At 39.8% G+C, this 288,358-nt stretch overlaps 1 protein-coding gene across 2 annotated transcripts; it reads left to right on the top strand.

The window, feature by feature from the left end:
- Nucleotides 1–60,278: 60,278 nt before the first annotated feature.
- On the top strand, nt 60,279–261,356 carry LOC149157027 (IAA-amino acid hydrolase ILR1-like 1). 2 transcript variants are annotated; one of them, XM_089438997.1, is made up of 5 exons: nt 60,281–61,055; nt 62,483–62,608; nt 189,880–190,194; nt 260,097–260,225; nt 260,448–261,356. In XM_089438997.1, exons 1-5 carry the CDS (start codon nt 60,582–60,584, stop codon nt 260,856–260,858), a joined length of 1,455 nt encoding a protein of 484 aa, XP_089295123.1. In that variant the 5' UTR covers nt 60,281–60,581; the 3' UTR covers nt 260,859–261,356. The 2 variants fall into 2 exon arrangements, with proteins under 2 accessions (XP_089295124.1, XP_089295123.1); XM_089438998.1 differs by lacking the exon at nt 62,483–62,608 and having other exon boundaries at nt 60,279–61,055.
- Nucleotides 261,357–288,358: the final 27,002 nt, after the last annotated feature.

The raw sequence follows: 288,358 nt of genomic DNA, 5'->3' as shown, positions 1-288,358 counted from the left end.
CACTAAACTAAAACCCAACTAGTGATCTGTTCCAATCCTCAAAACTGAACCAAATCCATTCTTAAGGCTATAATCTGAACTATATAGTAAAAATTGAAAACTCTGCTGCAAAATGAAGTTTGAAAAATACGGCTGAAAAAATATGCTCAAAATGTTGAGCTTAATCACACTCCTACCTACTTTAGGCTACTTATACCCTACAAAAATTAAGTAATAGAAAACTTCCAAAACAACGAATCAAGTAGTTGCATACTTGATGTGATTCCCAAACTCCATTTCAACAAAATGGAAAATGGAAAATGTAAGTGCAATGACAGCTAATTGTAACCTTTTCTTTCACAGCAGAAACATAATCAGAACTCTGTAGTGAATAATTTCTCCATAAAGATCATTATGGGATCAAACAAAACATGATTTGTTTGTTGATCCTCAAAGCTTTCAATGACTACATTATTATTTATGGACAGTTCAATTGTTCTTTCTTTTCCATCGTACAACTTCAGCTGTGAGTCATCAGACCCATTCTAAAAATACTCCTCAATCTCAATATCAAAAGGTATCACTACCACTGCTTATTTTAGCTGACAAATGTTCTCAAAAAGTTGATTGTGATCTTGAAAATTGTAATATTGAAGTCAAACATTTACGATCTAAATGTCCTTCACAATTTTATCAACAAACTCTTCTAAGAAGTTGGATTTAGCATTAGAACTATATTTTCATGCCCTCAAATAAAGAGGTAGTAAATTGGATAAATCATCCTCCATTTCTTCATCATCACTAATATCCCAGTATTCTTTGAAAGCTTCAATAGAAATAGGGTCTGACACATACCCTGTAATCTAGATTAGGTAATTCAAAATTTGAATTCTTCGGATAGTTGAGTCGCCATGAGTGTTTTTGTAACATGGATTCTTAAACGATGGAGCTGCCAAGTGAATGGTTCAACCTTCATATTTCTAACTGTTCTCCACCATTAGCAATCAGATCTGAGACTTGATAGTCTTTCCTGGGGAAAATAAAATAGTTCCCCAGTATGATCGCGAAAATCTTATCACTCTGTAATTTTCCTAGGCTGAGGAAGAAAACTACAAAAGTAACCACAAAACCACTTTTAAAGCTGGGATCTAGCCCTTCCAACTTCATAGAGGGATCTCTCTATATATGATTTAGATTTCTGTTTAAGATTTTAGGCTAGCTATTTGAGTTCAAGATTGGGTTTTTCAAGAGTGTGGCTAAAATATGCTCGAAAATTCCATTGGGCATGGAGTCATGAACCTTTAGGTAATCAATCACAAAATGATAGAGTAGTTGTAACAGGATGGGATAGACAAACTTTTGGATATTATAGAGTGTCTGTGGGGTGAATAGGATGAATATAATTTGAGTTCAATTAAATATAGAGCATATTGGGATGAATTCTATATTTAACATTAGAAAAAAACATGGATATTGATAACAAGCTATAGCATAGTACACTTAAGAAAATTTGGCCCTTAATCTTCTTGCAATAATAAAGAGGGAAAAACATATGGAAACTGAGAAAAGAAACAATTTAACATAAGAAACACATCACCAATTGTCTGACACGGGAATCCTGGAACAAAACTCTCTGTATTTTTGTGAATTGACCACTTTGAATCCAACCCATAGCTTACATCAATTTAGAGCCCTTTTCTTCATACATAATCCAACATAATCCCTCACATTCCAACCCTTTCTAAGTTTTATTACAAAGTATTTATAGACTTCTTGTTGAACTAACTTTGGATTCCAAAAAGGAATGATTGCAAAGTAATATCTAACAATTTCTGGAGAAAATTTTGAACAATAAACTAAAAATAAAAGAAAATCGCTCAAAAAATGCAAGAAATTTGAAAATTGGTTCATTTATGCTAATCCTTTGCATTTTAATCTAGAGCGACTGTAGTCATTTTCGCACAAGTTGTGAGCTTCCTTTTCAAACTCCCAACCCCATTTTTCCTGTGTTTCAACAGCTGTCGACCCATATATTTGTTAACGCTTCTACATGGTCTATCGGAGAAGTTCCACGTCACTACCAATGTCCTAATACTTCACAATCCTTTGTGTTTTGCTCGCAACTCCCAACCCATTCATCTTTTAACACTTCCACTTATTTCACTATCAGAGCCTTTAAGCCATGTAATATCGTCGTGATGTTAATTCAGAGCTTTTCCTCATCGAAAATTTTGAGTTAAGAGACATTACAACGACAGTGAATTATGATATTCCCTTGGCCCCTTTTTTTAGCCCTTTCCCATATTTCTTCACATAGGACCTAGGGTTTTGACCCAGTGCTTAGCTTTAGGGCGCTAAGGTATTTAGGCTCTTGTCGGGTGGCGATTTTCCTTTGTTAAATGCTTTAGCGCCTGAGTTCTTTAAACTTTCATAACCGCGAGTTAGCCCCTCTATCGGAGCTCCCTTTGATCAAAACTTTTTCAAGTGGCACACATGACAAAATGTAGATATCTCTCAACCTCCGACTTGCAAACTCTGATCATGACGTCATCACTACCATGTGGCACATTGTGAGTGGTAACATGTGTCACCCTTTTTTGGCCTCTTAGGAGCCCTAAAAATGTTGAGTTTTCCTGCCACGTTTCCACCATACCGCCACGTTTGCTGACGTCAGATACCATGTGGCTTTATCAGAACCAATTGTATTATGCCATGTGTCCCTTATCGGAACCAATACTATTCCGCCATGTGTCCCTTATTGGAACCAATCCTATTATGCCACATGTTCCGCTGGAGGAGAGAGAAAAGAGTCTATTATGCATTGGTTTTGCAACGAATTTCTTTGTTAAATTGTTTCTGTGATTCCCTACGGATTAACACTATCGGTCCCTTTTCCCGGAAATTTAAAACTATATCGCAACATTCATATTGCACTTTTCTTCGATATGCCAATTCGCCTTGTTTGCAATTCGTCGATCTTCGAACGTCGATATTCCATATGCCATGTACCTCTGATTGTTGATTCACCGATTATGATTGTCCTCTAATGTTGTGATAATTGATTTGTGATAGCTACGATGTATGTTGGACCTCTGATCGCCGATTTAGTGATATCACTGATCACAGAGCCTTACAACATGTGATCACCGATTTTCCCTTGTGCCTTTCCTTCGATATGCGATCATCGATGTTCCATGAACCTATGATCATTAATATCGCTCTAGACCTCCAATATGCCTTTCAAAGGCTTCAACTCTTAAACTTAAACAGGCCATATCTTTTGATCTAGAAGTCCATTTTTGGACCTCCACATACCGTTGGAAATCTTGTTCAGAGCACTTTCTATTGGAGGGGTTTCTATGTAGACTTTAAGTCCTTCTACTACTTGGAAAATCACTGCAAACTTCTCTACTCATTCTCTCTTTGGATAGATTTACAATTCAAATAAAGACTAATGGATTTCTTTAGACACATATATTTTCAATGATTTGAGCAATTTGAGACCTCAGTACAAAGATAATTTAGATTATAATATTTGGTGAATTTATAGGCTAAACTCTACTAGCAAATTCCAAAAAAAAATAACTGAATAGATAGAATTTGATTACCTATATTATAGGACCCTAATAGTGGCTCCAACTGGGGATGGCGTCCTCCTTGTGAGGTGCCAAAGAACACCGTAGGTTAGTAGTCTTTCTCCATTGGGTTGATATAAAACATGCAACATGCTCTACTCTGTAACTACTAAACTAAAACTTGGCTGGTAATCTATTCCAATCCTCAAAATTGAACCAAATCCATTCTTAATACTTTAATCTAAACTATACACTTAAAGCTGAAAACTCTACTACAAACTGAAGTTTGAAAATACAGTTGAAAAAGATGCTCAGAATGTTGAGCTTATTCACACTTCTACCTTGTTTAGGCTACTTATACCCCTAAAAAAATTAAGTGATAGAAAATGGAAAAACAACAAATCAAGTAGCTGCATACTTGATGTGATTCCCAGACTACGTTTCAATAAAATGGAAACTAGAAAATCTAAGTGCAATGATAACTAATTGTAGCCTTTTCTTTCATAGTTGAAACATAATCAGAACTCTATAATGAATAGTTACTCCATATAGATAGTTATGGGATCAAACAAAACATGATTTGTTTGTTGATCTTCAAAGATTTCAATGACTAGATTATTATTTATGGACAGTTCAATTGTTCTCTCTTTGTCATCATACAGTTTCAGCTGTGAGTCGTTAGACCCATTCTCAAAATACTCCTCAATATCAATATCAATAGGTAGCACTATCACTTCTTGTTTTGGCTAACAAATGTTCTCAAAAAGATGATTCTGATCTTGAAAATTGTAAGATTGAATTCAAACATTTACGATATGAATGTCCTTCACAAGTTTATCAACAAACTCTTATAAGAAGTTGGCTTTAGGTTCAAAGCTACATATGCATGCCCTCAAATAAAGAGGCAGTAAATTAGAGAAATCTTCTTTCATTTCCTCATCATCAATAATATCCAAGTATTATTTGAAAGCTTCAACAGAAATAGGGCCTGCCACATACCCTGCCATCTAGATTAGGCAATTCAAACTCTGAGTTCTTCAGACAATTGAATTGCCATGAGTGTTTATGCAATATGGATTCTTAGACAATGGAGTCACCAAGTGAATGGTTTAGCCTTCATATGTCTAATTATTGTCCACCATCAGCAATCAAATCTAAGACTTGATAGTATTTCCCAGGGAAAATATAACCGTTTGTTGATCTAGATTGCCATTGATGTCAATATGGAAATATTCTAGATACTAAATGATGATATGAAGCCAAGGAGAAGCAAAGAAGATCCATGAAGAAACAGGAGTAAGAAGCCAAGGAGCAAAGCCATCAGGGAAACCATTGGAAAGACATTGGAAGTCAAGAACAGGAGCACTGAAAGAAGAGCTATCGAAAGTCAAAGGAAGACCTATTGGAGCAAGAGAAGCATATTGGAAAAGTTCATCAAAAGCCATCATGAAGCCAAAGTGTAAGAGTGGAAGAGTGAGGAGGAGCCACAGGAAATCCAAGCCATGAGTAAAAGTAAAATATTGCATATGCTCAAGAGTAAGAGCCATATCAGAGATATCGCATGAAATATCGGAGGAGCCAACATATCGAAGGAGTTAACATCGGAGGATCCATATCAAGAGTATCACATGTAATATATGCCCAAGAAGTCCCGCAAAGAGGAACTCGCAGCAAGGAAAGAGCCAACAGGAACAACAACTGTTCGAAGAGCGGGGGTAGGAAAGTACTTGTGATGTCCTGCACTCGTGAAGTCCCACACTTGGAATATTGCATCACAAGTTATGAAAGTATCATCGCATTGCAAAATAAGGTGCGGACTCGATCACTCCATTATAAATCTCCCTATTGTAATATCGCATCCATGTGTATCGACACCTTCACATCGCAATTCATAAATGGATGTCACATTAAAAACTGCGATTGTGATATTATTGTGGACCCGTTACACCATTACAACATGATTTAATGTTATATTGCATCCGCATTTGAAGTCATGTATTAAAAAGGAATGCCACTTGAAATATGTGATTGCGACATAAGTATGCGGACCCACTGCACCATTATAATACATCCTAAGGAAACATCGCATCTGTCGCATATTGCAAGACTTGAAGAGATGTAACATTGAAATCCGCCGACTACGATATGTATTGCGGACCCAATTAGTTTACGGTAACCACTCTAACTAAATATCGCATTCGTTGAATCGCAAAGTTCAAAAGGGTTGACATCGCCGAACTGCCGATTGCGATAAGTCTTGTGAACCCGACCGCCGATAGCGATATAAGTTGTGGACCCGATTGAGTTATCAAAAGAAGCTTATTGGAATATAGCATCCGTCGGAAATAGGGGCATCGGCAATTTTATTTCGTGAAGCCAAAGGGTTGTGATTACGGGAGTTTCCGAAAGTTTCGATTGAAATTGAGGTAGTGGCGTGGCATGTGGGACCTCCCTGTGGGTATAGCCTCTCCTATATGAAATCCTCCATGAATAATATGTCTATTGTATGAATATCAAAAAGGGCCCCTCTGATATAGTTTTTAATATGCAAAACTCTTGTAATTCTGCCTCTCTTCAGAATTAACATGTCCTTTGAGTATTGGTGAATTTGAAGAGACAGAGGAAGCCAAAGTGCAAGCCCAAAGGAAGACGAAAGATCAAGCAAGCAAAAAGGAAGCCAAAGGTCAGGGGTATCAGGCATATAAAACAGAGAACAAGGGAAGTTTACGGGTTGGTGAAACTATAAGAAACAGAGGAAGCCAAAGGTCTGGCAGACTTGGAAGAAATAGAGTATGCCGTAGGTCCAACAGAACAGAAAAAGAAGGAGGTTGAAGGCCCAGCAGGACAGAAGAAAGCCGAAGGTCCAGCAGGACAGAAGGAAGCCGAACGGCGTAGCGGAAGACGAAGATCTGTTTGACCTCAGACCAGTCAAGTAAGATTTCATCAGTCATCAGTTGAAGGGAGTAGTGGACAACACCAGCGTTGAAGTATTTGCAAGTATGTTCTTTGGAGGTAAGATACTGCGACAATCACTTCTAAAGCAGTTATTGCGACAATAAAAACAGAGGCTTGAAAACAGAGAATTGTTTTATGCATACATTGAGGCATAGCCTAGATATCTTCTCAGAAAGCTTCAAAAAATCTTGGAAACATTATTGAAGATCATGATGCCTATTTGAAATCATCATGAGGTAACTTTGCAGACTATGTGTGGATAGTATGAAGAGTTGTGAAGACTCCTTCATATAAAGACAGGTTGTCATTGATGTTGTAGCATGGAGACTACAGTGAAGCTGTAAATTGACAGAAATCAATAAAGAATATTTTGGGAGCAGAGAATTACTATCTAACATGCCTTGACAAGATAGGGTCGGAGCCCTTGGGGTTGGTGCCTCAGAATTGGAAGGATTGATGTCCTTAGAGTCGGTGCTCCTAAATCCAAGGTTGGTGCCTTGACAAGACAGGGTTGGTGCCCTAGAGGTTGGAGCCTCACAAAAGACCAAGTTGGTTCTTGGCAACAGATTGAAGCCATATATATATTGTGTCTGTTTTATTGTAAAGATTATATGAATAAAAGCATCTATTCCTATTGTTCATTTTTGTGTTCTAAATATACATGATTTAACTAGTAAAAATAACAATTGGAAAGAAATACTAATTCACCCCCCCTCTCAGTATGTCCAACATCGTTCCCCAGTATGGTCGCCATAATGTTATCACTCCGTAATTTTCCTAGGCTGAGGAAGAAAACTACAAAGGTAACCACAAAACCACTTTTAAAGCTAGGATCTAGCCCTTCCATCTTTAGAGAGGGATCTCTCTATATGATTTAGATTTCTATTTCAAATTTTAGGCTAGCTATTTGAGTTCAAGATGGGTTTTTCAAAAGTTTGGTTGAAAGATGCTAGAAAAGTCCATTGGGCATGGAGTCATGAACCTTTAGGTAATCAATCACAAAATGACAGAGTAGCTGTAATAGGGCAGGATAGGCAAACTTTTGGATCTTATAGAGTGTTTGTGGGATGAATAGGATGAATATGATTTAAGTTTAATTAAATATAGAGCATATGGGATGAATTCTATATTTAACATCAGAAAGAAAACATGGATATTTCTAATAACTAGAGCACAGTACACTTAAGTAAATTCGGCCCTTAATCTTATTGCAACAATAAAGAGGGAAAAACATATGGAAACTGAGAAAATAAATAATTTAACATAAGAAGCACATCACCAATAGTCTGACACGAGATCCTGGAACAAAACTTTCTGTATTTTTGCAAATTGGCCACTTTGATTCCAATCCACGACTTACATCAATGCGTAGCCCTTTTCTTCATACATAATCCCTCACATTCCAACCCTTTCTAAGTTTTATTACAAAGTATTTATAGACTTCTTGTTGAACTAACTTCAGATTCCAAAAAGGAATGATTACAAAATAATATCTAACCATTTCTAGAAAATATCTGAACAATAAACTAAAAATAAAAGGCAATCACTAGAAAAATGCAAGAAATCTGGAAATTGGTTCATTTATGTTAATCCTTTGCCTTTGAATCTCAAGTGGTTGTAGTCATTTTTGCACAACAATCCAAGTCCGGGTGTGACAAAGGACCCTTCCAAGACCTTTTACTTTCGTGATGTGTTAAATTTCATTTTTAAAAGAGCATTAATGAATACATCTGCATGTTGTAAAGAAGAGGAATATTTCAATCATCAACACATGAGAACATAAGTCATTGATACTGGAGTTCATCCAGGAGGGACTATGTCTCCGGGCCCGGTGTCAAGATGGTGTAGGCCGCTGCATTAAGTGTTGTCAATAGTGATGATGTACATAAGAGGTGACATAGCTATCATACAAGGAAAATGCCCTCACGTAAGAGTGGCTCCAAGAGATGTTCCGCTACAGGAACTCTCAGTCAAAAAGGACTCCTATCAGTATGATATAAACTCATGCATGATGATAATGAGCATCCTGCCAACATGGCATAAAAGGGATCTCAATGTAAACATACATGGTGATAACATGAGTATCCCGTCAACATGACAACAAAGGGATCTCAAATAAAACATGACGAATCATGAAAACAAGTACATCCCATAAATGATTCTGCATCACATCAAACAGGAATCATGAAAACAAGTAAGAGACAAGATCCCACATCAAACATCAAACAGGGATCTGTGCAGCGCAATGCATAGCGAAAAGAAGTACATGAACACACTGCATATACCTCATGTCCAGGGTCATCTGAAGAAGAGGATGTCAAACTGCTGAAGTTGTTCGTACCATCAATATCAAAGTGTCGAATCTCATGGAAATGGTTGCTCGCATATGAATGCTAACACCTACACTCCACTTAGAAAAGTGGCCAAAAAATGAAATGAGCAAATGAAAAATCTGAACACACCATCAGATTTGTGGCGTCGAATAGTGCAAAATCGACTGTCAAATTTCTGAATTCTGAGAAAATGAAAATCTGGGGCTCAAGGAATCTTTTAGATTCCCCCTAGATTCCTCAAAGATTTCCTCCTCCATGTCCCCTACAAATCGGCTACTCAGATCAGGAAACTGATTGTGCCATCGGGTTCATGTCGATGAGAGGTGTACGATCGACATAAAATTTATCTAATTTGGACACTGCAAAAATTTCACCCTCTTGGAAATGTCGCTCAGTCATGGTTCCACATGCAATAAATTAATTAAAAAAATAATGTTGTCTCGATTTCCGTGCCCGCTCCTGCTTCCTCCATCTTCATGGGTATGCTGATGAAATGACGGGTTTATATAAAAAATTTAGGCATATTAAACAATAATATGGTTGGCGCGTTGGTTATTATTGGAATTAGTTGAGGAGGTGTCGGGGGGTTAAATCCTTCCCCTCCTGAATTACCCACATAATAATATTTTGTTAATGTTTTAGGGTGGCAAGTCCACTGTCTTGGGTGGCCCACCCCCATTTTCGCCAGCAATTATGGTGTACGCGGGAGGTGGCAAGGGCGGCGGGGTTGACAGCCCTCGCCCCCAACTTTAATAGCCACGTTTGTATGAGCAGCTCCGGGGGTGGTGGGGTCATGGCCACCCACCCCTTAATTAATCTTGTTTGGTGGTTGAGGGAGGGCCGATGGTGTTCATGGCCTGTCGGTCCATAATTAATATTTTTTTGTATTTTAATACATGGGAAATGAGGGGTGGCGGGGATGGTGGCCCGTCACCCCAAATTATATCATTTTTTTGTTTTATTTAAATAAAAATTAGTCATTTTTTAAAATAGGAAAAATGACTAAAGGGGACAAATTAAACAGGCCACAAATTTTCCCGAAATTTGGCCTAGGTTGGTCAGAATTCGGTGGCCTGATTTTGTCCAAATTGCTGCCTCAACCTTGCCCAATCAGCAAAAGTCAACCAAACTTTGACTACATCTATCTTCCTCATCCGAACTCGGATTGACGAACCATTCACACCACCGCGATCAGGACGACGAGATATACGCTTTGGTCCTAGTTCGAAATCATTCTAATCACTTTGATTTTCAAGCTTCCATAAGCCCTCTTTGTCCTGTGTGTGTCTCTGGAGCCACCTGGATCAATCCTCCCCACTGAGGAGCTTTTGGTCCTCCAAAAGCATTAAAAATAATCTGCAACTTCTTTGTAACTTATCTGCATCACAAGCATCCTGAAAGGCCTTGCTTTCATCTCCTTCACCTTTGTTCTTCGGAGCCTTAAGTGATGAGCCGACACCTACAACCTCTGCAACTTGTAGTACATTGTTTTGCAAATTACATGCTTGACTTTCATGATCAACTAATGACCCAATCATCCCATACTTGCCATGAGTTTATAACACATACACGGTGGTCAAGATTACATTAAGATGGACGCAATACCCTAGCTACAAAAACAAGGCCAACATATCATTGTTGCTTCAACAAGTGATGGAAAGCACTTTATCACTGCAACACATGATTTACAACATAAGGCCAAACACTATTTGCTTTGACAATTGATGGAAACATGACATCACTTTCACAATTTATCATGCAACTCAAAATAAGACCAGACATCATTGTCGCTGAATACGTGATGGAAAACACATCATCACTTTTATATTTTAAAATGAAACAAATGATTCACAAAAGCACGACCATGATAAGCTAACATATCTAGAAACCATTTTTCACTTATTTCTATGAATGGGTCATCTCCTTGTGGTGATTTTGCTTGTCGAACAATTGTTTCACCTAATTCATGCACTGACACTGTCTTTAAGGCACTGCTCTGGATGGAGCCTCCAACATGTGGCTCTTTGATGGCCACTTCTGTCGCAATGACTGCAATAAATCTTCTTCCTCCAGATCTGCTTTACCTGTTGTTGAGAGGGTCTTTCACGCCTCATCCTTTTGTGTGTTGCCATTCTTTTCCAACACTTAGAAAATGTATGGTTATGTAATCCACAAAAGGTACATGTTTTTCGATGCCATGTTTTTCATTCATTTTTAACAACATGATTGTAATCAAAATGAACATTCGAATGCAGAGAGTGGTTATACCTTTCCTTGTGGTCTCTGGTGTAAGTATGGTGATGAGAGCTTCTCTCAGCTCTTTTCCTATAATGGATACTGCCATGGGATGATGGGGATGGGTTCCCATTATTCTCTTTCCTCGACGATTTTAACGATGTCTCGGAAGCATATGACACCTTCGAGCATTCTCCTTTGGTGTATACCAAGCCTCCAAATCGATGTTTATGCACAACCTCCAATGTTTGAGTTATGCCTTGTTTATTTACGCCAAGTTGTTCTTCCTCCTCATGCCTTGTCCTGGTAAGGAGCCTCATGTTTTTCCATGTAATTGGGATCTCCACATCTCCAACAGAAAGCATACTGTGTGAAAACGAAATCGAAAGGAAATCAACATCTTTTACCTCCTCTCTCGATTTGGAAAGCACTGATGAGGGCTTCTCATCATCTATCGTTGGTAGTTCGCTAACTGTCTCGACACATTCCCCAACTTCCTTTCTGACATACCCAAGTCCTGTTCGACACGGTAATTCCTATACTTTGATGGGGTTGACAATGCTTTGGCCATTAACACCCAAGCCTTTGCCTCATACCCCATTCTATTCAACAGTTTGGAGCCAATTCATGTGGTATGATTTTCAAAAACAGCGAAATCATCATCATGAAACATACATAAAGATGGAGAACTACTTTTTACCTCACATGGGTCACGTTGCAGCTTTTCCAAGGCTTCGTCCTTTGCTTTTAGCTGTTGTAGCAAACTATGTTTTTCCTCTTTCTCTTCATGTAGACGCATCTTCAATTCAATGTTATTTGTTTGAAGACTTTGGTTGTTGTGCTTTAGTTCTTCCAGGGCCTCTTCCGTGGCTCGCAATTGAAGCTACAATCGCTCCTTTTCCTCTGTCTCTTCTGTAGAGTTTCATACATTATTTCCACTCTTTGGGAAATTTTGAGCATGGTCTCGTACATTGCTTTTTCATTCTTTGTCGCTCCACGTTCCGTTGTTCATGCTTGCAATTCACATCCATGCAAAGACCGTTCAAATACCACTTGATCCAGGTCCAAGTGTGACAAAGGACCCTTCCAAGACCTTTTAATTTCATGATGTGTTAAATTGTATTTTTAAAAGAACATTAATGAATACATCTGCATGTTGTAAAGAAGAGGAACATGTCAATCATCAACACATGAGAACATAAGCCATTGATAACGGAGTTCGTCCAGGAGGGACAATGTCTTCAGGCCCTGGTGTCAAGATGGTGTAGGTCGCTACATTAAGTGATGTCAATAGTGATGATGTACATAAGAGGTGGATGTCGCTATCATACAAGGAAAATGCCTTCACATAGGAGTGGCTCCAAGAGATGTTTCACTACAAGAACTCTCAGTGAAAAAGGACTCCTATCAGTATGACATAAACTCATGCATGATGATAATGATCATTTCGCCAACATGGTGTAAAAGGGATCTCAATGCAAACATACATGGCGACAACATGAGTATCCCATCAACATGATGACAAAGGGATCTCAATTAAAACATGACAAACCATGACAACAAGTACATCCCACAAATGATTCCACATTGCATAAACAGGAATCATGAAAACAAGTAAGAGACAAGATCCCACATCAAGCATCAAACAGGGATCTGTGTAGCACAATGCATAGTGAAAAGAAGTACATGAACACACTACATATACCTCACATACAGGGGCCATCTGAAGAAGAGGAGGTCAAACTGTTGAATCTGTTCGTACCATTGATCTCACATTGTCGAATCTCATGGAAATGGTTGCTCGCACATGAACGCTGACACTTGCACTCCACTTAGAAAAGTGGCTGAAAAATGAAATGAGCAAATGGAAAATCTGAACACACCATCAGATTTGTGGTGTTGAATAGTGCAAAATCGACTATCAAATTTCTGAATTCTGAGAAAATGAAATCTAGGGCTCAAGGAATCTTTTAAATTCCCCCTAGATTCCTAAAAGATTCCCTCCTCCAGGTCCCCTGTAAATTGGTTGCTTAAATCAGGAAACTGACTATGCCATTAGGTTCTTGTTGCTGAGAAGTGTAAGATCGACATAAAATTTGTCCAATTTGGAAACTGCAAAAATTTCACCCTCCTCAAAATTTCGCTCAATCATGGTTCTGTTGTGCCCTACAACAACCCCCCATTTCATATCATCTGTATTTACAAACAATTAACATATGAAATGGGTCCCTTTTGAAAAAATTAATTGGTATTAATGAATTTGTTCAAAAAAGGTATGATAATCAAAAGTGTTAGTGAATTGGAGCCTTTTTTCGAATAACAATGTTTCCAAAATAAAACAAACTTTTGTTATTGCGATAAAGCGATCGCAAGATCGCATATCGCAATGACAAGAGAGATGCATTTAAACAGCACTTCGGTCCTTGCCGATGCGATATCGCTATCGGCGATCGGCGGTATTCAATGCATACACAAAAAAGAGCACATATCTTATACCCCGATGCGATGCTATATCGGCGATCGGCTATCGGCACTGCCTCTTATGGGAAAACGCTTTAAGTTTTAAACCCCGACCCGATGCGATATCGCTATCGGCCGTCGGCGGTATCCTATGCACTCTCATAAGGCGCTCAGGTCTTTCCCCGATGCGATGCGATATCGCTATCGGAAGTCGGCAAATCACTTAATATGCATCTGGTAATGTGTTCACATGCTAGTCCGATGCGATATCGCAATCGGCGTTCGCCAGGGCTACTTTCAAACGATAGTGTAACTCTTTCCCCCATGCGATGCGACATTGAATCATCGGTAATCGGCAGTTTCAAAAATTGATTGCTTTAAGCTTTAAAGTTATATTTAAATCCGGTTGATAAAGCGCAGTTTTCAAAATGCCGTTAAATGCAGGGATAAGGTAATGCATGCGTATTTAATAACTTTGCCCCTTCGATTAACGAATACTTGCGTCTAAGGCATATCATATCTGTTGCACGCGTTGGGAGGTCATTCAACTGAATAACAGCGTAAAGGTCATTTGATGGGTAGCAGGCCTTAAAATCACCATTAATGCATATGCGATCTCTTACCAGTGATTGGATCCGCAGCCATTTTTTGAAAATTAATAGCGCCACGCTTCAAGTGATATATATCTTTCCAATTATGCTTTGTCTTCATTATTTCTCGTGTTACGATTTCTCTTGCGCTTGTGTAGAGTTCGTTTGTTGAGAAAAGCCTGAACATGATGGGGAAGAAAAATAAGAGGAGTTCTAGTTCTACTACAACACCTGTTGCAGGTCAAGCTGCTTCAATTTCGAAGAAAGGCTTAATCTCGGACACTACGTGCACTGGTCTTGCTAGGACCACATGGTAGGGCACATATAATCTGTTGGAGGCCGAGCAACCAAAAGTGACAGTGAGAACAGCTAGTGTTGATGTACTAAGGAAATCTGATGCAACGCTCAAAGACTTGGCCGACTCCTTTTTACACAGAATAGCGGCCAGAGAGCAGGTTCTCCCTTACACAGATGTGGTGCGCTGGGCAATTGAAGAAATCCCCATCACTGATAGAACTTTCCATACAAGGGACGGAAGGATTTTCGGGTCATTCAAGCCTGATGACCTGAGGCGAATGTATCATCTGCCTGAACCGGAGCTAGTCTACAACAGAACCTTCGTGGAGAAATTCGCAAAAGAAAATGAATCACCATCCGAACCCCTCTGAGATTGGAGGCAGAACCCAGCCAAGCACAAGCATGAAAGTTCGGGTAAGTACTCCAACGTTTCTTTGGCTTCTCCCTATTGCTATGCGGGGATTATGATGTGTAGATTGTGGGGATTACATGACTCTGTTAATATCAATATGGACATGGTTCCCTTAATGGAAGCGGCTATCAATGCTATAATCATGGATTGGGCCACTATTCTTTCTGATAAGTTGGTCGTAGCTGTTCGTGAATTCAGAAACAAAACTATAGTCACCGAAAGGAAAATCCCGCCATTTTATTATTCTGCTTACATTATGGATACTCTGTGTCTTAATTCTGAGTTTCCTGTCCCCGGTTGGAGATGGACCACCCAAGATCCAACACCCATTCATTTATACCATCAGAAATTGTGGAAGTCCTCTTACAAGGACCATTTGTACCAAATTTGTAATGGTTTCATGGTGCCCATTTACTATTCTATTTATGACAGACCCATTTCCAGAATTTCCTATGAAGCTTCTTTCGACTTACCAGCCGTAGCAAGTTGGTTCGGGGAGGAGTATTTCACCTATATCAGAGTTTTTGGGAGTAAGGCTAGGCCGCATGTCCTCCCCTTATATATCCCAGACAAGCTGTTAGCCCGGGAAATCTGTTACCAGATTATGGCCGAGAGTGTCACACAAACTCTCAAAGAAGAGAAGAAGAAAGGTTGGCCCTCTTTTCCTTTAAGAATTGGGGTTTTTACTCTGCTTAATTACAAGCACGCAGAAAAAGAAGCGACAAAAATCCAAGCTTTATCCTTGGCCACTCTCCCAAGCAGACTCTATGATCCAAAGCAAACTGCCTACACTGCCCTAGAACAAGCAAAATTAACAAAAGTTGATCATCAAGAGGATATGTTTGATGACCTGTTCGCAGGTACCGAGACAATAAGCCAAGCCAAACAGCTTGCAATAATGAAATACAATGATGAGGCGTTGACTGAGTTTAATAAACTTAGGGAACAGAGGTTGCAAACTCTGCCCCTAGAGTTATTATCCACAACCCCAGCGTCTTCCTCAAGCGAGCCTGGTCGGCAACAAATACATTCACCTCCTGTTACAACTAAAGAACAGGATAAACAACAGGAGGAAAGGCAGAAGAAGCTGCAGGCTGAGAAGCAGAGAAAAGAGCAAGCAGAGAGGCAGAAAAAGGAGCAGATAGAAAGGCAGCAAAAGGCAAAGAAGGAAGAAGAGCAGAGGAAGAAGAGAAACTAAAGAAAGAACTGGCAGATAGGCAGAAAAAGGAATTGGAGGAGCAGCAGCGGAAAACGCAAGAGGAGCAAAAATGAAAAGCACTTGAAGAACAACAGAAGTTAGAACAAGAAAAAGAACGGAGCAAAGCCCATACAGAGCAACATAAGCAAACCTCCATCGATCCTGAATTGATTAAACAATGGAATCAATTCGATTCCATTATCAGTAGTAAGGAAGGCTCCAAAGACAAAGGCTCCTCTAAAACAAGCGATGCGCCCGATACCACTTCTTCTCAGGTTCTAGGAGGAACCAGCGGCCCACCCATTTCACAGGATGTCGAGGTAATCAATAAGGACCCTTCCGATCAAATTGTTCTCCAGGTGGAAGAAATTCCTCCCCTGGATATTTTCTACAGCCCAAAGCATAGAGCCGTTATTAAGCGCTCTAAGAAAAGACGAAGGCTTGATCAACCTTCTATCTTGCCTGAGCAAACAGTCACGGGCAATATGGTCTGGAAGGAGGATTTGGATCCCTCCGATGATCTAACAAAGCTGTCTCAATTCGCGGGAGCGTATTCCGCAGCAACTATCGACAAAGCATCAGAGGTGAGTCTTCTGTTGAAGACTAAGGACCATGAAATATATGCATTACAGGCAGAGGTAATTGAAGCGAAAAACAAAGCAGCAAAGGTGGAAGAGCAGTTGTTGGCTCAACAGTAGGAAAACAATTTGTTAACCCAGCAACTGCAAATTGAAAGACAAAGGATAGACCAAAGTGAAACTCAGAAGGCAAAAGAATTGTCGGAGGCATTGTCACAGTTGAAAGCATCAAATGAGCTGATGATGAAATCGAAAGATGAGCGAATAGCTCAACTATCAACACAGCTCGAAGGTATCAAGAGCACACAGAATGTGAAAGTCTTCAGAGCAGAGGCAACTCAAATAAATGGCGCATTACTGTCTCAGATCAGACTTTTATGTCAAAAACTTGTAAAGGCTGAGCAATTATGCGAAATATCTACAACAGTGTGTGAGCAAATAGAGAAGGCCAGGAATGAGCTAGATCAGGCCGAAGAAGCCATATCCGATTATATTGAGTGGCAAGACACTGACGAAGGGAAAGCGGCGAATTTGTCCCGAATCCATGAAGCGTACAAAGACATCCTCTTCACGGAATGGAACACTCAGGTAATGAAAGCAGAAAGGGCGGCTTCCAGGTGTAAAATAATTGCCAGCAATATGATCGACCTAGTCAATGATACACTTTATTTGGCGAACATGATCTCCAAGTGCACACCTGGAAGCATAACAACAGCAGATATGCTTGAACAAACAAATTACCATGACTTGGAGGAACAGAGGAAGTTAATTACCGGAGTAAATACTTTAACCTCTGATGCATATTGGCTCTTTCTAGTCAAGCCACATACTCAAAGGTCTGCTCTCAAGTGTTTAACAGATGCCCTCGGATGCCTGATCCCCGACATTCAAGATGCTACATATGATGCCCAGCTAACTTCGCGTCTCAACACTCCACCAGAAGTAGAGCCAATGCTGGCGATATGTCAGCTAAGGAGTAAAGGCAAAGAACCCACCGAATGAAGCATTGCCGCCAACTGCCAGATTGCCAAGAAAGATGGAACAAACATTTATTGATGCCAATTTAATAGCTTTTCAGTTGTTTAGATATTTAGATTAGTATAGTATTTATAGACCCTTTCATTGTTTTGGAAAGGGTCGTAAAATTTTGTAATAAGACTTAAAGGCTGAAGTTTGCACTATTGTGCTTCAGTCTATATTCTTTTTGTGAAACTCGACCAACGGTTCTTAATTTTGATTAGAAGGCTATTTTATACAACTGCGCACGACTGTCTGTTGTTTGGAATGCTTTCCGATTTGAAGGAAGGACTGCGACATAGTGATTAATATACTGGATTGATCGATCAGCTTACATGGTACTATTATCTGTATCTGTGTTCTTTCTTATTATATGAATTGTTGTGTTATTATCTTTGCTATTGTTGAATGCATGTATGCGATATAACAGCGAATCTTCATTTCGTTTCACTATTGAATGTTTTGGTGATTTGTTATCTCTTTCACTCATGTATGTATCAATGATATGAATGATTAAGTGTAGTAATTTGCTCTAATCGCTATGCATAACTAATTATGCAGAGCAATGTTTAAATGGTTTAAACGTCTATGCTTAAAGTGTTAGAGTCATCTATATGCCTGCCTTAAAGCACAGATCATCAAACGCTACGCTTTGCCAAGTGATAAGTCCCGAGATCCAATTATAGTTATTACATTTTGTTTGTAGTTTAGCTGTCCGCTTATTACCATCTTATGTCATAAGTCATTCATCCATCCCATTCACTTATAGTTCTTGGGAAACTGGTCCCATTATCCCCAGTCGGAACCACTATTCCAAACGGAAAAGGAGCTGCACTAAGGTCCGGACCGGGTGGTTTCCCCTTTGTTGTGGCAGCGATTTTCGAGGCCTCAACAAAATTGGCGCTAGAAGGAGGGCCTAACTGTGAATGGCAAGCCGACCCAAATCGGCAAGTCATTCTAAGAGTAATTCTCCCTCCAAATCTCCTCGTTCTTCTCAATTACATGCTGGTTCGCCAGCCCATAACCAAGAAGAAGAGGAATCTACCACCACTGCTCAATCCCATCATATCCCAGAACAACTAAGTCTTGAATCTCCTGAAGTTCAGTCTCTAATCCATAAACTTCAGAGCTTCTCGATTTCACCACAGAAATCTGAGATATCAGAAAGCAGTGCGACTTCGCAGTTCAACCTCACTCATCCTCTTACTAGACTTCAGAGCGAAAAACTTGGTATTGAACCTACTGAGTTTCCTTTACCCAAAAGGAAAAAGCCAAAGAAAAATACTGAAGGATCTGATAGTGGGGATTTTTCTTCCACATCCTCCATTTCATCTCCTCATCTGCAAAGTCAACCACCCACCCCTCCATTACAAATTGTTGTTCATCAGGGAACAGGAGCCTCAATATCCCAACCTATTCACTCTTCATCTCCAATACCTCACCCAACATCTGGAACCCCGACAGTAGTGACAACCACTGTCGCTAGCATAATGGCAGATCCATGGACTAGGCCGGGTGCTGTCAACATGCCTGGACCATTACATGATCTACCAGATGCACCCGAAAAATGGCTGCCTAAATTTAATCCAGATAATGGAACCCAAGCTGAAGAACACATCAACAACTTCATGTTAGCAGTTAACCTAAAAGGAGTGACAGAGCAAGATGTCGTAGTAAGACTGTTCCCTTACACTTTACAAGGATCAGCAGGATCCTGGTATTTTTCCTTACCCTCTGGTTCGATTACCAGTTGGAATACATGCCAAGAGCAGTTTCTCACCAAATATGGAGATGATCGGTCCCTATCAACTTTAATAAATGACCTCTCCAATTTGAGAATAGAGCACAGGGAACCAATAAAGGAGTTTAATGCCAGATTTAATAAACTACTGAATAAAATCCCTACCGCTTCTAAACCAAGTGAGCAAATCCGAAGCGAATGGTACATCACTGCCCTACCTGCCAACATAGCTATCTTTGTAGACAGGGATGGCAAACCTACCTTAGCTGAAAATATGAGAGAAGCACTTGCAGTTGAAAAGCGCATCAATGCTCTTGAAAAGAAAGCTGCTCTAGAAGATAGAAAAGCTAAAAAAGTCTCGTTTAAAGAAGATTCCAAGAAGAAAACCCCAAAGGACCCATATGACATGGAAGGTTTACAAAAGGTCCTTAAAACTTTGTCTAATGAAATGGTTGAGATTAAAAAGCAGGTGGCCGAAACTTCAAGCAAAAGACCATTTAGGACTTTTAAGAAAACTAAATCAAAGCCGCCTAATGTTATATCTAACACCGATTCAGACCAGGAAGAAGAGGAAGAGGAAACACCTTCACAGACCGATGATGAAGAAGAACTAGCTGAATGTCATGGAATGTGGGATTTTATACTCCCAAACTCTGACACTGAGAATGAAGAAGAAGCCTTTCCGGTTACTACAAGAAGTAAAATTGCTTCTGAACTTCCCCAGGCAACTTCAAAGAAAAGGAGCGCAGGCGCTACTACAGCAAAGGAAAAAGTTCCCCCAAAGAAGCCACCTGTGGTAGTTCCTCAAAACCAGCCTACAACTTCTAGTACTCCTTCGACATCCAAGACTTTAGTGGTATCCGATTCAATGGAATATAACATTGTTGATGATATGAAGAAAACCAAGGCAAATATAACCATGTTTGAACTCAGTAAACTGAAACATCAGCAAAAGTTACTTCTCAAAGAGTTAAATGTTGTTCCCTCTATTCCCCTTCCCAGTGCAAGAGCTGCCAACGATTCAGGCCAGCCTCCCGCAGGTATGGTTGAAATTACCGATTCAGTCTTAATCGGAGATAAATCAAATTCTCACACTCCACCCTTCCTGCTCACTTATGAGATTTATAATAGAAACCTACACAACTGTTTAATAGATTCAGGGGCCTCATCTAACATAATGCCAGCTTCAGTTTGCTCTAAGCTGAACATTGAACCCCAGAAGTCTGCCATTCATATTGTACAGTTGGATAGAACTAAAGTGCAGGTTGTGGGAGAAATTAATTCCGTAACCATCAGGTTGTCAGCCGACCCTAGAATTGTTCAAAGAATTGACATCTTAATTGCCGACATACCTGAATTTTATGGTTTAATATTGAGCAGAGATTGGTCCGAAAAACTGCACGGGTATATTTCTACAGATTGGTCACATATGTGGCTTCCCTACAAGGGAAAGCCAAATCAAATAAAGATCGATCGTGAGAAGCATATGACCCACACAGTTACTGAATTCGAGCAAGAAAACCAACCTGTGGCATTCAATAATAACATCTTGGGGAACTATTCAGCAGAATCATTCTTTGGCAACTTTGTTGCCCAACCATCTCCTTTTTCAGTCAATCATTTTACATCTCAAATTGAAAATTTTTCACAAACTGATAGGTCCAGGTGTTTTAATGATGCTGAAAAAATTGTAGATACTTTTGTTAATATTCCTTTATTTTGGTCTTTGTATTTTGATGGCTCTAAGTCCTCTGAAGGTTCAGGAGCTGGATGTATATTGGTTAGTCCGCAAGGAGAAAAGACAATGTTGTCTTGTAGTTTAGAGTTTGAGTGCACTAATAATACAGCTGAATATGAGGCTTTAATCCAAGGATTATACAAAGCAATCGGCCTGGAGGTGCGATATCTAAAGGTATTCGGCGATTCGGAAATCATTGTCAAACAGGTTAGAAATGCAATTCATTGCCTTTCGACTCACCTTAAACATTACCAATCGCTCGTTCAAGAGCTTACCTCACACTTTTTGGCATTCAACATTTCTTCTATACCTCGATCTCAAAATTCAGCCGCAGATTTACTAGCCAATGTAGCTTCAAAGCTTCTACCTTCTGAAGACTACAGCCTTGATAGATTTTCTGTAGAATTACTTTTCAGACCCTCAATTCCTGACAATGTCACTAATTGGAGAGTATTTAATCATGATGATGATATTTTGCAATTTTTAACTTCTGAGAATTCTTATGATAAGCAAGTTATTGACGAAGATGATCATGATTCCCAGATGAAAGAAGTGCTAAAAAAAAATTCGATCCCCAAACCAGTGGTAAAATTAGAAGATCTTTATGATATTAAAGACAGGATTAAACCTGTAATTAACACAAAGCTTCAAAGTTCTACCCTTAGGTTTGAATTGATAAATCTAGGAACTAAAGAGTCTCCTCAAAACATCAATTTAGGAACAGGACTATCTCAGAATGAAAAGGAAGCATTTATTAAATTGTTGAGAAAGAACAAACAGGTTTTTGCTTGGAAATATGATGACTTAAAGACATATGATACATCTATTATCCAGCATACCATTCCTATGCTTCCTGATAAAAAACCAATTCAGCAAAAATTAAGAAAAATACACCCAAATTTGGAGAGCCAGATTAAGTCGGAACTTAATAAGCTTTTGAAAGCCAAAATTATTTTTCCAGTCCGACATTCAAACTGGGTCTCTAACATGGTGCCAGTCAGGAAGAAAAATGGCGACATTCGAATTTGTATTGATTTCAGGAATTTAAACAAAGCGAGCTTAAAAGACAACTTCCCATTACCCACTATGGAGCAAATTCTCCAATCGGTGGCAGGTTCTGAATTGATGTCTTTTCTAGATGGTTTTTCAGGGTACAATCAAGTTCTAGTACATCCCGATGACCAGCTTAAAACTACATTCAGAACAAAATGGGGAACCTATGCATATCAAAAAATGCCTTTTGGTCTTATAAACGCTGGAGCGACATTTCAGAGAGCTATGGACATGGCCTTCAGAGGGTTAATTAATCGATCAGTAGTCGTCTATCTAGACGATATTACTGTGTATTCTAAGAAGAGAGATAATCATTTGCACGACTTAAATCAGATCTTTCAGAGATGCAAAAGATATGGTATTTCTCTAAACCCAAAAAAGTCCTTCTTTGCTCTAGACCAAGGAAAACTCTTAGGTTTTATAGTATCCAAAGATGGTATTTATATTGACCCTGATCGGATTAATGAAATTTCTGAAATCCCTTTCCCACATAACAAAAAATCAATGCAGTCCTTTTTAGGTCAGATTAATTTTGTCAAACGATTTGTTCCAGATTTTTCACAGATTGTATTACCACTTCAGACAATGATCAAGAAGAATTCAGTCTTCAAATGGGGATCAGAAGAAAAACAAGCTTTTGATGTTATCAAACAGTCAATAATCAATGCCCCAGCCTTGAATACTCCAAATTTTTCTAATCATTTTACACTATATACTATTGCATCCAACACTTCATATGCCGCAGTACTCACACAACTGAATGATAACAACTTAGAAGCACCCATATCATTTTTCAGTTCAAATCTTCAAGGTGCCGAATTGAATTATTCGGATGTGGAGAAACAAGCCTTTGCTGTGTTCAAAGCAGTCAAACATTATAGACCCTTCCTTTTGAAAACCCATACGAAAGTTATAGTTCCTTTCCCAGCGGTAAGACAACTATTAATTCAGAAAGAATTGGGTGAAAAAAGAGCCAATTGGGTTACAGCGCTTCAAGAGTATGACTTAGAAATAAAGCCAGCAAAGATTGTTAGGGGCCAAGGTTTTTGCAGGATATTGGCAGGAGCATCGAACATTCACGAATCAAGCGATGAAGATCAGATTAAATCCATCAATCAGATAAGTGTCACTGATTCTGAATCTCAATATGCTGATTTGATATTTTATCTGAAGAACGGTTATGCTCCTCTAAATTTATCTTACAAAAATAAGAGGGCCATTAGGTTGAAAGCTAAGAATTTCACTCTCATTGATGATGTATTGTTTAAACAAAATTATGATTCTATCCTGTTAAGATGTCTTGAGAAACCTGAAGCCCAAAAGGTTTTGCAGGAGCTACATAATGGACCAGCTGGGGGACATTTTGGAGCTGACACAACAGCTCATAAGATTATTCATGCTGGATATTATTGGCCTACTCTATTTAGAGATTGCCATGAGCACGTAAGAAAATGCCTTAATTGCCAAACATCTGGTGGAAGACAACGAAAATCAGCTTTCCCTCTTCAACCTGTCAACATTGAACAGCCATTCGAACAATGGGGATTAGATATCATCGGGGAAATTACTCCACCATCTTCCAAACAACATAGGTATATCCTTACCGCTACTGATTATTTTACTAAATGGGTAGAGGCTATTCCTTTGAAGGCGGCAAATGCAGAGGCAATCATCGAGTTCATTGACCAATTCATCATTACCAGGTTTGGTGTTCCAAATGCTCTTGTTTTTTATAATGCTTCTTATTTCTCAGGAAACGCTATATATGATTTTGCTATTAAAAGAGGGTTTAAACTGAAATATTCTTCCAATTATTATCCCCAGGGGAACGGTTTAGCCGAATCTACTAATAAGAATCTCATCAAAATCATTAAGCGAACTGTTGAACAGAATCATAGAAACTGGCATAAATCTTTTGTCTTTGCATTATGGGCTGATAGAATAACACAAAAGGCTTCTATAGGGGCCTCTCCTTTCAATCTGGTATATGGAAAAGAAGCCGTGTTGCCTACAAATCTTGTTCTTCCATCTTTAGCCCTAGTGCAGTTCATTCAAGAGACTCCGTCTTCTTCTATCCAACTTAGACATGACCAAATTCTCAAATTAGAAGAAGAAAGGGAAAAGGCCAGAATCACTCATGCCAAACATCAACAAATCATCAAAGCATCTTTTGACTCAGCATCATCCGGTTCCAAACAACTTCAAGTTGGTGACTTGGTTCTCAAATGGGACAAGGCCCATGAAGATAAAGGTAAGCATACCAAATTTCAGAAAATGTGGCTTGGACCATTTCAGATCTGTGAAAAGATAGGCCATTCAACTTTTATATTGCAAGATTTATCAGGGTTGAGAGATTCTCTCCCCGTCAATGGCCTGATCCTGAAGAAATTCTTTAATTGAGAAGGTAACCCCTTCTCCTTTTGTAGATTTGCGTAGTTTGTAGGATTGGTAGGAAATAAAACTGTAGAGTATCTCCATTGACCTTTTGTTGTGTTTGACGAAGCTGTCTCACAAAAATAATATAAATACTTGTTTTTAGATAATAGAACCCTCAATCAAAAGAAATAGTTTCTAGGAAATTAGATATCCTTGTGTTCTGAAACTATAATCTAAATTTTGAAGACTCCTTTCAGGAGGTAAAAGTTCCGAATCATTTTCTGTTTCCAAAACTAGTCTCCAAAGGTTATCTGTTAAAAGATAGAGGCTAACCCATTTTCAGTATCTTCAACTCTTCACCTGTCATCCACCTACTCTTAAGGAGAAAATTGTTCACCCCATTCACTAAAGGTTATGATTACTCAGAGTGTAATTCTAAAATATAAAAGATTAAAGATAAGAGGTCTTATCATAAGCCTGCTTACCATGTTCATAGGGAAATAGGTTAACTGACATTACCAATACTGCCTACCAAAACAGGGTAATGGCTTGAAGTTTCAAGACAAGGGGTCTCATCACGAGCCAGCTTGATCAGTTAAATTATTACCAGTGAATGGCATTGTCATAAACTGGCTACCAAACCAGGACAGTGGCTTTTTATCTTATTTATTACAAAGAAAAACAGATGAAAAATAAAATATGAAAACATTTTATGGATTCATTCTGTTAATCACACTCTTATGTGAATGGAAAAGTGGACAATACTATGGTTAAAAGGTATCCCTGTCGAGACTATAAATGTCTGCTGGCAACAGAGGCTCTACCTATGACAAAGGAGTTAATTATAAAAGCTGATGTGGGAAAGTTTTCTATTTTATCATTATGAACCAATAAAGACTTGTTTTTGAAACTTATTATGTATTTGGTTTCTTGAAACTAAATGGGACGAAGTTAACAAAATGGAGTTCACTTTAGTCAGAACACATGAATATCTAGTTATATTAGAAATTTCTCCTTCTGATTGAGTTTCTATTTATGAAAAGCTTGAATGTTTATGTTAATTTCAGAGATAACTGGTTCTACCAACAAATCGCCAATTGTTGTGCCCTACAACAACCCCCCATTTCATATCATCTGTATTTACAAACAATTAACATATGAAATGGGTCCCTTTTAAAAAAATTAATTGGTATTAATGAATTTGTTCGAAAAAGGTATGATAATCAAAAGTGTTAGTGAATTGGAGCCTTTTTTCGAATAACAATGTTTCCAAAATAAAACAAACTTTTGTTATTGCGATAAAGCGATCGCAAGATCGCATATCGCAATGACAAGAGAGATGCATTTAAACAGCACTTCGGTCCTTGCCGATGCGATATCGCTATCGGCGATCGGTGGTATTCAATGCATACACAAAAAGGAGCACATATCTTATACCCCGATGCGATGCTATATCGACGATCGGCTATCAGCACTGCCTCTTATGGGAAAACGCTTTAAGTTTTAAACCCCGACCCGATGCGATATCGCTATCGGCCGTCGGCGGTATCCTATGCACTCTCATAAGGCGCTCAGGTCTTTCCCCGATGCGATGCGATATCGCTATCGGAAGTCGGCAAATCACTTAATATGCATCTGGTAATGTGTTCACATGCTAGTCCGATGCGATATCGCAATCGGCGTTCGCCAGGGCTACTTTCAAACGATAGTGTAACTCTTTCCCCCATGCGATGCGACATTGAATCATCGGTAATCGGCATTTTCAAAAAGTGATTGCTTTAAGCTTTAAAGTTATATTTAAATCCGGTTGATAAAGCGCAGTTTTCAAAATGCCGTTAAATGCAGGGATAAGGTAATGCATGCGTATTTAATAACTTTGCCCCTTCGATTAACGAATACTTGCGTCTAAGGCATATCATATCTGTTGCACGCGTTGGGAGGTCATTCAACTGAATAACAGCGTAAAGGTCATTTAATGGGTAGCAGGCCTTAAAATCACCATTAATGCATATGCGATCTCTTACCAGTGATTGGATCCGCAGCCATTTTTTGAAAATTAATAGCGCCACGCTTCAAGTGATATATATCTTTCCAATTATGCTTTGTCTTCATTATTTCTCGTGTTACGATTTCTCTTGCGCTTGTGTAGAGTTCGTTTGTTGAGAAAAGCCTGAACATGATGGGGAAGAAAAATAAGAGGAGTTCTGGTTCTACTACAACACCTGTTGCAGGTCAAGCTGCTTCAATTTCGAAGAAAGGCTTAATCTTGGACACTACGTGCACTGGTCTTGCTAGGACCACATGGCAGGGCACATATAATCTGTTGGAGGCCGAGCAACCAAAAGTGACAGTGAGAACAGCTAGTGTTGATGTACTAAGGAAATCTGATGCAACGCTCAAAGACTTGGCCGACTCCTTTTTACACAGAATAGCGGCCAAAGAGCAGGTTCTCCCTTACACAGATGTGGTGCGCTGGGCAATTGAAGAAATCCCCATCACTGATAGAACTTTCCATACAAGGGACGGAAGGATTTTCGGGTCATTCAAGCCTGATGACCTGAGGCGAATGTATCATCTGCCTGAACCGGAGCTAGTCTACAATAGAACCTTCGTGGAGAAATTCGCCAAAGAAAATGAATCACCATCCGAACCCCTCCGAGATTGGAGGCAGAACCTAGCCAAGCACAAGCATGAAAGTTCGGGTAAGTACTCCAACGTTTCTTTGGCTTCTCCCTATTGCTATGCGGGGATTATGATGTGTAGATTGTGGGGATTACATGACTCTGTTAATATCAATATTGACATGGTTCCCTTAATGGAAGCGGCTATCAATGCTATAATCATGGATTGGGCCACTATTCTTTCTGATAAGTTGGTCGTAGCTGTTCGTGAATTCAGAAACAAAACTATAGTCACCGAAAGGAAAATCCCGCCATTTTATTATTCTGCTTACATTATGGATACTCTGTGTCTTAATTCTGAGTTTCCTGTCCTCGGTTGGAGATGGACCACCCAAGATCCAACACCCATTCATTTATACCATCAGAAATTGTGGAAGTCCTCTTACAAGGACCATTTGTACCAAATTTGTAATGGTTTCATGGTGCCCATTTACTATTCTATTTATGACAGACCCATTTCCAGAATTTCCTATGAAGCTTCTTTCGACTTACCAGCCGTAGCAAGTTGGTTCGGGGAGGAGTATTTCACCTATATCAGAGTTTTTGGGAGTAAGGCTAGGCCGCATGTCCTCCCTTTATATATCCCAGACAAGCTGTTAGCTCGGGAAATCTGTTACCAGATTATGGCCGAGAGTGTCACACAAACTCTCAAAGAAGAGAAGAAGAAAGGTTGGCCCTCTTTTCCTTTAAGAATTGGGGTTTTTACTCTGCTTAATTACAAGCACGCAGAAAAAGAAGCGACAAAAATCCAAGCTTTATCCTTGGCCACTCTCCCAAGCAGACTCTATGATCCAAAGCAAACTGCCTACACTGCCCTAGAACAAGCAAAATTAACAAAAGTTGTTCATCAAGAGGATATGTTTGATGACCTATTCGCAGGTACCGAGACAATAAGCCAAGCCAAACAGCTTGCAATAATGAAATACAATGATGAGGCGTTGACTGAGTTTAATAAACTTAGGGAATAGAGGTTGCAAACTCTGCCCCTAGAGTTATTATCGACAACCCCAGCGTCTTCCTCAAGCGAGCCGGGTCGGCAACAGATACATTCACCTCCTGTTACAACTAAAGAACAGGATAAACAACAGGAGGAAAGGCAGAAGAAGCTGCAGGCTGAGAAGCAGAGAAAAGAGCAAGCAGAGAGGCAGAAAAAGGAGCAGATAGAAAGGCAGCAAAAGGCAAAGAAGGAAGAAGAGCAGAGGAAGAAGAGAAACTAAAGAAAGAACTGGCAGATAGGCAGAAAAAGGAATTGGAGGAGCAGCAGCGAAAAACGCAAGAGGAGCAACAGCGAAAAGCACTTGAAGAACAGCAGAAGTTAGAACAAGAAAAAGAATGGAGCAAAGCCCATACAGAGCAACATAAGCAAACCTCCATCGATCCTGAATTGATTAAACAATGGAATCAATTCGATTCCATTATCAGTAGTAAGGAAGGCTCCAAAGACAAAGGCTCCTCTAAAACAAGCGATGCGCCCGATACCACTTCTTCTCAGGTTCTAGGAGGAACCAGCGGCCCACCCATTTCACAGGATGTCGAGGTAATCAATAAGGACCCTTCCGATCAAATTGTTCTCCAGGTGGAAGAAATTCCTCCCCTGGATATTTTCTACAGCCCAAAGCATAGAGCCGTTATTAAGCACTCTAAGAAAAGACGAAGGCTTGATCAACCTTCTATCTTGCCTGAGCAAACAGTCACGGGCAATATGGTCTGGAAGGAGGATTTGGATCCCTCCGATGATCTAACAAAGCTGTCTCAATTCGCGGGAGCGTATTCCGCAGCAACTATCGACAAAGCATCAGAGGTGAGTCTTCTGTTGAAGACTAAGGACCATGAAATATATGCATTACAGGCAGAGGTAATTGAAGCGAAAAACAAAGCAGCACAGGTGGAAGAGCAGTTGCTGGCTCAACAGCAGGAAAACAATTTGTTAACCCAGCAACTGCAAATTGAAAGACAAAGGATAGACCAAAGTGAAACTCAGAAGGCAAAAGAATTGTCGGAGGCATTGTCACAGTTGAAAGCATCAAATGAGCTAATGATGAAATCGAAAGATGAGCGAATAGCTCAACTATCAACACAGCTCGAAGGTATCAAGAGCACACAGAATGTGAAAGTCTTCAGAGCAGAGGCAACTCAAATAAATGGCGCATTACTGTCTCAGATCAGACTTTTATGTCAAAAACTTGTAAAGGCTGAGCAATTATGCGAAATATCTACAACAGTGTGTGAGCAAATAGAGAAGGCCAGGAATGAGCTAGATCAGGCCGAAGAAGCCATATCCGATTATATTGAGTGGCAAGACACTGACGAAGGGAAAGCGGCGAATTTGTCCCGAATCCATGAAGCGTACAAAGACATCCTCTTCACGGAATGGAACACTCAGGTAATGAAAGCAGAAAGGGCGGCTTCCAGGTGTAAAATAATTGCCAGCAATATGATCAACCTAGTCAATGATACACTTTATTTGGCGAACATGATCTCCAAGTGCACACCTGGAAGCATAACAACAGCAGATATGCTTGAACAAACAAATTACCATGACTTGGAGGAACAGAGGAAGTTAATTACCGGAGTAAATACTTTAACCTCTGATGCATATTGGCTCTTTCTAGTCAAGCCACATACTCAAAGGTCTGCTCTCAAGTGTTTAACAGATGCCCTCGGATGCCTGATCCCCGACATTCAAGATGCTACATATGATGCCCAGCTAACTTCGCGTCTCAACACTCCACCAGAAGTAGAGCCAATGCTGGCGATATGTCAGCTAAGGAGTAAAGGCAAAGAACCCACCGAATGAAGCATTGCCGCCAACTGCCAGATTTCCAAGAAAGATGGAACAAACATTTATTGATGCCAATTTAATAGCTTTTCAGTTGTTTAGATATTTAGATTAGTATAGTATTTATAGACCCTTTCATTGTTTTGGAAAGGGTCGTAAAATTTTGTAATAAGACTTAAAGGCTGAAGTTTGCACTATTGTGCTTCAGTCTATATTCTTTTTGTGAAACTCGACCAACGGTTCTTAATTTTGATTAGAAGGCTGTTTTATACAACTGCGCACGACTGTCTGTTGTTTGGAATGCTTTCCGATTTGAAGGAAGGACTGCGACATAGTGATTAATATACTGGATTGATCGATCAGCTTACATGGTACTATTATCTGTATCTGTGTTCTTTCTTATTATATGAATTGCTGTGTTATTATCTTTGCTATTGTTGAATGCATGTATGCGATATAACAGCGAATCTTCATTTCGTTTCACTATTGAATGTTTTGGTGATTTGTTATCTCTTTCACTCATGTATGTATCAATGATATGAATGATTAAGTGTAGTAATTTGCTCTAATCGCTCTGCATAACTAATTATGCAAAGCAATGTTTAAATGGTTTAAACGTCTATGCTTAAAGTGTTAGAGTCATCTATATGCCTGCCTTAAAGCACAGATCATCAAACGCTACGCTTTGCCAAGTGATAAGTCCCGGGATCCAATTATAGTTATTACATTTTGTTTGTAGTTTAGCTGTCCGCTTATTACCATCTTATGTCATAAGTCATTCATCCATCCCATTCAGTTATAGTTCTTGGGAAACTGGTCCCATTATCCCCAGTTGGAACCACTATTCCAAACGGAAAAGGAGCTGCACTAAGGTCCGGACCGGGTGGTTTCCCCTTTGTTGTGGCAGCGATTTTCGAGGCCTCAACAGGTTCCAACTACAATAAATTAATTAAAAAAATAATGTCGTCTCGATTTCCGTGCCCGCGCCTGGTTCCTCCATCCTCATCGGCGCACTGACGAAATGATGGGTTTATATAAATTTTTTAGGCGGATTAAACAATAATATGGTTGGCGCGTTGGTTATTATCGGAATTAATTGAGGAGGGGTCAGGGGGTCAAATCTCGCCTCTCCCGAATTACCCACGTAATAATATTTTGTTAATGTTTTAGGGTGGAGGGTCTACTGTCTTGGGTGGCCCGCCCCCATTTCCACCAGAAATTATGGTGTACACATGCGGTGGCAAGGGCAGCGGGGTTGATAGTCCACGCCCCCACCTTTAATAGCCACGTTTGTTTGAGTAGCTCCGGAGGTGGCGGGGTCATGGCCGCCCACCCCTTAATTAATCCTGTTTGGTGGTTGAGGGAGGGACGGTGAGGGTCATGGCCCGTCGGCCTGTAATTAATATTTTTTGTATTTTAATACATGGGAAATGAGGGGTGGCAGTGTTGGTGGCCCGCCACCCCAAATGATATATATATCTATATATATAGTTTTATTTAAATAAAAATTTGCCATTTTTGAAAATTCGAAAAATGACCGAAGGATACAAATTAAACAGGCCACAAAGTCACCTGGAATCTGGCCCACGTTGGCTAGATTTTGTCGAAATTTTTGCCTCCTTAAGCCTACAGAGTCAGCAAAAGTCAGCCAAACTTTGATTGCCTCTATCTTCCTCATCCGGAGTCGGATTGACAAACCGTTCGCACCGCTGCAATCAGGACGACAAGATCTACAGTTTGGTCTTGGTTCGAAATCATTTTAATCTCTTTGATTTTCGAGCTTCCATAAGCCCTCTTTGTCCTGTGTGTGTCTCTGGAGCCACCTGGATCACACAAGATGTGAGCTACCTATTCAAACTACCAACCCCCTTTTTCCTATTTTTCAACAGTTGCCGACCCATCCATCTATTAACGCTTTTGCATGGTATATCGGAGAAGTTCCACATCATTTCTAATGCCTTGATACTTCGCAGTCCTTTGCATTTTTGTCCCAATTGTGGACCCATTTATCTTCTAACGCTTCCACTTATTTCACTATTAGAGCATTTAAGCCATGTAATATCATTGTGATGCTACTTTTGAGCTTTTGCCTCATCAAAACTTTTGACTTAAGAGACATTACAACGACAGTGAATTCTGATATTCCCTTGGCCCCTTTTATTTATCCCTTTCCTGTATTTCTTCGCATAGGACCAAGGGTTGTGACTCGTTGCTTAGCTTTAGGTGCTAATGTATTTAGGCTCTTGTCAGGGGGTGATTTTCCTTTCTTAAATGCTTCAGTGCCTAATTTCTTTAAACCTTCATGACCGCGAGCTAGCCCCTTTATCAAAGCTCCCTTTAACCGATACTTTTTCAAGTGGCACACATTACAAAATGTCGATATCCCTCAACCTATGACTTGAAAACTTTGATCATGACATCATCACTTCCACGTGGTACATTATGATTGGTGACACGTGTCACCCTTTTTTGGCCTCTTATGACGCCTGAAAATGCCGAATTTACCTGCCATGTGTCCACCGTACTACCACGTCATACTGACATCAGATACCACATGGCTTTATCAAAACCAATTGTATTATGCCATGTGTCCCTTCTTAGAACCAATCCTCTTCTGCCATGTGTCCCTTATTAGAACCAATCCTCTTCTGTCATGTGTCCCTTATCGTAACCAATCATATTCTTCCATGTGTCCCTTATTGAAACCAATCCTATTACGCCACGCATCCCACTAGAGGAGAGAGCAAAGGGCCCATCTTGCCTTGGTTTTGCAACGAATTTCTTTCTTAACCTGTTTCTGTGCTTCCCGACGGTTTAACACTATCGGCCCCTTTTCTCAGCAATTTAACACTATATCGCAACATTCATATTGCACTTTTCTCAAATATGCCAATTTGCCTTGTTTGCAATTCATCAATCGTCAAACGCCGATATGCCATATGTCATGTACCTCGACTGTCAATTCGCTGATTATGATTGTCCTCTAATGTTGCGATCACTGATTTGCAATAGCTGCGATGTACGCTTGACCTCCAATTGCCAATTTGGCGATATCACTGATCGCAGAACCTTCCAACATGCGATCGTCAATCTACCCTTGTGACCTTCCTCCGATATGCGATCGTCCACGTTCCATGAACCTCTAATCGTCGATCGTCGATATTGCTTTGGACCTCTGATATTCCTTCCTTCCAAAGGCTTTAGCTCTTAAACTTCAACATGCCATATCTTTTGATCCAGAAGTCCATTTTTGGACTTCCACATACCGTTGGAAAGCTTGTTCATAGCACTTTGCAATGGAGAGGGCCTGATGTAGACTTTGAGTCCTTCTACTACTTGGAAAATGACTACAAAATTCTCTACTTATTTTCTCTTTGGACAACTTTACAATTCAAATCAAGACTAATGGATTTCTTTAGACACATATATTTTCAATGATTTGAGCAATTTGAGACCTCAATACAAAGATAATATAGACTATAATACTCGATGAATTTATAGGCTAAATTCTACCAAGACATTCCCAAAATAAATAACTGAATGGATAGACTTTGATTATTATAGGACCCTAACACATCAAAGACACGATGACAAGATAAACAAATCAACCTCAGGATTAGGCCTGAGCATCCCCAACCTGGACTGACATTTTGTCAAACACTTGGCATCAATGCAACCTACATGTGTAGGATAGAAGACTGAGCATGAATTACTGAAGGGACTTATGAAACATAATCAAAGGGATCACCACCTTCTCCATTGAACTATTATATCATCAATTAGGTCTTGCATCCTTCAATTAAACAATTACAAGTAAATACATGAAATAACCATGACATGAACCAATCATATAACCATGCTTATAACCGGCATAAAACCATATAAATATCAAAGATATGACAACCATTAAATCCACATATAAATAAGTGCAAAAGTAAGATAACTTATCTTTTATTTATCATAGGCAAATCTCACCAGGTCCATGACTTCCATGTACCACCCGACCATAGACATGGTTGAACCAAATCTATCTTTCAACCAATCACCCCCATGCCATTTTCCAAGCATGAATGTGTGATCTCATAAAACAACCAATCGAAGAATGACCAAGGGAATCCAGAGGCTAAGCCACCTCCACCCTTACCAAACTGTGATCACACCAAAGTTGGTGCTCCGATCACAACCGAACCGAACTTGGAATGCCATATGAAATCCATCACTATCATTGAGGAATTTTCTGTCTCCTTGTCTCTTAGGCTTTACCGCAATCCAATCTAGGATCAATAGGCCCTAAACCGAGAAAAATATCTTGGATTTACCACAATCCAAACATGGATCACTAGGCCCTAAATCGAGACTTCTCCCTCATGATTTACCGTGTATCCCGCTAACACTGGTGAAGGGATTCCTATACCTTTGGGAATGAAACTTGAGACCATCTCCACCCCAAATTCCTAAATCCATCTAGCAAAAAAAATCTCAAAACCGAGATAAGCATCCCAACATACCATGCCATCCGAAAAAAGGAAAGGCTATGCTGAAAACCACTATGATAACCCGGTAAAACCATGCCACTGACAGCAAGATAACTATACACCAACATGAAAAGCCATGCACGTCCAAACCAACTAGGAATCACACATGCAAAAGGTTACCTGCAAATATTCTTGTTGAAGCTGCTTGATCCTGCTTTTCCTTCCTTGATCCTTGCTTTCCTTCCTTTCCCTTTGCTTGTTTTTCCTTTCTTGCTCCAAAGCTAGAGTGCTCCAAGAAAACTCTAAATGACTAAGAGTGAGAGAGAGAGAGAGAGTAATGAGATATCTCCAAACTTGAACTAATAAAAGGTTACCAATTGATCCTCAGAAGCCTTTTTATTGATGAGGCCTCTATTTTCTCCATTATCCATTATTTTCCTTCAATTTCATCCTCACATGCAACCTATGACCTTTCACCTTACTTTTCTCCTAATTTCCTTTATTCTTATAAATAAATGAGCCAAAAATACCTTTTTGCCTTTTAATGCCTTTGCCAATTTTCCTTAACCAGAAATACATCCAATGATGCCCACTAGGATATCTTTGCCCAACATTCAGCTAGGAATAAGTGTCCCTTAACCATGGTCTTCTTTTACCTTTATTAACTTTTATTACATGAAAATTTCACCACGGCTACTACAGAACCCCCCCTTGAGAAACATTGTCCTCAGTGTTAAACCACACCATGACCTCAGCAAAACCGCTAAAAAGAAAACATACTGCCCATGGAGCTTTATAACTTAGCTCATTGCAGTATTTACAATGAAAGACCTGCTCAAAAGCAAAACATCATGACATCATGACAATGTAGCAACCATAATAACATGACACCATACCGCTTATTGGAGGTTTATAACTTAGCTCATGGTGGTATTTACATCCATATACGTATACATACATATACCAAAACATATCCCAAACATATACCAACATCAAACCAAAACTGCTTTGCCTCAACTGACAAACAATGAAGGATACAGGACCCACATCTAATCTGCCATATCCCATGTAGCTTCTTCAAGCCCAAAGTGCTTCCACTACACTTTAACTTGCTTTATGGCTCTATTCTTGAGCATGATATGTTTCCGCTGCAATATGCACTGAGGATCCAGCTGGAACTCTCCTTCTTGCTCCACCTGCAATACAGACCAATCAATAACATGATCAACATACTTTCTATACTTCTTAAGCAATGAAATATGGAAAACATCATGGAATTTCACTGTTGGAAGTCGTACAAGTCGATATTCCACTAGTCCAATCCTCTCATGGATCTTGAAAGGCCCGCAATAGTGTGGTGCCAACTTGGCATATGAACCAATCCTCAAAGAGATTTTCTTAGGCTTGATGCACAAATACACATGCTCCCTAACCTGGAACTCCTTGAATACCCTGTGTTGATCTGCAGAAATCTTCTGTATATCATGTGCTTCCTTTAGATTCTTCTTTATAACCTGCATTTCCTGCTCCATGTATACCAACATGTCTGGTACAATAAGTACCCTATTTACCAAATCACTCCAACTAATGGGATTTTTAAAACTCAGTCCATACAATGCCTCGAAAGGACTCATCCTCAATGACTCCTGATAACCATTGTTGTATGCGAACTCAACCAATGGAAGGTACTCCTCCCATTTCCTTTGTTGTTGCATCACGCACATCCTCAACATATCCTCTAATATCCTATTAACCCTCTCTATCTGTCCATCTCTCTGCGGATGATAAGATGCATTGAAGGCCAACTTTGTACCCAAGCCTGCAAATATCTCCTTCCAAAACTTGGAAGTGAACTTTTCATCCCTGTCTAACACAATCTTCTTTGGAACACCATGTAGTCTCACTATCTCTTTAATGAACACCTGTGCTACCTCACTCATTGAATATGTAGTGTTATCACTCCAGGAAACTCTCCTAGGTTGCAGGTCGGAGATGCCTTGTAACATATAATCTTCAATATTGTTCTCTGAACTATTGGAATGAATGATGGTTTGGATCAAGTCAGTTAATCATTTCAACACTATTCTCACTCAAGACATGCATGAACACCCTCAACAATATAAGGCTTTAGACTACTAATGTTCAATAGTTTATAGATTCAATGGAAAGATGGAGAATACTGACTATACCAACAGATGCATACAGAGACATATATGAATGGACAGCTACAGGAAGCAAATGAAACTTGCAAATCTAGTTTATCAATGCACAGATAAGATGACAGTTATCTGGCATTAGACACAGCAGAAAACATGAATAATTTATTCATGTGCAAGCATAGAACAACAGAGAAAATGGAATTGAACATGTAACAGCAAAAGAATCTTATATTGCTAGAATGAAGATGAGAAGCATGAAGAAACAAAGGAGGAACAATCTCCAAAAGTTGAACCCTTGATCCATCTAACTTCCAGCCATTTATAGGCTTTTACAATGCTCTTGGGCTCTCTAAGGCTCGAGATGTCTTAATCTATCCCTTTGTCTTGTTGATTGTTTGATGCCATAATTAGACAGGCATGAGTACAGGGGCACCATTTCTAACCAGCTCAGTAACCGATCCTGGTCACTTCATTGCTCTATCAGGTGGCTCAAACGTGCTAAGATGTTCCACAATCGTTTTCTGTTAATTCAGCTGCACCGTGTTGTTTCTTTTTTCCCTTCTCGGCCATTTCTTCTGTTATTTTAGTTCAACTGTCCAGCTACCAGAGACACTAACAGAACCCACGGCTTTCCTCTCTGGGTGACTGATGAGGAGCAGGGTATGAGGCATACGAGCCATTGGAGGAGATAAATTGACGGTCAGGATGGTGATCAGGCGGCGGAGGGTGAACCAAAGCGATCATGGATGAGGGTTGTTGGATTGAGGGAAATGAACAGTGAATATTAAACGCAGGAGGCCTGAAGTCGTGGTGGGAACAGAATAAGTCTGAGCCATCAGATCTCAGATGAGCAGATCAGACGGCTATCGGGCAGAGGAGGTGATCAGAAGATAGCGCCCGAGGGTTTCATTTGGGTGGTTATGGTTTTTATCGGGCACTTATCAAGCGGTAAGCGGTAAAGGGTGGAGTCCACCCGATGCCACTCATTTCACGCCACGTAGCGGAGGAGGAGAGAGAAAACTGTATTTATCGGGCAGGTATTCCTCTCGCTAGTCGCCCACGTGATATGAGCGACAACCGTTAGATCTGGTGGGGGTGATCTAACGGTGAAGATCGATCGAGCATGTCTCATCGATCGGGTGAAACGTGGGTCGTCAGATTGGTGGGGGGAATCAACGACGGAGGGACATGGAGGTACGGGATGTCCTCGAGAAATGTGTGGATGGCATGTATGGGCAGAAAGGTAAGGTTTTTGGGGTTTTTGGGTTAATTTACTTAAGGCTAAGGCGAAAGAGGGTTTCGTTATGATATGAGGGTCAGGTTAGTATATGAACATAATAGAATGTAAGTAGAAGAATAGGTAAATGGGGTGATGATGGGCCGTGTGGGAACTTCTCCATGACAGCAAAATGGGCCATTTCCCTCCTTTGGCCTTCAGAATAGCAGCATTGCACCTCAGGGCTAACACTGGCTCCTTCTGGGGATGAAAGCCTCCTCGTGAAGTTTCAAGAATTGTAGACCACTGTCTTTCCAGTAAAACCAAAATCAAATCTTCCTCCTAGTGTTCCATTGGGCATGGAGTCTATTTTGCATAAAAATAAAAACTTAAAAACATATTTACAATACCAAGGTTTTAAAGCCTTAAATGAAATAAAGTTTCAAAAACCGCCCATTGACTGGGCTACCAAAAACATCTCCTCCTTCTAGACTGTGCAGAATAAAGGTATTGTTTTGTTGAATTTGAGCGATGACAAATGGACCTATCCATAAGGAGTCAAACTTACCATAACTACCTTTCTTTTCCTTAAATGAATCCCATTTGAGGACCCAGTCACCAACTTGGAAATTGTCCACTTTTGCCTTCCTATCTAAGGTTCCTTTGATTTTCTTCTGATGAGATTTTGACTTCTCAACCAGCTGCTCTCTGATCTGTTGTAGCTCAGCCAGGTTATTCATTCTTCTTACCATGTCATTCTTTTCATCTTGCTCTTCTTGCAACAATTCGGCCACAGGGAGAATCAGCTGGATAGGAAAAATAACATCAGTGCCATAAACCAGCTTGAATGGAGAGTTTCCTATGGACTTTTTGTTGGTAACCCTGTCAGACCATAGTGCAAACTTCAACTTGGAATCGCAACTCTTTTTTTTGTCTTCCAACAATTTTTTGATTATCCTTACAAGACTCTTGTTATATGACTCTGCTAGGCCATTGCCTTGAGGATAATATGAGGTATAATGCACCAACTGAATGCACATGGATTCACACATGTCTACCAATTCTTTTACCCTAAAAGCTACTACACTATCAGTGACTAGTTTGGTTGGGCAACCAAATCTAGTGAAAATATTCTCATTCAAAAACTTTATGACAACCTAGTGATTAGCATTCTTAGTTGGTATAGCCTCAATCCATTTGGTGAAATAATCAGTGGCTACCAAGATCCATTTATGTTGGCCACTAGAATGTGGATTAATCTCACCTATGAAGTCCAAGCCCCACTACTAGAAGGGACCATTGACGTGTACTGGCTTCAAGGGCAGAGATTTTAACTGTTGTCTTCCTGCAGACCTCTGACATTTGTCACAAGATTTCACAAAAGAACACACATCAGAGAACAAAGTAGGCCAATAATACCTAGCTCTCAGGATCTTGTGGGTTGTGGTTTTCCAATAATGATGCCCTCCACAGATGCTAGAATGGAACTGGTGCATGACTTCCATAGATTGTCCTTTTTCTAAACATCTCAAGAGGATTCCTGATGGGCCTTTCCAATAAAGCAGATTTTCATTAATGCAGAATTTGGTTGATCTGAGTTTAATGGCTCGGGCTTGACTTGAGCTAAGCCCTGGAGGGACTTCTAGCTTCTGCAAAACAATAACTATGCTGGAATACCATTCACAGGTGGCTAGATTTTTAGCAAAACTCTGATTTTGCTTTTGTTCTTCTGCTGCTTCCTCTATCTGCTCACCATCTGAATTTGGACCCATGCAATTTATGTCTAACAAGCTGCAATTTTCCTCAGCCATAAGTTTAGCCAAGCCCTGGCATTTGACCAGCCTAGTGGGCTTCACCTCTATGTTAAACTCTAAGAATTTTGCAATCCATTTAGCTCTTTTTCCATCAATATCTGGCTGAGTTAAGACATCTTTTACTGAGGCTGAAGGTACATATGCAACTACTTTGGAATGTAGAATATAAATTCTAAATGCCCTCAAAGATTTTATGAGATCATAAGCCTGTTTTTCAATAAGGTCATACCTTAGTTCAGCATCCCTCAACGTTTTGCTAAAAAGGCCATAGGGTGCTCTACACCTTCAACATTTTTCTGCAATAAAACTGTTGCAAGTGTATCATAAGAGGCAAAAGAGAAGATATAAAACTCCTTGGTGTAATCTGTACTGATTAGAGTGGGGGCTTCCATGATAGCTTGTTTAATAGCTTCAAAAGAGCTTCTTGCAGCATTTGTCCATTTTATTTCTGACCCTTTCTTTAGCATGGAGGTGATGTGCTTCACTAATTCTGAAAAGTTTGGAATGAACCGTCTGACAAAGTTAATCTTACTCAGGAAAGATTGAATGTCCCTTTTTGACCTAGGGATGGACAATGTCTGAATTGCTTGAACTCTGGCTGGATCAATCTTCACACCTTTAGCAGAAACAATATGTCCCAGAAGTTTGCCTTCTTCTAGAGTAAACTATGATTTCTTTGGGTTCACAGAGATTCCAAACTATGTGCACTTTATAAACACCTTCTCCAAATGCTGCAAATGGTCCTTGTGACTGCTGGAAAAAACGGTTATGTCGTCTAGGTAAATAAGGACAAACTTGTCCTTCTTTCCCACAAAGGCTATGTCCATGGACCTCTGGAAAGTAGCCCCAGCATTCATCAGTCCAAAAGGCATCTTGGAGTACATGAAAGTGCCCCAAGGAGTAGTGAAGGCAGTCTTTTCCTGATCTTCTGGATGTACAGCAACCTGATTGTAACCTGAAAATCCATCTAAGAAAGACATGACTCTAGCCCCTGCAACTTTTCTCAGCAAGTGTTCCATCTTGGGCAAGGGGTAGTTATCTTTTTTAGAGCACTTGTTCAGATTTCTGAAGTCAACACAAAGCCTGATTTCTCCATTTTTCTTTCTTACTACCACAAGGTTAGCTATCCACTTTGAATACCTTAGGGGAACTATGATTTTGGCATCCAACAGCTTCTTGATTTCTTTCTCAATCAAAGGCAATAAGAGAGGGTTGATAGGCCTTAACTTCTGCTTAAAAGGGATGGTGTTCTTCTCCAGTGGAATCTTATGCTGAATGATGTTTGTGTCATAGGTATTAATATCATTGTACTCCCAGGCAAAGATATCAGCAAATTGCTTCATTGGGGTGCAATACTCAGAACTTTGGGCAGCAGACGAGTGGGTGGACAGATTTATGCACTTTGGATGATCTGGGCTCCCTATATTATGTCTATGAACTGTAGACTCGTTTTCTTTTTGGGCAGGCTTATAAGGTACATCATTATGATCAAACAGCTTCTCTAGAGGCACCAATCCTTTGGGTATATGGTTACTAGGCAACTAAACAATGTTATCCTGACCAATCTCATCCTTTAGCTTGGACTGGTTGCATTATTCAATGGTTTCGTTTTCTTGGTCAATGTGCATTTCAGAAAATTCATTAATGACTTGTAAAGACCTATTAATTTCATCATCATCTTCAAAAACTTTCCAGTATTTGACATTGTCAGGCAGAGATGGTATATATTTCACCTTAACTTCATAAATCAATTTAGGAGCAAAAGGAGGAATAAACATGCTAGCAGACACAGCAAGGGAATTAGCAAGTTGGTTCTTCATTCTAGGGATATAAGAAATGTTGAAACTATTAAAAGAACCCTTGAGCTTCCATACCTCATCTCTGTATGCCTTTAGCCTTGGATGCTTTGCTTGGAAAGTTTTGTTCACCTGCTGAATGATAAGGTCTGCGTCTCCAAACACCTTCAGACCTTTGATGCCCTTTTCTTTAGCAGCGTTTAAGCCCAATATCAAGGCTTCGTACTCTGTTATGTTATTTGTGACCTAAAAAGTTAACTTGAAAGATAAATGAGTGCATTCTTTGTGTGGTGGATACCAGGACTACACCTACCCCTGTAGCTTCCTTAGAGCAAGTTCCATCAAAGAACATGTCCCAAATCTATGGGCCTTCTTCCTCTATGATCTGGAAAACTGGTTTCCTAAGCTACAGGGAGGCCAACTGGGATTCTTCAATTTGGAGAATACAGGCTCCAAAATCAGTGTCAACAGCATAGATGGGATGATTAGTGGGATTCTTCTCATCACTGATGATATAAGCCAACTGAGCTTCTCTGTATAATCTTCTACTTTCACCTCCAAAAATTGGGACAGTAGCATAGGATAGATCATTTTGCAATGTTCCACCTAATCTCTTGATCCAACCTCTGGATAATAACATGCCAAACTTGGGGGGCACATCTGCTACCACAATATCCATCATCATGCTCTTCATAGGTAGCTGAGACAAGGTGATGGATAGGTCTTTGATTAATCCCAAACATTTCACTTTTCGAGAGTCAAAAGAAAACAGGTCATGATAAGGCTTGGTAATGTCAAGACCCAACTCATCCATGATAGCCTTGGGCATTAGATTATGGATAGCTCCCGTGTCCAGAAGGCAGTTGTGAAGGATTTTGTCGTGAATAGTCAAAGAGACATAGAATGATGGGAATATGTCATCATAATTTTCAATCATTGGGCTGAGAACAACAGTTGGTTTGTCATCTTGTAGATTTACATAGTCAATGGGGTGGCATTGGGCTAAAGGGCCTCGAGGATAGATCTCTTGAAGGACTCATTCTTTACTAGTTCAATTAGAGGTATGGGTATCCTTAGCTTCTGAATTTCTGATTGAAAACTGAAAGGAGAAGGAGACTTGTCAAGGCCTCTTACCTCGTGAGTTGGAGTTTTGACTATGATAGGATCAACTGCTGGTCACTTCTGGATTTTAGCTTGTTGTACTGCAGGGAAAACAACTCTTTGAACAGGAGTTTCCTTGGCATTATTCATCTTCGACCTTAGATTATATTTGTGCTGACCTTCAGTTTGCAGAACAACATCACCATCCCATTCTTGGTTATTCTGGTCATTGAATAATGACTTTTCATAGGCAGCTGAGGTCAGAAAGGAGGCACTGTCTTTGTCTTCAAGACAATGGATCTCATCATCTTCTTCAAAATGCTCTTCCTCCATGATTGTGTTCTTAAAATGGGTCTTTATCCTTTGGTCATCATTGGCATCTTTGCTTCTTTGCAGAATCTGCAACTACTCATTTGCTCTTCTATACAGATTTGGATTTCTAGGAGCAAAGGTATTGGGAACTCTTCCTTTCCCCGAGTGCTGCTCAAATTTTAATTTGGAGATTTCAGAGGCTAATGACTCTATCATCTTAGTCATTTTATCTATCTTGGGATCTGAAGATGATGAAGACTCGCCCCTCTGTCTCCTTCTATCGACATTACCTTTGAGCTTCTCTGCAGCCATAATGTTTGATTCTACTTCCAAGGTTGCATCCTGCATATAAGCTAAAGTAGGACATCACCTCTCCATCAACAGTAGACAGAAGTTAGAACCAAAAGCATTGGCATAAGTGAGTTTAGCAGGGGTAGCGATGGGTTTTACTTCGGTTGGTATCTTGCTGTACATTCAGTTAAACCTCTTATTAAAATCAGACAACAACTCACCATTTTCCCTCTTTAAGTTCCCAAACTCAGAGTGGTAGTAGAGGAGATCCTTCTTATCCCCCCAATGCTTTAGGAATGCATCATCTAAAGCCTCAATATCTCCTATAGATCTTTGGGTCAGTTCTCTGAACCATTTTCTAGCCTCCCCATCTAGGCTTTGGACAAAGACTCTCATCTACACATCATCTTCACTAACGTCCAGGTTATCGGCATAGCTATAGAATGATTCAAGATGTTCCTCAGTTGTAACACCTTCAGTCCCAGTGAACTTAGGAATATATTTCTGATATTCTCCAGTAGGCATGCCATTCAAAGGAGTGTGCAATATTAGAGGTCCATACCTAGCAGCTATGATTCTTTCCATTTTGGTGGGTGCTTGAGGACCTACCATAGCTGTGGTGGCTAAAAGGGCACTGGAAGTCTGAATGACAAAGGGCTCAAAAGTGACTGATAAGGCCTAAGGGGTATAAAGGATAGGAGGTGAGGTTTCCTTTGGGCTTACAACAAAAGGAGAACCTAAATAATAAGGAGCTTTATGTATCTCTAAGATCTTTTCTTCACCATTAGTATTAGATGATATACTATCAACATGTATTTGTTTTATTGCAGGATTTTCTTGAAGATACATAGAATATTGTTTAGGTTTACCTGAACCTGATGATCCTTTCTACAATGCCTTTCTTTCTTTGATGATCTTTTTAGGGTCAGGTACTGGGTCAACTTGTGACTTTTGAGGATTTCTCCCAGTATGCCTTCCAAATTGAGCCAGAATTATGTAGTGGAGTCGCCAAGAGGTTCGTTCTCCAGTAGAGTCGCCAGATAGATGATTACAACCATAATAGTGTCCAGGCTTTGTCTATCATCAAAGCTGGATCTGTGTCATCTCCCAGGGAAGCTGCGCTTCAGTCTCCTCTCCCCGGCAATGGCGCTAATTATGTTATCACTCCAGGAAACTCTCCTAGGTTGCAGGTCAGATATTCCTGGTAAAATATAATCTTCAATATTGTTCTCTGAACTATTGGAATGAATGATTGTTTGGATCAAGTCAGATAATCATTTCAGCTCTATTCTTACTCAAGACATGCATGAACACCCTCAACAATACAAGGCTTTAGACTACTAATGTTCAATAGTTTATAGATTCAATGGAAATATGGAGAATATTGACTGTACCAGCAGATGCATACAGAGACATATATGAATGGCCAACTACAGGAAGCAAATGAAACTTGCAAATCTATTTTATCAATGCAGAGATAAGATGAGAGTTATCTGGCATTAGACACAATAGCAAACATGAATAATCTATTCATGTGTAAGCATAGAACAGTAGAGAAAATGGAATTGAACATGTAACAGCAAAAGAAACTTATATTGCTAGAATGAAGGTGAGAAGCTTGAAGAAACAGAGGAGGAGCAATCTCCAAAAGTTTAACCCTTGATCCATCTAACTTCCAGCCATTTATGGGCTTTTACAATGCTCTCGGGCTCTCTAGGGCTCGAGATGTCTTAATCTATCCCTTTGACTTTTTGACTGTTTGATGCCATAATTAGATAGGAATGAGTACAGGGGCACTATTTCTAACCAGCTTAGTAACTGATCCTGGTCACTTCGCCGCTTTGTCAAATGGCTCAAACGTGCTAAGATGTTCCACGATCCTTTTCTGTTAATTCGACCGCATCGTGTTGTTGATTTTTTCCCTTCTCGGCCATGTCTTCTGTTCTTTTAGTTCAACTGTCCAACTGCCACAGACACTGACAAAACCCACGACTTTCCTCTCTGGGTGACTGATGAGGATCAGGGTACGAGGCATACGGGCCATTGGATGAGATAAATCGACGGTCAGGATGGTGATTAGGCGACGGAGGGCGAACCAAAGTGATCATGGACGAGGGTTGTTGGATCGAGGGAAATGAATGGTGAAGATCAAACGTAGGAGGCTGAAGTCATGGCGAGAGTGGAATAACTTTGAGCCGTCAGATCTCAGATGAGCAGATCAGATGGCTATTGGGTGGAGGAGGTGCTCGGACGATAGCGCCCGGGGGTTTCATTTGGGTGGTTATGATTTTTATTGGGTACTTATCGAGAAATAAGCAGTAAAGGGTGGAGTCCACCCAATGCCACTCATTTCACGCCACGTAGCGGCAGGGGAGAGAGAAAACCGCCTTGATTGGGTGGGTATTCCTCTCGCTAGTTTCCTGTGCAATATGAGCGACAACCGTTAGATCTGGTGGGAGTGATCTAACGGTGAAGACCGATCGAGCATGTCTCGTCGATCAGGTGAAACGTGGGTTGTCAAATTGGTGGGGGGAATCGACAGCGGAGGGACACAGAGGTACGAGATGTCCTTGAGAAATGTGCAGAGGGCGCATATGGGTGGAAAGGTAAGGTTTTCGAGGTTTTTGGGTTAATTTACTTAAGGCTAAGTCGAAAGAGGGTTTTGTTATGATATGAGGATCGAGTTAGGATATGAGCGGAATAGAATGTAAGTAGAAGAGTAGGTAAATGGGGTGATGATGGCCCATGTGGGAACTTCTCCATGACAGCAAAATGGGCCATTTCCCTCAGGGATAACATGTAGTATTCACTATAATGAAGTGAGCTACCTTGCTCAACCTGTCAACCACGATCACAATAGAATCATTCTACCTCACTGTCCTTAGATACCTTGCAACGAAATCCATGGAAATTACCTCCCATTTTCATTCCATAATCGCTATAGGTTGTAGAAAACCACTTGGATGCTTACATTCCACCTTGATCTACTGACAATCTAAACATATAGCCATGAAATCTACCACTTCTTTCTTCTAATTCGGCTAATAGTAGAATTTCTTCACCATCTTCATTGTCTTCTAATATCCTGGATGACCTGAGTATGGCTTGGCATGAAACTCCCTCAAGATAAGCTTCTTGAGCTCACTGTAATTAGGCACATAGATCTTGTCTCTAAATCTCACCAAACCATCAGTCATGAGACAATAGTCTGCATCATGATCACTTGTACTTGTACATGTGCTCTATCATAACTTGTGCATAATCTCCATGTATTTTTCATCCCACTGTCCTGCCTGCAATATCCTATCTTGTAACTCTGTCCCATAAGAGCTCATAATTGTTATATGATATAGCTTTACCTTCCTGCTAAGAGCATCTGTAACTTGATTCTCCTTCCCTTGGATGTATCTGATCTCGAAGTCGAACTCACTAAGGGTAGCCAACCATCTAGCTTGCCTACCATTTAGATTGGCTAGTCAAACAAATACCTCAACCCATTGTGATCGCTCATCAATGTAAACCTATTGCCCAGAAGATAATGTCTCCACATATTCAATGCATGTATAATCGCTGCTAGCTCAAGATCATGCGTTGGATAGTCCTGCTTGTGCTCATTCAGTTTATGTGACTCATAGCACACTATATATCCTTCTTGCATGATAACTCCACCAAGTCCCCTATTGCAAGCATTTGTACACACTACAAACTCCTTGTCCGGATCTGCAATCTTTAGCACTAGTGCATGTGTCAACAAATGCTTAAGCTTCTCAAAACTAGCCTCACATTCTTTTGTCCATTCGAACTTCTTACATTTCCACTACAATGATGTGATAGGATATGCAATGCATGAGAAGTTCCTGATGAACCTCCTATAGTAACCTGCCAACCCCATAAATGATCTCACCTCATCCACATTCTTAGGAGATTCCCACTCCATGATAACCCTTATCTTTTCTAGATCCACTGCTATGCCATCCTTGGAGACAACATGTCCCAAGTAACGTGCCTATGTCTGAAAGAAGTTGCACTTGCTAAGTTTAGCATATAACTGATGCTCTCTTAGCAATTTCAACACTGCTGCTAAATGTTCGACATGTTCTTCCTCATTCTTAGAATATGTCGATATGTCATAAATGAATACAATAACTAACTTGTCCAAATAAGGATGCAACACACTATTCATAAAACACATAAATGTAGTTGCAACATTAATCAAACTGAATGGAACAACAACAAACTCATAATGCCCATACCTGGTCCTAAATGTAGTCTTGAAGATATCCTCTTCCTTGATGCGTACTTGATGGTATCCCGATCTTAAGTCAATCTCAGAGAACACCGTTGCTCCCTTAAATTCATCAAACAAATCATAATCCTCGGTAAAGGGTACATGTCCTTGATCGTTACTTAGTTTAGCTATCTATAATCAATTCACAATCTAAGAGTGCCATCTTTCTTCTTTACGAACAACACTGGTGCACCCTAGGGCGATACACTTGGCCTAATGTATCCCTTGTCAAGCATCTTCTTTAACTGCACCTTCAACTCTACCAACATAGGTGTGCTCATCTTGTAAGGTGCTTTTGATGCTAGAGTTGCCCCTGGCACCAACTCAATAGAAAAGTCTACCTCTCTGTGAGATGGCAACTCTATAATGTCCTCTGGGAATACATCGTGAAACTGCTGCAAAACTAGGTACCTACTTAACACATCTGCATCCTCAACCTCCTTACCCTTCTCACTAGAAATGTGCAGTGCAAACATCAGACAACCTTTTTCTGCAACTACGCTTAGCCTGCATAGTGATAACCATCCTCACTGATGTAGGCTTCTTCTTCCCCTGCAAAGTATTATTTTCCCCACTATCATCCACACACTCAATGGCCTTATCGGAGAAATACACCTTGGTTCTGTGAAGGTATAGTCAATCCATACCCAAAATCATACTATACAATCCCAATGGCAATACATTCAAGTGTGTTGTTGTAGGCATACCATTTAACTCAAATGCACAAGCTCTTACCCAATGGTGAAATCTATTCTTCGTGCTTGTAGCCAATTGTACCAACCAAGATTCTGCGTGCACTTCTTTTCTCAAACCACACCCACCAGGTCAAGATTAATATAACTATAGTTAGATCCAGGATCAATCGAAATAGAAACAACTTGATCACAAAGCTTATCATCCATCTCAATGATTGATGTCTAATGATATGCCTACCTGTTGCCCACAAGTGCATAGATTCGAGGAATGCTATGACAAACATAACAAACTGTATGCACCTCCTGAGCACTATAGATCTAGGGTCTACCACCACTCTGATACTGCAAACAATCCATCTTATGATGATCCTTACCACACATCCAATGTTGCAATGGTTCCCTACCACCGCCTCTAGCCTATTTCTCTCCATGTCTCTTCTTAATTGTATTGAATCTTTTGTAAGGAACTGAATTTTCTTTCACTTGCATCTTGAGGTCTTCCTCTCTTTGGTGGCCATTTTTCTTTAGCTTTCTCATTTCCTTTCAAGTCACGCTTAGGCTCAACTTTGCGCTTCGATTATTCATAACAATGTTTCAACTTTCGGATGGCCTCCTCCAACGACTAGGCTTATTGAACTCAATCTGGTCTTTGTATGCTACTGACAGTCCACTGATGAATCTCTGAACCTTGGCCTTCTCCTCCCTAAGGTAAGGAACATATCTCAACAACTCCAAAAACTTGCTAGTATACTCATTATCTGTCATAGAACCCATCCACAACTCATAAAACTCCTTAACCCTGTCATCATAGTACCTCTCCAACACGTACTTCTTCTTGAAGATCCTTTCAAATGCATGCCAAGTCAATTCCTCCTCATGTATACCTTTGACATTATTCATGTCTTCCCACCAAATATCCACTTTACCTTTGAGACTGAAAGTGGCTATCTTTGCTTTCATGTTTTCTAAATAATCATGCAATCGGAATAATTTCTTCATACCAAGCAACCATGCCTCATTATCCTCTGATTTCTTCGTCTGTCCATCAAAGGTAGGTGGCTTTGCACTCTTAAACTCATTCGAAAAGTATCCCCTATCACTCCTCATGTAAGGACGATAACGATGATGATCATGATGTCTGTTAGAAGCAAACTAGAACAATACTTGTATCGATCACCTCTCCTATCCGAAGTGTCCAACAACCTGCCATCTTTGATCGTGTTAGATATATCTGACCTATGTCGACTAGGAGACCTACTTCCATATGCCCCATTAGTTTTGTCCTCATGTCCATGGCTGATTTGAAGTGGCCCTTGTTGTTGCAATTTTGACAAACTCTGAAGAAGTATCACATTAACCTCTACTTGTTTCTCTTGTGCCTGCATGATTTTGACATTGTTTACTTTGCAACTCCTTATTTCTTCCTTCAGGCTTCTCAATGTGTCTGCCAAGTTAGAAGAGTGCCCCATACCACGTTGCCCGTCTGATGCATAGAGAGATTCTACGTAGTCTACCACCTTGCTATCCATGTGTGTTATGCTCTTGACCTGCGAGAAGATACCAGAATACAAAATATGCAAATAAATATACCCAGAACATAGAACAATAAGAAATAATAGCAAGTATTTTATTATTCAGAAAGCAATTTCACTTGCCTCTTCGAGGGGCAACCTCCAATAGAGCTGGGCTCAATTACAAAATAAGACACAATGCTCCTCGAGGGGAGTCTCTATCCTTTATATAGGATTCATACATACCATGGTTCTTATTAATACCATCTATCTAATACCATTGCCCATTTACAACTAACTGTGGTCCCTTCTTTAAATGCGAGTCAACCACTTACAATTATTAATATGGGATTTATTGACTCTTTACTTAACTATAACTATGATTTGATCCTATTACATAAATAAGGGGGTTAGGGTTGGACCCTAACAATGTAATCTCTTTCCTGCAAGGCACAATATGCCAGCTAAAACAAATCAAAATAAACCAACATACCTTAGCATAATTCAGGGAGGATACCTTGTCTGCAAGATCATCAAATCAGCGTGATACATGTATAACATAAACATAATATCATATAGACATATATCAAATAAGTGTATCAACGCATAAACATCATTCTAGCTAGGGTCTAGTCATCAATGCAAGGCCATATCAACAATGCATGCTATGACCTCATGCATGACAACAACCATTACTCCATTGCACACATTGCCACATGCAACTATCAACATGCATAAGCAATGCCTAATCAACTACACATACGTATGAACGCATGTAGTCGAGCATAAGTGATCAATTCTTGTAACCAACTTAAAGACTAATACATGTAATATTAACATTCAAGAATGCACATGATATACAAGAATGTAGTCAAGCGACATAAAATCAACATGTAAGTGACATATAACCAGTCATATGTAAGCGACATATAACCAGTCATATAACCAGCAACATGTAAGCGACATATAACCATATGCAACCAGTCATATACTTTCAACGATGCATCCCACAAAATCACATCAAGTTGCTCATGACAACCTTACTACAATCATGATCAACATGATGCAACACAACAAGCACATGGAGTGCAACTGTAAGAGACACACATGAAACTAACATGCATGCATGACCAACACATTCACCCAAGGAGAGCACAACCACGCTCTAATACCAATCTGTAATACCGCCTCCTCCCAGGTTTACCCAAGCAACCAACCAGCCCGGGTAAACATGCGATGAGATATGCTACTAGAAGGGATTCAACTTCGTTGGTGACCTTAAGAAAATGGAATCGATGGGACACCTTAAACAAACCTCTCCACATCAGCAACAACACTCTCAGAAGACATGTTAGCCACTCAAACATCCTGTCCCTAAGTCCCACTGATGATTTAATCCTTTTAACCCCTGGTTGCTCTCATGCTATAGGCAAGACAACGTCTAGAAGCCAAATTCGCTCTCACAGTCCTATGTGCCAGTGCCCCTTGACTCTTTTTAGCAAACGTGTGCCAGCGTCCCTGAGATTTGAGCTACTTTTCTAGACTAGAATCTTGGCCTCTACCCAAAACTTGTTACAACCTCCAAAATCTATCAAAGACATGATGACGAGATAAACAAATTAAAAAAAAAACTTAGGACTAGGCCTGAGCATCCCCAATTGGGACTAACATTCTGTCAAACACTTGGCATCAATGCAACCTACAGGTCTAGGATATAAAACAGAGCATGAATGACTGAAGGGACTTATGTAACAAAACTAGAAGGATCACCACCTTCTCCATTGAACTATTATATCATCAATTAGGTCTTGCATCCATCAATTTAACAATTACAAGTAAATACATGAAATAACCATGACATGAACCAATCATATAACCATGCTTATAACCAACATAAAACCATATAAATATCAAAGATATGAAAACCATTAAATCCACATATAAACAAGTGCAAAAGTAAGAGAACTTATCTTTTATCAATCATAGGCAAATCCGACCAAGTTCGGGACTTCCACATACCACCTGACCATAGACATGGCTGAGCCAAATCTCTCTTTCAACCAGTCACCCCCGTGTCATATTCCAAGAATGAATGTGGGATCTCATAGAACAGCTAATCCAAGAACAACCAGGGAATCCAGAGGTTAAACCACCTCCACCCTCATCAAACCGTGATCACACCAAAACCAGTGCTCTGATCACAATCGAACTGAACTTGGAATGCCATTCGGAATCCATCACTATCCTTGACGAATGTTATGTATCCTTGTATCTCAGGCTTTACCGCAATCCAATCCTGGATCACTAGGCCCTAAATGGAGACGAATCTCTCAGGCTTTACCGTAATCCAAACTTGGATCACTAGGCTCTAAACCGAGACTTCTCCCTCAGGCTTTATCATGTATCCCGCCAAAACTAGTCAAGGGATTCCTAGGCCTTTGGGAATGAAACTTGAGACCACCTCCACCCTGGATTTCAAAATCCATCCAGCAAACCAAAGCTCAAAATCGAGATAAACATCATAACATACCATGGCATCCAGAAAAAAGGCAAAGCTAGGCTGAAAACCACTGTCATAACCCGACAAAACCATGTAATCGACAACAAGAGAACCATACACCAACATCCAAAGCCATGCATGCCCAAACCAGCTAGGAATCACACATGCAAAAGGTTACCTACAAATATTCCTGTTGAAGCTGCTTGATCTTGCTTTCCCTTCCTTTATCCTTGCTTTCCTTCCTTTCCCTTTGCTTGTTTTTCCTTTCTTGCTCCAAAGCTAGAGTGCTCCAAGAAAACTCTAAGTGACCAAGAGTGAGAGAGAGAAAGAGAGAGTAATGAGAGAGCTCCAAACTTGATCTGACAAAAGGTTACCAACTGATCCTTATAATACTTTTTATTGATGAGGCCTCTATTTTCTTCATTTTCCATTATTTTCCTTCAATTTCCTCCTCACACTCAACATGTTACCTTTCACCTTAATTTTCTCCTAATTTCCTTTATTTTCATAAATAAATGTATCAAAAATGTCTTTTTGCCTTTTAATGCCTTTGCCAATTTTCCTTAGCCAAAAACACATCCAGTGATGCCCACTAGGATATCTTTGCCCAACATTCAACTTGGAATAAATGTCCCTTAACCGTGGTCTTATTTTGCATTTATTAACTTTTATTACATGAAATTTTCACCAGGGTTGTTACAAATGATGCCCTAGCAACCACTCTTCAATAATTACCTACTCAATATCTATGGATTTTCATGGAAGAAGAACACAATCCCATCCACTAGGAACATTAATCTATTGTCATTCAACGAGTAACATGTGCAATTTACAATCAAACCATCTTTCACAATAATGTTCAATAGATTAGGGCACAATAGATTTAGCTAGATTGGTGGCAGGGCATGTACCTCGGGTCTGTGGTTCTATACCTCAGAACAACGACTCATATTTTGGACTGTGACTTCATACCTTTGGATTGTGGCCTATGTATCTTCGGTCGATACTCTTGGATTGGGTAGCTCTCTCTCATGCTTATACCTCATCAACAGAACTCGGATCTTGGACAATGAACTGTGAATCTAGACCTCATCTCTAGGACTGTGGCTTGGGCCTCAAATGTTACACTCAAATTTCATATTAAGTAGTGATAAGACTATCTCTCAATGATAAGTGGATCTCCTTGAACTAGAAAGGACCAGAATGTAGTGTTGTTTGAACAGTGACACAGTGTTTTTTAGAATCCTCCTTTGGATAGTGAAGAACTCTCTCTTGAACAGTCAATTGATAAAGTGAAGCCGGGAATTGAAGACAACTTTGTGAAGCAGAATAATTGAACAATGAAGTCTTTAGGAAGTATTTAAACAGTGAAGTCTTTGGGAAGAGATTGAGCAGTGAAGTCTTTTGGAAGTGATTGAACAATGAAGTCTTTGGAAATTGATTGAACAGTGAAGAATTATGTCAAGGACAGTCAAGTAAGTACTTCTCACATTCTCTATTAAAGGAAGACAAAAGGATTGGTGTCCTAGGGGTTGGTGCCTCTAAACACAAGGTTGGAGCCTTGAGAAGGATAGGGTCGAAGCCCTAGAGGTCAGAGCCTCACCAAAGTCCAAGTTGGTGAAACAGGTTGGTGCCTAGAAAATTGAAGGGTTGGTGCCCTCACATTATTATTGTACTCAATTATTTGAAAAGAGGATTGGAGTCCTCTCTTGTTTTTAATAAAACTATTATTATTCATTTTTCTGATTATAATTGTGAATAATCTAACTGGTAAAAATAACAATTGAAAAGAAATAGTTATTCACCCCCCTCTCAGTATTTCCAACATAATTCATTAGTGTATCTAAGTGAACCAATATTGATAATCCAGGGCACAAATGAGACTTCATAATGGGTTTCCCTTCTGAATTTGTGGTTTTGAACACGTAATAGTGTTACCTCCCTAGGTAGGAGTGGCTAATAAACAACCCCATTAGGTGTTCCCAACCCCTAAAGGGAAAGACATGTCCAAGGTACCTCCTTCAAGTGATATGGGTCATGTTAATAATAATGAGGTGGATAGGGACACAAGGGTCTAAATGCCAAATGCCATGGGCTCAAGGGTGGTAATGATGAGGGATATCCACATATTTTGTTGTATAGTTGTAGGAGGGAGAAATCATGGTACATGAGTTACCCCAACCTTCGTTTTTCCACCCTTCTTCATTTTCCTTTTGCCTTTTCTTGATTTTCCTTTTATTATGCTGCTCGGGGCTCCACGGGATGAGAGCATTTTGTGTATGCTATAAGTAGTGAATATCCCCTTAAGGTGGGGCATTTCATCACCCACTAGGGGGTGGGACATGCGCGGGTTCCATAATGATGCGGGTGGGTGCTCATAGGGGCCCTAGGAACTAGGGTGATGACCATAATGATAAGGGGTAGATCTCATGCTTGGATTTTTCCCACACACTAATATATTGTCCTAGACATATTTTGCATTTTGCAGTACTATTTCCTTTTTGTATGTGACCATGATATGCTTTTAATCCCTTTTTTTTAGCTGTATCAACCTCTAGGGCAACGTTCCAATCCCGACCTAGACATGTGGACAAGGGGAGGGGGGAGTACTAGAAGAACAAGTAGCTCCAAGAAAGACCAAAATTTCAACCTCCAAATATATCAAAATGAGTCAATAGAAGTCTCCAATAGCATCCAAGAAAAAGTGCAAAGTATTTTACAAGAGAGATCCATGTGATGGTGACAATCTCTCATAAATGAGAATCGTCTCTATTTATATGATCCTTTGCTAATTCAAGTTATGCTAGCCCCAACAAATATAAAATAATGTGCAAAATATAAATCTTGGTGACAAGCCCACCAAGTAGCTAATAAAGTGATGAAGAAACCATCCATAAGTGAGTTGAAATTATGAAGTTGTGGTGTAGAAGGGTCGTTGGATGGCCTTGTTGAGTCCTCAAGGTGCCATGATGAGAGAGAGGGCTCCATGAATGATTGACGAGGGGTTGGTCCCTTGATCTCTATGTAAATCATCATGTGTTGCTCCAAAGTAGCTTTGGGGCACAAGTAGTGGTCTCATGAGTATCTTGATCAATAATAAGTATGTATATTGATCCAAATGAGGGCTTTGAAGTTGGTGTCTGCCCTCCTATGTCTCAAGAGTGAGATAAACCTCCTTTGGGTCTTGGATCAACTGCTAAACCCTGTAATCACTTCTAAGCCGGTTGGGGGAAATGTTGGTCCAAGTGCATCATCTCGTGGATAATGTGAGGCAATGCATAAGTTGTTGAAGGTATTGGCTGCCTATGGCATGAGATAATGCTATATCACATTATTGAAATCCATGGTTCTCAATGCATCCCCTACAAGTGTCAATATGATCCTCTGACGGGCTTGGGAAACATTAAAATTGCACAACCCATGATGAACCACCTGCTAATTACAGATAAGATCCAATGCATCTCCTCAGCATCGGGTACACTAATTCATTAGTGCATCTAAATTAACCAAGCTTGTTAATCTAGGGCACAAATGAAACTTCATAATGGGTTTCCCTTCTAAATTTAGGGCTTTGAGCATGTAATAGTGCTACCTCCCTAGGTAGGAGAAGTTAATAAACAACCCTATTAGGTATTCCCAACCCCTAAATAGCAAGACATGTCCAAGGTACATCCTTCAAGTGATAGGGGTCATGTGAATAATGATGAGGTGGACAAGGACACAAGGGTCTAAAGGCCAAATGCCATGGGCTCAAGGGTGGTAATGATGATGGCTGCCCACATATTTTGGTGTATAGATGTAAGAGGCAGTAATCATGGTACATGATTTACCCCAAACTTTGTTTTCCCACCTTTCCTCATTTGCCTTTTTCCTTTTCTTGATTCTTCTTTTATTATACTGCTTGGGGCTCCAAGGGATGAGAGCATGCTATGTACGATATAAGCAGTGAATACCCCTTTAAGGTGGGGAAAATCATTGCTTACCAAGGGTTTGGACATGCATGGGTTCCTTAATGATGCAATGGGTGGTCATAGGGGCCCTAGGAACCAGGGTAATGTCCATAATGATAAGGGGTATAACTTATGTTTAGCATTTTCCCATGTGCTAATATATTTTACCGACCATATTTTGCATTTTGTTGTATGATTTCTTTTTGTATGTAGCCATGATATGCTTTTAATCCTTTTTTTAAAGCCGCATTAACCTTTAGGGCAATGTTCTAAGCCCAACCCAAACATGTGGAAAAGGGGAGATGGGAGTACTACAACCTTGTGGACCCGAGGAGGGAAAACGATGAAATATGACACGTAATGTGCAAAGGGAGTAAAAATTATGAAATGGGAAAATGAGACCACACTACCAAAATTGGGGTTTCCCAAGTAGTGCTCGTCTTGAAGCTATAATGAAATAGGGGAGATCCTGTAAGATTAGGGTTGAGGATTAACCCCCTATTTAAACTGAGGGAAAAAGACTACAATAAAAAAACCTTCCTCCTTCCAAGTCACCCAATAATCCATACCCAATTGTATCCAAAGAAAATAAAACATAAGCATATGATTGCACAATGAAATACATACCTTTAGGATTGGATGGCTCACCTTCAAACATATTCTCTCAACAGATGGACGAAGGGAGTGGAGATCAACTAGCACAATATTGACTAATTTAGGAGAAAATTTCTCCTATGGGGTCACCCACTTCTGGTGGGTAACAAAGCCCAAACCTCAAACTGGAAACAAGAAACATTAGTACATGTACTCGAATGAAGATATTACAATAGACGGTTGGGGGAAATTGGACAATAAATCGAGTTTTAGCAAGAAATCAAGGCCAGAGTTAGTTCATGATTATGTGGGTGTGAATTGGAGATAGAGTTATAGAAAATTGTTGAACTAGTCATAGGAATAGAAGGCAAAGAAACACATTTAAATTGTTAATGTAGGTAGAGTTTGTAGACAACATTAAAGGTTGCATTGAAGGAAGACAATTAAATAGGGTTATATAGTAGGTTGGAAAGCATGACATTTTCAATGATCAATGAAATTACCCCAATGATCATCTAACTGAGATTGAGGACTGTCAATATTCTAAAAGGAAAAATCCAAAAATCTATATCTATATATGAGAAACACCTTATAACATAATAATAATTAATTGTATGTTTTGAACCATCAATATTATAAAAAGGAAAATCCAAAAAATCTGTATCTATATAAGAGAAACACCTTATAACATAATAATAATTAATTATATGTTTTAATTTCGTATAAATCTCTAGACACATTATATATGAGTGGCCAATTGAGATCGTACTCACCAACCAAATCCAAAACTTTCCTTGCAGCACCCAGATAGCATCTGGTGCATTGTACCATGCCAATTGTAAGATTTACACACCAAGAGTATATATCATGAGTGGCTGAATCTGCAAGGTGGGGATGGTGTTCGGTTGGGTGAGTTTGTGATAAAGCTTCTTTTATATGCTGATGGCCTTTTATTGATTGCTAAAACGGCCCATGTATTGCAGATGCACCTATATGCCCTTGAACATTTTGTAAAGCAGTGGGGATGCAAGTCAATACCAGTAAGACCAAAATAATGATTTTCTCTAATAAAAGGAAGCAAAGTTAGCATACATTCTTCTTTCAAGGCAATATTCTTGAAGAAGTAAATGAATACAAGTGCCTCAAGATCGATTTCAACAACAAGCTTAATTGGGAGGATTGCAGCAAGAGAATTTTAGGAGGGTGTAAATCATTATATGCACTTCAAAATAGATGTAGAGAGGCAGAGTTATGCGATTGGAAAAAGATTAAAGTACTTTTTGGATTCCTAGTTTTTCCAATGATATTATATGGGTGTGAACCGTGGGCTAGCAACATCCTTGTTTCAAAATGGAAACAAATTGAGAAAATCCAAAAACGCTTGATCATGAGCAAGTTTAAAATAAAAAGTTTGGTTCCTTGTGAGATAATGTCGAGTAAAACAAGAGCAACTGCAATTGCTATGGTGCTTCTTATAAGGTATCTAAAAAGAATTGAGCAAATGGGAGTAGGTAGATGGCCATAAGTTATCAATGAAGGCATGAGTGAAAGAAAAAAATCATGGATAAGACAAAACAACAAATGGATGCAAAAATGGAGTATTTACCTCAATGCATGTCCCATAAATAGCAAGGAGTTAAAGAATTTTGTTATGGAGAAGTTTCATAAGCGTATATGGGGAAAAGGGTTGGATAGAAAGAAGAAGCACTATGTTCAGGAATTCAACTCCACTTGTGATCTCCAACAAAAGGAGTACATTGGAGCTAGCATTCCGTGGAGGGAAAATATTCTTATTGCTCAATTAAGAACTCACATCAACCTTGGTATGAAACAGGACAGTCGAAGAGACCTAAAGAAGCTTGGGAAGAACATGTGTGTACTTTTTGCACTTATGGGGCAGTGGAATCGGAAAAACATTTCATTTTGGAATGTCATGCTTTCAAAGACATCTAGGACACTAATGGCAGTGTGTTAGCATCAATTTATTGGCATTGTCTTTTCGGTGAGGGCAATGTTAGAAGGTTGGGTTAGCTCATCATTGTTGATTTCTGTTTAGCATTGAATGTGCTCTAAGTCTCAAATTTTGTAGGGAGGATTAGGCACATGTATTCCAAAGAACCCATAAATTTTTTTGAACCATTACCTTGCTACGGGAGCCCATATCAGAAGTAGCAGAATGGACTAGTTTCAGATGGTGCTGAGGAGTGTCGGAGAGGCAGTTGTAATGGCTAGGAGCGCTAGAGACTGAACAATGCATAGCAGAGTTGGCAGTAGTGCATATGGCATAGAGCAGAGGTCAGCAGCAACACAATAGATTCCTGGGGTTAGTGTAGAGACTAGTAATAGTCAAGCTCCAACATTCACATGGTATCATACTAAACACAATTAGTTCAGAAATTTGGAATGTTTTTTCCATTGTTGATGTAGTAGCAACGACAATTTATAATGTAGTAGAAGTTGGTAGTGCCAGCAACAACATAGATGCAGAAATTCAAAGGGAGTTGCAGTACATATGCAGTGTTGAGAGTGGCAGGGTCAGAACTAGTACAGATGCAACATTTGCGTAGAGGTTGGTGGATAGCATGTCAGACATCAATAGCGCAGAGGGAGATGTTACAGAACAGGGTGATGCTTCAATAGGTTGTATTGCTAGAGCACATTCCTCGCTAAGAGGGAGTGTTGATTTTTGGTAGCATTGGATGTGCTCTAAGTCTCAAATTTTGCAGGGAGGCTTAGGCACATGTATTCCAAAGAACCCAGATCGTTTTGGGAAGTTTCGCCTAGTGACAATTATATATATATATATATTAATTGGACCCTAAGTCTAAACTTAATAAATTAAAATAATTAAAGGGTATTAATATAAGCTGTGGGTGAAATTTCTAGAAGAATGCGGAGATCAAGTCAATATGATCCTAGCCATTGATTAGAATCTAATCTGGGCCTAAGGCAAATTTTGAGGTCCTTTCAATTCTTAAGTCAGTAATGTGTTCTTTAATTTTGAGGTCCTTTCTCTTCTTAAGTCAGCAGTGTGTTCTTTAATCCTAATGTTGAAAGACCTATGTATTCCTTTCCACATGAGCAAGGAATAACATAAACACCTTTTTGAAGGTTAGGGTTTATGGGATCTTTTACTGAGTTGAGTAATTGTCTAATGGTGTTAGTAGGAGTGAAGGCTACATTAATGTTGTGTTTATTAAGAATTTTAGTAATTTTATCAGTGGTGCCTTTTATGTATGGGAGGGAGACCTTAGGTGTTGGCAAATTTTGACCTTAAGTATTGGTAAATAATTTGTTAAACAGATAAGAGAAGTTTAATGAGTTGCTGCACTAGATTCGAGTGGGATTCTTGAATTTTCACAATCATTAATTTGAGATTAGTGATTAAAAAAAGATTAAATTGCAAAAGACAAATAGAAAATATATTAATAATCCCATATCCTCTTTTTAGTCCAGTGAAAATTAAAATATCAATCATTCATAATAGTTACTATTCAGTTATAACCTATGCATAAAAAAAAATGGTATTCAAAAGCTCTTTTAACTATCACTAGCGTTGGCATTCGAATTTGTTTTTCCTTTTTAACTAACGTCAAAAGAGAGAAAATTTTGATAAAATTCTGTCATGACTACCCTTTTAACTATCACTCACTCTTACAGCAATGGCATTCGATTTTTTGACCAGCCTAGTTCTACTATGATCAAGTTCCTCTGCTAGTGGAACCTCCCCCAACGTTTTAGCATTCTGAAATTATCAAAAGCTCAGATTTCTGTGACGAAATTTGGCAGGATTTTATTTCCAAATCCGTTTTGAGCAACTATTGTCAATCTGCACCATTCCTTGATTTTGCTGTATTGATTGCTTAGCAACACAACATTCAGATGGCCACCAGTTGCCTTCGAGAAATCGCCTGTGCTCTGAAACCCAATTCCATTCTAATTCTCATTTTATTGGGCTGCGGGATTCTCGCAGGGTGTTCCAATTCAGACCTCAACACTCGTCTGGGAGACTCTGACAACAATTTGGACGATTTATATGCATCTGCCGTCGACCGCTTCGCCATTGGTATTGCTGAGGAGGCAGACCCTTCCCATGGCCTCTCGCAAGAGATTCTTCGGTTAGCAAAGCTGCCGGAGACAGTGGAATGGCTCAAAAAAGTCCGCAGAAAAATCCACGAGCGCCCTGAACTCGCATATCAAGAATTCGAGACAAGTGCCCTTATCAGACACGAGCTTGATGAAATGGGCATAAGTTATCGGTGGCCCCTCGCGGAAACGGGCGTAGTGGCCTCCATTGGCACCGGAGGCCCTCCTTTTGTCGCCCTCAGAGCTGATATGGATGCTCTGCCCATTCAGGTCAGTGGTTGCGAGTGTGAAAACATTGAGATTGATATTCTGAGGAAGTTGAATTATCCGGGCGCATAATTGATCAGTGTTAATATGATTATATATTAGGGATTAATTTTAAATGAGGGGCTGTGGAAATAAGGAGAGTTTAATTTTAATAATCCAAAAAAGCAATTTTGTGGAGCTGGTTTTTAACTCAAATGGAAGATTGGAGCTTTTGCTAGATATTCATGTTAGTGATAAAAATGTAATACTTGGAATTTATTGATAGAAATTCCACACATGAAATGTGAAGTTTTAACTATCCACTGCAAGGTTCTAATTCAAGGAAATCCCATGTGGATAGCTGTAAGGTTCTAATCCAAGGAAATCATGGGGATATGCGTTTTAGAATTTGATATCTTTAGGTGCCAAAATATTGGGATCGATGAGCAAAATTTTTGAGAATTGTGCTTTCAACGAAGTTAATATTTCAGATATTCGTTGAAATTTCATATATTTGAGATTAAGATAATTAATATTGGGATTGAATTATTAATTTGTTAGTAATTATTTTATTGCAGGTTTTTATTCAACATTGTGATTGAAACAAAAAACTATTGATTAGATTGAAGAAAATATCTAACATATTAAATATTATAGATAAATTTAAAAATATAGAAATATTCAAATTTTAAATAGTTAAATTTTTTTTTCCTGGTTTTTTGGTAATGCTGGTTGGTGTTTCAAATTTCAAGTCCTCTCTGAGCCCTTGGAGATGAAGATGCAACTTGGGTCAATTTTTAGGATATTAATCACGAGATTGTAAATCAACTAATGGGTTTCATGGTATATTTGAGTGCAGAAGATGTAAATAAAAATATTTTCTTATTTCTCAACTGTCTCGTTGGATTAGTAATACCATGGGTCAGTCATTATTGGTTGTTATTCTTAAAGGTAGGTTGACTCATTACTGTTATTCAAGGAAAACTATCCATAGATAGTTGGTAAGGGAGTAGGTTTTCACTCCTATGAGATGCTTCAAGGTCTTGAGCCCTTAACCTATTTCTTTATGTTCTAGGAAATGAGTTCTTAACTAAACAAAAACAATTTTAAAACTGAATTCTTTATATATGTGCTAAAATCAATAGTGAGATATTTTCAAAATATCATAATATACTTAAAAAAAAATAAAAATAAATTTCATACCTACAATACTAGCAATGTATTGCAAATATTTGCCAACACTGATTTATACATGATGATGAAGGGTGCGAGAAAATATTAAAATTGATCTCCTGAATAATTAGATACCTCTAAGTGTATAATAAATTCAAAGACACGTCTCCCCATGGGTAAGATGGAGGATGCATTTTTACTTTCTACTTCTATTTAGTGTGTGTTCTTATTTATCTCTCTAATAAATCAAAAGACTGTTGGTATTTGAAAATTTGCAGGAGGAAATTGAGTGGGCACACAAAAGTAAGAACCCTGGGAAAATGCATGCTTGTGGACATGATGCGCATAGCACCATGCTTCTCGGTGCTGCAAAGATACTGCAAGAACGCCAGCGCCTGTTACAGGTTTGTATTGGCACCTCTTTATTTGTTTGCAGCAGTTACAAATTGATTGTATAAATGATGCCCTTTTCTGACTTGGCTTGAGCTGAAGATGTGATTTATTTAATGCTTTGTTGTCAAAACACTTTGCTTATGTTGTCATTTCCATTATAAAGAATATTTAACCAAACGCCTTCGGTAAATTTTTTAAAATTAATAAACATTTAGATTTTTAAATGATACGTAATTTTTAGATTTTTAACATTATCTCTATTTGACTGTTTTAGTAAAAATTGCGAGTCAACCTATGATAGATTCTCAATTTTTTATAAATGTTTAGTGAATTTGATGGATCCAAAAAATTATTGTGAAAAGTTAGATGTAATATTTGTGTCTTACTTGCATTAGTATGCAGAGGATAAGTTATTTTGACATAAGAATGATTTAGCTTGAACATTTTTAAACCTGACAATTGCATTCTATTGAGTAATAAATATTATTATTATTATTATTTAAATAATGTTAATCATAAATGAGAAAGGTGCAATCAATTCATGGAAGAGATGTTATGAAATTTTTTCTTTCGTGCCTTGCTCCAATAGGATTGGAGCATTAGTTGTATCCTTTTTGTGGGTTACATAATGTAATGTGGGTTATTCTGACATAAGAATGATTTAGCTTGAACATTTTTAAACCTGACAATTGCATTCTATTGAGTAATAAATATTATTATTATTATTTAAATAATGTTAATCATGATTTATGATGAGAAAGGTGCAATCAAGTCATAGAAGAGATGTTATGAAAATTTTTCTTTCGTGCCTTGCTCCAATAGAATTGGAGCATTAGTTGTATCCTTTTTGTGGGATACATAATGTAATGTGGGTTATTTTGACATATGTCAGCTATTTCTCTCTATATAGAATGTGGTTTAAAAAAATAAATATGAAGTTTGTAAAAACAAAAAACAAAAACATATATTAAATTTGGGAAATATAAATATTAGTTTAAATTTATTTTAATACTTAATCTATCAATATAAATATTAGTTTAAATTTATTTTAATACTTAATCTATCAAGAGTGAGGGGTCAAACATGTTGTTTGATGTGCAAATCTTATTTAAAGTGTAAATTTTGAGAACCATTCGTGTCAAAAGATTTGGTCTCTCTAGTGCTTGATGGATCTAGGCTGATGATATTACTTTGCAAGGCAAGGCTGGTGACCAATATTATGATTAACTTGCTTAAAGAAAACGAAAGTGAACCTTTGATTTCATTGTAACTGAAAGATTTTTCAGTTTCTAGAGTAGATTTAATTGGATTTACCTTCCTGGGAAGTGGAGATTTGGAATAGTGTGTTTAGTAACTAGTTTACTGCCTGATCTATTTGAGTCCAAAAGTAGCTTACTACACTTGTTCAATTGTGCTCTGGTTTGGTTAAGGACAAGTGCACTAGCATGTTGTCATATAGCATTGTTTTGTGAACATGTGAAGGTACAGTCTATAATTTTTGCCCTACATAGGCTTGTTGTGGGACAATGAAAATCGTTTCATCTTAGGGGTTGAATTATATTTCATCTGTTTTTGAGAAATTTCAGCGTCATCACCTCAATCTATTTCTGATTTCACACAGGAGTGTTTACCAAAATATAAGTATAAGGGTAGTTGAAAATTTTCCAAATTCGTACATTCATAAAACAGTTTCAAGTGCTCAAAAGAATATTTATTGTTGTCACACAAACTCACACTTGCAAAGATTAAGTCCAAAAGCTCAAGTGTGGGTTGAGTAAAACAGTTTCAAGTGCTCAAAAGAATATTTATTGTTGTCACACAAACTCACACTTGCAAAGATTAAGTCCAAAAGCTCAAGTGTGGGTTGAGTAAAACTAAGAGGTAGGCCATTATCACCTCACCAACCCTCTTCTCCACTTCAGGCCAACTCTCGTTTGGTTCAAGGGGGAGCTTCCCTAAGTTAAGATTGCTGGTATTTAAGGCAGTGAGTTCTAAAGGTGATATGAAGAGTTTTCCAGCAAAATAGTTTGGAATTTGTTCAATAAATAAAAGTGAGGGGAGGATTGGAGACTAGTTCCTTTTTACTAGGCATATGGGTCAACTAAGGCCTCCCTTGAAAAGGTACAAGTGGATCTAGGGTGATGACTAGGGTTTTCCACTACAAACCCTAGGAGATCCACTAGTACTTTTACATGCTCCAATATAAATTTGAGGGAAAATTCGCCACTAGAAATCTTCTTGGGGTTTAGAAGAAAGGATCTATCCAAGAACAATATAAAGAGAATGCACCTCACCAGTAGATAAGTACATTTGCACTTAATTATCATTCATAAACAAATCCAACAACACTTAGAATTAGTCCCTTCTCTCCACTTAGGGCTTATGGGGTTAAGAAGAATGCCCTACTTTGATTTGGTTATCCGAAACTTATGGATTAGAGCGAGAGACTAGAGTTTCAAGGCTAAATAGTCACTTGTCTAATCAAGATAAGACATGAAAACCAAGGCCCTACAAGAAGGGTTTCCTCAAAGAAAGGCCTTCACCAACAAGATCAACAATTGATTGGAAAAGATATGATAAGTTTAAGGGATAAAGTGACAAGGTAAGCTTATAGACGACAACTATTCTTAAGCTGAAGGCTCAAAAAGCAAGGCAAGGCATATCACATCCTCCTCCAATATAGCCTACATAGGGCACAAATGATCTAGGGCTTGTAGAAATTTTATGTCCTTGTTGCCCCGCCTGATTTCAATTTGTTTTATCCATCAAGTTTAATGCCCAAACCCCATGTACATAACTGAGTTTAAACTTGAATATAAACTGCAATTAAAACACTAGAAGCTACCACTACTTTTAACTTTCACTTTCGGTTGATAATTTCACAAGCATGCACAAAAATTTAGACATTAGATTTTTGGTCAATCAGACCCTAGAAGAACCCCGAAGGGAAAATGGGAAGAGGATTTTTATTTGCTTTTATCTTAGAGAAAATTTTACAGCATTAAATACACATCAAGGGTACTTATCTCCCTCCTTGAAGTTCATGCGACTGACAGACTTTGACTGCCTTGAATTTTCTGCCACAGTGAACACTTTAGGCCCTCAATTTCGTGTCATAGTGAGCCTTCTCTACCCCGGAAATTGTGCCACAGTCCAACAATAATAACCCTCAAATTTTGTGCCTGTCAGACTAATTTTTTGCCTCAAAAATCATACCTTTGTCTGACAGATTCCTCCTCGAAATCCATGCCTATCAGACCTGAAATTTGCCTCAAATGGCAAATTCAGGCCTCTGACACACTTCTTCTGCCCTGAAAATCATGCCACAAACCCATAGATTTCTCCTCGAAATTTGGGCCGGTCCAGCCTGCAATTAATGTGATGTAGTAACCTCGAAATTCGTGTTGGAAATCAATGTTGAACCCTCTGGGTCTGTGTGCCACCTCCCTGTACCCCCTCGATTTGTGTGCTACTTCCCAGCCTAGAAATTTGGGCTGTACTTTCCTTCTTGTTGCAAAGTTGGTCTCTCCTTCGGAAAATGACAATCTCACCCTTCTCCTTGCTTATCCTCTCCTCTTCTCCGAAAGCTACACATGAGGAATGAGCCCCCTCTTTGCCTTTTCTTTTTCTCCTTTTTAGTCTCTCTAATGATGAGAAGACCTATCCCTAAGATCAAGGGCTAAGATTAGATCTCAGCTTCTCTTGATCAAGGGTGGAGATCTAATCTCACATTGACCCCCTCTCATGTCTCCTCCTTCATTAATGACCCCCTTTGGTCACTTTAATAACTTCTTGTACCATGTACCTTTTTGTCTCATAAAGTCACTTTAATATCATAAAGTACAATGTACTTTTAGAAATTGTAAAGTGACTAAAAAGTCACATGACTTTAATAATTACATAAAGTCACACTAAAACGGTGGGTTCACTTGTTTTCCTAGGCTTAGGCAAAAACACCTCCTTGGTACCTTTTTCAACACTCCCTCTTACCGAGGAAGGTGTTTCTCACCACTCCTATCTTATCCCTAAAATAGACGTACTTTCCCGTTGGCAAGGACTTGGTGAGATGTCTACAACCTGTTCATTAATGGATATGTTGTTGAAATTTCTAAGTCTATCCGTTAGAATTTAATCTGTATTCTTCTGGTTTATTTCTTCTACTTGTTAGATTCGAACAAGTTATCTAAAACATATAAATAACGAAATAAACACAATACATTCTCAACATCTACAGATCATCAGCTAAAAGAAAACAAATAGACAAGTGACACCATTAATTTTGGACAAATGTCCTCGGAAAAACCCAATGCGGGAAAACCGGTGCAACTATTTTGAGGGTTTATTATTATATAGTATTTCCTTGAGTACAACTGGGTACCAAACTGGCTCACCCAACAGAGAAAAATAACTGGCAACAATACCTCTCTATTCGGAAATAGGTATTCAAAAAACCTGTCCCACGAAACCCTCTCCAGCAACTCTGAAGCTCTGCGCTGGCCCTTCTGGCCTCTGCGTCAGCCCCAAACCCCTCTGCATCATCCCTTTGAGGCACTGCGCAGCCTCTGGGATCCTTTGTGTCACTCCTGAAGCTCTCTGCGTGGATGACGCAGTCCCTCTGGCCTCTGCGCTGGTCTCTCGGCATTGTCTCTGCCTCTCTGTCCAATACTCACTGCCCCTCACTGCTGATCACTGATTCGACTTTGCTTAGCAACCCCGCTCTAGCAAATCGAATGACTGATCACTCTGGTGTGTTCTCCAACTGACCCTCAAGCCTCCTCTTATACTTTTCCTGTTGGTCCTTCAACGGCCGAGATTAAATCTCTAATCAATGGCTAAGATTAGATTTGGATTGATCCATGACTTTTGGAACCTTCTAACCCAGTTTTATATTAATACCCATTAATATTTTATTTTTCCTAAGTTTAGACTTAGGAACTCCATTAAAAATATTAATTATTTAATATCTCCCAAAACCGATTAGAATTTGCTCAAACCATTTATGGGTCTTGGAGATCTCATGTGCTTTAGCCTCTCCACCAATTTTCATGGCTAGAGCACATTTGATGCTACCCCAAATCAACACTCCCTCTTAGCGAGGACTGTGCTCTAGTAATACTCCACACTGAGCATCACCCTGATTATACGACACCGGTACCTGTGCTGATGCTAGGCCTCCCTGCCCAACATCCTCTGCACTGCTGCATCCTGTACTGTTGCCCATGGCCTTGCCACTGCCACTGCTGCATTCGTATGACAGCTCCCTCTACATCTGTGCTGCTGCTGGTCCATCCTCCCAACACTGCATCTGCACTGCATCCCCCTCTCATCATGCTGCATCGTGCTATTGCATACTGCTACTGCACTGCAACTCAGTTACTGAGAAGTAAGTAACTGATCCACCCAACTATTGACATCCCTGTTAGGCTAGAAACACTTTTGATGCTGAAGCTCTCTTTGTCGCTAACAAGTGCTCCATGTATTGACCTCTGCGCTGTTGCAACAACTCCTTGCATCTCGCATCGTTGCATACCTATCTGTGCCATCCTGCACTGGTGCAACACTCTCGTGCCTCTAGCATTGTTGCAGCCCGCTAGCCTCGCGTTGCTCGGGGACTCCTACACTGTAGCACTCTTTGCCGCTTCATCCGCATCCGTCTCTACTGACATCCGCCAGTCTTGCTACTCTCCCTTCGGGGCTCCTGTAGCAAGGTATAATCCAAGAGGTTGGGTTCCTCAAGGTTCCTGCCCCTCATCGCTTATAGTTTTCCTGACTACAACTCGATGTCTTCCCACCTCTTCTCTAGAGGTACATGAGCACTCATGGCACAATTGTTATCCTCCTCGACTTTCTTCTCTGCCTTTGTTGGCGCTGCCTTAGAGCCAGTTGCCTCTCTCTTGTTCTTCTTCCTTGGACACTGGTTCACATAATGACCCAGTTCTCCACAGTTGAAGCACTTGACCTTGGAGAGGTCCTCTTCCTCTTCTCATGCTTTCCCGCAGATGCCATAGCTGCATCCTCTTCCTCTTCATTCTTGATCTGGACTCCTTTGCTGCTACTTCCCGCCTTACTCAACCGCCTGATCTCCTCTTGGCGAAGAGCTGCCCACAATTCTTCCCAATCTGGAAGATCCACCCTGCCCAATATGCTTTGGACAAATGTCTCCCACTCCTCGGAGACTGTGTTAAGTGCGGTCCTCACCATCAACTCTTCATCTAGCGTGGCTCTTATGGAAGTCAGTTGGTCCTGGATTTCCTTCAACCGACTGAGGAAGTGATCTATCTGCTCCACCTTCTGCATCTGGTATGACTGTAGTTGATTCTTAAGTAACATCTTCCTTTGCATGGAAGTATCTGGTACAACGTCTTCAAGGTGTCCGACATTTCATTTGTCGTGTCCTTCTCGGCAATATGTTGGACCACATGATCCTTGAACCCATAAAGGATGATGCACTTCTCCCTGGCCATTGCCTCCTCGTACTTTTCATTTTCAGCCGCGTCAACTGGGATCACCATTGTTCTCAAGGCGAAGGCCTTGATGTGATGTCTATCTAGAATGGATAGGATCCTGGCCTTCTAGACCACAAAGTTGGACGCCTCGTCCAACCTGTCTTGATCCCTCAGCCCATTCATGGCCATCTCTCTGCTCTTTTTTGTTGACTCCTCCGAGTCTCTCTACCTCCTGCCTGGAAGTTCTCCTTTCAACTCCCGCTGAGTCTCTCTACTTCCCGCCCGGAAGTTCTCTGCTAGACTCCCTCTGAGTCCCGATTTCCCTTCTGGAAATCCTCCTCCTAATCGTCAAGTTGCACCTCTCCGATCTTCTGTGCACCTGCAACATTGATCCAAATTCCTTGGCTAGAAATCCACCTCGGTAACAACTCCCTCTACCTTGGTTTTTCCTTGTTAGGTACCATTCTACCCACAGTACCCCCCAGCTTCGCTCTCGCAAATTGCCCACAGCTTCCTATGCCCCAGCAACTGAAGGATTGAGCCTCTAGGCTTTGCGCAATCCTGACACTAGAAAAACGACTCCCTCAGCCAACTGCGTTAATCCTCCTGGTTTATGTGCTGCTCTACGTGAGTCTCTTTTTGCCCTTCTCAGCCTCTATGCTGGCCTCTCTCTGGCCCGGATTGATGACGCAGTCCCTCTGCGTCAACCCTTCTTTTGTCGCTTTCTACAAGGATCAACTTTTGTCACTCGGGATAGTTGATTCTGCTGCAAATGCTCTGCTTAGCTAATGCCTTTAGCTCTCTTATGATCCGCAAGCACGCTCTGATACCATGTTGAAATTTCTAAGTCTATCCGTTAGAAATTTAATCTGTATTCTTCTGGTTTATTTCTTCTACTTGTTAAATTCGAACAAGTTATTTGAATCATATAAGTAAGGAAATAAACACAATACAATCTCAACATCTATAGGTCATCAGCTGAAAGAAAACAAACACACAAGTGACACCGTTATTTTTGGACAAATGCCCTGGAAAAACCCAATGCGGGAAAACTGGTGCAGCTATTCTGAGGGTTTATTATTATGCAATATTTCCTTGAGTACAACTGGGTGCCAAACTGGCTCACTCGACATAGAAAAATAATTGACAACAATACCTCTCTATTCGGAAACAGGTATTCAAAAAACCTGTCCCACAAAACCCTCTCGAGTGACTCTAAAGCTCTGCGCTGGCCCTTCTGGCCTCTGCGTCAGCCCCAAACCCCTTTGCGTCAGCTCTCTGAGGCATTGCGTAGCCTCTGGGACCCTCTGCGTCACTCCTGCAGCTCTCTGCGTGGATGACGCAGTCCCTCTGGCCTCTACGCTGTCTCTGCTGGGCTCTGCGTGGCCTGCTCTGGTTGTTGCTTCTCGCTTTTTGCCTCTGCACTAGTCTCTCGGCACTGTCTTTGCCTCTCTGTCTAGTACTCATTGCCCCTCGCTGCTGATCACTGATTCGACTTTTCTTAGCAACCCCACTCTAGTAAATCGAATCACTGATCACTTTGGTGTGTTCTCCAACTGACTCTCAAGCCTCCTCTTATACTTTTCCTGTTGGTCATTCAACGACTAAGAGTAGATTTGGCTTGATCCATGACTTTTGGAACCTTCTAACCCAGTTTTATATTAATACCCATTAATATTTTATTCTTCCCAAGTTTAGACTTAGGAACTCCATTAAAAATATTAATTATTTTAATATCTCCCAAACCGGTTAGAATATGCCCAAACCATTTCTGGGTCTTGGAGATCTCATGTGCTTTAGCCTCTCCACCAATTTTCATGGCTAGAGCACATCCGATGCTACCCCAAATCAACATATGTCTCTAGCTTCACTTCCCCTCCCGGATGAAGTGGTACTTGATCTCAATATGCGTTGACCTATCATGAAATATTGGATTCTCTGCGCTGACCTATCATCAAATACTAGATTCTCTGTGAGTTTAATGCAGCTATGGTTATCACAATTGATCATAGTTGGTCTCAACTCTTGACCAAATAAGCCACACAACATCTTGCGAAGCTAAATAGCCTCACAATTGGCCTAACTAGTTGCAATCTTTTCAGCTTCCGCAGAACTCAGTGCCCCTGATATTTGCTTCCTACTGAACCATGACATCACTGTCGAACCTAACATGTAACAACATCCAAATGTACTCTTCCTGTCACTAGTACTGCCTGCCCAATCCATAATCCACTGTGCCTCATAGGTACCGTAAGACATGTTTCACAACCATCTAATGCACTCTCTTGGGCTCCATCATAATGTAACTCAATGTGTTGATTGTGAAATAGATATTTGGTCTAGTGTTGACCATATACATCAATGACCTGATCAATTAACAATATAAAGTGGGGTCTACCAACTCGGAATCAGAAGCATGCAACTTCTTCCAATTGATAATCATTGGAGTGGCCATAGGCTTATAGTCCTCCATACAAAATCTCCTCAATATGTCTCTTGCATACTTGCCCTGGCCCAAGAAGATATGCCCATCCTCTTGCCAAACCTCCAACCCCAAAAATAGTGCATCAATCCTATATCAGTCATCTCAAACTCTAAAGCAAGATCTCTCTTGCAGTGCTCAATGAGTCTCTCCTCTCCTATAATAAATAAATCATCCACATATAATACAAGAATGAGTGGATCCTCACCAACCACAATGAAATATAGGTTCATAGCTGCATCGCTCTTCTTGAAACCCATTTGCTGCAAGTAGGAATCAATCCTCTAGCACCATGCACTCGGTGCCTGCTTCAGACTATATAAGGCTTTCTTAAGCCTGCATACATGAGACCCTTTCCCATTCACCTCAAATCCCTGTCGCTGCTCAATATAAACCTCCCCCTATATGACTCCATTGAGAAAGGTGGTCTTCACATCCATCTGGTGAATCTTCCACCCCATCTTTGCTACGATGGAGATCACTGCTCTAATCGAGGTGTATCGAGCCACTGATGTGAAGTGATCCTCACAGTCAACTCCCTCTACTTGTGAGAACCCTTGTGCTACAAATCATGCTTTGAACTTCTCCATATTGCCATCCGCAACATGTTTGATCTTGTAAAGCCACCTGGAAGTCACCACTGACTTCCCCTCATGACTCAACACAATCTCCCAAACATCATTCTTCATGATTGAAGCATACTCTTCCACCATGGCATCCCTCTAGATCTGCGCAGCCTCCTCATAGCTAGATGGATCTATCTCCACAACACTAACCACAAAGCCTCCAAGCTTCTTTGGTGGTCCACTCTCCCTAACTGAACACTTGGGTCTTCCCATTGATTCTTGTGCTTCCTTCAAGGTCTCATAAAGCCATCTTGGCTTCCTCTTCCCTGAAGTAGCCTCCTGAGTTGGTGTGGGACCTCCCCTGGAGCTTGAAATATTGATGAATATGCCTTTATGGCCTGTAGTGAACCTGTACTCTGGGAATTTATGCCCTGTGATCCTAAAACTTGAGAACTTGTCACCCTAGAAGTTAGTAATCCTCCCGACCCTTGTGAACTTGAACCTGAAGATCTTGAAACTTGTGGGGTACTCCCCTACTGAGGATCCTGCTGCTCCATATGATCATCCTTTCGTGACCTCCTCAAGGCCATCTCCTCCTAAAATATCACATCCCGTCTCAGGACAATTTTCCTTTTAGCATGAATATATGCGATGGGCCTTGAAAGTCTCGTTGTAACCCACAATGATTCCCTTCTCTATAGTGGGTTCCAGCTTTGTCCTCTTCTCCTCAAGGACATGTGAATAAGGCACACAAAAATCCTAAAGTGCCCAATCTTAGGCTTCTCCCCAAAATAGGCCTCCTTAGAAGTCTTACTCCCCAACACTCTGTGTGGACTCGTGTTTGTTAATTTTTCTTAGGGCTGTATTTTTCTTTGCTTTTGACAATTGCATTACATCTTTTATTGTAATATTTCTAATGGAAATATTAAGTGATAATAGCCATGAAATTCTAACCATGCAACCATAAATCAAAACATAGGCAGAAATATTAGTATACCAGTGATTTATGCCAAATAGTCTGAGCCAATATTATTAATTTTCATGAAATGGGTACAATAAGTTGGAACAAGTGCACTTGGGATTACTAAAGCAAGCTAGACAAGTCCCAGGTGAGAAAGAGTGTTGCCCAAGTATTAAAGAGTGCTTTTCCTCCAACCCTTGCGTTGGCCTAGTAATTCTGTTGCTTCTGACTGAAGTAGAACTAATGTTTGATCCCTCTAGAGTGCTCAAACAATTATGCAAAATTGGCTGTAGGCTCTCCTTAATAAACCCACAAAAGCCTAGAAAGCTTTCAACCTAACTCAACTGCTTTGGAATTCCCACAAAATAGGGCGTAATTGGCTCTCCTCCAACAAATATGCACCACCAGAAATCCAGCTGCAAATGATGCCACAATACTGAGAAATCCCTCCACTAATTCACCTTATCACTCCCTGCAATTTCCAACTCCCAATTCTTGGTCTTCCCTTCCACACAAGCTCAACCCCTCAATGACTACACAGGCCCTACTAGTTTGCCTCTGCGCATGCCCAAAATTAGCAAAATTCGTTCTAGGGAATAGCCTCCCAACTGTTGAAGAATCTAGGGCAAATTAAGTTAACAAGATTCTTCTCGCCATGATAACTATTTGTGAGATATTTTTAACTTTTCCTTAATAGCACAATCTTCTCTTCGTATTATTAGAGTGTGTCTTCTTGGTTCATCAAATAGTTACCAAAAACAAAAGAGACAAGAAAACAAAAGTTGGCTTTCTGCGAGGGCCAAAACCTCTCACTCTTTGAGAGGAAAACCCACACAAAATTATTCTTATAGAGATTCCAATTGATGAATACCAAGACCATGACCCTTGACAAGGACACTTGACACAAGTTTACCTTCAAGACACTTGTCACTATCTCTTGCACTCTTCGACCTTCACATCACAGTCTTCCTTCTTCGCATTGTATCACTTCAGTCCTTCTCCTTCGCACTGTTATGGCACTGTCACTTAGAGAGTCTCGGTCTCTTTTCTTCGCAGCCCTAGACACAGCTTCGGCTTCTACTGATCTCTTCGTTTTGTCCATGAAAGCATCTCTGACTTCGGTCTCTTTCTATCATAGTTACACACTTGATGTAGCCCTTAATTGAATTGTCACTGTCCTAGAACAGTCTTCGATCCTTCGCTAATATGACAGAGATGAGATAGACTTAGTCCGAAATCATTTGAGACATTTTTGCACTTGTAGTAGCCTTCCTTCCTCACTGTATTACCCTTATCTCTTTGCTCTGAGATCCGTATTGTTTCAGATCAGATGTGTCTGATATGCTTGTCATTATGAGGTCAAGTCACTCTTTATATAGTGACTTATGCTTGCTATCTAGGCCGATATGAGATCCTAGAGATAAGTCGACTTTTCCTTAAGGAGAATACTATCTTTCTTTTAGCTGACTGCAAGAGGGATAATGACAATGTCTTGGAGTGCAACTTTTACATAAATGACATGTCTTCTACATCTGTAACATGAATTAACGACTTCTTAATTATATTTATGACAAGACAACAAATTCCTAGAGACATCAAGAAGAAGTCTTTGACCTATGAAAAACACTTCTTGCTCATGAAACCCATGATGCAAGGAATACATTTGTTTCTTCTTTACATAAAATCATAATTCCAAGTCATTATGAAGACTGAAACTAGTTACACTTTATTCAACACTCCCTCTTAATTAGGGAGGTATTCATAAGGGTACTTGGTCATTCTCAATCTGAAGAATTTCTCATAAGAAGAATCAAATTGGTAACCCATCTGTATAACATCATAGTAACCAAAATTGTTTCCACATCAAGGCCTTGACTGACAACTCTATCTCTTCATCAGATCAGAGCACAATGTTGGCGAGACCAATGACTATAGACACCTTCATCATTGTCTCTCAAGGTACATACCCACCTGGGTGTTCACTGAGTATGACCTTCTAGGACTATTCTTATCTTGGGTTCCCAGCCCTTAAAGAATATCAATCCTCTTGCCTACTCTTATCTTGGATTGCTGACACATCCTCAAAGAGCATCGAATGCCAGATGATTACCCAATCCTCCATTCTTTCTTCCCAAGTGAATACAAGAATGTTGTGTCTATCTCTCCCTCTCAACTAGGGAAGATATGCCCATTCCTGTAAAGGAATGTACCCAAGCTCCTTCTGACCAGGAACTTGCCCAAGCTCCCTCTTAATTAGGGACTTGTCAAAGCTCCCTCTTAACCAGGGACTCTCCTTTTCATCAACAACTTCTTCTTCGTGGGTCCTTCAGCTGCTTGATCAATTTTCATCCTTGATGTCATGAAATTCAGTCGAGCTTCTTCCTTGTAGGGCATTAGCCATTGATTACTTTCCTTCTTGGTTCGTCATGTCATTCCTTTCTTAATTTGATTAAAATGTTAAATCCTTCTGCTCTAGATTTATTCGAAACCCTTATAAAATTTTCCAGATTTAAAACTTTTGAAAACCTTAGACCGCAAAACCATTTGAATAATATCCTTGCAAAATGATGTTGATGAACCCCAGAGATCCAGATCTTACCCTTCAGGGCCTAGATCTGGACTCTATACATATTTCTTCCTCAGATTTGTAGCTGCACGACAATAAGAAACACCCGAACGATATATACAATGATAAAAACTAAAACCCAGAAAAACCCAAATCAGAAAACCAAAAATAATTTACAGATCTATGTACAAGAATGGTAGATCTATTAGATCTGAGGAGTGTGAGTCCAACTCCGCTCCCAGATCTGATAATCTAAGGTTCTCAACAGCCACATTTATCAATTTCTCACATAAAAAATTAAATTTTTAGATTTTAAAGGAGGTGGTTAGCTCGAAACCCGTCATGGATCACCAGTAAAATTCTTATGATAAGCCCGGGATCAAATTAAGCTGGGCTCTTCAGAAAACATGGATCAGGGGTTGGCTGGTCCAACTGAAAACTTCTCCAAACGCCCGATGATCTAAAAATCAAGATTTTCTTGCAAAACTCAATCCAACCTGTTGACCACTGTGTGTCAACTACCCATAGCAATACACCCCCTTTTCTTCGCAAAAGGGATAGCGCTTTGATCGACATGTCCGTGCCATTCGACAGTGATCATCCACTTGATCATATTAAGCTGTAAACCCAGTCTGCATGTTGAATTGTAAATAATCTTAGCAGAGTTGAGTCATGTATGTAAATTGCCTAGGTGGACCTAATTTTCTAGTGATAATCTACGTTTCGGAAGGTTTTTCGTCTCACCGATCCATGATCGGCAGAGTTTTCCTTCAACCTGACCTCAAAGCCGGAATGGATTTTGTCATTAGAATCTTAGGAGAATCCTAGTGTGTTAATCTGCTAGATTATAGTTGTGTCACAGAACTGGGTGGTTTATGAGGGTCTATGTCAAATGGGTTTTCCCCCTTGAGATGTAAAGTTGTAAAAGTCATGATGTAAAGTGTCTTGAGGGTTAAAAAATGTTTTAATCCCCTCATTAGTCCTAAGTCCTAGGTCCTAGGTGATTTTTCCAAAGGCTAAGTTCGAGGATCCATTTAAAAAAATAAATTTAAAAAATAAAAAAATAAAAAAATAATAAAAATAAAAAATAAATAAAAAATAAAAAATAAAAAAGTAATTAATAAAATAATATTTTGAGTAAATAAATGCAGAATTTCAATTTTTTAATGCATTAAAAATTCGACGGATGAGATTAAGAGATATCTTGATCCTCATCGACGGTCGAGATCATTTTGACGTGGATCACTCGAACTAGCTGTTGGGAATTTTTCCTTTAAATAGGGTGCTAGGGGTCATTTGAGATCATTGGATCTTGGAGTCTTGTGCTGAAGAAGCTCTCTTGTAAACTTGTTCTGGTGCTAATAAAGAAAGACTTTGGGGTTGAAATCTTGCTGGTGTTACTCTCTGGAAGTGCTGTGAGCTATTTTATTTTCTGCATATTTTCATTTTCAGCCATTAGTAACAGCTTATTGTAGAGTATTGTTGAGCACAGGTATCTTGTTCACTTGCTAGGGTTTGAATGGTATTAGGGTTTCTGAAATAATGGCAGGTATCTCCATTGTATCTGAGATCTAGTACTGTTTTTCCTCTCTTTATTGATGGTTGAAGTGAGCTGTGCAGGAAACCCTTATTGAAGAAGACCAGTGGGCGTTTGGGGAAGTTCTCGGCTGAACCAGCCAACTCCCGCAAGCATTTTCTTGCAGAGCCCAGCTAGTTTTGATCCTGGGTTTATCATTTAGTTTATTTTTCTGAATTACATGAGAGATTTTCTGAGGTTTTTCATAGTAAATCTGAAATTTTCGATAATATTACTGCTGGTTACTGATCAATCTGGCTGTTTAAGAGTCAAAGAGCTGTAAACTGTTTAGATCATCTAGGGTTTAAATTTTGTTTTATGCACATATCATATTAGGGTTTGCCTTTCTTCTGCAGGTTACAGGTGCTTTTGGAGCAGGGAAAATCAAATATAAATTTCGTGGAGAGCTTCAGTAATTTCTTTTGGCAATCTGGTCACACCGGCCCCCAAACGCTGCATAGCTCCCATCAGACCTGTGTTTTCATTCATAAAAACTCCCTCGCTGCAATAACCATTTCGCAGTCCTTTTCTCACCGTTACACTATCTCCACGCTGCTTAATCTCTCGCTGTTTGCATACCTCCTCTCCACGCCACCGTCCAGGTTTCCGTCAGCCTGATCTTTTTTCCCCGCAGCTGCAGGCTCCTCATCGCTCTTGCCAATAAGCCGTCACCTGCAAATCGTGGCTCCAGCTCCATTCTTTTTCGCAGTTGATCCCCGCGTGCAAACCTGCAGTCATATTAACCAAACGAAATTTGATTTTTTTGGTCTTGATGTGAGTCTGCCTGCGTTTCTGGTCTCAGCACGTGAGTCTGCCTACGTTTCTGGTCTCAGCGTAAGATTACCTGCGTGGGGCTTTTCCTTCCACGTTGCTGCTCGTTTTGTCGTCCTCTAAAACTGCCGTGGGCCTGCATCAGCTCAAACGCAGAAAGGATTCAAACAAATCAACGTGGGTGAGGGGTTTTTCCTGGGCCAATCGTAGCGTTTGCGGCTAAGTCGTTCCAGGTGCCGATCTTCAGCGTTTCAATTTTTTTTTACGTAGCTGAGGGTGAAGCATAAGTTAAGATCCTATATGGTAAGTCGCATAAAATTTTTGATTGAAGTTTAGTTTGCTTTATTTTTTCCTTTTTTTTCGATTTTCATTTTGTTGTATTTAGATTTTAATCTTTAGTTTAAATTTTAGATTCATTTAATTTTGTTTAGTTTTTCAATTAAAATTCATAAAAAAGCTCAAAAATATCATTTTTTAATTTTTTTAGGATTTTCAGTTTAAATTTTAATTTAGGATTTTTTGTAAATATATATATAGACTCTTTATTTTAGTTTTGGATATCGATGATGTTAGTTTAGTTTTTTTTTTTTAATTTAGAATTATTTTTGTTTAAAGTTAGACTTTAACAGTTTTTTTTTCTTTAAATTTTTTTTTAAAAAAATATATAAAATATAAAAAGATATAAAAAGTTCCTTTTTCCTAGAGTTTGGATTTTTGATTTGATCTTTAGTTTTTTTGAAAAAATCATAAAATGATTTTTGGAAATATTTTGCCAGTTTGAATCTTAGCCCAGGAATCTGTTATTTTGTATCTCTTTTGTTGAGGCTAAATTTTTGATGTGGGGTTAATGTTTATCATTTTCATGTGGTTAAATATGCTGGAATGATCATTTAAAGATTAGCTATATGAGTGTGATCTCTGGTTAACTTTTGAAATTACGTGGTTGTTTAAAGCATTTATCTTTCGAAATTTTAATTGCTGAAATATAGTTATTGAGTTTTAATCGCTGGATCACTATAAAAGCATTGTGCGTTTATAGGATGTCTTGCATTTGCTTGAGTTATCTAATGGTAAATGATTTTTGATGGGTTCATCTTTCCACTACATCTGATAATTAATCGTTTAAACATTAAACTCCACAAGGCACTGGTCTGTTAACTCAATAAAATCTATTTAGTGCTTGCTCCTTCGTGTCTCCCAACCCAACTCGTTCACAGTTGGTTCTCATCATCTCATAGGTTCTACCCCCCTTAGCCGCGTGACACAGGCTTAAATGGAGAGACCGGGAATCAGGGTGACAGCCCCCGGTCTGAGCGTTGTCGTGACAATCGGTGCGACAACACAACCATCAAAATAGAGCGAGAAAATGATAATAAAATTTAGATAAATAGAGATACCTGCTATTACATTCAAAATTTAAATTACCACTTAAACCCCAATGACTGAGCAAGATACCTGTACTCAAATCACTCTTCAGAAGCTATCATCAATGGCTAAAAAAAATTTACACATGAAAAATGACACATCTTACAGTATTTCCATGAAGAGTAACATTGGCGAAAATTAACCCCAAAGTATTTCTTTATTATCCGAGAAAAATTACACGAGAGATTTTCTCTTAGCACACGACTCAAAGGTCGGATGAATTGACTGACGAATGACTTCCTATTTAAAAATAAATCCTCCAACGACTAGTTCGAGTGATCCTCGTCAAAGCAATCTCAACCGTTGATGAAGATTAAAATTTCTTTTAATCTCATCCGTCGAAATATTTAAATATTTGGGGAAATTCGAATTTTTCAATTAAATGCATTTTAATTAATTCAAAAATTAAATTTTTGAATTAATTTCCTCAAAATTTTGACTTTGACTTAACCCCAAGGATCAAAGGCTTAAAATTTATCAAAATAATTAATTTACCTTAGTCCTGGGACCTTTTAAATTTTGATTTTTAAGGACCGACGAATTTTGCCTTTGGAGAATTTAAATTTACTTAGGACCTAGAATTAATTAAATTTCTGGCTTAGGATTTTAATTAATTTTTGACCAGAAAATTTAATTAATTAACCTATGAGGGGATAAATTATTTTTCCAACCCTCAAGACACTTTACATCATAATTTTCATATTTTTTACATCATAAGGGGGAAAACCCATCTGTAATAGACCCTCACAGACTACCCATTTCTGCGACACAAATATAATCCAGCAGACCAAGCAATTTGTAATAAAATAACCTAACCAAATAGTTAGGATTATTCCCAAATCACTTTTACATAGACTCGATCTAGAACACTAGGACTCCCCTAAGATCCTAGTGACAAAATCCATTCCGGCTTGGGGTAAGGCTGAAGGAAAACTCTGCCGACCATTCGAGAATGGATCGATGAGACAAAAAACCTCCTGGAATGTAGATCGTCACTAGAAAAGTAGGTTTACCTAGGAAATTACATACATGACACAGATCTGCTAAGATTATTTACATCATATACATGCAAAATGGGTTTACATTATAACATGATCCTTAGGCTGATGATGATAAATGGATGGCATAAACACATCGATTAGGCGTTATCCCTTTTGCGAAAAAAGGGGGTGTACTGCTATGGGTTGTCGACATGTAGTGGTCAACAAAGCCTAATGAGGTCCATTGGTGCCATAATGAAGAGAAGGACCCTCAAAAGCAGTGGACAAGGGGGTGTCCCCTTCTAACAACCTGTGGTGCTCCAAATGACATCCGGGGGCACACAAGTGTCATCATGGGTCTCTAAACAAATCGAAGATACCTGTAGGTTGCCCTCAAGGGCTAGGATGATGGTGTAGATGATGCCACATCTTTGTGGAAGTCCTGGATCATCTGCCAAGTGTATGGTGTAGATCTGGGGCCGGCTGGGCATGATGGATCAAGTGTATCCACCTCATCCAATAGGTGAACCACGAGCAGTCTCTGAATGGCTATGGGGATCCGTGGATTGTACCTTGCTGTTGTGGAGGCCCATCTCTCAACGCTCACCCAACATGTGCCAATCTAGCCCTCTGGAGGGTTAAGACCCCGTATAGGGAGACCAAACCCCAAATGGAAACCATTTGCAATCCTGAATAAGATCCAATGTGTCCCCGTGGCTTCCAGTACAACAAGTCATTAGAGAAATCGAGTAAATGAGCTTACCTAATCATGGACCATAGGTGGGGACTTCATAATGGCCTGCCCTTTCGTAATGGGGTTCGAGATGTGCCAATGTTTCCTAAACTCCCAATGGGGTTAACCAAGTACTCTATTAAGTGGTTTCTGCTTCAAAAGGGGATAATATAATCAAGGTACATCCGTCAAAAGGTGGTGGCATGCGACAGATAGGTGAATGAGGTAGGGAATGAGAGGGGGCAACCTTGGGTCACATGTTGGGGCACAAGGATAGCTAATAAGATGGAAGCCCATCGTTGGGTTTAAAAGGTGTAGGAGGGGGAAATCGTGGTATAAGAGGTGCCCTGACCTTGATTTTTCGACCCTTCTTTATATGCCTTTTTCCCTTTTATGATTTTATTTGATTAACTGCTTGGGGCTCGGGGGTTAGAGCATGATATATAAGATATAGCAGTGAATTCCCCCCTTTAAAGTGGAATGGTTCATCACCCACCAAGGGTTGGTACAATCATGGGTTCTTATATGATGAAGAGGCTCATAGAACCAGTTGGAACCAGGGTGATGGCCATGATGATGGGGTAGAGCTTGTGAAAATTTGGATGCCCAGATTTCTACTGCAACAACTGATTATGTTTCTTCTATTTGTTAATTATTGAACAAAATTATTTATTGTGTCCTACAATAAACACTGAAACTAATACACTGCAACCTTCACCATTTAAATACAAATGCAGAAACAAGAAACTGAGCAAGAAAGAAATACAATACATCTACACAGTTATTTTTGGACAAATGTCCCCGGAAAAACCCAGTGTGGGAAAACCAGTGCAGCAGCTGAGGATTTTATTATTAAGCAATAATAATTTATGAATACAATCTCTAGATGCTTTCCTGGCTGTCTAGTATAGAGATTACCACTGACAGAGAGATAAGTGAGATTACCTCACACTATCACTGGAGATCCTATCTGATCTAGCCACTGAATGAACAACCCCCGGCCACCTCTGCGCTGCCTCTGTGCAGTCACTACGTTAGCCCAGCATCACAGCCTCTAGGGACAACGTCACCCGTTCTGCTGGTCGATTTGCTGTCCAGGAACTTCCATTTTCTCCTCCCAGTTTCACACCCCGGCTTCTAACTTCTGATATCAATTCCTCTAGCAAATCTTCGGACCTCGTCAAGGCTTCTGCGCTGTCTCTGCGTCAGCCCACGCTAGCCAGCTTAGCCATTGCGATGCCTCTCTCGGATCTCTCTCTTCCTTCTCTGGTGAGTATTCCCGGATCATGAGTAATCTCCAACTAGAACTATCCCTACCCCTCACTGCAAAATATCACTTTGAAAATCTTTCTGGCAGCTGCTTTGCTTCAGAAAATCGATCTTCTGATCTTCACTCGATGTGTTCTCCAAGTGCCCATCGATGTCCTTCTTATAATCCTCCAATTGAGAACCAACAGCCCAGTTTAGATTCTAATCAATGGATCAGAACATTTAGAGTTGATCTTCATCTTCTTCTAGAAGTTTCACCCACAGTTAGATTAATACCCTTTAATTATTTTAATTTCCTAAGTTCAAACTTAGGCACCCATTAAAAATAATTAATTATTTTAATAAAACCATCTTTGGGTGGAATTTCCCAAAACAATTTATGGGTATTAGAGAATGCATGTGGCTAAGCCTCTTTGCAAACTTTGAGACTTCGAGCACATTCGATGCTACCAAAAATCAACACTCCCTCTTAGCGAGGAATGTGCTCTGGTAATGCAACCTGCTGAAGCATCACTCTAACTTTGAAACATCTCCGTCTTCACTGCTGATGTTTGATATCGCTGCCCACCAAATACTGTGAAAATGTTGCATCTGTACTGCTGCTGACACCGTCACTGCCAACATTGCATCCATACCGTGACTTCCTCTTAAATTCTGCATCTGTGCTACTGCTAGCCCTGCCACTACCAACATTGCAACCTTCTCCAACTGCTGTTGCTACTGCATCAACAACGGAAAAGCATCCCAAATAACTGAACAAGTGTTCAGTATGATGCATCTCGTTGTTGGAGTTTGACTGTTGCTAGTCTCTACGCTGATCCTCTGAAGCCTTTGCGCTGCTACTAACTCTGCACTGTGCCAACTGCACTGCTACCAATTCTGCTCTACGTTGCTCGGTCTCTGGTGCTCCTAGCCACTGCAATTGTCACTCCGACACTCCTCTGCACCAACTGACACTGGTCCATCCTGCTACTTTTGATTTGGGCTCCCGTAGTAAGGAATTGATCCGAGAGGTGGGCTCCTCAAGGATCCTGCCCATCTGCAGTCCTTTTGAACTATAGCTCTAGATCACCCCACCTCCCTCCTGGAGGTATCTAGGCTGTCATGGCAAACTCCTTGATCTTCGCAGGTGCAGCCTTCGGATCATGCTTCTCATCTTTGTCCTTCTTTCTGAGAGGACATTATGTTGCGTAGTGACCGAATTCACCACACCTAAAGCATTTAATCTTTGAGACGTCCTTCTTATGCCTCCGCTGCTCCTGCTACCCCTTGTATGCGAGGGTTGCATTCTCTTCCTTCTCCTTTGGCTTCAACCCACTGCTGTTGTTTCCGTCAAGTTTACATTTGACCAAGTCTTTCCTCAGCTCCTCTTGCTTAAAAGCTGCCCACATTCCTACGCAGTCCGACAAGTTCTCCCTACCCAAGATGCTCTAGACAAATACTTATCACTTCTCTGAGACCGAGTTGAGGGCTAGTCTTACCATCTCGGAAGACTGAGGTGTAGATCTCACAACTGCTAGCTCATCTTGGGTTTCCTGAAGCTTTGCAAGGAATGGACAAATGCATTCCCTCTTCTGCATTTGCGTGGACCTCATCTTCTGCTCTAAGTACATATTCCGCTACTCAGAAGATCCTTGATATGGTGTCGACAATGCATCCCACATCTCTTTGGTAGTCCCTCTGTCAGCAATGTGACAGACCACATGATCCTTCACTTCGTCGAGGATCATTCTCTTTGTCTTTGCCATCTCTCCCTTGTACTTTTTGAGCGGATTTGGATCTGCAGGCACAACTACCACACTGTCGATGTAGGTCTTGAGAAAATGTTCATCCAGAAGGCATGACATCCTTGCCTTCCAAATCACATAGTTGGATGCACCATCCAACCAATCTTGATCTCTCAACCCACTAGCTGCCATTTCTGCCACTCGAAAAAGTCGAATGACCTCCTCTCTCCTGTTGCTGCTCAGCAAATGAGAATTCGAATTCCTTGGCTAGGAATTCTCTGAGGAAGAAATTCCCTCAAGTGTCTTTTCTTTCTTCTGACGTCTTTCTGCCCAGCAACTGCCTGCAGAAAACTGCATCACACTAGGAACCCCTCTTCGCTGAAGCTTTTGCTGCGCTACTCCCTCTGCCGCTGACAAATCTCGATCTGGAAATCCTACCTCTCTGTCGACTCACTCAGAGAGAGATTTACCATGAAAATCTTTCCCTCCTGGCCTGAACTGCGCACTCCCTCTGGGGATTCGATTTGCTGCCTATGCAACACTTCGACTTCCCTTCTTCCTTCAGCGTTGGGCTCTTCCAACACTGCTCTCTTGTTTCACCTGCAGCTCTGATACCATGTGAAAATTTGGTTATCCAAATTTCTACTACAACCACTGATTATGTTTCTTCTATTTGTTAATTATTGAACAAAATTATTTACTGTTTCCTACAGTAAACACCAAAACTAATACATTGTAGCCTTCACCATTTAAATACAAATGCAGAAACAAGAAATTGAGCAAGAAAGAAATACAACACATTTACACAGTTTTTTTTGGACAAATGTCTCTGGAAAAACCCAGTGTGGGAAAACCGGTGCAACAGTTGAGGGGTTTATTATTAAGCAGTAGTAATTTCTAAATTCAATCTCTGGATGCCTTCTTGGCTATCTAGTACAGAGAATATCACTGACAGAGGAATAAGTGAGATTACTTCACACTATCACTGGAGATCCTGTCTGATCCAACCATTGAATGAACAACCCTGGCAACCTTTGCACTGCCTCTACGCAGTCACAGCGTCATCCCATTGTCACAACCTCTAGGGATAGCGTCACCCCTTGTCTTGGTCGATTTGCTACCCAGGAACTTCGATTTTCTCCTCCTGGTCTCACACCTCGACTTCTGATTTCTGATATCGATTCCTCTAGCAAAATGTCGGACCTCCTCAAGGCTTCTGCGTTGGCCAGCTTAGCCACTGCGCTGCCTCTCCCGGATCTCTCTCTGCCTTCTCTGCTGAGTATTCCCGGATCAGGAGTAATCTCCAACCAGAACTATCCCTGCCCCTCATTGCAAAAGATCACTTCAAAATTCTTTTCGGCAGTTGCTCTGCTTTAGAAAATCGATCTTTTGATCTTCACTCGATGTGTTCTCCAAGTTCCTTCAGTTGAGAACCAATGACCCAGATTACATTCTAATCAATGGCTCAGATCATTTGGACTCGATGTTCATATTCTTCTAGAAGTTTCACCCACAGTTAGATTAATACCCTTTAATTATTTTAATTTCCTAAGTTTAGACTTAGGCACCCATTAAAAATAATTAATTATTTTAATAAAAATGTCTTTGGGTGGAATTTCCCAAAACTATTTCTGGGTATTGGAGAATGCATGTGTCTAAGCCTCCCTGCAAATTTTGAGACTTAGATCACATCTGATGCTACCAAAAATCAATGGAGTTCATGTATTGGCTTTTGCCCATGTGCTAAATGTTTTTGTCACGGCCATATTTTGTATTTTGTGGTACTCTTCCTGTTTGAATGTGGCCATATGTGCTTTTAACTTTCATTTTTGTTGCATCAACCTTCAGGCTTCATTCCAAGCCATGACTCAAGGTGTGTGCGTGGTGAAGGGGTGAGCTAATCCTATGTGGACTCGATGGAGGAATGTGGGCCCAGGTGGGAGAAATGATGGATGGGGTAATAATGAATGGAAAGGGGGTAATATGAGCAGATAAGGGAGTGGGACCACGCAACCAAAATCGTGGTTTTCCATGAAATACCATCCCTGGAACCAATGGTCAGTAAAAGAGATCCCATGAGACTAGAATCCAAGGTTAATGCCTAAAAGGGGTCTAGGGGACAGAAACACAGACCTAGCCCATTCTATTCGTTGAATCCCCCCATAAATCCATACCCAGAAGTGTCCATGATAAGCAAAATATAATACTCAATTTCAAAATGACAAGGCATACTTTTAGATTCGGGAGGCCTACCTTCAAACATACGATCATGACAGATGGGCGAAGGACCCATGGATGGCTTAGGTGGCGGAGAAAATGACACAATGAGTTAGGTGATGACTGCAAGGGGTTGCTAGTTGCCGACTGAGGACCATTTTGGAGAATTTTTTTTCCCCTGGGGATAGTACCCATAAAATGGTGGGTAACATCTGGCTCCAACTAGGACATGATCTCTCGAAGAAGTGGGTGAAGCTACTCGAATGGGAGGTCACAAGAACTCTAGCAATCTCTTGGCTATCGTAGACTTGTCACCTGCACAAGTAATAGATGGAGAAACATGGGGCAGCATGCTCTCACGACGTCTCATGATTGCACATGCTAATATGTTAGGATATAAAATCAACAAAAAATAAAGATATGCAAATTTTAATCTAAGTGCAACTAATCTACCATGAGAAATATCGTATGACATTATTTCTTATGCAAAGATCAACATGCAATGCATCCTACTCTACCATGCATATAATACAATGTCAAGTCTCAAAGAAGGAGGTGATACGACTCAATTTGACCGGTTTAGGCCAAAGTTCATTGTTAAGTTTAGCAATGTAGTAATAGTCATCCCCAACCTTTCCATGAATCTTGACAGGTATAGGATCCTTATCTAACAAGACTAAATCCCCAACCTTATATTTTTTCTTAGGCTTCCACCTTTTTCTTGTTTGGGAGATTGGTTGCTTGAGGATACAGATCTCTTGGGTAGGGAGGATATGGGAAGGTTTCTCGCCCTCGCATTGTTGATTTGTGTAGCTTGGGAGGTACTTTAAGCCCTAGGGTTCAGGGTTTGAAGGGCAAAACGCCACAAGGGTCACTTGTGGGCTTGGAACCCAAGTATAGTTTTTTGCACCAAATCGTGTTTTGGGCATTTCTGGGAGCACATTTCTACATGTGATGGGATGAGACAATAGAGGGCGGAAAGACAATTCTAACGCTTCGAGAATCGTCGAATTCCGAGTTGTAGAAGTGGAGAAATGAATTTTTGAAGTTATATGGTGGGATTGCAATGTGAATGTTAAGGTCGGCCTAAGGAGTTTTAGGCACATGACAGGTTGGCGGCCCCTAAATTATAACGTTGGAGGAGCCCTTGTATTGGATATAAGTACAAGGTGAATACAAGGCTAGAAGGCATCCATTTGTGCAACAAACACACAAGAAAAGGAGTTCAGATTTTCTGCCCTAGCCGTAGCAAGAAGGAAGAGACAATGGGGTGACTTGGAGGATGTTTTTGGGTCATTTTGTGGAGGCCGAGGTTCTGTTTTGAAGGCTGAAGCTTGATTTTGGAGGCCGAAGGGAGAGTGGATTGTTTTAGGGCCATTTGGAGGAGTGCAAACCCTTGGAAGGGCTGCCGCAGCCAAGAGGAGGCTTGTTGTAGCAAGTCACAGCGAAGGGAGGAAGGCCAAAGTTGTTGGTGAGGGCTAGACTGCCCAGAAATTGCAGCGTAGGGTCTCCTCCCCTCTTAGAAGGGTATCTACAGTAAAGAAGGGCACTTTTGGGCAGATTGAAGGACTGTTAGGGATTGTGGTTGGGTGCCCTAACCAGTCCAGAATTGGAGCAGCCTAAGTACCCTAAAACAGTGAGCTGGTGCATGCTTATTGGAGCAACATTTGGTGTTTTTTGGGTCAAGGAAGTTACCAGTTTGGATCAGAGTTATTGCAGCCTGTTGGTGCCGTGTGGAGGACCTTCCGTGGTGGTGAAGTGTCCATCTTAGGAGCAAAACCAACAGTGTAGTATTGGGCATCTTTGGACTGTTGGAGGGCAGTGTGTGGATGTCCAAAGTAGCCCTAGACTAGCAGTCTTGAAGTGACGAAGATAGCTGAAGATTGGGTGAAGTTTGCAGCCTTATGAGTAGCTCTTTGATGGATGAAAGAGGCTACTAGAAGGCAGATTGGAGCTCGGGAATTGGCCAACCTAGAGAGCAGATTTATGAGCCCGTGTACATGCAGCAGTGTTAGGTGGCAGCCCTCCTGGAGTCTTGATGTGTAGTGGCCTTGATGGACTAAGGCACTACTAGTGAGCAGTACGGAAGCGAAGGATTGACAGGACAAGATATGACATAGAAGCTGCAGCGAAGTTTGTCATTGTATCTTGTATACCATAGACTGTTGTATTATTCAAATTGGTTTAATATAATGAAAATTGGGGTTGTACATTATTGTACAATTTTGTTAAAAATTGTGTATACTTGTGCATATGTGATTTACTGCTTTATATTTTCCATTGTGCAAAGTAGTTGTGGTTGAGATTCTTGGTTTGGTAGCATCAGTGATTTAAAGATTCTAACCTAGACCCAAGATTGTGGAAATTCAACACGCATGTCTCATAATATGATCCAAGCTTGGTCACATGTGGTGAATAAGCAGGCTCCCTATAAAGGATAAAAGGGGTGCCATTGGATTGGGGAATGGTTGCGTATGATAAATCTATATGAACATGCCCCTCGACAGTAGCTCCCCATTTCTGGGATAACAACATCCCCCACACATCAAGACAAGTATATCAATGACAATAACATCCATGTGGGATATATCGGGATTCCTATCTAAAGAGACCTTAAGATCTTTAATGATGCCTTCTACTTCCACAGGTTTGAAATTAAAACCACACACCCTTTTATATGTCTGAGTGATGTTGAGACCCAATCGCTTTATAATAGTTAAAGGCATGATATTGGCCGAAGCACCGGAATCTAGCATGCAATTATGTAAGAAGAGGTCATTGATAGTCAAAGTGAGCAAGAAAGGTTTATGCCTCGGGTTTCGATTAGGGATGTGTATGTTTTTAATTCTTCAAGAATTTCCTCATTTTGAATCCCAAGGGATGTCTTGAGTTGTTGTTGCTGCTCGGGAAGCTTAACAATTTCCTTTAGGGGAACAGGTATAGTCATTTTTCCTACGATAGGCCCTATGTCTATGTCAAGTTTAACTTCCTTCCCCTTTTCCTTCTTCCTGTATTCTTTCCTAGGAGGATCCTTTCTTTGATTTACCTTTGTTGGAGGATTCTTCTTGGGAGGAACTTTGGGAATGGACTCTTTAGGAGGGGTGTGCTTGGGTGATGAATCTTCCTAGCAAAATGTTGAAGACATCAGCTTCCAGCAGATTGGCTTGCTCATCTGTTTGTTCATCTTCACTTTCATCCTCTTCACTTTCTTCATCATCAGATGAAGGATTTGGCTCAACAACATTAGTTGGGGCCAGTGTGTTTGGGATTTGAGAAGAGCTCAATCTATCCTCTTCATTTTGCTTTTTGGGAAAAGGCTTTCCTTTAGAGATATAACTCAGTTTTTGGGCCCTTCCTGCAGTGATTTTATTCATGACAACCCTGTCACTTGCATTGGCTTCTTCAATGAACCTATCCATCTTTTTGAGAATAGCAAGGAGAATTTCTTCATGTTGATCTTTGGACTTCTCCTTCTTGGTTTCAAATTTAGCTCTAGGGTGGTTGTTGATATCAACCTTTGAAATTCGCAGGTTTTCTTCAACTGCCATTTCCATTTTCTTAGCCTCGGCCAAGGTGGATGGTTTCTTATCCCTCAACACATAGATGAGCTGGTCACCCACGACTTTAATGAATTTGTCAAGGATATTGGCTTCATATGGCTTCAAATGATCAGGTATATCATTAAATTTTTGAATGAATTCTCGCACATCTTCCCTTCCCTTGGTTATTTGATAGAACTTCTCAATGTTGAAGGTCCCTTGGGCATTGCATGACCACCTTTTCATGAATAGATCCTCAAATTCATTAGAGTCCTTAATGCACCAAGGGGGGAGGCTAAGATACCAATCTCTTGCATGTCCTTCAAGTGATAAGGCAAAAAGCATCATCATCCTATCTTCAATAAATATCAATCTAGGGGACAACGTCTAGTAAAATTCTTCAATAAAACCATTGGCAGTGCAAGTAGCATTCCCTTTGAATCTGGGCAAGCATCAGTTAAATTTTTCAGGTAATGGCTTGGGATCGTTGCTCAATTTCAAAGGGGCAAAGACCCTGACCAAGTGTCTTTCACTCTTGGTCATCTTGGGTTGATCCCTTTTGGAGTTAGTGCTTGAAGTAGATGCCATTTTTGGAGATCGATCATTGACCTTTTTGAATTCGAGGAAAAGGGAGGCTCCAACAGGTGATGGAGATCGCTTTCTCCTTTTTGTAGCAACCCTAGTCAATGGAGGAATATTGTCACCTTCAAGTAAACTAGGGGATTGGACAATGAGTGGAGTCGCAAGAGGAATATCTAGAAATGTCGTCAATGAATCAATTCCTCAATGATTCACGAAAGAGGTGAACCTGCTTCCTCCCTGGCAACGACGCCAAAATGTTTTTTTTTTTTTTTTTTTTTAACACATGGTGAATCGGTAATTGCCAGTCCTAATCTATGGGAGACGCAGGATCAATCCTCGTAGCTGCCTGTATAACACCAGGAGTACATCCAACTACCTGCAAGTCGGATATAATAAGATCCAATTATTTTAGCAAGAACAAGGCTCACGGGAAAGGGGAATCTGCTCCTTTAGCTACCACCACAACAAGACACTGTACTCCATGAGATTTGAACTTCGGTCTCCCAGGCTTCGCCCAAGTGGACCTACCATCAAACCGCACATCACTGTACAACAATGCCAAAATGTTATCGCTCAAATTAGCAGGGGACCTAAGGGAAACCCTAAAGGGAAAATGCTAGGCAAAAGGCAACAAATGGAGTCTTAGCCCACTGTCACCTCAGCTAAGGCTCCCTTCTATTTATGAACTTTCACCGATGGGAGGAGACCCAATATGTATGGGGTTACCAATGAATCATAAGTCAATGGATATGAGTGACCCAAACCCTTTCCGAGAAGGTTTTGAAGAATGGGACTTGCTTGCTTTCTAAGCAAGGTACTATGTGCTTCTAGGTAAAGGAGGAGGATTTTGGGGGTTAGGTGTATGAGGATAGATTTTGAAAGGAGATTCCCACACCCGAAATCCTTGTTTAAGTTGGTATCCGGGATGGTTCTTGAAGAATAGTCCCTTGAAGGAGTGGGACCACACGAGACCAAGTGACCTGGTTTAGGGTACGAGGAAGGTATGGGATAATTAATGATTTTCTTACCCTAGACAAGGTGTGAAGGATCAAAGAAAGCATTTGACTCAATGATGTTGCTTGAACCTAGGAAGTGCTAGCCTTGGGGATGGCATGGCAAGTTTTGGTTCTGGAGCTAGGGCTTGGCTTTTCTCCCAACTCCACCATCGGAATGTCTTCAAATCCGGAGGAGGGCTAGAAGAGAGGCTAGCGTAGAAGACCCTAAAATATCAAACTTTTTTAGTGGCTAACTTGCTGGGAAATTAATGCCTTAGGAAACCCTATGTGGCTAGACTTGGGAGAAGGTGAAGAATATAGGAGTTTTGCTGACCACCCTTGGTAGATCATGTTGATTTGGGGTAGCATCAAATGTGCTCTAGCCTTGAAAATTGGTGGAGAGGCTAATGCACATGAGACCCAGAATTGGTTTGGGCAGATTCTAACCGGTTTGTGAGATATTAAAATAATTAATATTTTTAATGGAGTTCATAATTCTAAACTTAGGAAAAATAAAATATTAATGGGTATTAATATAAAACTGGGTTAGAAGGTTCCAAAAGTCATGGATCAAGCCAAATCTAATCTTAGCTATTGATTAGAGATTTAATTTTGGCCATTGAAGGACCAACAGGAAAAATATAAGAAGAGACTTGAGGGTTAGTTGGAGAACACATTGAGGGAGATCAATCAGTTCGATTTCTGGAGCGGGGTTAGCTGAGAAATTCGAACTAGTGGTCTGGAGAGCAGCAGGAGGCAACGAGTACAGAACTGAGAGTGGGGAACAGCGCCAGGGGAACAATGCAAAGGTTGGAGAGGCAGACATAGAGGCCACAGATTGCGCAGTCACTGGAGGGCCTGCGTGGGTGACGCAGAGAGGCACAGTGCTGATGCAGAGAGGCAAGGGCTGATGCAGAGGGTTTGAGAGCTACGCAGAGGTCAGCCAGGTTGACGTTGAGATTGGGGGAAGTGCTGAAGAATTTTTTCTCTCTGTTGGGTAAGCCAATTTGGCACCTACTTGTACTGAAGAATTGCTGAATAATAAAATCCTCCCTTGTTGCACCGATTTTCCCACATTGGGTTTTTCCGGAGACTGATTGTCCAAAATATTTGTGTCAATTTGTTAATTCTTGTGCATGTGTTTGTTTCTGTATTATGATGTGATATCTGCACTAGAATTTATTTTAATGTTTGCTGAAGGATTTTCATAAATAACTTATTAGGAAATAAGCAGGTAAAATAAATCAGTTGTTGCAGTAATCGAATTTTCACATTGTATCAGAGCAAGTAATTAGAGACAGGAAGGGAAAATCAATTATGGGTCGAGACCATGATGCAGAGGCATCTACGTCAGGAGACTCGCACAGATTTTCAGAAAATTGCACAAGAGAAAGTGATTTCAATTTCTCTATGTTGGCTTCCACGCTGGAAGAAGAAGTGGCTTGTGTGATTAGCTCTGTATCATCAGAGGTATGGTGTATAGACAGTGGGGCCTCTTGGCATATGTCGGGAATCCAGGAATGTTTCTCAGATTATTGGGAGGAGAAGATGAACTTTCAGATCACCATGGGGAACAAGGCAAAATGTACTTCAGTAGGGAGGGGTACCATAGTTTTTCAAACAGAAACGGGAGAGCGGTTCCGTGCTACCAATGTACTGCATGTGCCAGGATTGGGGATGAACTTACTTTCCATGTTGCAACTACAAGGCAAAGGCTATGGCGTTTTCTTCATCAAGGAGAAAGTATACGTCAAACACTCAAGGAGGAAAAAGAAAGTGCAGATCGGGATCAAAAGCAATAGGTTGTACAGACTACAACTAGAATCACCAATGGCATTAATAGGCAATCATGGAAACAAGGATTTGAACGAACTATTGCATAGAAGAATGGGACATTTGCACCATGGGGCGCTGAGAATTCTCAGGAGCACTGTAATAGGGGTTTCGGATCTTAGTATGGAACAAGATGATGTATGCAGAGGATGTGCTCTAGGAAAGTATGCCAAGGCAGCATTTCCTAGAAGTAAAAACAGGGCCAAGAGTGTACTAGGATTGATACACTCAGATATCTGCGACCTATGTCCACTAAAGCTCTTAGTGGTGCCGAGTACTTCCTTACCTTCATTGATGATCACTCAAGGAAAACTTGGATTTATTTTCTGGAAACTAAGGACGAGGTTTTCTATCAATTCAAAGATTTCAAGACTCTGGTGGAGAATTTGACTGAGAAGAAAATAAAAGTTTTGTGCTCAGATAATGGTGGAGAGTATGTCGATAAGGACTTCACTAATTTTTGCGCTAAGGAGGGCATCAAAAGAGAGTGGACAACTTCGTACAATCCGAAGCAGAATGGAGTAGCTGAAAGAAAGAACAAGACTATTGTGGAAGTAGCTAGGGCCATGATGGATGATTAGGATATGCCAAAATTCCTGTGGGCAGAAGCATGCAACACAACCATATATGTTCAGAATAGAACTCCTCATCGGGCATTGGGCAAGATTACTCTAGAGAAAGTCTTCATAGGGAAGATGCCTGAAGTCAGTCATTTCAGGATATTTGGGAGCTTAGCATATTGTCGCATACCCGAAGAAAAGAGGAAGAAGCTGGATCAAACTGTAGAGAAAGGATATCTAATGGGATATAGCGAGAATGCTAAGACATACAGAATCTATCTTCCAGAGAGCAGGAAGGTAGTAGTTCGACAAGATGTGAAGTTCATAGAAGATAGGGCTTTCAAAAAATCTCGAGAAATGCCTTTCGAGGAGCAGTTAAAAGAGAAACCGTTGGTCAAACCTCTTCAACCAACAGAAGAAAAGAATTCTTCCTCGAGTCAGGAAGAATCACAGGATGAGGAGCTAATAGAAGCACCTGCTGGTAGAGGAAGAATGAGCAGGGAACTTCGTCAGATTCTGCGAGATGCAGAGGACTTCATCGCTGTGCCATGGAACAATAAGAGGGAGCGAAAATAGCCAGATAGATATCAGGCATTAGTAGCTCAGGATGGGGAGCCTGCCAGTTTTCAAGAGGCAGCTCAACATCAGGTTTGGCTGGATGCGATGGTAGAGGAGTACAACTCCATAATGGTGAACAATGTCTGGGAGGTAATGCCAAGGCCTCAAGACATATCAGTGGTAGGTTCAAGATGCATCTACAAGATTAAATACGCTGCAGACGACAATGTTGAGAAGTAAAAAGCCAGGTTTGTGGCTAAGGGGTATTCTTAGAAGGAAGGAATTGACTATGAAGAGACCTTCACCCCGGTAGCCAGGTATACATCTATTAGAACCATGATATCTCTTGCAGCACAGATGGGGTGGGAGATTCATCAGATGGATGTCAAAACGACATTTCTGAATGGTGTGATAGAAGAAGAGGTATACATTGAACAACCAGAGGGCTTTGAGACACATGAGAAGAAGTCTCATGTATGTAGATTGAAGAAAGCCTTGTATGGGCTGAAACAGGCACCTAGAGCGTGGTATGGGCGAATCGATGGCTACTTGCAGAAAATGGGATTTGTCAAGAGTGACACAAATCCAAATCTCTACTATCTGGTTGTAGAGAATGAGCCTCTAATCTTAGTATTATATGTGGATGATCTCTTCCTGACAGGATCATCCAGGCTCATAGGGGACTGCAAGAAGAATCTAGCCACGGAGTTCAACATGAAGGATTTGGGACGAATGCATTATTTCCTGGGTTGGAAGTTTGGCAACAAAAGGGGGAGATCTTCCTTGGGCAAGGGAGATATGCTACAAAAATCCTGAAGAGATTCAGGATGGAGGACTGTAGACCCATGGCTACTCCAATGATAACCAACTGGAAGAAGATTGATGCATCAAAAGACAAAGATGTTGATCCCACCTTATACAGGCAGCTCATAGGGTCCCTGATGTATCTGGTCAATACCAGGCCAGACATTTGCTACGCTGTCAACACCCTCAGTCAATTCATGGTGGAGCTGAAGAGGGCGCACTGGGCAGCAGCCAAACATGTTCTCAGGTATTTACAGGGAACAATCGATTATGGACTCTTGTACACCAAGGGTAAGGATATCAAATTGAGTGGGTTTACTGATGCAGATTGGGCAGGAAGTTCAGTGGATTGGAAATGTACCTCTGGGTACTGTTTTAGCATTGGATCAGGAATGACCTCACGGTGCAGTAGGAAACAGAAATTCGTGGCTCTGAGCTCAGCTGAAGTAGAATATATGGCCGCAAGCACAGCTTCGTGCAAGGCCATATGGCTTAGAAAACTGCTTGTGAACCTATTTAGAAGAAAGATGGAGGCGACCAAGATCATGTGTGATAATCAGAGTTGCATCAAGCTCTCTGAGAATCCAGTGTTTCACGATCGGTCAAAGCATATTGATATCCGGTGTCACTTTGTCAGAGACTGTGTCCAATGAGGAGCTGTACAATTGAGCTACACTCCTACAGGAGAACAGGTGGCAGACATCCTTACCAAGGCCCTTGGAAGAACCAAGTTTGATTATTTCAGGGAGAAGATGGGGATGATAAAGAATCCATTTCAGTAGCAAAAATGGGTATGATGTTGCAGTGCAGTAGCAGTCAGCAGTAGCACGATGCAACATGATGAGAAGGAGTTTGCAGTGCAAATGCAGTGTTGGGAAGATGGACCAGCAACAACACGGATGCAGAGGGAGTTGCAGTACAGATGTAGCAGTGGCAGTGATAGAGCCATGGGCAAAGTACAAGATGCAACAATGCAGAGGATGATGGGCAGGGAGGCCTAGCATCAAAACAGGGACCGGTGCCAGATAATCAGGGTGATGCTCAGTGTGGAGTATTACTAGAGCACAATCCTCGCTAAGAGGGAGTGTTGATTTGGGGTAGCATCAGATGTGCTTTAGCCTTGAAAATTAGTGGATAGGCTAAAGCACATGAGATCTCCAAGACTCAGAAATGGTTTGGGCCGATTCCAGCCAGTTTGGGAGATATTAAAATAATTAATATTTTTAGTGGAGTTCCTAAGTCTAAACTTAGGAATAATAAAATATTAACGGGTATTAATATAAAACTGGGTTAGAAGGTTCCAAAAGTTTGGATCAAGCCAAATTTAATCTTAGCCGTTGATTAGAGATTTAATCTCGACCATTGAAGGACCAACAAGAAAAGTATAAGAAGAGGCTTGAGGGTTAGTTGGAGAACACACTAAGGGAGACCAGTCAGTTCGATTTTTGGAGTGGGGTTAGCTGAGAAATTTGAACTAGTGGTCTAGAGAGCAGCAGGAGGCAGCAAGTACGGAACAGAGAGTCGAGAACAACACCAGGGGAACAACGCAAAGGTTGGAGAGGCAAATGCAGAGCCTCTCAGGTAGATGCAAAGGCTGTAGACTACGCAGTCACTGGAGGGCCTGTGTGGTTGACGCGGAGAGGCCCAATACTGATGCAGAGAGGCAGGGGCTGACAAAGAGGGTCTGAGAGCTATGTAGAGGTCAACCAGGTTGACGCTGAGACTGGGGTAAGTGCTGAAGAATTTTTTCCCTATGTTGGGTAAGGCAGTTTGGCACCTAGCTGTACTTAAGAGTTTTTTCCTCTCTATTGGGCAAAGCCAGTTTGGCACCCAGTTGTATTGAAGAATTGCTGAATAATAAAATCCTCCCTTGCTACACTGGTTTTCCCACAGTGGGTTTTTCCGAGTGCTGATTGTCCAAAAAATATGTGTTGATGTGTTAATTCTTGTGCATGTGTTTGTTTCTGTATTATGATGTGATTTCTACAACATAATTTATTTTAATGTTTATTGAAGGATTTTCATAAATAACTTATTGGGAAATAAGTAGGTAAAATAAATTAGTTGTTGCGGTAATAGAATTTTCATAGATCAGTGCCTTTGTACTCGGGAGAATGGAGTCTATTTTGATTATGTGTATGATTTCTTGTTTTCTAATCAAGGAGGCCTAAAAATTACTTAACAAACCCTCTAGGTCAAGTGAAAGCAATCTTGCAGCTTTTATACTTCAAATGCATAGGAGGAATGGCTTGTCAAGGCCAACTTTTACCTCTAGGAGATTTCACTCATACTATAAGGGTCAATGCATGTAGGAATTTACAGGGTAAGTTCCTTAGACAGAACACCAAAGGACACCGCTCACACACAGATCACAGATCAATACACCAATATTTTGACGTGGTTAAAACCCTCAAAGAGGGAAATAGTCCACGGCTTGAGCCAATGCGGCCACTTCAGGCAATTTATTAATAAAAGAATGAAATTTTACATAAGCTTCTCTCATGAACAGTTAACCTACAAATGACCCTCCATGCTTTTCAAATAGAGATCATGGACCAATCGGGTGTTAAGCCACGGATCAAGTGTCGGTAATACCGAGGAGAGAATGAATCGTCGGATCACTACATATCGTGACTGTCGGATTGTAAGTTACAAAATGTACATAGTAAAGAAGCACACTTTACCTAACTCTATACTAGACCAAGTTATACTTAACTATTTCCTATGTGTCGGAATATCCTAACATCCCCCCTTAAGAACAACTTGGGATAGGATTGAAGGATTTACAAATATGACACAATAGGAGAAGGAAGGAGGCACTAGAGCCTATCCCCCCTTAGTGACAACTTCTTGAACTCCAACCATAAATCGAAGTTTAGTAAACTTCGCCTCTGTGAGAGCCTTTGTAAAGATGTCTGCAACTTGATCATCTGTTGAACAATATTGCACTTCAAGAACATGGTCGTGAATGAGCTTTTTGATGAAGTGCATGTGCAGTTCAATGTGTTTGCTGCACTGATGTTGGACTGGATCTTTGCATAGTTGAATGGCACTTTGATTATCACACCAAAGTGTAGTCGGATGCTGCTGCTGAAAGCCAAACTCTGACAGGATCTGACGAAGCCACAAGGCTTCCTTACTGGCTTCTACGGCACCAAGATACTCTGCTTCTGCTGAAGAATGAGAAATGGCACCTTGTTTCTTGCAAGCCCATGTAATAGGTCCTGAACCAAGGGTGAACACATAACCTGCAGTAGACTTCCGATCATCAGGGTCACCAGCCCAATCGGAATCAGTGAAACCAACCAATAGAGGAGATGCTTCGGCACTGTAATGAATCCCAAACTGAACTATACCTCGAACATAACGAAGTATTCTTTTAGATGCTTTCCAATGACTTTCACGTGGGTTTTGAATAAACCGAGCAACAAGGCCAACAACAAAGGAAAGGTCAGGACGAGTATGGGTTAGGTACAAAAGTTTTCCTACAAGTTGACGGTATAAGGTAGCATCAACCTCAGGAGAAGTACAAGTGACTGAAAGTTTGACTCCAGACTGAAAGGGAGAAGGGGTTGGCTTACAGTCTTCCATGTGAAAATGGCGTAGAATATCACAGGCATACTTGGATTGGGAAAGGGAAATACCTTCCTTGGATTGCAAGACTTGAAGACCAAGAAAATAATGTAAGTGTCCTAAGTCTGTCATTTCAAACTTCTTTTTAAGGCTGGATTTCACATGGTTGATAAGGTTGGGATCACTACCAGTGAGGATAAGATCATCAACATAAAGAACAGGAATGATAAGAGACTTGCCCACTTTCTTGGTGTAGACAGTATTGTCAGAATGACACCTAGAAAAGCCAGATTCTAAAAGAAAGCTATCGATTTTGGCATACCAAGCCCGAGGAGCTTGCTTGAGACCATAAAGGGATTTCTTAAGCCGACATACAAGACTGGAGTCTATTTGTATAAAGCCAATAGGTTGTTCCATATAGATTTCTTCATGCAAGTCCCCATGCAAGAAGGCGGATTTAACATCCATCTGATGGACTTCCCATTTGAAAGAGGCAGCAAGGGAAAGAACAAGGCGGATAGAGTTCATTTTGGCAACAGGGGAGAAGGTTTCAGTATAGTCAATGCCTTCAACTTGTGAAAAACCCTTAGCAACAAGACGAGCTTTATGTTTATCAACTTTCCCATCTGGTCCATACTTGGTTCTATAAACCCATTTGCATCTAACAAGTTTTCGTCCCTTTGGTAGAGGAACAAGATCCCATGTATCATTTGCCAATAATGAATGATATTCTTCATTCATAGCTGCTTCGCAATCTGGATGGCTTGAAGCTTTTGCAAAGGTGTCAGGATCATAATTCACTGAAGCTTGAGCCAGTAAAGAAGAGGCTCTATCGAACTGAGAACGTGTACATCACTGATTTGTAGGATCACCGGCAAGATCACCTGCTGCATCCCGAGTAGCACGGACCCATTTTGGAAGCTGAGGAGCTGAAGGAGGATCCTGAGAAGTGGGGGAGGATTTTCATCCTCGCTTTCATCATCTGAAGAAGAAATATTTTCAAAAGTAGAAGAGATAGGGAGAGGTGGCACATCCGCCGAACTAGGCTCGTAGGCCGATATATTTTCAGCAAACTTTACATCTCTTCTAATGATAACATTTTTGGACTTAAGTGGAATAAGTCTAAATCCTTTGACATCTTTAGAATATCCAACAAAAATACATTTTTCACTCTTAGGTTCTAAAGCTTTATGTTTCTCATCTGGAATATGGGCCCATGCTTCACTTCCAAAAACACGAAAGTGACTTACATCTGGTTTAATTGAGCTCCATGCTTCTTCTGGAGTGATATTCTTTAAAACCTTAGTAGGAGTGCGATTTATTATGTAATTTGCACAGTTAATTGCTTCTGCCCAATAATTAAGACTAAGTCCTTTAGATTGAAGCATACAATTAGCCATTTCCTTTAAGGTGCGATTCTTCCTTTCAGCTACACCATTTTGTTGTGGAGTATATGGAACAGTATGTTGCATTTGAATTCCATTCTCAGTGCAAAAGTTGATGAATTTGTTGTTAACATATTCTCCGCCATTATCAGATCTTAGCTTAAGAATTTGATGTCCTGATTGTTTTTCAACAAAGGCTTTAAAGGCCAAGAACATGTTAAATACTTCACTCTTGAGTTTTAAGAAGTATACCCAAGTGCGTCTGGAGAAATCATCAATGAAAGTTAAGAAATACTTGTAGCCAGAGAATGAAACAACTGGAAGTGGACCACATAAATCACTATGCATGAGCTGTAAAGGCGTTGAGGCGTGCCAAGAGACACGTTTTTCAAAACTGTCCCGATGATGTTTTCCGAGTACACATCCGGAACAAACACCATCTCTGCAAGATACCATTAGAAGATCTGTCACCATATTTTCTTTACATAGATTCTGAAGAGAGCGATAGTTTAAGTGACCAAATCGCTCATGCCAAAGTTTGCTCACTTCATCATTATGAGCAACAAATACCGAGGAAAGATTTGATGACCCAAAGTTGTGAGACTTATACAACCTTGTAGAATCATCAGCAATGCCAGTAGCTAAAATCTGTCTAGGATCTCTTAAGTCCTTAATTACAACATCGTGAGGTGAAAATTCAACGATTTTACCTTCACCTGAATGAGTTATCTGATATACAGATAGAAGGTTGCAGGATAAGGTTGGAACACATAATACATCATTAAACTGACCATTGTCTATATGAACAGTTCCAGTCCCTACAACACTAAGAGATTTATCATCACCAACATATATATTTTTGGTGTTACAATCATTTAAAGAAGAAAACATGGCTTTGTTTTTGGCCATGTGATAAGAAGCTCCAGAATCAATGAGCCACTCATGAGAATGAGAAGAAGATACATTTAGTGCATAGCCAGACCGAGATGCTTGACAACCACATGCAGAAAGTGCCACTCCTGAAGATGAAGTAGAAGTTGAAGAGTGCTCCAAATGGATGTTATGCTTCTTCATTGCTGCTTCCAAGGCTTCCATCTTCTTAAAGCATTTGGATTCTAAGTGGTCATCTCGATTACAAAAGTTGCAATGTCTATCAGTCTTCTTCCCTTTGTTTTTATTTGTCTTATCATTTTGTTGAAATGATTTTTCATTTTGAGGCTGAAATTGCTTAGGACCCTTGTTTGGTTTAGGACCATTCCTTTTAGGATACAACTTCTTAGGATTCTTTGGATTTGGTTGCTGCTGGGCGGCTAACGCTTTCTTAGAAGAGTTTCCAAGATTAACAAGACCAAGGTGTAAGAGTTTTTCTTGTTCTCTTATTAAAGAATCACAAAAAGAATCAAAGGAAGGGGACTTGTAGTCTTGTACTTGAGAAATGAAGGCTTCTCTTGTAGAATGGAAGGTGGAAACAAACATAGAGTAGGCTGGTCCCAACTTAGTGAGAATGGAATAGATAAGGTTACTATCTTCTTTCTTAACCTTAACACCTTCCAAGAGAAGTCTAAGGGTCTTGAACTTGGACGAAAAATCTTCAATGCAAGAAAAATTATTGGGGTCCAATGTAAGCAACTCATTTTCAAGTTGATGGGCTCTAAGTTCATTTTTGATTCCAAAAACTTTAGTAATCTGTTTCAATGCTTCATCAGGAGTATCAAGTTCTGCAATATGGAATCTAAGATCTGGAGAAATAGACATCCCTATCAACCCACGTGCTTGATCTTGCCTATTTTCCCATTTAGCTGCCTTATCTTCATCTTTCAGTTTGGTTTCTTGGCCTAAGGCTATTCTGTAGAGACCTTTACTTCTAAGTAAATCCACAATGTAGGACCACCATTGGAAGTAGTTGGTGTTGTCAAGAATAACTTGGGATGGACTTTCCATTTTAACAGAAACTGAAGCTATAGATGCTGAAACTAAGTGTTCCAATGGAAAGATCTCGAAAAATTAGGCTGTTTCAAAAAAAACGTTCTGAAAACGGCTTCCGGATGAAGAAGTTATGGCTTTTTGAAGAAAATTTGATGAAGATGCTGACGAAGTGCGGGAATGTGCGGAAATGAAAAATTCGCCCCCACAAAAAGGAGACTTGAACTCAAGACCTCTACTCTCATAAATTAGCTTTGGACCAAGTGAGCTATACTAAAAGTTTGAGAGAGAGAGAGGGGGGGGAGCTTTGGGTTGCGTGCTTGCTTTGAGAAAGCTCTTTTTCCCTACAAAACAAAAAACAAAAAACCCAACACGAACATACAAAAAAAACGAACCTTGCGGCTCGAATTTAGCTTTAGCTGGAAACTAAATATTTTCCTCAATGTTTCTGATTTTCCGAGATCACACTAAGGAGCAGCGGAAAAGAGCATACGCATGAGAAAAATCCTTCATTTTTGTTTCTGATTTGCTCAGATCGCACAGAGTCGCGGGGCAAAGAGCATACGCAGAAATGAAAGGTATAGATCCGATAATAAAAAAGGCTAAATAAACTGAAACCGAAATAAACAGAGAGAAAATAACTGTAAACTACAAATAAACACTGTATACCTCCAGATCTTAAAAATGACGTAGCTAGGGCTACCGGAAACCTTTTCGCATGAAACGAAAGGGGTTCCTCACTGGAATAGATGCTCTCAACACAATAGAGCAGTCCTCTCGGCCCGAAAGTAGTCAGAAACAGTAGATCTAGGAAACGGCAGTCGGATGCAGTTCTACCGGCTTCAGATTTGGATCACCAACGGACGCGGCCCTCAAATAGCTCTGATATCATGTAGGAATTTACAGGGTAAGTTCCTCAGACAGAACACCAAAGGACACTGCTCACACACAGATCACAGATCAATACACCAGTATTTTGACGTGGTTAAAACCCTCAAAGAGGGAAACAGTCCACGGCCTGAGCCAACACGGCCACTTCAGGCAATTTATTAATAAAAGAATAAAATTTTACATAAGCTTCTCTCATGAACAGTTAACCTACAAATGACCCTCCATGCTCTTTAAATAGAGATCATGGACCAATCGGGTGTTAAGCCACGGATCAAGTGTCGGTAATACCGAGGAGAGAATGAACCATCAGATCACTACATATCGTGACCGTCGGATTGTAAGCTACAAAATGTACATAGTAAAGAAACACACTTTACCTAACTCTATACTAGACCAAGTTATACTTAACTATTTCCTATGTGTCAGAATATCCTAATAATGCATGGAGATAATGTTATGATAGAGACAATCTTGCAATATTAAGCAACAATTTGCATGCAACAATTAGCCTTAAAACAACGAAAATCCCATCCAGCATATATGAAAATCCATCCCATCAAAATTTCGTACTTACAATGCAGTAGAGTATATCCAACCATTCACAAATGACAATAACGAAGCTCCAAGAGAAGATAAACCAATAACCATACATCAAAATTCATCCATAAATGCTCCAATTCATTCTCTAGCAAAAAGTGCAAAATTCTCTAAAGAAGAGAGAGATCCAATCCAAAGTGATAATGAGAAATGATTGCACCTCATAAGCCCCCAAATAAAATTTTGTGCTAATAATACAACTCTTGGTGACAAGCCCACCAAACTAGCTCATGAATGAAAAGATAAGCCTCTCAAGATGTCAAATAATAATGTATGCATGTCGTAGGGTCCTCGAGGGGGCCTAATGAGGTCCATGGGTGCCATAATGAAGAGAAGGACCCTCAAAAGCAGTGGACAAGGGGGTGAACCCTTGTAACAGCCTATAGTGCCACAAATGACATCTAGAGGCACACAGGCGTCCTCATGGGTCTCCAAACAAATCAATAGTGCCTGTAGGTCGCCCTCAAGGGCTAGGATGATGGTGTAGGTGATGCCACATCATTGTGGAAGTCCTGGATCATCTGCTAAGTGTATGGTGTAGATCTGGGGCTAGTTGGGCATGATGGATCAAGTGTATCATTCTCATCCAAAAAGTGAATGACGAGCAATCTCTAAATGGATATGGGGATCCGTGGAGTGTACTTTGCTGCTGTGGAGGCCCATGGCTTTCAACGCTTACCCTATAGGTGCCAATGTAGCCCTTTGGAGGGTTAGGACGTCGTATAGGGAGACCAAACCCCAAATGGAAACCATCTGCAATCTTGCATAAGATCCGATGCGTCCCCTAGGCTTCCAGTTCAACAAGTCATTAGAGAAATCGAGTAAATGAGCTTACCTAATCATGGACCACAGGTGGGGACTTCATAACGTCCTTCCCTTCCATAATGGGCTTTGGGATGTGCCAATGTATCCTAAACTCCCAATGGGATTAGCCAAGTACCCTATTAAGTGGTTTCTACTTCTAAAGGGGATAATATAGTCAAGGTACATCTGTCAAAAGGTGGTGGCATATGACAGATATGTGAATGAGGTAGGGAATGAGAGGGGGCATCCCTGGGTCACATGTTGGGGTAGAAGGGTAGCTAATAAGAGGGAAGCCCATTCTTGGGTTTATAAGGCGTAGGAGGGAGAAACCATGGTACAGGAGGTGCCCCAACCTTGATTTTTCGACTCTTCTTTATATGTCTTTTTCCCTTTTATGATTTTCTTTGATTAACTACTCGACGCTCCAGGGGTTAGAGCATGGTGTATAGGATATAGCAGCGAATTCCCCCCTTTAAGGTGGGGCGGTTCATCGCCCACTGGGGGTTGGGACAATCATGGGTTCCTATATGATGAAGAGGCTCTTGTTGGAACCAGGGTGATGGCCATGACGATGGGGTAGAGCTCATGTATTAGCTTTTGCCCACGTGCTAAATGTTTTTGTTCCGACTATCTTTTGCATTTTTTTGGTACTCTTCTTGTTTGAATGTGGCCATATATACTTTTAACTTTCTTTTTAGCTGCATCAACCTCCGGGTCTTCGAGCTTCATTCCAGGCCATGACCCAAGGTGTGGGCGAGGGGAAGGGGTGAGCTGACCCTATGTGAACCCAGATGGGAGAAATGATGGATAGGGTAATAATGAATGGAAGGGGGGTAATATGAGCGGATAAGGGAGCTGGACCACACAATAAAAAATAGGGTTTTCCATGAAATACCATCCTTGGAACCAAATGGTTGGTAAAAGATATCCCAGGGGACTAGAATCTGAGGTTAATGCCTAAATGGGGTCTAGGGGATAGAAGCACAGACCTAACCCATTCTTTCCGTCGAGTCCCCCCACCAATCCATGCCGAGAAGTGTCCATGATAAGCAAACTACAATACTCAATTGCAAAATGACAAGGCGTACCTTTAGATTCAGGAGGCCCACCTTCAAACATACGATTATGCCAGATGGGTGAGGGACCACATGGCTGGTTCAGGTGGTGGAGAAAATGGCACAATGAGCTAGCTGATCGCAGCAAGGGGTTGTCGGCTGAGGACCATCTTGGAGAAATTTTTTCTCCTGGGGATATTACGCATAAAATGGTAGGTAACAGACCACATTGCCTTGTCGGCTACACGTTGCACCTGACACTTGGTAGCTGATCCAGGATGCAGAGGAGGTTATGTATTTCCTAGGGAGACATGGGAGGGCATGTTTCATCTTTTAGACCTCATTGATGGAGCATCGACTTGATTATGAGCCACTTGGAGACCCCATGAGACCCATTTGGAGTGCACAGAGCCCAAATAGAGATTTGGTGATGTTTTGCATCATATGGAGGACATCTCCATCTTATTCATCATTTTTGAGGCCCTCACTCTTATCCTTAGCACATGAGGCCTCAATGCTACCCTTAAAGGCCTCCATGTCAGCTTTGTGTGGGCTTAAGAGGGCTAATTCAGTTTACCTCTTGAGCCATCATGGTTGGCTTGTAACCATGGGTGGGTTACTTGACATTTTAGGCATTGGAGGGATTTTTTTTTCTAATTTTTGAACTCATAAGTCATGTATAAATAGATGAGACCTAGTCTCATTCTAACCATCATCACTTGGAAATCAATATCTCTTTTTGAGAGTTTCGGACCTGCAATTGTTTGACAAATTTGGATGATTTGTATGCACTTTGATGTTTGAAAATTTTCATTATCTCTCTTGGAGCTCATTTTGGCATTTTGATGGATGGATGTATTCTTCATTGTCTTGTAAGTGATGTTTAATGCTATATTTTGGATTTTTTATTTATGTATAATGCATGGAATTTTTGTCTCATGGTTTTTAATGTGCACTAATTGATGAATTTTTGTTCAAACATTGAAACTATTGGGAAATTTTGCATCCTTGAAACTCCATCAAAAAGTGTCTTCAGCGTGTAAATCTCTAGAAGTCGTTTTTTACTGCTTCCATTAAGAGTAATGAAATTCCTTCTAGGTCTCCTTGAAGAGCGAAGTTGCGATATCAAGATTACCTTGGACTCCAATTCTCCCAATTGTTAGGCACTGGTCTTAATCCTTGGTGATCACCCTCAAATTGATAAATCATACTCTTTTTCACTTCTTTTCTTCGTCCCTTTAAGGATAAGGAGGCCTCTCTAGGGCTTGGTGCGAAATTCATTAGAGGAGTGCGTTTTGAGTTTCACTTGGATAAACCTATTCCTTAGTGTCTCCTCTAATGATACTCAAGTTTTGGTGGATTTCCTACGGTAGAATCTCTGGAAATTTGATGCTCTGGCCTTCACACCAAGTGGGAACGATAGAAGCTAATCCTTCAACTTGGAGATTTCTTCAAGGCATTCACTTTAGTACTCATTCGAGTAATTCATAAAGTGCCTTTTCTCTTGTATACCTTGACATTGGTTGAACTCATTGTGAAAATTCCTAAACCTCAAATCCCTACTGCAGCAAACTGATGTTACTTCTCCTACTTGTTAAACCATACAAGTTATTTACTGTGTTCTATGGTAAATATCGAAGTAAATACAACTGCAGCGTTCACTATTTAAAATAATATCTCGAAACAAGAAATTGAACAAGAAAAATATACGACACAAGTGACATAGTTGTTTTTGGACAAATGTCTCTGGAAAAACCCAATGCAGGAAAACCGGTGCAACAGATTTGAGGGTTTTTGTTATTAAGTAGAAGTTATTTCTGAATACAAACTCTGGATGCCTTGTTGGCTATCTAGTACAAAGAATATCACTCGGCAAAAGAAATTAGTGACATTACCTCACTCTACACTACAAGTCCTGACTGATCCGACAACTAAATGAACGAGTCCACGACTACCTCTGCACTGCCCCTATGTAGTCACTGTGTGGGTCTGCGTCATTGCCATTAAGGCATTGCGTCACCTCTCTGCTGGATCGATTTGCTCTCAGGAGCTTCGACTTCAGCCATCCTAGCTCAGAATGTCAAACCTCTGGCAAATCTCGGACTTCTGCTTGGAAGGCACTGCATTGCTTTGCGTGAGCCCTTCCTGGTTGTGTGTCACCCTTATTGGGCACTGCGCTGCCTCCTCCGCATATTTCTCTGCCTCTGTTGCGTATTCTTGGCTTCGGAGAAGATTCTTCAGCCAAAACTATTTCTGCCCCTCTGTGTGATCACCACAAAATCACTGCGCTGCTCTCTGGATCAGCGATTCGATCTGATTGATCAACTCTCCGTGTGCTTTCCAAATGAACCTCAAGCCTCCTTAAATAATCTTCTCGTTGACATTCAACAGCTCAAATTAGACGCTAATCAATGGCTAAGATCATTTTTGCTTGATCCTTATCTTCTTCTAGAAGTTACACCCACAGTTAGATTAATACCCGTTAATTATTCTAATTTCCTAAGTTTAGACTTAGGGACCCATCAAAAATAATTAATTATTTTAATAAAACTGTCTCCGGGTGGAATTTCCCAAAACGCTTTCTGGGTTTTTTGGAATACATATGCCCAAGCCGCCCTGCAAAATTTGAGACTTAGAGCACATCCGATGCTACCAGAAATCAACATTCATATCTCGCTAAATATCTCAACCCTAGGTCTCATGTAGCCTTCTTTTCAAGTGGTTTTTCGTGGAAAGTATTACTAGCTTCTCCCAAAGCTCACACATTTATTGAACCTTTCCATTGAATGAGCCACCTTCCCTCACTCCAAACTTATCATCTATACACATCTACCACGAGATTGTGCCCTCTAGCTTTTGCCTATTTACAAGGCTTGATAGTTTGTGCAACAACATTTTTGGCACCGTTGTCGATGAGGAAGCAAGTCTACCTCCTGTTGAAGAAAGTGTAACTAGGTTCGGTCTTCACAAATGTAATATTGATCTTTGTACTTGTAAAAGAAAAGAATTATTATTTTTGTAAATTGTAAAAATGAGTTTCTTGCTCCTTGCATAGGTCAAGCACATGTTTGAGTGTTGCTAGGAAAGTCAAAGAGTCAATGTAATTGTCAAAGACCCATGAGGGCATGTTATACCATGAAAATCTATGTATTAGAGTCAAAGGATGACCTCCAAGCAAAGTCATGAGCCTCCTCCATAAGTCGGCCTCACTAGATCAAGTCAGCCGAATAGGAGGTACATACTCCTATATATATAGCACCATTCGACCTCACAAACAGAAAAACAAGTGATCTCTGAAATTGGCGAAGAGGAAAGGACTAGAGGAGGTGCGAAAAAGCAAGAGAAGGTGTCTCTACTTCAGCGAAGAAGGAAGGGTAGAAGGCCGAGTTTGGAAGGCCTATTTCTTGCCCAATTACAATCACACATGCGAAAGAAAGGAGGCTCAATGTGCTGCCATATCAGACCTACTATTACAATCAAAGAGGCTTGATTGGGCTAGCAAAAGAGTGTTAAGTAGGCCTCTTACTCCAGCAAAGGAAAGAGAGCATGCAAAGCTGCAATTCTTGAAGGTATCCTCCACACGTGCGAAGAAAAAGGAGCCATTCTGCTGCTGTTCCAGATCTTTAACTATAGTGAAGAAAAGAGAGCTCGGTTGGGTTAGGAACAAAGTCTTCTCCACGATTAAAGGAAGGCTTCATCTCAAGTGAAGGAAGAAAAGAAGAATGTCTCTTCTAGGGTATGCATGAGTAGGTTTGCTAAAGAAAAGTCATAAGTAAAGAAGGATGAAGAAGGAGGTCAAAGTGCCGCAAGAAGAAATAAGCTTGGATCAAAGGGAAAGGCTTGACTTGTGCTTGGAGGATCTTCTTGTCAAGGGTCTAGGGTTTGGCATTTTTCAATTGAAGCTTCAATAAGAGAAATTTGCAGAAGGGTTTTCCTCTTTAGGAGAGAGAGGTTTTGCCCTGGCTGAGAGCCAACATCTTGTGTTCTTGTCCCTTTTGTTTTGATAACTGTTTGATGAAGAAAGAGAACACACACTAATGATAATAAGAGAAGATTGTGACAATAAGAAAAAGTAAAAAGTACCTCACAAATAGTTATCATCGTCAGAAGAATCTCATCCTAACCTAGATGCCCTAGATTCTTCAACATGGTATCAGAGCTAAGGTGACACATCAAGGAAGGGCATCTCAAGAACACATAGAAGATTGAAGCATTAGATCTACAAGCAAGGGTTCCAGATCCATCAAAGACAAGGAGGATTACCATCTCCTCTCCTAGATCCATCAATCTAAAGGCTTCTACAAGAAGGTACATTCAAGAAGAGTCTCCATCAAAGATCCTTCATCTTCAAAGAAAGGTACTCAGATCCATGCCCGTCATTGAAGATCTCTAGATCTACAAATTGAGAAGTTTTCATCAACAAGCAAATCTCTCACAAAGCACCTTGAAGGAAGCATCTTGAAGAACTCCAAGATCCAAGAAGTCGAAGCTTCATTCATCAAGGAAGCAACAAGATCTCTTCACAACAAATTTCTCAAGTAAATATTAATATGTCCTCTTCTAAACATATCAAAATGTCTTTTTGCAAGGAAAGCAACAAATTGGTTGGGACTGCTAATTTCCTTGCATGGAAAAAGAGGACTGATCTACTTCTCAAAGAAAATGAACTTATGGACTACATCAAAGGGAGTGTCATTGTTCCTGCTAAGGAACAAACTCAAGCCCTAGAAAAGTATAATAAGGATGAAACAAGGGCTCAAAGGATTCTGATAGAATCCATCAAGGACCCTCTCATTCCTTATGTTTCCAAACTTGAAACATCTAAAGAAATCTATGATAAGATGGTGGAGCTATTCTCAATTAGTACAGCTGGAGAAGTGATATCGTTACGTAATGAACTATATAAAATGAAGATCTCCAAGGAAGAAGGAATAGCTCCCTACTTCATGAAGGTCTTTGAGATGAGAGACCAACTGCAAGAACTAGGAGAAGTTATGTTAGACAGAGAGATGACAATTGTGGTGCTCAATGCATTACTTGAGGAATGGGGCAACTTCACATCAAGTATATATGCCAAGAAGGAAGCTACCCCGTTGAATGAACTTTGGTCTCTATGCAAAATTGACGAGAAGAAGACTACATTACCCAAGAAGTGAAAGAAGAAGATAAGAAGTAGAAGAAGGAATCTCCTCCGGATCTCTACTATGACTGAGATCAACTTCTTCACATAAGTCTTCTTTAAAATTTTTGGGTATCATAGGAACATGTAACAGTAGGATAGAATGCATGGTTTATGGGAATGGCATCTTCAGGAATATAGGAGCATTATGTAGAGATAGCTCAGATAAAGATATTAATGTAGGAAGGATGTAGACATTGGATAACCTCATCAATGCATAATGGAATGATCATGATCAAGAAGAATCATTTTAGAAGGCCACTATCATTAGCAAAAAGGAGCATTTGCAGAATGAGGACTACAAGGATCCTCCGATGGAATCTTCAATAAAAGGTTCATGGTCTTTAGAAAAGGCAGATGCCTTGATGGGAATTCCACTTATGAGGATTCAAGAAAGGATGACATATAGGCAAGGAAGATACAACAAATCAAAGGAGATTGAGGTAATCTCAATCTAGGATGCTGTCAAAGGAAGCTGAGATGATCAAGGAAAGAACTAAGATGAGGTATGTATGCACCTATGTTTTCAGTTAAAGTCATGTCATCATTTGTATCAATGAGCATGGGGAATTTCTCTAGTAGCATGGTCAAGAACAAGGTAGATCTCTTTCATTGAAGAAAATGCACGAAGGTATGGTTCACTCACTGATAAAAGTCATCATGGGAAATGACCTCATATAGAGTGTAAGGTGGTTGACTAGGAAACCTATAAAGAAACATGTGAAATAAAGAGATCTAGGATGAAAGGAAACCTTGGACTCTAAGAATCAACATCCGATAGATTTGTTAAGCTATCTGCGGGTAGAAGGCACGAGAATTCTAACAAAGGAAGAAAAAGGTCAAAGGACCCTTGACCCCTGGAAAGGCCTTGGAGATGTGAAAATGCATGACATTGATTATTTAAGCCAACAATATGTCATGATGGAAAGCCATCTCATAAGGTACTATTTGATTTAATGTTATGCTTTGATTTCTTGAATAATATCTGGATAGGTTCATGCAGGGCTACTGGAACAAGGGTTGAAGTACAATTATAACTAGCATTCATGTGGTGGATAGAAATTCTTGAAAGAAACACGATGAAGAAGAAGTAGCCATATGAAAAGGGTTCCATATATGTATCAAGAAGGCCAATTTCCATGAAGAAAGGAATGACATGACGAACTAAGAAGGAAAGTGATCGATCGCTGATACCCTACAAGGAAGAAGCTTGACTGAATTTCATGACATCAAGGAAAGAAATTGATCAAGCAGCTGAAGGACCCACAAGAAGAAGTTGCTGATGAAAAAGGAGAGTCCCTAGTTGAAGAGGGAGCTTTGGCAAGTCCCTGATTAAGAGGGAGCTTGGGCAAGTCCCTGGTCAGAGGGAGCATGGGTACATTCCTTCATAGGAATGGGCATATCTTCCCTAATTGAGAGGGAGGGATAGACACAACATTTTTGTCTTCATTTGGGAAGAAAGAATGGAGGATTGGGTAATCATCTGGCATCCGGTGCTCGTTGAGGATGTGTAGGGCATCCAAGAGAAGAGTAGGAAAGAGGATCGATATTCTTTGAGGGCTGGGAACCCAAGATAAGAATAGTCCTAGAAGGTCATACTCAGTGAACACCCGGGTGGGTATGTACCTTGAGAGACAATGATGAAGGTGTCTATAGTCATTGGTCTCACCAACATTGTGCTCTGATCTATTGAGAGATAGAGCTGTCAGTCAAGGCCTTGCTGTGGAAACAATGTTGGTTACTATGATGCTATAACAGATGGATTGCCAATCCGATTTCTCTTATGTGAATTCTTCAGATTGAAAATGTCCAAACACCTTGTAATGATTTATGAATACCTCCCTAGTTAAGAGGGAGTGTTGAAGAAAGTGTAACTAGGTTCAGTCTTCATAAATGTGATTTTGATCTTTGTACTTGTAAAAGAAAAGAATTATTATTTTTGTAAATTGTAAAAATGAGTTTCTCGCTTATTGCATAGGTCAAGCACATGTTTGAGTGCTTCTAGGAAAGTCAAAGAGTCAATGTAATTGTCAAAGGCACATGAGGGCATGTTACACCATGAAAATCTATGTATTAGAGTCAAAGAATGACCTCCAAGCAAAGTCACGAGCCTCCTTCATAAGTCGGCCTCACTAGATCAAGTCGGCCCAATAGGAGGGACAAACTCCTATATATAGGGCCATTCGACCTCACAATTAGAAAAATAAGTGATCTCTGAAATCAGCGAAGAGGAAAGGGCTAGAGGAGGTGCGAAAAAGAAAGAGAAGGTGTCTCTACTTCAACGAAGAAGGAAGGGTAGAACGCTGAGTTTGGAAGGTCTATTTCTGGTCCAATTACAGTCACACGTGCGAAAGAAAAGAGGCTCATTATGCTACCATATCAGACCTACTATTACAGTCATGCGAAGAGGCTTGATTGGGCTAGCAAAAGAGTGCTAAGTAGGCCTCTTACTCCAGCGAAGGAAGAGACTACTCAAGCGAAGGAAAGAGAGCATGCAAAGCTGCAATTCTTGAAGGTATCCTCCACACGTGCGAAGAAAAAGGAGCCATACTGCTGCTGTCCCAGATCTGTAACTACAGTGAAGAAAAGAGAGCTCGGTTGGGTTAGGAACAAGGTCTTCTCCTTGATTAAAGGAAGGCTTCATCTCAAGTGAAGGAAGAAAAGAAGAATGTCTCTTCTAGGGTATGCATGACTAGGGTTGTTGCAGGAAAGTCATAAGTGAAAGAAGGACGAAGAAGGAGGTCGAAGTGCTGCAAGAAGAAATAATCTCGGATCAAAGGGAAAGGCTTGACTTGTGCTTGGAGGATCTTCTTGTCAAGGGTTTAGGGTTTGACATTTCTCAATTGAAGCTTCAATAAGAGAAATTTGCAGAAGGGTTTTCTTCTCTAGGAGAGAGAGGCTTTATCATGGCTAAGAGCCAACATCTTGTGTTCTTGTCTCTTTTGTTTTGATAACTGTTTGATGAAGTAAGAGAACACACACTAATAATAATAAGAGAAGATTGTGACAATAAGAAAAAGCAAAAAGTACCTCATAAATAGTTATCATCGTCAGAAGAATCTCATCCTAACCTAGATGCCATCGACTCTTCAACACCTCCTTGTTTTGAATATTTGAAGAGGCAATTTATACTGCGACAATATAGATCCTTTTCTAGCGACTCCACTAATTAAAGCCCCTAGTTTGCTTGGAGGTGAAGAATTTGAAGGCACCATTCCTCCTAGAACTAGGGTTGCTACAAAAAGAGGGGAAGGAACTCCATTGTTGATTTGGGGTAGCATCGGATGTGCTCTAGCCACGAAATTTGGTGGAGAGGTTGGGGCACATGAGCACATGAGATCTCCAATACCCAGAAAGGGTTTAGGTAGATTCTAAATAGACCATGAGATATTAAAATAATTAATATTTTTAATGGAGTCCCTAGTCTAAACTTAGGGAAAATAAAATATTAATGTGTATTAATATGAATTTGTGTTAAGAGTGGTCCAAAAGACATGGATCAAGCCAGATCTAATCTTAGCCATTTATTAGGGACTTAATCTCGGCCGTTGAGATGTCAATAGGAAAAGTATAAGAGGAGGCTTGAGGGTCACTTGGAGAGTACACCAGAGGATCAGTCATTCTATTCTCTAGAGCGGGGTTTGCTAAGAGAGATAGAATTAGTGATCGGAAGAGCAGCTGAGGGGCATTGAGTACAAAGAAATAGAGAAGGCAGAGATTGTGCCGGGAGAGCAGCGCAACAGCCAAGGAGGGTGACGCAAAGCCAGCAAGGGCTCACGCAGGGCCACGCAGAGGCAATGAAGTGCTGCGCAGAGCACCAAAGGGGCTAGTGCAGCTGACGCAGAGGCTCTCAGAGCTGAGGTAGGGCCTCCTAGGGCTGACGCAGGGCCAGTGTGAGACAGAGAGGGGCTGATGCAGTCCAGATTGGGCAGACACTGGGGTTGCAGGAGTAGTGTTGTGCTGAGGAGCTACCAGAAGGGTTTTCCAGGGTTTCAGCCAGGAGATTTCTCTCAAACTGTGAGGTATAGCTGCTAAGGAAATTCTGTGTTGGGTAGGCCAATTTCGGCACCCAGATTGTACTCTGATATTGCTTAATAAAAAAATCCTGAGATAGCTGCACCAATTTTCCCACATTGGGTTTTTCTGGGGACATTAGTCCAAAAATAATGGTGTCATGTGGTGTGTTTGTTCTTGTTTCTTTTAGTTGCTGATCTGTAATATGTTGAGCATGCACTGATGTTTATTTTCAGTGTTTACTTTGTAAATAACTTGTTAAGAAAAAATAACAAGTAGGTAGGAATAAATTAGATAAAGTGCATGGAGGGTTTGTAAGCTAAGTAAACTTAGAAACTTCAACATGGTATCAGAGCGTGATTGTAGATCACAGGAGGACTAAGAGACATCAGCCGAGCGGAGCAATAGCAACAGAAAACCGATGTCCTGAGGTGACAGAAGTTGTTTCTAGCAGTGCAGAAGCCAAGAAGTGTGACGCAGAGCCAGCCAGAGCCACATAAAGGAAGTCGGGAACTGTGCAAAGCCTCAGAGAGGCCAGCGTTGCTGACGCAGAGGGCCAGAGGGTTGACGCAGGGCATCCAAGGGCTGACACAGACCCATCTGGTGTGACGCAGAGCCAGCGTGGGTCAGAGAGGGGCTGACGCAGTTCATAGAGAGGTAGTTGTTGGAGTCTAGAAGGTTGCAAAAATATTATAGAGTGGAGCTGGTGAGGCACTGTAATCAGAACAGTACCTGACAGAGTAGGGCCAGAGGAGTTGTTACCGAGGGTTTCTCGCCGAGGAACTTGGATTAGCAGTGCAGTTGCACAAGACAATCAGAGTCGGGGGCATCTCGACAAGTGGTAGAAGGATTTCCAGGAGGGAAATCAGGACTCAGAGGGAGTCCAGAAGAGAACTTCCAGACGGGAAGTACAGACTCAGAGGAGTCGAACAGAGAACTTCCAGGAGGGAAGTAGAAGAGCGTCATGGCACTACACAGGGTAGGAGACCAGTATAGACTAGACGAAGCATCAAAATTCGTAGTCTGGAAGGCCAGAATCTTATTAGTGCTTGACAGGAATCCTGTCAAGAACTTCGTCTTGAAGGTCATAGCTATGCCAGTCGACCCCAATGATAATGACAAGTACAAGGAGGCAATGGCGAGGGCTAAGTGCAATATCCTTGATGGGGTCAAGGATCACGTGGTACGACATATAGCCGAGAAGGAAACGACAATTGAGATGTGGGAGGCTCTCAAGAACCTGTGCCAACATACTTTTGTGCAGAGAAGAATGTTGCTCGAGAACCAGATGAGGTCGTATCAGATGAAGAAGGGTCCAATGATTGACTCCTTCCTCGGAGGACTGAATGAGATCCGAGATCAGTTGACTGCTATAGGAGCGACACCGGATCAAGAGCTTATGGTGAGGACAACCCTAAATGTTGTCTCAGAAGAGTGGGAAGTGTTTGTCCAGAGCATCTTGGGGAGAGGGGCTCTCATACCTTGGGACGGGATGTGGGCAGTGCTTCGCTAGGAAGAGATCAGACGACAGTCAAAGACAAGTAGCAACAGCAAAGGGATCAAGGTCAAGAAGGAGGAGGAGGATGTGGCCCTAGCATCTGAGGGAAAGCAGGAGAAGTGGAAGAAGAAAGATCTCTCTTAGATCAAGTGCTTCCCTTGTGGGGAGATGCATCATTATGCGACTCAGTGCCCAAGGAAGAAGAGTAAAGGAGAGTCTTCTGAGACTAAGGTAGCACCAACAAGTGCAGAGAAGGAAGTTTTAACTTTTGACAGATGATGACTGTGCCATGAGTGCACACACGCCACTTGAGTGAAAGTGGGGAGACATCAAGCTGTAGTCAGGCGGACTATAGGCGATGAGGGGCAGGATCCTTGAGGTACCCAGCCTCTTTGATTAGACCTTGCTACGGGAGCCCTGACGAGGTGTAGCAGGACTGGCTGAGTCGGGGTAGAGATGGATGTGGATGGAGTGACAAAGAGAGCTACAGTGTAGGAGTCCCGAGACAGCGCAAAGCTAGCAGGCTGCAACGATGCGAGAGGCACAAAGAGGTGTGCAATGGTGTGAGATGCAGGGAGTTGTTGTAGCAGCGCAGAGGTCAGAGAGGGAGCACTTGTCAGCGGCAGAGGGAGCTTCAGCATCAGAGGGTGTTTCTAGCCTAACAGGGAGGTCAGTTGGGAGATCAGTTACTTACTTCTCAGTAACTGAGTTGCAGTGCAGCAATGGGCAGCACGATGCAACATGATGAGAGGAGGCGTAGTGCAGATGCAGTGTTGGGAGAAAGGACCAACAACAACACGGATGCAGAGGGAGCTGTCGTACAAATGCAACAATGGCAGTGGCAGAACCATGGGTAGCGGTACAGGAGGAAGCAGTGCAGAGGATGTTGGGCAGGAAGGCCTAGCATCAGCACAGGTACCGATGTCGGATGATCAGAGTAATACTCAGTGGAGTATTGTTAGAACACAGTGCTCGCTAAGAGGGAGTGTTGATTTGTTGTAGCATTGGATGTTCTCTAGCCACAAAATTTGGTGGAGAGGTTGGGCACATGAGATTTCCAATACCCAGAAATGGTTTGGGCAGATTCTGAACAGATCAGGAGATATTAAAATAATTAATATTTTTAATGGAGTCCCTAAGTCTAAACTTAGGGAAAATAAAATATTAATGTGTATTAATATGAATCTGTGTTAGAGTGGTCCAAAAGACATGGATCAAGCCAGATCTGATCTTAGCTGTTGATTAGGGACTTAATCTCGGCCGTTGAGATGTCAACAGGAAAAGTATAAGAGGAGGCTTGAGGGTCACTTGGAGAGTACACCAGATGATCAATCATTCTATTCTCTAGAGCAAGGTTTTCTAAGAGAGATAGAATCAGTGATTGGAAGAGCAACTGAGGGTATTCAGTACAAAGAAACAGAAAAGGCAGAGATTGTGCTGGGAGAGCAGCGCAGCGGCCAAGGATGGTGACGCAGAGCCAGCAAGGGCTCATGCAGGGCCATGCAGAGGCAGCCAAGTGCTGCGCAGAGCACCAGAGGGGCCACCACAGCTGACACAAAGGCTCCCAGAGCTGACGCAGGGCCTCTTGGGGTTGACACAAGCCAAGAAAGGCTGATGCAGGGCCAGCGTGAGACAGAGAGGGGATGACGCAGTCCAGATTGGGCAGACGCTGGGGTTGCAGGAGCAGTTTTGTGCTGAGGAGTTGCCGGAAGGGTTTTCCGGGGTTTCAGCCAGGAGATTTCTCTCAAACTGTGAGGTATAACTGCTAAGGAAATTCTCTATTGGGTAGGTCAGTTTCGGCACCCAGATTGTACTTTGATATTGCTTAATAAGAGATCCCTCAGATAGCTGCACCGGTTTTCCCACATTGGGTTTTTCCGGGGACATTAGTCCAAAAATAATGGTGTCATGTGGTGTGTTTGTTCTTGTTTCTTTTAGTTGCTGATCTGTAATATGTTGAGCATGCATTGGTGTTTATTTTCAGTATTTACTTTGTAAATAAATTGTTAAGAAAAAATAACAAGTAGGTCGGAATAAATCAGATAAATTGCATGGAGGGTTTCTAAGCTAAGTAAATTTAGAAACTTCAACATCTATCACCTATTAGAACTAACCTTCTCCCTGCATTGAGGGAGTTGATAACACAATTATCAACATGAATACCAACACTAATAAAAAGCAAAACCAACCTAATGCCCCTAAGACCAAAATATATCTTAATGCTGCTTTCAAACCTTTGAAGTTGAGTGATAACCCTGTTCCTTTTCCTGAGAAATTGAATGGTTACCCAAGTTCGAAGGGGTAGTCGATCAAAGTGCCCAAACCCATGATGATTTCTTTTGGTCAACGGGCCCTCGAGGGATTGATGATGAGGATCTTGTAATGATGTTATTTGCCTTAACCTTCGAGGGAAATGTTAGGGAATGGTACCTTAGTCTCCCTCCAGGAAGCATTGATGATTTTGACAAATTTGAAGAATTTTTTATGAAAAGATGGGCATCTGATGCTAATGGAACTTTTAACCTTGAAAATTTTTACCACATGGCAAAGAAAGGTAATGCAAGTATTAAGGAGTTTATCCAAATATTTGATAAGATTGTCAAAGACATCCTTGATCGCCTTAAGCCCACCGATGCTCAAATATTAGATAAATTCATTAAGTTTGTCAGAGGGCACTTGACTTATCAGCTAAGAGATAAGAAACTTGAGACTCTGGCTGAGGCAAAGGAGATAGTCATTGAGGTTGAGCAAAATTTAAATGCCGCTAAAATTGAAATGTTCAAACCTCTTATGGTTAAAGTGGAAACCAAGAAGAGAAAACCCTAGTCATGGCCCTCAAGAAATTTGACAAATTACCTTAGGAAATCAGTACTAGGGATAGGATGTATATGAATAAATTCACCACTCTTGAAAAGGCTCAAAAATCAAATTTTGTCCCGAAGAATAAGCCCTTTGTTAAGAAGCCTAGTGAAGAAAGAAAGCAGGGTCCACCCCATGTTCCCAATACCCTAGCTCCAACTAATGTTGTGGAACATGAAAAATCATCTTTCGAGGATGAGAAAAGTGATAGTGCTGAAGAAGAAAGTGAAGATGAGGAGGGCGATGAGCAAATGAATGTAGTTGGTGAAACCCAAGCCTGCAACATTTTGTTAGGTGGAACATATACACATCCTCTGATTAGTGAGGTTAAGCTTAAGGATGAAAAACATGAACCCATATTGAATGTCGATGATAGTGGGAGATTTAAAGGGGTCCAATATTCAAGGAAGAATGACAAAGACCCTTCCTCAAGTTCCAATGCAACAAAGGGAAAGGAACCTCCTCCTAAGGAATCCCGAAGAAAGAAAATAACAAAAAGAATTCTCCCAAAGGGGAACCCAAGCATAGAACCAAAGATAAGAAAGTCGAGTTTAACATTGACGCAGGTGCTGCTATAGGAAAAATGACTATGCAGGTTCCTATAAAGGAGATCGCAAAGATTCCATCCCAAAGATGGTGTTAGGTCCCTATAATACTAGTGTATTCCCTCATTGTTATTAGTGTAGCCCCCTTATTATTATTGTTGTCCCCCATAGAAACCCACTATTGTTATTGTTGTGCCCTTACATTATTGTTGTTATGTTGGCTCTGATTATATTGTGACCCCTTAGACCCCTATATATAGAAAGGAGGTTTTGTTATTTGAATCATTCAAGAATTGTTCATTTGTGTAATGTAAAGGTGGTTGCCTCCTTAAAGAGGCTAATTTTTAAGTCGTTGATCTATCTTTTCTTCTATTTTGTGAATTGGTTGCATAACATTTGGTATCAGAGCTTTGGATTCTAGGGTTTCGCTGCTTCAAACAGGCCATCATGGCATTTTCGCTATAACTTTTCCGAATTTCAGATCTTTTCTCGCAAATGTTTCGGAGATATGAACAGAGGAAATTAGGGTTTTTGCAAGCTCTCAAATTCCATCCCAAACCAATGACCTTGGGAAAATCGTCATAACTTTCTCTCTGAGCATCAGATTCAAATTTCGTAAAAAGATACAGAAAGAGGACGGACTTTAGTTTTTTGGGTATCGTTTTCAGGGCCAAAGGTCAAAATAGTGACACGTGGCACTTCGTACAAGTTCGCTCTACTGAACCAGTGTATAATTAGGTCATTGTGGGAGATTGGGCATAACTCTTTCTTGGAAAATCCAATCTTGATCAGACTTGTGGGGTTGGAAAGAGGACTCAAAAGTCTATGACAGGACAAAATTTCAAACCTTGGAGATCCGAAATTTCAGAGATACATCATATTCAAAATCGAGCTCCTACAAAGAAAAACAAAAAAATAAAAGGTGTGTAGTCTTTTTTAAAATTTGCATAAGTTTTGTTTGAAAAATTAGTTTGAAGTGATTCAAAGGGAATAGTGAAGCATAATTATCATTAATTGATGCCCCGAAGAAAGAAAATGGAAACACCTAGTAAGCAACCCAAAATCTCTTCTATGACTCATGAAGAAGAGGAAGAAATGCAACATGATATATCAAAATTATGAGACCAAGTGCAACAAATTTCACTCTCACAAAAAGTAACAGAAGCTAAGATGGATGGTTTGAAGAATGACATGGAAGCTAATATGGATGGTTTGAAGAATGGAATGGAAGCTAAGATTGATGGTTTGAAGAATGACATCAATGAATCAAAAAACAACATTGAATATTTGAAGAAAGACATGGAAGGTTTGGCAAAGTTGCTACACGAAATGCTTCCTAATGGCGAAAAGGTAGTAGAGGAAACTCATGATGAGAACAAAAGAAATGTTAATCATGATTTCATAGACTCTAATATTGGATTGAAGACCCACCATATTCCAAAGATTGATATGAGGAAGTTTGATGGTAAGGATCCCGTAACATGGATACTACAGATGGAGCAATATTTTGATCTCCATAATGTGAAAAACACACAAAAGGTACGCATTGCAACTTTATATTTAGAACCCAATCAGTTTGTATGGTATCGATGGCTTTGCTCTCGTAAAAAAATTATCACTTGGTCAATTTTTATGGAGGAAATGATAGCACATTATGAGGATACAAAAAGCAACACCTTCTTTAGCCAATTGATAAATCTCAAACAAAAAGGTTCAATAGTGGAGCACATTGAGGATTTCCAAATGTTGAATATAAGGGTAAATGATATTCGAGAGGAGCATAGGATTGATGTATTCATAAGGACTCTAACGAATAACATCCAACATGAGGTTCGCCTTTGGGAACCTGATTCATTGGAGAAGGCATTCAGATTGGCAAGAAAAATTGAAAGCAAAATTATGGCAACAAGGAAGCCTACCACTCACAACTATAAAGATAAAAGTGCGGTTGCACTTAGCCTTCCACAACCTACAAGGTCGACACCACAACAATTGGAAGAAAAAGGGCTTTGTTATACTTGTGATAGCAAGTACACTAAAGGTCATAAGTGTGTTGAGAATAAATTGTTTACATCGATTGTGAAGAGGAGGGAGAAAAGGAACAAGAAATGTCAAAAGAAGAAGATATACACCAGGAACCAACCCCAGAGAAAGAAGAAATGAATCCAACCATATATTGTAATGCATTTGCAGGAATTACCACTCAAACTCTCAAGATAGAAGGACATATCAAGAAGAAAAAGGTAATAGTGTTGATTGATTCAGGTAGTACCCATAATTTTATTCATTGTAAGATAGCCAACGAATTAAATTGCTTCCTATATCTAGCACCAGAGTGTCAAGTGATGGTTGCAAATGGAGGAACCATTAATTGCTCGGGAAAGTGCCATAATCAAGCTATCCATGGAAGAATATGTATTGAATAGTCCAATGCTTTCCATTCCAATTGGTGGTGCTGATGTTGTACTAGGAGTCCAATGGTTACAATCTTTGGGTACGATAGTGTTTAATTCTCAAGAACTTTTCTTGATTTTTTTTTTGGGAAAGAAAATAATTTGAATTAAGGGGTATTGCAGGGAAACTATGAAAGATAATCAGCTCTAATAACATAACAAAGCTTCTAAAGAAAGAACAACAGGGCGTAATTGCACAATCATGTTCACTTGAGGCTCAAACATCGAAATCATCTATTTTTCCAGACCTCCAAAAAGTCTTGGACAATCATCCTAAGGTATTTGAGAATCCCAAAGGCCTCCCACCTATTCGTGATCATGATCATGCTATTCATTTGATTCCATGAAGTATTCCTCCAAACATCAGGGCTTACAGATATCCCTATGCCCAAAATTGTGAAATTGAATATATGGTTGCAGAAATGCTAGAGGCTGGTATAATTCAACCTAATCAAAGTTTTTTCTCCTCTAGTGGTATTGGTGCACAAGAAGGATGGATCATGGTGCATGTGTCTGGATCTAAGTTGCTGGAAAAGGCTACCCTAACCCTCAAAACGGCGTTTTCTCGTTTCAGATCTGGATCCTGGAACGAAACGCTGGAAAAACGCCAGAAAAACGTTTTGGTACCGTTTTTTGTTTTTGGATACGGAACGTTTTTTTCAAATAGCGTTTTTGTAGGAAAAACGTGCCATTTTAGAAAATTGAAAACGTTTTCTGAAATTCTGAAACATATTTGGAAAAATTTGAAACGTTTTACAGCAAAAAAAAGGTTTTTAAGTCTGCCCGCCGGGAACAGCAAACTTAAAATTGAAAATTGGCTGCACGACTAACTTATATAATATACGCATTACGACAACCCTCGTACTCATGAATTTTTTAAAGCTCTCCTGGCATATATTGTGAAAGCAATTGCAATACCAACAACCACACAAGGAAATTGCATTGCAAATAAATTATAATCTCTATAGGTGTTAGATGGAGATTTTTGTATTTTACATCTACCAATGTTTTTAGTAGACGGCCATTGCACAACACAAAAACATAAACTGATGAGTCTTGTATGGAAAAATGCTTCTATTTTTTTCAGTTTAAAAAACTTGCTTCTATTCCTGTCAACTCAGCCAAAAAATACCAAGATGATAAAACAAACTCCATCAGAGTCAATTTCAAGGCAGCTTATACACCACATGTCAGTATATACTTTAAACGTTTAGTGAATATTTATTTAATATTTTATGTACTTAGATTATGTTAATGATAGTGCATTAAGTTATTAATTAAGTACTTCAGTAATAATTAAGAATAAATAAAAAATAAGTTATACAACCTCTCTCATCTCTCACGTGTAAAAAAGGTTTTTGAATTATCTTCTCTCTCTTCTAGGTTTTTCCTGTCCATTTCCTGTTTGTGTAAATTTAATGTGAGAATGCAGGCTTGTTGCCCTCTAAGTTCTAACTTGGACCATAAATCAGATCTGAAATTTCTTGCAGATCACTGTGATATTGCTGAGAAATTAGCTTTTATGAATAGGACAACCAAGCATGAGGTAAAATGAACCTCTGCAAGTGATTTCCAAGAAGGTTTAGGTCATATTGCCACTGAAATTAGTCCATATCAGTGCTGTTTTGAAGAATCAGGAAGGCAAGATAAGACCATCTTGGTTTTAGCCAAGATATTTGATGATGCTCACTTGGATGAGATTCCTTAGCCAAGGCCTGATAACAAAATTTCAAGTGTTCATCATTTCAAATTTTCAAAACATGAACAAAGAAATGAAATCTGCTCGTTGCTATGATATTTGGACAGGGTTTCGTTGGCTCTTCTAAAGCATGAAACAAATATTTTTCAAGATATTCACCACTGGGATGTGTCATGCAACTGAATTTGGCCTATCCTCTGTCATTTTGCTATTTCAGAAGACAGAAACTAAGAATCACGGAGCACTACAAAATAAATTAACTTGTTAACTGGCATTCGACTGCTGAAAAAGAATCAAGCATAGGCCACCTAGTTAGAGAAGTATAACAAATAACATTGGACTTGAATGTTTATGGCATATGTTGAATTGATGATGATGAATCATGATAGATCATAGATGATAATCTAGATTTTGAAATATGAATGGTAATATGAAATTTTTATTTTTAAAATATATATATATATATATGTGTGTGTGTGTGTGTGCCATTTCCTGCCGTATCGTATCCAGATTTTTTTGAAAATTTGCTATATCCGTTTCAAACCCCGTACCCGTATCTGTTTCTGTATCCGTTTTCTGGTAACTTAGGTCTAGATTATAGGGAGCTCAACAAGCTCACTATTAGAGATAAATTTCCCATTCTTATCATTGATGAATTACATGGAGCAATTTACTTAACCAAGTTGGATCTTCGTTCATGATATCATCAAATAAGAATGAAGACTGAAGATGTTCCGAAAACAACATTTAGAACTCATGAGGGTCATTATGAATTTTTGGTCATGCCTTTTGGCCTTACCAATGCAACTTCTACATTTAAAGGTTTGATGAATTCCATTTCAAACCCTTCCTTAAAAAATCTGTGTTAGTATTTTTTGATGATATACTAATCTACAACAAGTCTTGGAAGGATCATGTTCAACATGTTGACAGGGTTCTCAAGCTATTGGATGAGAAACAATTATATGCAAAAACCTCCAAATGTTTCTTTGGAGTATAGGAGGTGGAATATCTGGGTCATATTGTATCTCATGAGGGTGTTAAGGTAGACCCTAACAAAATTAAAGCCATTAAGGAATAGAAAATACCCACATCCATAAAGCATCTGCGAGGATTTCTCGGGTTGACAGGGTATTATTGCAAGTTTGTTAAGAATTATGGGAGAATAGCAACACCTCTAACAACATTACTGAAGAAAGATGCATTTCTTGGACTCTAGAAGCAACTAAGGCCTTTGAGCATCTTAAAGAGGCAATGTGCCAAGCACCGTCTTAGCTATGCCAGACTTCACAAAAACTTTTATTGTGGAATGTGATGCCTCAGGAAATGGAATTGGTGTTGTTTTAATGCAAGAAGGAAGACCCATTGCTTTTGAAAGTTGTCCAATCAAAGGAAAGTATTTACACGAAGCTATTTATGAGAAGGAAATGTTGGCAATACTACAAGCACTTAAGAAATGGAATCCTTACCTAATGAGAAAGCACTTAAAGGTAAAAACAGATCATGATAGTCTTAAATACTTTTTAGAACAAAGATTATCTTCAGAAGAGCAACAAAAATGGGTCACAAAGGTGTTGGGTTATGACTTTGAAACTATCTACAAAAAAGGGAAGCAAAATGTTGTTGCAGATGAACTCTCAGGAAAGGATGAGGATGTGGAAGCATTGCTTTGTGCCATTTCTATTATCCAACCAGATTGGATAACTAAAGCAAGGGATGAATGGAAGAATGACAAAGAAGTGTGGGCACTTGTTCAAAGGTTGCAGCAAGATCCTAGTACATTTGAGACATTCAACTGGAATAATGATTCATTATGGTACAAATATCGCCTGTACCTTTGTAAGAATTCCCAACTCAAACAAAAGATTCTTCTGGAATTGCACACCTCTCCCTTAGGAGGTCACTTAGGATTTTTAAAAACTTACCACAGGGTTAAGAAGGATTTTTTTTGGGATGGCCTTAAATCTGATATTCAAAATTTTGTGGTGGAAACCCAAAGATTATTGTAAGCGACCGAGATCTTATTTTTACTGTAAATTTTTGGACAGAATTAGTTTCTTGTCTGGGTACTCAATTAGCTCATAACTCATATTATCATCCTCAATCAGATGGGCAAACTGAGATAGTGAACAAATGTGTGGAAGTATATCTTCATTGCTTTATATTTGATAAAGAGACGCAATGGGTCAAGTGGTTACCTCTGGTTGAATGGTGGTATAACACTTCCTTCCACGCTGCAACAAAAATGACCCCATTTATGGCACTTTATGGATATCATCCACCGTCCATCACATCATCTTTACGAGAAAATTCTAAGGTTTAAGCAGTGGAAGATCACATTGAGCATCAACAACAAGTTCTCCAACTCTTAAAGGATAACCTCACTTTGGTGCAGAATAAAATGAAACAACAGGTTGATCAACATCGCAGCGAAAGAAGTTTTGATGTAGGCGACTGGGTATTTTTACGGCTACAACCATACAAACAAATGTCCCTCAAGCAAGCTAAGAAGGATAATAAATTATCACCAAAGTATTATGGTCCTTACAAGGTGTTACAAAAGATTGGTACTATGGCATACAAATTGGAGCTTCCTACATCTTCTTGAGTGCACCCAGTTTTCCATGTTTCATGCTTAAAGAAGGTTATAGGCATAGTTTTAAAAACCGTTTTTAAAAACTGGTTACTGGTCTAACCGGCTGGTTAGCAAGCCTGCTAGTCTAAACCGGCCAAAAACCCAGTTCATTAGCCCATTTCTCCTTTTTTTTTGCCCTAACCAGTGCTAACCGGCCGGTTTTGTATCATATCGACCGATTCCGTCCTAAACTGGCCGGTTAGAGGCACGCCCACCATAAAGTTAAAAAACGGAATTCTGATTGTGTTTTAGGGGTTTTGGGGGGAAACTAAGGGTATTTCCCCTCCAAAAACACCCTCTCCAAGCCTTTAAGAGGCCCCTCTCACTCTCATTTGTCTCACACAACTGATTTGGAGTTTTTGTGAGTGTTTGTGAGCTTGGAGAGTGTTGATTTTTTGTTGAAGTAGTCATCTTGGAATTGGAGTTGGAGCTATTTTGGAGATAGTGTGTAGCTGTCAGTGGAGTTGCCATCTTCAAGAGGAGGCTAAGGAAGCTAGTTTGCATTTCCAGGTAGTCATCATGCCTCCAAAAGCCAGAGATAATGCATGGGCTCATTGTGATATGATTGATGGCAAAATGATCTGCAAATATTGCCAAAAATCCATTCAAGGAGGGGGTATTAACAGGTTCAAGCAACACTTGGCTGAGATAGGAGGCCATGTAAAGCCATGTAGAGCACCAAATGAAATAATAGGGCATATTAGGGTAGAATATCTTCAGAAGTTTGAGACTCAAGTCACTGAACCAATAGAGAAGTTTGTGACTGCAAAGTTTGGGAGTCGGGACTCAACCAACTGAGTTTGATCATGATGACTCATGAGAAGTTTCAAGTGATAATGTTGATCACTATTATAGTATTATCATATAAGTAGACTGGAGTCTTGTAGTAGGCCACTGGCCCCATAGTTTGTAGGCTTTGTTTTTGCACTCTAGAGGCCATTTAGAGCCTCATTGCTTATGTATTTTGTCGATGATATGTATTGCACTCAGTGCCATTTTGATATATTCACCTTTACATGGTATATAAATGAGAAATCTTTGCATAATTTGTCTCTATTGGCTTGGAATCATGGTTTTAAATCTTAAAAATAGTTTTTTTCATTAAAAAATAATTATTTAATGTATTTTTCTAAAACCAGTGCATTTAGACCAAACCAGTCTTGGTTAGACCGGTTCTGGTCGGTAAACCAGTTCATTAGGTGGACTGGTCCGATCACCAGTTCCGGTTTTAAAAACATTGGTTATAGGTGACAAGCTCCCAATTCAAACAATATTGCCAGAACTTGACGAGGAAAGAAAAATCATATTGGAACCTGAAGCAGTCACCGAAACAAGAACTCGATAGCTACGAAATCGATCAATTTCAGAGTATCTGATAAAATGGAAGAACTTACCTGCGGAACATGGGAGGATGATGTGAAAATTTCTATCATCAAGGAACCCCTACTGCAACAAAAACTGAATTTACTTCTCCTACTTGATTTTAATATACATTATCAAGTTATTTACTGAATACTGTAAATTACTTCTGCAACCTACACTACTTTAAATTTGATTACATGAAACAGAAAACTGAGCAAAGAACAAGATACATAGGACAATTATTTTTGGACAAAATAGTCCCTGGAAAAACCCAATGTGGGAAAACTGGTGCAGCAGCTCTGAGGGTTTTCTATTATTAAGCAGTAATTCTGAATACAGTGCTGGATGTCCTCCCAAGAATCCAATGACAGAGAAAATGTAATGGCGGAAAACTGAGTGAGTTTTACCTCACTTCACTCGATAGATTCCGGCTTCCAGCAGCAGAACTGGCTAACCCTGGCTATCTCTGCGTAGGCCCTGCATTAGCCTTATAGGCTCTGCGTCAGCTTTTGCACTGTCTCTTATGCCTTTGGAACTTCTGCATCAACCTCTCTTGACTGTTCCGGCAGCTCCTTAACAGTTTCTGACTTTCTGCGTGAGGGAAACCTCACTTCTGCGTTGGCTCTGCATCAGGCCTGCGTGGGCCCAGTTGGCCCAGCGTCAGTCCTTCTAGCTGTTGTGCTGCCTCCACTAGTGTCTCTCTGCATCTCTACTGTAGAATGATCACTTAGTTTGAATTCTCAGCTTCCTAGCCCCATAAATCGAACTCCAGATCAATTCGTTCTCTCCGTATGTCTTTCTTAATGAACCCCAAGCCTCCTTCTTATACTTTTCTCGTTGAAACTTCAATGATTGAGATTAAGTCTCTAATCAATGGCTATGATTAAATCTTGACTTTAATTTTGATTAATACCTATATTTTGAATAATACCTATTAATACTTTATTTTTCTTAAGTTTAGACTTAGGAACCCCATTAAAAATATTAATTATTTTAATAAAATACAATCTGGGTGGAATTTCACCAAACGGTTTCTGGGTTCTTTAGAACCCATGTGCCTTAGTCTCTCCACCAATTTTCATGGCTAGAGCATCTGATGCTACCAAAAACTAACACTCCCTCTTAGCGAGGAATGTGCTCTAGCAACAATGTCCAACTGCATCCTGCTCTGTTTCTAAAGCATCTCCTTTGCGCACTGTTGCTACCACCAACACTGTGTTGCTGCTGCTACTGTACTATTGCCCATGACACTGCCATTGCCACTGCTGCATTTGTACTACAACTCCCTTTGCATTTGCTGCTAACACTGCCATTGCTATCTCTGCACTGCGTCATTTTCCAATTGTTGTTGCTCAGAAACGAAAAAGCATCCAAAATTTCTGAACTAACTGTGTTCAGCGTAGTACCATGAATGTTGGAATCTGATTGCTACTAGTCTTTGACCCTCTTAATCTTCTGCATTGGTGCTGACTTTTGCACTGTGCCATCTACACTGCTGCCAACCTTGCTTTGCGTTGATCAGTTCCTGGTCTTAGGCTACTGCATTTGTCTCTCCAAGCAATCCACTGCATCATCTGACACTAAGTCCATCTCGCTACTACTGATTCTTAGGCTTCCGTAGCAAGGAATTGATCCAAGAGTTGGACTCCTCAAGGATCCCGCCCACATGTAGTCCTCCCAACCACAGCTCAATATCACCCCATTTCCCTCCTGGAGATGCATGGGCACTCATGGCAAACTCATCTTCATCAATTTTTGCTGGAGCAGCCTTAGGATCATGTTTCTCATCCTTATCCTTTTGCTTCAAAGGACACTGGGATGCAAAGTGGCCCATCTCGCCACATCTGAAGCATTTCACCTTCGAAATGTCCTTCTTCCGTATCTGCTTCTGCTGCCCCTTTGATGCTAGAGCTGCGTTCTCCTCCTCCTCCTTGTTCTTCGTGCCACTCCCACTGTTTCCATTGAGGTTGACCTTAACCAGATCCCTCCTTAATTCCTCCTGTTGAAGGGCTGCCCACATCTCCTCCCATGAAGGTAGTCTTTCCTTGCCCAATATACTTTGGACGAAGACTCGCCATTCATCCGAGACTCCATTCAGGGCTGTCCTTATCATCGCGGTAGACTGAGGAGTAGACCCCACTGTAGCAAGCTGGTCTCTGGTGTCCTGAAGACGTTGAAGATAAGAGTTATCCCCTTCTCCCTTCTGCATCAATGTCCGCTGCAACTTTTGTTCTAAGTACATCTTCTGTTGTTCGGAAGAGCCTTCATATAGTGAAGACAAAGCCTCCCACATCTCTCGGGTTGTATCTTTGCTTTGCAAGTGTGAGCCCACATGATCTCGAACTCCATCAAGTATGAATCTCTTCGCCTTCCCCTGCTCGACCTTGTACTTCTTTTTCTAATCATTGTCTGAGAGAATAGCCACAACACTCTTGACGTAAGCTTCGAGATCATACTCCTCTAGAACATCTAAGATTTTGGTCTTCCATATGACATAGTTGGAAGCTCCTTCCAACCTATCCTGATCTCTGAGCCCATGTGATGCCATCTCACCCAAACTGTCAAACTGACTCCTCTAGTCACTGCTCAGCACTGGTCAACTACCCAACAAGTGATAAATTCGAACTTTTTGGCGAAAAAAAAGTTCTCTGAGGAGAAAATTCCCCTTCTATGTATCTTTGCTCTTTTTCAACGGATTTCTGCCCCAACAGAAACTGCACCCTTCAAGCACTGTGCTGAGGCTTTGCGTCACTCCCTCTGCCTCTGCAAACTCACAAGCTAGAAATCGTACCTCTCTGTCGACTCTCTCTGAGGGAGATTTCCTCAGAATCTCTGCTTCTCGATAAGGATTGTGCAATCCCTTCAAGGGGATTCGAATTGTTGCCAACTGCAGCTTTTGGCCTCTCTGCTCAGCACTGGATTTGCTCTTCTTGTTTCAAAATCAATCCTCCTCTGGTGCCATGTGAAAATTCCTATCCTCAAGGAACCCCTACTATAGCAAAAGCTGAATTTACTTCTCCTACTTGATTTTAATACACATTATCAAGTTATTTTTTGAATATTGAAGTAAATTACTTCTACAACTCACACTACTTTAAATTTGATTACATGAAACAGAAAACTGAGCAAAGAACAAGATACATAGGACACAGTTATTTTTGGATAAAATAGTCCCTGGAAAAACCCAATGCGGGAAAACCAGTGCAGCAGAGCTCTGAGGGTTTTCTATTATTATGCAATAATTCTGAATACAACGCTGAATGCCCTCCCGACAATCCAGTGATAGAGAAAATATAATGGCAAAAAACTGAGTGAGTTTTACCTCACTTCACCCGATAGATTCCGGTTGATCCGGCAGCAGAACTAGCTAACCTCGGCTATCTCTGCGCTGGCCCTGCGTAGGCCTTGCGTCAACGTTATAAGCTTTGCGTTAGCTTCTGCGCTGTCTCTTCTTCCTCTGGAACTTCTACGTCAACCTCTCCCGACTGTTCTGGCAGCTCCCCGATAGTTTCTGGCTTTCTGTGTGAGGAAAGCCTCACTTCCGCACTGGCCCTTCTGGCTCTGCGTCAGACCTGCGTGGGCCTAGATTGGCCTAGTGTCAGTCCTTCTAGCTGCTATGTTGCCTCCACTAGTGTCTCTCCGCCTAGTTGTCTAGTATTCTCGAACTATCCCTGCCCCTCTGCTGCAGAATGATCACTTAGTTCGAATTCTCAACTTCCTAGCCCCAAAAATCAAACTCCATATCAATTCGTTCTCTCTGTGTGTCTTCCTAAATGAACCCCAAGCCTTTTTCTTATACTTTTCTCGTTGAGACTTCAATGTCCAAGATTAAGTCTCTAATCAACGACTAAGATTAAAACTTGACTTGATCCGCCTTCTAGATCATGCTCACCCATATTTTGATTAATACCCATTAATAATTTAATTTTTCAAAGTTTAGACTTAGGAATCCCATTAAAAATATTAATTATTTTAATAAAATACATTCCAAATGGAATTTCACCAAACGGTTTTTGGGTTCTTAGAACTCATGTGCATTAGCCTCTCCACCAATTTTCATGGCTAGAGCACATTCGATGCTACAAAAACTAATAGATGAGAATTTTATACAAAAGCATCCATAACTACTCAAGCATTGAAGACAACACTTTTTTTGAGGAGAGGGGCATGTTAGATCCCTATAATACTAGTGTATTCCCTCATTGTTATTAGTGTAGCCCCTTATTGTTATTGTTGTGCCCCATAGAAGCCCACTATTGTTATTGTTGTGCCCTTACATTATTATTGTTATGTTGGCTCTGATTATATTGTGACCCCTTAGACTCCTATATATAGAAAGGAGGTTTTGTCATTTGAATCATCCAAGAATTGTTCATTTTTGTAATGTAAAAGAGGTTGCCCCCTCGAAGAGGCTGATTTTGAAGTCGTTGATCTATCTTTTTTTTCTATTTTGTGACCTAGTTGCATAACAGATGGCGAGTCAAGAAAGCTTTAGGGCTTGAGGAAGATGACTCTCCTATCATGTTGCAAAACATACACCTTGTTGACAACATATCTGTCAACAATTCCAGGAAACAGAGTGCCTGTCAAGATGGTAATTTTTTTCAAATCATTGTCATCATCCAACTTCTAGTTTTGTCATTGTAATCCCAAATTTTGCTGTCTTGTGGGCCTTTCATTGTAAATAATTCTAGGATGACCTATTAAGCCGTGTAACAACACCTAGGTAAGCCTTTGATTCCTCTCAAAGGGTTTCATCTTAGGGAGCTTTTTTATCTGCCCAAATTATCTGTGTTTGTAGACACGGATAATTGGCATAGTTTTTCTCCCAGATATACCCCAAAGCTAGGGTGGAACTCATTGATGAGGTCTTAGGTGAGTCCTAGTGTTAATTGAGTCTATGTATCTTTCATACTAGATCATGTGTCTTGTGTTGCAGAATTGGGTTAAGTCTAGGGGTTGTGTAATTTCTAAATTCCCCTTCTATAAATGTTTAATATAATGTTTTGATGTAAAAGTGTGTCTAGGAATAACTTAGTGCATGGTTACTCATAATTAAACACCATGGCTAAATTATTTTTGAGACCCACTTAGAGGGTGGAAAAATATTTATTCCCCTCTAGAGTCTTTTAATTATTTTTTTTGGCAAAAATTAAAAGAAATTAAGTCAAAGAGTTAATTTGAGAGAAATTAAATTCTCTCCAAGTGGAAAATTATAAAAAAATTCATAGGTCAAAAAAGAATTAATTTTCTGGGGTCATCCATCAAGGGAAAAATCCATAGTTCCACCAAGTTTTTGGGATGTGGAGACGGGGGAGCAAGAAAACTCAAGAGCAGGCTATGCAAAAGCTCCCCACCAATTTTTAGGAAACGTGAGGGGACGTCAGGGTCTTGAACACAAGGGAACTCGACAAAAATAGTAAAAAACTAAAAAATTATAAATATATCATTGAAATTTTATAATTGTCTTTATCATTATATAACACTTACATCATGAAGGATAAATCAATGAATCATATAACTGAAACAAATTTAAAACGAAAAGCATGATACAATCATACATGTAATTTTAACATTGTAAGTTTAAATTGAAGTGCCAACTGTGAATACTGAGTATTGAAATAAAAGTCAAGTCGAATACATCAAGATTCAAATTTTTATAGAGTCAAGTCTAATATATCATATATCAAGATTCAAAACAAACTAAAGTCTACAATTGAAGTCTGAAACATAAAAGCAGATAACATAAGAACATATCAAATGACAAATGAGCATAATTGCTCAAGGTAATGCCCCGCTAGTTTTTGCATCCAATTGCTCCATGAATAATGCAAGATCAACCATGTCACCATCGGAATCAAAATCACTTGCATTTGCAAACATGCTAAGTGGCACACCAACCAACTCCATCTGTGTCTCATCTTGTCCCTCCATATCTACTTATACATCATCCTTTGGATCAACATCCCATGGTGTTGTTGGTTCCTTCAAATATGAAATAACCAAAAAAGCCCCCCCCCAACCCCCCTCGCCCCTATTGATTCATAGTATATTTATAATATTTTATAAAAAAATTTAGAGATTTGACTTTTTTTTTTATGTTTTGACCTCAATTTTTTTTAGAAACGCAGGAAACTTTTCCTCTAATGGGATGAAACGTCCCCCCTTCGATTTTCCTCGCATTTTTGTTTTTTGGGGACGTAGGGAAACATCCCCAAAATATCCCATCCCTGGAGCGTAAGGAAGTGTGAGGACGCGTTTCGCAGGTGGGAGGACGTGTCTCTGTGGAACATTGGAAAAATCAAATTTTTAAGAGAACTGAACCTTTGGACCATGGTGGTTAAGTCAAAGAAGATTTTTTAGGGTAAACGTTCAAAATCTTATTTTTTGGACTAAGAAAAAAGGGGTTTAATGTGGAATTCGAATTTTTCCCAAAATCAAGGAATAAAATTCAAATTTTGATTGGGATCAAATAATTTTTCTCCATCAACTAAGGAGATCGATTTTTTTTCAAGAAGATCAACAGGTCAAATTATTTTGATAAGGATCAAGCCATGTATCAAGCAACTAGTCGTTATTTTCCACTTGGAGGGGTTTGATCATGTCATTATCTATATAACGAAGCTATTGAGCTCCTCATTGGATCATCATGTACTCATTAAAAATATTTTGATGTACTGAGCTAAGCTATGTTGGATTTTTTCTGAACTTAATAAAAAGACTTTGGGGTTTCAATTCAAGGTGTCTCTCACTTGATAATTCATTGCATGTGCTGAATACTTTTTATGCTCTAATTGTGCTTATTGCTGAAGATTATTGTTCCACAGCTAGTGGTTGGATTATTTATTAGCACAAGTATCTTGCTTTAGGTATTGGGCTAGAGTAAACACATTGAAGCTGGTAGATCTAGCTGGTATCTCCAGAGCTCCAGTCTCTTTGTGTGAATTGAATCCCTCTGAAACTAATAATTTTTCTTTTGTCTAGAGATCTTTAGGTATTCAACCCTTGGGCATGGACTTTGAGGTGATCACACCTTGTTTGGACTCTGAGCTTATCTAACAATTTTTTGGTGTAGGGTTTTGGCTAGTATATTAATCAAAAAATTATTTTTATCATTTATCTTCAATTTTCTATTGGGCTATAATGATTTATTTGCTAATTAGAGCTTGAATTTAATTGTAAATAGTGTAAATAATTTGTAAATTAATTTGTACATATTTTTTTACTAGCTCTTGTATACATCTGACATTTTGTATGTATCTTTTTGTATTTATCTAACATGGGTTGTCTAAGTCTAATTTTTAGTTGTGAGGATTTTTTGTTTAAACACTTTTGGCAGGTGAAAACCCCTTCGATTTAAAGAAGTGAATTATTTTGCAGATCTAAAGATTTTTACCCAGTGACTGGGGTTTTGAGGGTTTTTACCCATTTTTGGCTAGCATTTTTATTTGGGAAAGGCTATTGTGGGGTTTCAAGGTATATAGGCCCTTCTTGGGCTCCGATCTACAAAACCCAGGTGTTCAAACTTGGACGCAGAACCCAGAAGAGGAAGCCACTAGCCTTAGAGAGCATTTTTACAGTTGTACTGGGGTTTGTCACTAGAATTCATCACTGGAAGACTTGGCAAACGAGCTTTTGTGGAGAAAAAGATTTTTTTTGAGGTGTATATTCATCCATTTGCCTCATCAAGGTGAGATCCAGGCCTATCTTGGCCTTTTAGCCCTAGCTGCAGGCCTAGGAAGGCTAAAAATCTCATTTACAATTGATTTTAGCACTAATCCTTGTGTTTTGCTGGCTTGATCATGATTTTCCAAGGGTTTGAAGTAAATTTTCATTGAATACTTGTCATTAATCCTTGAGGGTTTAAGTTTTAGGCACTAATAATTTGTTTTGCAGGGCTAACAGTCACATTTGGAAGGGGTTTTGTGGGTCAAACCAACCCTTTTAGCCCTAGCCGCTAGGACTAAGGCCACTATCTCACTTGGACGTTCACTCTAGGAGGCCTATTATGCCTAGCTGCATTCATTTTGAGGCTTGATCTATTTGTTTCAGAAAAACATTTGTGTTTGCAGGTGTTTCAAAGGTCCAATCATTGCCAAATCAATCCATTTGGTGCCTCAAACTTGTTTCAACTTGACAAATTTGGCAATATTTTGAGACTAGGCCACAAGGCCTCAAGGGTTTGGTTCTCTTCATCCCTCCTCTTGACTGTCACAAGTATTCAGATCTGAAGGTTGATATTGCAGTGGCTTACTAACTGAATTATAAGCCTGAATCAAGTCCACAATAAACTAAATACACTTAAGAGGCATCACACAATAAGCTTAAGGTTTAAATCATTGTTTTTAGTCTTTGTTGATGACTGTCATAAGTCTTCAGAGATCTGATGTAAAGGTTTTGGAGGTGTTTTCATTAAGATCTAATCCTAAAAAATAGTCAGAATAAGCCTAATAGGTCACATACGCATCAAGCACATCTTAAGGTTTTTGTTTTCATAATTGTCTTCTAGATAGTTTCTCGCCTCCATACTAACTCATCCTTGCATCCTTGCATTGCTCTTTTGCATTCTTTGCATCTTATTGCTTAATTGAACTAGTCTCATTAAAAATCACTGTTAGCAATATCATCTCTTTTTGCTTATTGTTATTGTGAAATCACTGAAAGTTATTTTTGCTCTAAAGTGACTTGACATAAGTGACAAATAAGCATTGGGGATAATCCTAATTGACACATCTAAATAATTGCTAAAGTAATTTTAATTGCAAATCCTGTTCCATTGAGATATTATGTAATTTTTGTTCTTTGAAATTCTTGTGCTTGAAGTTATAATTATCATCTTGAATGGTCTTCTCATGCTAAAGACATTACTTCATTGAGTTTTCTCTTCATTGTAACATTGGAATAATTGTCATTGGGATCTGATTTCATTTTGTCGCCTCATTAAAGCATTTAGAACATAAGATTTAAAATTGGAACATGTTAACTCTTCTTCATCATTTGCATCTTCATCATAGCCTAGAAGTGCATTATTAAAATTAACCTCCAAACATAAGCTTTGTTGTAAGAAGATACGACCATCTTCTTCAAGCAATTTGAGGATTCTAGACCCTCATCCACAGTTAACATAGGTGACCTTGCAGTTCTCTTGCGGGCAATCTCTTGTAGGAACGGAGGCACCTAGTTGGTTAGAACTCCACGGGAGGTATCGTTAATGAGGCCTTAGCCTCCTTCCTTTAGACTTCTCTCTACAACTTGCGTTCGAGACTAGTTCCAAAAGAATTGAGAAGGATAAATCTAGATTATGCATATAATTAAAAGTAATCAAGAGCTTGCATCTCACATAGATTTAGGTCCTGCACTTCATATAGGATAGAATTTGCATATTGCAGCAACTGTTCATCTTGTTACTTGGTAATCTAATTAAAATTGTGCAAGAAATTAATTTCACAGGCATTGGTCTCTTTGGTCAATCTTGAGTGTCTCATAAATAATCTAATCAAATATATCTCACATGCTCATTAATCAAAGTTGTCACCTAATTTTCATCAAGTTACTGAGATAGGTAGTTGCATCTCCTAGAACTTGTTGGCTCCCAACGAGTTTCCCCTTCATATTTCACCTTTAGGGATTACCCCCCTTAGCCTTCCTAAGAGATAGCTAGGGCAGGGATCAGAGTGACAGCCACTACCTTGAGCGTTGTCGCATTGGGTATAAATTTGGGTGACAAAACACCTCATTAATACTAATCTTGGTCGTGAGCCTTTTTTGCTGACATTAGCCATTAATGACTTCCTTCATAATTTCATGCTAGATTCTGGGCTTCCGCAAATATTATGCCATTAAAACTCATGAAGCAACTCAATCTAGGCATCACCCACTCGTATAAGAATGTATGTGGCTTTGCTTCTAAATATGTTAACGTTGAAGGACTTTTTACCCACCACTTCATGGGTGATATCCCCAAGAGAAATTTTTCTCCATGATGAGCCTCAGCCGATAGCCAACAACCCCTTGATGCCTCCTACTAGCTCATTGTGCCATTTCTCTGCCACCTGAGCCAACCATGTGGTCCCTCACCCACCTGTATTGATCGTATGTTTGAAGGTGGGCCTCCCGAATCTAAAGGTATGTCTTGTCATTTGGTAATTGAGTATTGGGTTTACTTATCATGGATACTTCTGGGTATGGATTGATGGGGGGATTTGGTGGAAAGAGTGGGCTTAGTTTGTGCTCTTGTCCCCTTGATCTCTTTTGGTTATTACCCTTGGATCTTAATCCCGTGGGATCTCCTTTATTGATCATTTGGTTCTAGGGTGGTACAACATGGGAAACCCTGATTTTGGGTGCGTGGTCCCATTCCTTTATCCGCACATATCACTCCCTTTCCACTCACTATACCCCCTGTTGACCACTACGTGTCAACTACCTATAACAGTACACCCCCTTTTTTCGCAAAAGGGATAGTGCTTGATCGACATGTCTGTGCCAGTCATCATCAACCCGATCACGTTATGTTGTAAACCCATTCTGCATGTGTAAATTGTAAATAATCTTAGTAGATCTCAGTCATGTATGTAAACTGCCTAGGCAAACCTAAGCTTCTAAGTGATAATCTACGTTTCGGAAGTTTTTTTGTCTCATCGATCTATGATCGGCAGAGTTTTCCTTCAGCCTAACCCCAAAGCCGGAATGAATTGTCATTAGAATCTTAAGCGAATGCTAGTGTGCTTCGAGTCTATATAAAAGTGATTTGGGAATAGACCTAACTACTTGGTTAGGCTATTTTATTGCAAATTGCTTGATCTGCGAGATTATGTTTGTGCCGTAGAACTGGGTAGTCTATGAGGGTCTATGTCAAATGGGTTTTCCCCTTTCAGATGTAAAATTGTAAAAGTCATGATGTGAAGTGTCTTGAGGGTTAGAAAATGTTTTAATCCCCTCATAAGTCCTAAGTCCTAGGTCCTAGGTGATTTTTCCAAAGGCGAAGTTCGAGGATCCAAAAATCAAAAAATATATAAAAATAATAATATAATAATAATAAAATTAAAAAATTAAAAAAATAATTAAATAAAAAATTAAAAAAAATAATAATAAGTCAAATTTTTGAGTAAATAAATGCAGAATTTTAATTTTTTAATATATTAAAATGCATTTAAAAATTCGACAAATGAGATTAAAAGAAATCTTGATCCTCATCAACGGTCGAGATTAGTTTGACATGGATCACTCGAACTAGCCATTGGGATTTTTTCCTTTAAATAGGGTGCTAGGGGTCATTTGAGATCAGATTGGATCTTAGAGTCTGGTGCTAAAGAAAGCTCTCTTGTAGTCATTTTTTGTGCAATAAAGAAAGACTTTGGGGTTGAAAATCTTGCTGGTGTTACTCTTCTGGAAATGCTGTAAGATGTTTTATTTTTTTGCGTAATTTTATTTTCAGCCATTGATAATAGCTTGATGAAGATTGATTAAGGCACAGGTATCTTGTCTAATCTCTGGGGTTTGAATGATAGTTTAGATTCTGAAATATAATGGCAGGTATCTCCATTTGATCTGGATTTCACTATTGTTTTCTCCCTCTATGTTAATGGTTTATTTTAAGTTGTGCAAGAAATCCTAGTTTTGAGTTTACCGGCGTTAGGGGAAGTTCTCGGCTGAACCAGCCAACTCCCGGATTGTGTTTTCTAAAAGAGCCCAGCCAGTTTTAATCCCGGCTTATCATTAGAATTTTTTTGCAAATGCATGAAGGGTTTTCTAAAACACTTTATTTAAAATTCTAAAAATATTTTTGTGGCATGACGATAAATCTGGCTATCTAGAGCTTTCAGTTTGTAAATACTGTAATTGTTTCGCTGGTTCTTAGGGTTTTTAGGGTTTCATTTATTTTTTGCATTTTCAGGTTCTGGCTGTTTGTTTTCAGGTTGCAGGTTACAGGTCTGAGGAGAAATTTTTGTTTGAAGCCAGATCTAGGCCCTGGAGGGTAAGATCTGGCCTCAGGATCAACGCTAGCAAGAATATTTGCTTCAGAACCACTTTTTTGCAGGTGCACGTTTCTGTTGTTTAAGGGTTCAAAAATCCGGCAAATTTTTATAAGGGTTAAATTGACAAGTCTAAAGCAGCTGATCTCTAAATTAAGTTTTCTGAAGAGGTTCAAGGTTTTCCAAGCCATTTCTTTGCTGCTGCCTGGGGTTTCATTTTACAGAAAAATTTTAAAGTTTTTTTTAAGCAGGCTGTGGGATTGCTGCCTCACCTCCACGCAGCTTTTTCCCACTAGCAGCCTCTTCTCCCTCTTCTCAGCAATTTGGCAACTCCACGCAGCTCCCTCTCTCCCTGCGTCCAGCAAGCCACCTGCGTGTTGTGTGTTGCCTCTCTGCTGCGTTTTCCTCTTTCATTGCTGCCGTGGTCCTGCATAAAATTTCATCCAATCGCACATCTTATCCGCTGCTCCAAATCTACGTTCTTTTTCCACAGTCATTTCTGCTCCGTCCCTCAACGCTGCTCCATACCCCTTCCATTCCATCAAGCTGCGTCTTTTTCTCACCCTCACGCAACACACTTGTTTTCCCTCCACGCAGTAACTTGCATTTCCCTCCTACGTAGCTAAGTTTCCAACAATCCCGTACGGTCCATCTGTTTCACGCATGCCCCTCCAACCTGCAAACAGTTAAAAAAATAAAGAGAAATATATCGCTCAGTTCAGCTCTTCTAACTATCGCATTACTTCTCCCTACGCTGCTTTCAAACACAGCTCTCCACCATTTCCTCATCCGCTGCCATTGCCTACACTACCTGCATCCTCATTCTGATCCTTGCACGCATTACTCTAGCCTCCCATCGAACTTGCGTCTAGCTTTCTTCCTCCGCGTTGGCTCCCTTCACCTGCTCCGCCTTCTGCCGTCGAGTATCCAGACTTGCACACATTTAAAAAAAAAAAAAAAACAGCAGCAAAAACAAAAGGTTCGATTGGGTAGGTTAACGTAAGTTTTTCAGAACCTTGGAATCTTTTTATTTGTTTAGTTTAAGTCATTTTAGTTTTGATCTAGTTTATTCGTAATTTACGTTGGGTTTTAATGTGTTAAGCATTATGCGTTTGATTTTGTTTAGAATTTATTTATTTAGATTTTAGATTTAATAAATTTCACCTTTTTGTATATTAGATCAAGTTTTAATTTAGCTTATAGTTTTTTTAGTTATAGTTTAATTTTATTTTGTTTTATTTAAATTTTAAATTTAAAAAATATAAAAATATCCAAAAGCATAAAAAAGTTTTAATTCTTAGGTTTTTTCTCGTTTAGTTTGATTTTTGGTTTAGATTAAAATTTTATTTTCTTCTTGTTTTATAAATAAAAAAAAAATTAAAAAAAAAATTAAAAAAAAAATCGATTTTCATTTTTTATAGATTAGGTGTTAGTCTTTATTTTGATCTCATTCGGTTTAGCTTTTAGTTTTAGTTTAGTTTAGTTTTATTTTATTTTAGAATAAATCAAAAAATAAATAAAAAATAAAAAATTCATAAAAGCTTAAAAACTCCTTTTTATTTTTATTAGATTTTAGTTTAGATTAGATTTTATTTAGGATTTTGGTTTTGTTTAATTTTTTAGACTTAAAATTTTATAAAAAGAATATAAAAAATATATAAAAATTAAAATTTTTGAAAAGGGCTAATTAAAAATTGGAAATTCTTTTTAAAGTCTTTTCTCTATTGTGGTGAAGTTAAATGTGCTTAAAATGTTTATATTTGGAGATTAACTATCTGGTCAGCATTTAAATTTCATGGTTGTTTAAAGCATTCATTCTTTATAAATTTAATTGTTGGATCATCATTAAGGCGTTGTGCGAATATCTAACATCACTTGGGTTATTTGATGATAAATGATTGTTTTTACATGGTTTATACTTCTGCAACATTTAATAAATAATCATTTAATCATTAACTCCATAAGACGCTGGTACTTTAATTTCCAAAAATCAATCAAGTGCTAAATCGGCTTGTTGTGTCTCCCAACCCAATTGGTCCACAGTTGTCATCTTTTATCCCATAGGGTCTACCCCCCTTAGCCTCGGGAGACGGCTTAAACAGAGGGATCGGGGATCAAGGTGACAGCCCCCGGTCTGAGCGTTGTCGTGACAATCTGTGCGACAACACCCCCATTCATCTTTTCTCCCACCTGGGTCCATATTCCAATTCTGGGTCCACATAGGGTTAGCCTCATTATCCCCTTGCCCCCACCTTGGGTCAGGCCTAGAATGATGCCCTGGAGGTTGAAGCAATTAAAAGAAAAAGTGAAAAGCATAAATGGTCACATTTAACAGGAAATTGTACCACAAAATGTAAAAGATGGTCGAGACCTAAGTTGCACGAAACGGGGAAATGGGTACGAGTTTCCGAATTGGGCAAGGGTACGAAATGGACCCCCCGAAATTTTGGAAATGGGGAAACGCGAATATATATATATATATATATATTTAGGACATTTAAGAAATGTTATGTGCAATCATAAAGCATACATGATACATTATAATTTATTACATCTAAAGTTTAAACATTATGAATAAATTTACATCACATTTACTCATGAATGATCACATATTGAAAATAACAATATCAGAATATCCAAAATCAACCTTTATTATATATTCAAATCTCAAAATTAGCCTTTATTATATATATGAGATTGCAAGTACAATAAAGACTACAATGTTCCAAGAACTATAAAGACAAAAGGCTAATCCTCATCATCATAATTGTCATCAAAAATAGAAGCAGAAGCATGCTCAACAGTGGATGGTGGTGTTGAAGAAGATGATGGGCTAATTCCACTTCCAGGCTGGACCTCAATATTGAGGGCAGCAAGAGAGAGATCCAAATCATGACTTTTTGCATCCACATCCCATTCTTTAGGAGAACCATTGTTGTATTATGGACCCCTACAAGATGCAAGGCGAAGGTTGGAGTGCACATAAACAAGATCCTTTGCCTTCTGCGAGCTCAACATATTGCGCTTCATAGAATGAATAAAACCATAGGTGCTCGAATTCATTTATGTTGATGAAGAGCTTACCACTTGTGAAAGAATACGAATGGCAAGGTTTTGCAAATGTACACCATTTGCTCCATGACAAATCCACCACCTAACTGGATTCATGGTGCTTCTCTCCTCCAAAGCTGATATATCTGCATAATCATCTATTCCTGCAGCAAAACTGACAAATTCTTCCTTTACCTCCCTGTGTAGATGAGCAGGAAACATTCTCATAAAGGTTTTTTCACCCCATTAGCCACCTCTCTATCCTTATGGGGTGCCTTCCTCTTCCCATTGCTTTGAGCAACAAGCTCCTCATCATAAAATTTGGGGTTCAAGGCATGTGCTAAAGTGTGCAATGGAGTGTTGAAATTGTTCCACCTATCAACAATGATTTTCTTGACTAAATCAGCAAAATGATCATCAACAAACAAAAGTTGTGGAGATTCTTGCGAAATGATTTCCATAGTTTTCTCAACCATGGAATCCATGCCATCATATACCTCTCCTAAGAAAGGTTGGTCAGTGTCAGCATTTCGAAGAAGCTCAAATGCAGGGATTGTGAACTTTAGCAAGAAATCTATCTTGCTCCACCAATCCTCATCAAGGCACAATCTACGCACCATATATCCCCGCTCTGAATCTGCTTGTCTCCACTCAATCCAAAGTTGACACCACCATAGAAGCGAATGCATGCTTAACCTCAACAAGGCGGCGCAACATCAGGAAGTTTGAGGCATACCTTGTCTCAACAACTTTTAAAAACTCCAATTTGGAGTACTCTTGAAACATTGCTTGAGATTGGTGGTGGTTGGTGATGAATTTAACAATCTCCCTTGCTTCTCCTGTGATTTCCTTTATCCATGAAACTTTGTTGTCGATCTCCTCTAAGATCAGATTCAGATTATGGACAATGCATGGTGTCCAAAAGATGTGGTCATACCTCCCCTCAATAATTAAACCTGCAGCTTTGCAAACTGGTGCATTATCCGTAATAACTTGCACCACCTTGTTAGGCCCTATTTGTTCAATAGATTTTATAATAACATCAACAATGAATTTTGCATCTTTTACCTCTCCTGAGCAGTCTTCGGCCTTGATAAACGTTGCTCCTTTGGGAGAAGTGGCAATGATATTTATCAATGGTCTGTGCCTTGTATTTGTCCATCCATCTGAGACTATGGTAATCCCAGAGCTACGCCAGGAAGAACGAATTGGTGATAAAATATCCTCCACAAGATCCTTCTCATTTTTGAGAAGCTGAGTTTTGACTTTCTCATAGTTGGGTCCCTTGTACCCTTGAGGAGCTTTGTTAATTGCCCTTATCATATCTTGCCAGTAAGGAGAGCGAACAACAACATTGAATGGGATACCACATGCATAAATGCACCTAGCCACTCTGAAATCAGTTTCTTCTCTCGCTTGCACATTCACCAATTTAGCAATTCTGCTATCCTGAACTGAAGGGGATGCCCCTCTGGTATTTTTGGGTGCTTGCTGTTCATGTTGTTGAGTGGCACTGACTCCTCTTTCTTGCTTCAACTACAATCCTTGGCTCAATGTCAGATGGAGTTTGAGGAGTAGCTTGACTAAGCTCATCATGCCTTCTCTTAATAACATCCACCTCATCTTGCTCTCTTTGATATGCCCTCCTTGCCAATGGGCCTGTTGTTTTCGTGCAACCTACAATCCCCTGCCCTCCTCCATGCAAAAGATATGCCTTCACTCTTGGATAGGAGCACTTGTACAAATTATTGCAAAGATTACATTGTCATTCCCATGAGCCACCACCTCCACATTTTTTAAGCTTCTGAACATGCCTCCAAAGAGGATAATATTCAGCCCTTGGGTTGGCCCTGGGGCTTGAACTTGTAGCTGCACTTTGGTTGGAAGCCATTGCTGTAAAAAAATATAAAAAAACAAATCTGTAAAGAAAAGCATTTTTCATATTTTTGGCAGCATAAACCCTCGAAAAACTGAAGAAATAGTAGGAAAAAACTAAGAAAATGAATGCTTCTTACCCAAATTAATTTTCTTTAGCTGAAGCTACCCCAAAATGCCAGAAAAGACAAGAGAAATATGGCTGTAGCTGAGCCAAAAGCCAAGAATTCCGTAGTCAGAAACTTTGCACTCCAAATTTGCTGTTGAAATCTCTTTCTCTTGCTGCTGAAATCTCCTTTGCTCATTGTTGAAAACGCACTAGCTGAAACCACTGCTCTCTTCCTCTCTTCTCCTTTGCTAAAATTGTCAGCCTCTAAGAGAAACGACTTGCTCAATTGTGTGATGAGATAATGAGGTGAGGGTCACTTTTATAACTTGAGAGAGACATCTAGAAGTAGCTAGAAGTTACTTTAGTTGTCCAATAAAAAATTAGAAGATAAAAAAAAAATGCAAGAAAAAGTATAGTTAGAAGAGGGAACTCTGCCATACGGTCTGGAAACTCGTTTCCGGTCGTACTAGCCACGTTTCCTTAGCGAGAAACGGGCCAATATGGTCGGAAACGAGTTTCTAGCTGCAAACAGACCCTTCTCTAATGTTTCCTGCAACTTAGGTCGGGACAAAAATAATTAGCATGTGGGCAAAAGCCATTACATGAGCTCTACCCCAATCATTGGCCATCACCATGGTTCCATATGCCCTAGATGAGCCTCCTCCATCACTCAGGATGTTATGTACCTAGGGGGGATAATATGGGGTACCAAGGGAGGTACCCAAGGTAATAATGTAATAATGGGATGGGCCATAGTAATAAATAAGGTGGTTAACCCATGTCATGTAAGGGACCACAAGTAGTTAATAATAATGTAATGGGCTCATGGTATTAGTAGATGGTATAAGGAAACCATGGTAATGATACATGGTATTGTATGTATGAGGCCTATATAAAGGCTAGAGACTCCACATGGATATGATGATGAAGAGAAGTATTCTTGTATGAACAAGCATATGACTTGTGGAGTGTTCTCCTTCCTTAAGGAGTGAATGTATGGTGTTGCCCTACCTTAAGGGTCTGATCAATAATAAAGAAGCATTTCTATCTATTTTGATCTTGTTATTCTTGGGTTATTTTCTATTCTCATATATTTTTGGTACTAGATCTACAACAAGTGGTATCAGAGCTACAACAAGTGGTATCAGAGCTACAACAATTGGTATCAGGGCACTTTCTTGGGCAAATAGTGGAATTTTTTTTTTCTTTTTTGCAGGGTTTCTGGGGCGGCGAGTTTTCAGATCAGATCTGTATGTTTTGGTGCCAGATCTATAGAATCTAATTGCAGATCTGTATTCTTTGGGAAAAAACACCCGATTTCAAAAAAAAAATCGGTTGAATCGGAGTCCGGATGAAGAAGATATCGCTGATTTAAAAATCAGTGGGGTTGTAGACAATTTTCAGGGCAGCGACTTTGCGGCGCAGATCTAGACATATTGGTACAAGATCTGCAAAATCTAATTGCAGATATGGATTCTTTGGGAAAAAATACCCAACTTCAAAAAAAAAATCAGTCGAATCGGAGTCCGGATGAGGGAGATATCGCTGATTTAAAATCAGCTCTTTTTGCAGAAATTTTGGGTGACGCCGGGAGAGTAGCAGCGCAGATCTGAAATTCCAGTGTCTGAATCAGGATTTCTATCACATGGGCAGATGCAGAATGGTTGTTCCATTCCTAAAAAAAGGTTATAATAGGGATTCTGAGCAATATTGACGGATCTGTGACCATTTCAATTTTTCACCAATATTTTTGTGATGGCGGTCCTAGATCGGAGTTCGAGGGACTTGTATATATTTGATGGCTCTCATCCAGTTAAATGGCTAGAAAAAATGGAGGAATATTTCAAATCGCAATACATCTATGATTATCCGAGACAGTTGAGCAGGGGAAAAATGTATTTGGACCGTGACATATGCAAATGGTGGCACGAGCATCAACGTTACAAGGGAGAGTTTTTGACTTGGGATGCCTTCAAAAAAGCTCTTCTAGAGCGCTTTGAACGTAAATCAAATCTTGTGGATAAGCACACACAGACAGACACACAGCCTAGCAAAGCTTTTATTTTTACAGAAAAGAAGGAAACCAAGGAACCAAAAGGGTTATTTTTGGCTGGTATCTCTGTATTGCAGGTTCATGGATTGATTCAGAAGGAGAAAATCATTGTGTCTATCAATCCAAGTTGCAAACAAAATCTTATAAATATCAACTTGGCAAAGAAATTGCAAGTCCCAGCAAAACAAATTGAACATACACAGGTTGATGATAAGGATGTTCAAATCTATAAGGATTTGAAGCTTTCTATGGATAAGTATGTGTTTCATGGTGATTTTTATGCTTCAGATATGGATAACATGGATGTTGTTCTGGGATACCCTTGGATGGAATCCGTGGGTACTATCAATATTAATGTGCAGAAGAAATTCCTGAAGCTATGGTATAAAAAGAAGAAAATTACATTACAGGATATTTCCATCCATAAACAGGTAGAGCACATGGAGGCGGAAGCAGAAGATGTTCCAGAGTCGGATGATGAGCTAGTAATGATAGATAATCAAACACAAACAGAGGCTGAAGCAGTAAAGGCTACAGGTGCTGATACATCCGAGGACGGTTCAGTGGTTGAAGTCATATTGAAAAAGAAAACACCACAACAGGCACCATCGCAGGGTGAAGTAAAGAAACAACCATCGTGGGTTAAAACTACAACATATCATCACCCACATCACCCAGCGAGACAACCATCAAGATGGACACCAAGTCGTCACATGACGGATCGTGAGGAGCGACGATCCACCTACTACACACAGAAGAGCTACCGCGGTCAACTTCCATCTCAAGCGAGCGAGGCACCAGCGAGATCGAGGGTTCACCTTTCTCTTGGCTGGCTAGATGCACGTGCATGGTACCAGTGGACTACTCTTTTGAGTAGATCTTATTATTTATGTTCTTCCCATGTTTCGGGGACGAAACATGTTTAGGGGGGTGGAATGTTATGTACCTAGGGGGGATAATATGGGGTACCAAGGGAGGTCCCCAAGGTAATAATGTAATAATGGGATGGGCCATAGTAATAAATAAGGTGGTTAACCCATGTCATGTAAGGAACCACAAGTAGTTAATAATAATGTAATGGGCTCATGGTATTAGTAGATGGTATAAGGAAACTATGGTAATGGTACATGGTATTTTATGTATGAGGCCTATATAAAGGCTAGAGACTCCACATGGATATGATGATGAAGAGAAGTATTCTTGTATGAACAAGCATATGGCTTGTGGAGTGTTCTCCTTCCTTAAGGAGTGAATGTATGGTGTTGCCCTACCTTAAGGGTCTGATCAATAATAAAGAAGCATTTCTATCTATTTTGATCTTGTTATTCTTGGGTTATTTTCTATTCTCATATATTTTTGGTACTAGATCTACAACAAGTGGTATCAGAGCTACAACAAGTGGTATCAGAGCTACAACACAGGAACCCATGATTGTCCCAACCCCTGGAGGGAAATAAACCGCCCTACCTAAAAGGGGGTAATCTCTACTATATCTTACACATCATGCTCTTGTCCTTTGAGCCCCGAGCAATTAATTAAAGAAAATTCATAAAAGGCAAAAGGTATATGAAGAAGGGTGGAAAAATCAAGGCCAGGGTACCTCATGTACCATGATTGCCCCCTTTTATATATTACATACCCAAGTATGGGCTTCCCCTTATCTAGCTACCCCTATGCCCCACTATGTGGCCCAGGATTGCCCCTTTCATTCCCTATTCCATTCCACTTATTTGTCACTTTCCACCCCCATTAGAGGGATGTACCTTGGACATACTATCCCCTTTAAGGGCTGAAAACACCTAATAAGGTACTTGGCTAACCCCCTTTGGAGCTTGGAGACACTAGCACATGCCAAAGCCCACTACGGAAGGGCATGCCATTATGAAGTACCCACATTGTTATCCATGATTTGTAAGCTTTTTACCCGATTATTTTAATGACTGGTTGTACTGGAAGCCTAGGGGATGCATTGGATCTTATGCAGGATTACAAGTGGTTTCCATTTGGGTTTGGTTTCCCTATATGGGATCCTAACCCCCAGAGGTCTACATTGGCACATGTAGGGTGTGCATAGAGGGCCATGGGCCTCCACAGCAACAAACAACACTCCACGAATCTTCATGGATGCTCAAAGATTACTAGCGATCCACTTTTGGGATGATGATGATATGCTTGCTACATTATGCTCAATAGGCCCCAACAAGAGCCCCGCACTCTTGACAGGCGTCCCAAGACTTGTACGATGTCATGGCAACATTCATTCCACCACTTGGACCCTTGCAGAGGATCTACAATTCATATGGAGACCCATGGGGTCATTTATGTACCCTCATACCCAATGGGAGCACCACAGATCTACTACTTGGAGAACAAGGGGCTACCACTTTGTCCATCATATTCCGAGGAATTTATTCCTCAATATGGCACTTCAGGATATTATCAAGGCTTTAGAGGGCCCTACGACATGCACATGTTATTATTTGGCCCCTTGTGAGGCTTATTTTTACACTTATGAGCTAGTTTGGTGGCTTGTCACCAATAAGAGTTTTATTTGCACATTATTCTATCATTAGGGGATAATGTAGGCCCATAGGCTAATTCAAACTCCTTAGGAGACTATATATTGATGTTGGATACACTCTATTGACCACTACGTGTCAACTACCCATAGTAGTACACCCCCTTTTTCGCAAAAGGGATAGCGCTTGATCGACGTGTCCGTGCCATTCGATTGTCATCATCAGCCCGATCATGTTATGTTGTAAACCCAGTCTGCATGTGTAAATTGTAAATAATCTTAGCAGATCTGAGTCATGTATGTAAATTGCCTAGGAAAACCTAATTTTCTAGTGATAATCTACATTCCGGAAGGTTTTTTGTTTCACCGATCCATGATCGACAGAGTTTTCCTTTAGCCTAACCCCAAAGCCGGAATGGATTTTGTCATTAGAATCTTAGGGGAATCCTAGTGTGCTTTGAGTCTATGTAAAAATAATTTGGAAATAATTCTAACTATTTGGTTAGGTTATTACAAATTGCTTGATTTGCTAAACTATGGTTGTGTCGCAGAACTGGGTGGTCTATGAGAGTCTATGTCAAATGGGTTTTCCCCCTTGAGATGTAAAATTGTAAAAGTCATGACGTAAAGTGTCTTGAGGGTTAAAAAATAATTAATCCCCTCATAGGTCCTAGGTCTTAGGTAAAATTCCCAAAGGCTGAGTTCGAGGATCCTTTTAAAAAAAAAAATAAAAAAAAAAAAATATATATATATATATATATAAATAATAAAAGATATAAATAATAAATAAATAATAATAAAAAATAAAAAAAATTAAAAAATAATAAAAAAATTATTAAAATTAAAATTATAAAATAAAATAAAATAATAAAATAAGTCAAAATTTTGACAAAATAAATGCAATATTTTAATTTTTAATATCTTAAAATGCATTTAAAAATTCGACAGATGAGATTGAAAGGGATTTTGATCCTTATCGATGGTTGAGATTAGTTTGACATGGATCACTCGAACTAGTCGATGGGAATTTTCGTTTAAATAGGGTGTTAGGGGTCATTTGAGATCATTCGATCTTAGAGTCTGGTGCTAAAGAAAGCTCTCTTGTAGTCATTTTTTGTGAATAAAGAAAGACTTTGGGGTTGGAAATATTGTTGGTGTTACTCTTCTGGAAATGCTGTAAGATGTTTTATTTTTCTGCATAATTTTATTTTCAGCCATTGATAATAGCTTGTTGAAGATTTATCTAGGCACAGGTATCTTGTCTGATCTCTGGGGTTTGAATGATAGTTTAATTTTTGAAATATAATGGAAGGTATCTCCATTTGATCTGAATTTCACTGTTGTTTTTTCCCTCTATGTTAATGGTTGATTTAAGTTGTGCAGGATATCTTTAGTTTTGAGTTTATCGGGCGTTAGGGGAAGTTCTCGGCTGAACCAGCCAACTCCCGAATTGCGTTTTCTGAAAGAGCCCAGCTAGTTTTAATCCCGGGCTTATCATTAGAATTTGTGTTGCAGATGCATGAAGGGGTTTTCTAAAGCACCTCACATTAAGTTTAAAATTCTGAAAATATTTCTGTGGCATAACGAGAAATCTGGCTATTTAGAGCCTTTAATTTGTAATTACTGTAATTATTTAGCTGTTTTTTTTGTTAGGGTTTAGGGTTTCTTCCTTGCACATTTTATTTCTGGGTGTTCGGTTTTTGTAGGTTGCAGGTACAGATTTTGAAAAATTTTCAGGGGTTTCCATCAGGGAATCTGAAGCAGGAAGGGTTTAAAATTCAATCAAGTTTTTGGACTACGGGTCTGCAACCTGCGTTTTCATTTTTCACTGTTGCCTGGGGTTTTATTGCCACAGAAAATCTTCGAAATTAAAAAAAAAAAAAAGCCCACAGGCCTTGTTGCTGCTTCATTCCACGCTCCACCTGCAAGCATTTTGCCAGCAAACTCCTTCACGCTGTTGTCTTTTACCCTGCTCACCGTGTTTATTCCCTCCACATGCCCACGTTTTTCCCTTGCCTTCATCTTCACCTGCATTCCCTAATCCGTGGCTCCATTTCTCGGTCGAATCTCCTCGCTAATGCCATTCTACCAGCAACATCAAAATCTGCAGCTCTCTCCTTCTTCGCTGCTATTATCGCAGCCCAATCCTGCCCCTCCGTCAAGCTGTTGTCGCCATTCCCAGGCAGCCATACATACATCTCTGCTCTTTGAACCATCGAACCAGCAAGCTGCTATACCTCTGCCAGTGTGCTGTCTGTTCACTCTCATCTGCCCGCAGCATCCTTGCTCGCAGTCCCACCACTCTGCGTTTTCTTTCACCAACGTGTTGCCCCAGCTTCGTTTACCCAGCTCTACGCATATCACGCAGCCTCCTTCGCTCCTCCTTCAGCGCCTCATCGTCCGCCCAAACGCAGCTTCCCTAACCTGCAAAAGCTTAATAAAAACAAGCGTACGACTTTTTTTATTTCATTGTATATACATGCTATACAATTAGGGTTAGTTTGATTTCATTGTTAGATTAGATTAGGTTTCTTAGGTTTTATTTTATGATAGTAGTATCGTTTTAAATTTTTGATTTAATTTTATTTTATGGTATCAATTTTGTATTTAGAAAAATAAAAAAATATAAAAAATCATAAAATATAAAAATCATAAAAAGTTTGAAAAAAAAAAAAAAAATCGATTGCATAAGTAGAACGTAGGTAGTATTTTAGGTTTTGGTTTTATTTTTTAGTTTCATTTTTAGTTTAGATGTTTTTGTTTATGTTGATATAATAAATAAATAAAAAATAAAGTTTAGTTTAGAACTTAGTTTTTAGAATTAGATTTTTTTTTAATTTTAGATTTCATTTTTGTATATATTTTAAGTTTCATCTAGTTTAGAATTAGACATTTTTCTTTGTTTAGTTTTGTCTTATTTAAAAACATAAAAATATAAAAATATAAAAAATATATAAAAAGGCATCAAAAAGTTCCTTTTAAATTTTAGATTTAGATTTCTTTAAATTTAGATTTAATTTTTTAAAGTTTGATAAAAATTAAAAAGTAAAAAAAAGGCATAAAGAATTTTTTTCTTTTATTTAGTTTTAGAATTAAATTTTAGATTTAGATTAATTTAATATTTGATTTTTTTAAGTTAGGTTTTAGTTTTAGTTTATTTTCCTTTTTTTATTTAGTTTAGTTTAGTGTTAATAATTTTAAGTTTCATTTGCTTTAGTTTTGCTTAGCCTAGTTTTGTTTTATTTAAAAATATAAAAAATATATAAAAATTAATTTTTTTTTGAAAAAAGCTTAACAAAAAATTGAAAATTCATTTTTGGTGGTTTTCGTGGTATCTATGTTCCACTTTTCTATAGTTAAATACACTTAAATGTTCATTTAAAGTTAGCTATATGAAAGTGGTAATTGATTAGCATTTAAATTGTATGGTTGTTTAAAGCATTCAATCTTTAGAAATTTAATTACTGGATCATTATTAAAGCATTGTGAGTTTATTGAATAGCTTGTATTGCTTGGGATATTCGATGATAAATGATTGTTTTACGAGGTTCATATTTCTGCAACATTTAATAAATAATCATTTAATCATTAACTCCATAAGGTACTAGTACATTAATTCCTAAAATCAATCAAGCACTGGTATTGCCTTGCTGTGTCTTCCAACCCAACTGGTCCATAGTTGGTCTTCCTTCATCCCATAGGATCTACCCCCCTCAGCCTCGGAAGACAGCTGAAACGGAGAGACTGGGGATCAAGGTGACAGCCCCTGATCTAAGTGTTGTCGTGTTGCCCGGACAATCTGTGCGACAACACACTCATTTGTATCATCGCTTGACTTGGGATCTCTCTAATCATAGAGAATTTTCACACTTTTTCCTTGGTGGATATTTTTGGAGATGGATGAATTTTGATGTATGGATTTGGGCTATTTCTCGTCTTGGAGCTTTATTGAGCAAATGCAATGTTGGTTGGATATGCTCTATAACGTTGTAAGTAAATTTTGATGTTATTACTCTTGTTGTTGCATACTACTAAAATTAGGGCTAGTTGCTCCATTCTTGAAATGTGGAATTGTGCATGTTTTAGCTAATTTAATGTATGGGCCAATGATATATGAATGAAATGTCCTAGAGATTTGTTTATCTTGGGAAGCTTACATCATTTTCTTTGAAGTATAAATGCTTGAAGGTCACTTTTCTTTGCTTTCTATCAACATTGGACGAAGTTGACTTTCTGGGCCTCCTTGATCAGGAAACCAAGTTCTTACTCATCATTATCCTTGACTCCATATCCCCAAGTGAACTAGGCACTGATCCCTCAAAAAAGGTGATCATTTCAACCCTCTTTTAACCATTTTCCCCTTTTTCCCCACGTCTAGCCCCATTAGGTCACCTTGGGCATCAATTTCTCGAGAATTGACCCAAGGAAAAAATTTGATCTCCTATAATCTATTGCATTGGTGGATCCCCACCCTCTCCAAATTTGAGGCAATTCTAACGATGGAATCTCTGGGAATCTCAAGCCCTAACTCTAGGATCGAATTGTGCCTAGGCATCCCCAAGGCTAGACCTCAATAGGATCAATTCAACCTTTTGAAGAAAGTATTCTTGTTTGCTCCTTTCCCCTCACGTTGTCTAGGATAAAAACATTATTGGTTGCTAAATTCCATCCCCGAACCTGGGCTGGGTCCACTTGGTCCCGTGTGGTCCCACTTCTCAATAAAGATTATTTGTCAAGGACCATTTGGGAATCCAAGTTTCCCAAGGATTATAGGGATTGACAAACTTGTTCATAAGCTTGTCCTTTCTGCCTCAATCCTCCAATCCTCACCTCTTACCCCTGGTGGTGTAATATCCCGTTTCAGAGATATTCCCCAAAAACCCCAGTAAACTCCAACCAAATACGCACAGATGATATAATAACTGGGAAGATCAAAATGATAAAAATAACAGTGGTGCAACATATAATAATGTAAACATGAAATACAAGCAGATACTCGAGAAATGTAGAGAGAAATGCTAAGCCATTTTATTATACTGAGTAATGGAATGAGTACAAGAGGTGATCAAAAAGATGGCACCTTGACTTGCACTAGGCAAGTGAAGAAATACACTCAGAATAGCAAACGAATGGCCTCTTTCTAAACTGTGTGGATGCTGCTGGAGAACTGCCGTGTTGCTGCTACTACTGGAAATCAATTGAGGATTTGGGTTTGTTCCCCCCCTCAGAAAATGCTGAAACTCTGGAATCAGCCTCTACTCAGGAAACCCAGAAAACCCAGAAAGCTTTTCTGAAATGGCTGACCCCCGAAAATCGCCCCCTTGGGGAATCACGCAATCCCTCAAGGCTCTGCGCTGCCACTGAGTAAAATCCTCCAAAATACTGCCTGAAACTCTGCCAAACTCCTCCAATATGCAAGAGTTGATCTCTTGCTCAATCTCACAGCTCAACTCCTCCACAAACCCCTAATCCAGAACTGCCCCCAGAAGAACTGCGTCCCTCTCTCTCAAGACTGTGCAATCCTCCAATGCTCAACTCCACCCCAATGCCAAAGATCAAAACTACCGCAAAAAGACTGCTGAAACTACCTTGCCCGAGTAGGCACTCGAAGTCCCCCGGGGCTAAGGGTGAGATCTCCGAACGGAGACACTCAGTGCACTAAATAGTGCTGCAGACAGGCTAAACAGCCAGCGTGCTCTAAGTCGAAGTGACTAGCTCAAATGCTCATAATCGAATGCCAAAATGAGGAGGCTCCTCTCTCCTTTATAGCATTGGCCTCTTTCAATCCCAAGGCTCACTTCCTCCAACGTAATCTCCTCTTGCCACGTGTTACTTTTTCCATCCGCACAGTCCCTCCAAGTGTCTGCGTGGGCCCCATCTTTGCGTGGTCCTTTGGCCCCCTTGGCTTCCCTTTAAGTCACAATGTTGTGCTACTAGGAAGTGACTTTTATTCTAAAAGTGAGTTATGCCCCTTTTCCTCACCTTTTTATTTACAAATAACTATAGAAGGCAAAATTGAGCAAAATCGAATATTCCAATTAGCCATAGCTAATTAGGAATATTACAGTCTCCCCCGGCAAAATGTTGCTTGTCCTCAAGCAACTGAAGTGATGGATGCTGCAAAATTTTCTCACTTTCCCAAGTGGCATCCTCATCCTGTAAATTCTTCCACCTCACCAAGAAGTCCCGAACCGTCCTGCTCCACAGCTGCCTCTCCCTGGTATCAATAATAGCCTCTGGCTGCAACACCAAATGCCGCTTATCATCCGTGGGTGGTAGCTCATCTGTCACTGTCACATGCTGCCCCAATGCCTTTTTCATGCATGATACATGAAAGATGTTATGAATCTTGCTGCCTTGGGGCAGCTCCAACTCATATGCAACCTGTTTAATCTTGCGTATCACTCTGTATGGCCCATAAAAGCAGGGCTTGAGCTTCTTAGCCCCATTGTGCTTCAGTGACGACTGTCGGTATGGCTGTAATCGTAGGTAGACCAAGTCCCCTACCTCAAACTGTCTCTCCACCCGACCCCTGTCGGCATACAGCTTTTGCTGGTTCTGCGTTGTAGCCATATTATCCTTGAGAGCTCGGAGAATATCCTGACTCTCTTGGATCCAAATCTTGGCTCTCGGAGCCTTGTTAGCACCAAACATCACGTCAGCAAAAGATAAGGGATGATATCCATACAAAGCATAGAATGGTGACATACCAATGGACATGTGATGTGTAGTGTTGTAGCAGTACTCCCCCAGATGCAGCCACTTAAGCCATGCTCGTTGCTGCCCACTAACATAGTTACGCAAGTAGCCCTCCAGCCACTTGTTAACTATCTCCGTCTGTCCGTCCGTCTATGGGTGATAACTGGTACTCGGTGTCAACTCCGTCCCCACCAACCGGAAAAGCTCCTGCCAAAATCCGCCCATGAAACGGCTGTCCCTGTCACTGGTGATGGTTTTGGGAAGACCATGTAACCGGAAAATCTCTCTGAAGAACAGCTCGGCCACTTGCGCTGCTGTGTAGTGTGCGGATATGGCGAAAAAGTGTGAGTACTTCGTTAGCCGGTCAACGACGACAAAGATGCAATCCTTGCCCTGTACCATGGGCAACCCTGTGATGAAGTCCATCGAAATACACTCCCATTTCCCCTCTGGAATGGGAAGAGGCTGCAATAGTTCTGCTGGATGGTTCATTCCCCCTTGTTCCTCTAGCAAACATTGCACTCCCGGACATGCTGGAGTACGTCCTCCTTGAGGCCCTTCCATTAGAACCTCTCTCGAATGGCCTTGTAGGTTTTGGTAAACCCCTGATGACCTGCCAATGGTGAATCATGTGACACTTGAAGTATCTTCTTCTTGAGCTGAGATCCCTCAGTCAAAAAGATCCGGTCCTTGTGGTAGATGATCTCATCGACCACCCTGTACCTGTCATCCACCACCTGCCCATCTAGAACCTCACATGCAAATCTATCCTTGGAGTACTCTACTAGGAGTCGAGCCCTCCAGTCTGCGTCCAAGCTCATAAGAGACAACGTGGCTGGTTTACGTGAAAGGGCATCTGCTACCACGTTGTTTTTACCCTTGACATAATGTCAAAGTCATATGCTTGGATCTTACTGATCCACTTCTGTTGCCTCTCCTGTAGCTGCTTCTGCTCCAAAAAGAACTTGAGGCTGTTGTGATTAGTCCTCGCCCTGAACCTGTTTCCCACCAAATACTGCCGATACTTGGCCAATGCATGCATGATGGCCAGCATCTCCTTGTCGTATATAGAATACAACCTCTCGTGCGGAAGGAGCTTCTGGCTCTCAAAGGCTATAGGGTGACCTCCCTGCATCAACACTGCGCCGATCCCCTCTCCCGACGCATCACACTCCAAAACAAATGGCTGCGTAAAATCCGGCAAGGCAAGCACTGGGCAGCTGCTCATAACCACCTTGAGCTTGTCAAAGGCTCGCTGCGCTGTAACTGATCAACTGAATGCCCCCTTCCTCGTCGAATCTGTCAGGGGTGCGCAAGCTGTGAGAAACCCTTGATGAACTTTTGGTAGTAAGTACAAATGCCAATGAATCCTCGAAGTTCTGTCACGTTTCTCAGATCTGGCCAATCTCTGATGGCCCTAATCTTCTCCTTGTGGACCCTCACTCCGTCCACCCCTATGATGTGTCCCAAGTATAACATCTCTGTCAACCCAAACTCACACTTGGAGAGCTTGGCATAGAACTGCTACTCTTCCAAGATGCGTAATACTGTCTCAATGTGCTGGAGGTGCTCCTCCCAAGTCTTGCTGTAAATGAGGATATCATCAAAGAACACCAACACAAACTTCCTTAAGTGACTGCGGAAGATGTGATTCATGCAAGACTGGAATGTAGCTGGGGCATTGGTTGGCCCGAAGGGCATCACCAAAAACTCGAAATGCCCATAGTGACACCTAAAGGCGGTCTTGGGAATGTCTTGTTCCCTCACACGAATCTGATGGTACCCAGATCTCAAATCAATCTTTGAGAAGAACCGTGCTCCTCTCAACTCATCGATCCTGGGTATGGGGTACCTATTCTTCAGTGTCTTCTTGTTCAGGGTCCTATATTCAATGCACATCCTCAATGTGCCGTCCTTCTTCTTCACCAACACCACGGAAGAAGCAAAAGGTCTCGTGCTTGGCCGAATGTGCCCAAGAGCCAGCAACTCCTAAATGGCCCGCTCAATCTCATCTCGATAGGCCTTGGGATGCCTATAGGGGGTAGTAATCACTACCTGTATGCCCTTCTCAAGCTCAATGGTGTGCTCAAACCCCTGGTCCGGTGGCTGTCCCGGCGGAATCTCCCCAAATACGGTGGCATACCGGTCAAGGATGGACTGTATCTCCGGGTGCACTGTCTGCCCTGTAGTCCCTGCCTCTGATGCACGCAGCTCCACTGCCCACTCTCTGTCTCCCTTCTGGAAGACTGCCTCCATTCGATGAGCCAAAACAGTCTGAGGCGGATATGTGTGCTGTCCTCGTATCTTCTCATGCTTCCCTGTCTTCTCATCATCCCACTCCATCTCTAGGGCCTTCCAATCTGTAGTGACCTTCCCAAGAGTGATAAGCCACTGAACACCTAGTACTATGTTGGTGTTCGGAATGTTGACCACGGAAAAGTGGTCAGTCAGTGTGTAAGTGCCCATCGTCACTGATAATTCTAGGACGTAACGAGCACACACCATGGTTTGATCTCCTGGGACCAAAACTGAAAACCCATCGAAGCTCTCTGTCGGTATACCTCTCCGCTCAACCATCTATGCATCGATGAAGTTGTGGGTTGCCCCACTATCGACCAAAACTGATACTCGCTGGCCACGTACTGTCCCCCGTATGCGCAGTGTCAAATACTTGGGAACTCCTCGCAATGCTGCAAGGGCTCCTCCGGTAGGTGCAAAAGCTGCACCACCTGCTGCTAGTGGTGGAGGCAGCAAGGGACCCTGCACGGCATGATTATCTCCTGCCTCCACATCATCCTCCTCATCCTCTTCCCCGTTGCTCTCGGAGAAGACCTCAATAAAATGTGCTTTCCCAGCAGCACATCTATGTCCTGGTGCCCACAGCTCTTGACAGGTGAAGCACAACCGCTTCTTCTTCAACTCCCTCCTGGCATCATCTTCAATCTGTACTCGTCCTGGATTCCCCTTCAGAGGCGGAATCCTCACATCCTTCCCCTTAGGCTGAAAAGGCCGTCGCTTGGGTTAAGGTGTCTGGGTCCTGAGTAAGACATCCTGTAAGTCTCGGGTCCTGCTAATAGCATCCTGAAGTATGGTTGGTCTAGCGGATCTGACTAGACCCCGAAATGGCTCTGCTAACCCCTCAACATACATGTAGATCCTCCGTGTCGTGGATAGATCTGGCACCATCACTGAAACCCTCAAAAAGTTCGCAATGTAGGTCTCTGGGCTCCCTGTCTGTTTGAGCCTCGTCAGCTCAACAAAGTGTTGTTCCGGATCCCTCCGATCAAACCTCTCCATCAATCTCCTGGTGAACTTGGCATACGTCGTCACTGTGGAATGCCCGAGTGTAACCATCCCATGGAACCACCAATCCTGGGCCTCACCATCCAAATGTAATGTTGCCACCTTGATGGCCTCTGCCTCCGACATCTGGTTAAGCTGGAAATAGATGTCCAGCTTCTCCACCCAAGACCTTGCCGAACTGTTTGATGAACCATCAAACGTAGGCAAGTAGAATCTACTAGCTAGGCGGTGGGTGTCTCCATCGTGATAATGTCGGTGTCCTCTGTGATGGTTGCGGGGTCTACTATCCCGCTGGAGCTGAACAAAATCTTTGAATGAAAGAGCATCCCTGAACTCCTGCCCATAGGCCTGGTACTCTGCAAAATAATCGCCCATATGACCGGGCTTTGCCTCCTGCTGGGCTCCGGCCCCCGTGTCTGCTCCTAGGAAAGTGGGCATGGTAGAGCGTGTAGGGGCATGTGAGGCCATCTGCGGAGTAATATCATGCTGAGTGGCACCCTGCTCTGGAAAATGGTGAGATGTACCCGATCCCTCACCAATGTGGAAAACCCGTGGGTTCTCACGCTGTCTAGCCTCCACTGTTGTGAATCTCTGCCCCATCACGTCAATCTGCCTCGACAGATCCTGCACTGATTTGAGGAGCATGTCTGCAAATCTCCTCTCGTCCTCATTTGCCATCGGATCCTCCTGCTCTGCGTCCACTACAGGCTCCTTCTGTTCTGCGTCTGCCATAGGCTCCTCCTGTTTTGCGTCCACCACCTGAACAAAATCTCCCTCTCCGTAGGTGTTCTCCAACCTACGCCCAGTGTCTCTGTATCTCCTACCTTTGTAACAGATGTAGGGTTTTTCCCCCAGTGTCATAGATTGCTAGCTCCATAGGCTGAGCCAGATCTATGCTCTGATACCACTGTAATATCCCGTTTCAGAGATAAACCCCAGTAAACTCCAACCAAATACGCATAGATGATATAATAACTGGGAAGCTCAAAATTATAAAAATAACAGTGGTGCAACATATAATAATGTAAACATGAAATATAAGCAGATACTTGAGAAATGCAGAGAGAAATGCTAAGCCATTTTATTATACTGAGTAATGGAATGAGTACAGGAGGTGATCAGAAAGATGGCACCTCGACTTGCACTAGGCAAGTGAAGAAATACACTCAGAATAGCAAAGGAATGGCCTCTCTCTGAACTGCGTGGATGCTGCTACTACTGGAAATCAAATGAGGATTTGGGGCTGTTCCCCTCCTCAGAAAATGCTGAAACTCTGGAATCATCCTCTACTCAGGAAACCCAGAAAAACCCAGAAAGCTTTTCTGAAATGGCTGACCCCCGAAAATCGCCCCCTTGGGGAATCACGCAATCCCTCAAGGCTCTGCGCTGCCACTGAGTAAAATCCTCCAAAATACTGCCTGAAACTCTGCCAAACTCCTCCAATATGCAAGAGCTGATCTCTTGCTCAATCTCATAGCTCAACTCCTCCACAAACCCCTAATCCGGAACTGCCCCCAGAAGAACTGCGTCCCTCTCTCTCAAGACTGTGCAGTCCTCCAATGCTCAGCTCCACCTCAATGCCAAAGATCAAAACTACTGCAAAAAGACTGCTGAAACTACCTTGCCCGAGTAGGCACTCGAAGTCCCCGGGGCTAAGGGTGAGATCTCCGAACGGAGACACTCAGTGCACTAAACAGTGCTGCAGACAGGCTAAACAACCAGCGTGCTCCAAGTCGAAGTGACTAGCTCAAATGCTCATAATCGAATGCCAAAATGAGGAGGCTCCTCTCTCCTTTATAGCATTGGCCTCTCTCAATCCCAAGGCTCACTTCCTCCAACGTAATCTCCTCTTGCCACGTGTTACTTTTTCCATCCGCACAGTCCCTCCAAGTGTCTGCGTGGGCCCCATCTCTGCGTGGTCCTTTGGCCCCCTTGGCTTCCCTTTAAGTCACAATGTTGTGCTACTAGGAAGTGACTTTTATTCTAAAAGTGAGTTATGCCCCTTTTCCTCACCTTTTTATTTACAAATAACTATAGAAGGCAAAATTGAGCAAAATCGAATATTCCAATTAGCCATAGCTAATTAGGAATATTACAGTCTCCCTCGGCAAAATGTTGCTTGTCCTCAAGCAACTAAAGTGATGGATGCTGCAAAATTTTCTCACTTTCCCAAGTGGCATCCTCATCTTGTAAATTCTTCCACCTCACCAAGAATTCCCGGACCGTCCTGATAAACAGCTGCCTCTCCCTGGTATCAATAATAGCCTCTGGCTGCAACACCAAATGCCCCTCATCATCCGTGGGTGGTAGCTCATCTGTCACTGTCACATGCTGCCCCAATGCCTTTTTCAGGCATGATACATGAAAGATGTTATGAATCTTGCTGCCTTGGGGCAGCTCCAACTCATATGCAACCTGTCCAATCTTGCGTATCACCCTGTATGGCCCATAAAAGCAGGGCTTGAGCTTCTCAGCCCCCTTCTGCTTCAGTGACGACTGTCGGTATGGCTGTAATCGTAGGTAGACCAAGTCCCCTACCTCAAATTGTCTCTCCACCCGACCCCTGTCGGCATACAACTTTTGCTGGTTCTGCGCTGTAGCCATATTATCCTTGAGAGCTCGGAGAATATCCTGACTCTCTTGGATCCAAATCTTGGCTCTCGGAGCCTTGCTAGCACCAAACATCACGTCAGCAAAAGATAAGGGATGATATCCATACAAAGCATAGAATGGTGACATACCAATGGACATGTGATGTGTAGTGTTGTAGCAATACTCCCCCAGATGCAGCCACTTAAGCCATGCTCGCTGCTGCCCACTAACATAGTTACGGAAGTAGCCCTCCAGCGACTTGTTAACTATCTCTGTCTACCCGTCCGTCTATGGGTGATAACTGGTACTCGGTGTCAACTCCGTCCCCACCAACCGGAAAAGCTCCTGCCAAAATCTGCCCATGAAACGGCTATCCCTGTCACTTGTGATGGTCTTGGGAAGACCATGTAACCGGAAAATCTCTCTGAAGAACAACTCGGCCACCTGCGCTGCTGTGTAGTGTGCGGATATGGCGAAAAAGTGTGAGTACTTTGTTAGCTGGTCAATGACGACAAAGATGCAATCCTTGCCCTGTACCATGGGCAACCTTGTGATGAAGTCCATCGAAATACACTCCCATTTCCCCTCTAGAATGGGAAGAGGCTGCAATAGTCCTGCTGGATGGTTCATCTCCTCCTTGTTCCTTTGGCAAACATTGCACTCCCGGACATGCTGGAGTACGTCCTCCTTGAGACCCTTCCATGAGAACCTCTCTCTAATGGCTCTGTAGGTTTTGGCAAACCCCTCATGACTTGCCAATGGTGAATCATGTGACGCTTGAAGTATCTTCTTCTTGAGCTGAGATCCCTCAGTCAAGAAAATCCGGTCCTTGTAGTAGATGATCTCATCGACCACCCTGTACCTGTCATCCACCACCTGCCCATCCAGAACCTCACATGCAAATCTATCCTTTGAGTACTCTACTAGGAGTCGAGCCCTCTAGTCTGCGTCCAAGCTCATAAGAGACAACGTGGCTGGTCTACGTGAAAGGGCATATGCTACCACGTTGTTTTTACCTTTGACATACTCAGTGTCAAAGTCATACGCTTGGATCTTACTGATCCACTTCTGTTGCCTCTCCTGTAGCTGCTTCTGCTCCAAAAAGAACTTGAGGCTGTTGTGATCAGTCCTCACCTTGAACCTGTTTCCCACCAAATACTGTCGGTACTTGGCCAATGCATGCATGATGGCCAGCATCTCCTTGTCGTATATAGAATACAACATCTTGTGCGGAAGGAGCTTCTGGCTCTCAAAGGCTATAGAGTGACCTCCCTGCATCAACACTGCGTCGATCCCCTCTTCCGACGCATCACACTCCAAAACAAATGGCTGCGTAAAATCCGGCAATGCAAGCACTGGGCAGCTGCTCATAACCTCTTTGAGCTTGTCAAAGGCTCGCTGCGCTGTAATCGACCAACTAAATGCCCCCTTCCTCATCGAATTTGTCAGGGGTGCAGTAAGCTATGAGAAACCCTTGACGAATTTCCGATAGTAAGTACAAATGCCAATGAATCCTCGAAGTTCTGTCACTTTTCTCGGCTCCGTCCAATCTCTGATGGCCCTGATCTTCTCCTTGTGGACGCTCACTCCATCCACCCCTATGATGTGTCCCAAGTATAACATCTCTGTCAACCCAAACTCACACTTGGAGAGCTTGGCATAGAACTGCTGCTCTTCCAGGATGCGTAATACTATCTCAATGTGCTGGAGATGCTCCTCCCAAGTCTTGCTGTAAATGAGGATATCATCAAAGAACACCAACACAAACTTCCTTAAGTGACTGCGGAAGATGTGATTCATGCAAGACTGGAATGTAGCTGGGGCATTGGTTGGCCCGAAGGGCATCACCAAAAACTCGAAATGCCCATAGTGACACCTGAAGGCGGTCTTGGGAATGTCTTGTTCCCTCACACGAATCTGATGGTACCCAGATCTCAAATCAATCTTTGAGAAGAACCGTGCTCCTCTCAACTCATCCATCAACTCATCGATCCTGGGTATGGGGTACCTATTCTTCAGTGTCTTCTTGTTCAGGGCCCTATAGTCAATGCACATCCTCAATGTGTCGTCCTTCTTCTTCACCAACACCACGAAAGAAGAAAAAGGACTCGTGCTTGGCCGAATGTGCCCAAGAGCCAGCAACTCCTAAATGGCCCGCTCAATCTCATCTCGATAGGCCTTGGGATGCCTATAGGGGGTAGTAATCACTGCCTGTATGCCCTTCTCAAGCTCAATGGTGTGCTCAAACCCCCGGTCCGGTGGCTGTCCCGGCGAAATCTCCCCAAATTCGGTGGCATACCGGTCAAGGATGGACTGTATCTCCGGGTGCACTGTCTGCCCTGTAGTCCCTGCCTCTGATGCACGCAGCTCCACTGCCCACTCTATGTCTCCCTTCCGGAAGACTGCCTCCATTCGATGAGCCGAAACAGTTTGAGGCGGATATGTGTGTTGTCCTCGTATCTTCTCCTGCCTTCTTGTCTTCTCATCATCCCACTCCATCTCTAGGGCCTTCCAATTTGTAGTGACCTTCCCAAGAGTGATAAGCCACTGAACACCTAGTACTATGTTGGTGTCCGGAATGTTGACCACGGAAAAGTGGTCGGTCAGTGTGTAAGTGCCCATCGTCACTGATAACTCTGGGACGTAACGAGCACACACCATGGTCTGATCTCCTGGGACCAAAACTGAAAACCCATTGAAGCTCTCTGTCGGTATACCTCTCCGCTCAACCATATGTGCATTGATGAAGTTGTGGGTTGTCCCACTATCGACCAAAACTGATACTCGCTGGCCACGTACTGTCCCCCGTACGCGCAGTGTCAAATACTTGGGAACTCCTCGCAATGCTGCAAGGGCTCCTCTGGTAGGTGCAAAAACTGCACCACCTGCTGCTGGTGGTGGAGGCGGTAAGGGACCCTGCACGACATGACTATCTCATGCCTCCACATCATCCTCCTCATCCTCTTCCCCGTTGCTCTCGGAGAAGACCTCAATAAAATGTGCTTTTGCCAGCAGCACATCTATGTCCTGGTGCCCATGGCTCGTGATAGGTGAAGCACAACCGCTTCTTCTTCAAATCCCTCTTGGCATCATCGTCAATCTGTACACGTCCTGGATTCCCCTTCGGAGGCGAAATCCTCACATCCTTCTCCTTAGGCTGAAAAGCCTGTCGCTGGGGGTAAGGTGTCTGGGTCCTAGGTAAGACATCCTGTAAGTCCCGGGTCTTGCTAATAGCATCCTGAAGTGTGGGTTGTCTAGCAGATCTGACTAGACCCCAAAGTGGCTCTGCTAACCCCTCAACATACATGTAGATCCTCCGTGTCATGGATAGATCTAGCACCATCACTGAAACCCTCAAAAAGTCCGCAATGCAGGTCTCTGGGCTCCCTGTCTGTTTGAGCCTTGTCAGCTCAACAAAGTGTTGTTCCGGATCCCTCCAGTCAAACCTCTCCATCAATCTCCTGGTGAACTTGGCATATGTCGTAACTGTGGAATGCCCGAGTGTAACCATCCCATGGAACCGCCAATCTTGGGCCTCACCATCCAAATGTAATGTCGCCACCTTGATGGCCTTTGCCTTCGACATCTGGTTAAGCTGGAAATAGATGTCCAACTTCTCCACCCAAGACCTTGCCGAACTATTTGATGAACCATCAAACGTAGGCAAGTGGAATCTACTAGCTGGGCGGTGGGTGTCTCCATCGTGATAATGTCGGTGTCCTCTGTGATGGTCGCGGGGTCTACTATCCCGTTGGAGCCGAACAAAATCTCTGAATGAAAGAGCATCCCTGAACTCCTGCCCATAGGCCTGGTACTCTGCAAAATAATCGCCCATATGACTGGGCTCTGCCTCCTATTGGGCTCCGGCCCCCGTGTCTGCTCCTAGGAAAGTGGGCATGGTAGCTCGTGTAGGGGCATGTGAGGCCATCTGCGGAGTAATATCATGCTGAATGGCACCCTGCTCTAGAAAATGGTGAGATGTACCTAATCCCTCACCCACGTGGAAAACCCGTGGGTTCTCATGCTGTCTAGCCTCCACTGCTGTGAATCTCTGCCCCATCACTTCAATCTGCCTTGATAGATCCTGCACTGATTTGAGGAGCATGTCCGCAAATCTCCTCCCGTCCTCATCTGCCATTGGATCCTCCTGCTCTGCGTCCACTACAAGCTCCTTCTGTTCTGCGTCCGCCATAGGCTCCTCCTGTTCTGCGTCCACCACCTGAACACAATATCCCTCTCCGTAGGTGTTCTCCAACCTATGCCTAGTGTCTCTATATCTCCTACCTTTGTAACAGATGTAGGGTTTTTCCCCCGGTGTCATAGATTGCTAGCTCCATAGGCTGACCCAGATCTATGCTCTAATACCACTGTAATATCCTGTTTTAGAGATATTCCCTGAAAACCCCAGTAAACTCCAACCAAATACGCATAGATGATATAATAATCGGGAAGCTCAAAATTATAAAAATAACAGTGGTGCAACATATAATATTGTAAACATGAAATATAAGCAGATACTCGAGAAATGCAGAGAGAAATGCTAAGCCATTTTATTATACTGAGTAATAGAATGAGTACAGGAGGTGATCAGAAAGATGGCACCTCGACTTGCACCAGGCAAGTGAACAAATACACTCAGAATAGCAAAGGAATGACCTCTCTCTGAACTGCGTTGATGCTGCTACTGCTGGAAATCAATTGAGGATTTGGGGTTGTTCCCCTCAAAAAATGCTGAAACTCTGGAATCAGCCTCTACTCAGGAAACCCAGAAAAACCTAGAAAGCTTTTCTGAAATGGCTGACCCCCGAAAATCGCCCCCTTGGGGAATCACGCAATCCCTCAAGGCTTTGTGCTGCCATTGAGTAAAATCCTCCAAAATATTGCCTGAAACTCTGCCAAACTCCTCCAATATGCAAGAGCTGATCTCTTGCTCAATCTCCCAGCTCAACTCCTCCACAAACCCCCAATCCGAAACTGCCCCCAGAAGAACTGCGTCCCTCTCTCTCAAGACTACGCAGTCCTCCAATGCTCAGCTCCACCTCAATGCCAAAGATCAAAACTACTGCAAAAAGACTGCTGAAACTACCTTGCCTGAGTAGGCACTCGAAGTTCCCCAGGGCTAAGGGTGAGATCTCCGAACGGAGACACTCAGTGCACTAAACAGTGCTGCAGACAGGGTAAACAGCCAGCGTGCTCTAAATCAAAGTGACTAGCTCAAATGCTCATAATCGAATGCCAAAATGAGGAGGCTCCTCTCTCCTTTATAGCATTGGCCTCTCTCAATCCCAAGGCTCACTTCCTCCAACGTAATCTCCTCTTGCCACGTGTTCCTTTTCCCATTTGTGCAGTCCCTCCAAGTGTCTGCGTGGGCCCCATCTCTGCGTGGTCCTTTGGCCCCCTTAGCTTCCCTTTAAGTCACAATGTTGTGCTACTAGGAAGTGACTTTTATTCTAAAAGTGAGTTATGCCCCCTTTTCCTCACCTTTTTATTTACCAATAACTATAGAAGGCAAAATTGAGCAAAATCGAATATTCCAATTAGCCATAGCTAATTAGGAATATTACAGGTGGACCAAGTCCCTTGCTTAAAGAGCAAGCAAGCTCCATTCTTCACTCCATCCTTGGGAAATCGTTTTCGGGGTCACTTCTCACCTATCCATTGACATATACTTTACAAGTGATTCCCTCCACTATCGAGACTCCTCCCATTGGTGAAAGTTTGTAAAGAGCAGGGAGACTTAGTTGTGGTGATAGTGGGCTAAGCCTCCACAGTTTCCCTCTTAGAAACCCCCTTAGGTCCACTACTGGTTTGAGTGGTAACAGACCTCATCAAAGATCTTAAGGTATCATTAGCTAGGAACAAAGGCATATCATTACTTATGGAAGTTGTGGTTATAGATATACATGATGTATGGGGATGTTATTGTCTAGGAAATGGGGTGCTATTATGGGAGGTCAACTTCAAATGGACTTATCTTATGCTACTATCCTACATCCTGTTGGAACTTGGGACCCCTTCATTCTTTATAGAGTGCCTTTATATCCAACTCGTGGTAAAACCTAGTCCCATCCCATATCATAATATGCCTGAGGCTAAGGACCCCACTCCTATTCTTCCTTCACAAGAAATTCACATCCTTAAAAGGCCTAATCAAAGTCAAAATAAGAAGTGGGTGCAAAAACCTAGGAAGGAATTTAAGGTTGGGGATATAGTGTTGGTAGATAAGAACCCTGTCTCTGTCAAGATTCATGGTAAGGTTGGTGAGGGATATTACTATATTGCTAGACTCGATGACGAACTTTGGCTGAAGCCAATCAAAGTTAGTCGCATCACCCCTTTCTTTGACACTTGACATTGTATCATATGCATGTTAGAGTAGGATGCATTGCATATTGATTTTGCATTAGAATATAATATCATATTATGTTCTCATGCTAGATTAGGTGCATTTAGATTAAACTTGCATTTTAGAATAAATTTTATTTCCTGTTTGGTTTTATTAGCTAAGAAAAGCATGGGCGATCAAAGTATGCCTTCGACACATGCTTCCCCATTTGCTTGTTTGTGATGTGCAAGTAACAAGCCTACGGTCCCAAGAGATTAATGGTGTTCTCATGACCTCCTCGTTTGAGTACATGGTTCGTGCACTCCACTGAGAGCTCATGTCCCAGTTGGAGCTAAATGTTACCCACCACCTGTCGGTGACCCTTATAGGAGAAAATTTCTCCTAAATTTGTCTTCAGCCGACAACCAGTAGCCCTTTGCAGCCACCTGATAGCTCGTTGTGCTACCATTCTCCTCCACCTAAGCCAGCCATTGTGGGCCCTCTCTCATGTATCATGATTTTATTTTTGAAGGTGGGCCATCCAGCCCCAAAGGTATGATTTGTCATTATATAATTGGGTGTTTATGCTTGCTTTTCTTGGGCACACTTGGGCATGGATTATTGGGTGACTTGGAAGAATGCAGGGCTTCGATTGTCCTCTTGTTTCCTTACCTCAACTAGGGAGGGTTAATCTTATAACCTAGTCACGTGGGAGCTCCTTTATTGGCTATTAGGTTTAGGAGTGGCACTACATGGGAAACCCTGATTTTGGTTGCGTGGTCCAGCTTCCCAATATCATGTATCTCACTCTTCGCTCATTACAAGCCCTTTTCACATCTTCCCCATCTGGGTTAGCATTTGTCCAATTGGTCCACAAGGTGTTAGCCTCCCCTTCCCCTTGTCCACACCTTGGGTCGGGCCTACAACAATGCCCCGGAGCCTTAGGTTCGGCCTAGAATGATGCCCCGAAGGTTGATGCAGCTAAAAAAAAGAGATAAAAGCATAATATTGCCACATACAATAGGAAATGTACCACAAAAAGGAAAAGGTGGTCGGGACTAAAATTTAGCACATGGGCAAAAGCCAAGCATAAGCTCTACCCCCTATCATTATGGCCATCACCATGGTTCCTAGGGCCCTTATGAGTGCCCCTTTCATCATTAAGGAACCCATGAATGTCCCAACCCCTAGTGGGCAATGAATTGTCCCACCTTAAGGGGGGTGATCATTGCTATATCTTACACATCATGCTCTCATCCCCTTAAGCCCCGAGCAGTAAAATGAAGAAAAATCAATAAAAAGGAAAAAGGCAAATGAAAAAGGGTGGAAAGAAAAAGGCCGAGGTGACTCATGTACCACGATTGCTAACTCTTTACATTCATATACTCATGGTATGGTCTTTCTTTATCATAGCTACCCTTGTACCATTGGCACGTGGCTTAGATCCTTCCCTTTGCCCCCACTCCGTTCCATCATTACTTCACATGTCACTTGCCACTTGATGGGTGTAATTTGGACCTGTCATTCCCTTAAAGGTTGAAACAACTTAATAGGGTCCTTCATTAACCTTTCTAGTCGAGTGAGGTAACACTAGTGCATGTCTAAACCCCCAAATTTGGAAGGGAAACCCACTATGAAGTGTCCACTTTTTCCCTTGATTAGCAAGCTTATTTACTCAATTGCACTAATGAATTATTGTATTGGAAGGTGAGGAGATGTATTGGATCTTATATAGGATTGCACGTGGGTTTTCATCTTGGACTTGGCCTCCCTATACGGGATCCAAGCCCTCTAGAGGATCATCATGGCATTTGCAGGGTGAGCGTTGAGAGCCATGGGTCTTCAACCGTGCAGAGCATTGATTGCCACACCATAGGATTCATCAGCACCACCACTTGCTTGTTCGTGCCCCAGTTATATAGAGATGATGATGCACTTGGACCACGTTGCATCCGACACTTGGCAGTTGATCCAGGTTGCAGAGGAGGTTATGTCTTTCCTAGGGAGACATGGGAGGGCATGTCTCATCTTTTAGCCCTCATTGATGGAGCATCAACTTGATTATGAGCCACTTGGAGACCCATGAGACCCATTTGGAGCCCACAAAGCGCAAATAGAGATTTGGAGATGTTTTGCAGCATATGGAGGGCATCTCCCTTTTATTCATCATTTTTGAGGCCCTCCTCTCATCCTTAGCACATGAAGCCTCAATGTTGCCCCTATAGGCATCCGCATCAACCTTTCGTGGGCTTATGAGGGTAATTTGGTTTACCTTTTGAGCCATCATGGTTGGCTTGTAACCATGGATGGATTACTTGATGTTTTAGGCAATGCAGGGGCTTTGTCTTTTAATTTTTGACTCATAAGTCATGTATAAATAGATGACACCTAGTCTCATTCTAACCATCATCACTTGGATTTTAATATCTCTTCTTGAGAATTTCAGACTTACAGTTGTTGGACGAATTTGGATGATTTAGATGCATTTTGATGTTCGGAAATTTTTGCTCTCCCTTGGAGCTTCATTTTGGCATTTTGATGGATGGATATATACTTCATTGTCTTGTAAGTGATGTTTAATGTCATATTTCAAAATTTTCATTAATGTATAATGCATGGAGTGTTTGTCTCATGGTTTTTAATGTGCCCTAATTGATGAAATTTTGTTCAAACATTGAAACTATTGGGAAATTTGCATGTGTTACTCATGGATAATGAATGAATGAATGTTATTAGACGGTTTGTTGCATATGCATCCTTGAAACTCCATCAAAAATTGTCATCGAAGTGTAAATATCTAGAAGTCATTTTGTTGTTGCTTCCATTAAGGGTAGCGAAATTCCTTCTAGGTCTCCTTGAAGAGTGAAGTTGCCATATCAAGATTACCTTGGATTCCAATTCTCCCAATTGTTAGGCACTGGTCTTAATCCTTGGCGATCACCCTCAAATTGATAAATCATCCTCCTTTTCACCTCTTTTCTTTGCCCCTTTAAGGATAAGGAGGCCTCTCTAGGGCCTGGTGCGAAATTCATTAGAGGAGTGTGTTTTGAGTTTCACTTAGATAGACCTCTTCCTTAGTGTCTCCTCTAGTGATCCTCAAGTTTTGGTGGATTTTGTACAGTGGAATCTCTGGAAATTTGATGCCCTAGACGTCACACCAAGTGGGAACCCTAGAAGCTAATTCTTCAACTCGGGGATTTCTTCAAGGCATTCGCTTTAGTACCCATTCGAGTAAATCATAAATTTCCTTCTCTTGTCTACTTTGACCTTGGATGAGATCATATCTCACTAAATATCTCAACCCTAGGTCTCGTGTAGCCTCCTTTTCAAGGGTTTTCGTGGAAAGTCTTACTAGCTTCTCCCAAAGCTCGCACATTTATTGAAACTTTCCATTGAATGAGCCATCTTCTCTCACTCCAAACTTATCATAGATACACATCTACCACAAGTGAGTATTACTGGGACTCCTCCCGTTGGTGAAAATCCAAGAAGAGTAGGGGACTTAGGCTATGGTGACAATGGGCCTTTGTCCCAAGTGTCATTTTGGCCTCTAGCTTTTGCCTATTTACAAGGCCTGCTAGTTTGTGAAACTACATGCGATATGAGCGAGGTAGAGCTCATGCTAGGCTTTTGCCCATGTGCTAATATTTATGTCCCTGGCCATCTTTTGCAGTTTAACTTTTCTTTCTTTGCTTTGTTGTGGCCATGATATGCTCTTTATATTTCTTGTAGTTGCATCAAGCACCCAGGGTAAATTTTTTGGGCCCTACTCAAGCTATGTGAACATTTGAGTGCCAAATCCCCAAGAACCAATGACAAGCTGTACCTGAAGAATGGAGGTGAAATATGGGCTCATAATGTAGGATGGAAGTTGTTAATTATGACACAGTGAAGATGGAACATTCTATTTCAATCGTGGCTTCCTAGGTAGTGCCTCTCCTATAACCCATAAGAGCCTTAAGGGAGGTCCCGTTGGACTAGGATCAAAGATTAACTCCCAAAGTAAGGTGACAGAATAAGATCACAGTCAAGGTCTGTCAATCTTGATCCAGATCACCCCCCCATAATTCATACTCTATGCCCCAAAACAAACAAGTGTAAGCACTCGATTGCAAAATGATCAAACTACCTTTTGAATGGCAACCCACCTTTGTCCATGTGCTAATGTTGGATGGGTGAGAAGCACATGATTGATGCAAGTGGTGGAGATATATATGACATCATTAGCTAATGGTGGCTGGAAAGGGTTGTTGGTTGACCAATTGGTTATCAAATATAGAAGAAAAGTTTTCTCATATGGAGTTACCCATTTTGGTTGGTAACATTACACATGAGGTTGTTGTGAGTAGGAGTCTAAAAATAGGTGAAATGTTAGATGTGAATCAGGGTGATGGCTATGGACTTGAAAAATATGTTGGTCTGCAAGTCAAACAGGTGTAGGGTAATAGTCAAACATCATGTGAGGATGTGCACGTTGCATGGCAGGTAGGAGATGTTGAAAATGCTTTAGTAGAAGAAAGAAATGGTGCTAATTCAAGTGGTATACAGAAAGAGGGGAAGATGGGGAATTTTGAAGGTTTGATGAAGGAAAATCTTCTACAACCAGTTGATGTGGGAGCTGTGAAATTTCCACGATTGCAGTTACTAGGTATTATTCGCCTAAATTATGCACTTTATTTGTCTTCTGTAAATTAATATTACGGAAAATAACAAACAAACCACTACTACAATCTTCACAAATAAAATACGTTGTGGAAAATAAAAATACTAGCACTGAGAAACTAATGCACACATAATAATTTTGACACCATTATTTTTGGACAAATGTCCTTGGAAAAACCCCGATGGGAAAACTGGTGCAACAAATGAGGGTTTTATTATTATTCTACAATTTGAGAAATTACAATTGGTTGCCATAGAATGGAAAGCCTCTGACAAATATTGATCTCCACTATCAAAAATAACTTGAGATTCAAAATCTCGCTTTGCAACTCGATCTGGCCTCTCCCAGCCAACTCACACTCCTCAGCCTATTCGCACCACCTAGCTGGAATGCACACTACTGGTCCCGAGAAATTCGTACAGCCTTGGTAAATCGTCCCTGCAAGTAAAATAGCCTCTAACAGTTGCTAGACCCACTCATTCTTTCTCTAGGAAATACTTTTGGTAACTAGCAATTGAAACGTGGTCTCTTCTGGAAACTCGCACTGGATAAACTGGCTAACTCACATTGCTAAATCAACCTTCTTCTCTGCAGATAAATCAAACTCCTTCCTACCTCTGGAAATTGGAAAATTTCCTAAATCTCTATTGAAACCCCGCTGCTTAGTGTCTCCCTAGCTTCAACTGCACCCATGTTGAATCATTGCAATTGGGTATGTTGAACTGCTTGAATGTTAACTGTGTGTCAACTATTGTGTCTCTCCAACCCCATCGACCCTGCTCTTATAATCTTCTGTTGGGAAACCAACGACCATGATCACATCTCAATCGATGGCTATGATCATCTTGACTCTGTCAATTGACTTTTTCGGAAGTCTCTAAAGAAAAATCGATTTCCCTCAATTAATCTGATTTAATTAACCACTTTTCCTAAGTTAGACTTAGGAAATATTTAATTATTGGCTAATTAATTTAATTGAGGTGTTTCTAAGGCTTTTCTCGTGAAACCTTTTCTGGGTTTTGGAGATCTCGTGTTCCTTAGCCTCTTAGACACCATAGAGACTATAACACCTATCTGTTGCTACCAAAAACTAACACTCCCTCTTAGCGAGGAAGGTGTTCTCCACTACACCCATTTGTTCCCTGAAGTAGACAAACTTTGCCCTACCTAAGGTCTTTGTGAGTATATTCACAACCTGTTGATGTGTGGGAACATGTTGTAGCCGAACTGATCCATGTTGTTGGTGTCTGACATTTGTGATACACTGGTTGCCATAAATTAGCAAACCTCCACTAAATTTATTCCTTCACTTCTGTTAGTTGATATGATCTTCTAATGTGAAAATTCCTTTATTGCAATTAACTAGAAATTTATCTCCTAACTATTTTGCAGTTTATTTGTTATTACAACAAATATCGATAAACTCACAATTGAAATCTTTACCAAAATTAAAATACGTTGTTGGAAAAAAACTAGAAGATGAGAAAATAATGCACACACAAAATAAAATAGACACCAATATTTTTGGACTTAAAGTCCCTCGAAAAACCCCGAAGGGAAAACTGGTGTAGCAGATGAGGGTTTATTTTATTATTATGCAATAGTAAAATCTAAATACAATAATCTGGATGCCAAACTAGCAACCCTTCAACAAAAATGTCGCCAAAAATAATTTGGAGAAAATTTCTCCCTTCTGCAAAATTACTGAGCGTCCCTCTAGCCTACTCACACTGCCTCTTGGTTGCTCGCACTCCTAGCCTATGTAGTTTGTACGACCTCCTGGAACTACTCAAAAATTGGTTGTCTAGGCTTCTCCTGCCATTGGAAAAATTCACACTACCTTCCAGAATGACTTTCTGGCCTTCGACAGTTGATCCAACCTCTTCCTGGCTACTTGCTCTGCTGATCTGGCTAACTTGCGCCACTTGGACGACTTTTCTGTAGAATAATTCGGCCTCCTTACACTACTGATTTGCTGATAGGAATCTCTACTGGAAAACTCTTTTGTTGCTCCCTCAATCAGTGTTGCTCTGGCTCGAGTTCACTTCCTTTGCTAAATCACTGCACTAGTAACTTAATTTGCCAAGGTAACTTGCTCTCCCTCTTGCTTGATGTGTCTATCTCCATCCCCATCGATCTACTCTTAAAATTTCTCGTTGGAGTACCAATGATCGTGATTAAATTTGTATCAATGGCTAAGATCATCTTAGACTTGATTTGTGTGAGTCTCTAGAGCTTTCTCGATCTTTCTCAGTTAATTGTTGTTAATTAATCATTTTTCCTAAGTTAGACTTAGCCATTTTTTAATTATTGATCAATTAACTTAATTGAGTTGTCTTTAGGTGTTTTCTCTTGAAACCTTTTCCAGGTTTTGGAGATATTGTGTTCTTTAGCCTCTTTGACACAATTTGAGACTAGAAAACATATCCAATGCTACAACTCCTTCGTAGCGAGGAAGGTGTTTTGTCTTCTCCACTAACACTCCCTCTTAGCGAGGAAGGTGTTTTGTCTTCTCCACTCCACTAGTATACCCATCAACTTGATGAATATCCCGAAGTCTGTTGTTGGACCACCTCACACTGCTGATGTCTGACATCTGTGATAAGACTAGCTCTCACTGCCCATAAACTTTGTGTGTACTCTGATTCATCTGCTAACCCTGTCGCTAAACAACCCTGCATCTATGTTGTTGCTGACACTGCTTTTGCCTCCTTGCACTGCTGGAAACACTACCTGCATTGCATCTGATCTCATGTTGTTGTTGCTACTGCAACTACTACAACTAAGAACTGATTTATGGATCCACTGTGTCCATGTACTGGCTCTGCAATTGTCTCCTAAGCCTCTGATTGCAACTAGTCTTTGCACAGTCTACTGAGTAACTGTCTGCGCCCAACTGTCTCTGCGCCGCTCTAGTAACTGACTGCAACTAGCCTTTGCGCCCCTCTAGTAACTGACTGCAACTAGCCTCCGTGCCCCTCTAGTAACTAACTACAACTAGCCTCTGCGTTGTCTCTCAAGATTTGTCTGTGCCTACTGACACTAATCCTCTTGCTACTGAAAGGGTTTCTCCACTATACCTATTTGTTCTTTGGAATAGAAGAACTTAGCTCTCCTTAGAGCTTTCGTGACTATATCTACAACCTAGTCCTCTATGGGAACATGTTGTAGTTGGGTTGCTCCACGCTGCACACAAACTCTGATGAAGTGGCATCAATATCTATGTGTTTTGACCTCTCATGAAATGTTGGATTTTCAGAGAGCCTAATGCAACTCTAATTATCATAGTAGATATTGCCTCCAATTTTTGACTGAACATGTTTACTAGCAAAATCAAAATCCATATAGCTTCACATGTGGCCATGCTAGTTGCCATGTATTCTGCTTCTACGGAGCTTAGTGCCACAAAATTCTTCTTCTTGCTACACCAAGATACAACCCTTGATCCAACACTAAAGAAGCACCCATATGTGCTCTTCTAATCCACTAAATTGCCTACCCAATCTGCATCTGTGAATTGTGTCGTGCAAATACCTTAGTATATGCCTCATTGTTGTCCAATGCACTCTCTTAGGTCCTGTTGACCTCTACTGGTCAACTACCCATGCAGTACACCCCCCTTTTTTCTTTGCAAAAAGGGGCAGCACCTGATCAGCGTGTCCGTGCCATCCTGCAGTCATCAGCAGCTTAATCATTTTGATTGTAAACCCAGTCTGCATGTATGAATTGTAAATAATCTTAGCAGACATGAGTCGTGTATGTGAATTGCCTAGGTGGACCTAACTTTCTAGTGGTAATCTACGTCCCGGAAGGTTTTTCGTCTCACCGATCCATGGATCGGCAGAGTTTTCCTTCAAACCTGACCCCAAAGCCGGGATGGATTTTGTCATTAGAACTTTAGGAGAATCCTAGTGTGTTGATCTGCTAGATTATAGTTGTGTCGCAGAACTGGGTGATTTGTGAGGGTCTATGTTAAAGGGGTTTTCCCCCTTAAGATGTAAATTTGTAAAAGTCATCATGAAATGTGTCTTGAGGGTCGAAAAAAAGTTTTAAATCCTCTCATGAGTCCTAAGTCCTAGGTCCTAGGTGATGTTTCCGAAGGCTTAGTTTGATGATCCATTTTAAAATGAATTAAAAAATTAAAAAAATGAATAAAAATAATAAAATAATAAAATAGGTAAAAAAATTAATAAAAAATTAAAAAATTAAAAAAAATAAAAAAATAAAGCAAAAACCTTAACTAATAAAATAATAATATTTTAAGTGTATGCATGCAAAATATTATTTTTTAATAAATCGACAGATGAGATCAAGAGATGTCTTGATCCTCATTCAACGGTCGAGATCATTTCAGCATGGATCACTCGAACTAGCCATTGGAGTCATTTCCTTTAAGTAGGGTGCTAGGGGTCAGTTCAGATCATCTGATCTGTGAGTCTGGTACTGAGGAAGCTCTCTTGTAAATCTGTCTCTGGTTAATAAAAGAAGACTTTGGGGTCCATATCTTGCTGGTGTTACTCTCTTGAAATGCTGTGAGATTGTTTAATTTTCTGCATATTTTATTTTCAGCCATTAATAATAGCTAATTGTAGAGTATTGTGAGCACAGGTATCTTGCTCACTTGCTAGGGTTTGAGTGTTGTTAGGGTTTTTGAAGTAATGGCAGGTATCTCCATTACTTTTTGAGATCTAGCAGCATTTTTGCCCTCTTTACTGATGGTTGTTTTGAGCTGTGCAGAAAACCCTTTTTGAAGGAAATTTGTGGGCGTTCGGGGAAGTTCTCGCTGAACTAACCAACTCCCGCAAACATTTTTTGCTGAGCCCAGTTGGATTTGATCCTGGGTCTATCATTCGGTTTATTTTTCTAATTTGCATGAGAGATTTTCTGAAGTTCTTCACAGTGAAAACCTTAAATTTTTATTTCTTTAAAATATTTCTGTGCTTATTACTGAATTTGGCTGCTAAGGGGCCAAATTTGTAAATTAATTAAGCTGTTCTAGGGTTCTGTTTTTCTTGTACAAATTTTTTCATTAGGGTTTTGATTTTGATTTTATGTACATATTATCTTTTTGGGTGATTTCGTCATTTCAGGTTGTAGGCATCAGAGAAGAAAAATATTTTTTGACATATGCTGTCCAGTTTTTCTGAGCCATTATTTCACACTCTAATACATTTACTGTGCAGAGATAAACGCGTGTATTCTCAGAATCGATCCAAACACGCTGTCCATCTGCAAGCATAGCTTCTTTCTGCATATTTATTGAAAATCTTCAGCGTGGGCATCAGAAAGAAGTTACGGTGGACTGTTCTGTCGACCTCGCAAACAGTACAATTCGTCCATTAACAAATCTCTGAATGATTTCCGCCGGCAGAGGAGAAATATTGTTTGGCCGCATATGATGATAACGATGCCTATTAGCAAGACCGCAAAACTTTGGTGAAAAGAGATTACTTGCACAGGAAGTTCGAAGCCCAAGCGAAATATCCCACATCACTTCGTCTCTCCTCGGAACGATATTTTGAAACCGTGCTCTGAGTATCTCTGAGGCAAGAAACGAGTATGAGCAGGAGACCAGCAATGTGTAGCGTAAATCCTCTGACGATTTAAGTTTCCAGCTGCGGCTCAGGCTCTATCACGACTTCGGCATCGGATCTATTCACACATTGCCGCCATCACCTGTAAACCACGCCGGCAGCAGGGGCAATCCGTCGATCCGTAGCTGGGTTATGAAATTTGCAGTCTGCCGTCAACTGTGCCTCCAAAGTTTTTCTCCGCAGTCTTGTTTTACGCCAGGGCCACGTCGTTTCAGCGGCTATCAGGTAAAGTCGATTCATCGCCGCAGGTAACGTTTCATCGTTCAGCGTTTGGTCATTTTCGATATGCATAGGCCTGCGTTTTTGGTTTATTACGATATGCGTAGGTTAGTTTTTTTTTCTTTTTTCTCTAACATTTTCTTAATTTAATTTCTTTTAGTTTCCGTTTTGTATCAAATTTAATAAAAAATAAAAAATGTTAATTATGGTCGTAGAGTTAGCGTAGATTTTTAACTTAGTTTTAAATTCATTTTTATTTTAGTTTAGTTTTAAGTTCCGTTAGATTATTTAACTTTAGTTAGATTTTAATTAGATTACATTTTTTTTTATTTTGGTTTTTTAAATAAAAATATAAAATATAAAAAATAGTAAAAATCTTTTATTTCAAAACTTAGGCTTAGGTTTATATTTTTGTTAGTGTTTTAGATTTTAAGTTTTATGTTTTATTAGATTTTTTTAATTTTCCTTTTTTTTTATATAATATTTAAAAAAAAAAAAAAAAAATTCGAAAAAATATTTTCATTTTTTCTTTTAAATTTTGAAATATAAAAATTTTGTGGAAAATTATTTTTGCCAGTTTCAGTGGTTTCCATGTTATATCTTTCATGCTGGGATCTAAATTTTCAAGTCGAGATACGAAATTGATATCTGGTTAATGATTTGCGATTCTCGGGGTGTTTTAAGGCATTTATCTCTTCAAAATTTTCAGTTGCCGGATATCGTTTTGGTCATGTGATTTAGCTGATACCTTTCGATGACAAATGATTGCTGTTCACGATTTACGTTTCTATATCATCTAACAAGTAATCATCTTAACTATAATCTCTTAAGGCACTGGTCTGCTAAATTAATTAAATCTTTTTAGTGCTTATCTTAATCGTATCTCGTGTCTCCCAGCCAACTGGTCGACAGTTGGCCTCATCATCTCACAGGGACTACCCCCCTTAGCCGCGGGAGACAGGCTTAAACGGAGGGATCGGGGATCAGAGTGACAACCCCCGGTCTGAGGGTTGTCGTGTCAATCCGCGCGACAACATTTTTTGGCGCCGTTGCCGGGGAAATTGTTTTCTCGGTGTTTCAACGACAATCTTCCTTCTCATTTTTATCTTTTCATCTGGCCCGGCAACGCCAACATTTTTTGGCGCCGTTGCCGGGGATACTTTGTTCTCGGTGTTTCAACGACAATCATCCTTCTCTTTTTTTATCTTTTCATCTGGCCCGGCAACGCCAACATTTTTTGGCGCCGTTGCCGGGGATAGAGTTTTTCTGTTCCTGGAGGTTTCATCGACATTCACCTTCTCATCTTTCTCATCTCTCATTTTGAGCTGGCAAATTCAACCTTTTGGGTTATCATTTGGATCTTTTATTGCCTTATTTTTCGCCATATCAGTAGCATCTCTTCGGTTTGTTTCTTGTTTGGGTGGCGACTCCACTTTCTCATTTTTCCCAGACAAGAAGCTTTCCTCATATCTGCTTGTGGTTACTTTTTGGATCCTATAATCAGATTCATTGTTCAAGTGGCGACTCCACTTCTTTCATCTCTTAATTTTCTTGAGCAGAAATCTCTTTCTATCATCCATTTGATCCCTTATTGTTCATCATGGATTATTCATTTAAACCATGTCATTTTACTGATAATCTCCATGATCTTCCGAAAGAGGCCATTTCTAAATTATTTAAGTTCTCGGGTGGTGATTCGGTCGCTGTTAGAAAGCATTTAAACAGGTTTACTTGTGTAATGATCATATATTGTAGAATTCCTAAATATAATCATGAAGATTTCAAGATGCGTCTATTTGTCCATTCTTTAGAGGGTGATGCCTTGAATTGGTTTAATAATTTTCCTAATGATTTTTTCACTTCTTTACAAGACATTCTCAATGCTTTTAAAGATAGATATGATAGTCCAAACAGCTTGCCTTCTACCTCTAAAATTGTGCAAACGAAAGAAAGTAATCTTATAAAAAATCCAGCTGTTGAAGAAAGTTTTCAAGATCAGAATGTGTCATCCACCGGAAATATCGCAGACCAAGTTCATGATAGTGAAAAATCAGGGACAAATGACAATGAAAAGGAAGAGCAAAAGCAAATTATACAAGAACTAATGATGCTGGTAAAAAATATGGAGGCTAATCAAACTAATTATGTCAGTGACGTGAGAACTTTGTGCACCCACCTTGAAAAACGTAATAGGGAGATAGAGATTATGCAAAATCAGCATGCTAAAGAAATTGAGGCCATGAAGACTAATCATGAAACAGAAATTAGATTCATGCAAAGCAAAATGTTAGGCTTAGAAGAAAATATGGCGACCATGAAAGCTGATCATGATAGGGAAATTGATTCTATGCAAAACAAGTTATTAATTATGGATCATCAGTTGGCCACCATGCAAGCAAATCATAAAGAAGAAATAAAATCTATACAGTATTTCTTGATGAACTTAAAGGAAAAGACCGATAAAGTAATAAAAGATATGGAAGAAGACCATGCTAGGCAAATCAGTGATTTAAAGGTTGAACACTCTAGTCAGATGGATGTCATTAAAATTCAGGTTCAAAAGTTTCAACAATGGTTAGAGGATAAGAGAAACCAGGGGACATCAACAGATCAGGAGCCTTCTCATATGTCACAACAAGTTCCATCTTATTATGAGAAGGTCATTGGTTCGAATGAAAGATGGTTAATTGAAGGTGATCCAGATAGACTTAAAAATGATAAAAGATCAGATGCAAGATAAAGAAAGACATGTCACGCATATCTTACATACTCCATCTGATAGATTTGAAACAGAAAGTTCCATGTCATCAGTGATTCAACCTGCCAGAAAGAAAAAGCGCAAGAGAAAGAAAATGAGAAGAAGATTTGATGCGTCAGACGGCCGTGAGCAGCTTGATTTTCGGATAGGAAAAAGTCCTACCATATGCAAAATTGGAAATGGCACATCCGACACGCAGCCCACAGATTTGCCTGAAAGCAGGCAAATGCTCAGTATACACTATATTGAACACATCTGATGCCATGGGGCATCCTTTGTATTGTATTTCTAACCCTGCTCCTTGTTTTTTCTGCATTTCTAGGATTAGATTTGTTTTTCTAGTTAGTTAATAAATAAAGAGCTTTTATCTTTTCCTGTGCTTAATGTATATGATGATTTTTTGGATGGACGCTACTTATTTTTGTGTTGTATGGATGCAGATTCTGGATTCTCACATTCCTGCAAGCAGCAACGTGTCCCCAAGTAGAGCCAGATGTTGACCTCTACTGGTCAACTACCCATGCAGTACATCCCCCTTTTTTCTTTGCAAAAAGGGGCAGCACCTGATTAGCGTGTCCGTGCCATCCTGCAGTCATCAGCAGCTTAATCATTTTGATTGTAAACCCAGTCTGCATGTATGAATTGTAAATAATCTTAGCAGACATGAGTCGTGTATGTGAATTGCCTAGGTGGACCTAACTTTCTAGTGGTAATCTACGTCCCGGAAGGTTTTTCGTCTCACCGATCCATGGATCGGCAGAGTTTTCCTTCAAACCTGACCCCAAAGCCGGGATGGATTTTGTCATTAGAACTTTAGGAGAATCCTAGTGTGTTGATCTGCTAGATTATAGTTGTGTCGCAGAACTGGGTGATTTGTGAGGGTCTATGTTAAAGGGGTTTTCCCCCTTAAGATGTAAATTTGTAAAAGTCATCATGAAATGTGTCTTGAGGGTCGAAAAAAAGTTTTAAATCCCCTCATGAGTCCTAAGTCCTAGGTCCTAGGTGATGTTTCCGAAGGCTTAGTTCGATGATCCATTTTAAAATGAATTAAAAAATTAAAAAAATGAATAAAAATAATAAAATAATAAAATAGATAAAAAATTAATAAAAAATTAAAAAATTAAAATAAATAAAAAATAATAAAAAAATTAAAAATAAAAAAAATAAAGCAAAAACCCTAACTAATAAAATAATAATATTTTAAGTGTATGCATGCAAAATATTATTTTTTAATAAATCGACGGATGAGATCAAGAGATGTCTTGATCCTCATCAACGGTCGAGATCATTTAAACATGGATCACTCGAACTAGCCGTTGGAGTCATTTCCTTTAAGTAGGGTGCTAGGGGTCAGTTCAGATCATCTGATCTGTGAGTCTGGTACTGAGGAAGCTCTCTTGTAAATCTGTCTCTGGTTAATAAAAGAAGACTTTGGGGTCCATATCTTGCTGGTGTTACTCTCTTGAAATGCTGTGAGATTGTTTAATTTTCTGCATATTTTATTTTCAGCCATTAATAATAGCTAATTGTAGAGTATTGTGAGCACAGGTATCTTGCTCACTTGCTAGTGTTTGAGTGTTGTTAGGGTTTCTGAAGTAATGGCAGGTATCTCCATTACTTTTTGAGATCTAGCAGCATTTTTTCCCTCTTTACTGATGGTTGTTTTGAGCTGTGCAGAAAACCCTTTCTGAAGGAAATTTGTGGGCGTTCGGGGAAGTTCTCGGCTGAACCAGCCAACTCCCGCAAGCATTTTTTGCTGAGCCCAGTTGGATTTGATCCTGGGTCTATCATTCGGTTTATTTTTCTAATTTGCATGAGAGATTTTCTGAAGTTCTTCACAGTGAAAACCTTAAATTTTTATTTCTTTAAAATATTTCTGTGCTTATTGCTGAATCTGGCTGCTAAGGGGCCAAATTTGTAAATTAATTAAGCTGTTCTAGGGTTCTGTTTTTCTTGTACAAATTTTTCATTAGGGTTTTGATTTTGGTTTTATGTACATATTATCTTTTTGGGTGATTTCGTCATTTCAGGTTGCAGGCATCAGAGAAGAAAAATATTTTTTGACATATGCTGTCCAGTTTTTCTGAGCCATTATTTCACACTTTAATACATTTACTGTGCAGAGATAAACGCGTGTATTCTCAGAATCGATCCAAACACGTTGTCCATTTGCAAGCATAGCTTCTTTCTGCATATTTATTGAAAATCTTCAGCGTGGGCATCAGAAAGAAGTTATGGTGGACTGTTCTGTCGACCTCGCAAACAGTGCAATTCGTCCATTAACAAATCTCTGAATGATTTCCGTCGGCAGAGGAGAAATATTGTTTGGCCGCATATGATGATAACGATGCCTATTAGCAAGACCGCAGAACTTTGGTGAAAAGAGATTACTTGCACAGGAAGTTCGAAGCCCAAGCGAAATATCCCACATCACTTCGTCTCTCCTCGGAACGATATTTTGAAACCGTGCTCTGAGTATCTCTGAGGCAAGAAACGAGTATGAGCAGGAGACCAGCAATGTGTAGCGTAAATCCTCTGACGGTTTAAGTTTCCAGCTGCGGCTCAGGCTCTATCACGACTTCGGCATCGGATCTATTCACACATTGCCGCCATCACCTGTAAACCACGCTGGCAGCAGGGGCAATCCGTCGATCCGTAGCTGGGTTATGAAATTTGCAGTCTGCCGTCAACTGTGCCTCCAAAGCTTTTCTCCGCAGTCTTGTTTTACGCCAGGGCCACGTCGTTTCAGCGGCTATCAGGTAAAGTCGATTCATCGCCGCAGGTAACGTCTCATCGTTCAGCGTTTTGTCATTTTCGATATGCATAGGCCTGCGTTTTTGGTTTATTACGATATGCGTAGGTTAGTTTTTTTTTCTTTTTTCTCTAACATTTTCTTAATTTAATTTCTTTTAGTTTTCGTTTTGTATCAAATTTAATAAAAAATAAAAAATGTTAATTATGGTCGTAGAGTTAGCGTAGATTTTTAACTTAGTTTTAAATTCATTTTTATTTTAGTTTAGTTTTAAGTTCCGTTAGATTATTTAACTTTAGTTAGATTTTAATTAGATTACATTTTTTTTATTTTGGTTTTTTAAATAAAAATATAAAATATAAAAAATAGTAAAAATCTTTTATTTCAAAACTTAGGCTTAGGTTTATATTTTTGTTAGTGTTTTAGATTTTAAGTTTTATGTTTTATTAGATTTTTTTAATTTTCCTTTTTTTTTATATAATATTTAAAAAAAAAAAAAAAATCAAAAAAATATTTTCGTTTTTTCTTTTAAATTTTGAAATATAAAAATTTTGTGGAAAATTATTTTTGCCAGTTTCAGTGGTTTCCATGTTATATCTTTCATGCTGGGATCTAAATTTTCAAGTCGAGATACGAAATTGATATCTGGTTAATGATTTACGATTCTCGGGGTGTTTTAAGGCATTTATCTCTTCAAAATTTTCAGTTGCCGGATATCGTTTTGGTCATGTGATTTAGCTGATACCTTTCGATGACAAATGTTTGCTGTTCACGATTTACGTTTCTATATCATCTAACAAGTAATCATCTTAACTATAATCTCTTAAGGCACTGGTCTGCTAAATTAATTAAATCTTTTTAGTGCTTATCTTAATCGTATCTCGTGTCTCCCAGCCAACTGGTCGACAGTTGGCCTCATCATCTCACAGGGACTACCCCCTTAGCCGCGGGAGACAGGCTTAAATGGAGGGATCGGGGATCAGAGTGACAGCTCCCGGTCTGAGGGTTGTCGTGTCAATCCGCGCGACAACAGGTCCCACAATAAACTGACTAAGAGTGTTGATCACGAAGCAAATATATAGCCTAGTGTTGACTAGATACATGAGGGAACCGATAAGTTGTCTATACAAGGTTGGGTCAACGTCCACTTCCTCTGATGCATCTATCTTCCTCTAGTTCGTAATCATAGGCGTAGACATAGGCCTATAGTCCTGCATCCTGAACCTATGTAGTATATCTCCCTTGACCAAGGAAGATCTCTCTGTCCTTCTGCCATACTTTCAAGCCTAGGAAATAATGCATCATCCCCAAATGCTTCATGTCAAATTTTGCTACCAGGTTTTTCTTGCAGTCCTCTATGAACTCTAATACCATGTGAAAATTCCTTGATTGCACTTAACTGGAAATTTAGCTCCTAACTGTTCTGTAGTTTAGTTGTTATTACGACAAATATCGATAAACTCACAGTTGCAATCTTCACCAAAAATAAAATACGTTGTGGAAAATAAATTGGAAGCTGAGAAAATAATGAACACACAATAAAATAGACACCTCAGAAAAACCCCAAAGGGAAAATCAGTGCAAAGCTAGAAGCTACTTGGCCCCTCCAAACCAATTCGGCCTCCCTTTGAGAACCTGAACTGACTTCTGCAGCTGCATTCTAACTTCTGACAACTCTTCGACAAACTCGCATTGCTGGGAAAATAACTTGGCATCCACTAGAAATTAAACTGCCAAATTGGGAAGTGCTTCTCCTCTGCAAATCGATCTAACTAGCAAAGTACCGTGTTGTCCCAACTACTTCGTCTGTCTCATTCAACTCGCACTTCAGAGAGATTGCATCCTCTCTTTGCACATAGATCTCCCTCTTCCACTAAGAAGCTGGAAATCTCTGCGAAGAGAATCCTCCGGCAATCACTGTTGACCATGCTATTACGCTACTCTGATATAACACTATTGATGCCCCTGCATTGGAGTCTCTTTGGATGGACCTGCACCTTTCTCTCTCCAATTGGCCAATTTGTACCGCCTCCCTCTTGCCTCAGCACTGTTGCTATCACTACAAATTGTGTTTCAATTTCACTGCTACTTTGATACTTGGGCTCTCGTAGCAAAGGTAATGGTCCAACTAAAGAATCACACAACAACAACTGGATTTGATCTTATTGATCAAGCCATCCTTGGCTAGATCTAGATCTCCTTGTTGCTCCTTCCTCGAACCCTGCTCGATCTGACATATTGGAATGTCATACTCCTCGTCCTTGAGGTATTGCAACTATCAACGTGAATTCATCCTCCAACCTGGCAGACAAATCCTCTATCTCTGCTGAAGCAATTTTCTGCTTCCCTTTCTTCCTCTTAAGACACTGGCTAACATAGTGACCAAGTTCACGACAACCAAAACACTTGACCTTTGACAAATATTTCTTCTTCTTTTCTTCCTTCAAGTCTTGTCCCTGGTTGGGACCATTCTTCACTTTTCTTTTACCTGCAAGAGCAAAATTCTCTTGCTCCTCCACCTTCACTGCCTTCCCACTGTTGCTGGTAGTTCCCTCGACTAAGGTGAGCCTCGACTCCTCTTGAGTGAAATCACTCCATAGACATTCCCAATCTGGAAGCTTATCACGCCCAGAGATCACCTGAACGAGCATAAGCCATTCCTTGGTAAACCCATTGAGTGTTATGTGCACTAGCTTGTCATTACTTGGCTTCTCTCTTACTGCAATGAGTTCATCTTTGACAAACTAAATCTTGGTGAGATAGGTGGTCATATCCTTGCCCTTGTTCATCTTCACGGTCCTCAGCGTTTCTTTGAGGATCATCTTCCGATTTTCTGACAGATCTTGGTACAACTTCACGATGGCATCCCAAATCTCCTTCGTTGTTCCCTTCTCTGCGATATGTAGGATGATATGATCCCTAGCTCCATCAAGGATCATCTTCTTGGCTTTGGCCTTATCCCTCCTATAGTCATGAAACTAGTTGTGATTTGTTGGTATAACGATCACTGTTATAGCAAACTCCTTCAAAACGTGTTCGTCCAATAAAAACAACATCTTGGCCTTCTAGATGCCAAAGTTGGAGGCTCCGTCCAAACCTATCTTGATCTCCTAATCCTGTGGCTTCCATCTTTGGAAAATCTGCAAACTCAAATACTGGAGAAATTAATAAACTGGGTTGAAACCTGCGTGTGCTTTCTCTTCCTTGCCTTGCACTGATCTGCTGCTGCGAGACCCTTTTTGTTGCAAACCCTCTACGTTAGAACAACTCTGTGATATTCACTCTACCTCCGAAAACCTTTTTTGACAACTTACTGCTTGTTGCTATTCACTGAGACAACTCGCACTTCCTTCAAATCACCTCCCTGGATTGGAAATCGAACTGCTACCTCTGAAATTCTCATTGCCTGGCTGGCCTACACAGATCTGCTCTTCAGTGCTCAAATCTCCCTCTGATCTACACCAATCTTGCTTCGGAGCTTCTATGATCCGATTTTCTCTGATACCATGTGAAATTTCCACGATTGCAGCTACTAGGTATTATTCTCCTAACTTATGCAATTTATTTGTCTTCTATAAATTACTATTACGACAAATAATGAACAAACACTACCTGTAATCTTCACAAATAAAATATGTTGCAGAAAATAAAAATACTGGCATTGAGAAAATAATGCACACACTCACAATAATTTTGACACCATTATTTTTGGACAAATGTACCTGGAAAAACCGCGAAGGGAAAACCAGTGCAGCAAATGAGGGTTTTACTATTATTCAACGATTTGAGAAATTACAACTGGTTGCCATAGAATGACAAACCTCTGCCAAATAATAATCTCTGCTATAAAAAATAACTTGAGATTCAAAATCTCCCTCTGCAACTCGATTTGGCATCTCCTAGCCAACTCGCACTCAATCTATTCACACTACCTGGCTGGAATGCACATTACTGGTCTCGGGAAATTCATACAGCCTCTGGGAAATCATCCATGCAATTAAAACTGCCTTCAATAGCTTGCTAGACCCACCCCCTCTGTCTCCGGGAAAGACTTCCGACAACTGGCAACTTAAAGTGTGGTCTCTTTCAGCAACTCGCACTAGATAAACTAGCTAACTCACACTGCTAAATCGGCCTCCTCTGTAGAGAAATCGACCTCCTTCCTACCTCTTGAAACTGGAAATCACTGTGGAAATTTTCTCTGGAAAATTTCCTCCCAAATCTCTGCTGAAACCATGTTTCTTGGTGTCTCCCTAGCTTCAACTGCGCCCTTGTTGAATCATTGCAACTGGGTAAGTCGAACTGCTTGAATGCTCATTGTGTCAACTGTTGTGTCTCTCCAACCCCATCAACCCTGCTCTTATGATCTTTTGTTGGGCAACCAAAGGCCATGATCACATCTCAGTCGATGGCTATGATCATCTTGACTCCATCTATTAACTTTTCCAGAAGTCTAGAACAAAATTGATTTCCCTCAATTAATTTGATTTAATTAACCACTTTTCCTAAGTTATACTTAGGAAATATTTAATTATTTGCTAATTAATCTAATTGAGGTGTTTCTAAGGCTTTTCTATCGAAACCTTTTCTGTGTTTGGAGAGCTCGTGTTCCTTAACCTCTTAGACACCATAGAGACTAGAACACCTGTCTGTTGCTACCAAACACTAACAGGAGCAAATGGATGGTCAAAAAAAGGAAGTCAGCAAGGTTTGCAATAGGGTTATTGTATTTTGTTGATTTGTCTGTTCATTTAAGCTTTGTCGATTTCTGGTTTGATGCAAAACAAGGTAAGTATGAGTGGAAGAAAGCACTCATTGCTCTTACAACGGAGCTAGACTTATCTAGGTTAGTTCTAACCATAGTGATAAATATGGCTATTGGATTAGCAGGATGAATGTAAAGATTGGCATATGTAAAAGTCAACTAAAAGAGGTGCAATTTGCAGGTAAGACAAATCTTGTGGATGTGACTCTATACATGTTATTGCAAGTTCTAGATACCTGGTTCAGAAGTTCCAGTGAAACTGTTGTGAGATTCAGACTACAGAACAAAAGAAGTTGAGTTGTAATTGGTTTCAGACTAAAATACAACAGCATTTCTAGGAAACTCTCAGTCTATAAAGTTTTGCTTATGTCTATGTCAATGATAGCCTAGAGGTTCCACAGTCATGAAGCAGGTGTCTCAGAAAACCTGCACTAACATTTCTATCTTTCCACTCAAATTAACATAAAAGCTGGCATTCAACATATATGAAATTGATGCACACATGGTATGCACGACACTGGACTGCCATTTTTCTGGAGAGCAATGATGTATATATGCGCTTCTACAATGGTTTTACTACTGTTTTCATAAATGTATTTTTCCTGTCCTCTCTGCTGGTATCCAGGAATTTTAAACTCAAGATTCAATCTAAACTCAATCATATTTTACAAAGACCAACCCCAAAACTCGCAAACCTAATCCTGCACTTTGAGTTCCATTGACTTTTAATTGGTTTTCATTATAGAACTTGCTTTTACAGTTTGATCCAATAAATTTCTGTCTTTTTGTTAAGGTGGCTCCTAAAACTAGTGTTATAGCCATAATAGTTGGAACAGAAAATTGATCTTGATTCTTTATAATTTTAGTGGTTTATCACAATAACAAGAGATTGTAGTAGTTATTTTTTGATTTTCATCTATAAATTACTATGAGGTTCTTTCTTCCTAATTATATTGGTTGTTACTGCAGGGAACTGTTGTCCTAATTTTTCAACCAGCAGAGGAAGCAGGTGCTGGAGCAAAAAGAATGATAAAAGATGGGGCATTAGAGAATGTGGAATCCATCTTTGGAATGCATTTGTCTTCTCGCCATCCAACTGGTGCTGTTTTGTCCAAGCCTGGCCCTTTGACAGCAGGATGTGGTTTCTTCAAGGCAGTGATAACTGGGAAGGGAGGACATGCAGCGAGTCCACAACATGCAATTGATCCTATTGTAGCAGCTTCTGCTTCTATTGTCAGCCTACAGCAGCTTATTTCCCGGGAAACTAACCCTTTGGAATCACAGGTATCTTACATGAATGATGAAACTTGCAGCTAGATAAGTGGAAAACCAAAAGTAGAAAAGCTGAGTGCAACTTAAATGGAGAAAAAGAAATTGTCACCATATTCTCTTTGGTTTGATTTAAATCTCTATCTTCATGTCTACGGACTGCACAATACCATTGGTGAATGTACATGTTGAGAAATCATATTCTATCTACAAGTCTTTTTGATTCCCTCCCTATAGGGTTATTGGCATCCTCTCCTTGTTGTCCAACCATCTCCCCGTTTCTATCTACATGTCTCCTTGACTCCCTACAAGGTTCTTCGCTGTCCTCTCTTGTTTACAACCTCCTCACTACCACTTCTCAGATGAGGGCCTAAACTTGATTTCACCCTTCCATAGCCTAAGCCAAATTGAGCTGCCTCCCTCTTGGTCTCTGCCTTTGCCAGTCTACTTAGTCAGAGAGGAAATCTCCCTCTTCTGGTCATTCTGTTTTGTATGTGGTTTGAGATCCTACATAGAGACCAGGTCTGCTGCCAAGCTCAACATTTGCTTATCAATGACCTTTTGCTAATACTTATAAGCCTAATCCTCAGTGGCAAGGATTGTCATTGTTTTTGACTTGCTGCAATCTCCTCAGAATGCTGGAACACTAGACTTTTGGACCCCTTGCCCCATTTGAGTCAAAAAATCATGTTAAGAAAAGCCAATAACAAATCAGAACGAGAAACCAGCACATTATCAGTGTACACTTGAATGGTTCTTGTGTTTTCTAATCATCCTCGTTGTCTCCTAATCAACTTGAAATCCCAGGGACATAGTCTTGGCTGAGATAATTGGATATCTCTTCTTTCAAGACGATTCACCTCATTCAGTTCAAAAGGAAACAAGTGATCACATACATATTGCTACACATCTTTACATAGACATGTACTTTCTCAGTCTGGTTGCTGTCACAAATACGACTAGCATCTTTCCTCATCAAACTCCAAAGCCGTCAATGGCAGTAAAATGTTGAATTTTGATTTCACTCAATGATGTAGGTATATACTATAGAGTAATAATAATAAAATAAAATAATGAGAAAAAATGTATGCATATAAATAAGAGATAGGATATGATGATTTCATGAACATTCACAAATGACCAAATTGTTAATAAATAGAACAAGCAAGACAAGAACTTGGCAGAAAAGGCTTTAGGCCATCCTCAACACTTTATTCATTGGATGTTATCATTTTATAGTACATGTATATAACCACATATAGATCTAGATCTCATTGACAATTCAATGGATAATGGCAACACCTCATTAGTAAATAACGATGACAACACCTCACTAGTGTGATCTTGAACATTGTGATTATCTGACGACTCACAGTATAACATTACCCTCCTCAATCACAAGTTTGAATAATTATACCAGTAAAAAATTGCATAAACTAATATCATATTCAATCTTCAATCCGAAACTTCTGAACTAACTTTCGATGAAGAAATGCCTAAAAAACTGCCAAATCTGGATGCTGAATGGTTTAATCTAAAACTAACTTTGAAAGAGAGTAGTCTTTTTGGGAGTGAACAGCTGCCATGTTTGAACATTCCCTTGGTATTTGGTGAACAAATAGGATCACCATGCTGCTATCAGTGAATAAATAGGATCACTGAAGTTCTCTTTGAGTTTAGACACAACTAGTCGACAATCAACATCCCAATAAATAGTCGAAGAACAGAGAATTCTAGATTCCATGCTATATCTTTGCAAATATGTCGATTTCATGAAGTTGAATGAATTGAATTTTAGATGTAATGTTGAGGATATCAGTTGATATGTTGGAATTTCCAAATTTTGATTGAATCTTGATTGATAGAATTTTGAAACTCAAAGTCTGACTAGCATCATTGATATTTCTCTTTTTCAGTTCAAATTGAGAAGCATGTGGAAGTAATCCAAGCTTGGGCTTTTGGATTCTTCTATTCTTCAATTGTTCGTCACTGTATTTGGTAGTTTTATCGGTTGACAACTAACCATTTTGACTTGATTAATGTGGTGCTTTTGATTGACCACTAACCATTTTTATTTCATCAATGTACTCACCACCTTGAGTGCAAGAGAGTACTTTTCTTTTTAACTCATGTTTCAATCCAAAAGATATGTAGAATTGGGCCCCAATTATTATTATCTGGAATAACTGCTTGAAAGCCTTTTGCTTTTGTGGTTTCTCTATGCAAATGTGTATTTACTTGTGTTGGAACTAGACAAAAAGACATATGCAACAAAGTCTATTTACTTGTGTTGGAACTAGACAAAAAGACATACACAACTTTTTGACTTGTTGATTCCATCGCCAAGAACTTATCCAACCTCGACTGGCCGCCATCGAAATATGTGAAAACCTCCGCCTCCTGAAAATGCTATAATAGGACCTTTAGGTGCTCGACCATAAGCCCCCCCACCCAATAAGTAAATTGAGGGAAAGATGTGAAAACTCCTGAATTTTTTTTTAGCTTTCTTCCTTCTTTTTGCATTTATCTGAATGATGATTTGTCTTCCTGCAATGAAGACAAGTATGGAGATCAAAACATAGCTTCATATGGCCAACTCAACGACAATATTGGCAATCAAGTTTTTTCTCAATATGTTTATCATCAACTGAATTATTAACCACATTAACTTTGCATTGATTTCTGAAGTTGTGAAGTTCTCATCAAGAAATCTTGTACGCATGAACTGAACTGGATTGGAGTAATCTAGGATACGAAAGCTGTTGCCTTTTTCATATCATAAGCCATGATGAATCGTGTTGAATTGCAATTCTTTCCAAGGTTTGATAATCATCTTGGAAAGATCATTTGGATGCGCTTCATAAATATTTTCTTTGATAACTTCAAATCACATTTATTGCTATTGCTAACACTCTGTGCTTCTAGTTGCAATAAAAAACATTTTTTCATCAATTCACTGTATGATTCCATTTCATGACTAGTTAAGGAATCATCGGCTAAACCTTTTGTTTCCTTTGTATCAACCATCAGGTTATGTCTATGACAAGTAACATGCCAAAAGATCTGGTGATGTGCTCATTCAATGATCTTTCTTGCTCCCTTATGATTTGCTGCATTATCAATGATTAATACAATCACATTAGAAGGACCAAAGTCTTTAATGGATTTCAATAGGAGCTCTGAAATGTTTTGATAAAATGTAGTGATTGATGAGGAGTCGTGTTGCAAGAAACATCGCAAAACTAGCTGAAACACCAAAAACATTTACAAATGTTCATTTCTAGCATTTATATAATCACCAGATACAATGGACAACCCATTATTTGCCTGCTTATCTATAAATTGTAATAGAGCTCTTTGGGTTTTTGTTCTTTTCCTTTTTAATTACATAGTTCTAGCTTTCTCATTCTTAGGGATCTTGGATCCTTGCAGGGTTTTGTTAATGGTTTGACTTTGAATCATATTATGCCAATAGTGGTATCAAAGAACATTAAATGGTATACCACATGCATACAAAAACTGCACCACTTTTGCATCTGCTTCATTCCTACCATCAACATCAAAGAGATCTGCTATTGTTCTTCTAGATCAACTCTAGGTTCCATTGGCATGAGGGGATGCAAATGTTGCAACCATAAATCTAGATGATGTGTTAGATTTAACCTTTTGATTTGTACCATGCATTCTTTGTGCATCTAACTCTAACTTGATGTGTTTGGTGTCCTTGTACAAAACCTGTTTGAGTTGGTGATACTAATAAGGGAAGAAGCGGTTTCAATCTATTAATGATTACCATAGTAATGATTTTATAAAGCATGTTGCACAAAGCAATTGGTTTAAATCCATCTGGGCTATCAGAGCGACCTACTTTGGGGACTAATGCTAGGAACATAGCATTGAGTGTTGGGTGCAAAGATCCCGGTCTTCTTGATTCTTCAGCTACCTCCTGAATTTATTTGCCAAAAAACCCCCAACTTTCCTGGAAGAAATCTGTCGTGAAGCCATCTAGACTAGCTGCCTTATTCTTAGGCATGTTCATGACCACCAGTTCAACCTCAGACATAGTTATTGGTCTCATTAGTGTGATTTTTTTCTCCCTACTGATCACTCTTGGTATATGTTGGATCACTGTATTGATACCTCCATGTCTTTCTGAGTTATCCTCCAACAGAAGATCCTTATAATAATGCACCAGTTCGTATTCTATATACTGATGTTGTAACTTTCTGAGTCCTTCCTTGTCGATTATGGAAAAAATTCTATTGTTATGGCAACGCTGGATCATTACATTATGAAAGAATTTTGAGTTATGTTCTCCCTCCTTGAGCCATTGTATCTTGGACTTCTACTTCCAAAGAGACTCTTCTTGGTGCCTTCGTTGCTCCAATTTCTGAAGAGTTTGGGCCTCTTGTACTACCAATTCTTAAGTTCTACTTACTTGAATAATTATAAGTTGGATGTTCATCTTTTGATTTTCCAACTCCCTTTTATCTTCAAAATTTTTCCCAAAAACAGTCCTATTCCAAAGTTTGATTTTTTGCTTCAGCGCCTTCAAGTTAAGTTGAAATGTGTGTATTTTATTGGTACCCCTCAAGTTCAACTCCTTCCACCAGCGGGCTAGAAAATCTACAAAACCTTCTGATTGAAGCCAAAAGCTTTCAAAATGAAAGGGACGATTTTGTGGGGCTTCTTTGAGATCAATGTCTAATCGAATAGGCCAGTGATTTGATCCCATCCAAGGTAAAATGGAAACTTCAATAAAGAGATATTTTTGTAAAATGTCCTCTGATAACAAAAACCGATCCAAGTGGCAGGCTATCTGGTTGTTACCTCCGCGATGGTTGTTCCAGGTAAACACCCCATTATTGGCTGGAATATCTACAAGGTGCAGGTGGTCTATAACGCCATCAAATTCAAGAGCCACCTTTCTTTTCCTTTAATGAGCGTATAATATTGAAATTTATTCCCACCATCCATAAGGAGTTACCTATCAGTTGTTTTATATTCTTTAAGTGCTGCAAAAAGAGTTTCTTATCTCTCATCCCTGGGGGGTCATAGACCGTCGAAAGAAACACAAATTCTTTCGTGCCTACATACCTAAACCTGCATGTGAGAAAGTGAGTAGAATCCATCCAATCATGGAAGACGACCTCATTAGGGTTCCACCAGATGGCTAAACCTCCTGTATTAACTAGAGCATCTAAAGAGACACATTCACTGATCTGAAATTAAAGATGAAGGTTTCATGAGTTGTTTTGCAAGCTAGTTTATGTCTTTTAAGCAATGGATCGTGATTGCAAAAGCACACAAACTAAAGTAAATTTTTCAGATTTTTAACTGTTAAAATAGACAATAAGTAGCATGAAAACATAGCAAATTGATGACGGAGTTCACCCTTCCTAGGCTACGTCTCCGAGTCCAACTTCCAATGGTGGCCATCTTTATTATATGCTCAAATGTTCAAATACATCAACATACATGTCTCAAATTGCAAAAATAACATTGCCTTTGCGTCCAGAATGCGAAAAAACCCTTGTGTAGGCTCTTCTTGAGCTCAAAAAGGTTGAAAAATGGCCAAGATAGGCCTCCTTCTCCAAACTGCCTATAAACAACTCTACAAAACTCGCCCTTTGCAAAAACTTTGCAACAAAATGGTTGTTGGCGTATTGGTAAAGCATTTTGTTTGAAACTCGGAGGTCTCGGGTTCGATCCACATTCTTCGGGGTGTTTGGTGTTGTTTTGTTTAAACAATAAATAATTTTTTTATGGGCGAAGCCCCTCCGTTGAAACCTTCGCTTCTTCCCTGGTCATGTGGCAATACCTATGATCGAGGGGCGTGGGCCATAGGCCACGCGCATCCCTGGCTCCGTTCTCGGTCTTGTGGTAGTCAATGAAACTTGGGCCTGGGGCACGGAGTGCCACACACATCCCTGGCTCCGCTCTAGGTCTCGTGGTAGTCAATGAAACCTAGGCCTAGGGCGCGGAGTGCCACGCGCCCCCCCCCTCCAACTTTCTCACCGGTGGTCACGTAGTGGTAATATAACTTGGGCCCGACTTGACCCTCTCCCCCAACCGCAGAACCATTAAACTTTAAATAAAAGTGGGTGACCATAGTTAATAAGAATCACCTGTGGCCCAACAGTTGGGTGCTCGTTTTGCTGGTTGAAGGTCCCATGTTCAATTTTGTCGAAGGCTTGCCAGTCCGTTAACAAAATTTTGGCCTCATTCAGAGTGCCACATGGCTCCCTGAGATTGGGCCATGTGTCACTCCATGATTGGCCCATCCCTTAAAGCCTTCAACCAATAATGATGCACCAAGTGTCCACATATAATTGGTCCACGCATCAACTGTTGATTGGCTCCCATAATGGCCGGTCAACAGATGATGTTAGTGTGAAGTCATCATACAGATTGCCACATGGCATTCATACACTGCGTGGTCAACCTTGCAAGTTGACTTTTTAGTTGTTTGCCAAACACTTAAGAACATGATAACTTCCTCATACAGTGTTGAATTGAGGTGATTCAAGCATTGTTGGAATCATAATGACGAGATCTACGATTTAGCGTTGGTTTCGGGAGATTTTGAACTCTTTCATTTTTTAGCATTTTTTTAATCCCCTGGATCATTCCTCCCCACTGGAAGCTTTTGGACCACCAAAAGTCTGTTTTTACTCAACAAGTAAGTGAGGGTACAACTCCCCTACTCTCTCGATCTCTATCCGCCTTGCTTTGCTTAGATTGGTACCTTTGAGCCCCACTCGAAGATACTCCACATTGATTTTGCATGAAGTCCTTTTCTTGTGTTAAGAATTGAGTCTTCTTGCAACTCACTTAAATATTCAGGAGAAAAATATTCTATAAATGGAATCTGAACATTCTCTTCTTGATCATCAATCATAGGAGGCTCATACAATCTCAAGTTTTCCACATTCACAATAGAATAAATTTGCATATAAGGTGGCAAATCTAATCAGAAAGTGTTGTTACCAATCTTTTCCAAGATTTTGAAAGGACCATATCTGATTGGCTTGAGATTTTTACCTTCACCTTGTAGTCTTTCCTTGCTGATGTATAATCAAACTTGATCTCCCACTTGGAAATCATGATCAACCCGATGCTTATCATGTCTTGCTTTGTACTTGGCTTGGATTTTCTCTAGTTGTTCTTATACCCTTTGATGCACTAGCTGAATTTGTTCAATGAAATGCTTGGATTTGTCCACATCACTATGTCCATCTATTGCAATATCTTTACCAAAGATGAAATCCAAAGGAGACTTTGACAAATAGTCCAAACAAGTTTCAAATGTAGATACTTATGTAGATGAATGATTGACACAATTGTAGGCATGTTGGTGTTAATTTCTGGTAGCATCGGATGTGCTCTAAGTCTCAAAATTTGCAGGGAGGCTTGGACACATGTATTCCACAATACCCAGAAATCATTTTGGGAAATTTCACCCAGAGACAATTTTATTAAAATAATTAATTATTTTTAATGGGGCCCTAGGTCTAGACTTAAGAAATTAAAATAATTAAAGGGTATTAATTTAACTGTGGGTGAAACTTCTAGAAGAAGATGAAGATCGAGTCGAAATGATCTGAGCCACTGATTAGAATCTAATATGGGTCGTTGGTTCTCAACTAGAGAATTATAAGAAGGATTTTGATGGGCATTTGGAAGACACACCAGGCAGATACTCAGTTACCTGAGTAAAATCGATTTTCTCACTGGTAAAAGTTCGGCAAGAGGAAATCGATTCAGAGGGAGAGTTGCAGGTGATGAGGAGAGAGAGGGTAGCAGCATCAGTCGGGAGTGCAAGAGCAAAAGACACAAAGCAGAGAAGGGATAGCGTAGAGGCTATGACACAGAGGGACAACGCAGAGGCTGACACTAGGACTATGCAGTCCTCAGGCAGAAGCTGACGTAGTGAGACACAAAGGGGGCAATAGGTCCTCTCCTAGATCAGAATCTCATCAGGAAGTGTGAGAAAATTGTCAGTAAATTTCTCACAGAGATTCCTCTTCTATTCTGCTGGTTGTGTCTTGTACATGAGATTTTTGCTGAAGATTAATAAAGAAACCCTCATCTGCTACACTGGTTTTCCCGCATTGGGTTTTTCCGGGGACAATTGTCCACAAATAACTGTCATTGTGATTATACTTGTGCTAGTATTTTTCCTTGCATTTACTTTCCGCAATATTTTAATTGTGAAGGCTGTAGTAGAATTTATTTTGATATTTGTCATAGAAACACTGTGAATAACTTATTTCTGAATTAATAAGTAGAAGAAATAATATTAGTCACTGTAGTTGGATTTCTATCTAGAAATTTTCACATGGTATCAGAGCACAGATCGTAAGCAGAAGAGCTCAGAAGCAGAGAGGAAAAGGATTTCGAAATTACTACAGAGGCAACAATTCAAAACCCTAGAGGCAGCGCAGTTCGAAGGCCAAGGAGGACGAAGTTTTGAGGAGAAATCGATTTCTCTGAGTGAGTCGACAGAGAAATTCGATCTCCAAATCGAAGCTTACCAGAGGCAGAAGGGAGTAACATAATTTTCCTTGCACAACAGATCTTCAGTTGGGACGCAGGTATTTCGCAGCAGTTGCTGGGGCAGAAAAGCGTCAGAAATCGATAGGAAAATAGCACAAAGAAGGATGGAAAATCAAGATGTCTCTGGATTATCTTCTAGATTAGAAGAAGAATTCGCATGCTTGGCAAGTTCAACATCAGCAGATGTTTGGTACATTGATAGTGGGGCTTCAGCCCATATGACTAGAGTACGAGAATATTTCTTGAGCTATCAAGAAGAGCAAATGGACTTCCAGATTACTATGGAAAACATAATGAAGTGTACTCTAGTAGGGAGAGGCACCATAGCATTTCAGACAGAAGAAAGAACCAACATTCGAGCCACTAATGTTTTGCATGTGCTCGGGATACGATGTATACTTCATTGGAAAGAAAGTATATGTCAGACATCCAAGATGGAAGAAGAAGAGACAAATTGGAGCTCAAAGCAACAAACTGTATAGGTTGTAGTTCGAGTCTCCAATGGCACTAATAGGAAACAATCTTAATGGTTAAAAGGAACTAAATGAGCTATGGCATAGACGAATGGGACACTTACACCATGGAGCACTGAGGATGCTTAGAGAGACTGTTATAGGAGTTCCAGTTCTTAGTATTGAGCATGATGATATATGCAGAGGATGTGTACTAGGGAAGTACGCTAAATCAACTTTTTCCAGGAGAAAACAGAGCAGGGGGTGTATTGGGATTGATACACTCAGATATCTGTGGTCTAATGTCCACAAGAGCTCTTAGTGGTGCCAAATACTTTGTCACCTTTATTGATGGTCACTCTAGAAAAACTTGGATCTATTTCTAAAAGACCAAGGATGAGGTCTTTGATCACTTAAGAGAGTTTAAGGCTCTTGTTGAGAACATGACATGGAAAAAGATAAAGGTATTGCATTCAGATAATGGTGGAGAATATACGGACAAAGACTTCACAAATTTCTGCACAAAAGAAGCCATCAAAAGAGAAGGGACAACTCCATATAATCTAGAGTAGAATGGAGTAGTAGAGCGTAAGAATAGAACTATTGTTGGGGTGGCAAAGGCTATGTTGTATGATCAGGATTTGCCTAGATTCTTATGGGTAGAAGCTTGCAACACAACAGTGTATATCTAGAATAGAACTCCTCATAGAGCTTTGGGGAAGAAAACACCCGAAGGTGTCTTCACAGGGAAGAAGCCGGAAGTTATTCATCTCAGAATATTCGAAAGTGTGGCATATTGTCACATTCCAGACGAGAAGCGTAGTAAACTGGATTAGACTACAGAAAAGGGGTACCTCGTAGGATATAGCGAGACCTCGAAGGCATACATAATCTACATTCCTAGCAGCAGGAAGATTGTAGTAAGACGGGATGCGAAGTTCATGGAGGATAAAGTTTTCAAGAAATCCTAAGAGATGCCAGTGGAAGATCAGTCAGTAGATATTCCTTTAGTCCAGCCGCAACAAGGGCAACAAGGAAGACAAGCAAGAGGACATACACCTGAAGCTAGTACAGTGATCAGTACCATTGTTTCCTCAGAAGAAGGAAATCCAAGTAGTTCTCAGCAAGTGGAACAACAGGAACAGGAGGGAGATTTGATCGAGCCTCCCACCACCAGTGGCAGAACCAGTAGAGAAGTACGATAGACATTGAGGGACACAGAGGAGTTTGTCAGAGCTCCTAGAACCGAGAAGAGGCAGCGTAGACAGCCTGATAGGTACCAAGCCTTGGTAGCACAGGTTGAAGAACCCTCTAGCTTTCAGGAAGTCGTACAACACCAAGTATGGGTGGATGCCATGGTAGAAGAGTATAGTTCTATCATGACGAATGATGTCTGGGAAGTGGTACCTAGGCCAAAGGATAAATCAGTTGTAGGATCAAGATGGATCTACAAGATCAAGTATGCTGCAGATGGCAGTATAGAGAAGTACAAGGCTAGGTTTGTAGCAAAGGGGTACACACAAAAAGAAAGAATAGACTATGAAGAGATCTTCACCCCAGTAGCCATATATACCTCTATCAGATTCGTTATATCCCTAACAACTCAAATGGGATGGGAGATTCACCAGATGGATGTCAAGACAACATTCTTGAATGGGGTGATAGAAGAAGAGGTGTATATAGAACAACTCGAAGGCTTCGAAACTCATGAGAAGAGAACTCATGTATGTAGGTTAAATAAAGCCCTGTATGGGCTCAAGAAGGCACCTAGAGCATGGTATGGTCGGATTGATAGTTACTTGCAGCAGTTGGGATTCATAAAGAGTGATGTTGATCTCAATCTCTACTATCTAATGGTGGAGAATGAGCCACTTATTTTGGTATTATATGTGGATGACTTGTTTCTAATAGGGTCATCTAGGCTCATAAAAGTCTGCAAGAAGAATCTTGAAGCAGTGTTTGACATGAAGGATATCGGGTTGATGCATTACTTTCTAGGGTTGGAAGTGTGGCAGAAGGATGGGGAGATCTTCCTTGGACAAGGAAGACATGCTACAAAGATTTTGAAGAGATTCAGAATGCAAGATTTTCCTCCCATGGCTATGCCCATGATCACCAACTGGAAGAAAATAGATGCATCAAGAGACAAGGAGGCGGACCTTACCTTGTACAAACAACTCATTGGGTCTCTAATGTATCTAGTCAACACTAGGCTAGACATTTGCTTTGCTCTCAACACCCTTAGTCAGTTCATGGTGGAATCGAACAGGGTGCATTGGGCAGTAGTTGGGCACATTCTTAGATATGTGCATGGAACAATCAGATATGGGTTGAAATACACCAAAGAAGATGACATCAGATTGAATGGATTCACAAATGCCGATTGGGCAGGTAGTTCAATATACCGAAAAAGTACCTTCGGGTATTGCTTCAGTGTTGGATCATGAATGATCTCTTGGTGCAGTAGGAAGCAAAAGTTAGTAGCTCTAAGCTCAGCAGAAGCAGAATATATGGCAGCCAACACAACTACGTGCGAAGCTATATGGCTTAGAAAACTGCTTGTGAGTTTGTTTAGGAAAAGGATGGAGGCAACCAATATTTTCTGTGATAATCAGAGTTGTATTAAACTCTCTGAGAATCCAGTATTTCATGATCGGTCGAAACACATTGATATCAGATGTCACTTTATCAAAGACTGTGTTCAGCGTGGGGCAGTACAGTTGCAGTATGTCTCCACAGGAAATCAGGTAGCAGATGTACTCACAAAATCTCTAGGAAGAACTAAGTTCATCTAGTTTAGGGAGCATATAGGTATGGTAGAGAATCCATTTCAGTAGCAGAAACAGATGGTTTCTCAGTTGCAGTGGCAGAAAGTTGCAGTACAGATGCAGTGTTGGCAGTGGCAGGGTTAGCGGTAGTACGTATGCAACATTTTCACAGTAGTTGGTGGGCAATGATGTTAGACATCAACAGGGCAAAGGGAGATGTTACAGAACAGGGTGATGCCTCAACAGGATGCATTTCTAGATCACATTCATCAGAAGCGCAGAGGGAGATGTTACAGAACAGGGTGATGCCTCAGCAGGATGCATTTTTGTTAGCGTCGGGTGTGCTCTAGGTCTCAAAATTTGCAGGGAGGCTTGGACACATGTATTCCACAATACCCAGAAACCGTTTTGGGAAATTCCACCCGGAGATAGTTTTATTGAAATAATTAATTATTTTTAATGGGACCCTAAGTCTAAACTTAGGAAATTAAAATAATTAAAGGGTACTAATCTAACTATGGGTGAAACTTCTAGAAGAAGACGAAGATCGAGTCCAAATGATCTGAGCCATTGATTAGAATCTAATTTAGGTCATTGGTTCTCAATTGGAGGATTATAAGAAGGACTTCAATGGGCATTTGGAAGACATACCAGGCAGATACTCAGTTACTCGAGTAAAATCGATTTTCTCACTGGTCGAAGTTCGGCGAGAGGAAATTGATTCAGAGGGAGAGTTGCAGGTGAGGAAGAGAGAGAGGGTAGTAGCATCAATTGAGAGTGCAAGAGAAGAGAAGGGACATCACAGAGGTTGTGACGCAGAGGGACAACGCAGAGTCTGATGTTGGTACTGCGCAGTCCTCACACAGTGAGATGCAGAGGGGGCAACAGGTCCTCTCCAGGATCAAAATCTCGTCAGGAAGTGTGAGAGAACTGTCAGTAAATTTCTCACAAATATTCCTCTTCTATTCTGCTGGTTGTATCTTGTACATGATATTTTTGCTGAAGATTAATAAAGAAACCCTCATTTGTTGCACCGATTTTCCCACATTGGGTTTTTCCAGGGACAATTGTCCAAAAATAACTGTGTCATTATGATTATACTTGTGCTAGTATTTTTCCTTGCATTTACTTTCCACATTATTTTTAATTATGAACGCTGCAGTAGAATTTATTTCGATATTTGCTATAGAAACACTGTGAATAACTTATTTCTGAATTAATAAGTAGAAGAAATAATAACGGTCACTGCAGGTGGATTTCTATCTAGAAATTTTCACAGTTGGATGTAATGCAAATGTTCGTCCCAAATTTTAGGATTCTTACCACAACATCCTCGAAGGAGATGCACTACTGTTCTGTTTACTACTTCTATCTGAATGTCGGTTTGTGGATGAAATGTTGTGCTCTTCTTCAACTTTGTGTTCATGAGTTCCCATAAAATTGACCAAAACTTTACGATAAATTGAGAATATCGATTAGAAATAATCGAAGTAGGTAGCCCAAAATAAACCCATACATTTTGGAAGAACAACTTTGCGGTCTGTTCAGCTGTAACTTATTTCTTACATGGCATCAACACATACATTTTGCTAAAACGATCGACTACAACATATAAATAATCGTGGCCTTTCCTAGAAATTGTAGCCCCCCAACAAAATCCATAGAATAATATCCCAAGGATGAGAAGGGATAGGAAATGGAGTGTACAAACCCAATTTCCTATTGCTTGGCTTGCTAGTAGTGCACATAGAACATCCTTTTACATATCTTGATACAGTTTCATTCATGCGAGGCCAATAACAATACCTCTGTAACTGAGCACTACACCAAAGTGACCAACAATAAGAGAAGTGTGGGCTTCCCTTACGACATTGACTCTTTCACCCTGTGGAACACATAACTCGCCAAGATGAAATAACTTGTTATGAACATGATAATCCAAATCTTCAACATGATTTCCTTGACTCAAAGTTGCATAAACATCTTTAAAATCTTTATCTTGAGCATATTGTTCAATATAACTTTCATGTTTGATTGAGTTATGCTTAAGAATAATAAATGCATTAACAATAGACCTTGATAATATATTTGCAACTTTGTTGTATATAACTTTCTTATACCTGATTACCAAATGAAATTGTTGCAGGAATCCCATCCATCTGAAATGTCTAGCTTGTTGTAGCTTGGTTTGTGATTGTAAATATTGCAAAGGTTGATGGTTTGTATGAATAATTGTTTCTTTACCCATCTAATATTGTTTCCATTTTTTCACATTGGACCAAAGCATACAACTCTTTATCATAAGTTGGATAGTTAATTATTGTATTGGAAAATGTTTCAAAATGATAACATATTGGCTTACCATGTTGCATCAAAATTGCTCCCATAGCATATTCACTTGCATCGGTTTGAACTTCAAATGGCTACCTAAGATCTGGAAGTGTTAGAACTGGTGTTGTATTGATTTTCTCTTTCAAAGTTTTTTTGTTGCTTGCCTCCCCACTGAAAGACCTGCTTCACACTTGTCAAAGCATGTAATGGTGTTGTAATGAATGAGAAGTTAGCAATAAATTTTCTCCAATATTGGGTTGCTCCCAAAAAACTCCTAACTTCTGTTACATTGTTGGGTTTTGACCAATTCATAATAACATCAACTTTGGAGAGAAAAATCTTCAATTCACCCCCTCCTACAATATGATCCAAATAAACCAAAGAGGTTTTCCCAAATTCACATTTAGACGTCTTCAAATAAAACTTTTCATTTTCTAAGACATCTAGAACTTGTTTTACATATTTGACATGCTCTTCACGAGTCTTGCTGAAAATCAAGATTATCATTCAAGTAGACTATGACAAAATCATCAAGGAATGGTCACAATACATCATTCATAACTCTCATGAATGTGGTAGGTGCATTGCAAATCCCAAACGACATAACTAACCATTCAAACAAATTTTTTTTGTCTTGAAAGCAGTGTTCCAAATATCATCTTTAGCAATCCTTATATGATGATAACCACTTCTCAAATCTAACTTAGTAATATAAAAAACTTCCCTTAACTGATCTAGCAAGTCATCAATGCGAGGAAGAGGATAGCGATTCTTTACTGTGATCTTGTTCAAAGCTCAAAAATCCACACACATGCGCCATGTGCCATCTTTTTTTGGAACCAAAGCAATAGGAGACCCACAAGGAGATGTGGTAGGTTTTATGACCCCTTTGTCAAGCAGTGCTTGACTTTGCTTCTTAATTTTCGCATTCTCCAAAACTGACATTCTATACATGCCAATATTCGGAAGTCGTGCATCTTGCTGCAATTGAATCTCATGTTGGATTCCTCTTTTTGGAGGTAAACCTTCAGGTTCCTGAAATATCTTGTCATAAGTGTTAACAACTTCAACCAATTGATGCTTGAGTTTAGAATTGCATCGCTTGAAAGCTTCACATTCAACAGTATCTTTAGCTTTAATAATCAACAACACAAAATTCTTACTAGCATTTACAAGCCTTTTCATCTGATCGACATTAACAAGAGATAAGTTCATCTTCTTGCGATGTGCTCTAACAATATACTCAACTCTATCTTTAAAAATATGATATTTTTTCTCATGACGATAGAATATGACTTTTCAGTCATATAAGTATGGACTCCCTAAAACAATCCTGCAAATATCAAGTGGTACAACATCAAGCTCTACCTCATCTATAAAATTAGCAGTGATGACAAATTTGAGTTTGCATTTTCTTGTCACTTGTAATTTGCGTCATCACATACCCAACCCAAAGGTTAATGTTTTGTATGAGGTGTAGTTTCTAAATTAAGTTTTTTGACAATTGCTTCAGAGATGAGATTGAATTGAGATCCACTATCAAATAATATATCAACCTTTGTATGTTTTGTAATGACACTGATATGGAAAAGCTCACTTCTTTCTTTATCATTTTGAGATTCAATAGGCTTACTAGAAGAACTAGTACTTGCATTAGAAGCTATACATTTCATTCCCATGGTCGTGATTTTGGTTTCATCACCTGAATCAAATGCTAGATCTTGTTGAGTTGTAGCAATAGTCTTTTGATTCCCCTTGTTATTAAATTTCTTTGGTCTCAATTCTGGATGTAATTTCCAACATTGGTCTTCATCATGGCCATCTTTTGAATAATGTTTACAAGTAAGTTTATCTCCCTCTTTCTTGACAGTAGCATTCTTCTTTCCTTTGCCTTTAAACTTCCCCTTTCCTTTGTCTCCATATTTAAAAGGTTTCTTGCTGGACTCTTAAGGAACATTCTTGCCTCTTGATTCTAAATGAGTTTCCTGAACACATACTTCATCTAGATTGGTGGGATTAAACATAAGTATAGTATGTCTTAAATAACTATGTAACCACCTATATACTTAAGGAGAGTATCTTGTGAAATCAAATCAACGCTCAAGATTAAAGTTCTTCTTCTAAATTCTTGTGTGTAACTTCAGACACACCTACCTTTAACTTGTCTAAAATTTTGCCAATCTATAATTGCTTTTTGCATGTAAGCTAATGGATTAAATTGTCTTCTTAATTCATCTATATAATAATTCCAAGAAGAGATAATTTTACCACTTTTCTTCAAATCTTCTTGAGTTTTGGCCTCCCACTAGATGAGAGCTGCACCTTCCGAGCAAAGAGAAGCAAGTTGGATCTTTGTTTATGTAAAGAAAAAAGACTTAGAAAAAAATTAAATCAAAGGAAAAAATAATGAAAGGGGAAGTGTGCAGAGGTCAAAGTAGTAAAGGCTCCATCTCACAAGGCTTTGCAAATGAATGAAGACCCCTAGCCATTGTCTAATCGGCTAGTTGGACTAGAATTACACTCTCAACATCATATATGACTTTGGAGATTAATTCATATGTTACCCTTATATCCTCTTTCATAAAAATAATATCATCCACCTACTTTAATTTAAAGGATTTGGGAAATACCTTATGTTCTAGCCTAAATACATGTAATGCGGGGGAGTTATTCCCTTTGGTTAGTTTCTTTTAAAGTAATTTGGTAACATCAGCTAAGATATTTGTGTTAATTTATCTTATCTTTATTAACATCTAACTACTAGATAAAGTTGGATGTAATATTAAAGATTTGGAACTATGCATTGACAATCATATCAACTAACACAAATAATTTCATGGTGCTTCATCTCCAAAATGTCTACATCAACATTTATATGATATTTTTTAGAGAATTATTTGTAGATGTAGAAGATTTTGCTAGCACATACATGAGGGATATTTCCTTTATCTGTGTTCACATTTGGGAAAAATATTTAATGTAAACTTGAATTAGGTGGTCAAATGGGCACAATTAGTTTCAAATATTTGGTTCTAGAAGTTCTTGAGAAATGCTTTGACCACTTTATTATTTTAAAAGATCTTCTAGAAAGGAGGCACAACTATTTTCTCTATTTATTTATTTATTATTGACCTTATCTGTGGACAAAAGTTAATTGGACAACCCCTTGTATTTCCCCATTGTTTTCAAGAGCAAATGGAATTGTAATTGATGGATTAAAAGCCTCCTTATCCTAACAAAAATAGACACTCCACGTCTGTTGATTTTCTTAGTACAATAGAAACAAGCATAATATTTCTAAAAACTGATAATTACTTTTGATCTTGTTTTACTTTTATTCCAATATATTATTTAGTAATTATACTTTAGAAATTCAAACATAAAGAACAATAGAACAATAGAGATCAAAATGCACAAAGAAGAGACAAGATTTACCCTGGCAAAACTCACCAAGGGGAAAAACACAACAACCTTTTCAATAGAGAAATTCTTCTATTCAACAAGAGACACGCCTAGACCTATGGTCAAACCTGGTCTTCCCCTCCAAGTCAAGTCTCCCAATTTGATCCAAAAGTTCATGCTACTTGATCTAACAGAGAAATTTCGGCCCTCTTACAGTTGCCAATTGCCCCAGAATTTTGGCCCCTGCAGCTGCCCAGAATTTTGCCCCCTGCAACAGAATGCCCAAAAAAACTTCGAACCAAGAGAGAGAGAGAGAGAGAGTATATCCACACATGTGATTTGATGAGAAAGAGAGAGAGAGAGTATATCCACACATGTGAGTTGATGAGAAAGAGAGAGAGCCAATTTGCCTTCTTCTTCTTCCTATTCGTCCTTCTTGTCCTTCGCTTGCTTGCCTAGAAATTGTCTTGTGAGAGGGATGTGAATTGCCCAACTGGAGGAGGTTGAACAACCTTTATATAATGGACGATATTGGTTGAATGGATGTGTCTTCTACCAGAGTTGAGTTGACTTGGAGGGAGGCTGACTTGACAACTTTTGGAGCCAAAAATTATAATTCAAAAATTCAAATTTTCTTCTTTTTAAAAGTTGCAATGAGACTTTGGCTCAAATTATTTTTTCTTTTGACTCTAACATTTAAAATATGCTTTAAAATAATAAATACAAGTACATCAAGTGACCAACTATACATTATGACCGACCATAGTTACAAATGCAACACTCCCTCTTAACGAGGGAGATATTCATAATCACTATCATAGGTGTTCTAAAGTTGACAAATTTCTCTAAGGAAAAGTTTATCTCTGGGGTGGTACCAAACCCATGGCAATATCATCAGCATATCAGGATGCACTTCTTCAAAGTGATTAGTCCCCATGGCCTCTCCTTAGGCCAAAATACTGAGACCTCAACTAACTAGCACTCACTCACCCTTCCTGGTGAGAACTCTGGTCTAAGACGTCACTCAACCTCTCCTTGTTGGTGATTTGGTCTAGATGCTGAAATGATTTCACTACACCTTTTCGGTGTGCGATTAGGTGCAGGACCTCACTCAACCCCTCTTGTTTATGATCGGGTCAAGATGTTGAAGGACCTTACTACACCCTTCTGTTGACGGTGCTGGACCCGCCAACATGTCAGGGGATCTCCCTGGTAAGAAGTCCCAATTAGACCTCAGACCGTTTGGTGTAGGAGTCCCAGCAGTGGGTCGTACGGTAATGCCTTGACCACGATTTCGCACAGAGGCAAGTAAGATAACTCTATTGGTAGCAAGGGTGTGACAGCTGCAGTAAGACAAGGAAGGTGCATGAGAGGTTCTAACACACTGAGGGTGAGGTGAGTGCGCCCCTTGGAAACTTGTAATAGTACTTGGCTTGGAAGGGAACACACAAGCGAAGATGCATCACAAGCTGGAAAGCAAGTTAGCGAGCAATCCAAAGTGATGGTTAAACCAACAACACATTTCAGAAATATTCATACATACTTATACAAAATAGTCCATACATGCATGCGTAAGCAAACAATACATATATCATTTAGAGTAAACAAGATAACATAGAATACAATACAACATGTTGATTTGTGGTAGCATCGGATGTGCTCTAGCCACGAAATTTGGTGGAGAGGTTGGGGTACATGAGATCTCCAATACCCAGAAAGGGTTTGGGCAGATTCTAAACAGTTCAGAATATATTAAAATAATTAATATTTTTAATGGAGTCCCTAAGTTTAAACTTAGGGAAATTAAAATATTAATGTGGATTAATATAAAACTATGTTAGAATGGTCCAAAAGACATGGATCAAGCCAGATCTAATCTTAGCCATTGATTAGGGACTTAATCTTGGCCGTTGATATGTCAACGAGAAAAGTATAAGAGGAGGCTTGAGGGTCACTTGGAGAACACACCAGATGATCAGTCATTCTATTATCTAGAGCGGGGTTTGCTAAGAGAGATAGAATCAATGATCAGAGTTGCAGCTGAGGGGCATTGAGTACAAAGAGATAGAGAGGCAACGATAGTGCCGGGAGAGCAGCACAGGGGCCAGAGAGTGATGCAGTAGCAGCCAGCGCTCACGTAGGGCCAAGCAGAGGCAGTCGGGAGTTGCGCAGTGCTTCAGAGAGGCCAACGTTGCTGACACAGAGGGCCAGAAGGCTAACACAGACCCATTCAGGGTGATGCAGGGCCAGCGCTGGGAAGAGAGAGGCTGATGTAGTCCAGAAAGGCTGACACTAGGGTTTCTAGGGTATATTGGAGTTGAGGAGCTGCCGGAGGGTTTATCCGGGGTTTCAGCCGGGAAATTTGTCTCGGACTGAGAGGTACTACTTTCAAGGGCATTCTCTGTTGGGTAAGCCGGATTTGGCACCCAGATTGTACTCTGAAATTGCTTAATAAGAAAACCCTCAAATAGCTGCACCAATTTTCCCACATTGGGTTTTTCCGGGGCCATTGGTACAAAAATAACGGTGTCATTTGGTGTGATTGTTTCTGTTTCCTCCAGTTGATGATCTGTAATATGTTGAGCATGCACTAGTGTTTATTTTCAGTATTTACATTGTAAATAACTTGTTAAGTAATGGAACAAGTAGGTAGGAATAAATCAGTAAAGTGCATGGATGGTTTCTAACTGGTAGACTTAGAAACTTCAACATGGTATCGAAGCGTGGTTGCAGATCACAGGAGAATTGAGGACACCATCCGAGTAGAGCAATAGCAGCAGAAAACAGTTGTCTTGAGTGACAGGCGCTGTTTCTAGTAGAGCATCAACAAGGGAAGGGTGATGCAGTGCTTGCGTCATCAAGGGTGAGCCAGGAAGAGGCAGCGCAAAGGATAAGGGAGGCAAAGGGAGATTCACGCAGAGCCACGCAGAAGCTAGGAGGGCTGACACAATTGGCTGAGGAGGTTGGGTTGCTGGTGCCGGGATTGCGCAGAGCCTAGGAGCTCTCACCTTCAGGTTTCTAGGGTTTAGAAGTTTATGGGAACATTATAGAGTGGAGTTGGTGAGGTAGTGTAGTCAGAATAGTACCGGACAGGGCAAGGCTAAGAGGAGGGAGTTGCTACTGAGGGTTTCTAGCTGAGAAATCTGGATTAGTGGTGCGTTTGCACAGACGATCAGAGTAGGGGGCATCTCGACATCGACAAAAGGATTTTCAGGAGGGAAATCAAGACTCAGAGGGAGTCACATCAAGAACTTCCAGGGGGGAAGTAGAAGAGCATCATGGCACTACACAGAGTAAGAGACTAGGAAAGGCTAGACGGAGCATCAAACTTCACAGTCTGGAAGGCCAGAATCTTATCCGTACTTGACAGAAATCGTGTCAAGCACTTCGCCTTGAAGACGATAGCTATCCCAGTCGACCCAGCTGAGAACGACAAGTACGAGGAGGCAATGGCAAGGGCCAAGAGCATCATCCTTGACGGGGTCAAGGACCATGTAGTACCACACATTGCCGAGAAGGAAACGACAAATGAGATGTGGGAGGCCCTAAAGAAATTGTACTAGCATACTTTTGTGTAGAGAAGAATGTTACTAGAAAATCAGTTGAGGTCATATCAGATGAAGGAGGGAGAAGCGATTGACACCTTCCTCGGAGGATTGAATGAGATCTGAGATCAGTTGACTGCTATAAAAGTCACGCCAAATCAGGAATTGATGGTGAGGACAGCCCTGAATGCTGTCTCAGAAGACTAGGAGGTATTTGTCCAGAGTATATTGGGCAGAGGGACACTTCCACCTTAGGATGAGATGTGGCCGACTCTTCACCAAGAAGAGATCAAACAATAGTCAAAGGTGGGAAGCAGTGGTAAGGGGATCAGAGTCAAGCAAGAGGAGGAGGATGTTGCCCTAGCATCTGAGGGAAAGAAAGAAAAACGGAAGAAGAAGGATCTCTCCAAGATCAAGTGCTTCCACTGTGGTGAGCTAGGTCATTATGCGACCCAATGTCCAAGGAAGAAGAGTAAGGGAGAGTCTTCCGAGACTAAGGCAACACCAGCAAGGGCAAAGAAGGAAGTGTTGATAGATGATGAATGTGCCATGAGTGCACATGCACCACTTTAGTGGAAGTGGGGAGACATCGAGCTATAGTCAGGTGGACTACAGGCAATGAGGGGAAGGATCCTCGAGGTACCCAGCCTCTTGGATTAGACCTTGCTACAGGAGCCCCGAAGAGGAGTAGCAGCACTGGCTGAGTCGGGTAGAGATAGATGTGGATGAAGCGACAGAGAGAGCTACAGTGTAGGAGTCCCGAGACAGCGCAAGGCTAGCAGGCTGTAGTAGTATGAGAGGCATGGGAGTGTTGCACCAATGTAGGATGGCATAGAGAGGTGTGCAACGATGCAAGATGTAGGGAGTTGTTGCAGCAACGTAGAGGTCAGAGTGGGAGCACTTGTCAGCGGCAGAGGGAGCTTCAGCATTAGGAGTGTCACGCCCCTACACCTGCGGTAGTCTTCCAACCGCTTGTAGCAAGGTGCGGCACCACCGAATGCGTTCTTTTCACCAATACTAACATTCGTGGACTACGCCTACTTTCACATTAACATACTTAGCTTGTGTTTCGCAACTAAGTAAAAGCAATTATCCTTTATACTTAATGAAGCCCATACTCATTCATTATCATCATGCAATTAAACCGAGAACAACAATTGCAACAAGTATAAAGGGGAGGGGCAACTCCCCGTAATGTGAGTCTGCCCGACAATTTTATTGAGAATATCAGTTTCTTCAATAATACAACCAGCAAGTATACTTGGCAAAACTCCAAGTCTATACTTAGAATATTTTACAACCAAGGCATAGAACAACCTTTTACATTCATGTGCACCCTTGCACAAAGAGGAGCGCTCACCCGAGCCACTTATCCTCTCTACCAAGTCCTGCACATACAACCCGAACCTCGGCACACTTGCCTACACTCCAACCAGCATAAGAAAGTCCAAATCTGCACTTAGATAACCTACGCATGAGGTATGCACAATCCTTATCTCTCTTGCGCAGCTTTACCTCTGCTCCTCTGCGTAGAAGTGATGATACGAAGGTTCGATGATGAAATGAACCTTAAACTCCATTAATATATACCAACATCAACGTGGGATTACATGGGGTGTGCAGCCCCATGGCCAACCCCACAACCACCCATAATAAATGCTCATACGCATTATTAACATGTCGGCTTTCATATTTTTAACATCGCATATAAATGCCTTCCTCCAACACTTAGTCGCATTAAGTGTCGCACATATATCGTCGCATTTCTGTCGTATGTAACGTCGCACCCATGTCGCATTACCGTCGCACTTCGTGGTTCAACGCGCCCACCCGTGCGCCCGCGCGCCCGTCGACTCGCCCGACGCCCAACCGCGCCCGCGCTCGGGTAGAACTCGAGGACCTTACATCCTCCTCCACCTGAAATCGTTGTCGTCCTCGACAACATACCATCTCGGTAGCCATCCACCAAGATCATCATCATCCACGATGTTGACTCCTCCACACAAAGCAAACATCCTTGCAACATATGTAGAGCCTCGTCTCCATCATGCTTCGACTTAGTGACCAACTGCCACCAAGCTCACCATACCAAGGTATGCACCTCCACGGTATGCTCTCCATCAGATGTCATCTCGATCCATGATTACTGACCTCCTGTCTTCATCATGTGTCCTCATGTGAACTGTTGCCATGATACTCCAACATAATGCTAACACATCTCTGCCCACTGCTAGCCCTCATGCCTGAACTAGTCGGATGGCCAGTCCAACTGCCACGCTCAATCCATGAGAGTGAACATTCTCATGCCACCATCAGTCGTTTCTCAAAACATTCTGCCACATCCTTCACTCATCAAGAATCTATCTCCATAATCCATGCTCAGGTCCATGGAAACTCCATCCACCTCATCTGCAACATGCTGTCCATGATGTTTGGTGTCAATGTGCTACATGAAATCAGCCACATCTATCCCAACATCATCATGTGTGTGTGTGTCTCCTCCATATGAAGAGATCATCTCATCAAACCGACTCTCGATGTGCCACATCTAGGTCCATGAAGCACCCCTTCATCATATCTACAATGTGTCATCCCTCAAGTCTGCCATAGAAACAAGTATGCACTTGTCTCACCTATCCATGTGTCAAAGTAGTTGAGTCTCGGCTCAACCCATGCCCAAGTCAAGGCATCATCATCATCATTGTAACTCCATCACTTCAAAGTGTCTCATATCGATCCTCCACATCAAGTCACTCTTCCAAGCCATGCCCATACATGTACTTTGAAAGTATGCATCCCATACTGCATCAAAGTCCCTTGACCTCAGCTCCTCAATGCATCAAATCCTCTAAGTCCACCATATATGAAGTCCCTAAAAGTCACAACAATCTCATGTCATCATGAGCTCCATAAGTCATCTCCAACCAACATCTCCATGTAGTAGGAATGCTCCATAATCTGCTCACAACTCCATCCAAGTCCATGGTCTTGTTGCACAAGAGTGTACAACCTCTCCATAGGCTCATAAGTAATAAGTCTCCATGTCACACTAGCAAATCCATCCGCACAACATCCCTGCCTTGGCACTCTTCCTTGGATGTCCATGACATCTCTACAAGTGCTCCCACATAATGTCCCTGCATAAGACTGCCATGCTCCATGCCTCCAACCTGATGTCCATGACTAAGTTGCCCATGTAGTCCAACCAAGTAGACCCATCACAACAATCGGTCATCCTCATCCAAGCTGCAATCTTCGGTTTAGTGAACTCGGTCACCCAACCATATCCTCATCATCATGTCATGAGTCTCTTCCATCATGGTTCCTCCACCAAAGTGTCCACCAAGACTATCTCTTGGTCTCGGCCATGAGAAGTCCACCCAAAAGTGTGCCCTCCAATCTGTCCATGAGTCATGCCGGGCACTTAGCCAAATGTCCATATGGCTAAAGCATGACTCAATCCTCCACAACGATCATCATGTTCCTCCCTTGTCAAGGGCCTTTGCACCTCCTACCATAAGGTCACAAGCAACCCCAACAAGTCCTGCAACAATCAACAATCCTTGCTTCTCCATACAAGGCTCCATCATAGTCATCCACGGTAAGATCCTCCATAGTATAGGCAAACTGGCTTTGCCCTTCTCTGCATACGGTCCATCTACCAAATGCCCAAATGAAACACAAGTATCAATACTTACTTCATCATCATGAGGATCTTCCTCATTCATCCATGTCCACAAACTGCACGATCCTGGTCCAACTTGATCATCCTCAAGTTCATCCTCCATCATGGTCATATCTGCAACATCTTCAACTGTCACGGCTTCCTCTTCCTTGTTGGCACAATCTGCAACTTCACCTTGCTCCACTGTCCATCCAAGTTGAAGAAGCTCGTCTTCAACATTCTTTTCCAAGACTGCAAGCTCCTCTCGAATCCGAGGATTCTCTTCTTTCGACCTCTTCAACCTGTATAAGGTAAGCAAGAGCTTCCCTTCACCTTCTCCCAAACTTGCCATGCCTTGTCGTTCAACTTGGTCCAAGCACTAAGCTTCACCTCTGCTAAACCTGCTTCCACTGTCATGAGCAACCCTGCTCAAACCGAGTCTTGAAACTATCTTCAAATGCCTCAACACCTGAACCTTGTTCAAGTCTCAATATCACCTGTCATCAACTTCAAACCTTCACGAGCAAACCTTGCTCTGATACCAAATGTCACGCCCCTACACCTGCGGTAGTCTTCCAACCGCTTGTAGCAAGGTGCGGCACCACCGAATGCGTTCTTTTCACCAATACTAACATTCGTGGACTACGCCTACTTTCACATTAACATACTTAGCTTGTGTTTCGCAACTAAGTAAAAGCAATTATCCTTTATACTTAATGAAGCCCATACTCATTCATTATCATCATGCAATTAAACCGAGAACAACAATTGCAACAAGTATAAAGGGGAGGGGCAACTCCCCGTAATGTGAGTCTGCCCGACAATTTTATTAAGAATATCAGTTTCTTCAATAATACAACCAGCAAGTATACTTGGCAAAACTCCAAGTCTATACTTAGAATATTTTACAACCAAGGCATAGAACAGCCTTTTACATTCATGTGCACCCTTGCACAAAGAGGAGCGCTCACCCGAGCCACTTATCCTCTCTACCAAGTCCTGCACATACAACCTGAACCTCGGCACGCTTGCCTACACTCCAACCGACATAAGAAAGTCCAAATCTGCACTTAGATAACCTACGCATGAGGTATGCGCAGTCCTTATCTCTCTTGCGCAGCGTTACCTCTGCTCCTATGTGTAGAAGTGATGATACGAAGGTTCGATGATGAAATGAACCTTAAACTCCATTAATATATACCAACATCAACGTGGGATTACATGGGGTGTGCAACCCCATGGCCGACCCCACAACCACTCATAATACATGCTCATACGCATTATTAACATGTCGGCTTTCATATTTTTAACATCGCATATAAATGCCTTCCTCCAACACTTAGTCGCATTAAGTGTCGCACATATATCGTCGCATCCTACGTCGCATTTCCGTCGTATGTAACGTCGCACCCACGTCGCACTTCGTGGTTCAACGCGCCCGCGGGCCCGCCCGTGCGCCCGCGCGCCCGTCGACTGCCCGTGCACCTGCGCACCCGTCAACTCGCCCGGCGCCCAACCGCGCCCGCGCTCGGGTAGAACTCGAGGACCTTACAAGGAGGGTCTCTAGCCCAACAGAGAGGTCAAAGTTGGGAGATCAGTTACTTACTTCTCAATAACTGAGTTGCAGTGCAGTAGTGGGCAGCACAATGCAGCATGATGAGAGGAGTTGCAGTGTGGATGCTGTGTTGGGAGAAAGGACCACCAACAACACGGATGTAGAGGGATTTGTCGTACAGACGTAGCAGTGGCAGTGGTAGAACCATGGGCAACAGTGTAGGATACAACAGTGCAGAGGATGGTGGGCAGTAGGCCTAACATCAGCACAGGGACCGATGTCGGATGATCAGAGTAATACTTAGTGAGGAGTATTGCTGGAGCACAGTCCTCGCTAAGAGGGAGTGTTGATTTGTGGTAGCATCAAATGTTTTCTAGCCACGAAATTCGGTGGAGAGGTTGGGGCACATGAGATCTCCAATACCCAGAAAGGGTTTGGGCAGATTGTAATTTGTTCAGGAGATATTAAAATGATTAATATTTTTAATGGAGTCCCTAAGTCTAAACTTAGGGAAATTAAAATATCAGTGTGGATTAATATAAAATTGTGTTAGAATGGTCCAAAAGACATGGATCAAGCCAGATCTAATCTTAGTTGTTGATTAGGGACTTGATCTTTGCCGTTGATATGTCAACGAGAAAAGTATAAGAGGAGGCTTGAGGGTCACTTGGAGAACACACCAGATGATCAATCATTCTATTTGCTAGAGCGGAGTTTGCTAAGAGAGATAAAATCAATGATCGGAGTTGCAACTAAGGGGCATTGAGTACAGAGAGACAAAGAAGCAGAGATAGTGTCGGGAGAGCAGCGCAGGAGCTAGAGAGAGTGATGCAGTAGCAGTCAGGGCTCACGCAAGGCCACGCAGAGGCAGTTGGGAGCTGCGCAGTGCTTCAGAGAGGCCAGCGTTGCTGACACAAAGGGCCAAAACACTGACGCAGGGCCTCCTGAGGCTAATGCAAACCCATTCAGGGTGACGCAGGGCCAACGTTGGGCAGAGAGAGGCTGACGCAGTCCAGAAAGGCTGACGTTGGGGCTTCTGGGGCAGATTGGAGCTGAGGAGCTGCCGGAGGGTTTATCCGGGGTTTCAACCGGGACATTTGTCTCAGACTAAGAGGTACTACTGCCAAGGGCATTCTCTATTGGGTAAGCCAGATTTAGCACCCAGATTGTACTCTGAAATTGCTTAATAAGAAAACCCTCAGATAGTTGCACCATTTTCTTGCATTGAGTTTTTTCGGGGACATTGGTCCAAAAATAATTGTGTCATTTGGTGTGATTGTTTCTGTTTCCTTCAGTTGATGATCTGTAATATGTTGAGCATGCACTAGTGTTTATTTTCAGTATTTACATTGTAAATAACTTGTTAAGTAACGGAACATGTAGGTAGGAATAAATCAGTAAAGTGCATGGAGGGTTTCTAATTGGTAGACTTAGAAACTTCAACACAACATATGCATGAAACATGCTGGCTTCGTTATATTAAGAAGTGTAAGTTCTAGTCATACAATACATCCATGTCTAACCACTAGTACTGATAGTGGAATGTTACAGCCACAATCACCTGCTCCTCCAAAGAGATGTACTAGCTCTGCGCAGTGGAGAAGCCAATGCTTGTTACAATATTGTCCAAGGTCTCTCTAAGATAGTCTTATCGAAATCTTGGTTGACCAAAAGCCCATACAATGAGTTATGAAGGACTATTTATAGCAAAGGGTGGGGTGACCTTTGACATTCCCCTTTGTGACAGTTAATCTACCCTCATGACTCTTCATCTACTCTATGACTTTTACATCCAACTATCAACACTTGACTTACACTTGACAAGACGTTACATTACAATGCACATGTACCCATGTGAGACAAAATGGCTTGAACAAGCCATGCAAGATATCATTGATACTCGGTCCGCTGTGGTGAGACCAACTCTTTGACATGCTTGTGATGGTGAAGGTGGCGAGCTGATGCCAAGCTTGGTCGTTCGTGATGGTGTGCATGCACTCCATGGTGACATCTTGCTGAAGCGAACTCTCATCTCCATTGCATCCGGGTGCATTGGTGTGGCTCTTCCATCCAACTCATCTACTAAAATGTGCATAGTCTTCTTGGGTGCGAACGAACATGTTGTAGCATTTTTTGGTTTTGTTAAATTAGAATAAATTAGTCAAAAAATGAAAATATTTTTCAAAAAATGTTAAGCTAGCATATGGACAAAAAGGATATTGAATAAAAAATGTTAGGAAATATTTTGATAACATGTCCATATCAAAGAAAATGTTAGAATAGATGCCCTAAAAAATGAAGGCAAAAATAAAATGCTAGGTTAGAGAGAAAATAAAAAAGCAATAAACTCTGAAAGTGTGGAAGTCCTAGTGCCACTACTTTTACTTTATTAAGCAAAATAATGGTTGTGTGCAGCTTGTCATAAATGCCACAACCCATGACAGTCAAATAGTTTAATCTTGACTAATTCGTGCTTTAAATTTCATGTTTATAGTTAGAGAATAAAGATCTAGCCAAACTGTTTAATCTTGGCAGATCAGTAGTTAAGTAGAGAATAATAAGGAGCTCATCAGTGTAATCTGAGCCCTTGGATGTTATAATGTTAGAATTAGATAGTTTACTTTTCAAAAGAAACGGGAAGAAAAGGGTCTGCTAGCTTAAATGCACCCAATTAAGTGAAGAGAGAATGTTAGGATAAGTAAAGGGTAGGTAGAAAAAAGGTTGCAGAAGCACAAAGTTGATTGAGACATAAGCACATTTATCATGCTTGACCACGTGTTGTAGTGTGTAGGAGCAGTGATAATGGTGAAAAGATCTTCACAAGTTGATTTGGTTAATTTCCCTTCATTTCATTTCACCCCTCACTACATACTTATTAATTTTCTCATCATCCCTTCATTTCCACATTTTCCCTTCATTTTTTCCCTTGGTTTCACACATTTTCCTAGTAATTTACCCTCCAAACCCATTCCCCTTTGAAAATATTAATTTCCCTTGTGATTTCCCTAAACACCCATAAAACCCCTTTAAGCCTAAGTTTGGTTTACCTTTGCTTTATAAAGTTAACTCCACCCATATACCCTTTTAACTCATATCCACTAGTTTTAACCCCGATCCCACTTAATTAAACCCATCAAATTATACTTTTAACCCGACTTTCTTCATTAAATAATTACAAATTCTTTGTAGTTATTCCCCGGGCCCGCTAATCTCTGTGCCTGCTCCCTCCGTGCATCTTGACCGCGCGATAACCGTCTGATCACCTACTCCCAGATCTAATGATCCACAGCCATATCGCACGCTCCCGATCTCCGATCTTTAAAGGCTTGAGAGCACGCGAGATTCATGGTTTTGCTCGGGCCCCTTGTGGTTACGTATCATTCCCACGTTAACTCACGTGCCCTCAGAGAGAAACCACCCCATGATCAAAAGCGGTGCGATGAGCCTCCGAAACCGCTCCCAACATACGACAAAACCATCCATTGTTCACTTTACGCTAAATTTTAAAAAGTTAACCATTTACTCGTTTTAAACGCGAAAACCCTCACTTTTGCTCTTTTCGCCTGTTTACACAGTAAAACCTGTATAACCCTCTTGTGCCACCCTAAGCCTCTGCAACCGATTTAACCACTGTTTACCTCTCGAAAACGCTCCGGACTCCATCCATAGACCTTTCAACTCAAATGAAGCCATTGTGGCCCTCCTTGTCAGCCTATGTTTTTCTTAACAATTGTTGTATTTTGCAGGTGATTAGCAGAAGACCAGGAGACCTGGACAAACAGTTTTTATACTAGTCAAAAAACCTGTTTATTCCAGATTCTCGAGAAATGAATTCAAATGATTTTCCTGTACAAACAGAAACCAGGTTTAAACCAAAAACAGAGCAGAAGGAAACTTTTACACAGTAAATGTTAAAACAGACAATTTACATAGTAAAAGTTAAAACAGAGGAGGCAGATAAAAAATACAGATGAAAGACAAAATGGTGAAAGTGTATCAGATGAAAGGTCATAAGTGAATATGACTTCCAGTGTGAAGATCAAACAAACAAGCAACTTAAAGGGCAAAATATCAAAGACCAAAGCAGTTCAATAGTTGTCTCTATCTTCTTGCATGAAGATATTTCCTTTTCCTAGAATAAATCCTTAAACAGTTTAGGATATTTTCTTAGTTCTACTATTGTATAAATAACTCCCTTCTCGAGTTATTAAAGGTTCATTGTTCACCATTGAACCAGGTTGACCATTGAAAGAGAGTTCACTCTTGAAGAAGCATTTGTAAACATTTGATGTACTAGCTTTTTTGGACCCTTAATGCAAAGCAGATGATTCTAAATTCAGTTTTACATAGTTTGTGTTTCCTGTAAGTTTTTCCAGTAACACATTATGTTTTTCTTCATATTCTTATATCTTACAGAGATACCTAGTTGGGAATAATTGTGTCTCAATCTATTCCTATAAGTTTTTGAAGTGATAATCATTAAAGAGAATGGATTAATGAACTATCTGTTTAATTAATTCCCTCTAAATCATAAATCATCAACATCTTGTTGTAAGCATAAGCATATTCTCTTGAACCTTCTAAACATTGGTCAGAGGTTTTCATACTTATGATTGTTTAATTTTCTATCTGAAAATTATAAGAATCATATATATTTTTTTATTTTTTTGTTTCTGCTCACCACTATTCAAGCTTTATCATTTTGTGAAGTTTTATAGCAACCCTCTACTATGGGATTGATATTATTCAAAAGGTTAGGCATTATAGTGTTACATCTGTTTTATTCATTGGTCTTCCAAATTAAAACAAAAACCCCCAAGGCAATTATCTTAGATGCTCTGGCATTGATAGCTGACCACTATTATCTCAGAGGTACAACATCAGTATGGCGCCGTTGCTGGGGATTCGAATTCCATTAAGTTTTCCTAGGACAACGATATTCATTCTATTCCTTTAAGGTGATTAAAGGTCTATAAAGGTTAAAATCTTTCACCTGGCAACTCCACTAGCCCAAAATGGCTCCTTTTAAGCACACCAGATCTCATTCAGAATCTGACTTAGTTAATCCTCTATCAGATCTTGAAAAAATTCTAAGAAAAGCCAGTTCTAAAAGGAGACATCAACCATCTTCTTCTTCATCTTCAGCCTTGAAGTCTAAAGATTTATAATCATTTGATCATTTTAGTAATATTCCATCTGATCCTAATTTGACACAAATACCTCCTAGGGTTTCTGAACTATTAGATAGGGGAGTTGATTTAGATTCAGGTTTCTGCATTCATTCTTTTCAAAAGCATCCAGAACCCCCTCTACCACCAGGATCACCTAAAACTGAGTCTGACTTGGGTGTTCGTTTACCTGAATACAAAACCACATATTTCATATCCCCTACCACTTATTCATTTCCTTCCACTTTTGAATGACTTGAAGCTTCTACTTCTGAACAACTTGAAGAGACCATCACTGTATATTCAAATCCACTCTTTGAACCAAAAGAGGGTATTCCTGCACAAGTCCCAATGTTAGTTCTTAAGACTCCTTTAAAGTCATTCAAGAGATCCCCTCCTCCTTCACCTCCACATAACCACACACCCCCTCAATCACCTTCTTCTTCATCCACACAAACACCTCATACACCACTTGCCACTATGGCATTCCAACCTATTGTACAGGCTAGATATGCAGCTTTAGTCTTACTTGCTAACCTCGATGCATTCCTAGCTGGATACTTGAAATATCTTCCTAGGTATAATGGAGAAACTGGTCCCACAGTTGAATACCATCTTCAAGCTTTTCTAGACTTTGCAGACAACATGAATATTGAACAAGAAAATGTTTACATGGGATTGTTTGTACAGTCGCTTGAAGGAAATGTAAGAATCTGGTTTAGGCAGTTACTTGTAAATTCCATTAGAAATTGGGAAGAACTTACAAACATATTTAAAAACCAATGGGGTGTAAAGAAAGATCCTCTTTACTTTCTGACTGAGTTTGAAGAACTTAAATGAAACTTTGGTGAACCTGTATCAGATTTTATCAAAAGGTTCAACAAACTTTATCATAAGATGCCCCTTGATTGTAAACCCCTTGTAGCAGCAGCTAAGTCTAGGTTTTCTAAAGCCTTTGACGATGATTTTGTTGTAATGCTAAGAGAGAGAACTTCAAGAACTCTTGAAGATATGCAAACAAATGCTATAGAGGTGGAAGCAAATAGGGCTGCTTCGACTTCCTTGAAAGCTAAAGAGGAAAAGGCCCAAAGAAAACTCAAATCTATTCAAGAAGCCTCTAGTTCCTCTAGTTCTTCTAAGACTAAAACTGAAGATTCTAAAATAGATGAAATAACTTCTCTTCTTAGAAATCTATCTAATAGAATTTCCAAGATTGAGACTCAACCTAGGACAGTTCAACAAACAGTTACTAGACCCAAAAATCAAAATCAAGGTCAGTATAGAAGGAATCCACAATTACAAATTCTTCAGAGACCTAGTAATGATCAGCAGGTTCCCACTCCTTTACTGATAGATGACCAGCAACCTGATGAAAATACTATGACTATTACTGAAGATATCAATAACATGGATACTTCTTCTAATCAAACAGTTATGATTCCTCTCTCACAACAAAATTAGGTTCAAGAAGATCAAGAATCCTCACAGGTTTCTAAATACCATGCCTTCTCTGAATTTTTAATTGCAGAGTTGAACAAGAGATATGATCTTAGGCCTAGACCCGACCTTGGAAGACCTCCTAAGGAGACTCCAATAATTGAACGTCGTACCAAAGCTATTGAAACTCAAACAACTGTTATTCGACCATTAAATCAGTCAACTGATATTGCTCAAAATAATAGAAATGCTTTGACTGCATTTAATGTTGAAAAATAGTTAGAAAGAGTTAAAATCCCAATTCCACTTTCAGAACTTTCTAAAAACCCTGGTTATAAAAATCAAGTCTCCAAATGGATACAAAACACCTCGGTTGATGCTGAAAGTGATATCATTAGTCTGCAAGATGAAAAACTAGCAGTTGTCTTTGGTCCTAGCCTAGATATGATAGATGAAATAGTGCCTCCTTTCTATGTAACCTTTAAGACAAATGATTCCATGTTATATAATTGTATGTTTGATTCTGGAGCATCACATAACCTCATGCCAAAAACTATCATGGACCATATGAAACTTGACATAACTAGATCCTATCATGACTTGTACACCTTTGAATCTAAAAGGGTGCCCTGCTTAGGATTAATTAAGGATTTAGTAGTCACCCTAGCCCAAATTCTAGTGAAAAGTGTAGTGCTTGATATAGTTGTCACATATATCCCTCCCAAATTTGGAATGCTCCTTTCTAGGTCTTGTTGTGCCAAATTAGGGGGAACTCTTCAGATGGATATGTCTTATGCCACTATTTCAGTTTATGGGGGAGAACAACTAAGGTTATATAGAGAGGTAAGATTTGTGCACACTGTTTGCAAAACTGACCAGCCAAGGAACCATCCCATTTATGCAATTGATCAGGATTTTGGTTGCTTTCAACTCTCTTCAAACCAAAAACATGAAACTCAAGTTAAAATAGAAGATGTAATTGAAAGTCCTGTACCAAATCAAACTGATGTATGGAAATTTTTTTTGATGGTTCTTGTACAAAAGATGGGGTAGGAGCTGGGGTAGTTTTAATTTCACCAGAAAAAAGAAAATATCACCCAATCATGTAAACTCGACTTCGAAGTTACAAATAATGTGGTTGAATATGAAGCTTTCCTTTTAGGACTGCAATTAGCCAAAAGCTTAAAAGTTCAAAACTTAAGTGTTTTTACTGATTCAGAACTTATTGTCAAACAAGTGAGAAATATTTGCCAGACTAAGCATCCTAGACTTAGGTCTTATTGAAATGAAGTTTGGGATTTAGTTGAAAACTTCTTTGATGCTTTTAATTTGACTTATATTCCAAGAAATCAGAATATTCATGCAGATGCCTTAGCTATTTCTGCTAGTTCATTTAAAATTCTTGATCAGACCAATGTACTCTATCAAATACAAGTCAAGTACAGACCATCCATCCCAGACAATCTAAAACACTGGCAGATATTTGAAGATGATGAACATTTAAAATCTTTTCTGCAGGTTATAGATGACTTTTCAGTTCTACAAATTGATGAAGATAAAACATAAATAAATGAAAATGCAAATGATAATGATACTTCAAATTTCATTTCAAAAATTGTTAATCATGACATTATTCAAGTGTCTAACAATTTTATTCCTAAAGGCCTCATTCCTTTAGAAAAAGTGTTTGATCAAAATGATGTCCTCAGAAACCCTCAGTCCATTTCTTCACAAGATGACATAGAAGAAATTAATACTGGAACACATGATGATATTAAAAACATTAAAATCTGTGCATCTCTAGATCCTAAGATCAAAGCTCAATATCTTAAGTTACTTCAAACTTATAAGGACGTTTTTGCATGGACCTGTGCTGATCTAAAAACCTATGATACTTCATTAATACAACATATGTTCCTTTAAAGCCAGAAGCAGTTCCTTATCAACAAAAACTTAGGAGGATCAATCCAACTCTTCTACCAACTGTAGAAAAGGAAATTAAGAAAATGTTAGATGCCCAGATCATCCTCCCTCTTAGATATTCTAATTGGGTTGCAAATTTAGTTCCTGTTAGAAAGAAGAATGGAGAAATTAGACTCTGTGTGGACTTTAGAAATTTGAATAAAGCATCATTAAAAGATAACTATCATTTGCCCAAAATGGATCAGTTACTTTAGATGGTTTCAGGAGCACAAAGACTTTCTATGCTTGATGGTTTCTTAGGCTATAATCAGGTAAATGTTGATTCAACAGACAGAGAAAGGACAACCTTTACTACACCCTAGGGTACATTCATGTATGCTAGGATGCCATTTGGCTTAACCAATGCTGGAGCAACATTCCAGAGAGCTATGGGTGTAGCTTTTGTGGGTTAGGAAAATAAATTTGTGGTCATTTATCTTGACGAAATGACTATTTTTTTCTAAATCTGATCAGAAACATCTAAAGCACTTGATGAAGGTTTTTGACAAGTGTAGAAAATTCGGAATATCATTGGATCCCAAAAAGTCTATGTTTGCTATCAAAAAAGAAAAACTGTTGGGCCATATAATTTCAAAAGAAGAGTAGTGATTGATCCCAAGCGTGTGTCTGCCATTGAAACATTGACCCTACCTAGAAACAAGAAGGAGATTCAAGCTTTTCTAGGCAAGATTAATTTTTTAAGGAGATTCATCCCAAATTATGTTGAGATTGTAAAAGATATAACTGACATGCTCCGAAAGGATCATGAAGTTAAATGGTCTGTCTCTTCCAAGCATGCCTTTGATCAAATCAAAAAAGCTATCTCTGAAGCTCCCACCTTGGCCAACCCTGATTACACTAAACCATTCAGTATCTTTTCTTTTGCCTCAAAAACAACCCTTGTTGTTGTTCTACTACAAAAGAATGTAGATTCCCATGACCAACCCATAGCCTTTTTCAGTAAGGTTATGAGAGATGCCGAGTTTAAGTATGACATAATTAAGAAGCAAGCCTATGCCCTTATTCAAGCCCTGAAATCATTCAGGATGTATATCCTACATTCTCCTATTACTTCTTATGTTCCTAACAGTGTTGTGAAATTTTTTTTAACCCAACTAGACACTAATGAAGGTAGATGGATCACTCAAATACCGGAGTTTGATCTAACTATCAAAACTACAAAGCTAGTAAAGGCCAAGGATTAGCTAAGCTTCTAGCTGAATCCAACTGTAAAGTGCTCGGAATCAATTCTGTTTTAGAGATACAAGGGAAGAATCCATAAGAACCTTCTCAAACTTCAGATAAGAAGAATACACAAGAACCTTCTATCCTTGCAGAAGAGGAGAATCCACAAGAACCTTCCCTTCATCTTGAAGAAAAGAATCCACAAGAACCTTTACCTTCAGATCAGATCAACCCTTTACACATTGATGAAAAATTTATGTTGTTAGATTGGTACCAAGACATTGTAAATTTCTTGATCCATTTTGAATGTCCAACATCATTCTCCAAAAGCCAGTGTAAAACTCTCAAACTGAAAGTAGTCAAGTGTTGTATCATAAATGCAAATTTGTACTGGAAAGATCCACTAAATATTTTGTTATTATGTTTAACAGAATCAGAAACTGAAGGAATCATTGACCAGTTTCATACATGATTTTGTGGAGGACATTATGCTTGGAGAGAAACAACATATAAGATATTAAGGGGAGGATTTTATTGGCCAACATTGTTCTTACAAGTAGGAGCAAAGGTCAGAGGTTGTGTTCCTTGTCAAATGTTTGCTGGTAAGCAAAAATTAACAGCTCTTCCACTAGTTCCATCAATAGTCTTAGAACCTTTTAGCCAATGGGGATTAGATTTTATTGGAGAGATTCATCCCACTTCAAGTAATCAGCATAGATGGATCCTCACTGCAACAAACTACTTCATTAAATGGGTGGAAGTAATTCCAGTAAGAAATGCTACTGATTCAGTAGTAATCAAATTTATTGAAGAGAACATCTTATCTAGATTTGGTTTCCCAACTCAAATTGTCACTGATAATGCAGCAGCTTTTTCTAGTGTTAAAATGATTGAGTTTTGCCAGAAATATTAGATTCAATTACATTATTCAACTCCATATTATCCACAAGGTAATGGCCTTGCAAAATCCTCCAATAAAAGTTTGGTAAAGGTAATTAAAAAGACTCTAGTAGATCATAAAAAGAGTTGGGACTCTCATTTAATTTATGTAGTATGGGAAAACAGAATTATTCCAAAGAGATCTACTGGAAAATATCCTTTCCAGTTAGTTTATGGGAAAGATGCAATCTTCCCTACCAATTTGGCCTTCCCTGTTTTAAAATTCTTGCAGGATTCAACAGATGAACCTGATGATTTTTCAAGGAGAATAAATCAGATTATTGAACTAAATGAAAACAGAGATGAAATTCAATATAAATTGAAAAAGTGTCAGAGTAAGATGAAGAGCCTTTTTGACAGAAGAGCCAGGGAAAGGGACTTCAAGGAAGGTGACATAGTTCTAAGATGGGTTTCCAGGAGAGAAGAAAAGGGAAAACATGGCAAATTTAACAACTTGTGGTTTGGACCTTTAGCAATTGCTGAAGTGAAGGGAAACAACACTTCTGTGCTACAAAATCTTGAGGAGCTATATTCCACTTATCCTGTAAATGGAAGGTTTCTCAAACATTACATTCAGTACTAAAAAGTTGAAGTAGATTTCATTACTACCATTGTAAAAACTCTGGTTTCTTTTACTTTTTCAAGCTGTCCGTGTGATTTTTTATAGCAAAAGACTCCATTGCCCGAGGAGAAGGCACATGGATCTACAGGTTCTCTGCATTCTACAGGAGAAAACAGTCCCCAGTTCGAGCCAAATGTTGTAGTATTTTTTGGTTTTGTTAAGTTAGAATAAATTAGTCAAAAAATGAAAATATTTTTCAAAAAATGTTAAGCTAGCATATGGACAAAAAAATATTGAATAAAAAATGTTAGGAAATATCTTGATAACATGTCCATATCAAAGAAAATGTTTAGAATAGATGCCCTAAAAAATGAAGGCAAAAATAAAATGCTAGGTTAGAGAGAAAAGCAAAAAGCAATAAACTCTGAAAGTGTGCAAGTCCAAGTGCCACTACTTTTACTTTGTTAAGCAAAATAATGGTTGTCTGCAGCTTGTCATAAATGCCACAACCCATGACAGTCAAATAGGTTAATATTGACTAGTTCGTGCTTTAAATTTCATGTTTATAGTTAGAGAATAAAGATCTAGCCAAATTGTTTAATCTTGGCAGATCAGTAGTTAGGTAGAGAATAATAAGGAGCTAATCAATTTAATCTAAGCCCTTGGATGTTATAAGGTTAGAATTAGATAGTTTACTTTTCAAAAGAAAATGGAAAAAAATGGTCTGCTAGCCTAAATGCACCCAATTAAGTGAAGAGAAAATGTTAGGATAAGTAAAGGGTAGGTAGAAGAAAGGTTGCAGAAGTACAAAGTTGATTGAGGCATAAGCACATTTATCATGCTTGATGATGTGTTGCAGTGTGCAAGCGCAGTTATGAAGGTAAAAAGATCTTCACAAGTTGATTTGGTTAACTTCACTTCATTTCATTTCACCCCCCACTACATACTTATTAATTTTCTCATCATCCTTTCATTTCCACCTTTTCCCTTCATTTTCACCCTTTCCCTCGGTTTCACACACTTTCCTAGCAATTTACCCTCCAAACCCATTCCCCTTTGAAAATATTAATTTCCCTTGTGATTTCCCTAAAAACCCATAAAACCCCTTTAAGCCTAAGTTTGGTTTACCTCCGCTTTATAGAGTTAACTCCGCCCATATACTCGTTTAACTAATATCAGCTATGTTTTAACCCCGATTCCACTTTATTAAGCCCATCACATTATACTTTTAACCCGACTTTATTCATTAAATAATTACAAATTCTTTGTAGCTATTCCTCGGGCCCTCTAATCTCCGCGCCTACTCCCTCCGTGCATCTCGACCACACAATAGTCGTTCGATCACCTGCTCCCAGATATATTAATCCACAGCGATATCACGCGCTCTCGATCTCCGACTTTTAAAGGCCCAAGAGCATGCGAGATTCGTGGTTTTGCTCGGGCCCCTTGTGGTTACGTGTCATTCGCACGTTAACTCGTGTGCCCTCGAATAAAAACCACCCCATGACCAAAAGCAGTGCGATGAGCCTCCAAAACCGCTCCCTGCATACGACAAAACCATCAACTGTCCGCTTTGCGCCAAATTTTAAAAAGCTAACCGTTTACCCGCTTAAACGTGAAAACCCTCACTTTCGCTCTTTTCGCCCGTTTACACAATAAAACCTGTATAACCCTCCTGCACCACTCTAAGCCTCTACAACCGATTTAACCACTGTTTACCTCTCGAAAACGCTCCAGACTCTATCCACAGACCTTTCAACTCAAATGAAGCCATTGTGGCCCTCCCTGTCAACCTGTGTTTTTCTTAACAATTGTTGTATTTTGCAGGTGATTAGCAGAAGGCTAGGAGACTTGGACAAGCAATTTTTATAATAGTAAAAAAACCTGTTTATTCCAAATTCTCGAGAAATGAATTCAAATGATTTTCCTGTACAAATAGAAACCAAGTTTAAACCAAAAACAGAGCAAAATGAAACTTTTACGCAGTAAATGCTAAAACAGACAATTTACACAGTAAAAGTTAAAATAGAGGAGGCAGATAAAAAATACAGATGAATGGCAAAATGGTGAAAGTGTATCAGATGAAAGGTCATAAGTGAATATGACTTCCAGTGTGAAGATCAAACAGACAAGCAACTTAAAGGGAAAAATATCAAAGACCAAAGCCAACAGAACCTAAATAACGGGGACAACAAGCAGCAGTTCAATAGCTGTCTCTATCTTCTTGCATGAAGATATTTCATTTTGCTAGAATAAATCCTTAAACAATTTAGGATATTTTCTTAGTTCTACTATTGTATAGATAACTCTCTTCTCGAGTTATTAAAGGTTCATTGTTCACCATTGAACTAGGTTGACCATTCAAAGAGAGTTCACTCTTGAAGAAGCATTTGTAAACATTTCATGTACTAGCTTTTCTGGACCCTTAATACAATGCAGAGGATTCTGAATTCAATTTTATACAGTTTGTGTTTCCTGTAAGTTTTTCCAGTAACACATTATGTTTTTCTTCATATTCTTATATCTTACAGAGATACCTAGGTGGGAATAATTGTGTCTAAATATATTCCTATAAGCTTCTGAAGTGATAATCATTAAAGAGAATGGATTAATGAACTGTCTGTTTAATTAATTCCCTCTGAATCATAAATCATAAGCGTCTTGTTGTAAGCATAAGCATATTCTCTTTAACCTTCTAAACATCGGTCAGAGGTTTTCATACTTATGATTGTTTAATTTTCTATCTGAAAATTATAATAATCATATTATTTTTTGTTTCTGCTCACCACTATTCAAGCTTTATCACTGTTTCAAGTTTTATAACAGCTCTCTACTTTGGGATTAATATTATTCAAAAGGTTAAGCATTATAGTGTTACATCTGTTTTATTCATTGGTCTTCCAAATAAAACAAAAACCCCCAAAACAATTATCTTAGATGCTCTAACATTGATAGCTGACCACTATTATCTTAGAGGTACAACAAAACCGACAACACACTGATGCATAGTGTTCGTGCTAATTTTCCAGTGTGTGCTGCTATCATACACATCAACTATCAACTACATGCTCAGCTCCAGTTGGACTTGCTCTTGTCTTCACCTTGGTGAGTGTGCTGAATGGGTTGGATCTCATGCATGCACAAAATGACATGCATGTTGCTGAGTCCCTTGCATGTGATCAACAACACTGCTCACCATGTCTGCTCCGTGCAAGCTGCTAGGATGCATCTATAACTTGTACGGGCGCAGTTTCATCTGTGAGTGCATGTTGAACCTCATGTTGTTCCTGTTCGTGCTGCAACTCATTTGCTTGTCTGTGCAGCTCATGTTCTTCCTTGATTTGCTGCTTCAGCACATGCAACTCCTTCGTTCCATTCTTTGTCTTCGCGTGATCTTCATGTCGCGCTATCACCTCATAACCTGAGTCTCCAAATTTGCTTTCATCATTAGTGGATCTGCTTGAGCTTGCAACTTTGTTCCGCCTCTGTGTTGTCAACAACCTTCCTCTTGCATCTGTTGCATCTGGTATGCTGCCTTCAATTGTTGTTAATGATGCTTCTCGCTATGATGTTGCTGTCGTCATATCTTGACGTCCTTGTCTACGGACAACTTGATGTCGTTGTGGGTAGGCAAGTATATAAACACTTGATCGACTACATCTCCAAGTGTGCTCTAAACGGTGTCTTCAACTCTGCTCTCTTGGAAACCATTGTACTTGTACTGCTAAGAAGCAGATGAACACCTGCGATTCCTGGAGACTTGAAAACACTCATAGCAAGCAATCTGTCAATTGAAAACTAAAATGAACTTGAGAACTGACTTGCAACATACCTGTTTGACAGATCGTGAAGGTTGCGCAATTTTCGTCGGGAGGTCGGGAGACTGACTGCCAAGACTGCGCAAGGCACAGGCTGGGCTGCCGGGAGGCTGACTGACTGCTAAAACTACGCAATGCACAGTGCAATCTGGCTGCTAGCTGCTGGAGTTACGCAATGCGCAATTTCAGCTGGCAATGGTTGTAGGCTCAGTGACTGCATTGCGCAATTTTCTGGGCCAGCAGTCACTGTCCCTCAGAATTGCGCAATGGAAAACTGGAAGACATTCATTGGGCAGAAATGCGCATTTCCTGAGAGGAAGACAGAGCCTTCCCCCTCAGGATTGCGCAATGCTATCTTAGTGATGCAGAGTCTGAGCCAAGGATGCCCAGACTTGTCGACGGGCAACTGAATGTGAATGTGAATGCGAATGCATGGCGATACTAAGTGTAAGCATAAGTGAATGATCGTGCATGCAAACAGTGAATGACAGATTCAGAAAATGGAACAACATGCATGTGGGTGAGGTGAGTCGCCGAATCGATCACTGTTCATGAAAAACAGTTTCATGCATGTGACATCAGTGAGATGTTAACGAAAACTGAAACGGTGCTAGTATGTATCAAAACGATAGCAAGCGCTCACTAAAATCAAACAAACATTGTTCATACAAAGTGAAACACAAAAAGCGCCAGAAATGCAACACAAGACACACAAGACATGGAAAGCGGGCTTACCCAAAAACGCTGAGCTGAATGTGCTAACAACTCCTAGATGCGATGTGGGATGTCAGAGCTGCAAGGTTGATGTGAGGAATGAGCTCTGTAGCGTCCAGTTGATGAGTTTTTATAAAATCGAGGTTGTGACGCACATGCCACAAATCTAGGGAAAGCGACACTTGGTGGGAGGTTTCTGAAATGATCCTTGCATGTAACCTCCAACTGCCAAAAATAGATCCCTAAAACAAGGGATACCTTTGCATGCTGCCTTGGGAGAAGAATCCCATGCATGCAAGTCTGTTTTGCTCAGTCCCAAAGGGAACCGGTCAACTCAGTTGCACATGTAAGAGGCTGCTCAACTGCTAGGAGAAAATGCGCATTTTTGGCTGGGAGCTGGGCTGGCTGCTCAAAAGATTTGCACAATTTCTGGGCAGAGTAGCTGACTACTGCCCATATTTGCGCAAATTCTGGGTTGAGCAGCCCAGCTGGGAAGGATTGCACAATTTTCTAAGTGATGCTTGCTCAGCAGAATTGCGCAATTTTGGGGCCCAACAGGCTGCTAGTGAGGATTGCACAATTTCTAGAGGGAAGGTTGGTTGCCCTCCAGATTTGTGCAAATTCTTGAAGAAGATGCTCAGCCTTCTGCTGTACCAAGTCCGGATGAACATCCTATGAGGGGAATGCATCAAGGTTTGATCGACAGGCTGTCTTTCTACAAGAAAATCCCTAGAGCTGGTGTATTTGATGAAGCAAGACATGCTGTTGTGAAGGTTGGTAGGGAGGCTCCAAAACAAGGCTAAGGCAAAATTTTGGAGGGTGGTTGTAGCCGCTACAACACTTGGCAACACACTGGTAGAACTCCAGCTCTCTGAATGGACCTTGTTCGTGAAAAACAAGTCTAACACCTCCGGAAGTATTGTTTAGTTCTCAGCTTGTCTTGGTTTCACACTAGCTTGATTGTAAGATGTAGCATCCGCCAAGCTCTTGGTTGATTGACACACATTCCAAGCTAAGTCAACACAATTGTTTCGATTGGGGTTGAGGGGTATATTGATGCATAAGCATTATAGTCGTCAGAGTCTTAGTTTCATCTCTAGTGTTGCTCCGCTGCCAGCAGGCCTGGACAGTACCCCAATGGAGTCACATAGGAACACAAGCATCGCTCCGCTACTAGCGAGCCTGGTTAGTACCCTGACAGAGTTACTTGCATCACTTCTCTGTGTAGGAAGCCTTTCTCTTCTTTCGCCTTAGTCATTTTTTCAAACTTTTTTTCAATTTTTTTATTTTTTATTTTATGTTCGTAACTGTGCATAGCACTTATTCATTTCAGAGGCGGAAGAGGGATCTCGACTTATTAAGAGCAGAAGAGGTTGTTCTAGTAGAGAAGTAGTTTATTATACCTTTGACGTGCCTGTTAAAGTTTTCCCCCTCACCTTACTCTACTTGACTAAGTTGACAAGGGTTAACCCAAAAGCATCCGACTAGAGTAGGTGATACTAGTTAGCACACAAGCGTTGTGTTTTCACCAAGGTTCACTTCGAATAGTACATCTTTTCCATCGATGTATCATGGATTGAAAGTAACAAGTTCTTCATACAGAGGCAGGATGACAGATAGCCAAGTAGTGATATTTGCACAATGCCTCTTGTGCTTTACCCAACTTGTTTCAAGAGTCATGCATGGTTTCATGTGAAGTTAACCTACGAACAATGACAAGAAAACAAACAAAAAAGCAAAGCAGAAGCAGAAGTAAATGCAGAAGCAAAGTGAGTAAGCAAATAAATATACAGACAAACAAACAAACAAAGCAAAGCAAGAGTAGAAGCAAAAGCGAAAGCAAAGCGGGCAAGCAAACAAACAAACAAACAAAGTACGCAAGCAAACAAGCGTTCAAGCAAATTGACTGAAAGAAAACACTACTCCTACTCCTAAGCTAACGGTGCATGGGCCTGATCACGTGAAGTGATATTTCCAATGCAGCGACTGGCTTATTGGTTGACCCATGTTGGTGAAGGCTTGGTCCATGAGCAACCCAATTGTGCGAACCAGCAAGCAAGAAAGATATAACAATGAAGACAACCACACTTCATGTTTCACAGTGCCCACAGGACATAAGTGAGTACAAGTGCATGACGAGTAGTCCGTGGACTTATCACGGTGTTGTGTGACACTGCGTGCAGCTTTGAAGCATAAGCACATTCTTGACTGTGACATGCAAGTGAACGAAAGAAACAAAGATAACTTGCGTCGCGCATGCATGCTTGCGATGTAAGATTCCTCCAATGCATGAGCGATGGGATCGTGCAGTTCGAGTGGAAGAAGCATGCTTTGTTTGTGAGATGGATCTTCAATGCATACATATGTGTGATGAGGAGCTTTGGGTGATTGAATGGTTTCCTGATTCGAAGTGAGACTAACCCCAAGAGAGCGAGGGCCTAACATAACCATCAGCTCAGGCTGAAGTGCCTCGACAGTCTTGGGTGTTTCAACTTCATCATCAGATAGATCATCATAGACCGGTGGCTTCGAAAGATCAACTGCGATAGAGTCATGATCGTGATCAAATATGGAAGTAAATGGATCGCGATAGCCACGATCGGAAAAATCAGTGATTTCATCGGCATCCTCATGATCAGATGAATCAGAGGGTTAGATGAAAAGTGAACCAGATCATCCTCTCTGTCTCCGGAAAAGGTAGATGAACAATCAAGTGGATTTTCAATGAATAACTTATCCTCTCCGTTTTAGAATGATGGACCAACATCCGATGTGTCCTGCGAGTGATAAAAAATGGGTGCATCCGTGGATGAAGACACACATGCGAAATCAGGGATGGCAGGTTCACCAAAGATGTCAGGAAAGAATAGACGAGGCTTGGACGGAAGGGAATCATCCTTCGCCGAGTGTTGATGCTCAAGCTCCCATTCATACTCTTCATGAATGACATCGCATGTTGGTTGTGCAACACCAACTCTGTCAAAGGCTTGTTCTTCGTTCACAACAAGTGTAGAGTCTGGAATGGTAGAAAACGAGACAGTATCATTCGGAGGAACAGTCGAGTGCGAAGACAAAGGTTGTGGAATAGAATGCATATGACAACTCAATGGAATCAACCAAATCTGTGCGAAAAATAAGCGAAGTGATGTTGGGAGGATGTGAAAGTTGAACAGGTGTGTGAGCATGATCCTCAACATCACTTGCCAGTGGCAGAGTTGTTTGATGAGGGGATGGCGGACAATCACTCTTGACAGTGACCGCATCCACATGAGATTGCGCAGCTCCATCATTGAAGAAGGTTGAGCGAGGCTTGATTTCAAACTTCTTGGGACGAGCAGATTTCTTGATGCAATGCTCGAATCGGTCCCAAAGATAGTGGAATTTCATCTGGCTCCTCGGAGCTTGAAACTGCAAGTCACAGAAGCGCTACCAAAAATCCATAATCGATTTATGCGGAGCTTTCCATTGCTATAGCAGTTTTTGGTCAAGATGGTCTAGATCAAAATGATAGAAAGTCTCTTCAATGAGATCACAAAAGTGCTCAAGTGAGTGCATGCTGTCAATCGGTAAGTTGCACAGCCATTGAAGTGGAGATTTGCGAAGTGTGTATGCAAGCAGCAAGCTGGCCTGTTTGTCAGAAAGTAAGTCATGTAAGTACTTAGGTCAGGCCACTTCGCCTTCACCATCATAAGTGTAAGTGGACAAGAAATTGAAAAACTCCCTCGTGATGGTGACATCTTCATGATTCGAAAAACATCACGGAGGGAGAAGAGTGCAATAATCCATGAAAGATATGCAAAGGTTCAAAACCGGATGAAAGGACACAGCTTGTCATCTAGCCCTCCTTCTAGCGCCAGAAATGTTGACGATGCTGGACCCACTACATGTCAGGGGATCTCCCCGGCAAGAAGTGCTAATTAGACCTTAGACCGTTTGGTGTAGGAGTCCCAGCAGTGAGTTGTACGGTAATGCCTTGACCGCGATTTCACGCAAAGGAAAGTAAGATAACTCTATTGGTAGCAAGGGTGTGACAGCTGCAGTAAGGCAAGGAAGGTGCATGAGAGGTTCTAACACGCTGAGGGTGAGGTGAGTGCGCCCCTTGGAACCCTGTAATAGTACTCGGCTTGGAAGGAAACACACAAGCGAAGATGCATCATAAGATGGAAAGCAAGTTAGCGAGCAATCCAAAGTGATGGTTAAACCAACAACACATTTCAGAAAAATTCATACATACTTATACAGAATAGTCCATACATGCATGCGTAAGCAAACAATACATATATCATTTAGAGTAAACTAGATATCATATAATATAATACAATATATGCATGAAACATGCTGGCTTCGTTATATTAAGAAGTGTAAGTTCCAATCATACAATACATCCATGCCCAACCACTAGTTCCAAGAGTGGAACGTTACAGCCACGACCGCCTACTCCTCCAAAGAGATGTACTAGCTCTGCACAGTGGAGAAGCCAAGGCTTGTTACAACAATGTTGCATTGATCGTTATCGGGATTAAATCAGCATGGGGAAAAAATCGGAAAAAGTCGTAACATACAAAAATATTCATTTTTTTTTTTTTCAATTTTCTTAATATTTAAAGCATCTACAACATAAAATAAATATATTGACACATAAATATGATGAAAGAACTAATATATAAGATATTTAATATCATTTTTAGTGCCACATCACACATAACAGTGAATCATGTCCTGAATAATAAGTCTTGACTCATGACTCCCAACTCAGCCTCAAAATATCAACAAAAAATATAATAATGTATCTCATATCATGAGTCATAATGTCATATACAATGAAATGAACCAAATAACTAAAGTCTAATACTACTGATTTCCTTTGCCCCTCTAGATGTAGATGTCAGTGGAGTTGGTAGTGGACTCTGTTGTGCTCTAGAAGTTAAAGAACTAGGAGCTACAGGTGGTAGACCACGTCCTCTACTAGTGACAGGGGTAGCTTGGGTAGGTTGTGTCACCTCCTCCTCCTCATAAACAAATATATATATATATATATATATGTATGTATGTATGTATGTATATATGTATATGTATATTTTATTCGCGTTTTTTTTTTTTCAAAAAATCGCAATTTTTTCATAAATATCGCTGATTTCAAAAACTTGCAATTTTACGATTAAATTGTGATTAGTGCAACACTGCGTTACAATACTGTCTAAGCTCTCTCTAAGATAGTCTTATCGAAATCTTGGCTGACCAAAAGCCAATACAATGAATTATGAGGGACTATTTATAGCAAAGGGTGGGGTGACCCTTGACATTCACCTTTGTGACAGTTCATCTACCCTCATGACTCTTCATCTACTCTATAACTGTTATATCCAACTATCGACACTTGACTTACACTTGACAAGATGTTACATTATAATGCACATGTACCCATGTGAGACAAAATGGTTTGAGCAAGCCATGCAAGACATCACTGACACTCGGTCCGTTGTGGTGAGACCAACTCTTTGACATGCTTGTGATGGTCAAGGCGGTGAGCTGATGCCAAGCTTGGTCGTCTGTAATGGTGTGCATGCACTCCATGGTGACATCTTGCTAAAGCAAACTCTTGCCTCCATTGCATCCGGGTGCATTGGTGTTGCTCTTCCATCCAACTCGTCTGCTAACATGTGCATGGTCTTCTTGGGTGCGGACGAAGCGACAACAAACTGATGCATAATGTTCGTGTTGATCTTCCAGTGTGTACTAGTGGTCTTGCGCATCAACTGTCAACTACATCCTCATCTCCAGTTGGACTTGCTTCTTGTCTTCGCCTTGGTGAGTGTGCTGAATGGGTTGGATCGCATGCGTGCGCACAATGACATGCATGTTGCTGAGTACCTTGCATGCGATCAACAACGCTGTGCACCATGTCTGCTCCGTGCCAGCTGCTGTGATGGATCTATAACTTGTACGGACACAGTTTCATCCATGAGTGCATGTTGTGCCCCCTGTTGTTCATGTTTCATGCTACAACTCATTCACTTGTTGGTGCAGCTCATGTTCTTCCTTGAGTTGTTGCTTCAGCACATGCAACTCCTTCTTTGTTCCATTATCTGTCTTCACGCGATCTTCATGTCGCGCCATCACCTCATAGCCCGAGTCTCCAAAGTTGCTCCCATCATTAGTGGATCTGCCTGAGCTTGAAACTTTGTTCCGCCTTTGTGTTTTCAACAACCTTCCTCTTTCATCCGTTGCATCAAATATGTTGCCTTCAGCTGCTGTTCATGATGTTGCTCGCTATGATGTTGCTGTCGTCATATCTTGATGTCCTTGTCTACGGACAACTTGACATCTTCATGGGTAAGCAAGTCTATAGACACTTGATCAACTGCATCTCCATTTGTGCTCTGAACGGTGTCTTCGACTCTACTCTATTGGAAACCATTGTACCCGTACTACTGAGAGGAAGATGAACACCTGTGATACCTGGAGACATGGCAACACTCATGGCAAGCAATCTGCTAGTCGAAAACCAAAATGAACTTGAAAACTGACTTGCAACATACTTGTGTGACAGATCATGAAGGTTGCGCAATTTCCATCGGGAGGTCAAGAGACTGACTGCTAAGACTACGTAAGGCACAGTCTGGACTGCCGGGAGGCTGACTGACTACTGGAACTGCGCAATGCACAGTCCAATCTGGTTGTTGACTGCTGGAGTTGCGTAATGCACAATCTCAGCTGGCAATGGTTGCAGGCTCAGTGATTGCATTGCGCAATTTTCTGGGCCAGCAGTCATTGTCCCTCAGAATTGCACAATGCAAGACTGGAAGACAGTCACTGGGTAGAAATGCGCATTTCCTAAGAGGAAGACAGGGCCTTCCCTCTCAGGATTGCGCAATGTTGTCTTGGTGAGGCAGAGTCTGGGCCAATGCTGCCTAGGCTTGCCGACGGGCAACTGAACGCAAATGTGAATGCGAATGCATGGCGATACTGAGTGTAAGCATAAGTGAATGACCATGCATGCAAACGGTGAATGATAGATTTAGAAAACAGAACAACATGCATGTGGGTGAGGCGAGTTGCCAAATCGGCGACCGTTCGTGAAAAACAGTTTCATGCATGTGACAACAATGAGATGTTAACGAAAACTGAAATGGTGCTAGTACAAGATAGTATGTATCAAAACAATAGCAAGCGCTCACTGAAATCAAGCAAACAATGTTCATACAAAGTGAAACACAAAAAGCGCCAGAAATGCAACATAAGACATGGAAAGCAGGTTTACCCCAAAACAGTTGAGCTGAATGTGCCGACAACTCCTAGATGTAATGTGGGATGTCAGAGCTATAAGGTTGATGTGAGGAATGAGCTTTGTAGTGTCCAGTTGATGAGTTTTGATAAAATCGAGGTTGTGACGTGCATGCCACAAATCTAGGGAAAGCGACACTTGGTGGGAGGTTTCTGAAATGATCCTTGCATGTAACCTCCAACTGCCAAAAATAGATCCCTGAAACAAGGGATGCCTTTGCATGCTGCCTTGGGAGAAGTAGCCCATGCATGCAAGTCTGTTTTGCTCGGTCTCGGAGGGAACCAGTCAACTCAGCTGCACATGCAAGAGGCTGCTCAACTGCTGGGAGAAAATGCGCATTTCTGGCTAGGAGCTGGGCTGGCTGCTCAGAAGATTTGCACAATTTCTGGGCAGAGCAACTGACTGCTGCCCAAATTTGCACAAATTTTGGGCTGAGCAACCTAGTTGGGAAGGATTGCGCAATTTTCTGGGTGAAGCTTGCTCAACAGAATTGCACAATTTTGGGGCCCAGCAAGCTGCCAGTCAGGATTGCGCAATTTCTGGAGGGAAGGCTGGTTGCCCTCCAAATTTGCGCAAATTCTTGAAGGAGTTGCTCAACCTGCTGTTGGACCAAGTTCGGATGAACAACCTGTGAGGGGAATGCATCAAAGTTTGATCGACAGGTTGTCTTTCTGCAAGAAAATCGCTGGAGCTTGTGTACTTGACGAAGCAAGACATGCTGCTGTGAAGGTTGGTAGGGAGACTAAAAAACGAGGCCAAGGCAAAATTTTGGAAGGTGGTTGTAGCCACTACAACACCTTCCTAACGTGTGATTGGGTCCATAGAACTCACTACACCCTTTCCTGGTGTGTGATCAGGTCTCCTCTGAGAGGCACACACTCAACTCTACCTGTTGAGCACTCTAGGCCTCTTGGGCTCATTCTCCCTACCCGGAGAATGTCCATCCATGCTGGTGCCAAATCAACACTCTCTCAACAAGAGGGGTAATCTCCACAATCCCCACCTTGGCTTTGAAGTACAAAAACTTCTCTCTGGGCAACAACTTCGACAGAACATCAACTATCTGCTCATTGATGGAGATGTACTCGAGCCTTATTGCTCTCCTTTGCACCATGTCACAGATATAGTGGTACTTGATATCGATATGCTTCAACCTGTCATGGAACACGAGGATTCTCTGAAAGCTTCAGACAATTTTGATTATCACAGTGTATCACCACCAGTTCCAAATCTTGGTTAAACAGTACTGCAAAGAACTTTCGAAGCCATACTGCTTTGGTACAACCCTCATTAGCTACGATGTACTCTACTTCTATAGTGTTGTGTGCAACTAACCTATGCTTCCTACTCATTCAAGATATCATAGCGGAGCCCAAACTGAAACATACCCTCGAGGTACTTTTCCTATCCTTAGCACTTCCAACCCAATCTGCTTCTCTGTATATCCCAAAAGTTGTACATACCTGTTTGTAACATATCTCAAGCCATAATTCATAGTACCACAAAGATATCTTAGAATGTGATTTGTTGCAATCCAATTCTCATGCCTCGGTTCAACCTAGAACTGGCTCAATGTGTTCACAACAAAGCAAGTGTCTTGTCTGGTGTTAACCAAGTACATCAATGAACCAATCAACCACCGGTACATAGATGGATCTACCAAACTAGATTCAAAGCCTCTTAACTTCTTCAAGTTCATCACTGTGGGAGTAGCCATGGATTTACAATACATCATACCAAACTTATGAAGGATCTCAATCACATCCTTTCCTTGACCAAGGAAGACTTTGCCAGGTTTTTTCAATACTTCTAGTCCCAAGTAATAATGCATCAACCTGAGATCCTTCATATCACATTCAGAAGCCAATTGCTTCTACTGTTGAATGATAAGAGGCTCAACACATGCCAAAAACAAATCATTAGCATATAACAATAAGATCATAGGTGCATTCTTCACAACCTGAAAATAAAGGTTCGGATTATTGTCACTCTTGGTAAATCCCAATCTCATTAGATAGTCGTCGATACTAGCATACTAATCTCTTGGAGCTTGTTTGAATCCATACAAGGCCTTCTTCAACCTGCAAACATGAGACTCCTTTCCATGCACCTCAAAGCCTTGAAGTTGCTCTATGTACACCTCTTCCTCAATCACACCATTGAGGAAAGAAATCTTCACATCCATCTGATGTAAGTTCCATTCCATCGAAGCAGCAAGTGAGATGACGGATCTAATGGAAGTGTATTTGGCAACTGTAGCAAAGGTCTCATCGTAATATTCTCCCTCTTTCTGGGAGAACCCTTTGGCCATGAATCATGCCTTGTATTTATCAATACTTCCATCTGCAACATGCTTGATCATATATATCCACTTGGATGTTACTCCAGAATTTCCTTCTGGCATAGCCACAATCTTCCAGAAATCCTTCTTCATGATGGATTGATATTCTTCATTCATAGCTTCCTTCCACACCTATTGGTTGGTTGCTTCTTCATATGTGGAAGGATCTACATCAATCAATTTAGTCTTTAGATTTGCATAGTTAGAGAACCTCTTAGGTCTCTTAATTTCTCTGGATGTGCCTTTAGGAGTTGCATGTCCTTTTGCTTCTTCCAATGTAGATTTAAGCCATGCTGGCCTTTTTCTTATCTCAGGAACAACAATTGGTTCCACTAGTTCACAAGGCTCGTCTAGCTTTGCAAGACCTTCTGTAGAACTTGAATGCTCGTCTTCATGTTTTACTTCATCAACAGAGTCTACTGAAACTTCCTTGGACTTCCAATATGCCACTTTTTTTATCAAAAGTGACATCCCGACTAACCTCGAACCGTTGCTTCTCTAGAATGTAGACTCTATAGGCCTTAGATAATTCACTATAAACCACAAATATGCCTTTCTTCCCCAAAGGCTCAAGTTTGTTCCTCTTATCCTTAGGATCATGGATATAGATAGGACAACCAAAGATTCTCATGTGCCCAACCTCTGGCTTCCTTCTAGAGAATGCTTCTTGAGGAGTCAAACCTTCCAGAATTTGATAAGGACTTCTATTTTGAATATATACCATTGTCAACAATGCTTCTCCCGATAAGAACAATGACAAATCTTGGTCATGCATCATCGCCTTGAAAAATTCTTTAATGGACTTGTTGTTTCGTTTTGCTACACCATTTTGTTGTGGATTATGGGGAACAATAAACTGTCTCTTAATCCCAACTTTCTTACAGAAATCCACAATCTCTTTTGAGGTGTATTCTCCTCCATTGTCAGATCTTAGAATCTTGATCTTCTTACCTATAAAGTTCTCCACTTCAACTTTAAATTCTTGAAACCTTGAGAAAAACTTATCCTTATTCTTCAAAAGATAAATCCATGTCTTGTGGGAAAAGTCATCAATAAATGTCACATAGTATAATGAACCTCCAAATGATCTCGCAAACATCGATCCACACACATCAGACTGTAACAAATCCAAGACTTCTTTAGTTTTGTTGTCACTGCTTTGAAATGGTTTCTTGATGTTCTTCCCAAGAGCACAACCTTTACAAACACCTTCATGATCTATTTGTAGTTCAGGGACGCTTGAAACTATTTGATTCAATTCAGGTAATGCTCTATAATGAATATGTTTGTACCTTCTATTCCATAGCTCACTTGGATTGATTTCATCATGAACTAGGGCTTGAGTTGGTTGACTCACAAGCCTATACACTCTTCCTTCACGAATCCCAAATATGTTTGTACCTTCTATTCCATAACTCACTTGGATTGATTTCATCATGAACTAGGGCTTGAGTTGGTTGACTCACAAGCCTATACACTCTTCCTTCACGAATCCCAATAACCCTAGCATCATCTATACTAGAGCCCTTGGACCACACTAGTACTTTTCCATCCACAAAAGCTACTCTCTCCTTTATCTTCTAAACATAAAATAGAGACAAGATTCTTTTTCAAACCTGGTTTATATAGAACATTGTTGAGATGCATGTTATTACCAGATTCCAGCTCTATGGATGTGTTTCCAACTCCTTTGAATGCATAGTTGTGATTGTCTCCAATCGCAACCCTTTGGAACAACCTCTTTTCTATTATGCTAGAAAGATTTCCACACTCTCTAGTCATATGCATTGATGTGCCACTATCTACTAGCCACATCATCATCATCATATGCAATAGAACCAGTTAGAGCAAAAAAATAGAAGAAATATTTGTCCCTTTTGGGCTTCTTGGGGTGTTCCTCTTCAACATCAGCTATGGAAGCATGTTGTTTTCCCTTTCTCTTCTTGTTATTAATCATCTGAAGACAATCCCTTTTGAAATGCCCAAATTTCTGACAACCATAACATTGAATCTTTGACATGTCCTTTTTCTTTGACTTCTTGTGTTGAGAGCCACCCTCCTTTCCTTTATGCTTGAAGCGGGCGGCCAATGCTTGAGAAGCTTCTTCCTTCCTATCTTTCGATATAATCCTTGATTCTTCTTGAGCACAAGAGGCCCATAATTCTTCAAATGTAGGAGTTTCCTTCCTGCTACTTATACATACTACAAATGCATCCCATGATCTAGGGAGACCATTGAGTGTTGTAGTCACGAGTTCACTTTCAAGAATAGTTTCCCCAATTGTTGCATTTGATCCTTTATTTGAGAAATCGTTACAAAATATGAAGCAACTGTGTCATCATTCATCATCGTCACATCACGAATTTCATTCTTCAAACTCATGGCGATTTGTTAGGGCATCTTCTTAGAAGTATCTAGCTTTACAATGTAGGGGATAATATGATCTCTAATGGAGTCCACAATGATGCTCATGGCATTGAGATCATCTTTCTTAAACTTCTCTTTTCCTACAGTGTATATTGGTTCCACAACTCTCCTTGATACAATATACAATACCTTATTCTTTGCAAGAATAATATCAACTCTAAGTTTCCAAGCCCTAAAATTTGAGGCTCCTTCCAACTTATTTCAGATTTCATAGAGGAGGTCATGGATGCGAATCAAGGACTTCAACAATGATGATCTCAAATTAGGGTTTCTTCAAAAGTGATATCAAGGTTCCTTTATTCACCAAAGCTCTGATTCCATGTTGATTTTCTTAGTGCAATAGAAACTAGCACAATATTTCTAAAAAACTGATAATTACTTTTGATGTAGATCTTCTTTTACTTTTATTCCAATATATCATTCAGTAATTATACTTCAGAAATTCAACCATAAAGAACAATAGAACAATAGAGATCACAATGCACAAAGAAGAGAAAAAATTTACCCTAGGAAACCCCACCCAGAGGAAAAACCCAACAACCTTTTCAATAGAGAAATTATTTTGTTCAACAAGAAACACACCTAGACCTATGGTCAAACTTGTTCTTCCCCTCCAAGTAAAGCCTCCCAATCCGATCCATAAATTTTCCCTACTTGATCTGACCCAGAAATTTCGACCCTCTTGCAACTGCTAGTTGCCCCGGCGTTTTGGCCCTTGTTGTTTCCCAAAATTTCGGCCCCCTACAACAGAATGCCCAAAAAAACTGCGAACCATTAGAGAGACTATATCCACACCTTTGATTTGATGAGAGAGATAGATAGCCAATTCATCTTCTTCTTCATTCTATTCATCCTTCCTGTCCTTTGCTTGCTTGCCCAAAAACTGTCTTGTGAGAGAAATGGAAATTGCACAAGTGGAGGAGGTCGAACTACCTTTATATAGTGGTCTGTCTTGGTTGAATGGGTGTATCTTTTGCCAGGGATGATTGACTCGGAGGTAGGCCAACTTGACAACTTTTGGATCTAACATTACAATTCAAAAATTCAAATTTTCTTCTTTTAAAAGTCACAATGGGACTGACTCAAAATATTAAAAAAAATGACTCTAGCAACTAAAATTTGCTTTAAAATAATAAATACAAGTACATCAAGTGACCAAATATACATTATGAACACTGACCATAGTTACAAATTCAACAACTTCATTAGAGATTGGAGATAATAATAGAAATTCTCTTGCAAATTTTGCATTATGTCTTGTCATTTCTTCTTGTTAGTATTTTGTGTTTTTTCAAGCGAGATCCAGTTTGAGCTACTCTTTTTGAGAAAACGGGTCATGTGAAAATGTCAACACTAAAAATTGTAAAGTTTTCTCTCTGATTCATTTGGTTAGAGCTAGTTTTTTTCTTAAATACTTAGAAAGAATATCCTTAGGATCTTTTCTAATATTTTACCTTTTCATTTAAGCAAATTGTTTTCATTAGATTCTAGTTTATTTAAGTATTGAGGGTTAGAGCTAGTTTTTTTTCTTAAATACTTAGGAAGAATATCCTTAGGATCTTTTCTAATATTTACTTTTTCATTTAAGCAAATTGTTTTCATTAGATTCTAGTTTATTTAAGTATTGAGGGTCTTTCACAGTGCATTATATTAGACATCATTTTTTGGGATTCAATTGCGTTAAGAAAGTCATTCATCTATGACCATTTCCATGAGAGGTAGTCGTAACTGACTATTTTCTCATGATTTTTGAATAGTCCACTTAGCACTCATTGCATCGGACGATGCTCACAAGGGTGAAGAAGTGGGATTAAAACTAATGAAATGAATCACATAGGATCAATCATCACTTCCGGGGCTTGCAACCGATAACCAGAACTTCCCGAGAGGTCACCCATCCCAGATCGCTTCTGGCTCAAGCACGCTTAACTATGGAGTTTTCCCCACAATCAAGCCCACTTAGCTTGCTACCCCATTTGCAAAACCTTAGCAAGTATTGTGCCTCATGAACCATTCAAGTAGAGCTCTCTTCACGCTTATGTATTTAAGTATTGAGGGTCTTTTGCAGTGCATTATATTAGATATCATTTTTTGTGATTCAACTGTGTTAAGAAAGTCATTCATCTATGACCATTTCCATGAGAGGTAGTCGTAACTAACTAATTTCTCATGATTTTTGAATAGTCCACGTAGCACTTATTACATCAGGTGATGCTCACAGGGGTGAAGAAGTGGGATTGAAACTAGTGAAATAAATCACATAGCATCAATCAAAACTTTCGGGGTTTGCACCCGGTAACCAGGACTTCCCGGCAGGTCACCCATCCCAAATCGCCTATGGCTCAAGTGCGCTTAATTGTGGAGTTTTCACCACAATCAAGCCCACTTAGCTTGCTACCCCATTTGCAAAACCTTAACAAGTATTGTGCCTCATGAACCATTCAAGAAAAGCTCCCTTCACTCTTATGTATTTAAGTATTGAGGGTCTTTCGCAATGCATTATATTAGATATAATTTTTTGGGATTCAACTGCGTTAAGAAAGTCATTCATCTATGACCATTTCCATGAGAGGTAGTCGTAACTAACTAATTTCTCATGATTTTTTAATAGTCCACTTAGCACTCATTACATCGGGTGATGCTCACAGGGGTGAAGCAGTGGGATTGAAACTAGTGAAATGAATCACATAGCGTCAATCATCACTTCCAGAGCTTGCACCCGATAACCAGGACTTCCCGGGAGGTCACCCATCCCAAATTCTAGTTATTTTTTTGTTACCAAATTTAAAATTTCCTAAAGGAAGTGTGTTTGTGGTGATTTCAGGATCATTACTTCTTTTCCATCTGTAAGTGGAAGAGGATTGGGGCATTTTTTTCTCAACAAATTGTAGAAGAAGAAGGGATTGATCCAACAGAGAATTATAATGGGTTTAACCTTGTTAAATTTCCATGAAACCCTGCAACTACTTAGATGAATAACTGAAAATTGAAACCTAGTTAACTTTCACCAAGATACAAAGCTTCTTAACAAGTTATAAGCAGCGAAATAAAAACACGGAGATAAAAACACATGGACAAATTGACACACTTGTTTTCTCAGGAAACCTAACAGGGAAAAACCTGCTTGCTTGATGTGGCTGTTTTATTGATTGTTCTTGAGCACTTGGATCTATTACAAAGAAATTTGCCTCTTTGAGAAAGTGTTCTTCTTCTCACACAATTCTCAGTTGATACAATTGATCTTGGTTGGCCTTGATCCTAATTGATATCGAACTTTTAGCACACAATTGTTCCTTCGCTGCCTCCTTTACTTGCTCTACAAAACTTGCTCTCTTTTGCTTGATCTTTGCGCGCTAGGTCCCTATTTCGTAGACACATTAGTCCCTATTCTCTAGCGCAAATCAACTCCTGTTTTATAGGGGGAATCCCTATATCCTTGCGGACTTGCTGCCTCTTATTTCTTAGGACCCAGTGTTGAATTTGTAACTATGGTCGGCCTTAATAATGTACTTTTGGTCACTTGATATAATTATTTTATCATTTTAAAGCATATTTATAAATGCTTGAGTCAAAGTCCCATTGCGACCTTTTAAAGATGTAAATTTGAATTTTTGAAATGTACTTTTTGGCTCTAAAATGTGACAAGTTCACTTCTCTCCAAGTCAAGTTGGCGCTAGCCAAGAGTAACCCATTAGAAATTCTTCCTGTACTATCTGGTTTATTTCACCTACTTGTTTAATTATTAACAATTTATTTACCATGTAAATACTGAAAATAAACACAAATACAATATCAACATCTATAGGTCATCAACTGAAAGAAAACAAACACACAAGTGACACTATTATTTTTTGGACCAATGTCCCCGGGAAAACCGGTGCAGCTATTCAGAGGGTTATATTATTATGTAGTTTATCTAAGAACAACTGGGTGCCTAAACCGGCTTAGCTGACAGAGAAAAATATACAGCAGCAATACCTCTATATCCGAAAATGGTATCGAAACCCTCTCCGGCGCAACTGAAGCTCAATGCTGATCCTTCTGGCCTCTGCGTCAACCTCTTGCTGATCTACGTTAGCCCCAGGACTCTCTGCATCAGCCCTCTGAGGCACTGCGCAGCCTCTGGGAGCCTCTGCGTCACTCTCTCTACCCTCTGCGTCGATCACACAGTCTCTCTAGGCTCTGCGCTGCCTCTGCTGGGCTCTGCATAGCCTGGACTAGCTGCTGCTCTGGCTCTCTCTGCTTCTGTGCTGGTCTCCCAATATTGTCCCTATCTCTTTGCCTCGTACTCACTGCCCCTCACTGTTGATCACTGATTTGACTTTGCTTAGCGACCCTGCTCTAGCAAAATGAATCACTGATCACTCTGGTGTATTCTCCAACTGACCCTCAAGCCTCCTCTTATACTTTTCTCGTTGATCCATCAATGACCGAGATTAAATATCTAATCAATGGCTAAATTAGATCTGGCTTGATCCATGACTTTTTGAACCCTCTAACCCAGTTTTATATTAATACCCATTTATATTTTATTTTTCCAAAGTTTAGACTTAGGAACTCCATTAAAAATATTAATTATTTTAATATATCTCCAAACCGGTTAGAATCTACCCAAACCATTGTTGGGTCTTGGAGATCTCATGTGCTTTAGCCTCTCCTCCAATTTTCATGGCTAGATCACATCTGATGCTACCCCAAATCAACACTCCCTCTTAGCGAGGATTGTCCTCCAACAATACTCCACACTGAGCATCACCCTGATTATTCGGCACCGGTCCCTGTGCTGATGCTAGGCCTCCCCGCCCAACATCCTCTGCACTGCTGCATCTTGTACTGCTGCCCATGGCCCTGTCACTGCCACTGCTACATCCATACGACAGCTCCCTCTGTATCCGTGTTGTTGTTGGTCCATCCTCCCAGCACTGCATCCCTCTCTCATCATGATGCATCGTGCTACTGCACTGCAACTCAGTTATTGAGAAGTAAGTAACTGATCCACCCAACTTCTGACATCCTTGTCAAGCTAGAGACACTCCCGATGTTGAAGCTCTCTCTACCGCTAACAAGTTCTCCCTCTACTGACCTCTACGTTGTTGCAACAACTCCCTACATCTCATACCATTGCACACCTCTCTGTGCCATCCTGCACTAATGCAACACTCCTGTGCCTCTCGCACTGTTGCAGCCTGCTAGCCTTGCGTTGTCCCGGGACTTCCTGCACTATAGCACTCTCTGTCGCTCCATCTGCATCTATCTTTACCGAGATTTGTCGGTCCTGCTACTCTTCAAGGCTCCCGTAGCAAGGTATAATCTAAGCGGTTGGGTACCTCAAGGATCCCGCCCCTCATCGCATGTAATCCTCCTGCCTACAGCTCGATGTCTCCCCACTTTTTCTCAAGTGGCACATGAGCACTCATGGCACAATCGTCCTCCTCCTTGACTTCTTTCTCCACCTTTGCAGGCGTTGCCTTCGAGTCTGAAGCCTCTCCCTTACTCTTCTTCCTAGGACACTGGTTCACAAAATGACCCAGTTCCCCACAATGGAAGCACTTGACCTTGAAGAGGTCCTTCTTCTTCCTCTTCTCCTGCTTTCTCGCAGATGCTAGAGTCGCATCCTCTTCTTCCTCCTTCTTGATCTTGACCCCTTTTTCGCTACTCCCCACTTTAGTCTGTGGTCTGATCTCTTCTTGACGAAGAGCCGCCCACAGTGCTTACCAATCTGTAAGATTCGTCCTTCCCAGTATGCTCTGGACAAATACCTCCCAATCCTCGGAAACTATGTTCAATGCGGTCCTCACCGTCAATTCCTCATCCGACGTGGCCCCTATGGAAGTTAGCTGGTCATGGATTTCCTTCAAGCGACCGAGGAAGACATCTATCTGCTCTCCCTTCTGCATCTTGTATGCCTTTAGCTGATTCTCCAGGAGCATCTTCCTCTGCATGGAAGTCTGTTGGTACAATGTCTTCAAGGCATCCCACATCTCCTTTGTCGTATCCTTCTCGGCAATATGTGGTACCACATGATCCTTGACCCCATCAAGGATGATGCACTTCGTCTTAGCCATTGCCTCCTCGTACCTTTCATTAGCTACCGAGTCAACTGGGATAGCTATCACTCATGATGAAGCCCTTGAGGCGATGTCTGTCTAGAATGGACAAGGTCCTAGCATTTCAAACCACAAAGTTGGATGCTTCGTCCAACCTATCCTGATATCTCAGCCCATTCACAGCCATCTCGTTGCTCTTCTTTCAACTTTTCAGAGTCTCTCTACTTCCCTCTTGGAATTCCTCTATTCGACTCCTGCTTAGTCTCAATTTCCCTTATGGAAATCCCTCTGCAAACGTCAAGTTGCCCCACTCCGATTGTTTGTGCAACTGCACCACTGATCCGAATTCCTTGGCTAGAAATCTGCCTTGGCAACAACTCCCTCTCCCTTGGTCTTGCCCTGTTAGGTATTGTTCTGACCACAGTACCCCACCAGCGTCGCTCTGCAAATTACCCGCAACCTCCTATACCCCAGCGAGTGAAGGATTGAGCCACTTGGCTCTGCGCAATCCTGGCACTGACAAATCAGCTCCCCCAGCCAACTATATCAACCCTCTTGACCTCTACGTGGCTATGTGTGAGCCTGATTTTGCCTCCCTTAGCCTCTGCACTGCCTTTCTCTGGCCCAGAATGATGATGCAATCCCTCTACGTCACTCCTTCCTCTGTCGCCTTTTGCAAGGATCAGCTCTGTCACTCGGGACAGTTGAATCTGCTGCAAATGCTTTGCTCGGTTGATGCCCTCAGTTTTCTTGTGATCTGCAACCACGCTCTGATACCATGTTGGAATTTCTAAGTCTAACCCGTTAGAAATTCTTCCTGTACCATCTAGTTTATTTCACCTACTTGTTTAATTACTTAACAAATTATTTACCATGTAAATATTGAAAATAAACACAAATACAGTATCAACATCTACAGATCATCAACTGAAAGAAAACAAGCACACAAGTGACACCATTATATTTGGACCAATGTCCCCGGAAAAACCCAATGCGGGAAAACTGGTGCAGCGATTCAGAGGGTTATATTATTATGCAATTTATCTTAGTACAATTGGGTGCCTAAACCGACTCACCCGACAGAGAAAAATATACGGCAGCAATACCTCTATATCCGGAAATAGGTATTTAGAAAACCTGTCTCACAAAACCCTCTCCGGCACAACTAAAGCTCAGTGTTGACCCTTCTGGTCTCTGCGTCAGCCTCCTGCTGACCTGCGTCAGCCCCAGGACTCTCTGTGTCAGCCCTCTAAGGCACTGCGCAACCTCTGGGAGCCTCTGCGTCACTCCCTCTGCCCTTTGTGGATGACACAATCTCTCTGGGCTCTGCATAGCCTGGACTGATTGCTGCTCTGGCTCTCTCCGCTTCTGTGCTGGTCTCCTAGTATTTTCCCTGCCTCTCTGCCTTGTACTCACCGCCCCTCGTTGTTGATCATTGATTCGACTTTTCTTAGCAACCCCGCTCTAACAAATTACGAGTTTGCTTAGCAACCCTGTTCTAGCAAAATGAATCACTGATCACTCTAGTGTATTCTCCAACTGACCCTCAAGCCTCCTCTTATACTTGTCTCGTTGGTCCATCAACGACCGAGATTAAATCTCTAATCAACGACTAAGATTAGATTTGACTTGATCCATGACTTTTGGAACCTTCTAACCCAGTTTTATATTAATACTCATTAATATTTTATTTTCCCTAAGTTTAGACTTAGGAACTCCGTTAAATATTTTAATTATTTTAATATCTCCCAAACCGGTTAGAATTTGCCCAAACCATTTCTGGGCCTTGGAGATCTCATGTGTTTTAGCCTCTCCACCAATTTTCATGGCTAGAACATATATGATGCTACCCCAAATCAACAATGTCTATTCACTCGAGACAGACTATTATAAAGGCAATTCAAGCTCCTCATTTGGCAGATTCACATTCCTCTCTCAAGACAACTTTTGGGCAAGTGAAGGAGGTAAAAGAGAATGAATAAGGACAAAGAAAGAAGGTTGAGTTTCTCTCTCTCCTCTCTCATCAACTCGCACATGTGGATAAAAGCCTCTCTCTGTGATTCGTATTTTTTCTAGGCATTTTGTTGCAAGAGGGCTGAAATTTTTTGGGTTACTGGGCAGTGTCCGGGGGCCAAAATTCTAGACTACTGGACATTTGCTAGGAGGCCAAAATTTCTAGATCATGCAAGCAGAATGAAGTGCAACAACAGTTTTGGTGGGATCACCTTGTAAAAGTCATCTATTTTCCTTATTTATCTGTAACTGGGTTTAGGGTTTAGTCTAAATCTGCAATTTATAACAATTTTACATCTATATGTCATTGTTCTATTGGTAAGAACTGCATTTAATAAAATTAAAAAGGCAAAATCTAACATTAATTGCATGTTTTACCCCTAAAAATAACACTGGTGTCTAGATATTTACTGTTGTTACATGCATTTTTAGCCATAAAAAACTGAAATTTGACCTATCCCTTGCTTACTTTTTTTATAGCCTTTAGACCTTTGTTAATTTTATCATTTAGAGGTTATTTCTTTGCTATTATATGTTATTGCATGCTATAAATCTGCATAGCATAAAACCCTAGTTTACAAGTGATTTATATGCGAGCTCATTAGAGAGCCATTTGACTTGGAACCCTAGTCACTTAACCTCAAGTCTTGATAGGGAAGCCTCCCTTGTGGGGATTGTTGTCGCCTAAGATGTACACCCAAGTGCAGGGAAAGTTTTCAACCTCGCAAGGTATAGTCCTTAAGGCACAACGCTCGAAGAAGGGGCTATCACCTATTCCCAACTCTCTCTGTTAAGGCTCTCTCCTAGGCAAGCTATGGGTGGTAGTCCCTAAGGATGATTATAGAAGGAAAACTTGTTGGAACAAGAAGTTCTAGGAGGCAAAGGGCAAGACAATTACCTCTAAATGTAACTTGATTATAGATTAGTTAGCAAGTATGAATATTTGTGAGCAATATATATGAGATAGACTCAATTAGATCAATATGGAATTAAAATGATGAAAGATAAGAGACTAGTGCCTTATAAACAATGTTCAAATACAAATCGAAACATTTGCAAAAGTAAATTGATTTTTCAAGTCACAATAATAACAACGGTGCAGGACAAGTGTTAGTATAGGAGATCAAAAGATTATATGGAATTAGAAACATGAGCAATAAGACTTAATAGAACTTGTAGGAAAAGAAGGCTAGTACTTCAAGTAAAAGATGCTTTAATTATGACATGACATTCAAAAGATAACAAGCATGAAATTGACATGTACAAGGATATAGAGTAAAGAATTAGCCCACAATTCCAATTACAATAGCCAATTAAAATGCAAAATATGAAAATGCTAGATGATGAATGCAAGACTAAACTGTGAGATGCAAGAGTCTTGGTTGATTTTTATTTGTATGCCTAGACTATGGTGAATGTCTTCTCCTCAATTGTCAAAACTTGTTTTAGAACAAGGTTGTTGGAAGAAGAGTTTGAGAAGGAGGCTATGGCCTTATTAGCGATAGCTATCCAAGGCTTCTAGCAACCTAAGTGCCTCATTTCCTACAAGGGACTGGGCCACAAGAGAATTGCAAGGTCACCCGTTTTAACCGTTGTTTAAGGGTCAAACTTCTTAAATTGTTTAAGGGTCAAGCTTCTTAAATTGAGTGGTGGAGAAAGTTGTCATATTTTTTTTTTATCAACCAAGCTTATGCTTGGAGGTAAATTTTAGAGATGCAAACCTAGATCTAATATGAAAATAAGATGCAAATGTTAATGCATTGCTTCAATGAGATATGCCGCAATGCTTCAAAAGTGAAATGCTTCAAATGTATTAATAACAAAATACAATTCCAATTTCAATTGATCAAATTATGATGCGTGTTTTAGAGTATTAATATGATCAATACATCCCAAAGAAACAATTGTGAATTTCTCAATAAAGCATAAGTAAAATGAGATCTAATGCAAATTGGTAATGAGATCTTAAGCAAATGTTTCAATAACAATCAAAACACAATGCTTCAAAATGTGAAATGTATTTAAAATTTACCAATAGCAAATATCATTCCACTAATATGCTTAAATTAATAGCTAGCACAATTTATTATTTTATAATAAGATTAGTTTAGCACAATTTATTATTTTATAATAAGATTAGTTTATGCCAATCATTGATGAAACAAATGAAAAATTATTCAATGATACAATGCAAATTCCAATGAAGATATTAATTAGCAAATTAGGTATAATGATTAAAATGGAAAATTAAGTTAAATATCTAGTTAAATCACCATATAGTAAGATCAAACAAAAAAATAAGTGAATTTGATTCAAAATTATTAGCAAAATATGAGATTTAAATTTAATAATTAAATATCATGAATTATTAAAGTGCAAAATGGAAAAGTTAACAATAAGATCTAAGTAGTAAATTAGTGAGTCAAATGGAGACCCTCCTAACCAAATAGGAAGTAGAGAATTTTAAAACTTTCAAAAAGGGTTTACATATAAATAATAAATACCCCTCTTATTAATGAGATTTGGGTCCCAAAATGCTTAATTTCTTCAAAATCGAACCTGGAAAATTTTCAAATAATTTCGGTCAGACTTTTAACAGATTTCCGCATATGGAATTTTGCTTGTTGCTGAGGAGAAAACGCCCAGATTTGAAGACGGCTTACCTTCAGAATCTCATATCTGAATCCCCAAGCTTCAAAAAATTCAATTTCTAAATTTCTGCTTGAAATTTTTTAATTATGTTCAAAGGTGAGGAAAGGCTCCAACTAAGCTTGCAGCTGAGAGAGAACTCCCAAATGCAAACGACTTCTCTAAAAATTTTGAGTCGATTTTAGATAATAATAAAAAAAGGAAACGGCTTCCCAAAATTTCGAATTTGCTCCAAAGGAGAAAGCGTTCTAAAAAAAATTCGATATGAATAATTTCAAGCTTCAAATGATAGATCTTTGCAAAATCGATTTCAAACCCTAGCCATCTAGGATTGAGGGCTAGATCTGTGAAATTGAAAGGGTTTTATTCACAAGCGAGGTGAAAAAAATTATAATTTTTCTTAGTCTTCAAACAAACAATCCACCTGCAAAAAAAATATGCAATAGATTTCCACGTAATAAACCCTTTATTTTTTTCAGATCTGCAAATAGAGAGAAAACCCTAAATATATATACAACAAAATAAATTTTATATACATAAGGTTAGTAAATATATACAAAATATCTACAAAATTGATAAATTTATTTGCCCCAAAAGTGTGAGTACAACTCCGCTCTTGGGTTTTAGAATACAAGCTCTAATCGCTGGATCTATTCAGTAAAAACGCATAGATTTTTTATGAGCAATATCTAAGATAGAGAGATTAGATTTTTTATGAGCAATATCTAAGAAATCCTATAAAATATCGTTAGACAAGTCTTTGAAATCAAACAAAGTAGGGTCTTCAACTTCTAAGTCTTAGACGTCCCCTAACACCCACAATCTGAATCATATATTGATCCATAGTTTTAAAAATCAGTCAGCTTGAACCGGAAATCGCTCAAATCGGTCGGTTCATTGGGTGATCGGGTCAAACTGGCCAAAAAACCCGGTTGAACGGTCCATTTCACCAAAATTTCACAAAAACCGGACCAAATCGGCCGGTTTATGAAGGAACTGGCCGGTTCCATAATAAACCGACCTATTTATTACCGGGGCAACTATAGACCCCACAAGATGTAATTTTTTGAGTTTTGACGCTGTTTTGAGGGAAGTTTGGGGTTGTTTTCCTCCAAAAATAGTCCCTCCAAGAAAAACATGCCTACCTTCTCATTTCCCTGAGACATCTCAACCCTAGCAATGTTGGCAATGTTAAATTCTTAAAGTAAAAGTGACATTTCCTTTATTTTTCATTTTCATCCTTTTACTTAAATTTTTAACATTAACATGAAATGACTTAGGATGTTTGAGAGTGGTTTTGACCTCATTGGATTTCATATGGAGAAACTAAAATTTTAGATTTCACTCAAAATTCAGTAGACTTAATGGTTTTCAGGATTTCATGGTTTGGGGGTTTGCAATGTTTCAATTTGATTCTTTCATGCAAGAGGGTATGAGATTGGCATTTGATCAAGAGCATGAAGCCCTTTAAGAACCTTGATGTTGATGGCATTGACTGTTGAATTTTGTTGATGTTGATGGTATCGATTGTTGAACTCCTCTACCATGGCCTTAACAAGAATGTACCCTTCACTCAAAGGAAAACCACTGGTTAGACATGTTAATCTTTTTCTACCACATTATAAGATTGAAGAGATGAACCCTTCACTCAAATCAAAATCATTAGTTAGGCATGCTAAACCTTTTCAATTTCTATCATGTTATAAGGTTGAGCAATCCAAGTCTAAAGACTTTGAGCCAGATGATGTTTATGTATCTCTTGTTGATGATCCCATTTCTAGTAGCACTAAATCAATGATGAGTTTCATGAGTGCCCATGTTGATCAATGATTTGTAGTTTTGATGTCTATTTTTGCTACTACTACTACTAAAGTTGTAGAGTTTTAGGAGTCCTCAAACTCTGAGCCATATTATTTATGTAGCTCATTTAATGATCTCTTGTCTAGTAGTGGTGATGAGTTTGATCATGATGAAGAGTGATCATGTTGTTGATCACTGATATGTAGACATGTAGTAGGTCAGTGGCATCATTGCTTAGAGCAATGTTTTCGGACTCTAGTGGCCATTTAGAGCCTCATTGATTATATATTTTGTCACTGATATGTATTGCACTTGGTGCCATTTTGATATATTCACCTTTACATGGTATATAAATGAGCAAACTTCGCATATTTTGTGTCTATTGGCTTGGAATCATGGTTTTAAATCTTAAAAATAGTTTTTTCATTAAAAAATAATATTTAATGTATTTTTTAAAAACTGGTTCATTTAGACCTAACTAGTTCTAGTTTGAAACCCGGTTTATTAGGTGGACCAGTGTGGTTACCGGTTCCGGTTTTTAAAACTATGGATTGATCTCTACACACTTAAGATAAAATTGTTAGATCACGACGAGTTAGATAACACAATGAACCAAAATATCTAGAGATACCTGCTAGATCGATTAATTTCAAAAATGTTTCTCTAACATCAAATACTAATGCAAGATACCTGTGCAAATAGTAGATCCACAATTGGCTAGTGAAATAAAAATAATTAAATTTATTACCAGTAGAGCATTAAGAACAAATTGAGAAAAAGTTTACAATATAAATATGAAGAAGAACACCACCATGATTAACCCCAAAGACTTCTTTATTATTTAGAAAATATGGAGCTCCCTTAGCCAAGAGCTCGAATACAATGATCAAGACCAAAAATGGTTTATAGTGAGGAGCATGAGCTCAATTTATAGAATAATGAGAGAGAGACCCTGCAAGTGGAAAGTACCGCTAGTTTGACTTGATCCATGGCTCAATCCCACCAAATATTTTTGAACCCATGACCATGAATTAACCCCAAAGACTTCTTTATTATTCAGAAAATATGGAGCTCCCTTAGCCAAGAGCTTGAATACAGTGATCAAGACCAAAAATGGTTTATAACGAGGAGCATGAGCTCAATTTATAGAATAATGAGAGAGAGACCCTCCAAGTGGAAAGTCCCGCTAGTTTGACTTGATCCATGGCTCAATCCCGCCAAATTTTTTTGAACCCATGATGTTGCTGCACAGATCCAGAGGAAAATTTCGATTTCGTTGAGAGAAGTGTTGGGTTAGTCCAATATTTGACCTTAGAGAATTTTTGGACCATAAAAACATTTTACAAATTTTCTTCTCAAAAAATTCGCATTCACAATAACCACTTTGGAACATCCTTCTTTAAAAATCAGTTTTATAGGAAATTAATTCTTTGTTGGACCAACGAATTTGCCTTGGGCCCCTGACTGCCTTGGGAAGGATATTTTTCTCATTTTTTTATTTGACTCCTTCTTTGGGAAAGTCCTCATCCATTTTTAATTATTTTTCCACTTGGAGAGAATTTTATTTTCTCTCATTTTAATTTTTTGACTAATTTCTGGTTAATTATTGTCATTTCTTGCCAAAAAATAAAAAAATATGATTCTAGAGGAGTTTAAACATATTTTTCCACACTCAAAGTATGTCTAAATAGAAAATTTAGGAATTGAGGTGTAATTTTATGTACTCATACCCCTATAATTTCCATAGACAACACTTTTTACATTCTTACATCAAATACTACATAAAAATCTCATTCAGAAGGGGAATTTTGACAATTAACAAGCCCCTAGACATAACCAAATTCTGTAAAACTCTAGACATAATCTAATATTTCATATTACATCGAATCTATACACTAAGACTCGCCTAAGACTTCGCTATCGAACTCCACTCTAGCTTTGGGGTATGTTTGGGAGAAAAACTTAACCAATTATATTTGATGTTTGAGAAACATAAATAATTAGCTAAGGAAAAAAACTCTCTAAAACGAAACTCCCTAGCAAAAATCTTAAGCTACCTAGATGTTTTACATGGCTTTATAAACATACTTGAATCATTTTTACATCATGACTCCGTAGGGTTGCAAAATTTGGATTACATATCTCTGACTTGATGATGATTTTCTAGATTTTTCACCGCTCTAACCATGAAAACATGTACTCTACATATAGGGTGGTTGACACTTGAGTGGTCAACAGGGATAACATCCAACCACATAATAGCAAGAGAGAGGCCACTAAGGTGACAATGGTGGCTAATCTCTTTGTTGCCTTAAAACCTAGCTTGCCTAATGAAGCTTTACACTAAGCATGTTAGATTTTGCCATAATAAGGCCAAGCATAAAAAATCTCTTTTGATAATTTATGATAATATTATTCATAGTTTTATTGATTTTTGTAAACCACGAAGTTATACAAAAGGCAATACAGTGCACCCTGCAGTTCAAAACAATTAGAGTTGTAGAAAGAAGGAACCGCATAGAGGTGGTGATGGCAAGGTACATTTTAGAAAATGAATCTGTTCTTAATAAATATTGAATCTGTTCCTAATAAATACTGGGTAGAGACAGTGCACACAATTGTGTACCTACTCAATTGATCTCCGACAGAGAGAGTCAAGAATATGATTCTAGACAAGGCTTAGTCTGAAAGGAAGCTTTGTGTAAATCATCTCAAAGTCATTGGTTTAGCAGTTTCTACATGGAAGCTTCGTGTAAGTCATTTAAGATTCTTTGGTTCAGCAGTTTCTACATGGATTTCTGAGGAAAACTACAGTCTAGAATGTAGACACTAAAAAAAATAGTTAACTAGCCTATTAAGGGTCCACAAATTTCCATTTACAAACTTGATTCTTTCACTTTGAACATTCAATCAAGTACGGACTCTAAGGTGGACCATTGCTCTGATATCATTGTTCAAAAAATGATGCAATGAATACATGATACGCAAGAGATGTAGAATGGATTAAATATTATTCGTAGGAGTCAATTGCATTGTGTTGTTTCCCTTTATTTACTAAGTAGCACTAACTAATTGACCTAACTTCCCAAGTAACTAATGACTTAATGTCTTTTATTAAAGTTACCATTACATTGTCGTATAGAATTCCTATATTATTCTAACACAACACAACTCACCCAAGCTTCAAATATGTAGAAACCTGGAGATTTGAATGTGATATACTTATTAATTCCAATCTAACTTTGTTCCCAGGTGCAAATTAATTATTTCCTTATCAATTTTTCCATTTTACAGGTGGTAACAGTGACTACGGCTAATGGAGGTGGTGCATATAATGTGATTCCAGACTCGGTTACCATAAGTGGCACATTTCGTGCTTATTCAAATGAGAGCTTTTATAGATCTAAACAAAGAATAGAGGAGGTACATACAAAACTATTCATAGCAAAAGAGGTTGTGGACATTTGTATATTAAAATCAGTTTTTTTTTTTCTGGAATATTTTTCTTTCATTGGACATGGCCTGTCTCTCAATCTCCGGAGAGATTGCTATTTTTATTAATTCCATTCTTGTGGAGTTTCGCATGTAAATAGTCTATTATCTAGAGAGAAGTCATAATTGTAATCTGACATGTTGAAATTACAGATTATTGTAGGCCAATCTCTTGTTCAGAGGTGCGCTGCAACTGTGGAATTCTTAGAAAAGGAGTACCCATTTATTCCTCCAACTGTCAATGACCAGAATATGCATGATCATGTTTGGAAAGTTGCAGCTGATCTAGTTGGTGCACATAATCTGAAACTTGCAACTCCTCATATGGCTACAGAAGACTTTGCTTTTTATGCCGAGGCTATACCTGGTGCCTTTTTTTTCATAGGAATGAAAAATGAGACATGTGGATCAGTACAAGCATCACACACTTCACTCTTTACAATCGATGAAAATGTTCTCCCACTTGGTGCCGCAATGCATGCTGCCATAGCTGAAAGGTACCTTAATGAAGGCAAGTCTAGGGCTTCTCAGTTTTCAGTAGCAGGCACTTCCATATCACAGTGAAGTCTGAGATAAAGGAACTTAAGTGACACCAAGTTAGACTGTGGTTTATGCAGCTTTAGGGAAGAAACCTCCAGTGTCCCTCAAATATTGTAAATATCAGTGTTTTCATGTTCTTGCATGTGGAGGCAGAGTACGTCTACTCAATTACAAGTGATCTGAAATTTCATATTTATGTATTCTTTCATGGTACACTTAGATGTGCATTATTGGAAGGGTCATTTATTTTGTGTTGCAAAGGGAGTGGGGTTTAGCCCAGCTCCTTTTAACATTTACATTATTGTCATGAGAGTTGGCACCCTCCTATGTGGGATCTGTGAAAGAACATTGGAGGTGGAAGAAGTGAGTGCAACCGAAAATATATAGATAGTGACTAACTGAAAAGTCCATAATTTTAAGGACTGCTATACTAGTTGAATATACTGTAGCAATTAGAAATGTGACGTTGTACATTGTTTATTGATAATGACTAAACAATAAGTCAATGTCATGAATTGCTTATGCGGTTAAGATGCAGCTATAAACTTCATAATGATACTGTTACATACCAATTACAAATGTGATGTTGTACGCTATTTATTGATAATGACTAAACAATAAATCAAGGTCATGAATTGCTTATGCCGCTAAGATGCAGCTATAAACTTCATAAGCATGCTGTTACATACCAATCACACATGGGGAGCAAGGGTGTGATTGTAGTTCATGGTTTGAATCACAAAAACACTATAGCATTAACTAATGAATATCATTGATAAGTACTTTAGAGACAAGGTTATATAACGAGCCCCAATTTCTCAAGCAGCATTGGAAAAGAGTAGAAATTATGGCATTTTGATCAAGTGAGTATATCATGAATTAATTATGATGCAATGTTTAACGTGGATTTATTTGAGGGTTTAGGTTTAGAATATATATATACATAAAAAGAGAGATAAAATAAGGGTTATGAATTTTAAAGGAAAATAGAGATTTTTAATTAAATTTTATTTTTTATTTATTTTTATATAACTTTACTGAAATATTAAGTGTAACTATTTAGTGGATGCAGAATTTTATTATGTGTCTAATTTGTGCTCACTCTGCATACTTTTAAGTAGATTTACACTGTAAATAAATGAAAACACAAGGAAAATGTGTTTTCATGTTTCTTTCAAGAAATATGGTTTTTCATGTATTTTTTAATATCTAAGGTTATTCAAAACTATGCAAAGTGGTTACTCATTAAATGCAAAATTTAAATTTGTATTAAACAATTCTCTACATTTACATTTGAGTAAACCTATAATGAGGTAAGTGAAAATGTGATTGAATAAAACTTTTTTGTTTAAAAATATTTACCCTTAGTGAGGACATCATCATCTTGCATCCTATTGGTTATTCAAAGGTTGGTTTCGTTACTACATTTTTTATTTTGAGTTCCATTATAAATCCCAAAATTCCTAGAATGAGCAACATTCATACAATATGGGTATTGTTAAATTTTATATTAAATTCCCAAGCAATTTACATATGTACTTGTGATCAACAAAAATAGAGGTGTTACAACAAAATCTAGCTCCCCAAATGATGTAAAGTCTGAAGCATCCACTAGTTAGTCTTGTACAACTCAAGAAGTCACCTCAATAGCTTGTCCTCTATATTTTGGTTGGCTCTTCTCAAATCAAGCAAAGCATTGATAAATAAGATTGCTAAGACTATGAAGTAGGGTATTGGTTGATAGAGTAAGTCTTAACAAAATGTATGGTTGTTGTAGTATATGAAATGAGATGGAAATGGAAATAGGGAAAGAGATTTGGAAGAAAAAAGGAATGGAAGAATAAGGAAACAAGGGAATGTAATGATGGGCGACCAATACCTACCAATCTAACGGTTAATGAAGTCATGGGACATTGCAAAATAAATGGATTTGGTTGTCATCATCAAATACTTTAAGGTATGTTATAAAGTAAAAGGACTAATTTGACCCTTTCCAACAACTTAGATAAATGATCTAATTTAATACATCCATCCACTAATTGTGTATTTAAGGTAAGGTGAACTCATTTGGTACATTGGAACCTTAAGACGCTTGCTAGCAATTATGATATGGAAATTAGTATTGAATTGCTTAATTTGTCACACATCAAATCAACATAAATGTGTTGTTTATTAGCTAAATTATCTCCCAATCAATAACCAGACATGATAGAAGAAAGGTAATAAGAGCAGAAAAATAAAACAACAAATAAGACAAAAAGGAAAGCTCATATTGCTTATTCCTAGAAGAGTAATGTTCTAATCAGTTAGAGTGAAATAAAAAAGTTCATATATCATATTAACAACAAATGAATGGCACAAATAATAGTTATACTATAAAGTGGCGATACCTCATTGTTCATTAACATTCAAAAGTTTGACATGCAAGGGAAATTGCACATCATCATGTTAGTTTTTGTAGCATCAAATGTGTTGTAGCCTTGAAATTTTGTGGAGAAGCTAGAATACATGAGATCCAGAAACCCAGAAATCGTTTATGGAAATTCCACCTAGAGACAACATAAGTAAAATAAATTTTATTTAATGTTTCTTAAGTCTAAACTTAGGAAATATGATTATTAAAGGAATTAATTAAGTTGATCCCGGAGGATCCTCAAAATGCTTAGAATTTTATGGTCTCATATGCTCTCGAAACTAACACCAAGTTGAAGAGCTCGTTGCGCTGATTTTGGTGGTATATTCAGTTTGAAAATTAGCCTCTGTATGAGGGAGAAAATGCCCGCTGAAATTTTCCTCCAACGAATAAAAATTTGGGCCTTTGCAAGGCAAGTGGCAATCTCACAATTCGACATATGGCAGTCAATGTAGGTCAAAGTCAAGCCAATGGTCAAATTCAATAGAGGTCAGATGAGCAGGTTGGGCTCGAACCCGTAACCTCCCATACCACATTGAAAAATCTTATCGTCGACCCACGGGTCGTGCTTTAATATATATTGGTGGATGAATATATTTAAATGTATGTTGTATATGTAATGGGGGGTAAGGTTGGCGAAGCTTGCCATATCCGGTGGCCCCGCCAACCCAAGAGTTGTTTTAATATTACACCAAATATAGCAAATATTTCAGCGCGCAGTTACAACCATCCAAAGTTATTACAACGCCAATGCCACAGGTGATCCAAATGGCTCCAGACACATGCAGAAGTCCCAGAGGACTAAGAAATGGTCAAAATTCAAAGTGTTCAGAACGCTCTCGAACGAGAACAAGAAGGTAGTGCTTGTTGCCCTGATTCCAATGGTGTAAATGACACCCAAATCCGAGCTTGTATGAGGGAGATAGAGCCATTCAAAGTTGCGGTCAAAGTTGGGTAGTGGGCTAGGTTTAAGTGTCCTACAAATTCACCGTTAATTGGCATGGAAACATAGCTCCTGAGAGTGGGTGAATTTGTTGGATGGTTAATTTGCCCAATGACCCTTATTTTTGTTAAAATTAATAATAATCAATTATTTTATATAACAAATATATATATATATATATATATATATATATATATATATATATATATATATATTGAGGTGGTGAGCCATGACCCTTGCCACCTCCCCAAAACCCTATGGTAAAACAAAATTAATTAAAAAAATAGGCTGACGGGCCCTGACCCTCACCTGCCACAACCAAAAACATATGTTATTAAGGGTAGGCGACCATGACCCTGCCGCCCTCGGAACCACCACCCTCTATATATAAACAAGACCGCGATCGAGGATGGGGGCAAGCCACCATTCCAACGGACCCGCCACCCCGAAAACGTGGATTCAAAAAATGATATGCCAGTGATAGGAAGGGCAAGATTTGATTTACCAACCCCTCCTCAACCACTTGTCCTTCTTTGCCGCCGCTCCAACAACGCCACCTTGGTAAACTCCACCAACCATCGTATACTTAAACGCTCTTGCACAATGCGGACGGGGGAGGGCGGACCCTGCACAGAGATTGAGAGGTATATTATTTTAACTGCGGACAATGGAACCATGATTCACAAGCTAGAGGAGGAACCATGAGGGGCACGCACTTCGAGGCAGATTCTCAGAATATTCTCTTGATGTCGAAGATTCCTTGGGAGGTAAAATTTCATTTGGTCAAAATGTAATCAAGTTTATAGTCATTTTTCTCAGATTTTCGCAAGGAATGCAATGTCGAGGTTGGATTTTCCTTTTGAGTAGTAGATTTTGCATTCCCAGTAGAGGAGAACCTTGAGGGAATCTTCTAGAGTCCTTAGAGGCTGAAATTTCCTAGATCCAGAATGCAACCAACTTTATACTCATTCTTCTCAGAATTTCACAAGGATCTCAATGGTGAGATCAGTCTTCTTATTTGAGTTGCAGATCTCTAGTCAACCTAGAGGAGGGAATCTTTGGATAATCACGGGGAATCTAAAAGATACCTACAGTCCTAGATTTTTCCGGTGTCAGAATTTGACAAATAGATAGTCAATTGTACACTTCTCGACGACACAAATTCAGTGGTGCAGTCAGTTTTTGCAACTGAGCCTTCTATTTTTCAGCCATTTTCTAGATTGGAGGGACAGTATCAGATTTCAGAGTGTGGATAGTCGATCTTATGCCATGTGACGCCATGATTTCGATGGTGCATTCAGATCCAGCAGCTGAGCATTCCATTCCTCAGTCAGCATCAGAGTTGAGGTATATGAAGTGTTGTTGTCATGTAATTCTTTGATCATTTGGTGTAAGATGTACTATTTTGTTTCGATTGCTACTTGATGTATGATGTTGAATCTTTGTGTCTATTTCATGTGAGATGTATTCCCCATGGATTGTTATGTATGTTTTGATTGAGATCCCTTCGTTGCCATGATGACAGGATACTCATTATCACCATGGGTGTTTTGGTTGAGATCCCTTTGATGCCATGAGGGCGAGATACTCTTTGCCACCATGTGTAAGATTATGTCGTGTTGATAGGAGGTTCATTGCGAGTGATAGTTCCTGTAGTGGAATGTCTCGTGGAGAGACTTTGCCACTCATGTAAAGGGCACATGTCCTTGTATGATAGAAAAAATAGTCCATGTACATCTTCACCATTTCCAGCACTGAATGAAGCGGCCAACACCATCTTGACATCGGGCCTAGAGACATAGTCCACACTAGACAAACTCTATTATCAATGTCTCTTGTTTATGATTTGTTGATCGTCATTATGTTTCCATTTGCTTAAGCATGCATATATGTTCATTTATGCTCTTATAAAATGCAATTCTAACTACATCATGGAAGCAAAAGATCTTGGTTAAATCTAGAAGTTGAGTAAACTCGAATCAAGTTTGGTATCAGAGAAGTCTTTGTGTGGATGTGAATTGTGAGCGTGAACAATTGTACGTGTAGCGATGGAGGATGACAAAGAGATGTACAAGACCATGCTCAGAGTGTCCAAAAATATGGACATAATGTATGAAGCTCTACAAGAAGAGACAGAGGAAAAGCAGCGATTGCAACTTCAGTTGCGAGCGACGGAAGAGGCCCTAGAAGAATTGAAGCACAACAACCAGTGTCTTCAAGCAGAGAACGTTGAATTGAAGATGTTTCTACAAGAAGGGAAAGAGGAGAAATAGAGGTTGCTATGCCAACTGCAAGCTAAGGGCAAGGCCTTGGAAAAGCTGCAGCGTGACCCCTGTCAAGTAAAAAGTAATTCTCCGACTTCATGTATGTTTCCTAATGATGATTTTGCTATTTTTGAAAATCATACCACAGGAATTGGCTCCAAAATGTTGAGGAAAATGGAGTATGAAGGAAAAGGCTTGGGCATTAATTGCCAAGGCATTGTCAACCCCATCAAAGTAGAGGAATTACCCCACCAAGAAGGACATGGGTATGTCGGGAAGGAAGTTGGGTAATGCGACAAGACAATCAGCGAACCACCAACAACAGATGATGAGAAGCACTCATCAGTTCTTTCCAACTTGACAATGAAGGTAAAATATGTTGATTTCCCTTTAGTTTCATCTTCACATAGTATAATTTATGTTGGAAATGTGGAGATACCAATTACAAGGACAAACATGAGGCTCCTTACCAGGATGAGGTATAAGGAAGAAGAAGGACTTGGTGTTAATAGCCAAGGCATAACTTAGCCATTGGAGGTCGTGAAAAGACCTCGATTTGCAGGCTTGGGATACACCGAAGGAGAATGCTCAAGGGTGTCAGATGCTTCTGAGACATTGTTGAAATCGTCGAGGAAAGAGAATGATGGGAACACATCACCATCATCCCATTGTGAAATGCCTTCTCCACAGTAGAGAAAGAAGCAGGTTTAGCAGATCTGGAGGAAGAAGACCTATTGCAGTCATTGCGACAGAGGTGGCCATCAAAGAGACCCATGTTGGAGGCCCCATCTAGAGCAGCACCTTAAAGGCAAAGTGTCGATGCAGGAACCAGTTGATAAAGTTGATCGACAAATGAATCCACCACATTCATGGTGGTCCACTTTATTAGGAAAAACATGGTTTTTCTAGATTGGGTAGCTTATAATGGCCTTATTTTGTAAATCACTTGTTGCAGTTTACATTGTAAAAGTGATGACGTATTTTCTATCACTTGTGAAGCAACAATGATATTTTGGCCTTGTTTTCATAGCTGGGGTATCTGTTTCCATTTTGATGTAAACTTGACCACAGAGTGTGTGTTAAAAACTCGTGGCAAGTATGGGATGCTTGGGTCATTAGTTGGTCATGTTGATAAGCATGTAATTTGCAAAACAATGTACTACAAGGTTGCAAGGGATGCAGGTGTCATCTCATCGCTTATGGCTCCAAAGAACAAAGGTGAAGGAGAAGGAAGGGTGACTTATCAGACAATTATAAGTGCAGACAAGGTACAAATAAGTTGCAGATTACTTTCAGGCTTTTGGAGGAACAAAAGCTCCTCAGTGGGGAGGTTGATCCAGGTGGCTCCAAACACATGCAGAAGTCCTAGAGGACTCTGAAAGGGTCAAAATTCAAAGTGGTTAGAACACTCCCTAACTAGGACAAGAAGGTAGTTCTCGTCGCCCTGATTCCAACGGTGCAAATGACACCCAAATTCGAGCTTGTGTGAGGGAGATAGATCCATTCAAAGTTGGGCAGTGGGCTAGGTTTAAGTGTCCTACAAATTCACCATCAACTGGTGTGGAAACTTAGCTCCCGAGAGCGAGGGAATTTTTTGGATGGTTAATTTTCCCAATGACCCTTGTTTTCGTTAAAATTAAAAATAATCATTTTTTTATATAACGAATATAGATATATATATATATATATATATATATATATATATATATATATATATATATATATATATATATATATATATATATATATTGAGGTGGTAGGCCATGACCCCCGCCACCCCCCCAAAACCTTATGGTAAAACAAAATTAATTAAAAAAATAGGTCGACAGGCCATGACCCCCACCAGCCCTAAGCGCTACAACCAAAAACATATGTTATTAAGGGTGGGTGGCCATGACCCTGCCGCCCCTCGAACCACCACCCTCTATATATAAACAAGACCGTGATCGGGGTGGGGGCGAGCCACCGTTCCGACAAACCCATTGCCCGAAAACATGGACTCAAAAAACGATATGCCGAAAATAGGAGGGGTGGGATTTGATCCCCTGAACCCTCCTCAACCACTTGTCCTTCTTTGCCACCGTGCCAACGACCCTGCCTTGTTAAACTTCGCTAACCATCGTATACTTAAATGCTCTTGCACAGTGCAGACGAGGGAGGGTGGACCCCACACAGAGATCGAGAGTTATATTATTTTAATTGCAGACAGACAAACCATGATTCGCAAGCCATAGGAGGAAGCATGAGGGAGATGCACTTCGAGACAGATTCTCAGAGAATATTCTCTTGATGCTAAATATTCCTTGGGAGGTAAAATTTCATTTAGTCAGAATGTAATTAAGTTTACAATCATTTTTCTCAGATTTTCGCAGGGAACGCAATGGCGAGGTTGCATTTTCCTTTTAAGCAACGGATTTACAGATTTCTAGTAGAGGAGAATCTTTGAGAATCTTGGAGGCTGAAATTTCCTAGATTCAGAATGAAACCAACTTTATATTCATTCTTCTCATAATTTTGCAAGGATCTCAATGGCAAGATCAATTTTGAGATTTGAGTCACAGATCTCCAGTCAAACTAGAGGAGGGAATCTTTGGAGAATCACGGTGGCTCTAGAGACATGCAGAAGTCCCATAGGACTCAGAAAGTGTCAAAATTAAAAGTGGTTAGAAATCTCCCGAACTAGGACAAAAAGGTAGTGCTCATCGCCCTAATTCCAATGGTGTGAATGACACCCAAATCCGAGCTCGTATGAGAGAGATAGAGTGAGTCAAAGTTGTGGTCAAAGTTGGGCAGTGGGCCACGTTTAAGTGTCCTACAAATTCACCGTCAATCTGTGTGGAAAATTAGCTCCCAAGAGCGGGCGAATTTGTTGGATGGTTAATTTTCCCAATGACCCTTATTTTCATTAAAATTAAAAATAATCAATTTTTTTATATAACGAAAATAATATATATATATATATATATATATATATATATATATATATATATATATATATTGAGGTGGCGGGCCATGACCCCCGCCAACACCCCCCCCCCCGCCCCAAAACATTATGGTAAAACAAACTTAATTAAAAAATTAGGCTGACGGGCCATGACCCCCTTCGGCCCCAACCACCACAACGAAAAACATATGTTATTAAGGGCAGGCGGCCATGACCCCACTGCCCCCAGAACCACCACCCTCTATATATAAACAAGACCTTGATCGAGGATGGGAGCAAGCCACCGTTCCACCAAAAACATGGACTCAAAATATGATATGCCGGGAGTAGGAGGGGCGGGATTTGATTCCCCAACCCCTCCTCAACCACTTGTCCTTCTTTGCCATTGTGCCAACAACCCTGCCTTGGTAAACTCCACCAGCGATCATATACTTAAACGCTCTTGCATGGTGCATACGGGGGAGGGCAGACCCCACGCGAAGATCGAGAGTTATATTATTTTAATTGTGGACAGTGAAACCATGATTCGTAGGCCAGAGGAGGAACCATGAGGGGCACACACTTCGAGTCAGATTCTTAGAGAATATTCTCTTGATGCTGAAGATTCCTTGGGAGGTAAAATTTCATTTGGTCATAATGTAATCAAGTTTACAATCATTTTTCTTAGATTTTCATAGGGAACACAATAAAGAGGTTGGATTTTCCTTTTGAGTAGCGGATTTTCAGATTCCCAGCAGAGGAGAATCTTGAGGGAATCTTCCAGATCCCTTGGAGGCTAAATTTCCCAAATCCAGAATGCTGCCAACTTTATACTCATTCTTCTCATAATTTCACAAGGATTTCAATGGCGAGATCAGTTTTCTTATTTGAGTTGCAGATCTCTAGTCAACCTAGAGGAGGGAATCTTTGGCAAATCACGGGGAATCTAAAAGATTCCTACAAGCCTAGATTTTTCCTGTGTCAGAATTCGACAAATGGATAGTCAATTTTACACTTCTCGATGAAACAAATTCAATGGTGAAATCAGTTTTTGTAGCTGAGCCTTCTATTTTCGGCCATTTTCCATATTGGAGGTGTTATCACTCTAAAATTTCCCTAGGGTTGTCATGAAAGAAATAATATAGGTAACCACAAACCTACTTTTGAGATTAGGATCTAACATTCCTAATGCTCAGAGAGGGCTCTCCCTTAATGATTTAACTTTGTTGAATTAATTGATTTTAGGCTAGTTATTTAAGCTTGATTGGGTTTTGATTTGATTTGGTGGTGGAATCATTGATTCAGATGGATAGATAAGTGTATTTTTACCATTGGGCCATGGAGTCCAAATTTCAAGAAAACAGGACTGAATCAAGTTCTAAAGATAGTGTTCACAGGGCAAGGTAGCTGAGTAAATTCATATCTTTTAGGCTAGATGGTGAAGTGGTTTTTCAATCGGGGTCAAGGAGCAGTTAAGGATTCCTCAAACTGGATAATGAGTGAAATGAAAGAGATCAATCGAAACTAGGGAGCAATGAAGAATTCCCTACTCTGGATATCAGAAGAAAACATAAAAATGAATAATTGTTCAAGGCAGAGTGTACTTAAACAAATTCTGTAGTAACATTCTAGTTATTTCATTCAAATTGGAAAAAACATGTATGTTTGTGAAATACTTAAGAAAATAACAATTTGACAAATGAAAGATACTTCATTGAAGTGGCCCAACACATGAATCTTGTAATGCAATGCCTTTATTACTCAGTCCAGTCTGCTGACTTGAAAATTTTTACAATAAACCCTCAAGTTTTCAGATCAATGTAACTATAGAAATGTTCAGCAATCCACACTCTATACTTCGAATTATGAAGTATTTATACAAAAAATAGTTACAAAATATCCTAAACTGTTTTAGGAATTATTCAAGGAAAATAAAATATCTTCATGCAAGAAGATAGAGACACCTAGGAGACTAAAAGGCTAGCTGTCCCTTCTTTTACTAATTTGTTGTTTGTTGTTTTGATCTTTTGTTGTTTTCTCTCTTTGGTTGTTGCTCTACGCTAGTTGTCCTTTTACTCTGCCTTTTGACTGATACTCTTTGACTTAGTTGATCTGCTGTTTTACTTTCACTGCTCTGTATTCACTGTTTACCTTGCATTTTACAGTAAATCGTTCAATTTTTCCCAAGTCTCTGTTTCTGGTAATTTGATATTTACCATTCTTCTATAGAATTCATCAGCTTCTGTATATTTTGCAAAGGTGGGCTTGTTTATAAAAAGATGTTTTACCTCATGCTGGAGGTAAAAGAGGTTCTCAAAATTCTAGTAAAGGACCTTTCCTGGAGGCATTCCTTTCATAGAGGAACTGTTGGCTTGTTCCTTTGCCACTTCTCTAATTCTCTTATCACAGTCTTCATGTGGCATCAATCTGTCATTTATTATCAATGGATTAGGTAAACTTTTCTGCCTCAAAGCATCAAATTTGACCATGAACCTCCCTATTGCTAGCTCCATTGTTTGGCACTTGTCCTCATGCTGTAACATCAGTTGCGTCTTTGTGATTACCTTTTTAACCTCTAGGATGGTCCCAGTTCTGTTAGCTATTCCAAGCTCCTTCAATTCATACTTATTCTTTGAGTTAAGGAACTGGATTATTCTTGAGGCTACTTCTGACATATTTCCAAGTTCGGCCCTAACCCTTTGAATTGCTTCACCAACCTCTTTGACTAAATCATTTTGTTCAAAGATCGCCTGTATAGATGGCCAAATATCATTGACGGAGTCAATGATATTGGCCCATAAAATTGTTTTGCTTGGGCTAGTGGCTCTTTTAATGTAAACTCCTTTTCCAACTTCTGTATCCTTTCATTTAACCTGTTTGTCTTCTAGACTTCTTTCTTGTGCATAATTTGAGCTAGTTTCTTCTCATCCTCTAGACTTTTTATTTGTTCCTTAAGTCTATTTATTTCAATGGTTTGGATGGACATATTCTCCATGGCTTTGACCAGTTTAGCTACTTCATCACTGGGATGAGTTGTTGTTGTTGTTGAACCTATTGTTGATGCAGTTGGAAGTGCTTTAGCTAATGGAGTTGTTGGGGCCAATGGAGCTGCTAAAGTTGAAGGAACAACTGTGGTACCTGTAGGAATAGTTGTGGCAGTAGCTGTCTCAATGCTGACATGTTTCTGTTTTATTAACTTGTCCATTTCATTCTCCATTTATTCAACTGAGCATTTAGTTGAAGAATGAGGTCCATCATTTCATCCTGTTGGGTTTGGCTCTCTAGAACTTCGTTAGTATGTGGATGTTCAGAAAGAGGCAACTTCAGTTGTTTCTTTAATGCAACAATGTCTTCATTTTTTTTCTTTATGGGCTTTTCTGCAGCTTTGATGTCATTTGGATTGTATCCAATCTCAATAACCAAGTCTTATAGTGACTTGATTTTGTTATCCTTTGCCTATGAGGATGCTTTCTCTAACTTAAACTGTGTTGTGATGTTGTCTAGAGAATTTTGAAGTTTCTAAACACTCATGGCCTTGTTGGTCATCATTGAGTATATCATTTCTCCTGCTTGCTTATGAAATTCAATTTTATCAATAGGGTGAACATCCTTGGCCAAAACTTCAAATTTTGTTCCTGTAATCTACTGATGATTTAGGCTACTGGATTGTAGGTTGCAAGAAGGTCATTTTCATTTTACCATTTTTAATGTCAAAAGATGACATTAACCTACTCTGATTGCTATGAGTCTGTTTGAAATACTGGGCATATGTTTCAGCTTTTAATGCCTCATTTCTTAATTTGATCTCTTTATACTTCTCCTTTATGTCTTTTTCCTTATCCACTGGTTTGCTTGATGATGAGACCTCAATGCTAAGCTATTTCTGAATACTCTGAGTATTAGAGGTGGAAGGTTGATGCGTTTCCTCTGAAACTGTTAGAGTTGTGCTCTTTCTGACCCCTGTATCTGTGTCCAAGATTTTTAGTGTCTTCCTTGTCTCAATTATCTCTTCTTTCTCACTTACAGGATTCAGCTTGGGCTTTTTCCTGTACATGATTTCAAATCTATCATGCGTTGTATCTATGTTTGAGCAAGAACCCTCTTCTCTGGTCCTTTTTACATTCCTGTCTTGCAGGGCTAGAGTATGTAGAATGGAACTAGTATCCATTTGTATATCCATGTCTATCAAGGTATTTTCCAACCATTTTGACTGATTGGCATATTTTTCAATGTCTGGTCTAGAGTCATGCATAAAAAAACTCAATTTGAATTTGATTCTGAGTTTGTTTATGACACCTAAAGGGTCATATTGCCACATGAAACTGCTACTGAACTTTATTTCCTATAAACACTTCTCTTCTTCTTCTCCAGCCTCCCTGTTATTACAGATAAAAGGATCCAACTGGTTTTTGATCTTGAATTGTGTTTTCTTCCTAGCTGATAAAAATTTTACATCATCTGAGTTTATGATTTGCCTGATATACTCTAATGCATATATCCTCATGGGGAGATATTTCGGCAGCTTATAGGGTGTGAGATGGCATCCATATATCCTGATTTCAGTGTGGTCTTGGTATAGATACCAGTCTCCTATTCTACTGTTTTTAGATAACTGCAATACTCTCTTTATCTCATCACTGATCCTAGGTTGAATGCTACTGCTTAGCATATTTACAACTAGATAAACAAAGGAATCAATAAACTCTTTGTAACTGAAAACAGTGGAATGCTTTCGGATTAAGGGTGTCCAAAAGATGACAGATCTAGGATGGCCCTTGGTGTCCAGCTTTTGGATATTAATTGGAAAGCTGTCTGATTGGAAGTACAAGAACATGTGGAATAATACTGAAGAGTATTCGAATACTCTTTCATTTGGCAGTCTGATCAATTGATCATGGATTTTGTCTTCCAAGAACTGGGAAAAATTGAAAATTATAGCTGGAGGCTTGCCTAGCCAAAAAATAGAGAGGAAAGCAAGTACAGGCTCATCTACATGCTCATCAATGGTGTATCCTAGGATACAAGAGAGCATGGTTACAATTTGTCTAGCCCTCTCAGAGAAAATGGTAGCAGAGTATGGAGGACTATCTGTAGGAGTATGAGACTCTTCTAGGATGAAAGTTTGAAAGATTTGAGTCCTCTTGGGAAGGTCCAGCTTCAAGTAGAGTTCAAGTAGGTTTTCAATGGAAAATGGGGTTTCATTTGGGTTTGGTTGGATCTGCAGCATTTGGTTTATTAACTCTGCAGTGATTGTAAGCTAAATCTGCCGGTTAGGGGAGACTGGCTGTTTGGCTTGGGACATAGCAGAGTTGGCATAGGTGGATGATTTCAGGGAACTGGTATACCTGTGGGAACAAGTATTTGGGAAAATTTGATCCCCACAACTGAATATCATCACTGTGGTTGAGGAATTTTTCTTTACTCCAGTAGTGGAGTTTCAATAGATGGCTAGGGGAAATTGTGTCTTTGATTTGAAATCTCCGTCAACCAATGGGAAGTGGTCAATGTCCAGGTGAGGGGTTTCTCGTTTAGAATGATTTGGGAAGCCATAATTTGGTTTATTCTATTGAATTATTGTTTATCTGGCTTAAGGAGTAAGCTCAGGATTTCTGGAACAGTGGGAAGGGTGAATATAGTCTACAGGAAAGGGCTTTTGGATGAACATTGGGGTTCTTTTAGTTTGGAAAGGTTTTTAGTTAATTCAATTAAATAACCTTTTATCAATTACTGTGCAAAGCTTAAATAGAGGGTCGTTCTGGTTCTTTCAAGAATACCTGGAAAAATGACAATTAGGTGTGCAGACAGGGTTTTGTGATAGCAATGGAGGTTTCCGAGGCCTCAATTATCTATGTGCTTTGAAATTGGAGTCTTCTTTGTGTTCTGGTTGCAAATGAGGTTAAAATGGTTGATCAAAGCTTCAGGGTTTAGAATTGGTCGGCAAAGGTTTTTGCAAGGAAATAACAGTGAAAAGGGTAAAAAGGGGGTCTTTTTGGATTTTAACCAACATCGGTTAACTTTTGGGCGCGAAGTTAAAGTGTGAATATTGGGCAGTTTCCTTTTACGCGGGGAGGCGGTTTTATGGCATATTGCACTGCTTTTGAGTTAGGCAGAATTTTTTTAGAGTACATGATATAACGTGGGGCTACCACATAGAAAAAGAGCACTCGGCCAAAACCATGAATCTCGCGTCCTTTTGGGATTTTAACTGTTGTACAATGGGAGCGCGCGATATGAGTATGGACCGTCGGATCTAGGAGTGGTTGATCGGAGGGCTATCGCGCGATGGAGTTGCGAGGGATGAATGGGGGAGTGGGGTCGGGTTTAATTACAATGAAATGTAATTAATTAAAGAGTAAATGTGGGATTTAATACATTGTGATGGGTTAATAAAATGCGGGACCGGGAATAAATACACTAGTGATATTAGTTAAAAGGGTATCGGGGATGGTTTTTTTTTTAATGAGGCCCAATACTTTATTTAAATTTAGGATAAGGGGGTTTTAGTGGGTTTATCAGGGAAAATGAGATGAAATAGGGGGAAAGGTAAAATGAAGGGGTAGGGGTGATTTTTAAAGGGTAATGTCTAGGGAAAGGGTTTTAATAATGGAAAAAAGGTTAAAACGAAGGGAAAGGGTTATTACAAGATGAAATAGAGGGAAGGGTAAAATGAAGAAGTAGGGATATTTTTACAAGAGGAAATGAAAAGGGAAAGGTACTTTGGAATCAAGAAGTGGAAATTAGTGAATTAAAAGTGATGAAGGGGTAATGGAGGGAAATTAATAATTTATATATGTAAGGGATTTAAGGAAATGAGGGGAAATTAGTGAATGAGCTTTAGTATTTAGGCCTAAAATTATATAGAATTTTTTAGGGTAAATACCCAAAGTAATACACAATTTTTGTGAATGTCCTCTTTCCTTTGATAGTTCCTTCTGCACATGAAAACATAGGATTTAAGCACGATGAAGGTGCATTTGAGCTAACAACCTTGTGCATTCCAAAACCTCTTCTACCTACCCTTTATTTATCCTAGCATTTTCTCTTCATTTATTGGGTGCATTTGAGCTTGCAACTCTTTATTTCTTTTTCTTCGAAAATCAAACTATATAATTCTAACTTTATAACTTCCAAGGGCTCAGATTACACTGATGGGCTCCTTATTATTCTCTACCTAACTACTGAGCTGCCAAGATAAAACAATTTGGCTAGATCTTCATGCTTTATCTATCAAAATGAAATTTAAAGCATGAATGAATCAAGATTAAACTATTTGACCATCATAGATTGTGGCATTTTGACAAGCTGCACACAATCTTTATTTTGCAAGGAAAAGTTAAAAGTAGTGGCATTTGAATTTGCATCACTTTCAGAATCTATTTTTTATCTGTTTTTGGTGGGGTTGATATTTTATTTTCTGTTTTTATCCTTTTTCTTTTAGTCGTTTGATTTTTCTTTTAGAACTTACCCTCTTTACATTTTTTATTTTTAATATAGGAAAACATTTTGCAGAATGCAAAAGTATGTACAATAATACAAGACTAATCATAGCCAATTCAAAATTATGAATCCTATTATTATATGACCCTAACAGTGGCTCCACATGGGGATGGCATTTCCTGATGAAATGTCAAGAACTTTAAGATCAGTAGCCTTTTGAACTTTGACTGTGCTTGCCTTGTAACTACTTTTCTATGATCTGCTTTATTCATACATATGATGCTACACCTTTCAAAGCTTAGGGCCTTCTCTTCGAGCTTCAACCTCAAAAGGTAATCATCCAATCCAGTCTAAACTTTGCAATGTTATGTACAACGAGATAAATAAACATATGAACTAATGTTAATCTGGGGACAAATAATGCTTCAACATTCTACCATTGACTAGTCCACCTGGTAGATCTGTTCCATCTAACTGCTCAATAAAAATGCATTGTTACCTCTATAACCATAAATGATATAAGGGCCTTGCCATAGGAAATAAAATTTACCATGTTCACCCTTTTCTTCTCTTCTGGAATCCCATTTTAGCACTTTGTCACCTATGTAAAAATCATCAACTTTGGTTTTCTTGTCAAAAATCTTTTTGATTTTATCTTGAATCACTTGGGATTTGACACAGACTTCTTCCCTGGTTTGCGGCAAATGTATTGTCTGATTTATTCTTCTTTAGATATCATTGGATTCTACCTACAATTCTTGAATCATTTTCATCACTAGTATTCCTAAAGAGGATGGAAAAACAACATCCATTCCATATACCAGTTGATAAAAGATGTACCAATGTACCTTTTTGTAGTGAGTCTGTCTGCCCATAAGGCATTGACCAACCTTTTGTTCCAGGTCTTCTTACTGTCTTCTAATAGTTTATTAATGATATTAACAAGGCTTTTGTTTGAGTATTTTGCAAGCTCGTTGCCTTGAGGGTAATAGGCAGTGGAATGGCCAAGGGTAATGTGATATTTGTTACAAAAGTCTATCATTTTCTTGGATTTGAAAGAAGCTGCATTATTAGTAATGAGATTTTGTGGGCATCCAAACCTTGAAATGGTATTGTTTTCAAGGAATGAGATGATGACAGAATCTGTGGATTGTCTAGAAGGGATGGCTTCTATCCATTTAGTGAATTAATCAGTGGCTGTCAAAATCCATTTATGTTGGGTTGAGGAGGATGGGTGAATTTCACCAATGAAGTCTAGACCCCATTGTTGAAATGGGATTTCTGTGGAGATGGGTTTGAGGGGCAAAGTTAATAGCTTTTCTTTCCTTCAAAGATTTGGCATTTGTGACAGGAGGTCACATATTTCTTGACATCTGCAAAAAGGGTGGGCTAGTAAAAACCTACCCTTAAAATCTTATCCACAGTTGTTTTCCAGTATAGGTGTCCTCCACAATTTCCTGCATGAAATTCTTGCATAATTTTGTCAGATTCATCTTTTAATAAACAATTCAACAGAATGCCACCATTATCTTTCCAAAATAAAGCATTGTCTATGATACAATATTCATTTTCAAGAATCTACCTTTAGTTCTAGATAAACTAGGAGGAGCTTGGAAATTTAGTAAAACAAATATGATATATGTATACCAAGGTGAATCTAAAAAGCTTCACTGATCTGTGGAGTCGCCATCTCTTCCTGATCATCTAGAGTTCCAATGAAATTTATATCTAAGGCCTGACAATTTGATTCAACAATGAGTTTAGCTAAACCTTGGCTTTTGATTAGTTTTGTGGGCTTTATTTCAATATCATATTCCAAAATAGTGGCAATCCATTTGCCTCTCTTTCCTTCAGGCCCATTATGTGTTAGAATGTCCTTTACTACTGAATTTGGAACATATGCAATGATGTGTGAGTATAAAATGTACACTCTGAAATATTTAATAGCCTTTACTAAAGCAAGTGCTTGTTTTTCCATTATATTATACTTTAGTGTAGCATCTCTCAAAGATTTGCTAAAAAAAGAAATAGGCTGCTCATAACCTTGATCATTCTTTTACAACAAGATTGCTGCAATAATATGTTCTAGAGCAAAAGAAAAAAATTATAAAATCTTTTTTGAAATCTAGACTTATGAGGGCGGCTGTTTTAGTAAGGGCTTCTTTGATTGCCTCAAAGGACTGCTTAGCCTCCACAGTCCACTTAAGTGTTGAATCTTTCTTTAACATGTTATTCAATTCTCTGATTAGTTCTGATAAGTTAGAAATGAATCTTCTACGAAAAATTATTTTACCTAAGAATGATTGCAATTCTTTAATTTTTCTAGGGTGGTTGGTGCTTAGGATTGCCGCTATTCTAGCTGGATCAATTCTAATACCTTATTTTGAAATTATGTGTCCCAAGAGTTTACTTCTTCTAGCCCAAAGAGTGTCTTTTTGGGATTCAAAGAAATGTCAAATTTTCTACATTTAATAAAAACTCTTCTTAAATTATCTAGATGTTCATTATCTTATTTGGAAAACACTGTGATATCATCTTGGTAAACAACTAGAAAGTCATGGATTTATTTTGCAAAAGCTATGTCCATTGCTCTTTGGAATGTTGCTCCAGCATTCATCAATCCAAAAGGCATCTTTAAATACATGAAAGTACCCCAGGGAGTGGTAAATGTAGTCTTTGCTTGATCCTCTGGTTGAACTAGGATTTGGTTGTATCCAGAGAATCCATCAAGTAATGAAATTCTGGATGACCCTACTACCCTCTGGAGAATATGGTCCATTTTAGGGAGGGGATAGTTATCCTTTAGTGATACTTTGTTCAAGTTTCTAAAATCAACACAGAGTTTGATTTCTCCTGTTTTATTTCTAGTGGTGACTAAATTAGAGACCCAATCTGAATATCTAATAGGTGCTATGATTTGTGCCTCATACATCCTTTTTACTTCTTTTTCAATCAATGGCATAAGAACTGGATTAATTCTCCTAAGATTTTGTTTAAAGGGTTTCTGATCTTCTTTGATGGGTATCTTATGTTGAATAATGTTGGTGTCATAAGACTTGAGGTCTTCATAACTCCAGGCAAAGACATCTTGAAATTCTTTAAAGAAACTTATGTATTTCAGCTTTTTAGCTGGAGGTAATGCTTTGGATAATTTAATAAGCTTAGGTTTCTCTTCTGTTCCTAGGTTACATTCTTCTATGTCTGATCTTAAAGGCTCAATTTTTTGTTTCCTAGCTACATCATTTGAATCAAACAAGTCTTCTAATGGGACTAATCCCTTAGGCAAAAAGTTATTCTTGAGGTTTAAGATCTCAGAATCATCATTAACTAGTTCTTCTATTTCTACCTTTCTAACTTATCTATTTCTACTTTAGTGAATTTAGTGGGTTTATATACAACATTTACATCTATCTTACCCTCTATGATGTCATCTATTGTACAATCAGTCTCTATGTTACAATTTTGAAATTCTCCCTCGGCATTCATAAAATCATAGATTTGAGAATCTTGTGAAAAAATCTGCAAATATTTCAGATTAGCAGGTATAACATGCTTGTGTCTTACCTCTGCAGATTATCAGATCTAGAACAATTTCTCTGTATTGGTTAAGTCTAGGATTATTCACATAATATTCTCCTCTAATTTGTTTTATGATCAATTCAGAGTCTCCCATGATAGACAAGGTTTCTCACAATTTTCAATCCTAAGATTAAAGGTTCATACTCTGCCATGTTGTTTGTGCATTTAAAGTTTAATCTAAAGGCATGACCTTCAGAATGATTATTTTCCATATTATGAATCCAAACTCCTGCACTTGCTCCTAATTTTTTCACTGAGCCATCAAAGTCTAAGTGCCACCTAGATTCATGAAATATATTTTCACTGTCAGGTTCTTTATGTTCTTGTTTGACAAATATTTTATTGTCCTTTTCAGTGTCTAAATTACATAAAATAAAAGAGTCCATATCAGAATGTACAAAATAAATAGAATATTTCTGTGGTTTATCTGTACTACTGACCATGTATTTCATTAAAATTTATCTATAAAGTTTTTTGGGCTGACCAAACACTGAAATTGTGGCATAAGACATGTCTAATTGTAGAGATCCCTGCAATTTTTCTCCCCATGAGTAGGACAATAGAATTCCATACTTTGGAGGGATATCAACAACTACAATATCCATGACAATGCTCTTACTTGGGTATTGAACTAGAGTGACACACAAGTCTTTTATCAGGCCCAGGCATTTAACTTTACTAGAATCAAAAGAGAAAAGATCTTTGTATGGTCTGGTTATATCTAAATCCAATGTTTCCATGATTGCTTTAGGCATTAAATTGTGAGATGCTCCTGAATCTAACATAGCATTATGCAATATTTGATCATGAATAGTCAAGCTAATGTAGAACGGAGGAACACCACTTTGTTCATGTTTTCCATTTACTTCAAGAGCAAAGATTAATTCTGGTTGGTCATCATTTAGATTAACAGAGTCTTCTCCTTCATCTATATTCAATGTTTCAGTGATTTGTGCTTCGTAGGAATAATTTATTATTAATTTTGTTAAAGGAATTGATATTTTCAATTTGGCAATTTCATTTTGGATATTAAGTGGAGTCTGTGTTTTTCCTAATTGAATGACTTCCTCCTTGGCAATTGGAGTTTGTGTAGTTTTTTCCTTCTTATCTTTAGTTGGTAATTCAATTTGTGTTTGGGTGTCTACTGTTTTACTATTTTGAATTCTTTGTTTTGGAACAGTTTGGGAAGCAGTTGAAAATTGAATAGCTTTTGAAGCTTGAGTATCAGTTGATTTTTAGACATCTTTTGAAGTTTTAGCAGCAGCTGATTTTTGAATGTCAGCTCAAGTTTTGACAGCAGTATCTGTAATGTCTACAATTTTTGGACTGGCTGCAATCTTTGGAGTTTTTTGGGTTTAACTGTAATTGTTGTAACATGCATAATTTCTATTCTTCTTGGGTAAGAAAAATAGTATTGCCATCATTTATTCGCATTAAGTTAATCTGAGTGTCTTCATCTTCCTCATTTTGGTGAGAACTTTCAGCATAGTTTTCTTGGAAAGGTGGTCTAATATGTTGATCAAGTGCCCCTTCTCTAGGCTTACCAGTATTGGGATTCTTCCTAAAGTTTGGATTTCTTATCTGAGGGCCTTGTTGTTGATTTTCCCATTGTGGTTTTCTTTCCATAATTTCTAATATATCCACTAACTTTTCTAAACTTTTAGCCAAAGTATCTATCTTAACATCTGAAGTGGACGGTTCCTCCTTAATAGTAACTCACTTTTCATTCTTCATTTTAGCTCTTTTAGCCAACAAGTTAGCTTCTACACTAATTTCATCACTCTACATTTGTTCTAAAGTTGGAGGGTTTCTTTCTCTCAATTGGTAAGACATATCAGTGTCAAAACCATTAGGGAATTTGATTAGTGCCAAGTCTGGTGGAGGTTTGATATTTGCAGGGATTGCATTGTAAATATTGTTAAACCTAGTACAATAGTCCTGAACAGATTCATTAGGAGCTCTTCTAATGTTTTCATATTCAGATAATATTTGTAAATGATTTTTCTTCCTTTCCCATCTATTGATGAACAATCTATGGAAAGCAGGTAAATCAACAATATGACCAGCAGGTAAACCTTTAAACCATTTCTTGACATCTCCTGCTAGTGTTTGTGCAAATAATCTCATTTGTACATCTTCTTCATCAATTTCATGTAATTCAAAGTAATCATTCATTTTATTTACATGTTGTTGTGCAGTATATTGACCAGTACCATCAAACTGAAAGATTTTACTTTGATAGTCTTGGGGCATGGCATGTACTTGAGCTGGTAAGGTCAAAGGAGCATATCTGGCAGCCATGGCTAAGATTCTATATTGGCTAGGAGGTAATGTGGTAGTGCTTGAAGATGAACTTGGAGTATTTGGAGATGGAAATAAAACTCTGGGTTGAAGAGGGAGTTTGGGGATGAATGATTCTATGGAATGAAGTGTAGTGGAAATAATAGATGAGATGGTACTAAATAAAGATGAATTTATAGATTCAGAAGGAATGGTAGAAGGCTTAGGAGTAGCAACAATTAGGGCAGCTAATTCAATTGACTGTTGAAAATAAGCTTCATCTATGTGTTTTATCAAATTTGAGGTTAAAGCATCAAGTTTGTCAAAAGTGTCTAGAACATGTTGATCTAAATCAGGATGAATAGTATTCTTCTTTGATTCAATAAATTGAATAAAAGTAGGATCTATTACAGTATCATGGACTGAAGTTTCAGATTTGGTATGAAACAATGAATGCTCAAATGATAAATCAAATTGAAGATCCTTTAAGTTTGATAACTCTTTAGGAAGTGAATTTGCTTTGGTTAGCTAACTAATGCTTTCTTGACTTTCTACTTTATTGTTTTTTTCTCAATATTTTGTCTGGATTATCAACAATTATAGCAGGTTTTGGATTTGGATGTGCCCTGGTATAGTATGTTCTTTTGGAAGCCAGAATTTTAATTTTTTGATTTTTTAATGAAATCTTTTACAACCCTAAATGGCCTTAAGGTGCAAAGATGAGATTTATGATTTCCTTTAAGGTTTATTAAACTGAGGACTCGTTCCCTAGTATGGTCACCACTATGTTATCACTCTAAAATTTCCCTAGGGTTTTCATGAAAGAAATAATAGAGGTAACCACAAACCTACTTTTGAGATCAAGATCTGTTATCACTCAAAGATTTCTCTAGAAGTTATTAAAAGAAAGAAAATGACCGAGGTAACCACAAACCAACTTTGGAGCATAGGCTCTAGCCAACCTATGGCTCAGAGAGGGCTCTAGCCAACCTCTGGCTTAGAGAGGGCTCTAGCCAACCTCTGGCTCAAAGAGGGCTCTAGCCAACCTATGGCTCAGAGAGGGCTCTAACCAACCTGTGGCTCAGAGAGGGCTCTAGCCAACCTATGGCTTAGAGAGGGCTCTCTCTATATGATTTAGCTTTGTTTGCTGGGATTTCAGGCTAGCTATGAATGTTCATGGGGTTTTTGATTTGTATTCAAGATTGGATGGTGGAATCCTTGAAACAAGTGGATAGAATGATGTATTTAGACCATTGGGCTATGGAGTCAACAGAAGGGCAGCAAAACTGGATCAACTCACTAAAGGGAATGTTCAAAGGGAAAGCTATTAGGGTAAAGTGCAGGTCTTTGGGACAGGGGATGAAATGGTTTTAATCTAGGTGAGAGAGCAATTAAGAATTCTCAGACTGGGATATAAACGAGGAATAGAGGGTAATCGAAAGCAAAGGGCAATTGAGAATACTTTGATCTAGATTAGCAAGAAAACAACCTAAACTAAGGAGAAATTGAGAATTCCTTAACTTAGATATCAGTTGAAAACATTTATATGCATAATTGTTAAAGCAGAGTGTAATTAAACAAATTCTGAGATATTGTTCCAGTTATAGCATTAAGATTCATAAATACATTAAATATTGTGGAAAAACTTTAAGAAATATAATGATAACATAAGAAAATAATTGTCTGCACTTCGCTCAACACATGAATCCTATGAAATAGCTTGTCTTTATTCATCAATCTAGCTTGTTGACTCAGTTAATGATACAATAGCTTTACAGTCCTTTTGATCAAAATTCCATAGAAATGTCTAAGAATCCACACTACATACTTCGAATTCTAAAGTATTTATTAAAAACTTATTACAAAATATCTCAAACTAACTTGAGATTTAATCTAGGAATTAAAAATATCTTCTTGAAAGAAGATAGAGACAGTTATTGAACCACTTTCATGCTGTCCCATTTATTTTTCTACTGTTGGCTTTTATGGCTTGGTTTTAGCCCTTTAGGATCTTTGTTGTTTTAACTTTCATGTTGGAGGCTTTGGTCACTTTAGGCTTTCATCTGATACACTTTGACACTGATACTCTTTGACCCTACTGACCTGTCTTCATATTTTTACCTAGTTGTTTTACTTTTACCTTTTTACTACATTTTTTTTTACAGTAAATCAGTCAATTTTTCCCACATCATCAGGTAATTCGATCTTCAGCCTCCTTTTGTATATTTCATCTACCTCAGTGTACTTGGAAAAAGTAGGCTTATTGATGAACAAGTGTTTTACCTCATGCTGGAGGTAAAACAAGTTTTCAAACGTGTGGTATAGTACTTTGCCTATTGGCAATGCCTTCATTGAAGATGTACTAGCTTGTTCTTTTGCTAGCTCTCTGAGTTTGCTGTTGTAATATTGTTGTGTCATGAGCTTGTCATTTATGACTAAGGGACTGGGTAACCCTTTCTCTCTCAAAATTTGAAACTTAGTCATAAATCTATCAATGGATACCTGCATATTCTGACATTTGTCCTCCAAGTTTAACATCAAGTTTCTCTTGGAAAGGACCTTCCTCACTTCCAAAATTGTTTCAGTTATGTCCTCAATATCCAATTCTTGAAGCTCATATCTATTTTTACTGTTAAGGAATTGGATGATTCTAGTGGCATCTTCAACATTTCTCCCAATTCCTCTTTTACCTTTTGGATGGCTTCTGTAGCCATCTTTATCAGATCTATCTGCTCAAAAATTACTTGAATAGATGGCCAAATATCATTGAAAGAGTCAATGATATTGGCCCATAGAAGTTCCTTAGCTTGTCCAAGAGGTTCTCTCAAGGTTAGCTCTTTTTCCATGGCTTTTATTCTTTCATTCATTTTGGCAGCCTTTTGCACTTCTTCCTTGTGCATGATTTTGGCAAGCTTGCAATCAATTTCCAAGCTTGACACTTTTCTTTTAGCGTATTCATTTCTGTAGCATGTATGGACATTTCCTCCATAGCTCTAACCAATTTTTATACTTCATCTAATGTACCTGTTGTCGATGTAGACTGTGCTGGAACTTGTTCTGCTATGGCCATAGGAGCTGTTGGAGCCAATGAGGCTGCCAATGTAGAAGGAACAGTTGTTGAGACTGTTGGGATGGCATTAATTGGATTAAAGTGTCCAATTCCATCTTTGTTTCCCTTAATTGATCACTGAGTTTGAGGACCAAGTCCATCAATTCTTCATGCTTAGCCTGGCTCTCCAAAACTTCTTGTGTCTGGGGATGCTACAACTGAGGTATCTTCAATTGTTTTTTAAGTGTTGCAATGTCATCATTCTTCTTCTTAATTAGTTTCTTGGTGGATTTGATGTCTTTGGTATCATGTCCCAATTCAATCACTAAGTCTTCCAAAGACTTAAATCTAGTATCCTTGGCCTATGAGGAGGCCTTCTCCAACTAATATTGAGCTAAGATATTGGTCAAATAATTCTGCAAATGATGGGAAGCTATGGATTTTCCAGTCAGGGTGAAGTTAATCATTTCTCCAACCTATTTGTGGAATTCAATTTGGTCTGTGGGATGGATATCCCTCGCCAATACCTCAAAATCAGTCTTTTTATAATCTGCTGATGTCCTTGGTGGTTTCACAGTTGGTTTTACAAAGTACATTTGCACCTTTCCCTCCTTGATGTCAAAAGCTGACATTAACCTGGTTTGATTGGTAGATGTAATCTTTAAATATTATGCATAAGATTGGGCCTTCAGTTATTCATTTCTCATCTTGATTTCTTTATACCTATCTTTAGTGTCTTTGTCTTTATCATCAGGCCTACTGAATGAGGAGACTTCTACACTGAGCTTCCTTTCCAATATTTGAGTCTGTGATGTGGATGGCTCTTGAGTTTATCCAGATGGAGCTGTGTGCCTGCTCATGTCAAACTCAGTATTAGTTACCTCTACTGAGCCTTCTATGTCTTCCTGCTCCGAAATAGGATTGAGCCTTGGACTTTTGCTTCGGCTTCCTTCATATTGCACATTGGAGGTGTCCATGGCTGAAGTGGAGGCTCCCTCTCTGTTCCTCTTGGGATTCCTTTCCTCATTCTGAGGAGTCTGCATAATAGGAGGGGTGCTCATGGTTCTCTCTTGTTGTTCAGGTACCTGCAGAAATGAGCTTTCATCAAGTTGTCTTTCTAAATCAATCAAGGCATTCTCAACATTTACCTTTGTGATATCTTTGTCTACAAGAGTGTTCTTCAACCATTTAGATTGATTTGCATATATTTCAATCTCTAGTATGGGATGATGAATGTAAGGCCCTAATTTGACCTTTTGTCTAAGTCTGGTAAAAAACCCTTGAGGGTCATATCTCCACATAAAACTGTTTTGAAACTTCATCTATTAATCAGATCTGCCTCTTGCCCTGCTTCTCTAGAGTTGCAAATGAAAGGGCCTAACTAGTTTTTGACTCTGAACTATGTTCTTTTCTTTGGGCATAATGTATGAAGATCTACAAGAAGAGACTGAGGAAAAGCAGTGATTGCAGCTTCAGTTGTGAGCCACGGAAGCGGCCCTGAAAGAATTGAAGCACAACAACCACAGTCTTCAAGCAGATAACGCTAAATTGAAGATGCTTCTACAAGAAGGGAAAGAGGATAAACATGGGTTGTTACGCCAACTGCAAGCTAAGGACGAGGCCTTGGAAAAGCTGCAGCTTGACCCCTGTGAGGTAAAAATTAATTCTTCGACTTCATGTATGTTTACTAATGATGATTTCATTGTTTTTGAAAATCATACCATAGGAATTGGCTCCAAACTGTTGAGGAAAATGGGGTATGAAGGAAAAGGATTGGGCATTAATGGCAAAGGAATTGTCAACCCCATCAAAGTAGAGGAATTACCCCGTCAGGAAGGACTTGGGAATGTCGAGAGGGAAGTTGGGGAATGCGCCAAGACAACCAGCGAACCACCAACAACAGATGATGAGAAGCCCTCATAGTTCTTTCCAACTCGACAGTGGAGGTAAAATTTCCCTTCAGTTTCATCTTCACATAGTATAATTTATGTTGGAAATGTGGAGATACCAATTACAACGACAAACATAAGGCTGCTTACCAGGTTGAGGTACAAGAAATAAGAAGGACTTGGTGTTAATAGGCAAGGCATAACTCAGCCATTAGAGGTCGTGCAAAGACCTCAATTTGCAGGCTCGGGATACACCGAAGGAGAATGCTCAAGGGTGTCAGATGCTTCCGAGACATGGCTGAAATTGTCGAGGAAAGAGAATGATGGGAACACATCACCATCGTCCCATCCTGAAAGGCCTTCTCCACAACAAAGAAAGAAGAAAGTTAAGTAGATCTAGAGGAAGAATACCTATTGCAGTGATTCCGACAGAGGTGGCCATCAAAGGGCCACGTGTTGGAGGCTCCATCTAGAGCAACGCCTTAAAGATAAAGCGTCGATGCAGGAACCAGTTGAGAAAGTTGATCGACAAAATCCACCACATTCATGGTGGTCCACTTTATTAGGAAAAATATGGTTTTACTATATTTGGGAGCTCATAATGGCCTTATTTTGTAAATCATTTGTTGCAGTTTACATTGTAAAAGTGATGACGTGTTTTCTATCACTTGTTAAGCAACAATGATATTTTGGCCTTGTTTTCATAGTTGGGGTATCTGTTTCCATTTTGATGTAAACTTGACCACA

Source organism: Pinus tabuliformis, chromosome 9, assembly GCF_031772625.1.
Source record: "Pinus tabuliformis cultivar Carrire ecotype Pingquan chromosome 9, CPIR1, whole genome shotgun sequence".
Lineage (NCBI taxonomy): Eukaryota > Viridiplantae > Streptophyta > Pinopsida > Pinales > Pinaceae > Pinus > Pinus tabuliformis.
The sequence above is the reverse complement of the archived record's forward strand: the minus strand, read 5'-3'. Positions and strand labels throughout refer to the sequence as shown.

What these genes read in the sequence shown, in the direction of transcription:
- LOC149157027 (XM_089438997.1), top strand. Translation starts at nt 60,582, where the DNA reads ATGGCCACCAGTTGCCTTCGAGAAATCGCCTGTGCTCTGAAACCCAAT. An exon ending in CTAACCCTTTGGAATCACAG is followed by an intron (nt 190,195 to 260,096) that starts GTATCTTACATG and finishes TCCATTTTACAG; the next exon opens with GTGGTAACAGTGACTACGGC. An exon ending in CTAAACAAAGAATAGAGGAG is followed by an intron (nt 260,226 to 260,447) that starts GTACATACAAAA and finishes TTGAAATTACAG; the next exon opens with ATTATTGTAGGCCAATCTCT.